Source organism: Pseudophryne corroboree, chromosome 12 (genome assembly GCF_028390025.1).
Source record: "Pseudophryne corroboree isolate aPseCor3 chromosome 12, aPseCor3.hap2, whole genome shotgun sequence".
Lineage (NCBI taxonomy): Eukaryota > Metazoa > Chordata > Amphibia > Anura > Myobatrachidae > Pseudophryne > Pseudophryne corroboree.
The window spans coordinates 15,827,689-16,077,583 of record NC_086455.1 but is presented as its reverse complement, the minus strand read 5'-3'; the positions used below and the strand labels follow the sequence as shown (position 1 = coordinate 16,077,583).

At 45.8% G+C, this 249,895-nt stretch overlaps 4 protein-coding genes across 8 annotated transcripts in view; 2 read left to right on the top strand and 2 right to left on the bottom strand.

Moving 5' to 3' along the window:
* Window positions 1-30,809: 30,809 nt before the first annotated feature.
* RHBG (Rh family B glycoprotein) lies at window positions 30,810-146,267 on the bottom strand. Of its 3 annotated transcripts, none has more exons than XM_063947087.1 (11): window positions 145,948-146,267; window positions 69,560-69,751; window positions 54,116-54,302; window positions 47,001-47,151; window positions 45,545-45,692; window positions 44,127-44,293; window positions 42,707-42,844; window positions 42,271-42,404; window positions 42,064-42,185; window positions 37,748-37,821; window positions 30,810-32,986 (listed from the first exon to the last, which is right to left on the bottom strand). In XM_063947087.1, exons 2-11 carry the CDS (start codon window positions 69,747-69,749, stop codon window positions 32,921-32,923), a joined length of 1,377 nt encoding a protein of 458 aa, XP_063803157.1. In that variant the 5' UTR covers window positions 69,750-69,751; window positions 145,948-146,267; the 3' UTR covers window positions 30,810-32,920. The 3 variants fall into 3 exon arrangements, with proteins under 3 accessions (XP_063803157.1, XP_063803158.1, XP_063803159.1); XM_063947088.1 differs by lacking the exon at window positions 145,948-146,267 and adding an exon at window positions 69,957-70,035; XM_063947089.1 differs by lacking the exon at window positions 69,560-69,751.
* A 16,752-nt stretch (window positions 146,268-163,019) lies between these two features.
* On the top strand, window positions 163,020-172,120 carry HAPLN2 (hyaluronan and proteoglycan link protein 2). Of its 2 annotated transcripts, XM_063947085.1 has the most exons (6): window positions 163,020-163,184; window positions 166,940-167,056; window positions 168,297-168,650; window positions 169,396-169,512; window positions 169,627-169,809; window positions 170,770-172,120. In XM_063947085.1, the coding sequence occupies exons 2-6, from the start codon at window positions 166,966-166,968 to the stop codon at window positions 171,051-171,053; spliced, it is 1,029 nt and encodes a 342-aa protein (XP_063803155.1). In that variant the 5' UTR covers window positions 163,020-163,184; window positions 166,940-166,965; the 3' UTR covers window positions 171,054-172,120. The 2 variants fall into 2 exon arrangements, with proteins under 2 accessions (XP_063803155.1, XP_063803156.1); XM_063947086.1 differs by lacking the exon at window positions 163,020-163,184 and having other exon boundaries at window positions 166,964-167,119.
* A 3,481-nt stretch (window positions 172,121-175,601) lies between these two features.
* The window catches only part of BCAN (brevican), a 78,942-nt gene continuing 4,648 nt past the window's right edge, over window positions 175,602-249,895 (bottom strand). Inside the window, exons 2-14 of one of the 2 annotated variants that reach the window (XM_063947077.1) lie at window positions 211,107-211,191; window positions 209,909-210,295; window positions 204,038-204,212; window positions 203,809-203,936; window positions 202,290-202,583; window positions 200,121-200,516; window positions 197,364-198,533; window positions 192,158-192,268; window positions 190,934-191,092; window positions 182,969-183,051; window positions 180,974-181,118; window positions 180,495-180,677; window positions 175,602-177,300 (exon numbers count right to left, since the gene is read on the bottom strand). In XM_063947077.1, the coding sequence (XP_063803147.1) occupies window positions 177,290-177,300; window positions 180,495-180,677; window positions 180,974-181,118; window positions 182,969-183,051; window positions 190,934-191,092; window positions 192,158-192,268; window positions 197,364-198,533; window positions 200,121-200,516; window positions 202,290-202,583; window positions 203,809-203,936; window positions 204,038-204,212; window positions 209,909-210,295; window positions 211,107-211,185 (3,321 nt within the window). In that variant the 5' untranslated portion in view covers window positions 211,186-211,191 and the 3' untranslated portion in view covers window positions 175,602-177,289. The remainder of the gene's footprint in view (window positions 177,301-180,494; window positions 180,678-180,973; window positions 181,119-182,968; window positions 183,052-190,933; window positions 191,093-192,157; window positions 192,269-197,363; window positions 198,534-200,120; window positions 200,517-202,289; window positions 202,584-203,808; window positions 203,937-204,037; window positions 204,213-209,908; window positions 210,296-211,106; window positions 211,192-249,895) is intronic. The other variant, XM_063947078.1, reaches the window with a different exon arrangement.
* Window positions 240,768-249,895, top strand: part of LOC134980318 (dnaJ homolog subfamily A member 1-like) — a 234,993-nt gene continuing 225,865 nt past the window's right edge. Inside the window, exons 1-2 of the mRNA XM_063947080.1 lie at window positions 240,768-240,840; window positions 242,705-242,833. The gene's annotated coding sequence lies outside the window, so the exon portion shown is untranslated. The remainder of the gene's footprint in view (window positions 240,841-242,704; window positions 242,834-249,895) is intronic.

The following is a 249,895-nucleotide window of genomic DNA, read 5'->3' as shown; positions in this document are numbered from 1 at the left end:
CTATACAGTATGTTTAATCCAGTAACTAGTTTAAATATAACATGGGTTTCACAAATACATTTTAAAGTGCTAGCCTGTGATGGACATTTGTTAGGAAGCAAGACAACGGCATTTCATTTCAGGTGTAAATTTTTTAAAATGTTGAGTTAGTCCTAATTTTTTTTACATGACTTCATACTTAAACATACACAATAAACAGTACTAAGAAACAGTGAATAAAAAAAGCAGTAACATTGAGAAAATTATAGTATTAATTTGTACACAATAAAAACAGCAGCAGTTTGGGAACACGAAGAATGTGGCAAAGGACTCATAGGAATTGCATGTTAATTTAGCCATTACTCTAAAAATTGTGTTTATACTACAAGCAACCATATAACAGCTATATAGATTGAACAGCAAATTATTTTAACAAGTAAAGATAATCATCAGTTATTTTTTACAATATCTAAAAAATGTATACAATATTCTTAATTTAAATTGAATATTATAGGACATTACTTAGAATGATTGTGTTGTGTATAGCATGTGTAAATATTGTGTGACCACCTATAATGTATATTAAGGACTGATATTTAATACAACTGTTTTTTTTTCCATTTACATTAATAATTGTCATATTGTCCTATGTGCTACTTTGTGTTGTATTAATAGTGTGTCCTTGGTAAATTGATTATATATATATGTATATATATACATATATATATGTCTGAAAGTTTATTATATATAATTGTATCTCAAAATATGTGCTGTGATCTTATTTAAATATAACCTTATGTGCATTATAATTTGCATAATTGCCAATGCCATTTCATAGCTTAAAGGTCTACACAGTTTTTTAATGCTTTTGGAGCCTTAAGAAAACTTGGTTTAATTATAATTACTACATAAATTCTTTATTGAAGAGGTAAAGGTGTACATTTGCTAAATTATTTAAATTGTCGAATTATTAAATGTTTTAATATTTTATTTAAACTTTGTAATAAACCATTTTTATGTTACTCAATTGTATATGGCTATTAATTTGTCAAATATTTATGCACCTTTTTTTATTGCACATTTATTTTTTTTATAAAAAAAATCTATCAAATATATGAAATGCATCACTGTAAAGCAATACACAAAGTAATGTAAAGTGGACTTTTTTGTCTGTTAAATCATTTTGCTGATTTCAATTTTATAACATAGTGTATAGAAAGCAATATAATGACCAGAGCTCCTATTCCACCTTGTTGAAACATGCTGAGCATTTGATGCTTGCTTTAGGTCCTGAAAAGTGAATTTAAGATTCCAGACAATGAATGGACATGATCAATGTACTGTAGCAGACAATTGTCATCTATTCATACATACAGTATACATTGCATCAAACACGTATCATGTATGTAAACCTTTAAAAATAATGTATTCATTTATTGAAAATAATAATTTATGCTCATCTATTAGATAAGTATAGAAAATAGATACAGTTTGATTGAAATAGTCATCGTGTCACAGGAGAAAATATTTAGAACATACAGATACTTTGAATTGTCAGTTCTAACCAAAACATTTATTACTACTAATGCTTTACGTAATTGTTCATTGTATCAATAAAAATAATCTATTCACAATACAAGTACTTTTGTAGATTAGAGATTTAAAACATTTAGAATGTTAAAAACTGTAACCAACTATATATATATATATATATATCTATATATATATATATAAAAAATGTTTTATATCTATATATATATATACTGTATATAGCATATATTACCTACCTAGAGAGGAGGGGCAGGTGGGCACATTATCAGTAAATATAGTTATTTGCCAATAAAGAATGGCCAATATGGTGACCAATTTAGTGCTATCCATTACATTAAGTAAATGTCACCAGTTCTTAAATTGTGAAAGGGTTTTCACTGCATGAATTTATGAATTTGTGTTCATAAACATATTTTATTTGTGCTCAAACTGATAAATGTCTCATTAACACATAAAAAATGTTGGTGTGAAATATAATTTCTTGATGGATATATCTGAAGGAAAGCAGTAAATGTTTTCTGTGAATTTTTGTATACAACAAACAAACCACTTTTATAACTAATCTAGAAGTATTTTAATGTCCAATTATGCAAAAAAAGCTCAGAAAATGTCTTTGATTTATTTTAGAACACATTCTAAATAATATATTAGTGCAGAAATTAAAAAAATATAAAAATTATGTGTCATTTTCAATGATTATTAAACACAATAGCAGAGCAATTTTTATCTTCTCATTTTACTATATTGCGTAATATGCACACAAAAATGAATAATATATTGTTTCAGATTCATTCTTTGCAATGAACAAAAAGTTTTTAAATGTGCATTATATAAAAAAAGTGGTTCCCAATATTTTGCTGTAGAATTCATGGTTTGTTTGTTTTTTGTTTGGTTGGTGAAATTGTAAAGAAAAAAAATGTAGAGAATCACATTATGTAATCATAAAAAAAATGCTTAAATTTGGAAATCTGTAGACAAGGTTATTATGTTCTATATTTGTTTTATGTAATAGTAATAGTATTTATAAACCTACTATGAAAGCTGGAAGAAAAACGAATAAAAAGGAGTGTAAACAATTGTATCACAATAAAAATATTATATACACACGCACACATCTTATTTATTGTAACCTGAAATATTTTGAATGTTTGTTGATATCTGCAGTTTTGCAGGTGACTATATAACACTCATCTATAAAGTTTCTTTAGAATTAAAATATACAAGAATAAAAGAAAATGTGATGTGTAACATTTGTCATATAAAAAATGGAATAAAGCATTGATTATCTTGAGTTATAAAGTTAACTATAATTGTTTGTGATGATGTTTTTGTTGTAGTTTTATAGTAAATTTGATACTGTACAAATGTGTCAGTAAATTTGAAGAAAAAACACTTTAAAACTTGTATTGTGAGTTCTTAAATACAGTATTTTCGACGAACCCATAAGATCTATGTATTAACATGACTGTAAAATAATGTACCTACAGTGTTGCAAATTGAAAATTCTGGTTCATTGATTACACTGAATACATTCAAAAATAGTTATATTTGCAATTTGTATGGCTCTATATTTTTTCTTTTTCAAAATATATTTCAAATATATTGCTGCACCGTTTAATGCAGAGTTTCCCAAACTCCGCCATCACAGTCCAGATTTTTAGGATATCCATGCTTGAACACAGTTGACAATTAGTACCCCAGTCAATTTGTTTTCACTATCTGGACTCAAGCATGGATATCCTTAAAACCTGGACTGTAACGGGAAACTATGGTTTCACGTATTCTCAAATATCTGGCTCTTAGTTTTAAAAACTTTGTTTTAAAAGAATGCACAACTTCCAACAGCAATATTCAAAAATGTACTATACACTGCAACAACATATAGTATACAGAACACTATTCACAGTACATTGGTGTGTGATTTATGTGTAGTTATGTGACGAATGTAATTTCAGCAGGGGTTAATGGCTGCAGGGCTTTTTCATTTAATCAGATAAAAAAAAGGGGTGTGTGACATCTTGGTTGGTGTATAAGTATAGTGATTGATTGGCTACATAGCCATCCCCATGTGGATGACTCCTGAGACATCCCAATTCCCCCATTTCTACTTCTGCAACTGATACATTATAGTTGTGTACATTAACCCCTGCAATTTTGGACATGCCTTTTATAATAATTACAAAAATTACACTTTATTTCATGACATGTTATCATAATGTTGATTAAAAATTGGTTTCACTTTCGCATCACAGATTGAATTTTTATATATATATATATATATATATATATATAGTGAAACAATGGCCCGGCACTCACGTGGACCAAAGAGTTACTGGCTATATTAACAATGTATTGCTTGCCAGGGAACTTGTCGGGTTGAGGACCCTACACACTCAAGGACTGGCCGCCGAGCTGCCCAACGGCCTATACGGCCGTCAGACGACCCGACGACGGGGGGCGTGAAGTTTCTTCACTCCCCCCGTCACCTGGCCCCATAGCCCTGCATGCTAATATGGACGAGATTCTCCATATTGGCCTGCAGGTATGAACGAACCGGCCACAATGATGAACGAACGCGGGGCCGCGCATCGTTCATCATTGGTGCATACACACTGAAAGATATGAACGATATCTTGTTCATTAATGAACGAGTTCGTTCATATCTTTCAGTGATATCTTTAAGTGTGTAGGGCCCATTAGTGTAGGAGGCATCCTGTGTGTGATAGGGGTGGAGACTGACAGACAGAAGAAGCCCATGAGAAACCAAACAAAAGGTGTTCTGTACCAAGCTCATATAAAATTGCAGCGGAGCCACTCTGCTCAGCAACAGACCACAGACGAAAGGGTTACAATAATCTAGCTGGGATATGATTAGAGTATGCACCAATATATTAGTTGCATCATGCATAGTTACGTTCTTAGATAAGACCTACAGCATGATGTGTTCACATGCAGCTACTGTAGCTAGTTAAGTTACAAAGGTGCCAATTTATACAATTTATCAAAGTGTTTGCGACTATGCCCCCGAAAACAACCCGTTTGGGGGGGCTAGCTGCAAATATTATGTATCCTTGCAATGTATGAAGGAGGGATAGCAGCAGGTATCTCCTTGATTGTAGCTGCACCCTCCATAGATTTCTATTGGGGATGCAATGCTGTCAGATTTACCAATATCGGGAATGAGAAGCATTCCCGATATTGGCACCCGCAGCTACCGAAATCTTCTGATTTAGGTAGCCCGTTATAGCCTATGGGCTACACTTTGCGGGATGTAGTTCTAGCAGGGTTCCTCAGGAACCCTCCGTCGGAAATGGCCCTCCTGCACTGAGCATATTGCAAGGACAGGCACACCTGTGCTGGGTGATACATTCACCCAAAGTGATCGCACTCTGCAATGCGATCTTGGGCGCTAATATCGCGCCCAGATCACATTGCAAATGCAATCATTGATAAATGGGCCCCTAATAATTTCAATACCCAGTCGCTAACTTTCCTGCTACATAGACCGTGTGACTGCACTGTACCCATTCTATGAAATCACCATGCTATTACACATTAATTTGCTACATACACTGTGTGACTGCACTGTGCTCACTCTGTGACATCACCATACAGTCACACATTAACCTGCTACATAGACTGTGTGACTGCACTGTGCTCACTCTGTGACATCACCATCCAGTCATAAACTAACCTGCTACATAGACTGTGTGACTGCACTGCACCCACTCTGTGACATCACCATCCATGTACACACTAACCTGCTACATACACTGTGTGACTGCCTGTGCCCACTCTGTGACATCACAATCCAGTCACACACTAACCTGCAATATAGACTGTGTGGCTGCACTGTGCCCACACTGTGACCTCACCATCCAATCATACTCTAACCTGCTACATAGACTCTGTGACATCACCATCCATGTACACACTAACCTGCTACATACACTGTGTGACTGCCTGTGCCCACTCTGTGACATCGCTATACAGTCACATACTAACCTGCTACATAGACTGTGTGACTGCACTGTGCCCACTCTGTGACATCATCATCCAGTCACACACTAACCTGCTACATACACTGTGTGACTGCACTGTGCCCACTCTGTGACATCACCATCCATGTACACACTAACCTGCTACATACACTGTGTGACTGCACTGCACTCACTCTGTGACATCACCATACAGTTACACACTAGCCTGATACATATGCTGTGTGACTGCACTGCGCCCACTCTGTGACATCACCATCCATGTACACACTAACCTGCTACATACACTGTGTGACTGCACTGTGCCCACTCTGTGACATCGCCATACAGTCACACACTATCCTGCTATATACACTGTGTGACTGCACTCTGCTCACTCTGTGACATTGCCATACAGTCACACACTAACCTGCTACATACACTGTGTGACTGCACTGTGCTCACTCTGTGACATCGCCATACAGTCACACACTATCCTGCTATATACACTGTGTGACTGCACTGTGCTCACTCTGTGACATTGCCATACAGTCACACACTAACCTGCTACATACACTGTGTGACTGCACTGTGCTCACTCTGTGACATCACCATACAGTCACACATTAACCTGCTACATACACTGTGTGACTGCACTGTGCTCACTCTGTGACATCACCATACAGTCACACATTAACCTGCTACATGCACTGTGTGACTGCACTGCGCCCACTCTGTGATATCACCATCCATGTACACACTAGCCTGCTACATACACTGTGTGACTGCACTGTGCTCACTCTGTGACATCACCATCCAGTCACAAACTAACCTGCTACATACACTGTGTGGCTGCACTGTGCCCACTCTGTGACATCACCATACAGTCACACACTAACCTGCTACATACACTGTGTGACTGCACCATACTTACCTACTCTCCCGGAAGCTGCGGGAGGCTCCCGTTTTTTGGGGTAGCCCCCCGCACCCCCGGAAGAGTGGACAGGTCTCCCGCATCCTGCTCGCACCCTAGTGATGCGAGCAGGATAGAGAGATAACCTCCCGCATTCGCGGGTCCGTCGGGTGGAGAAGGGGTTAAAATGACGCAAATCGCATCATTTTAGCCCCGCCCCCTTCCCGCGGACCCGCGAATCGCGGCATTTCCCGATGTGGGGGTGGGGCTTAGTGATGTCACAGCCGGCCCCGCCCCCCCGAAGACACATGCAGCGTCTCCTCTCCGGGCTTCTCCCGGAGAGGAGACTTACAATGTAGGTAAGTATGGACTGCACTGTGCTCACTCTGTGACATTAACATCCAGTCACACACTAACCTGCTACATAGACTGTGTGACTGCACTGCACTCACTCTGTGACATCAGCATCCAGTCACACACTACCCTGCTACATAGACTTTGTGACTGCACTGTGCCTACTGTATGACATCACCATCCATGTACACACTAACCTGCTTCTGTGTGACTGCAATAAGCTTACTCTGTGATATCACCATCCAGTCACACTTACCTGCTACATACACTCTGTGGCATCAGAGTCACTAGCAAGATAGAATTACTCTAGTTCGGAAGGCATACACTACTTCTATTGGTCACTGACGCTGATGCTTTACATGGGTGTTTTCTGGGGATATCCAACAAATATCAATTGACAAATATTGCCCACTAGGCCATGTGAGGCACTTGCCTGGGGATGCCACTTGCTGAGGGCAGCAAAGCAGGCTAGCCACCTCCCTCCGCTGTGTGTATGTAGATATGTGCAGTGTGTGTACATGCAGTGTACATGTGTGGAGAGTGTGTGTGTATGTGTATGTCCAGTGTTTGTGCAGTGTGCATGCGTGGAATGTGCAGTGTGTGTGCAGTGTGAGCAGTAGGGGGACAGTGTCCGGGGTGTGTGTGGGGGGGGGGGGGAGTAATGGGGCAGTATGCTGTGATGGGAGCAATATGTGCAGTAGGGGGCAGCGAGGGGTTAGGCAGCAGTGATGTGGGCAGTGAGGGGTGTTGGGAGCAATAAGAGCAGTAAGGGGGGCAGTGAGAGCTGAGGCAGCAGTGAAGAGGGCAGTGCCTACCTCCCAACTGTCCTGAAAACAGCGGAACAGTCAGTCTAATCCCGCGGGCGGGAGGGACAGTTGGGAGAGCTAGTGATCACCGCTGCTCTACTCTGCAAAGCAGCCGGTAATCACCGAATAGATGCCATGCGCAAGCACACAGCATTTATCAGTGCAGGGACGGGAGCCAGGGGCTACGGGCTGCTCAATGAGCACTGGGCACACCCCCAAAATGCTGAAATTGGGAGACGCAACATGAGGCCCTGGCCACCCTGTCAAAGGCCCCACCCCCTTTCTGCTGCAGCCGTGCCTCCGGTGATGCAGATCCCAACTTCCAAGCGTTAAAAGTTGAAAGGTATGGTGGGGTGATGGGGTAGTGACCAGGAGGGTGGGGGTACGAGTAAGGTGTGAGGGGGGGAATGTGTGCTGGGGGGGCAGTGAGGTGTGAGGAGAGCAGTGTGAGCGGTGGAAGGGGTTATGAGAAGACTATGGGGCGATATGGAGGGAAGTAAATCATTAGAGACACATCATTTTATTTTATTTTTTATGGTGGGGGGGGGGGCTAATAATGTTGTGTCTAGGGGCGGACTGACCCCTAAAACCGCATCTACCCTTTAGGGTTTGCTATTAAAGAGATTTTTGGCATAATTGTGAGCACCATGCTTAATAAAGGCTGCCCCGGTCAGCGCCCTTCTCATAAACTTGTTTAGCACTGCTCCTCACAATGAGTGTGGCAGGTTTCCAGATTATCTATTCATAGGTGCCGGAACAAGGTTGGGGCGAGGGTCAGCTCATCCCCCATCCCCCAAAATATTAGAGATGGCACCAGTCGGTGTACTAGGTCACAGGGTGCAGTGCAGCCGCGATCTAGCCTTACCATAGGCGGTGTCAGGATGGAGATAATCCCTGTGCTCCACCTCCTCTTCAGCCAAAATCCTTCTCCGCCCGTCTCCAGGGCCCTCCTCCGCCATGCATCCAGCTCCAACCAGCCCTGCACCCTTCTCACCTCACACTTCATATGTTCGTCACCTCTTCCCCCTTCGTCCGTCCTCCCCCCACAGCCCCCCAACATTCCGCAACGTAAGGGCGTCAGTATGAAATGATATATTGCCCCCCCTCACCTACCTAAAAACGTTGTGGTGCCCCTGTATCTATCTATCTATCTATCTATCTATCTATCTATCTATCTATCTATCTATCTATCCTGAAGTGATGCCTTTTATATATCTGCATGATGTTATACATATTATATTATGTTGTTATTGTTTGTTTGTTATCACTAATACCTCTCAAAATTTATATTAATCAGCATTGTATTGTGTGTGTGTGTGTGTGTGTGTGTGTGTGTGTGTGTGTGTGTGTGTGAATCATTCCCTTGTGTATTTACCTACCCTTCCACTATTATTCCCTGTCTGTGTATGTAGGATTTATAAGGTTGCTAATCTCTGCCTTTAAGGGGAAAATAAGTCTCTTCATACCGTCCCTGAGGGACTATAGTGGAGGCGTTGCCATATTTTTGTTATCACTCGGTGAATGGGGATGCAGGATAAGGAAAGTATGACCATTCAGTCCAGATGACCTTACTCTCAATCCTGTGACCTTTGAGCTTGTACTGAAAAATAGGGACACCTTTTAAAACCCACACAGATCTGAATGAAAAAGGACCTCAATAAAAGAAGACACGGGACGTACACAAGGCGACATGAATGGCCTCTCTGTCCGCTGACTAGGAAAAGTTTGTTTTAATTGTTTTGTTTTTTTCTCCCTTCTTGCTTGCAACCCTCAGCAGGAAGGAAACCACAGGCCCATTCCTGTCCGGCGTTCCTCCAGCCTCCCACAATGGTACCCGGGGGGCTGTAACGGCAGAAAGGGGACTGTCTATTTTTTCTAAAATCAACAATTCCAGCAGATGTCCTTTGATAGGATTACTTTAGTAATCCTGAAGTCACGGTAGGGAGAAAATGACCCATTATGTGGGCAGGGGACGAAGATGATTAACCTTAAACAGTGGTATTTTCGTCAATGTAGAACGTGGCAACCTCTGGGAACGTTGTAATGGATTGAAACGAAGCCGTGCTAGACAGGACCTGATTCTGCAATTATTTGCTATTGCAGATGGGCTAAAAATTCCACAAACCCAGACGCCGCATGCGTTACACTGAGTGTATGCAGAAAGGGGGCGATGGGCTCGGAGATGGTGAGGCAAAGCCTGGCATTCCTGGGCAGTGATTGGGAAGTGGAAAAGTGTCAACTTTTTTTTTTTTTAATCGACCATTTCCAAATTGATCTTTTGACTCTGTTGAAGTTTTCTAGTCATCTGTGGTCGACCAATTGAAAGTAGACTTTTTTTTAGTGTAGATCTAATGGTCCACACCTGGGGTATCATGGGAGAGTAGTGGGCACGTAAGCATGAGGACACAGGTAGACCGATCTTTTGTTCCCAACATCGGCTAGGTGTAAGTGCCAATATTAATGTAAAACCTAGGGGGGTTCATTCCGAGATGGGGGTTTATCCCGAGATGATCGTAGCTGTGCTAAATTTAGCACAGCTACGATCATCTTCCCTGACATACGGGGGGACGCCCAGCACAGGGCTATCCCGCCCCGCATGTCAGTGCCGCCCCCCCCCACCCCGCAGAAGTGCAAAGGCATCGCACAGCGGCGATGCTTTTGCACTTCAAGAGTAGCTCCCGACCAGCGCAGCTTTAGCGTGCTGGCCGGGAGCTACTCATCGCTCCCTGGCCCGCAGCGGCTGCGTGACGCCACGTAGCCGCTGCGGCCCGCCCCCCGTTCGGTCCGGCTGCGCCTGCATTGGCCAGACCGCACCCACAAAACAGCGGCCAAATACCGCCGTTCCGCCTTCCCCCGCCCAGCAACCGCCTCTGCCTGTCAATCAGGCAGAGGCGATCGTAGCGGCCCGACGCCCTTCGGCCGTATGGCATGCGCCGGCACACTGGGACGCCGGCGCATGCGCAGTTCTGACCCGATCGCACCGCTGCGATAAAGTGCAGCGTGCAATCGGGTCAGAATGACCCCCATGGTCCGGACTGATTCCCCAGGTATTACTTGCAGGAATAGATATATCAGCAGCACTTGCCTGTTATCAGGAAATAAAACCTTTTGCCTTACCACATCCTTGATATTTTAAAAGGCGATACTATTGCCAAATATAAAATCAATACTCTGCTTCATATTTGTATATCACCTCTTGTCATTTCAGCTGGAACCTGTTTTTTTCCCCCTCTTGCAGTCTGGAATAATTGATATGCATATTTGAAGGCAATCGGAAGCCATGCAGTAAGTCCCAGCTGCAACGTGGGAATACGCACATTAGCCATTCCCACAGTATATTGCCAGAATAAAAATAAGGAGTGGGATTTAATCTGCGGATGATCATTTTATAACCCCTAGATGACTTCATAGTGAGTCTGACACTTATTAGTGTCAAACAAAGACTCTTAATAGGCAGATATTATTCTCAGCTGTCCCTGCGTATCTGGTTATCTGTGTAGGAAGTAAGCTCGTAGGGGACAGGAATACCCTAACCCTTTAATGCTCTCATCTCTTTCTGTCAGCTGAGCAGATAGACGGAGCGGTGTGCTTTGAGAAGACATTTTGGCCTGGGCACTCTTTGCAGACATTAAAACGCATTAACACACGGAGGAAGGGAAAAATACTCATTAAATCGTTTTGCACCCTCCACAAAGGTGTTAAGATTTAATTAGACCTCAAATTTTCACATGCGCGAACAACCCTCTAAATCACAAATGGCAGTAGTCTAAGTGATTTAATGTGACACCAAAAAAAAAAGAAAAAAAGGGCAGTTACAAATGCACCTCAGCACACTTGCAAACAAAACATGTTATTTATATATATATATATATATATATATATATATATGAAAATCCTCACAAAAACCCTCTAAATCACGAATGACAATAGTCTAAGTGATTTCATGTGACACAAAAAGAAGAAAAGAAAAGGGCAGTTACAATGCACCTCAGCACACTTGCAAACAAAACATTATATATATATATATATATATATATATACATATCCATAGGCATAGCTAGGTGCCATGGTGCCTGGAGCAATGGCATGTTTCGGCACCCCCTCCTCTGTACAGAATTGGGTGCATATTACATTTAAAAAGAAAAAATATTGAAATATCCAAAATTGGTGACAGGGGCCGGTTCTAGACCTTGTGGATCTCAGGGTGAAAGTTTATTTTGGGCACCCGTCATGTTTAAAACAGGGACAGTGCACGCCAAAGGAGCGGAACAAAAATATAGGGCAGGTTATGCCATAGTAAAGCCACTTATACATGTTACTCTGCAGCAGCACAACTAGGAATGAGTGGCCGCCACTTTCCCCGCAACCCACAGCACCGATTTGTTTTAAAAAATTTAATCAGAGGCAGAAGCCGCCCGCCCCTCGACAGAGGCAACCGCCCGCCCCGCGCCATCTGCAGCGCACTATGGACCCGGAGCCGGCGGCAGCAGCAGGAGCAGTGGCAGTGCCTCCCCGCCAGCAGCAGCCGCCCGCCCCTCACCAGCAACAGCCGTCCCCCCTCACCAGCTGCTGTGCACTATGGAGCCGGCAGCAGCAACAGCAGCAGTGTCTCCCCGCTAGCAGCAGCGCTAACCGGGCGGCACCATGAGCCGGAAGATGGTGGCAGCAGCGGGAGCAGTAACCTCTCCACAGCATCCTGGCCAGCGGTAAGATTCCGCCCCGTTGGTGTGATCGTGGGGCACCCGGAGTAGTGGATGCCTAGAGTCACACCCTGGGGAAGTGGTAGTGGGTAAAGTGTGCTCGGGGGGTGGGGAGCGGGGGGATTGGATTTATGAACAGTATGTATGGAGCCATTATGTATATGGATTTTTGTATGGAGACAGTGTATATATGTATGTATGCATGGAGGCAGTGTATGGATGTATGTATGGAGGCAGTGTATGGATGTATGTATGGAGGCAGTGTATGGATGTATGTATGGAGGCAGTGTATGGATGTATGTATGGAGGCAGTGTATGGATGTATGTATGGAGGCAGTGTATGTATGTATGTATGGAGGCAGTGTATGGATGTATGTATGGAGGCAGTGTATGGATGTATGTATGGAGGCAGTGTATGGATGTATGTATGGAGGCAGTGTATGGATGTATGTATGGAGGCAGTGTATGTATGTATGTATGGAGGCAGTGTATGTATGTATGTATGGAGGCAGTGTATGGATGTATATATGTGTGTATGTATGGAGGTAGTGTATGGATGTATATATGTATGTATGTATGTATGTATGTATGTACTGTGCCTGCGTACGTGTAGGGGTACACTACCTCCATACATATGTATGGAGGCAGTGTATGGATGTATATATGTGTGTATGTATGGATGCAGTGTATGGATGTATATATGTGTGTATGTATGGAGGCAGTGTATGGATGTATATATGTGTGTATGTATGGAGGCAGTGTATGGATGTATATATGTGTGTATGTATGGAGGCAGTGTATGGATGTATATATGTGTGTATGTATGGAGGCAGTGTATGGATGTATATATGTGTGTATGTATGGATGCAGTGTATGGATGTATATATGTGTGTATGTATGGAGGCAGTGTATGGATGTATATATGTGTGTATGTATGGAGGCAGTGTATGGATGTATATATGTGTGTATGTATGGAGGCAGTGTATGGATGTATATATGTGTGTATGTATGGATGCAGTGTATGGATGTATATATGTGTGTATGTATGGAGGCAGTGTATGGATGTATATATGTGTGTATGTATGGAGGCAGTGTATGGATGTATATATGTGTGTATGTATGGAGGCAGTGTATGGATGTATATATGTGTGTATGTATGGATGCAGTGTATGGATGTATATATGTTTGTATGTATGGAGGCAGTGTATGGATGTATATACGTACGTACGTACGTACGTTGGCAGTGTATGGATATACTGTATATATGTATGGAGGCAGTGTATGGATGTATGTATGAGAGAGCCAGTGAATGTATGTATATATATATGTATGTATGTATGTATGTATGTATGTATGTATGTATGTATGCAGGGCCGTAACTACGTGTGTGCCAAGTGGGCTTGGCACACAGCACAGTTGCCCTGAGGGCGCACGGCCAGCGGCATGTAATGAGTCAAATTGACTCATTACATGCCTCTGAAGTCTGCGCCGTGCGCCGCCGCCGCGCTGTGGAGGGGAGCTACAGCGCCGGGCAGGTGAGAAGGAGGAGGAGGGAGGGGGACTGGAGCCGCAGCAGCGCTATTTCATTGGTAGTAAGCACCGCTGCAGCATCCCCCTCTCCTTTCGTATTGGCTGCCCGGCGCTGCTGTGGATGCTGGGATGCGGTTCCTCCATCCCAGCATCCACAGCAGCGCCGGGCAGCCAATACGGAAGGAGAGGGGGATGCTGCAGCGGCGCTTACTACCAATGAAATAGCGCTGCTGCGGCTCCAGTCCCCCTCCCTCCTCCTCCTTCTCACCTGCCTGCACCGAGGGAGCTGCACGAGGAGCCTGTCAGCGGGGAGATGGTAAGTATGTATCTCTCTTTCTCTCTCTCTCTCTCTCTCTCTCAGGGGGACACCGTCTGCCATAATGTGTAAAAAGGGGGCCTGGCTGCCGCAATGTGTAAAAAAGGGGGACTGGCTGCCGCAATGTGTAAAAAGGGGGCCTGGCTGCCGCAATGTGTAAAAAGGGGGACTGGCTGCCGCAATGTGTAAAAAGGGGGCCTGGCTGCCGCAATGTGTAAAAAGGGGGCCTGGCTGCCGCAATGTGTAAAAAGGGGGACTGGCTGCCGCAATGTGTAAAAAGGGGGACTGGCTGCCGCAATGTGTAAAAATGGGGACTGGCTGCTGCAATGTGTAAAAAGGGGGACTGGCTGCCGCAATGTGTAAAAAGGGGGACTGGCTGCCGTAATGTGTAGAAAGGGGGACTGGCTGCCGCAATGTGTATAAAGGAGGACACCGTCTGCCGTAATGTGTAAAAACGGGGACGCCGTCTGCTGTAATGTGTAAAAAGGGGACGCTGTCTGCCGTAATGTTAAAAAAGGGGACGCTGTCTGCTGTAATGTGTAAAAAAGGGGACGCTGTCTGCCGCAATGTGTAAAAAGGGGGACTGGCTGCCACAATGTGTTAAAAGGGAGACTGTCTGCTGTAATGTGTAAAAAGGGGGACGCTGTCTGCTGTAATGTATAAAAGGGGCTCTACCTAATGTAGTGGTGCTACTGTGCAGCGTAATTTGAATAATGTAGACTACTGTGCACCGTAGTATGAATTGCTATTATTTTGTGGCCATGCCCCTTCCCCATGAAGCCACGCCCCTATATATTTTTGCGCGCCTACGGCGCGCACTGCCCCTATCTTACATGAGGGGAGGGGGGGCGCCAATGTCGTTTCTTGCACACAGCTCTAAAATGCCTAGTTACGGCACTGTATGTATGTATGTATGTATGTATGTATGTATGTATGAATGAGAGAGTCAGTGAATGAATGTATGTATGTATGTATGTATGTATGTATGAGAGAGTCAGTGTATGTATGTATGTATGTATGTATGTATGTATGTGAGAGTCAGTGTGTGTGTGTATGTATGTATGTATGTATGAGAGAGTCAGTGAATGTATGTATGTATGTATGTGAGTCAGTGTATGTATGTATGTATGTATGTATGTATGTATGTATGTATGTGAGAGTCAGTGTATGTATGTATGTATGTATGTATGTATGTATGATAATGAGAGAGGCAGTGTATGTATGAGAGAGTCACTGAATGTATGTATGAGAGAGGCAGTGTATGTATATACTGTATGTGTGTATGTATGTATGTATGTATGTATGAGAGAGTCAGTGTATGTATGTATGAGAGGCAGTGTATGTATATACTGTATGTATGTATGTATGTATGTATGTATGAGAGAGTCAGTGTATGTATGTATGTATGTATGTATGTATGTATGTATGTATGAGAGAGGCAATGTACCATACTTGCCTACCTGACCCTCTCCATGAGGGAGAAAATGCTCTGTTCCTGGACTTTTCAGGTAATGTATGATTGCCATCACCTGTGGTGAGCTAGTTAATTGATAAGAAAGGTGTTTCACCACAGGTGATGGCAATCATACATTACCAGGAAAGTCCAGGAACAGAGCATTTTCTCCCTCATGGAGAGGGTCAGGTAGGCAAGTATGCAATGTACTGTATGTATGTATGTATGTATGTATGTATGTATGAGAGTCACTGAATGTATGTATGTATGTATGTATGTATGTGAGAGTCAGTGTATGTATGAGAGTCACTGACTGTACGTACGTACGTACGTACGTACGTACGTACATGATGAGTTACAGGTTGCATAAGACTATTCTGTGGAAATGGGCAGATAGAAAGCAAAGATCAAGGTGGCCTAAAAAAACTAACATTGTTTTATTAGAGCTCCATCTAGTGGCCAAGGAATCTCACACACACACACACACACACACACACACACACACACACACACACACACACACACACACACACACACACTAGAGATTCAGTATATATATATATATATATATATATACACACACACACTGCTAAAAAAAATAAAGGGAACACTAAAATAACACATCCTAGATCTGAATGAATGAAATATTCTTATTAAATACTTTGTTCTTTACATAGATGAATGTGCTGACAACAAAATCACACAAAAATTATCAATGGAAATCAAATTTATTAACCCATGGAGGTCTGGATTTGGAGTCACCCTCAAAATTAAAGTGGAAAAACACACTACAGGCTGATCCAACTTTGATGTAAAACATTGTAGGGAGGTCATACAGGCACGTGGAGGCCACAGACACTACTGAGCCTCATTTTGACTTGTTTTAAGGACATTACATCAAAGTTGGATCAGCCTGTAGTGTGTTTTTCCACTTTAATTTTGAGGGTGACTCCAAATCCAGACCTCCATGGGTTAATAAATTTGATTACCATTGATAATTTTTGTGTGATTTTGTTGTCAGCACATTCAACTATGTAAAGAACAAAGTATTTAATAAGAATATTTCATTCATTCAGATCTAGGATGTGTTATTTTAGGGTTCCCTTTATTTTTTTGAGCAGTGTATGTATATATATATATATATATATATATATATATATACATATACATACACATGCTAGCTGTTCTACCCGCTCTTCGCACGGGAGTTTCTGATTTTCACAGTTGTACATATAAATGAGTGTTACAAATTTGGTAAATCTATAGAGATGTACATTTGAGACATTTTACTGTAAGTAATTATTAATCCATGGTTCTTGGTGTTACCCGAGGAGCCCCCGCAGTAGATGCAGTAAGAAGTGACAGGACCATTTTTGTAGTTTATTAAATTCTACACACTGGAGATGCAATCCAAATTTTTATCCGATTGTCCATTTGGGTGTTTTGTTCACGCAACGCAAGCCATGCGTCGGAAATTACGTCATCATTTTAACCCCCCTTTTCATCCCCTTAGAATTTTAATAAACCTCTCCTAGTTTTCCTATTTCCCACCTGCAGAATACCTATGCTACATTTCAGCTTCCTAAAGCTGGGCATACACTACTGTATATAATTATCTGGCAGATAATCTGTGGTTGGAATGAAAACCTGGTAATGGATAAGAGCAACTGACAATCGACCATTTGCTACCAAATACTGGAAAATGGACAAAACCTGTCCATGATTCCCTGATAGTAAATAGCAACTAGCAAACAGACAAAAAACTAATTTGTGAATCCATCTATTTCATTGTTCATATTTTTTATGAACCCACATAGTCAACCAACAACCTAAGGAAGGCAAAATGTATGTAGTAATATAACGTAACCAAAAGATTAAATTGGTCAAAACATCAGGGCCAGTATTTACTAAAAATCCGACTTTGTCCGATTTGTGGTTTTTTTTCTAAGTCCCAATCCGGGAATTCACTAAGCACCAATCTCAGCAGTGTTTGGACTATTCGTAATGGTTTGAATGACAACGTTCACAAATACGAATGAATAGACCATCGGTCAAACGCGGCTGTTATTTCATAGAATACGGGCATTCACTATTCATTCGTATTTGGGTGTTAGTTTCTGAGTGCTCAAGTGCGGGTCTGTTTCTTTTCGATTCGTTAAAAAAAGCAGCAAAAAAATAGACCTGCTTTTTCCAGTCGAGTTTGGATAACCATGCACGGATCAGTGGGATCTGTGCATGGTTATCTATGGGAAAGGGTCTGTTTAGTGTAGAAACTGGGAAAAAAAAAATTGTGTGGGGTCCCCCCTCCTAAGCACAACCAGCCTCGGGCTCTTTGAGCCGGTCCTGGTTGAAAAAATATGGGGGGGGGGAATGACAGGGGTTCCCCCATATTTAATCAACCAGCACCGGGCTCTGCGCCTGGTCCTGTTTCCAAAAATACGGGGGACAAAAAGCGTAGGGGTCCCCCGTATTTTTGAAACCAGCACCGGGCTCCACTAGCCAGGTACATAATGCCACAGCCGGGGGACACTTTTATACTGGTCCCTGCGGCCCTGGCATTACATACCCAACTAGTCACCCCTGGCCGGGGTACCCTGGAGGAGTGGGAACCCCTTAAATCAAGGGGTCCCCCCCTCCAGCCACCCAAGGGCCAGGGGTGAAGCCCGAGGCTGTCCCCCCCATCCAAGGGCGGCGGATGGGGGGCTGATAGCCTTGTGAAAAAATGTGAATATTGTTTTTAGTAGCAGTACTACAAGTCCCAGCAAGCCTCCCCCGCAAGCTGGTACTTGGAGAACCACAAGTACCAGCATGCGGTGGAAAACCGGGCCCGCTGGTACCTGTAGTACTACTACTAAAAAAAATACTCAAAAAAAAAAACAGGACACACACGCCGTGACAGTATAAGTTTATTACATACATGCACACCTCCATACATACATACATACCTATGTTCCCACAAGGCTCGGTCCTCTTCTCCATGTAGAATCCTTGGGGTACCTGTGTAAAAAATTATACTCACATAATCCAGTGTAGAATCAGACCTTTGTATAATCCACGTACTTGGCAAAATAATAAAATGGAAACCCGACCACGCACTGAAAGGGGCCCCATGTTTACACATAGGACCCCTTTCCCCGACTGCCAGGACCCCCCCTGACTCCTGTCAAAGAGGGTCCCTTCAGCCAATCAGGGAGCACCACGTCGTGGCACTCTCCTGATTGGCTGTGTGCTCCTGTAGTGTCTGTGAGGCAGCACACGGCACAGATACAATGTAGCGCCTATGCGCTCCATTAAAGCCATTGGTGGGAACTTTGCTGTCAGCGGTTGACCGAAAGTAACCTCACCGCTGACCGCAAAGTTCCCACCATTGGCTACAATGGAGCGCATAGGCGCTACATTGTATCTGTGCCGTGTGCTGCCTCACAGACACTACAGGAGCACACAGCCAATCAGGAGAGTGCCACGACGTGGTGCTCCCTGATTGGCTGAAGGGACCCTCTTTGACAGGAGTCAGGGGGGGTCCTGGCAGTCGGGGAAAGGGGTCCCATGTGTAAACATGGGGCCCCTTTCAGTGCGTGGTAGGGTTTCCGTTTTATTATTTTGCCAAGTACGTGGATTATACAAAGGTCTGATTCTACACTGGATTATGTGAGTATAATTTTTTTCACAGGTACCCCAAGGATTCTACATGGAGAAGAGGACCGAGCCTCGTGGGAACATAGGTAAGTATGTATGGAGGTGTGCATGTATGTAATAAAATTATACTTTCACGGTGTGTGTGTCCTGTTTTTTTGGGGGTATTTTTTTAGTAGTAGTACTATAGGTACCAGCAGGCCCGGTTTTCCACCGCATGCTGGTACTTCTGGTTCTCCAAGTACCAGCTTGCGGGGGAGGCTTGCTGGGACTTGTAGTACTGCTCCAAAAAACAATATTCAATTTTTTTCACAAGGCTATCAGCCCCCCATCCGCCGCCCTTGGATGGGGGGGGACAGCCTCGGGCTTCACCCCTGACCCTTGGGTGGCTGGAGGGGGGACCCCTTGATTTAAGGGGTTCGCACTCCTCCGGGGTACGCCGGCCAGAGGTGACTAGTTAGTGATTTAATGCCAGGGCCGCAGGGACTATATAAAAGTGTCCCCCGGCTGTGGCATTATCTCTCTGACTAGTGGAGCCCAGTGCTGGTTCCAAAAATACGGGGGACTCCTACGCTTTTTGTCCCCCGTAGTTTTGGCACCAGGACCAGGCTCAGAGCCCGGTGCTGGTTGTTAAAATATGGGGGAACCCCTGTCGTTTTCCCCCCCCCAAAAGTTTTGCAACCAGGACCGGCTCAAAGAGCCCGGGGCTGGTTTTGCTTAGGAGGGGGGACCCCATGCAATTTTTTTCTGTTTTTTAACTCTTTAAACTCTTTTTTTAAGGTACACAATGAAGCCCTGCACGGATCTCACAGATCCGGCCAGGATTCCTTGTGTTTTGTCAGGCAGTGTTTTACTCATCACTCCCGTAAAACACTGCCTGACATTACGAATCACATCGACATCGGAAAAGACGAATGAGGAAATCACGGCAGCTTAGTAAATGACCGTATCAGGATTCAAAAAGTTGCAGTAAAATGCACCCGATACCATTCGAGTTCAAACACCCTTAAAAACGGCTAAAAACACGAATATTAGTAAATTTTGGCCCAGGTCACTGCCCGTCACGTGCAGCCCTGTCCTCACTGACACATCACTCATCTCCTGATATACTCTGTGCTGCTGGGGGACCCTACTCCTTCCACTATATAACTCTCAGTCTGTGGCTTCCTGCTGCCTCCATTCCCCTCCTCACATCATGTCACTGCCCCTGCCACATGCAGCCCTGTCCTCACTGACACATCACTCATCTCCTGATATACTCTGTGCTGCTGAGGGACCCTACTCCTTCCACTATATAACTCTCAGTCTGTGGCTTCCTGCTGCCTCCATTCCCCTCCTCACATCATGTCACTGCCCCTGTCACATGCAGCCCTGTCCTCACTGACACATCACTCATCTCCTGATACACTCTGTGCTGCTGGGGACCCTGCTCCTCCCACTATATAACTCTCAGTATGTGGCTTCCTGCTGCCTCCATTCCCCTCCTCACATCATGTAACTGCCCCTGTCACACGCAGCCCTGTCCCCACTAGCACATCATTCATCTGATCTCCTGATATACACTGCTCAAAAAAATAAAGGGAACACTAAAATCACACATCCTAGATCTGAATGAATGAAATATTCTTATTAAATACTTTGTTCTTTACATAGCTGAATGTGCTGACAAGAAAATCACACAAAAATTATCAATGGAATTCAAATTTATTAACCCATGGAGGTCTGGATTTGGAGTCACCCTCAAAAGTGGAAAAACACACTAAAGGCTGATCCAACTTTGATGTAATGTCCTTAAAACAAGTCAAAATGAGGCTCAGTAGTGTGTGTGGCCTTCACATGCCTGAATGACCTCCCTACAATGCCTGGGCATGCTCCTGATGAGGTGGCGGATGGTCTCCTGAGGGATCTCCTCCCAGACCTGGACTAAAGCATCCGCCAACTACTGGACAGTCTGTGGTGGATGGAGCGAGACATGATGTCCCAGATGTGCTCAATTGGATTCAGGTCTGGGGAACGGGCGGGCCAGTCCATAGCATCAATGCCTTCGTCTTGCAGGAACTGCTGACACACTTCAGCCACATGAAGTCTAGCATTGTCTTGCATTAGGAGGAACCCAGGGCCAACCGCACCAGCATATGGTCTCACAAGGGGTCTGAGGATCTCATCTCGGTACCTAATGGCAGTCAGGCAAGTTCTGGCGAGCACATGGAGGGCTGTGCGCCCCCCCCCCCCCCCCCAAAGAAATGCAACCCCACACCATTACTGACCCACTGCCAAACCGGTCATGCTGGAGGATGTTGCAGGCAGCAGAACGTTCTCCTTGGCGTCTCCAGACTCTGTCACGTCTGTCACATGTGCTCAGTGAGAACCTGCTTTCATCTGTGAAGAGCACAGGGCGCCAGTGGCGAATTTGCCAATCTTGGTGTTCTCTGGCAAATGCCAAACATCCTGCACGGTGTTGGACTGTAAGCACAGCCCCCACCTGTGGGCGTCGGGCCCTCATACCACCCTCATGGAGTCTGTTTCTGATCGTTTGAGTAGACACATGCACATTTGTGGCTTGCTGGAGGTCATTTTGCAGGGGTCTGGCAGTGCTCCTCCTGTTCCTCCTTGCACAAAGGCGGAGGTAGCGGTCCTGCTGCTGGGTTGTTGCCCTCCTACGGCCTCCTCCACGTCTCTTGATGTACTGGCCTGTCTCCTGGTAGCGCCTCCATGCTCTGGACACTACGCTGACAGACACAGCAAACCTTCTTGCCACAGCTCGCATTGATGTGCCATCCTGGATGAGCTGCACTACCTGAGCCACTTGTGTGGGTTGTAGGGAGGTCATACAGGCACGTGGAGGCCACACACACTACTGAGCCTCATTTTGACTTGTTTTAAGGACATTACATCAAAGTTGGATCAGCCTGTAGTGTGTTTTTCCACTTTAATTTTGAGTGTGACTCCAAATCCAGACCTCCATGGGTTAATAAATTTGATTTCCATTGATAATTTTTGTGTGATTTTGTTGTCAGCACATTCAACTATGTAAAGAACAAAGTATTTAATAAGAATACAGGTTGAGTCTCCCTTATCCAAAATGCTTGGGACCAGAGGTATTTTGGATATGGGATTTTTCCGTATTTTGGAATAATTGCATACCATAATGAGATTGAGATATCATGGTGATGGGACCTAAATCTAAGCACAGAATGCATTTATGTTTCATATACACCTTATACACACAGCCTGAAGGTAATTTTAGCCAATATTTTTTATAACTTTGTGCATTAAACAAAGTGTGTCTACATTCACACAATTAATTTATGTTTCATATACACCTTATACACACAGCCTGAAGGACATTTAATACAATATTTTTAATAACTTTGTGTTTTAAACAAAGTTTGTGTACATTGAGCCATCAGAAAACAAAGGTTTCACTATCTCACTCTCACTCAAAAAAGTCCGTATTTCGGAATATTTGGATATGGGATACTCAACCTGTATTTCATTCATTCAGATCTAGGATGTGTTATTTTAGTGTTCCCTTTATTTTTTTGAGCAGTGTACTTTGTGCTGCTGGGGCCCTATGCTGCTTTCACTATATATAACCCTTAGTCTGTGGCTTCCTGCTGCCTCCATTCCCCTCCTCACATCATGTCGCTGCCCCTGTCACATGCAGCCTTGTCCTCGCTAACATAATAACATGAGTGGTCACCAGGGCCAGATTAAGCCTTGGGGGCCCTGGGGCACTTAAGACAGGGGGGCCCTGGGGGAGTGGTGGTGGTGAGGGGGGGGGGGGGGGGGGGGGGGTTGTATATTAGATTGCTCATACCTCTCAACATGACCCATTCCAGGAGGGACAAAATGCTGTCTACTTGGACTTCCCTCTTAATATATGATTGGCGTCACCTATGTTGAACTATTTCATTGATAAGAAAGGTACTTCAACAGAGGTGATTGCATTCATAAATTAAATACTTAACAGGCCTGGTGAGATCACATGCGACCGCGCCGTCCCACTGTATCCCCCAGTGTTTGACGAGGAGCTCGGTTCTGCAGATGTACATAATATATTTAAAAAAAAAAAAACAACTTTTTAAACTATATTAAATATATAAAAAACAAAACAATGTTATGAACGGTTTTGAAGGGAAAAATCGTCAGTTAAAAGGGAGGTCTAGGTAGAGAGCAGTTGGTCTCTCCTGGAATGGGTCATGTTAGGAGGTATGGATTGCGTATATTAAATTTAAATCAATGGTGTATATTAGATTTAAACTAATAGTGTAATAATGCCTGGGTACTGTTTATAGTTCCACCTAATTGAGAGACAACTATTTATAAAGTTTTCTTGTAGTGGAACAAAGACAACTTAAACAACCTTAAAATGCACATAGAACAGTAAAATCTATAATTTATCGTGCAAGAATGTAATAACAGCAGACTCTGTACTACTTACACACTGGGACAGGACTCAAGAGGACTCTCTGTGTGTCTCTCTCGCTCTAGACCCGAATGCTCTAATTAGACACTCAAGCGGGGAGGAGGAGAAGCTAAGATACCTGGGTCACTTACTGTTCTCTCCCGCCTCCTATCTCTCTTCTGGTTGGAAAGCTCTGTTGGTAGCTCATGAAACCTGATACTCCTGTGTCTCTGACAAAAGGGAATGGACACCGCACTAGTCAAATTAAATTTATAGTTGATAGATATATAAATGAACCAAAATAAATCAATTATAGGGAAAGTTGTCCCAATGATTATCCATTTGGTGGTGCACCCAGAGTCAGTAGGTAAAGCAAAATTACACAGAGAGAAAAAAGAAGACTCTTGTTTGGGTGCAGTCTTATGGACAGGAATTACTATAATAATTGTACGACATAAAATTGTTTTTTTATAATTAATATTAAAAGCATGCTGGAAAGTATTCCAAACTAACAGACATAACACACATATAACAGACATATGATATAACACAATACCCCTCGGGCAGGTCAAGTGTTCACCCTCCTATCTACAGGCTCAAGATTTACCTCATTTTTTCTTTGTCTGTTATATGTGTGTTATGTCTGTTTGTTTGGGATACTTTCCAACATGCTTTTAATATTAATTATTAAAAATAAGATTTTAAACCTACCGGTAAATCTTTTTCTCCTAGTCCGTAGAGGATGCTGGGGACTCCGTAAGGACCATGGGGATAGACGGGCTCCGCAGGAGACATGGGCACTAAAATAGAACTTTAGGTATGGGTGTGCACTGGCTCCTCCCTCTATGCCCCTCCTCCAGACCTCAGTTAGAGAAACTGTACCCAGAGGAGACGGACAGTACGAGGAAAGGATTTTTGTTAATCTAAGGGCAAGATTCATACCAGCCCACACCATCCACACCGTATAACTTGAAATATACGAACCAGTTAATAGTATGAAACAAAACAGCATCAGCCCAAGACTGATCAAAACTGTAACATAACCCTTATGTAAGCAAAAACTTTATACAAGTCTTGCAGATGTAGTCCGCACTGGGACGGGCGCCCAGCATCCTCTACGGACTAGGAGAAAAAGATTTACCGGTAGGTTTAAAATCTTATTTTCTCTTACGTCCTAGAGGATGCTGGGGACTCCGTAAGGACCATGGGGATTATACCAAAGCTCCTCAGCCAGGGTATCAAACTTGTAAAACTTTGCAAAGGTGTTTGAACCCGACCAAGTAGCAGCTCGGCACAGCTGTAATGCCGAGACCCCTCGGGCAGCCGCCCAAGAAGAGCCCACCTTCCTAGTGGAATGGGCCCTAACCGATTTTGGTAACGGCAATCCAGCCGTAGAATGAGCCTGCTGAATTGTGTTACAGATCCAGCGAGCAATAGTCTGCTTAGAAGCAGGAGCGCCAACCTTGTTGGCTGCATACAGGACAAACCGTGCCTCTGTTTTTCTGACCCGAGCCGTTCTGGCCACGTAAATTTTCAAAGCCCTGACTACATCAAGGGACTCGGAATCCTCCAAGTCTCGCGTAGCCGCAGGCACCACAATAGGTTGGTTCATATGAAAAGATGAAACCACCTTGGGCAAGAATTGAGGACGAGTCCGCAATTCTGCTCTATCCACATGGAATACTAGATAGGGGCTTTTGTGAGACAAAGCCGCCAACTCCAACACTCGCCTAGCCGATGCCAAGGCTAACAACATGACCACTTTCCAAGTGATATATTTTAATTCCACCGTTTTAAGTGGTTCAAACCAGTGAGACTTAAGGAACCGCAACACCACATTAAGGTCCCAGGGTGCCACTGGAGGCTGAATATGCAGGACTCCCTTGACAAAAGTCTGTACTTCTGGGAGAGAAGCCAATTCTTTCTGAAAGAAGATGGATAGGGCCGAAATCTGAACCTTAATGGAGCCTAATTTTAGGCCCAAATTCACTCCAGTCTGTAGGAAGTGAAGGAAACGGCCCAGATGGAATTCTTCCGGAGGAGCATTCCTGGACTCGCACCAAGAAACATACTTCCGCCATATACGGTGATAATGTTTAGCGGTCACGTCCTTCCTAGCCTTTATCAGAGTAGGAATGACCTCATCCGGAATGCCCTTTTCCGCTAGGATCCGGCGTTCAACCGCCATGCCGTCAAACGCAGCCGCGGTAAGTCTTGGAACAGACAGGGCCCCTGTTGTAACAGGTCCTGTCTTTGAGGAAGAGGCCACGGATCTTCTGTGAGCATTTCCTGCAGATCCGGATACCAGGCCCTTCGTGGCCAATCTGGAACAATGAGAATTGTCTGTACTCCTCTTTTTCTTATTATTCTCAACACCTTGGGGATGAGAGGAAGAGGCGGAAACACATAGACCGATTGAAACACCCACGGTGTCACCAGGGCGTCCACTGCCACCGCCTGAGGGTCTCTTAACCTGGCGCAATACCTCTGTAGTTTCTTGTTGAGGCGGGACGCCATCATGTCTATCTGGGGCAGTCCCCAATGACTTGCAATCTGTGCGAAGACTTCCTGATGAAGTCCCCACTCTCCTGGATGTAGATCGTGTCTGCTGAGGAAGTCTGCTTCCCAGTTGTCCACTCCTGGAATGAACACTGCTGTCAGTGCGCTTACATGCTTTTCCGCCCAGCGAAGAATCCTGGTGGCTTCCGCCATTGCCACTCTGCTCTTTGTGCCACCTTGGCGGTTTACATGAGCCACTGCGGTGATGTTGTCTGACTGAATCAGAACCGGTAGGTCGCGAAGCAAATTCTCCGCTTGACGAAGGGCGTTGTATATGGCCCTCAGCTCCAGGACATTGATGTGAAGATAAGCCTCCTGGCTTGACCAGAGACCTTGGAAATTTCTTCCCTGTGTGACTGCTCCCCAACCTCGGAGGCTCGCGTCCGTGGTTACCAGAATCCAGTCCTGAATGCCGAACCTGCGACCCTCTAGAAGGTGAGCACTCTGCAGCCACCACAGGAGAGATACCCTGGCCCTGGGGGACAGGGTGATCATCTGATGAATCTGTAGATGTGACCCGGACCACTTGTCCAGCAGGTCCCATTGGAAAGTCCTCGCATGGAACCTGCCGAAGGGAATGGCCTCGTAAGACGCCACCATCTTTCCCAGGACTCGAGTGCAGTGATGCACTGACACCCTTTTTGGCTTCAATAGGTCCCTGACCAGAGTCATGAGTTCCTGGGCCTTTTCTATCGGAAGATAAACCCTTTTCTGGTCCGTATCCAGAATCATGCCTAAGAAGGCCAAACGAGTCGTAGGAACCAACTGTGACTTCAGGATGTTGAGAATCCAGCCGTGTTGTTGTAACACCTTCAGCGAGAGTGATACGCTGTTCAGCAACTGCTCTCGTGATCTCGCTTTTATCAGGAGATCGTCCAAGTACGGGATAATTGTGACACCCTGCTTGCGCAGGAGCACCATCATTTCCGCCATTACTTTGGTGAAAATCCTCGGGGCCGTGAAAAGCCCAAACGGCAACGTCTGAAATTGGTAATGACAATCCCGTACCGCAAATCTCAGGTATGCCTGATGAGGTGGATATATGGGAACATGAAGGTATGCATCCTTTATGTCCAGGGACACCATATAATCCCCCCCTCCAGGCTGGCGATGACCGCTCTGAGCGATTCCATCTTGAACTTGAACCTTTTTAAGTATAGGTATAAGGATTTTAAATTTAAAATGGGTCTGACCGAACCGTCCGGTTTCGGGACTACAAACAGGGTTGAGTAATACCCCCTCCCTTGTTGAAGCAGGGGAACTTTGACCACCACTTGTTGAAGACACAATTTTTGAATTGCATTTAAAACTATCTCCCTCTCTGGGGGAGAAGCTGGTAGGGCAGACTTGAAAAAGCGGCGAGGAGGCACCTCTTCGAATTCCAGCTTGTAACCCTGGGAAACAATTTCTATTGCCCAGGGATCCACCTGTGAGTGAACCCAGATGTGGCTGAAAAGTCGAAGACGTGCCCCCACTGGGGCGGACTCCCTCAGCGGAGCCCCAGCGTCATGCGGTGGATTTTGTAGAGGCCGGGGGTGACTTCTATTCCTGGGAACTAGCTGTGGTTGGCAGCTTTTTCCACCTGTCCTTACCTCTGGCAAGAAAGGACGATCCCCGTACTCTGTTTTTATGCGACCGAAAAGACTACATTTGATAATGTGGCGCTTTCTTAGGCTGTGAGGAAACATAAGGCAAAAAAGTTGATTTACCTGTCGTGGCTGTGGAAACCAGGTCCGAGAGACCTTCCCCAAACAATTCCTCACCCTTGTAAGGTAAAATCTCCATATGCCTCTTCGAGTCGGCATCACCCGTCCATTGTCGGGTCCATAGGACTCGTCTAGCCAGTGGCGTAAGTTCGTCCCAGTTGCCCGGAGCCAAGTTAATCCCAGTTGTCCCCCCCCTATATTTAGATGTATGTATGTATGTATGTATGTATGAAAAAAAACATGTATATACTGTAAATATACATTTCATTGTCTTTTATTTTAAATCACACATTTCTTAGCAGTCATACCCAGGATTAGAACCCCATGACCTGTTATACTGACAGCAGACACTTTACTGGTGGAGCTATTTGCTCCTGTACAGGAAGCATGAGAATTGTAACTATATAAAGTTATGTGTAATTGTCAGAGAAGTCACTTCATATAGTGAAAAGATAGCGGCAGCTATCAATTAACTTAATTCAATGGTGTCACAGAATGGGAGGAGAGGTGCCCCCCTTCAGAGCAGGAGCCCGGCGGCAGATGACTCCGTTGCCTCCCAGAGTTCTGCCTCTGCGTCTAGCAGAAATTGCCATAGCATTGACTCTAGAACCCAGTAGGCCAATGTCTCTTTAAGCATCTCTCATATATAAGACAGCATCTTTAATATGACCCAGGGACAATAAAATGGTATCCTTATCCAGGGTATCAAGTTCCGCCGATAAGGTATCTGTCCACGCTGCAACAACGCTACAAACCCAAGCCGACGCTATCACCGGTCTGAGTAAGGTACCAGAATGTGTGTAAATGGACTTCAAGGTAGCCTCCTGCTTGCGATCAGCAGGATCCCTGAGGGTTGCCGTATCTTGGGATGGCAGCGCTACCTTTTTGGATAAGCGTGTCAACGCTTTGTCCACCCTTGGAGAGGATTCCCACCGTATCCTGTCCTTATTCGGGAAAGGATACGCCATGAGAATCCTTTTGGGAATCTGCAGTTTCTTGTCTGGAGATTCCCAAGCCTTTTCAAATAACTCGTTCAGCTCATGAGATGGGGGAAAGGTTACCTCAGGTTTCTTTTCCTTAAACATGTGCACCCTCGTGTCAGGGACAGAGGGGTCATCTGTGATATGTAGTACATCCTTTATTGCAATAATCATATAGTGAATACTTTTAGCCAATTTTGGCTGTAACTTTGCATCATCGTAGTCGACACTGGAGTCAGAATCCGTGTCGGTATTAGTGTCTGCTATCTGGGATAGTGGGCGTTTTTGAGACCCCGAAGGTCCCTGCGACATAGGGGCAGGCAGGGCTTGATTCCCTGTACACTACCTGGACTCAGCTTTGTCCAACCTTTTGTGCAATAAATTTACATTAGCACTTAAAACATTCCACATATCCAACCAGTCAGGTGTCGGTGTTGCCGACGGAGACACCACAGTCATTTGCTCCACCTCCTCCCTAGGAGAGCCTTCTACCTCAGACATGCCAACACACGCGTACCGACACACCACACACTCAGGGAATCCTCTTATCTGAAGACAGTTCCCCCACAAGGCCCTTTGGAGAGACAGAGAGAGAGAGAATGCCAGCACACACCCAGCGCCAAATTGACCCAGGGAAAAAACAATATATTTTTTACCCAGATAGCGCTATTATATTCATCTGCGCCAAATTATGTGCCCCCCCTTCTTTCAAACCCTTTTTCACCGTGTTCAGCAGGGGAGAGTCCGGGGAGCTTCCTCTCAGCGTTGTGCTGTGGAGAAAATGGCGCTGGTGAGTGCTGAGGAACAAGCTCCGCCCCCTCAGCGGCGGGCTTTGGTCCAGCTGAAATCATTAAAAAAACTGGCGGGGGATCTCTTATATACAGTGTAGAGTCTGTATATACTCATTTTAGCCAGATCGAAGTTTTAACTTGCTGCCCAGGGCGCTCCCCCTGCGCCCCGCACCCTTACAGTGCCTGCCGTGTGTGTGTTAGCAATGGCGCGCAGCGTTCCCGCTGCGCGTTACCTCAGTGAAGATCCAAAGTCTTCTGCCGCCTCTGAAGTCTTTTTTCTTCTCATACTCACCCGGCTTCTATCTTCCGGCTCTGTGAGGAGGACGGCGGCGCGGCTCCGGGACGATAGGCGAGGGTGAGACATGCGTTCCGTTCTCTCTGGAGCTAATGGTGTCCAGTAGCCTAAGAAGCAGAGCCTATCATTAAAGTAGGTCTGCTTCTCTCCCCTCAGTCCCTCGATGCAGGGAGTCTGTTGCCAGCAGGCTCCCTGAAAATAAAAAACCTAACAAAATTTCTTTCTTTCAGGAAACTCAGGAGAGCTCCCTGTAATGCACCCAGTCTCCTCTGGGCACAGTATCAAACTGAGGTCTGGAGGAGGGGCACAGAGGGAGGATCCAGTGCACACCCAGATCCAAAGTCTTTCTTAAAGTGCCCATGTCTCCTGCGGAGCCCGTCTATCCCCATGGTCCTTACGGAGTCCCCAGCATCCTCTAGGACGTAAGAGAAAAACAATTTTATGTCGTACAATTATTATAGTAATTCCTTTGCTTAAGAGTGCGCTCAAACAAGAGTCTTCTTTTCTTTCTCTCAGTGTAATTTTGCTACTCCTGTGTCTCTGCCTGCACTGCATACTGTCCTGCTCCCATTCTGGCTGCCTGGTTCTGCTGCTGCACAAGAGAGAGAGCTAGTGATGTCAGTGTGCTCTGGCTGAGGGGCCCCCTGAAAGAGGGGATCCCGGGGTACACTATGCCCTGCACCCCTCCCTTAATCTGGCTATGGTGGGCAAACACATCTCCTGAAAGACTGTCCTGCTATGAACATTCCGATAATTCCTCAGCCACTTCAAAACACACAGAGGAGCAGGAGATGAATATTGATCAGAATAAGGTACTCTGACCAGAGTCCAATCCTTACAAACAGCTGTGACACGTGCTACTATTAATTGTTTATTCTTGTAAGAAAAAGCATGCAACTGTATAGAGGTATACACAGTGAAATGTTTTAAACAAATACGTAAAAATTGAGTTTGTACAATATAAGACAAAGCTAGGAGATACAGCAAGAAAGCCTCACAGCTTCCCCTGACCGTATACCGGATTATACCAAGTATGGATGGAGCAAATTATTCTCCAATCCGGTTATCATGCGTAGAATAGGATTGTCAGGGTGGTCTTCCACTTACTGGATGGCTGACATCTGCAAGGAACGTCGTTGTGTCGCTTTAGGTTTCCAGCACAATACACGTAAGCGGATAATTTGTACAGAAGCGCTCTAGTCTCTGTTATATGTTCAGTGCTGCGTGCTAATGATCTGACACGTTCTCTTACTCCATGATCCATTCAAGCTGAGTGATCTGTACACTGGGCCTGATTCAGGATCTCAATTACCGTCGCAGCTGGGATCCCGTACACAGCGGACTTACAAAAATATACAAATGACTCACATCTCACGCTTATGTGCAGAAGCAGGAACATCAGAGACATTGGATGCATACTATAACTCTATACTGTCTCAGGAATAGCAGTACTTCTGACACCGGGGCCTCTCAGCCACGAGCGAATTCGCAGAGGATGACTAGAGCATGCTCAGAAAAGGTTCCGACGTCTGCAGGGTTTTAAACCGCCGGGATAGTTACTCACTTTGCAGAGAAATCCTCTCTGAATCAGGCCCACTAAACAGTTACAAACTTAGGGGGTCATTCCGAGTTGATCGCTCGCTAGCTACTTTTAGCAGCCGTGCAAACGCATAGTCGCCGCCCACAGGGGGAGTGTATTTTCACTTTGCAAGTGTGCGAACGCGTGTGCAGCCGAGCGGGACGAAAAAGTTTTTGCAGTTTCTGAGTATCTCTGGACTTACTCAGCCGCTGCAATCACTTCAATCTGTCCGGTCCCGGAATTGACGTCAGACACCCGCCCTGCAAACGCCTGGACACGCCTGCGTTTTCCCAAACACTCCCTGAAAACAGTCAGATGACACCCGTAAACGCCTTCTTCCGGTCAATCTCCTTGCGATCGACTGTGCGAATGGATTCTTTGTTAAATCCATCGCCCAGCAACGATTCGCTTTGTACCCGTACGACACGCCTGCGCACTTCGGTGCATACGCATGCGCAGTAGTAACATGTTCGCTGCGCTGCGAAAAACGTCAGTGAGCGATCAACTCGGAATGACCTCCTAGTCTAATAGAACTCCAGCACAGACTGGGTGCAACAAGAATCTGCCGTTAACCGCAACCCCACCACGGAAAAACTCCCGTTTTTAACAATGTCATTTCCATGTCCAAAGCCTTTGTTGGAACCGCTGGATGTATTGCCAGTTTATACAATATGCTATTTTTATTTCACTGACTCCATGATATATGCTTTGCAAGCACGGAGATCAGCGGTGATTAAATACAAGATAATACTAATAAACGATATCACATTTCAATGAATAAAAGAGTGATATTTCATCAAAACACACTCATTCTTTGGTGTCATTCATTTCATACATACCGTATGTCATGGGTCAGTAGGTTTATGAAGTGACCGACAGTCCTATAACGTGAAGTGCTTGTTATATTTACAGGTAAAGATTTCATCGTTTGTACAGTTAGTAGTTTTTCTTATAAAATGCACCATGTGACTCTTTGTGTGTTTCTTTTTTTTACAACCCCCCAAACCTTCCCACGAAAATCAAAGGTTTAAAAAACACTAAAAACAGCGGGTTAGACAGTGTCCGTAACAGGATGCAAGTGCTGAGGTTGTTAATACAAATATATGTGGGTAAAATACACTAGGCCGACACCGTCCTATAAAAAGCGGCAGCACCGAGAACGGGGTGGAGAACGGAAAATGCAGACGGTGCGTCTTCTGTCCCAGGACAAGCATCGACCTTTGTCAGCTAAAGGGCGGAGTTGACACCTGAAGCCAAGATGGAAAGTGCCAGCGGGAGAAGGTCCATGCTGTCTTGCTGGTCCCAATGAAGGACGCCTTGATGACCACTGTGGATAAGTCTCTAGGTGGTTCCAGACCACGGGTCATAACAGACGCACACCTGGGTTGTGTTATGCTTGTGTTTGCTGATCCGGAACCTCAGTGTACACAGGTGTGTGCTCACCTTCTTCCGGTACCTGGGGAAAGGAATGGAAGGAGAAGACTGATTACCTAGACCAAATCATGTGCAATAAGTGTGTTACACAGAGTAATATGGTAGTACAAAGGGGCTGGATGAATCCTTCCCTATATTCAGAAGGTTCCATAACTTACCTGCCCCGGGGCAGCCTGGAGGTGGCTAGCGGGCCTCTGGGGAATTGTCTCCTTAATCACGGCCATAAGACCCAGAGTTTCCCAACTTTTGGGCTGGTCGCTTTCACTAGGTCCTGCTCCAATTACCGACTCCATGGAATTATAATCAATGCTTGGCAGCATATGTGGCAGGATTTATGGGAAACCATTTATAGTAACATAGTAACATAGTATTTGAGGTTGAATAGAGGCAAATTGCCCATTGTGTTCAACCTGTTTTAAGTTGTGATGATTCTACATACTTGCTGAATAATGTTTTATAACCCCCGGATTAACCACATTGATATTTTAAGTATTATAACCTTGGCTAGCTTTTTCATTCAGAAATGTATCCATTCTTTTTTTAAATCCAATTACAGAGTCCGCCATTACCACCTTCCCTGGCAGGGAATTCCACATCCTGATTGCCCTAACAGTGAAGAACCCTTTCCTCCGTTGCGTTCGGAACTTTCTCTCCTCCAGTCGCAGCGAGTGCCCTCGTGTCCTAAACTGTGTTCTTTTAATAAATAATTCCTCTGATAACTCTTTGTGATGTCCCTTTACATATTTGAAGATATTAATAATATCTCCTCTTAGGCGCCTCTTTTCTAGTGTATACATATTCAGCCTAGTAAGTCTTCCCTTATAGTCCAGTCCTTCTAGGCCTTTAATCAATTTAGTAGCTCGCCTTTGAACACTTTCGAGTTCACTGATGTCTTTTTTATACAATGGTGCCCAAAACTGAACACAATATTCCAGGTGCGGACGTACCAATGATTTGTACAGCGGCATGATTACATCCGAGTCTCTTGTCTCAATTCCCCTTTTTATGCACGCTAGCACCTTACTTGCCTTCTTTACTGCGTTTTGACATTGTGTACGGTTAATAAGCCTATTATCAATGATTTCCAACTCTGTTTCCACTAGGCGTTACCCATTTAATATGTAGGATGCAAGTTTTAATATGTAGGATGCAAGTTTGTGATTATAACACTAAAAGAGTGATATGTATTATAAGATCTGCCGCGCAAGCAGTTTCTATCTCTTTATAATGTCCCAAATCAGAATAAGGTCAAACACTGTGTGCCTGAAAAAAACCATACCGAAAGATCAGTATTTTCTGTCAATGTTACATTCTACGGATAACGGTCCATGCGTGCCAGCCACTTTAATCCAGTTTCCCAACTCCGCCATTACAGTCCAGGTTTTAAGGATATCCATGCTTGAGTCCAGATGCTTAAATCAAATTGACTGAGGTACTAATTAAGTCCCTCGTCCTCAAGCATGGATATAGTTAAACGTGGACTGTAATGGTGGCTTTTGGGAAACTATGGATTAGTCCATAGCGTTCTCCTTTTTCCCTATAAATTATGTTTTGCTGCCATCTGCTGGTAGATACTTGCATTGCAATCAGCAGAAGTATAAGGTACACTACAAATAGCATACACAATTTGTGCCCAGATTCTGAGTCGTATATGTACTAACATGGGGTTGCAATTCTGTCCACTCCCAGCGATCAAAAGTCCCATGCAAATATCTATGTGACCGCTCTGACCCCAACACTCCGAAAGACAGATCAGTCATTATTATATAATCAGCAATTGCACCACCTCATCCCTGGTACAGGAGATCTGACTGAAGTTGGACGGATCTCTGTATATGCTTATCTCTGAGTAGGATGCAAATCTGTGTCCAAGGCCACTCCAAATGTATTTCTCCTGTTGCCACCTAGTAATGCCATCTAGCCGCAAGCAAGAAGTGACTGAGATGTGTACACTCATAAGAGGCTGAAAACAGATGCGTCAGCAGTTGGAAACTGAGACGCAAGCCCCTTATGTACTACACTATGTAGACAAAAGTGATTAGACAATCCCCCTACCCTTCCCTCCTTCCACACAAGCGAAGTGGTGTGCTCCTGCAGCAGGCACGTATTCCTGAAGGTATAAAACGGGTAAAGGGCAGTGACGTGCGGTGGGGTGAGGCAGAGCCTTTCCTGTCATGCTAACGTTTGGGCCAGAATTTTTACTGTATAAAGTATATGAAAAATACAAAGAATTTGTTTGAAATATCTTCTTTGCATTTTTCTAATTATTTTTATAGCCAAAACGCCTGAGTAAAAAGTCTATGGCAGGTGACCTGGCTAACTTTCCCACACACCTCTGATCAAAACTCACCAAATTTCCAGGAGTTTATACTACTGCACCTGTGTATAATGCCCACATGTATATACTGCTGCACCTGTGTATAATGCCCACATGTATATACTGCTGCACCTGTGTATAATGCCCACATGTATATACTGCTGCACCTGTGTATAATGCCCACATGTATATACTGCTGCACCTGTGTATAATGCCCACATGTATATACTGCTGCACTTGTATATACTGCTGCACCTGCGTATGATGCCCACATGTATATATTGCTGCACCTGTGTATAATGCCCACATGTATATACTGCTGCACCTGCGTATAATGCCCACATGTATATACTGCTACACCTGTGTATAATGCCCAGATGTATATACTGCTGCACCTGCGTATAATGCCCAGATGTATATACTGCTGCACCTGCGTATAATGCCCACATGTATATACTGCTGCACCTGCGTATAATGCCCACATGTATATACTGCTGCACCTGTGTATAATGCCCACATGTATATACTGCTGCACCTGCGTATAATGCCCAGATGTACGCTTTGGCTCATATGTTGCGTTTAAATCTGGCTCTGGCGCTAGCCAGTGCCTCCTGAGCCATTTAGCTCACCGCACGTCCTTGGTAAAGGGGTACTAATTAGTTCATTTGCTAATGAAATGGCTTGCCGGAAAGAGATGAGACAGAGGAGCAGATGTATTAACCTGGAGAAGGCATAAGGTAGTGATAAACCAGTGATAAGTGCAAATGCAGTGATAAATGCAAACACACCAGCCAATCACCTCCCATATGTAAATTAACAGTTAGAAGCTGATTGGCTGGTGCATTATCACCTTGCACTTATCACTGCTTTATCACTTGTTTATCACTTCCTTATGCCTTCTACAGGTTAATACATCTACCCCAGAGTTTGAAAAGGCGATCATCGTAGGCAGGGCTAGGGATGGCCATTGGTGGGTTATCCATCGATGGTCAACCATCGATGGTACCATTGACGGATAATCTCGATGGTGTACAAGCATCTGGAAGAGATCCATCGATGATTTTACCCATCGATGGTCAGCCCTGCATTACTGTATAATGAAATGTGGGACAATCAGTGCCCGGGGGCGTGGCTTCGTGGGTGTCAGGGGGAGGGGCTAAGCTCTGTGCCTTGACACCGAGATAAAAAAAATGAAAATAAAATTTGGTAGCAATGAATCATCGATGGCGGGAAACCATCTGGTTCTCCTCCATCGATGGTAAAAGTATACTACATCGGTATTCTCCTCGCTGCCGGTTTTCCGGCAGACGGGATGCTATACTTCGGTATACTGACAGCCGGTATCTCGTCTGCCGGTATTACATACCAGAGCTGTGAGGACAACCCTCCATACCACTTTCATCCCAAAGTGTCCACATCTTGAGTTTTGGGATTGACTTGTGTACCTGGCTCCTACATTTGTGTTACACCCTATACATTATCATGTATTAGTGCTTTGTGAATTAGCAGTATGTTTAACTTACTCCTTTCTATGTAGAAGTTGGCTGAGGTGTGCACAGAGGTCTACAAACGTTGGGCCTGTAATGTATGTATGTATGTATGTATGTATGTATGTATTTAGGCATTTATGTAGCCATCAACCAGTCAGAGCCCTCCATATGAATACTCACTGGTTTACACTGAGGTCCATTCAATACAGTTTGCAAAAAAGGTTAATACATAAGAGTGATATAGGATATTCCAATGTCACATCAGATGAAGGATAGCAAACAGTGTAGGACACCAGTGGGGCAAGAACATCTAATATTGGGCTCTGTAGAAAAAGGTGTCAACAGGGCCGCTGACACATCTGCAGGGCCCAGGTGCTGAAGGGGGCGTGGCCAAACTCGAGAGGTGTGGTCATGTCCCCTCCAGAAATAAAGCTATTCAAAAAAAATACTGTGCGTGGCACCATGAATTGCAAAAGGGAATTCTCGGCAGCTGGCCTCGGACCCTTCAGTAGGGTAACCTTGCTTCTGGGAGATCTGGCAAAACTAGATAAGGTGGGTGGGGCTTGATGATTAAAATGGGTGGGGCAATTATCTTATCATGACCCACCCACCTCAGCACTCCCTCTGCCACTTACGTTGTTGGGGCTTGAGGATGAGGTTGGCATCAGAGCCTTGCTCACCTACAGTAGTAAGTGGTAAGTGCTCCTAGGAGAATAGCTTCCCCCCTTATTCTGGAGTCTCCAGGGATTCCTGGCAACTACATTTGTAATGAATTCAGAGAAAGGCAACTGAAATGGTGTATGGATGAGTCAGCAAAGCGACGGAGCCGTGGAACGCAAGAGGGGGTGACGCTTTGCTATATAGTGCTTGGGTCACACGTGTCATGGATTTATCCCTCCTGCCACATATACTGTACCACCGTAGGTGCTGACACCCTAACATTATGCAGCTAATGGGGGAATCACGGGACACCTACCTCCCAATACAGCGAGTCGTCAAAGCATTCCGCATCGGCAGGCGAACCAAAAATGGGTATCTTTATAATAAACCCTGGGGAACAAGAGGAGACAGAGTACTTGGAACACAAGTTTCACAGTACAAATGAGCATTTAAACATTACAACAATGGCTGGTTTTTGTTCTTAGCAACGGATTATGTACATTAAAGCAATGTAAAAATGGATAGGCTATAGGGGAAGCGATTGCCCCTCCATGACTTCTTCCCAATATACAGGGGAAAAGGGAGCAAAAGTGAAAAGTGGGGTGACAGGAGAAACGTGTAATCGCTCATAGTAACCAATCGGATTCTGACATATCTCTAGTCTGGGTTGGAAAATTAAAGCAAACATTTGATTAGTTGGCACAGTCAGCGATGCCACAAAGGAGTTATGGGGGTACCTGTTTGTAGCCCCGTGTTAGCCAGAGGGCCAGACTCACAGCACGTGTAGAGAGTTCAGTAATTTGCATCAAGACATGGCCTCCCTTACCCACCTGGCCAAACCCACAATACCGGGCGTGACTAAGATCTCATGGGGTCCTAACCTAAGCGACCCCATCTTCCTTCCTTCCCACATAAAAACAAATTATAGTCATCCGGGCCCATCAACGCCCACTGGGCCCAAGGCCTGAAGGATAGGCTACCTTGTTGAACAATTAGGTAAGCCCCGTACCACCTGAATGGGGAACAGCTCTCAGATAGCAATATAGATCAAAGTAATAACATTATAATGTGAAATAATCTGCCATCCTGTAGCTATAAGCAGCATCTATTGTCTTCTCTCCACCAGGGATAACAGTTTTCTGCAGAGCTGCAATATTGCTGCAACAAATGCGAAAACAACCGTGTTCATGGCACCTACCAAAGTGTACTGCACATAATAGGGAAGCATACCTCCCAACATGGCTTCCGGTATGAATGGTCGACCATGTTATGGTCGACAGTCATTAGGTCGACCACTATTGGTCGACATTGACGTGGTCGACATGCACACATTGTCGACACATGTAAATTGTCGCCACATGAAAGGCCGACACATGTAAAATGTCGACATGAGTTTTTTTTTGTGTTTTTTTTTGGTGCCGTTTTTTGCGTAAAGTCACTGGGAACCCCAATTAGTGCACCGCGTCCCCTCGCATGGCTCGCTTCGCTCGCCATGCTTCGGGCATGGTGACTTCGCTCCGCTACCGCTTTGCTCGGCACAGATTAACGTTGCAATCGTAGTCCGCGTGGAACGTAAAATATGGAAAAGTTCCCCAAAAGAAAAAAAAGTTAAAAAACGCATGTCCATGTCGACCATGTCAATGTCGACCAATAGTGGTCGACCTAATGACTGTCGACCATAACATGGTCGACCATCTGAACGGATACCCCCAACATGACCCTCTCCAGGAGGGACAGAATGCTCTGCTTCTGGATTTTTTCTCAATGTATGATTGCCGGCACCTGTTTTGACCAGGTTAATGGATAAGAAAGGTGTTTCAGCGGGATCCGGTCTGAAGATCGACAGTGTCTAGGTCGACAATGTTTAGGTCGACCACTATAGGTCGACAGTCACTAGGTCGACATGGATGGAAGGTCGACAGGGTTTCTAGGTCGACATGTGCTAGGTCGACAGGTCTAAAGGTCGACATGAGTTTTTCACATTTTTTTTCTTTTTTTGAATTTTTTCATACTTAACGATCCATGTGGACTACGATTGGAACGGTAAAGTGTGCCGAGCGAAGCGGTAGCGGAGCGAAGGCACCATGCCCGAAGCATGGCGAGCGAAGCGAGCCATGCGAGGGGACGCGGTGCACTAATTTGGGATCCCGGTCACTCTACGAAGAAAACGACACCAAAAAAAAAAAAAATCCTCATGGTCGGCCTTTAGACCTGTCGACCTAGCACATGTCGACCTAGAAACCCTGTCGACCTTCCATCCATGTCGACCTAGTGACTGTCGACCTATAGTGGTCGACCTAAACATTGTCGACCTAGACACTGTCGATTTGATGAACCACACCCGTTTCAGCACAGGTGATGGCACATACATTAAGAGAAAAGTCCAGGAGCAGAGCATTGTGTCCCTCCTGGAGAGGGTCATGTTGGGAGGTATGGGGAAGTGAGGGGAGATCAGACATCTATCTTTCCAATATGAAGTAGATAGGTTAGAAACTGTAATATAGGTTTAAAATGCAGCAACTTGGGAGCAGAAACTGAGTCTGATGTTGCTGCGTACGGTACCTTCCATCACGTACACAGTGCTCTGCTCCTGGACTTCTCTCAGGATTTAGGACCGCAGTCACCTGTGCTGAACTAGTTCATTGATAAGAGTGTTTCACACAGGTGATGACAATCATATCTAATGAGGGAAGCCCGGGAGCAGAGCATTCTGTACATTCTAGAAGGGGCCATATTGGAGGCTCTGGTTTTAATTTAAATTCTGTCAATTATAAAATAATTTCATTTGTTTTCTACAATAATAAACTTTAATAATTTTCATTAATTTTTGAGTGAGGATCTCTGTTATTCCACTCCGGCTGAACATTGCTTTTAAAGTTGCTTTAGACCTATGCAATGACTTCAATTGTCCTGTGTACGTAATATTCCTGAGCTCTCCTGCCCCCTGCTGCTGACAAACAAAACTGCAGCCACATCAACGTAGCAATGAACCTAGCCGTTTGTTATGTACACTAGCATATTTATCACAATCCGCATCTCAGATGCGGATGGGTTGTGATACATTTGCCCCAAATCACATTGCGATAATGGAATACATTGCTAGGATGTATCAATTATCACATGCAGACACAGAGCTTGCGAGAAAATTCTGTTTCTGCCAGTCATCTCGCCGCACTGCTCAGGGTGATTTTCATGAAAAAAACCGAGCATGTACAGCGCATGCATCGCCGCAGCCAGGTGATCCGGGAGGGCAGCCGGTCATCTGATCCTGTGCTCCGCTCAGTCCGCTGTGACCCTGGTGCTGTAAAGTGAGATGCCAGCTTCACAGCATCACTTTACTGCACCGGTCCCCAAGTGCAGGTAAGTATTTTTATTTATTATTATTTTTAACACAGTGATCACTGCCTGCCTGTCCATCAGACACAGACAGCTGATCACAAGCAGAACCTCTGAGCTCAGACTTTCCTGCCAGCAGGTAGGGAAACTGTGCAGGAGTAAGGGAACGGGTCGGAAGCCTGGATAACACGATCTGAAGTTATCACAGAACTACCTCTGGTATTTGCGAGCACAGCAAGCCCGCAAAAGGCTCTGTTGTGCTCCCCTTCCCCCCCTCCTCAGGGGCATCCTGCTGTCCGGATTCCGGATTCGGTCTCACAGACCCAACCCCTCTAGAGGCCCCCTACATCCGCGACGGGTTGTCACTCTGTCACGATCCCCTGATGCCTGGGTTGGGGGATCGGAAATATTCAACATGTTGAATTTTCCTGATTCCTTGCCAATTGACAATCAGTCATCGATGGATTGGGGGCCTATGGGGCCTTTAAGTTTAGGATTATTTAAAGTTCATTGAGCAACTTAAAAAAAAAGAAAAAGGGTGTTCCGTTTCAGACACTAAATACTCAACCTAGGATCTTATTCGGAGATAGGCGCAGATCACTGCACACACAGCCGGATCTGCGTCCATCTCCTCACATGCTGGGGGCCGCCCAGCACAGGGCAAGGCTGCCCAACAAAGCTAGGATGACCCACCGTAATTTTTTTAATCAGAGTGGCTGCGTGTGATGTCACACAGCCGCCGTGAAAACGAGACCGGAACACTACCGTTTGTGCCAGGCCGGGCCGCCACGCCCTCCCCCCCCCCTTCAACGCCGTGTCGCAGCCCCATGAATGCCTGCCTGTCATTCATATTGCGGCCGCATCCTTCCAGAAAGTGGCCGCAATGTGTAAGGCCATACAGGCGCGATGCGGCCACTGCACATGCACAGTTTGCTGATGCAGGCAAACTTCGGTGTGGGCCGCATCAGCGGCCGCTCTGAATGAGCTCCTTAATCCCTCCCTCCTCTGTGCTTATGGCCAATGGGCTCCCTCACCTGGCAGATCCCTGTTTATGTTCCATGTTTCTGGCCAGAGGATTATATAAGGCCACTACGGACAGGTGGGGGACCCAGAAAGGCCTCGTCACTTTAACAAGATCCCCAATCTGGTCTATTGAGCACACATTTGGGGCGGCCTTGCATAGTGAAGAGCCCAATGGGTATATGAGCCCATACATTTTCTTCAGGGTCCAGCCACACAGTGTTTTATACCAAGAAGACCTCCTTTGTCTTTTGCACCACACTTGACTGTACTCACCTACAACAGTACCTCCAACCAGGGCAAAACTAAGAGCCACTAGCAAGGCCAGGGCCTGATAAACGGCCTGAGATTTAGGTGTACGAGTTGTGTCAGCAATTAAGGGGAAAACGTCACTCATTCTACAAAGAGAAGAGACAGAGGATCAAAAGAAAATATTGGGATTTTCCGTGGTCAACAAGTTGTTAACATTTAATCAACACTTACCCTTCCCCGTATATATCTGCCGTTGCCATCAAAGCCACAATAGCTCCAATAAGTGCACCCAAAATACCAGGCATCCCGTGCAAGTTATGTACCCCACAAGTATCCTGAATCTTCAGCTTAGAGTCCAACACGGGCTGTGGACAATTGGGCAGAGCAATAGGAGTCTTATTTTGCAGCAGAAATATCTTGTTGGACAACTTACAAAATGGTTAGTGATATCTATATGGTCACAGAGAAGGTAAGGAGCTGGAGGAGGCATGGGGGGGGGGGTTTTGAAAGGGAGGGGGGGGGGGGAGGTAATGCTATCCAAGACTATATGGCCCATATGGCCAATAAATCTCTGTGCACTTGCATGGCTTTATGTTGAGTTGATGAGGACTGTTTTGTCCCCGTTTACCGCTTTCAAGTTCTCCTTTTTTTGGCATAGGAAACTAACCGTTATATATTTGTATCCAAGGGTAGAGACGATGCCAGCCAAGGACCCTGCAATCATAGCACCAAAGGGAGTCAGCATCATTTCTGCGGAAGTTCCCACTGCAACTCCACCTGCCAGTGCCGCGTTCTGGATGTGAACCTGTGGAAAGAACAAATTACTTAATAGCTACAAGAGGATGGCCACTTTATGAGATACTGTATTATCAGTGTGCCACGGAGGATGGAGACCGGTCTATGAGACATTGTCAGTGTGCCACAGAGAATGGACACCAGTCTATGAGGCATTGTCAGTGTGCCACAGAGAATGGACACCAGTCTATGAGGCATTGTCAGTGTGCCACAGAGAATGGACACCAGTCTACGAGGCATTGTCAGTGTGCCACAGAGGATGGAGACCAGTCTATGAGAGACTGTCAATGTGTCATGGAGGATGGAGGCCAGTCTATGAGACTTGGTCAGTGTGCCACAGAAAATGGAGACCAATCTATGAGGCATTGTCAATGTGCCATAGAGGATGGAGACCAGTCTATGAGACATTGTCAGCATGCCATGAAGGATGGAGACCAGTCTATGAGACATCATCAATGTGCCCCAGAGGATGGAGACCAGTCTATGAGACATCGTCAATGTGCCCCAGAGGATGAAGACCAGTCTATGAGACATTGTCAATGTGCCACAAAGGATGGAGACCAGTCTATGAAGCATTGTCAGTGTGCCACAGAGGATGGAGACCAGTCTATGAGAGACTGTCAATGTGTCATGGAGGATGGAGGCCAGTCTATGAGACTTGGTCAGTGTGCCACAGAAAATGGAGACCAGTCTATGAGGCATTGTCAGTGTGCCACAGTGGATAGAGACCAGTCTATGAGACACTGTCAATGTGCCACAGAGGATGGAGACCAGTCTATGAGACATCATCAATGTGCCCCAGAGGATGGAGACCAGTCTATGAGACACTGTCAATGTGCCACAGAGGATGGAGACCAGTCTATGAGACATCGTCAATGTGCCACAGAGGATGGAGACCGGTCTATGAGACATAGTCAATGTGCCACAGAGAATGGAGACCAGTCTGTGAGACATGGTCAGTGTGCCATGGAGGATGGAGACCAATCTATGAGATATTGTCACTTCTGCCATGGATTGATGGAGACCATTTAAAACTATTTAACTAAAATGGGCAGGGAACCTGGACTTGTAAGCTGCTGTGAATGGATATTCTATGTGCACAGCTGTATAATATGGTGGTACTACATAAGTAAATTATATGAAAAATATCAGCAACAACCAGCAGCCTCTGCTATGTTCCACATGTGATTTAACATCCGGCAACATGGAGGTTCCTCAAAGTTCATATAAATGAGTCGGGAAGTGCGACAAAATCAGTTTAGAAACAAGTCTTTAGCATTACTCCTGCTTACCATATCAAGCTTGCCTTCTCCATTCAGCATGGAGGACATGGCAAAGGTGGCCAGCGTGCAGGCGGCCAAGGAGTAATAGGTGTTCATCACTGTTCGGTGTTGGTCATCGCCGTGGGCTGTGACTGCAGAGTTGAAGCTTGGCCAGAACATCCACAAGTAGATTGTTCCTGAATTGAATAAAAAAGAGGAGGGGATCTTGTGTCCAGCCTTTATGTGCATTAGGAGAACGCAATTGGGTTTTGGGTTGAGCTAGTAGATAACTGAGTAAAGGAGGGTTCTACCCTTTCTGAGAGATTTTGTTGAAAAACTTTTGCTAGTTGAAGGCAGTAGAGTGGTTAGAGTGTAGAACCTTGGATGCCTCATCTGTACCTGCCAGCTTCCAGGCGGTGCTGGTGGCAAGGAGGAGAGAAAGGTCTAGGTGTTGAACCTGTCCTAAATACAGGAGGTGTGTAGGAAGGTTAAAGCCATCCAATTGGATGCCTATTTCTCCAGCTTATCCCAATCCTGGCAGATCATCTCACCCAATACTTCTTTGTCTTCCACATGTCACAGTCACTCGCCATAGCGGTTTCAGAGGTAGGGACCCTCACTGATATACACAGATAAAGGGGGTGCAGATGCACTATGCGATCATTACATTTCAATATAATAAAATATAATCTATTGTAAGAGTTTGTTAGTATATCGTTGGCCAATGATATCGGCCTGCCCACCAATCGTCCAGGTCACCTCTTGTCGAGCAGGTCCCTAACACTATGGGGCCAACATCTGCGGGACTATGTACTATGACTACCCTTTAGTGTGATGCCCTGGTGGTGGGGGGGGGGTCCTTTGCTGGATCATGTTTTGGAGTTCCCTGCGTCCCGGATGTTGGACCCATAGTGTTAGGGACCTGCTCGACAAGAGGTGACCTGGACGATTGGTGGGCAATTTAGAGCCATTTACCCTCACTGATATGCCAATGGGGAATGTATATTTACTTCATCCCATAAACAGGAAATTCGCTGGTTAAAGAATCCTCTCTCTTTGTTATCTACCCGCCCAGCATATTACCTTAGTGGGAATGGCTTACGTAGGACACCCTCCAATCCAGTGGAACTGTACAATTGATCAGGGGAAGAAGCAGAGGCCATGTTGGTGACTGCAGACAATCATCTAGGGCTAGATGGCCTTTCCTGTCCAATCAGGTGTCACTTTCAGTACAGACCTCCGACCACTCAGGCCCAGTCCTAAAAGGTGGAAGGCTTCTGCCTAGCTTCCTGCCAAATAGCCATATCTGGCACCTGGAACCACCTAATGGTGGTGGTCCCTCCCCAAGGTAATACTGCGAGTGGCAGTTAATACAAAGAGAGACGTGACTCACGGTAGACAGCCAACCTCTTCTTCTTGAATGTTTGTACATAGCAATTGGTACATACCTATCATTGCGAAGAGGTCTGAGTGATACACGGACCCCTCTCTATGACGACTCTTGTCCAGGTGTGGCCTGTAAAGCACCCGGGAAACAACCAGTCCAAAATAAGCTCCAAATGTGTGGATGGTCATGGAGCCTCCAGCGTCTTTGGCCTGAGAAGAGCAAATCAGACAGGAATAAAAAGCCAGGGTTGATCTTACTGTCAATAGTAGGAAGCGGACAGAATACTGGTTATAGACTATGGAAATGCACAAAGAAAGTGGGAAAATTCACGTGTGAACTTAGAGGTAGATTTACTAAAAATGAGCTGCAGCGATGCAACTAATTAGCTTCTGACAGTTTTTAGGACGCAGAAGAGAAATGATAAATAGAATGAGCACTTCTCTGCGGAATACTGTAGCAAGTGGACGGTGCATTAAAAAATGAAAGTTTACGTATTTTTGGCCGCATTTTCTATTTCACACATCCCTCCCTATAGGGTGAGCGTGCAACGGTCATCTACGCCCTCTCCAGTGCTTTATCGCCTTTAGATAATCTTGTGTTTGCTTGTTGCCGTAGAAGTAGGTGCGTTGAGGTATCTAATCTATATACAGCCAGGAACACCCCAGAGACGCCCATTGGGTAGTGCAGATATTAATAACCTTCGCACTGGGTGTATCTGCACAAAAGAAGAACCAATCATCTCTAGAATGTAGTCTATATAATAAACTGCTTCCTAGTGAATGGATAGGTCAAATTCCCATGAATATTGGTCCACCCACTGAGTACAGATTACAGTGGCACTTTAGGTTGTCCAAGGAAGACCTCAGTGGCACCACCTGCTGGTCAGAAGTGTTGCTGCAGATATGTCTGTAGATTACATCACATACTGAAGCATTTCTTGGCTCAGGTGGTTTGTAGACCCTTCGATGCTACTAAGAAATGTCTATGGATTATTATAGCAGAGACAAGTCCCTAAGCTAAGCACTAAAAAACAAAAGAACAGCTGTGACAATGGCTATACTAGTGAGCCTATATCTCTCCTTTGCTAAACTGGGTCCCTCTGCTGGTCATCCTGTGATACTACATGAAATAAAGCACAGTTGTTGATTTAGGGGGAGCTGTATCAAGCAGTGAAGAAAGTGGAGAAGTGAACCAGTGGAGAAACGGACCATAAGAGGGAGATGTATCAAAACTTGGAGAGTCATAGTGGAAATAGATACCAACCAATCCGCTCCTAACTGCCATGTTACAGGATGTGTTTGAAAAATGACAGCTATGAGCTGATTGGTTGGTACTTTATATCTCTCCATAAGCTGTACTCCCCAAGGAGGGTGCACTCATAATAGTTGGAGTGAGGGGGTCATTCTGCACTGTCCGCAATGATTAATGAATGGGAAGTGAAAGGAAAATGAATAGAGCTCCGGATGCTGCCTCTGCTGGTCCCAGCCAGGCTCCATCCTTGCTCCCATGGGACTTACTCCAACAATGTTAAGGATGATGTATTCATTAATTCCAAACAGAGTGACTTCAAACAGGGTCATCACGATCAACTGGACGGGACTGGTCTTGCCCAGAACGGCTCCGAAGGAGATGAGCACGGCTCCGGTGCAGAAGTCGGCATTGATCATGCTGGGGAATCAGAATACAGCGTTAGCCAGGCAGCAGCTGCTATTGGTCGCCCGGGAGAGAACTATTTGCAGTTAGATCTGTGGTTTAAAAGAAGAGTCTTAGGGGGAGATTCAAATGTTTGAAAAGTCAGTTGGGTGTCTGTTTTTTCCTAATAGACAGACACCCAACCGACTTTTCAAACATTTGAATCTCCCCCTTACTGTCCACGTGCTCTAAGACGCACTAAGGAGCATATTTACTAAGGTTGCCCATAGCAACCAATCAGATTGTAGCTATTATCTTCTATAAGGTTCTAGATAAATAGGTTGAACCTGATTGGCTGCTATGGGCAACATCTCCGCTCCTAAAAATCTGCACTTTAGTATAATTACCCCAAGTAATCTTTTGCACAATACAGAAAATGACAAGAAAAAGAAATACGGCTGTTTTTCATGAATGACACCACCCAATTCCGGGGAAAGAGCATCGGCCACCCCAAGTCACTGACTTGGATCAATACATAAGGTTACTTTAAGCAGGAATATTCAAATCTAGATTTTACCAACATGCGCTGGCACGCCGCACATCTTTTGAATTTTTTTTTTTAAAGATTGTATTTATTAGGCGGTACATTAACTGAACAAATATTGCACTAAAAGAAACAACCAAGTCTCAAAAATGGATATGAACAATAACAAGTAAAATGGTGAACAATACAGAGAAAACAAAAGGACATCTAAAACGGACACTGCACATGTTTTATAAAAAATAATCTTTGCCGCAAAACAGGCGTTTCTAGGCGGCGAGTATGAAGACGCACAGAGCGGTTTCTGATGGGAGGCTGGCAATTTTAGACGTACAGATTTGTGAGTTATCTCCACTGACTGACACAGGAGCATACGAAAGTGAGTACAATACGGCAGCTGTAGGGACAAGCGCCAACTATGGCAGTAAGCAGAGCCAGACATTGTGTAACTGGCCAGTTTGGGTGTAATTCCAGAACCAAGGTAACTAACATTCTGGGATACCGTTTAACCCATAAAATTCCATCCACTGGGCCTGATTCATAGGAAGCACCTGCAGCGTCGTCTATGGGTGATTGCCTGTCTGCAACGTTATCAAATGCCACTACAAAGTCCTTCCCTGGTGTACACTGTCTGCACCTGTACATGCTGGAATCCTATCCATTGAAACTGGATCAGCCCTATGGCAGGTGCCATTTCTCTGTCCGAGTATAGCATTCTGTGTGAGCAATCAAGCATGTGTGTACGCAGCCACTTCCGCCGACACTCCCGCGACGCTTCCATAACACACTCTACGGCCGGCACCTACAGGCCCAATGTGTCATCCCATCATGCTAAATACAAATATCCAGAGACATAGGGGGGGATGGGGGGATGGGGGGGGGGGGGGACACTGTTCTCTGGGCAGATTAACTCCCAAGACTTTTTCTCAAAACAAAACTAGAATTGAAATACAATCTTCCTGTAAATTGGGGATACTTCGCTTTTTGCTGAATAGTACGAGGTTAGCAAATCCCAGACCTTCCACCCTTACTATATACAGGTTGAGTATCCCTTATCCAAAATGCTTGGGACCAGAGGTATTTTGGATATCGGATTTTTCCGTATTTTGGAATAATTGCAAACCATAATGAGATATCATGGTGATGGGACCTAAATCTGAGCACAGAATGCATTTATCTTTCATATACACCTTATACATACAGCCTGAAGGTAATTTTAGCCAATATTTTTTATAACTTTGTGCATTAAACAAAGTGTGTCTACATTCACACAATTCATTTATGTTTCATATACACCTTATACACACAGCCTGAGGGTCATTTAATACAATATTTTTAATAACTTTGTGTATTAAACAAAGTTTGTGTACATTGAGCCATCAAAAAACAAAGGTTTCACTATCTCACTCTCACTCAAAAAAGTCCGTATTTCGGAATATTCCATATTTCGGAATATTTGGATATGGGATACTCAACCTGTACTACAGTATTATTTTGTCAGTGTCCAGGGTTTCTTATGATCTTGGTTTTGTACTGCAGCAGGTAAAGGGTGTAGGACGCGGGTATCTATTTATCCAGCTGAACGTTCCATCATGAAATACAGATCAAAGGCTGCCATGAGTACACTGCTTGGCTCAGGACAAAGTATTGAGTAAGAGAACACAGCTCCCGCCATCAATTTCTTATTTATTCTTTTATAAAGAGCCACGATCACCTGTATTACAGAGGACGTAACGCCTGCGCCCGGGGGAGGGAGTATGGCACGTACGTATGGGGTCCTTGTTTCTGCGCTCACAGAACTAACAGCATGTGCCCTGTAACGCTGGTTGTAGTAAGACACAATAGATGCTGCCCAAAGTGTCCAGGGTCAGTTAGGGAAGGATTGCAGTAACTGTGATGCCGAAGAGCCACGAGAATAACGCAAGATGTAAGTTGGCAGAGAAAGACGGTGACTTTTGTGGGGTAATTAGGTGGGCCGAGGGGCATTTAGCAGCTCCTGATTGTATGGCCATAAATACTCTTTTGTTGATTGACATTACGGGGCCTGTTCCTTATTCATCCTCTCTTCTTCTGTAAATAGCAATACCCTGTGCATTGTGTAGCTCTGATTTACTGTATCACTGCTATATAATAATGCATTCTTGTGGGACAGGACATATAAAATAAAAGAGGTTTACCCACCCCCCACCCCCATTCCGGTTTCAGGCCCCCACATAAAAATAGGCCCATAATCGTGGGGCAGCATGATGACTACCAGGCGCCCTGCTGGCCAGATGGTCGGCCATAAAGTATTGCAATGGTACTTCCATTTTCCCCAATGATGCAACGTTTCTACATCTATATATTTAGGGATACATTGGCACTCCAGCTGCTGTGGAACTATACTTCCCAGCATGCTCTGCCAAAGTTTTAGAATACCCTAACACCAAAACTGACAGGATATGCTAGGATGTGTAGTGCCACAGCAGCTGCCTACTAATGGCGTAGGGGATATACACTTCCACACAGCACTGGTCACACCCACACAACACTGGCCACACCCACACAGCACTGGCCACACCCAACAGCACTGGACATTGCTCCTCCCCTTATCAGTATAGGCCCTTAATCATTATCAGCTCCATGCCCATGTGGCCCTGGATGGATTAAAAAATACCTCTCTACTGATACTGTAGCCCATAACCTACAATGGCACCAAACTCCATGGCGTTCCAATCTGCGACTATTCGCAGCTGGCGATCTCTTCATTAATTCCGCCATGCAGCATGCCACATTGCAGTAAGATGAGCATGGCTACACCTGTAGATACATCAGAGTACAACGTAACAGACAGATTTATTTATTTATTTATTTATTTATTAACAGTTTCTTATATAGCGCAGCATATTCCGTTGCGCTTTACAATTAGAACAACAGTAATAGAACAAAACTGGGTAAAAACAGACAGACATAGAGGTAGGAAGGCCCTGCTCGCAAGCTTACAATCTATAGGGAAATAGGCATAGATACACAAGGATAGATGCTACCTATTGCATAATGGTCCACCAGATTGCTAGGTTCTTAATAGGTTGTATGATGATACCCCACAAAGTTATCCAAGTGTCAGGAGGGTGTGAGACTAAAGAAAGACAAGATATGTGATGTTATGAATACTCTACAGAGGATGTAATTAGATAGGGAAGCACTGAAGGTTATGTGGGTGGGTCTGGAATTTGATAGGCTTGTCTGAAGAGGTGAGTTTTCAGGGAACATTTAAAGGTTTGGAGACTAGAGGCGAGTCTTACTGTGCGTGGGAGGGCATTCCACAGAGTGGGTGAAGCCCAGGTAAAGTCCTGTAATTTTGAGTGTGAACAAGTAATGCGTGTGGATGAGAGACGTAGATCTTGTGCAGAGCGGAGAGGTCGGGTAGGGAGATATTTTGAGATGAGTGAAGAGATGTATGTTGGTGCAGTTTGGTTAATAGCCTTGTATGTGAGTAAAAGTATTTTATATTTAATACGGTAGAATACCGGTAACCAATGGAGGGACTGACAGAGCGGATCTGCAGACGATGAACGTCTGGCAAGGAAGATTAGCCTCGCAGCTGCATTCAAAATGGATTGTACATCAGTGTACAGCGTAACACACAGATACAGCAGAGTACACATAACACGCAGATACATGAGAGTACAGCGTAACACGCAGATACATCAGAGTACAGCGTAACACACAGATACATCAGAGTACAACGTAACACGCAGATACATCAGAGTACAGAGTAACACGCAGATACATCAGAGTACAACGTAACACACAGATACATCAGAGTACAGAGTAACACGCAGATACATCAGAGTACAGCGTAACACACAGATAAATCAGAGTACAACGTAACACGCAGATACATCAGAGTACAGAGTAACACGCAGATACATCAGAGTACAGAGTAACACACAGATACATCAGAGTACAGAGTAACACACAGATACATCAGAGTACAGCGTAACACAGATACATCAGCGTACAGCGTAACACACAGATACATCAGAGTACAGCGTAACACACAGATACATCAGAGTACAGAGTAACACACAGATACATCAGCGTACAGCGTAACACACAGATACATCAGAGTACAACATAACACGCAGATACATCAGAGTACAACGTAACACAGATACATCGGAGTACAACATAACACACAGATACATCAGAGTACAACATAACACGCAGATACATCAGAGTACAGCGTAACACGCAGATACATCAGAGTACAGCGTAACACGCAGATACATCAGAGTACAGAGTAACACGCAGATACATCAGAGTACAACGTAACACACAGATACATCAGCGTACAGCGTAACACGCAGATACATCAGAGTACAGCGTAACACGCAGATACATCAGAGTACAGAGTAACACACAAATACATCAGAGTACAGAGTAACACAGATACATCAGAGTACAGAGTAACACACAGATACATCAGAGTACAGCGTAACACGCAGATACATCAGAGTACAGAGTAACACACAGATACATCAGCGTACAGCGTAACACGCAGATACATCAGAGTACAGCGTAACACGCAGATACATCAGAGTACAGAGTAACACAGATACATCAGAGTACAGAGTAACACACAGATACATCAGAGTACAGAGTAACACAGATACATCAGAGTACAGAGTAACACACAGATACATCAGAGTACAGAGTAACACACAGATACATCAGAGTACAGAGTAACACACAGATACATCAGAGTACAGAGTAACACACAGATACATCAGAGTACAGAGTAACACACAGATACATCAGAGCACAGCGTAACACAGATACATCAGAGTACACGTAACACACAGATACATCAGAGTACAGCGTAACACACAGATACATCAGAGTACAACGTAACACACAAATACATCAGAGTACAGAGTAACACACAGATACATCAGAGTACAGAGTAACACAGATACATCAGAGTACAGAGTAACACACAGATACATCAGAGTACAGAGTAACACGCAGATACATCAGAGTACAACGTAACACACAGATACATCAGCGTACAGCGTAACACGCAGATACATCAGAGTACAGCGTAACACGCAGATACATCAGAGTACAGAGTAACACACAGATACATCAGAGTACAGAGTAACACAGATACATCAGAGTACAGAGTAACACAGATACATCAGAGTACAGAGTAACACACAGATACATCAGAGTACAGAGTAACACACAGATACATCAGCGTACAGCGTAACACAGATACAGTAAATCAGAGTACAGCGTAACACACAGATACATCAGAGTACAGAGTAACACACAGATACATCAGAGTACAGCGTAACACACAGATACATCAGAGTACACGTAACACAGATACATCAGAGTACAGAGTAACACAGATACATCAGAGTACAGCGTAACACACAGATACATCAGAGTACAGAGTAACACAGATACATCAGAGTACAGAGTAACACACAGATACATCAGAGTACAGAGTAACACACAGATACATCAGAGTACAACGTAACACGCAGATACATCAGAGTACAACGTAACACACAGATACATCAGAGTACAGCGTAACACACAGATACATCAGAGTACAGAGTAACACAGATACATCAGAGTACAGAGTAACACACAGATACATCAGAGTACAGCGTAACACACAGATACATCAGAGTACAGAGTAACACACAGATACATCAGAGTACAACGTAACACACAGATACATCAGAGTACAACGTAACACAGATACATCAGAGTACAGCGTAACACACAGATACATCAGAGTACAGAGTAACACAGATACATCAGAGTACAACGTAACACACAGATACATCAGAGTACAACGTAACACACAGATACAGTAAATCAGAGTACAGCGTAACATACCTCCCAACTGTCCAGATTTTTGCGAGACAGTCCCATTTTTGGGGGGACTGTCCCACTGTTCCACCCGCGGGCCACAGTGTCCTGTGGTGGGGGTGGGGCAGTTGGAAGGCTCCTGTGCACATGCGCACAGCATCTATTCCCAGAGACAAGAGGGACTGGGGGCATGCCAGCAGCTCACAGAGCACTGGCCATGCTCCCATAGTTACGAAAAATGGGGGCGTGGCTCACATTCGTGACATTGTCACAAAGCCACACCCCCTTTGCTGAGGTCACACTTACTTACTACGGAAAGTTGGGAGGTATTACGTAACACACAGATAAATCAGAGGACAACGAAACACACAGATAAACAGAGTACAACAGAACAGACCTTGGCAAAGCCACTGTCATGACAAGCACATTGCAATGAGTTTCCCTTTGTTGGGGACATAAGAGTAAATTTGGACACAATTACAAAACAGAGTAAACAAGACATGTTTCTTTTGTAGCCAGGTATCGATCCGTCTCAGGTGAGCGGCTGCTGCCTCCCCTCCCCCCCACCCTGCTCCCTCCTTTGCTCACCTCTCTATTCCTACATGAATCTTTCCATCATGAAAACCATGGAAAAACCCTTGGATGAGCGTGGACCATTGGAGTCCAAACGCTGCGATCAGGAAGTTGAAGGCGACGCTGCTGAAGCCGTAACGCTTCAGGAAAGTCATCAAAAAGCCGAAGCCGATGAAGATCATCGTGTGGACATCTTGGAAACCTTATAAAAAAAAACCCACAGGAATAACGTGTTATATATACAGAAGTAATGGTAAAGCTATTTTCTAACATGACAGTTGTAACAACTGTTTGTGCACATTAGAGAGCACTCTTACTTAGGGCCTCCCTGTACATTGCTCACTTAGGCAACGCTTTGTCAGTTTAACAATGAAATAACAAATGCACAAGTAGTTTATACAGAAAGTATTGTGTATACATAAACATCTGCTTGGTGTGGTAGTAAAATGTTATTGAACCTGTAAAACAAGCTGCATGTTTAAAGTGGAATAAAACTCAAACTACAATACAGTACTTATATACACGTAATTCTAAGAAATGTCTACACATACTGTACATATGAAGTTGTGTGTTGGGAATAGATGTGTATAGGCTGAGGATGAAGCAGAGTTCCTGTGCCCACCAGTCGACGCCTTACAACTACGAACAGCCCAGTTACTTAAATAATGGAGGGGTTCTATTGACGATAAAGCAGGTACAGCCGTACTCACTGTTATACACACTGGTAGATGGAGCAGAGCTTGAGCGGAGCGGGTGTCATACAGCCATAGTTGCCTGCCCTCCCACATTCTGCTGGAGACTCCCTGAAATAGCAGCAACTCCCTAACTCCCTAAACAGTCCATCAATCTCCCTGATTGCACCTTACCCCCATTATGCAGCTGTTACATTCTTGGGGGGATGGGGCGGGCGGGGAGGGGGGGGGGATCAGAGATACATACATTCACATGGGCTCTTCAGCACCATTTCCCTGCATTGGTTATAAGGCACAGTGATCCCTATGGCTACAGGTATTTTAAATAAGGGTTCTCATGGCCACTTACAGTATATGGAACCTCTTGTAAAACACAATACACAAACAAATCCTGCAAAATATCTTCTATTACTAGCTTTGGGGCTCATTTACATTTGGATGTAAATCATGTTTATCACGCGCCTCTCCGATGTAGCAGTACACGTCCTTGCTGATAGCACAGCCTGGATACTGAACAACCTGTCTGATTAAGTAGCAGCCCTACTGCTTTCACACATTGCTCACACTCTCATTTACACAATCTACAACCACTGTGTATCCATCTCAGCCTTTCCATTCCTACCATTATTTCTTAAAATACAGTTTGCACTGTCTTTTGCTTACATTACACCCCACATTCTCCTTGTTCATTCTATATTACACCTACACCATTCTATTCCCCTGAACACTACTGTACCAAATTATGGCTCCTAGATCCTGTCAGATACCAATCCTCACTGCCAGGTCTCATCCCCCAAATTCAAAATCACCCACAAACACTCAGAACCCAACCAACCTTATCCCTATCTCCCCTGTCCCCTCCCTTCCTTTCTCCTGTGCACTCTGGAATGCTAGATCAATCTGCAACAAGCTGCCAACTATCCACGACCTCTTCATCTCCCAATCTTTTCACCTTCTCGCCATCACTGAAACCTGGCTCTCCTCCTCTGACACCACCTCCCCTGCTGCCCTCTCCTACGGAGGCCTCTCCTTCACCCACACAGTCAGAACTGATGGTCGCCAGGGTGGAGGCGTGGGCGTCCTTCTCTCCCCTAACTGCACCTTTCGTGTCATCCCACCTGAGCCCTCTCTCACCTTCTCCACCTTCGAGGTCCACACTATCCGCCTCTTCTACCCCATTCACCTTCTTGTGGCAGTGATCTACCGCCCCCCTGGCCACTGTTCACCTTTCCTTGACAACTTTGCTGCCTGGCTTCCCCACTTTCTCTCCTCCGACCTCCCCTCTGTCATCCTCGGAGACTTTAACATCCCTATTGACATCACTAATGCCGCTTCCACTAATCTTCTCGCCCTTTCCACCTCCTTTGGACTTTCTCAATGGACCTCCACCGCTACTCACAATCTCGGCCACTCCCTCGACCTTGTCTTCACCCACCGATGTGATCTCTCTGATTTCTCAAACTCTCCCTTCCCTCTCTCTGACCACCATCTGCTTTCTTTCTCCCTCCTCCTCTCCACACCCAGACCCACCACCACCAGACGCAATCTCGGGTCTCTCAACCCCACTTTCATGTCCTCCCTCGAGACTTTCCTCTCTCCTCTTTCCACTATGACTTGTCCCAACCAGGCAGCCACCTTCTATAACTCTTCCCTAACCGCTGCTCTCGACTCTGTGGCCCCCCTCTCCTCTGTCCCCCTCCGCCGCTCCAAACCCCAACCCTGGCACACCAAACTAACACGTTTCTTACAAAAATGCTCACGCTCTTCTGAACGCTCCTGGAGGAAATCTCACTCTCTGGCGGACTTCCTCCATTTCAAGTTTATTCTCTCCTCCTACAGCTCTGCTCTTTCCCTCGCCAAGCAATCCTTTTTCCAAGCACTCATCTCTTCTCAGTCCTCCTGTCCACGCCGTCTCTTTGAAACTTTCAACACTCTTCTTCGCCCCCCTCCTCCTCCCCTCCCATCCTCCCTCACTGCCACTGACTTTGCCTCCTTCTTCATCTCCAAAATTGAGGATATCCGACACAACATCTCCCGCCGTCACCCCTCTGCTACCCCCCTGCCCCCTTTATCCCTCCCCTCCATCTATCCCACCCTGTCCTCCTTCCATCCCACTTCAGAAAAGGAAGTCCACTCCCTCATCTTATCCTCCCCCCCCACCACCTGCCCCCTGGACCCCCTTCCCTCCCGTCTTCTCCGCTCCCTCTCCCCCACTGCCTGCTCCCACCTTGCTCACCTCTTTAACCTGTCCCTCTCCACCGGCATCTTCCCCTCACCATTCAAACATGCTCTGGTCTCGCCTATTCTCAAAAAACCCAACCTCGACCCCTCATCACCCACTAACTACCGCCCCATCTCTCTTCTCCCTTTCGCCTCCAAATTACTTGAATGACTAGTCTACAGCCGTCTCACAAGCTACCTCTCTGACAACTCCATCCTCGATCCACTACAATCTGGCTTTCGCCCACTCCACTCAACTGAGACTGCCCTGGTGAAAGTCACCAATGACCTGCTTTCAGCCAAATCCAGGGGCCACTTCTCTCTGCTCATCCTTCTGGACCTCTCTGCTGCCTTTGACACCGTAGATCATCCTCTCCTCCTCGGCACACTCCAAAACGCTGGCCTCTCTAGCACTGTCCTTGACTGGTTTTCTTCTTACCTCACTAACCGCTCCTTCTCTGTGTCTGCCTCAAGCACCACCTCACACCCTTCCATCCTTCCTGTTGGTGTCCCTCAGGGTTCTGTCCTTGGACCCCTTCTGTTCTCCCTGTATACCTCTTCCCTGGGTGCGCTCATTAACTCATTTGGCCTTCAATACCACCTCTATGCTGATGACACACAACTCTACCTCTCATCTCCTGATCTGTCCCCCTCTGTCCTCTCTCAGGTTTCCAGCTGCCTCTCTGCAATCTCCTCCTGGATGTCTGAACGCTCTCTAAAGCTCAACATAGACAAAACGGAACTCATCATCTTCCCCCCATCCAGAGCAACACCCCCGACCAATATCTCCATCATTGTTGACAACACCACCATCTCCCCCGTTCCCCAACTCCGCTGCCTGGGCATCACTCTTGACTCCTCCCTCTCCTTTGCACCCCACATCCAAGCCCTGGCACAATCCTGTCGTTTCCAGCTACGCAACATTGCTCGTATCAGGCCATATCTCTCCCAGAGTGCAACTAAACTCATCATCCACTCACTGGTCATCTCACGACTTGACTACTGCAATGTCCTCCTCACTGGCCTTGCTTGCTCCCATCTTGCTCCCCTCCAATCTGTCCTGAACTCCGCAGCTAGGCTTATCTTCCTCTCCCGCCGCACCACATCTGCCACTCCCCTTCAACAAAATCTACACTGGCTCCCATTCCCCTACAGAATCCTCTTCAAACTCCTCACCCTCACATACAAGGCCATCTCTAATTCCACTGCTCCCTACATCTCCAACCTCCTTTCCCTTCATACTCCCTCCCGCCCCCTGCGGTCGACTAATGACCGTCGCCTCTCCACTGCCCTGGTCACTGCTTCCCATGCACGAGTTCAGGATTTTGCCCGTGCTGCACCCCTTCAGTGGTACGCACTCCCCCGCTCCATTAGACTCTCCCCAACCTTGCAAAGCTTCAAACGGGCACTTAAAACCCACCTATTCATCAAAGCATACCCTCCCGATGCATAACCCAGTGCTTTAGCCGCGCCTCCACCCCCCTGCCTCATGCCGTGAACATCTCAGCTTTGCTTGCATACTGCCATCAGGCTACCTCCCACTTGCCTGCACCTCTTGTCATCTGTCTGTCGCCCCTCCCCAATAGATTGTTAGCTCTTCAGAGCAGGGCCCTCTTTCCTCTTGTTATCTAAGCCCTCGTCTCAACACATTTCACTCACAGCTCTCCCCTACTCAATGACAATCTTTATCCTGCTAGTAAAGGCTCATCTTCATCTATGGCCACCAGCCTCTAGTAGTACGATGAGCACTCCCTCAATACTTACATCTTAGCTGTATTATGTCTTGAGAATGTGTGGTGCTCTGTTACCTGTACTCTATTTCTGTTATTTATTTACTGTAATGCAATGTTTTGTCTCCCTGTACTGTCCTTTGTACGGCGCTGCGAAACACATGTGGCGCCTTATAAATAAAATGTAATAATAATAATAATAATAATAATAATAATAGGTGTTACTCAGGGATGTGCAGTCAGGGGCGGTAGGAGGCAGTGCCTCCCCTGTCATTAATGATTAAAATAATACAAAGAAGATACTTATGACACATATTCTGTGTTTTAAGTGTCATCTCTATATTATGATAATCATTTTAATACCTTAAATTGGTTTGGGAGGCATCGATAGCAGTGCCTCCTGTTGGCAAGTGGAATTGGATTAAGCTGGGGCGGGGCCAAGCATTTTGGCTGTAAAAGCCCATTTTAAAAAATGGTGAAAGCGGCACTTCTACAAGTGCCTCGTTGACAGGGATACCACACCCACGTCAGCGAGGCAGCGGTGATTGGACGGCGGATCCAGTGCTGGATCCGCTGTCCAATCACCCATATGCAGTGGGCGTAAGCGGCGGCAGGACCCGGCGGTGACTGGCGTTGGAGCCGTCCCGGCTGTAGCAGCGGCGGCCCTGAAGGCGGTGGTGTTGTGGGGCGTGCAGCGGCGACTGAGGACAGCAGCACCGGCACAATACCAGGTGTTTACACTGTCCTGGACACACAAGTGAGACAGGGGGCCGCTGGGCATTGCATTGATTTTATATATATATATATATATATATATATATATATATATCAGTGCCTCCCCAGCCTATGACCTCACCGCAAGTCACTGGTGTTACTGTCATAGTCTCCCTGACTATGCTTTTTCAAAAGTAGGCAAGTATGTATTCAGCTCACAAGCCAATAAGGTCTCTCCAACGTAAACAGGGGTAATGCGTAATATCAGCTGGTACGCCCTGGAAACAGGCATTTCTTGGGGATATACTTACTGAATGATAAATGGGCCCCAAAGAGAGAGCACTGTATATAAATAACCTTTAATGATAGTGCCCCTTTAAGAGGCATCATGGGCTCCCAGACTAGTTTGTTTTTCCCTTCCCATAAGGACAGTCTCAGCCCTGAGGCAGAACACCAGCACTTCAGACCTTTCATGCGTGAAACTGCCACTGTGATGGAAAGCGACATCAGGCCGGTACGGCTATTAACTATTTGAAAGTAAATGATAGTAAAATGCCAACCAGTTCCCACAGGAGAGAATCTGTTATGACCTCCCCACATAGAGGCCGATGCCGTGTTTTATTAAAGTCACTTTTCATGTCTTCACCCCTGAGCAAGAGTAGGCCACAATGGACAAGTTATACACCTCTCCGGGGCAACTCAACTTGCAGCCGGGTAGGTGATGAGGCGTCATTATGGGGCTGCAGGCCACACCCAGGTGTCACCCTCTGAGGGCATGACAACAAAATGGCGGCTCCTCCGCAGTGACTTTGAGCCGGAAGCTAGAATCAGCATCTCCAGGACTGCTAGACGCGCCCTCTGAGTGATGGAAGCGGGTAGGGCTTTTGGGGGGAGTGCCGCAAGGCCATGCCCCTTTTTGGATGCACATCTTATCTTCATCTCTCACGGTGATCATCACTGTGCGCCCAACAGGACCCAGCGCCCTAGACTGCTGCCTAATGATAGCACCGGCTCTGCCTATCCCTAAAATAGCGTACCTTAGTCAGTGTTGTGGCTAGAGTTATAAATAGGGTCTTATGAAACCCCCCAAAATTAATTTGACATAAATCAAATGAATTTCTGCTAAAAAAAATAAAAAATAAAAAGTGTTCAATCCAGATTGTTAATGCTTTCCGTGCCCAATTCCCACCTTTGGCCACCTGCAGTCACTGTGAAAGAAGAGAGAACGTTGGTAACACAGGGCCCGATTCACAGATAAACTTTAATTCAACATTAACACACAGCTCCGAAGTGATGAGATCTGCACATTTGCTGGACTCGTACTGCGCATGGGCCGATCTGCGGCTGCGATGTCTGACACGCTGCTGGCGTTTAGAGGACACAATCGAGGGGGTGATAAAACAGCACTCCAGAATAAATGGGCCTGTCAGACCCATTTTTTTTTAGGCAACCTGAAGCCAGTGGCTATGTCCTCAGACGGAGCTTCCCTGGCCCCTGCCAGCGTGATGCAGACACCCTGAGTAACCTGAGAGTTAGCAAGTGTCAGATGTTCATGAGATTGTCCGATGCAGCGTCCGAGAACCCAGCATCAGATCAGAGTAGCTGCAGAGTCACATCTATTTACATCCTGCGTCATTTGCGTATTATCGTATAAAGATACAGCAGCGACTATAGCGCCCACCTCTGAATCAGCCCCAGTCTTAACAGAAGTCATGCATGTTTGGGCAATAATTAAATGACCCCTTCCAATGAAGATGTTTGATAAAGCAGGACACAGGTTGAAGATTAAGAGATAGGAACTTTAATTACATCAAGTCGTTTAAAATATGTTTATTAATTCCGGGAGTATTGCAAGTGTAAACAAACTTTAATTGAAGACCTTCACAATAAAAAAAATAAAAGACTTTTAAATAACCGGTCGCTGCTGCGAGATAGAACAGGATGAAACTGTGCGACCGTCCTGACGGAACTAATGACCCTACACGAGGTCATCAGCTGGAGGTCAGAACATCAGTAAGAACACTAGTAGGATATAATCTAACTGGGACATGGACCACCAGAACCTGATGGCGCTGTGTAACTTCCATCTACCTGCCATAGTGAGGTACACCGTGAGACATAACTCTGAGCGATCACATAGGAAACCTCACATGATCTGCATGTAACTGCGCAACGTATGCCCCGGGCGCCACGTATCCACATACAGCGAGGACGTGCTGGCAGTACTGGGAACCATACAGGGCTGTGCGTACGTTAAATTACACCAGTTTAAAGATGGAACTTTTGCACCAGAGACAGGGTTGGTGCAAGTGCACTCTAATAAGTGATGCCGGGGAAAGCAAGTGCAAATGTCTACCAAACTAATCAAGGGCATGGAGACGCTGGAATACGAGGAAAGGCTTGCAAGGCTAGGCACAGAGGCGGATTGGCCATAGGGCTCCGACGCACCCGTGGCGCCTGTTTTGTTTGAGGACATGTGATCCTATTTATAGACAATAATGAATAAGATGCAAAATAATTTGCTTATATAAAAAATGTCTTTGCCACTTAACCTGTGATTGCAGATGATCTAGCGTATGCTCTGTCTGCCTGCTTGGCTGACATATAAGATTGAGTGAATCATATAATGTGCTCATAATATTTAATTTTATTTCCTTTTAACTTCCCCCTTGATGCTGGACATGCCCACTATCTGGAAAGTCTTGGGGGAAGGGTGCTGCTGCCATGGCCCATGGCTAGACCTTACATTTCTGGTGCTGCCCATGTGGGGCCACTAGTACAAATTTTTCCAGGGCCGCTTTTTGTTCCCAATCCGCCCCTGGCTAGGCATGTTTACATTGGAAAAGAGGAGACTAAGAGGGGACATGCTCTACATCTACAAATATATAAGGGGTCAATACATAGAGCTTGGGAGGGACCTGTTTTCTATAAGATCAGCACAGAGGACACGTGGTCACTCGCTTAGGTTAGAGGAGAGGAGTTTCCGCACATTGAGGCGAAAAGGTTTTTTCACAGTAAGGACAATACGTGTTTGGAATTCCCTGCCTGAGAGAGTAGTAATGGCGGACTCAGTCAACACCTTTAAGAATGGGTTAGATGAATTCCTATTGGATAAAGATATTCAGGGTTATGGTGCGTAGGTACGCATTATAGTTAATATAACTAGTCCTAACATAAAAATAGCTAGTCCTATAATAATACTGCATAGGAGACCTCAAATAGGTTGAACTCGATGGACAATTGTCTTTTTTCAACCTTAGTTACTATGTTATAGATGGAGGCAGCTATGCCGCAGAGATGGGTACAACTCTGTACACACTTGGGGCCAAATTCAGAACCGAACGCAGTCGCGCGTTGGCCACAGTGCGCGTGCGCGACCTTACACACTGCACCTGCATCCAGGAAGGATGCAGCCGCAGTGTGACTGACAGCGGAGGCCATCGGGGGGGCGTCATAGCGTTGTTCTGAGGGGGGTTGGATGGGACCGTTTTCGGGGCGGCTGTGTGACATCACACGCAGAAGCTCCGATTGAAAAAAATGGAGGTGGGCTGCCTGATAGCGCATCCAGACTGCACTGCCACGCCCCCTGTGCCGCGTCACTCCCTCTGAACCACCCCCCCCCCCTCTGTGCTGACCTGCCAGCTCCCTCCTGGAGAGAGACTTTAGGATGTCAGCAACTATGCCTAAATGTATTATTGATTAATTAGTCCTTTAAAAATCAATCACAACATGCAAAATAACTCAAAACATAAAGAAGGCAGGATGCTTAATCCCCACATACACTGCAACTCGTACCTACGTCCATTGGACACACTGTATAGCACACGTTTGTGTAACATCACCGTGCAATTAACTGCAAACTACAGGACATGTGCTTGGTTTCGTCCATTAAGCCTGGTTGCGGCACATTTTGCGTGCCCAATTCTCTGCGCTGCAGACCCTCCCTGCGCCGCTGTGTCCTCTCAACATTGTTTTTTTATTATTTATAAATCTGGTTTTTCAGGTTCTTTCCAGCTTGTGTCGGTGAAATCTCACAGGTAGGGTTGCCACATCATCCCTTTAACATGCATGAATTTACACAGATTCTGGGGCTGGCTGACTGCAAGTCGCCATTTCATCTGGCTTTAATCAGCCACAGAACCTGTTTGATGATCTGGAAACCCTGCCTACAGGTGGAATCAAACAAGGCATGTCTGACAGCTGAACACGTCACTTTCCCTTTCATGCTGCTAAGAGATGCCTTAATCCCAGCCATTCAGGAGCTGTAAGAAGGATGGGATTTGGAACACAGGGGCAGACGTATTAAGCCTGAAGAAGTGATGAAGCAGTGGTAAGTGCAAGGTGATAACGAACCAGCCAATCAGCTCCTAACTGTCATTTTTCAAACCCGTAATGATTGGCTGCTGCGTTATCACCTTACACTTATCACTACTTTATCACTTCTCCAGGCTTAATACATCTGCCCCACAGTTCCAAACAGTGTCAGACCCTTTGTCACTGCGGCGCCAATCCAGGTTAGTCCCAGATCTGTGCCGTTCACACGTGTGCAGTGCCAGTGTTTAAGAGGACATCTCCTTGTGCTGGAATGCAGCTCTCCCCATGCTGTAAACGGGTGGAGCCTTTCCACTGAGCATAAACCTTGGTCGATGCGCGTTCACGTGCAAAAACCCGGGTTTTTGAAGGCAGTAGAAAAGGCGTATTACAGACAGACGCATAGACGGAACCGCTTCTACAGTGGAACGGAGTACAAGATATAGAAACACAGGGGCAGATTTATTAAACCTGGAGAAGTGATAAAGTGGAAGGTGATAACGCACCAGCCAATCAGCTCCTGACTTCAGTACGCCCCTGTGTCCTCTGGGTGTGCATCCCTGTGGACCATGTTGAGTGTCTTTAGACTCCATCATGCAGCAGCCAGGACAGCAGGAGTATTGCCATGGGGGAAGAGGCGTAACCTATGCATGACAGACAGCCTGCAGCAGCCACTGAAGGGTGGTCACTGTAGCAGCCATGTAGGAGAGGGGTGGGCTATAGCTAAGTACCCTGCTGAGAGTGTTATAGCTGCACTTTAGCCCCGCGGAGCAGGAACGGAGTGCGGCCTAATGACGTTGAGTGCCAGCCCCGCCCCGGCAAATTGCTGCAATTTGCAGCTCTGCGGGGCTAAAACGCAGCGATTTACATCATTTTAGCCCCTCCCTCATATAATCTCCCTATCCTGCCCACTTCACTAAGAAATGTGCGGGATGTGGGAGAGCCGCCTACTCCTCCAGGAGTGCGGGGGACTACCTCAAAAAATTGGAAGTCTCCTGCAAATTCCCGGACAGTAGGCAAGTATATCCTATATAAAGCCTACATGTCAGGGGACCTTCTTCTCAGGTATTGCCCACACCCTGGAGAAAAGGGAGATGCATCTTTATATATAGCGCACACATATTCCGCAGAGCACATGCCCCTTGCACCACACCATACACTAAAAGGGGGGTTGGGGAATTTCACTCACTGAGAAAGATACCCCTTTATGTTGTCCCTCGTTATTGCCTCATTGTCCATATTAGCTACCAGCCCCTTTGCTGTCAGATTGCAATTAGGTTCGAACATCGATAGTTTAAGTTTGATGGTTTGAAGCCCTGGTTTGAGGCCTACGACCGAGGGTCATGTGCAGATGTCCAAACCCTACTCTTGCATGGTAAACAAGGTCTGACATACACAGTGCTCAGGTGGGTGTGTCACATGGGTAGGAGCACAACCTATCCCGTCATTCATCAAGCTCCGCGGGGCGTGGCTCTGTTTACAGTACCACCTTGCTCACTCAGAGTGAGGAAGCTAAGGCCTGGCGCTGTGGTCCTTACACTGGGGGATGGGCTTGACATTCCAGCAAACGGGATGCGGTTTATTTGACGGCTGACGGGATCCCGGCGTTCAGGATACGGACGCCGGAATCCTGACCGAAGCCCGGTATAACCACTCGGAGAATCTCGTTCTGGCATTCCGGCTGTCGGGATTCTGGCTGTCGGGATTCCGTTGTCAGTCTCCGGACTGCTGGGATCCCGACTGTTGGTAAATCATACCGAACCCCAGCAAACAATAGGGGATAAACAAGTCAAGGATAGGTTTAGGACTTTCTGTCTGGGTACAAGCACCCTGAGGAGCCTGGGTAATGCACTGTTCTCATCACTCTCACATGCAGAACATTGTACAGCGTCACCCACAATACCTACACGGCATAGCTGGTACTTTCTAATTACACTGACCCTGGATATATCTGACGTGGTGGTTGTCTGTGTGGAGTTTACATGTCCTCTGTGTGCTTGTGTGTCTTTCCTGTTGATCCAGTTTCCTCCCACACTACAGAACATACTGCTAGGTTAATTGGGGTCTGACCAAAAATTGACCCATGCGTGTGTTCTGATGGACTAAAAAAAAAAAAAACATTCTCCATAAAGCGCTACCTAATGAGTGTATGATACATAAGTAATGGTTAATAATAATTAACAGTTAATAATAATACAAGATATTTAGCATATTCAGAATAATACAGCTGTTGTAATATAAAGCAAGCTGTAGGTTTTGATATACCATATACAAAGAATGCTAGAAAATGGGAATGGTTTGCTTTACCTGTAGGGGTAAATTTACTAAGGTGGGAGGGTTTTTTTTTTTTTAGAACTGGTGTTGTTGCTCATAACAACCAATCAGATTCTACTTAACATTTATCTAGCTGCTTCTAGAAAATAATAGATAAAATCTGATTGGTTGCTATGATCAACATCACCAGTTCCCCCCCAAAAAACTCACGCCGTAGTAAATTTACCCCGTAGTGTGTAAACATATGAAGGCAGTACGGGTGGTGTAATGGTTAGCTTTACTGCCTCACAGCACTGAGGTCATGGGTTTGATTCCCACCGCGGCCTTAACTGTGTGGAGTTTGTATATTCTCCCTGTACTTGTGTGGGTTTCCTCCGGGTACTCCGGTTTCCTCCCACAATCCAAAAATATACTGGTAGGTTAATTGGCTCCCAACAAAAATTAACCCTACTGAATGTCTGTGTGTACATGTGGTAGGGAATATAGATTGTAAGCTCCCTTGGGGCAGGGACTGATGTGAATGGCCAATTATTCTCTGTAAAGCGCTGCGGAATATGTGTGCGCTACATAAATAACTGGTAATAATAAAAAATAAAAGGGGTAGAATCAGATGTTTTATAACTTGCTAATAACAGTGCAGTCTATTGATCAAAGCCAGTGGCTTGAATTGTGAGGGAAATATGGCAGCAGGCAATGAGCAACCACCGATTAGTGCTCCGATTAGCTTTTTCTGGCATTGAAAGAAATGCATGTTAGCAGATTATAGCTGCCGCTACAATATAATGTTTCAGTGAGTTCCAGTTTAAAAACATCATTTAATTTCCTGTGAATAGAACCATATAGCGTATACCACTCAGAGCCGGCCCTAACCAATATGATGCCCTAGGCACGATTTTGGCTGGTGCCCACTAGCACCGCCGCTAGTTCTGCAGGACATGCCTGGCATGAGTCAGCTGGCAGCTCTGCTAATGTTGGGGTGCCTTTTGTTTATGAAAATGCATCTTATTTGCATTACTATGTGGTTAGGATGCACAAGCAGCTTCTGCTGATTAAAATGATATGCAGCATGCCTATATTCTGTGTGCGACTGCATCTGCATACGAAATGCTACATTACAGTGATTTCCACAGAATATAGGAATGCCGCATATCATTTTAATCAGCAGAAGCTGCTGGTGCCCCTAAGCATACTAAATGCCCTAGGCATTTGCCTAGTTTGCCTATGCCTAAGGCCGGCTCTGATACCACTTAACGGGCGTTATTTCCCCCGCTGATATCAGCAGTTCCTCTCTTCTCTAAACTTTATGTTGCTTTATTTTGTGTATTTGCATCCCTATGACTACTTGCCTTTTGCCCCCATAACTTGCCCCCTCAGGTTGCCTCATCATAGGTGCAGCCTTGTAGTCTACCATAACTTGCACATTAAAGAAGGTGTACATACTTCCAACATTCTCACTATTCTACAACCTTCTTCTGATACGCTGCGCCCATTTCACAGTCCGCAACTCTGTACAGGCCCATCAAGAGCAGGACTACTGGGAATCCCTATATAAAACCTAGAATATCTAAAACAAGGGGGCATAGGGACATCTATGCCACTCTCCCTGACTGTCGGGGAGGATCCTGGATTTCTGCCATTCTCCTAGATGCCATAAGAGGTGGTCAGGTCAATCAGGGATCAATGACGCAATCGCCGGCATAACCTCACCCTACCCCCCATCCCCTGTGTGGTGCAAAATATGTCAGCTGCGGGCATCTGCAGGGGTGCGTAATGTGTCACCAGTGTGGAAGCAAATTAGTGATAGACTAATGCCGTGATATAATGAGCATTCTAACATTGGGGTAAGAAAAAACCCAGAATGCCAACATAAGGAAACATTTATATCAAAGCAAAGGTGTTAGTCCGTGGAACGTCTCCCAGCAGAGGTAGCAGGGACTCCCAACTCCAAAACTGAATAGGACAAACATAGGACGAGGATTTATAATCTTTATTATAGGATCCTTATTACCAGGATTTATAATTACCCTTCTATTAAAAACTAAATGAAAATAAAAATCAGCATAGAGGGCGGGATGTACTAAGGGAAAAATGCGGTAAAACCTCAGTTTTGGGGGATTTTACCGCATTTTCAAATGTACTAAGACCCGGCCGACGGTTTTTCGGCACCCAGGGTATCGCCATCTCTGGATGGCGATACCCTATAGGAGCCTATGGGCTTCTTATCGCCGGCCGGCCGCCGCCGATGCTGACCCCCCTCCTCCCCGGAATACCTTCCTCCAAGCAGCCTGGACCCGGAAGATAAACTCCTCCTCCCCCTAGCAACGCAGCCGGAGGTCCTTCCGGGTGCAGGGGGGAGGAGGAGGCTCCAGGGACAGCCTGCTGCCTGCTTCCCGGTGTGCGGGGAGTGTGGAGAGCCCAGGGAGGTGACGGAAGACCCCCCAACACACCACCTTACAGGTATCGCAGGGGGGCCTCCGTCAGCGCATTACGATGTCGAGCTCGTATGTTAGTACATATGCGATCAACATCGCTGCGATGGGCGGTGATGTATGTTATACATCCCGCCCTATATGTGCAAAGCATTCTTCAGTATTTAGGGGGTTATTCAGAGTTATTAACAAACCAAAAAAAGTTAGCAATTGGGCAAAACCATGTGCACTGCAGGTGGGGCAGATGTAACATGTGCAGAGAGAGTTAGGTTTGGGTGGGGTGTGTTCACACTGAAATCTAAATTGCAGTGTAGAAATAAAGCAGCCAGTATTTACCCTGCACAGACACAATATAACCCACCGAAATCTAACTCTCTCTGCACATGTTACATATGTCCCACCTGCAGTGCTGCGTGGTTTTGCCCAATTGCTAACTTTTTTGGTTTGCTAACAACTCTGAATAACCCCCTTATCCCTCAGCTTCTATGCCGTTATACAGTATTTAAGACGTTCACTTGCCTGCAGGCAAACAAATAAGCTTTTATGAATCAGAGGTAATTATTGATTTGACTGTCCAGACGCAGGTGTTATTGTCTTCACACGTTGCTGCACTATTGCTCCATAACACTGAGAGGAGAGTATGAAACGGGGCAGCTGCAATGCAGATGGAGCAGAATGTAGTGTGGAAATGTGGAATAAAATAGTGGGGTGATTGTCACAAAAGGCTGACGTGAACTAATGCAATGATGATCCCATCTAGAACTTCATTATGTACTTGTAGTGTTAATAATTTACAGATTACAACCAGATCCTGAGGATCCCTCGTGACTGACAAATATTGCTGACCCGCTCACCCTTTAGAATTGGGAATAAACTGCATTTGTGTTAACGTTATAAACAACTAGGTCTCTGTTCCTGCAAACAGGAAAAACACCAACAGCCGGTCCTTTGCGTGCACAACGTACAGCACTATGTACATAAAGAGGAAATATAACCTCTTGCCCCAAGAGCTTGCACTTCAGGATGCTAAGAAAAGCTCTCAACAAGTGAAAACGACTGCAGCCAATTTGGCAAAGTGTCCGTACTTACTTGGGTATCGGTAGTAAAAGTCATTGTCGCCGTTGGTCTTGTTGTTATTATGTAGCTCATGGTGCCAGGCGTTGGCGTCAGTTTCATCGTCATACCTGACAAAGATGGCGAAAAGGATGATGGTGATGGCTTGGAGCAGGAGGCAGAAGAGGGGTAGTTTGACCCTCATGTTGGTGGAGTGACTTCCCATGGCTGGTATCCGGAGGAGACCCAGGGAGAGAAGAGAAAGAGAGGGAGAGAAGGAAAGAAGCTCAGCAGTAATAGGGAGTCAGGCTCCCTCTGTCACTGTAATTTTGTGCAGAGACATTTAATCTCGGTGCTGCACAGATCCCGCCTGCCCTGTACTACAAGGACTTCCCCGTGTGCACAAAACTCACGCCCTCTATCCCAGGACAACCTGTCTTAGCACATCCAAAGATCCAAAGGTCTCCCAAAGACGGAGTAGGCAGTGTCTCTTTCCTGTACCGTCTGACAGATGTTGTCAGGTGTCAGTGCCTGTGAAATAATATATATAACGCTCAGTGACAGCAGAACAGAGAAGGATCACATTACAGATGGGACTCAGAGAGAAGATACTCCGGGACTGAGTGCCAGCTCTGCAACCCAGACTCATCTTATAGGGCTGTTAATTCAAATGTAACTCAAACAGTGTAGCTTTCATTTTGCTTATCGCAGCATTTCATGCTTTAGGTACCACCGGTATCATAAAACAGGATCACAGGAGCCCTGGAAACCGGATCGCTTCGCCGGAAAGGTAAGTATCCATAAATTGCCACTTAACAAAGCTATATATCGCATCGAACTGATGGGATACATAGGGAAAAAGTAACAATTCTCTTTTTACTTTCTTCATGAACAGACCCCAAAGTGTAAAAGTGGAGTAAGCTCAGAAATCTCCGATTTCTGCGGGGTTAACCCTTTGATAAGTAGCACAGTGTGATAAATCAGCCTTTTTCTGCTACTTGTTTCACGCAGGCAAATAAAAGTACAGTGCGGCGTAATGTTAATAAGAGGTACTACTGTATGGCGTAACGTGAATAAGAGGTACTACTGTATGGCGTAATGTGAATAAGAGGTACTACTGTATGGTGTGACGTGAATAAGAGGTACTACTGTATGGCGTGATGTGAATAAGAAGCACTACTGTATGGCGTGACGTGAATAAGAGGTACTACTCTATGGTGTGACATGAATAAGGGGTACTACAATATGGCGTGACGTAAATAAGAGGCACTACTGTATGGCGTGAAATGAATAAGAGGTACTACTTTATGGCGTGACGTGAATAAGAGGTACTATTGTATGGTGTGACGTAAATAAGAGGTACTACTGTATGGTGGAACATGAATAGGAGGTACTACTGTATGGTGTGACATGAATAGGAGGTACTACTGTATGGCGTGACATGAAAAAGAGGTACTACTGTATGGCGTGATGTGAATAAGGGGTACTACAGTATGGCGTGACGTGAATAAGAGGCACTACTGCATGGCATGTGTGAATAAGAGGCACTACTGTATGGTGTGACGTGAATAAGAGGTACTACTGTATGGTGTGATGTGAATAAGAGGTACTACTGTATGGTGTGACGTGAAAAAGAGGCACTACTGTATGGTGTGACGTGAATAAGAGGTACTACTGTATGGTGTGATGTGAATAAGAGGTACTACTGTATGGTGTGACGTGAAAAAGAGGTACTACTGTATGGTGTGATGTGAATAAGAGGTACTACTGTATGGTGGAACATAAATAAGAGGTACTACTGTATGGTGTGATATGAATAAGAGGTACTACTGTATGGTGTGATATGAATAGGAGGTACTACTGTATGGTGTGACGTGAATAAGAGGTACTACTGTATGTTGTAACGTGAATAAGGGGTACTTTTGTGTGACATAATTTGATTTAGGAGTTGTGTGGCCATGCCCCTCCCTTGTAGTGCGCAATATCCCCTCTTTCAAATGTTTAGTTAAGGCTATGTGGTTGACCACTATATAGTAGGTATTTATTAAAGGGGTTTCCAATATTTTTATATTATTCCCATGATTGGTGCTTTTTCAATAACCTTTTTACATAGAGTTGCTTTAAACTTGCTATGATCTTCATGATGAAGCTTTAGTTTGGAGAAGCACTCTTGCAGACCAGGTATACTCATTTTATTTGTGCGCAGATGTACTCCAATCAGTTCACTCTGTGACAGCTGTTTGCACTTGGGTGTATAGAAAAGTATTTTAGCTAAAAGAGTTAAAGCTTATGTAATACACTTTGTGCCTGATACAGACTTGAATATACGTCCACTGGTGGAATGTACACTCCAGGAAGTCAATGAATCGTTAATTGATTCAAGACTTATAAAACAAATTCACAGTGTTATTACAGAAAACTAATAACAATAATTGATTCAAGACTTATAAAACAAATTCACAGTGTTATTACAGAAAACTAATAACAATAAGACATGAGCTACTTATTGTGACAGCTGTGCTGGGTCCAAAGGATACGATCAGGTGGTTCATAGAAGACATAGAGGGATGATGGAGTTTTTCAACAAAAAGTCATTTTAGTGAGGACAAAAAATAACATTTGTTTCATCACTGCTCTAAATCAAAAATTTCAGCCCAGCCTGACGGCCATTGACAATTGATTAGAATGTGACTAATTATTTAAGACTATATTATTTGAGACCTCTATTTCCTTATGTTATTGCACTGAGACATTCTGTTTAGTTGGAGGTGCCCCTCCGTCCCCTTTGCAGGATAGAGAAAAACAGGCTGAGAAAAGCATGCCTGGTCTTTCAACTGCGACTATTCAGTCCTTTCATTTAGGGGACAATAACCCGGGGATTATGAAGTAGCCGCAATGCATAAATCATCAATCTAGCACAATGATCTATATAGAACATAAGCGGATGTGTTGTAGAGCAGGCTGGAATGTGCTGTCTTACCACTCCTTGTACAGTATGTCAGAAGAGCTCTCCGAAATAAAAAATAAAAAATAAAAAAGCAATCACAAGTTACTTGCTGCACGTTGCCACATGTCTCTGAAACTCCACTCATGTATCCTAAAGAGGGTGTACACACAGAGAGATGCGTGCTTAAATTCTAAGCAATCTGACTAGATTGCTTAGTAATTAAGCACAGATCTCTCCGTGTGCAATCCGTTTAGTTCCTGGTTTGACGTCACAAACACGCCCTGCGTTCGGCCAGCCACTCCTCCGTTTTTCCAGCCACTCCTGCGTTTTTACCTGGCACGCCTGCGTTTTTTTAGCACACTCCCTGAAAACGGCCAGTTTCCGCCCAGAAACACCCACTTCCTGTCAATCACACTACGATCACTCGAGCGATGAAAAAACGTTGCTCGGGCTTGTGTAAATCTACTAAGTTTTGTGTTAAATAACTAAGCGCATGCGCGCTGCGTACCATGCGCATGCGCATTTTCTACCTAATCGCTTCGTTGCGAAAAACGGCAACGAGCGAACACCTCGGAATGACCACCAATGATCCCTATGGCTACATGCATTTTAAATAACGTTTCTTGTGGACACTTACAGTATATGGAACCTCTTGTAAAGCACAATACACGAACAAATTCTGCAAAATATCAGTGTATTTTCTTCAGCAAGTAGATATTACTAACTTTGGGGCTCATTTACATGTAAGTCATGGATGTAAGTCATGTTTATGACACGCCTCTCAGATGTAGCAGTACATGCCCGCGCGGATAGGTGTAACTTTCACATCTCCCTGAAATGCTTTTTCAAAAGCAGGCAAGTATGCATTCGCGGGCGGCAACTCACCGTTTTCAGGGAGTGTCCAGGAAAACGCAGGCGTGCCCGGCCGTTTCCAGGGAGGGTTCCTGACGTCAGCTCCATCCAGGATCATCGCAGCGGCTGAGTAAGTCCTGGGCTGTGCAGCTCTCTGCACAGCGGTTCGCAGCCTTGCACAGCGATTACCCCCTCCCCCTGTAGGCGGCGACTACCTGATCGCTGCAGTGCAAGAAATAGCCTGCTTGCAATCAGGTCTGATCACCCCCATGGTTTTACCCAACTGCTAACAAATTTGCCGCTGCGACCAACTCTGAATTACCCCCTGTGTCCCTGTACCAAGTAGAGAATAAAATAAAAAAAAACATCTGGGGGCTCTGTACCATCGAAGGTGGAGAGCCATTGGATCTCCACTATCGATGGCAAAACCCTCTACCATTGATGGTTTCTAGCCATCAATGGCTGATGGTCAACCCGCTACCGGACTGTGTGGGCCTATTTTCAGCTGCAGCTCCATTCGCCCAATGATTAATCTGGCCCTGAGCAAAGTATTACCATTCCTTGCAACAGTCCAGATTTTGGCAAAGTAGTCGTGATCCCTGGGAATAGTTTGTATGATGTAGGGGTGACTCTGCACAATAATGTGGGTGTTTGGGGGCAGATTGTGGGTCTAATTTTGCTCTATTTATCTGCATGTTGGGAGGTATGCACAGTTACACAATTCCGGTTGTGCTCAGGATATAGGAAGCACCAACCCCTCTGTGGTATAAGAGGGCAGGATAGAACCCTGGCGCTCTCTAATGTGTATTTGCTTTGTCAGCTTTGCCTGCAGGATTTGCTACGGTGTGATGAGGGCAGTAGTGATTAAGGGGAAACCAGTCCGGTGCCAACAGCTCACACCCGTGAGTACTGTAAGGCGACTTTTCTATTTGTTATGCAGAGATTTATCAGCCGTCCATTTGCCAGGAGAATTAATAAAAGTGCCAAATGTCTTGTCCCTTTTTACATGGTGTGTAACTGTACTTGTGTCATCACCAGTCATATACTGTATGTCCGGTGGGGGGTTCCTGTAGCGATTACTGTTGGACCTAACCACGTGGGTGTGGTATGGAAGGTAGATAGTAACTAGGTCGACAGTGTCTAGGTCGACCACTATTGGTCGACAGTAACTAGGTCGACAGAGTCTTTAGGTCGACAGGTCAAAAGGTCGACATGATTTTTTATGGGGGGGGGGGTTGTGTCGTTTTCTTCGTACAGTGACCGGGAACCCCAATTAGTGCACCGTGTCCCCTCGCATGGCTCGCTTCATGTGGCCTCGCTTTGCTTGCCATGCTTCGGCCAAGGATTACCGTTTCAATCGTAGAGCACGTGGATTGTTAAGTATGAAAAGGTTAAAAAAAAAGAAAAAAAATTGTGAAAAACTCATGTCGACCTTTTGACCTGTCGACCTAGAACATGTTGACCTAGAGATCCTGTCGACCTAGTTACTGTCGACCAATAGTGGTTGACCTACATAGTGTCAGCCTAGTTACTGTCGACCTAGAGATCGGATCCCAACCACGTCACCCCCTTGTAGACAATCCCGTATCAAATCTTCTAAAAACTTCCCATGTCAGCCTCTCTGAAAACTTTTGTGGCAACCCCCCCCCGGTAGACCCTCACATGGCAAGCCCCGGTAGACCTTTTACAAGTAGGTACTCACAGGCTACATTTGTTTTTGGATAGCATTGGTCATAACTCTGTTTTCCTATGTAACATTTAGGGGCTGATACTGAGCGGGTGATTGTGGTCCGAAAGCGCTTAAACACTTGAGCGATGTCTACCTTGCAGATACGTCAGCCCGACATATCGGAACCTGGGTACACATTGAGTGATATTAATGAAGGATGGAACGATCATGTTCTGGCCTTCGTTAGCATACTACACTGCCCGATATTTACCGTTGTGAGCGATATTGGTGCAGGTGAAATCTGAGAGCAGCAGAACAGTATACAGGCAGGAGACAGAGCTGGAGACTATACTGTAACAGCTCAGGTGATGCAGAGAGCAGGAGACTAAAACAGGCAAAGCAGTGTGTTGGCAATATCCAGGCACAAAGCTGGGCTGTAATCAGAACAACCGGGTAATGCAGAGGGCTGCAGGCTGTGGACAAAGCAAACAGGCACAGAGAACCAGGACACGGGCAGCACAAGTTTCCCGAAGACGTTGGGACCAGAGAGCTAAACACCAGGTCTTAAACTATAACCAGCAAGGAGGCGAAGCACTTCCTGACTTTAATCACCCACACCAGCCAATCGGCTTGCCTCCTGAGAGACAAGCCCCAACTACAAATAATAATCTGCAGCTGTCACACTGCACGTGCCAAGAACAGCGTCCTGGCTGCTTAGTAACAGCCGTGACCAGGAGCCACCATGGCCGTCAGGAGTCCTGGTTGCCTAGCAAGCATCGGGACCATTGGCTCATGCGGTCGGCTTGGATTCACCAAGGGAGTGAGCCGCAGCGACGGCTCATAACATATGCACTGTTTCTAAGTCTAAAATTGGCCTCCAGTAGTAGTGGTTCTGGGTATGGGTCATAGGGTCGACATACATTAGTTCAACAGTCATTAGGTTGACCACTATTGGTCGATAGTGACTAGGTCGACACCTGAAATATGTCAACACAGTCATGAGGTCGACATGAACAAGGTCGACATGGAAAAAAGGTCAACATTATTTTTTTTAATTTACTTTTTTTGGTGTAGTTTTCATCGTAAAGTGACGGGGAACCCCAATTAGTGCACCGTGTCCGCTCGCCATGCATCAGGCAAGGTGCCTCGCTCCGCTACCGCTGCACTCGACACAGGCTTCTATTCCCAGTCGTAATCCACGTGAATCGTAAAGAATGAAAAAGTTTTTAAAAATGAAGAAAAAAAAAGGTGAAAAACGCATGTCGACATTTTTCCCGTCGACCTAGTACATGTCGACCTAGTGACCATGTCGACCAATAGTGGTCGACCTAATGACTGTCGACCTAAGTGTGGTCGACCTAATGACCGTATCCCGTGGCTCTACATCTTTGGACACAGCCACTGTAAAATCACTCTCTCTGCATCCAAATACCTGCTGCGTCTCCGAGCAGTAAGCATCAGGACAAATGCACTTGGAGCAAAACTCAGGTGCTTAGCATAATTTTTGGCCAAAAATGTATGGGCCCAACAACTGCGACCAGGTGACCTCAACTGTTGCAGACTTAAAATAAACATCCGCTTGCGTCTGATCTCCCCACTCCATCGCCCTCTTAAATCAAGACGCTCATCGGATACACTGCCAGTGTCGGACGCAGTGGAGCAATGTTTCTCTACTGTTGCTGGAAGCGATGGAAGTGTTGCGCTGAAAGTGGTTGCGCTCACATAGGAGGATCTGCACCCGGCATGGGAAGACGGGTGCAAGCTGTGTGACCGATGACGGTATGTCAGAGTGTAAAGACCCTCACAGTTGACCAGTTTGTGGGACATAAATGACTCAGCACCTTAGATTATAGGCCTGTAACTGGCCATCAGGGCACTGCCTGCATTGGTGGTGCGCTATAAACTATACATACACCAACCACTGTAATTGTACAGAACAATGACAAATATGTTGAAAATTGCTTTCAGTCACTCAGTAATTACTAGGATCACACAGACTGTGTATTGTAGAGGTTCTATAAAATTGCAGAGATGTTTACATGTAAATCATGGTTTATTTAGTGTACATTTATTGGATGCATGCCTACTGTAAGCTACGGAATAAGGCAAAGAACAAAGGGGAAGAAAAGGAGAGTCCGTGTACAAGGAGCATCGTGATCTTGCTGCAATAAGGGCATGCACCAGTAAAACAAAATGGTCCCATCTGTATAAAGACATGAAGCCATGAACTGGACTCCGACACCGCATAACTAAACTGATTTCATACTAGCCCACAGGCCTAGGTCAGAAGTGTATGACCTGTACATTACACAAGGGGGCGCCATTCAGCATGGTTCACAAGTTGCACGTGCTTCATTTATGAGAGGATTAGGGGCTATGTACAACTTCAACTTGGTTCAACTTAATTTGAGCGATGGGCGTTGTTTGCACCGCTGCTTTGTCTTAGGATGCAGCAGTAAAGCAAACATATGCTAATGCAGCAGGAGGTGTCCGAGGATAAAACACGTCCCCTGACGGCATTGCAGATCAGACTGCAGCATCCGAAGACGCAACACCGGATCCCCATTGCTGCATCGGGCATCTACGTGATCCTAAGGCTACCGAGAATGGCCGTCTCAGCTCTGTGTGGGCCAGTCAGTACCTGGGGCGGGGCTTTATGTGTGACATGGGTGGAGTTATGCTCTGTGTCCCGGAACCTTGTTAAAAAAAAAAAAAAACATACAACAACATTAGGTGGTTCTGTAAAATCGATGGTGGGAAACCATCTGGTTCTCTCCCATCAATGTCAACAGCATTCGTCATCGGCCATAAACAAATAAACAATCGATGATTTGAAATCAACGATGGTCATCTAAATACAGATGGCAGTCTAGATGTAGGCTCAGATGTCTTTGGGCCCTGACCTGCTGGACCCTGACCCGCTGAATCCCCCCCCCTCCCCCTTCCTCCACATGTGTCCTACCTGTCTTCCTGCATGGGCAGCTCTGAGGGCCGGTCCCCCAGACAGGCTGCTTTGTACTGGCATCCTCGGGTTAGGTAACAAGTTCTGGGGAACTATTATAATGACGTGGCCCCTTCATTATAATACACACAGATTAAGAAGAGAATGTTCCATGCAATAAAGTTATAAGTTAATGATTCACTGTCATACAAATACGCCTGGCCTCCCTCAGTTATGCAGCGATATTATTAGAGAAAATACTCCGAGGAAAACGGTGATTTGCAACTGGTGCTGACTGGAAACAATTATAGACATAATGTTCTCCTCATAGAAAGTGCAGGCTGCAATGTACAAGAGCTGGACAGATGGAGCCATTCCGCAGGCCTGTTCCTCAGCCTCACACACAAATCTCTTCCACGACTTTATCATCACGTTTTACTCATATTTAAATATCCAGAATATATTTTAGCTCCTGGCAATCTCCTGTTGTTGAATTCCCATATAGGAGGTCATTCCGAGTTGTTCGCTCATTGCCGATTTTCGCTATGCTGCGATTTGTTGCAAAATGCACATGCGCAAGGCACGCAGGGCGCATGCGCTTAGTTATTTAACTAAAAAAACGTAGTAGATTTGCTGTGGATTCTGCGGTGCTTTTCAGTCGCACTGCTGATCGGTGAATGATTGACAGGAAAGGGGCGTTTCTGGGTGGTAACAGCGTTTTCCGGGAGTGTGCTAAAAAACACAGGCCTGTCAGGGAAAAACGCTGGAGTGTCTGGAGAAACGGGGGAGTGGCTGGACGAACGCAGGGCGTGTTTGTGACGTCAAACCAGGAACTAAACGGACTGAGGTGATCGCAATCTGTGAGTAGGTCTGGAGCTACTCAGAAACTGCAGGGAATTATTTAGTAGCAGTTCTGCTAATCTTTCGTTCACTATTCTGCTAAGCTAAGATACACTCCCAGAGGGCAGCGGCCTAGCGTGTGCAATGCTGCTAAAAGCAGCTAGCGAGCGAACAACTCGGAATGACCCCCATAGGCCTAATGTATTTCATCACGTTCCACCCTATGTGTCCGATTCAGATGTGCACGTAACGATGTCAGATGCAGTGGAGAGATTTACATGCACTGTACATGCGCCAAAGCGGAACTGCGCACGTGTGATTAACGTTTACAGATGCGCTGATGATTTATTCGCACAGTGAGTGAGAGGTAGCCAGCGTTTGGGGGTGTCACGGGTGTGGCTAGAAAAACGCAGGTATGTCGGGACTGTTTTCTGGGCATTTGTCAGCCACTGTGAATTAGTTCTCAGCTGGAGAAGTCCCTGTGCCCTAGGAGAGACGCTCTATCAGAGACCGCATAGTGTTGGGCAGAGGTCCGATCAGTGTGCGTCCGATGGTTCTGCTAATGTACGGATGTGAGAACGCGGCAGTGGGCGTCTGTGCGCACAATGCGCGGCTGAGCCATTGGGAAATTTTCGCAAGTACACTACAAACGGAATCACCGCTGCGCGCATACAACTGTATGCACTTCTGAATACGGCCCAACATCACCATCTACCACACCCATTCCCAGAGAACGGCAAATGAAAAGAAAAAAAAAAAACTAACAACAAGGTAACTGTACAAAACAACACTGTAAAAAAAAACAATAAATCACTCTACAAAAAAATCTAATAAATAAATACAAATTAGAATTTGTCCCAGTCATCGACCAGTGGAAAATTACTCTTTAAAAAGAGTCAAAATATCAATACAGTGAACAGCCGGAATGTCTGCGTGCGAGCATGGGTTACTTAGGGGTTGATCCTGAGTCCGACACGTCTGCGCACACTTCTCTGTCTGGCTGTGGCTGCCTACTTGCTGCATAATGTTGGAGGAAACAGGAAAGCATTCCGTGCTGTCTCCTCATTGGTCCCACCTCCCCATAGTAACGGTGGTGCGTTACAGCGCATGTGTGACCCCCGACCCATTGCGCCTTACCGCACATTCTTCTTCCTGTGTCCACCTGACAGATGTGACATGCCCATAAGTGTCTCTCCTAGAGACTGTGCCATGCAGACGTGACGGTGCCACCGCATACCCCTGTGTGGAAACGGTATCCAGACTCTAGGTCGACAGTGTCTAGATTGACACCAATTGGTCGACGGTGAGTAGGTCGACAAGTTTTTCACAATTTTTTTTTTATATTTTCATACTTTACGATCCATGTGGACTACAATTGGGAACGGTTACCTTGATCGAAGTGCGAGGGGACACGGTACACTAATTGGGGTTCCCGTTCACTTTACGAAGACAATTACACAAAAAAAACCATAAAAAACTCGACCTTTATCCATGTCGACTTATTTCCTGTGTCAACCTTACCACTGTCGACCAATAGGTGTCGACCTAATGTGTGTCGACCTAGACACTGTCAACCCCGAGTCCCATACCCGTGGAAGCTTAAGGCCAAATTCCGCTAGAGAAACATGTGTTCCAAATTCAGAATGCTCTGAATATTCCGCGGAACAATTTTAACCATTTTACTCCCCTCCAGGACAGTGGTTTAGCGGACTGTCAGAGTGCACATAATGAGTAGATAAATGGCGTGGTAAATATATAACCAGGTTATCGGGGGAACAGAGATAAGATTGCATTTGTTTTTGATTTATAGAAAAGGTAACAAACACCTGGCAGCGCTGTTTCATGGGAATACACTGCGGAATGATGTCACAGGTGATTCTACAAAGCAGAGACACAGAACTGCTGAATGTGAACAATTCTCCAGCGCTGGGAGCTCTGACAGTGATTGAACACAGAGCACCGCTGACTGCACCGCAGGACATAGTCTGTGCATTCCTACATGGGCACAAGACAGGCTCTTACACAGTGTTACTGCAACCTCACGCGTTTTACACTCCCAATATTCTTTTTGTCACTCCTACACAGGATTTTATGTGGTGTCACTATGCAATTGTAATATGTTTCGGCGACAGTCTGATAAATGACTGAACCTTAGAGAGCTTTCAGCCAATATGGGTTTATATAGCTGTGAGAGGTGCGACTGCTGTGCGTGTGGTGCCTGCTGCCGTGCAGGTGTAAATTCAGTACTCACCAGGCGCCGCTCTCTCTCACCTTCAGGTACCGGAACCTTCAACGGACCTGGCAATCTTCAATCGGATCCGGACACGGCGATTCCCTTTCGGAGCTGACTGACGACCGAGCTGAGGAGAGAATAGTTTACCTTAAAGGGGTATCGACCCTTCTTCCACTGGAACAGGGGATACCCCAGGGGTGACCGCGACCTTCACCGGTTGGGTGAAAGGTCATCACAGGCACAAAGCCTCAGCCACCCAGATTTCACACACTCGCGCTCTCGCACGTAGTGTGATGAAAGGGATTCTTACGTCCGTGAGCAATCCTGACTCCGGCGCTCGGGGACAGACAAGGGACAAACGCACACAGATGTTACTCACCGTCAGTTTCGCACTGCGAACGTCTTCTTCTCTTACAGGTCCCTGTAAGGAGGTAAACAAACAAGCAAACAGCCGTGCAGGGCCTAACTCTAACCTAGTGTCACACCCTATACTAACTACAACGGCAGAGCCCTCAAACTAGCTCTGTGGGTGTGGTGCAACAAAACTAAACACACTTAACGAGCTCACACTTTGCCCCGCACGGTAACATACATCACGATACACAATGCAAGCGACGGTACGGTCCCTTTAGTTACCCGACTCTGGAAAGGGGAGTGGGCGCCGCACGGCCTACCCACCTCCTGTACCTTCCCTTATGTGGGCCTCAGATCTGCCTTCCTAAATACCTTGGGGTGGCCTGGGCCTAACGCCCAGGGCCACCTGTACTCACCTCGGGGGTTCTTATTCACTGGGCCTAGCGCCCCCTAGCTGCACACAGGCCGGAGGCCTGATTTCACCCACGGGCCTAGTGCCCGCCTAACTTGTTGCCCGTTGGGTGACCTGGGCCTAATGCCCAGGGTCACCGTAACATCCCCTATTTGGCCGAAATACCCTAGGGCCTAATGCCCTCTATTTGTCCCCAGGCCTATTGCCTGAACTGCCCCCGGGCCTAGTGCTCGCCTACTGCGCCCACAGGCCGGTGGCCTGACTATCCTTATGGGCCTAGTGCCCAACCTGTGCCCCCAGGCCTAGTGCCTGCCTATCTGGCCACGGGCCTAGTGCCCGCCTACTGCGCCCACAGGCCGGGAGGGCCTGACTGTGCCCACGGGCCTATTGCCCGAACACCCGGTGGTCTAGGGAGGAGCGGGTACAGGGGCACCTGAAAAGGGCCTACCTGACCCGCTGGGAGAGGCACCAGGGGGGAGCTTTGTCAGCTCTTTTCTTCCCACCCCTGGTGACCTCTCCGGCGCTCTTCTTCAATCTTCGGCCGCTGGCCCGTCCTGGCCAGCGGCGCCGCCGTCGCCTCGCCGCGTCCAGCCGCCGCTGGACATCTTCCTGCCGCCGGACGTCTTCAGGCCTCTTCCGCGGCCACCCGAGCTCCCACCGCGACGACTTCTTCGGGCTCCTCCGCGCGGCGTCTGTCTTCTTCGCGCTCTTCCGCGCCGTCCTTCCTTCAGGCTCCCGCCCGGCGTCAGACGCCGGGGGCGGGGCCTATGACACGGCGAGCGCCGATTGGCTCGCCGCGCCCCTCTCCGATTGGCTGCCGCTCCGGGAGCCGCGATTGGCTCCCGGAGGGCGCCAAGATTCAAACGCCCCTGCAGTCTCTTGTCCGGTGCAGGGAAAAAGGTAATCCCTGCACCGGACACCCGCCGCCGCCACACACTGACAGGCGCTGGGGACAGACAAGCTGTCCCCGCGCTGTCAGAGACATTGTCCCGCAGGGGACACAGGCACCCTGGCTGCTGCCGCTGGAATGTGTCCTGTAAAACAGGACACATTCCCACAATATAGCGGCAGTTCCATTTGTAAAGTAGACATGTATGGTCAAAAGTCCATTTGACGCACGCACAATACTGTTGTGACCATTCACATCCGAACTTGCCCCTGTATAATGGCTGCGGCACCATGCAGGTCACTAATGCAGGGGCACCAGCACCTCACCCCCAGCACAGGGCCCGGGGCCCCACAGGCAGAATAATGACAGTATTCCTATGTGACAGCAGCAGTACACGTCACTCCCAAGTGTCTCACCTCATGCCTCCCAGTCTCCTCATCTCACACCTCCCAGCCCTCTCACCTCCCCACCTCTTGCCTCCCAGTCCCCTTTCTCGTGCCTCCCAGCTCACACCTCCCACTGCACACAGAGCTGCCAGTAATGGTGTATATTATCTCACTATAGCTAGGGCAATATACAGCTAATACCCTGCAGGTGCCACCTCTGTGTCTAGTTTATCTGTGCTCTGTGCTGCTGCCCCAGGGCCTCATGGGAGCTGCAGGTTACTCCGATAACTTTTTTTTTTTTTAAACAACAAACTTTATACACACATACACACACAGCACAAATCCTGCACTGCTATTGGTTACTGTGGGGTTTAGGCTTAAAAAATGTGAACTATTTACAAATTCAAAGTACATGAAATGTAAATGTACGCTCGCCCCTATGTCATGTGATCCCGAGCGCAGCACAGGTGACGTGTTCCTTAGTGCACTGTTATTAGTATTATTATATTGTTATTATCTCTCCATTTATGCCCTGTTGTTACCACCCCACTGAGGTTACCCCAGAATTTCAGGCTTACCTACTTTGCTGCCTCCTCCTCCGGGAGGAGGCAGCGTTGTAGGTGAATGGGGGAGTGGCCGGCAGCAGGACGGTTGGTTCGGGGCCTGGCCGGCAGCAGGATGGGCGGACCGGGGGCGTTGCATCAGGGTCGCGTCATCGTGACTCCACCCCCCGCTGTGCTGTGCCGAGAAACGAGGCACTGCATAGCGGGGGGCGGAGCTACGATGACACGATTCAGCGCGAATCGCGTCATCGGACCCCCTCGGCCCGCCTACTTGTTCACTGCTGCGGGCGGCCGAGGGGGAAAGCGGGAGGCTTGCCCACCTTTCTGGGGGTCCGGGAGGGTCACCCGATTTTCAGGAGCCTCCCGGCCATTCCGGGAGGGTAGGCAAGTATGCCCCAGATACAGGGGGCAAATACAGGATTTGAAAGGAAGTGGTGGTGGTGGTGGGGGGGGGTATATATACCTATCTAAATATCTACTGTATCTGTAACTATAAGATAGATAGATAGATAGATAGATAGATAGATAGATAGACAGACAGACAGACAAATATAAATCCATGGCACTCCACTACTATAAATTAGTTTCCCTGGTGCCCTCACAAGGGAATCTAGTATTCATCATGCAGTGTGCGCCACTCGGGGACCAATAAGCTCCATAGGCAGAAGTTCTATATTTCAGACTGAGGTGCCTAATTTTTAGTAAGGGGAGCAGATACTTTATGCCGCTACTCTGACTGCTGTAGCTCAGACATTGGCACCCAGGAGCAGTGGCGTCGAGAGAGGCGGGGTTGGGGTGGGGGTACAAATTACCTGGGCCCAGGTCTAATAGAGGGGCCCAGTGGGGGCCCAGATCCTCACCTCCTTTGAATAGGCCATGCCCCCTGGAAAGTACCTGGGCCCAGCCAGGCTCTCTACTGCCCTGGCTGGGAGGCATGCCATGCTTCTGTGAGTGGGTGCTTCTCATGTGATGGACACGCCCCCAAAGAGAAATGGCCATGCCCTCAGCATACTGTGGTCACACCCTTTCCAGGGGGGGCAGGGGGACCCAGTCAGTTGTTGTACTGGGGCCCAGAATTTTTCTTGGCTGCCCTGCCCAGGAGACCGGCAGGTCACGTAGGACAGCCCCTGAAATGCAGTGGGGACAGGGCCTATTTGGGCTAGTGTGCGTGGCTATGAATGTGGGACGCGATTGCGGGCCGGGTACTCAGAAACCCCCCCTGAGTGCTCCACTGGGACAGTCAGGAAACCACATGATCTGTCTGGAGTCCGGGTGTCTTCGCAATCACAGCACTCAGTAAGGATAGATACAATGCCAGCTCCCTCTAATGGACAGCATCGGAACAGCCACACTACACTCGGCATGTGTCTCCTCCTCTCCGTTACATGGTGTTTGCTCTCTCTAGTGGCCAGAGGCAATACATTCACACTACCAGGGCTAGATTAAGGTTTATGTGGGCCCTGGGGCAACCAGGGCCGGCAACATGCAACTGACCCCTTTCCAGAAGCCGACGCACGTAAGACCACACCAGTTGCCGATTGGGATCCAGGAGCACCAGAGATAACTTCATATGACCACAACCTAACTTGTTTTGTCAGAGGCCGTTTGACAAGGTTTCTGATGATACTAGTTAGGGGGTGGTTTCATGCTCATATATATTTATGTCAGTGACATAAATGGAGAATAACATACTTTATAAAGGAGAACACAAGTGGTACTGTGCAACTGTCAGTGACATATACTGAGAATTACATACTTTATAAAGGAGAACACAAGTGGTACTGTGCAGCTGTCAGTGACATATACTGAGAAATAGAGATGTGCACCGGAAATTTTTCGGGTTTTGGGTTTTGGTTTTGGGTTCGGTTCCGCGGCCGTGTTTTGGGTTCGAACGTGTTTTGGCAAAACCTCACCGAATTTTTTTTGTCGGATTCGGGTGTGTTTTGGATTCGGGTGTTTTTTTTTAAAAAACCCTAAAAAACAGCTTAAATCATAGAATTTGGGGGTCATTTTGATCCCAAAGTATTATTAACCTCAATAACCATAATTTCCACTCATTTTCAGTCTATTCTGAACACCTCACAATATTATTTTTAGTCCTAAAATTTGCACCGAGGTCGCTGGATGACTAAGCTCAGCGACCCAAGTGGCCGACACAAACACCTGGCCCATCTAGGAGTGGCACTGCAGTGTCACGCAGGATGGCCCTTCCAAAAAACACTCCCCAAACAGCACATGACGCAAAGAAAAAAAGAGGCGCAATGAGGTAGCTGTGTGACTAAGCTCAGCGACCCAAGTGGCCGACACAAACACCTGGCCCATCTAGGAGTGGCACTGCAGTGTCACGCAGGATGGCCCTTCCAAAAAATACTCCCCAAACAGCACATGACGCAAAGAAAAATTAAAGAAAAAAAGAGGTGCAAGATGGAATGGTCCTTGGGCCCTCCCACCCACCCTTATGTTGTATAAACAGGACATGCACACTTTAACCAACCCATCATTTCAGTGACAGGGTCTGCCACACGACTGTGACTGAAATGACGGGTTGGTTTGGACCCCCACCAAAAAAGAAGCAATTAATCTCTCCTTGCACAAACTGGCTCTACAGAGGCAAGATGTCCACCTCATCATCATCCTCCGATTCATCACCGTGTACATCCCCCTCCTCACAGATTATCAATTCGTCCCCACTGGAATCCACCATCTCAGCTCCCTGTGTACTTTCTGGAGGCAATTGCTGCTGGTGAATGTCTCCATGGAGGAATTGATTATAATTCATTTTAATGAACATCATCTTCTCCACATTTTCTGGAAGTAACCTCGTATGCCGATTGCTGACAAGGTGAGCGGCGGCACTAAACACTCTTTCGGAGTACACACTTGTGGGAGGGCAACTTAGGTAGAATAAAGCCAGTTTGTGCAAGGGCCTCCAAATTGCCTCTTTTTCCTGCCAGTATACGTACGGACTGTCTGACGTGCCTACTTGGATGCGGTCACTCATATAATCCTCCACCATTCTTTCAATGGTGAGAGACTCATATGCAGTGACAGTAGACGACATGTCCGTAATCGTTGGCAGGTCCTTCAGTCCGGACCAGATGTCAGCACTCGCCCCATACTGCCCTGCATCACCGCCAGCGGGTGGGCTCGGAATTCTGAGCCTTTTCCTCGCACCCCCAGTTGCGGGAGAATGTGAAGGAGGAGCTGTTGACCGATCAAGTTCCACTTGACTTGATAATTTTCTCACCAGCGGGTCTTTGAACCCCTGCAGACTTGTGTCTGCCGGAAAGAGAGATACAACGTAGGTTTTAAATCTAGGATCGAGCACGGTGGCCAAAATGTAGTGCTCTGATTTCAACAGATTGACCACCCGTGAATCCTGGTTAAGCGAATGAAGGGCTCCATCCACAAGTCCCACATGCCTAGCGGAATCGCTCTGTCTTAGCTCCTCCTTCAATGTCTCCAGCTTCTTCTGCAAAAGCCTGATGAGGGGAATGACCTGACTCAGGCTGGCAATGTCTGAACTGACTTCACGTGTGGCAAGTTCAAAAGGTTGCAGAACCTTGCACAACGTTGAAATCATTCTCCACTGCGCTTGAGACAGGTGCATTCCACCTCCTTTGCCTATATCGTGGTCAGATGTATAGGCTTGAATGGCCTTTTGCTGCTCCTCCATCCTCTGAAGCATATAGAGGGTTGAATTCCACCTCGTTACCACTTCTTGCTTCAGATGATGGCAGGGCAGGTTCAGGCGTTTTTGGTGTTGCTCCAGTCTTCTGTACGTGGTGCCTGTATGCCGAAAGTGTCCAGCAATTCTTCTGGCCACCGACAGCATCTCTTGCACGCCCCTGTCGTTTTTTAAATAATTCTGCACCACCAAATTCAAGGTATGTGCAAAACATGGGACGTGCTGGAATTTGCCCAGATGTAATGCACGCACAATATTGCTGGCGTTGTCCGATGCCACAAATCCACAGGAGAGTCCAATTGGGGTAAGCCATTCTGCGATGATCTTCCTCAGTTGCCGTAAGAGGTTTTCAGCTGTGTGCGTATTCTGGAAAGAGGTGATACAAAGCGTAGCCTGCCTAGGAAAGAGTTGGCGTTTGCGAGATGCTGCTACTGGTGCCGCCGCTGCTGTTCTTGCGGCGGGAGTCAATACATCTACCCAGTGGGCTGTCACAGTCATATAGTCCTGAGTCTGCCCTGCTCCACTTGTCCACATGTCCGTGGTTAAGTGGACATTGGGTACAACTGCATTTTTTAGGACACTGGTGAGTCTTTTTCTGAGGTCTGTGTACATTTTCAGTATCGCCTGCCTAGAGAAATGGAACCTAGATGGTATTTGGTACCGGGGACACAGTACCTCAATCAAGTCTATAGTTGGCTCTGAAGTAATGATGGATACCGGAACCACGTTTCTCACCGCCCAGGATGCCAAGGCCTCAGTTATCCGCTTTGCAGCAGGATGACTGCTGTGATATTTCATCTTCCTCGCAAAGGACTGTTGGACAGTCAATTGCTTGGTGGAAGTAGTAAAAGTGGTCTTACGACTTCCCCTCTGGGATGACCATCGACTCCCAGCAGTAACAACAGCAGCGCCAGCAGCAGTAGGCGTTACACTCAAGGATGCATCGGAGGAATCCCAGGCAGGAGAGGACTCGTCAGAAGTGCCAGTGACATGGCCTTCAGGACTATTGGCATTCCTGGGGAAGGAGGAAATTGACACTGAGGGAGTTGGTGGGGTGGTTTGCGTGAGCTTGGTTACAAGAGGAAGGGATTTACTGGTCAGTGGACTGCTTCCGCTGTCACCCAAAGTTTTTGAACTTGTCACTGACTTATGATGAATGCGCTGCAGGTGACGTATAAGGGAGGATGTTCCGAGGTGGTTAACGTCCTTACCCCTACTTATTACAGCTTGACAAAGGCAACACACGGCTTGACACCTGTTGTCCGCATTTCTGTTGAAATACTTCCACACCGAAGAGCTGATTTTTTTGGTATTTTCACCAGGCATGTCAATGGCCATATTCCTCCCACGGACAACAGGTGTCTCCCCAGGTGCCTGACTTAAACAAACCACCTCACCATCAAAATCCTCCTTGTCAATTTCCTCCCCAGCGCCAGCAACACCCATATCCTCCTCATCCTGGTGTACTTCAACACTGACATCTTCAATCTGACTATCAGGAACTGGACTGCGGGTGCTCCTTTCAGCACTTGCAGGGGGGGTGCAAATGGTGGAAGGCGCATGCTCTTCACGTCCAGTGTTGGGAAGGTCAGGCATCGCAAACGACACAATTGGACTCTCCTTGTGGATTTGTGATTTCGAAGAACGCACAGTTCTTTGCTGTGCTTTTGCCAGCTTAAGTCTTTTCATTTTTCTAGCGAGAGGCTGAGTGCTTCCATCCTCATGTGAAGCTGAACCACTAGCCATGAACATAGGCCAGGGCCTCAGCCGTTCCTTGCCACTCCGTGTGGTAAATGGCATATTGGCAAGTTTACGCTTCTCCTCCGACGATTTTAATTTAGATTTTTTAGTCCTTTTTTTACTGATCTTTTGTGTTTTGGATTTTACATGCTCTGTACTATGACATTGGGCATCGGCCTTGGCAGACGACGTTGATGGAATTTCATCGTCTCGGCCATGACTAGTGGCAGCAGCTTCAGCACGAGGTGGAAGTGGATCTTGATCTTTCCCTATTTTTGGAACCTCAACATTTTTGTTCTCCATATTTTAATAGGCACAACTAAAAGGCACCTCAGGTAAACAATGGAGATGGATGGATACTAGTATACTTATGGATGACGAGTGACTGACGACACAGAGGTAGCTACAGCCGTGGACTACCGTACTGCGCCTGCTAGTATAGAGATGATAATTAATTATATTAAAAAATATATATATATAACTACTGTAGGTATATATAATATAATGACGGACCTGGTGGACACTGTCAGCAGACTGCTAAACTACTAGTATGAAGAAGATAGAAAAAAAAACCCCACCACAGGTAGGTATACAATTATGAACGAGCACTGACGACACAGAGGTAGCTGCAGCCGTGGACTACCGTACTGCGTCTGCTAGTATAGATTTTATAATAAATATATTACTACTGTAGGTATATAATATAATGACGGACCTGGTGGACACTGTCAGCAGACTGCTAAACTACTAGTATGAAGAAGATAGAAAAAAAAACCCCACCACAGGTAGGTATACAATTATGGACGAGCACTGACGACACAGAGGTAGCTACAGCCGTGGACTACCGTACTGCGTCTGCTAGTATAGATTTTATAATAAATATATTACTACTGTAGGTATATAATATAATGACGGACCTGGTGGACACTGTCAGCAGACTGCTAAACTACTAGTATGAAGAAGATAGAAAAAAAACCCCCACCACAGGTAGGTATACAATTATGGACAAGTGACGAGTGACGACACAGAGGTAGGTACAGCCGTGGCCTACCGTACTGCGTCTGCTAGTATAGATAATATAATAAATATATTACTACTTTAGGTATATAATATAATGACGGACCTGGTGGACACTGTCAGCAGACTGCTAAACTACTAGTATGAAGAAGATAGAAAAAAAAACCCCACCACAGGTAGGTATACAATTATGGACGAGTGACGACACAGAGGTAGGTACAGCCGTGGCCTACCGTACTGCGTCTGCTAGTATAGATAATATAATAAATATATTACTACTGTAGGTATATAATATAATGACGGACCTGGTGGACACTGTCAGCAGACTGCTAAACTACTAGTATGAAGAAGATAGAGAAAAAAAACCCACCACAGGTAGGTATACAATTATGGACGAGTGACGACACAGAGGTAGCTACAGCCGTGGACTACCGTACTGCGTCTGCTAGTATAGATAATATAATAAATATATTACTACTGTAGGTATATAATATAATGACGGACCTGGTGGACACTGTCAGCAGACTGCTAAACTACTAGTATGAAGAAGATAGAAAAAAAAACCCCACCACAGGTAGGTATACAATTATGGACGAGCACTGACGACACAGAGGTAGCTACAGCCGTGGACTACCGTACTGTGTCTGCTAGTATAGAGATGATAATGATATAAAAAATATATATATATATATATCACAGACTGCTAAACTAACTAGTACTAGACTAGTATGAATGAAGATGGAAAAAAGAAAACACCACACAGGTAGAGGTATAGTATTTACAATATTGGCCGAGCACTAGTAGTCACGACACAGAGGTAGCACTAGCTACAGACGTGGACTACCGTACTGCGTCTGCTAATATAGAGATGATAAAGATGAAAAAAAAAATATAACACTACTGTAGGTAAATATTTATATAATATAATGAATGACGGACCTGCTGGACACTGTCAGCAGAATGCGTTTATAGAATATAAAAAAAAAAAAATCCACAGGAGTGTTTAACTTTTTCAGGCAGACAATATACTGGTGGTCACACTGGCAGCAAAAGTGTGCACTGTACAAATGCTATAACTGCTCCCCAGTCTCCCCCACAATTAAGCTGTGTGAGCAGTGAGCACTCAGCACAGTCAGATATACATAGATAGATAGATATATCATGCAGCACACTGAGGCTGAGCACAGTCAGATATGGTGTGGAGCGTTTTTTTCAGGCAGGGTACGGATTAAAAAAAACTAGCAAAACTCTGCACTGACTGTAGGAGTCCTAACAGCTGCTCCCCAATACTCCCCACAATAAGCTAAGCAGTAGCAAATAGCAATCAGATCAACTAACTAACTAAACGGAGAGGACGCCAGCCACGTCCTCTCCCTATCAATCTCAATGCACGTGTGAAAATGGCGGCGACGCGCAGCTCCTTATATAGAATCCGAGTCTCGCGAGAATCCGACAGCGGGATGATGACGTTCGGGCGCGCTCGGGTTAACCGAGCAAGGCGGGAGGATCCGAGTCTGCTCGGACCCGTGCAAAAAAGGCTGAAGTTCGGGGGGGTTCGGATTCCGAGGAACCGAACCCGCTCATCTCTACTGAGAAATACATACTTTATAAAGGAGAACACAAGTGGTACTGTGCAGCGGTCAGTGACATATACTGAGAAAGACATACTTTATAAAGGAGAACACAAGTGGTACTGTGCAGCTGTCAGTGACATATACTGAGAAATACATACTTTATAAAGGAGAACACAAGTGGTACTGTGCAGCTGTCATTGACATATACTGAGAAATACATACTTTATAAAGGAGAACACAAGTGGTACTGTGCAGCTGTCAGTGACATATACTGAGAAATACATACTTTATAAAGGAGAACACAAGTGGTACTGTGCAGCTGTCAGTGACATATACTGAGAAATACATACTTTATAAAGGAGAACACAAGTGGTACTGTGCAGCTGTCAGTGACATATACTGAGAATTACATACTTTATAAAGGAGAACACAAGTGGTACTGTGCAACTGTCAGTGACATATACTGAGAAATACATACTTTATAAAGGAGAACACAAGTGGTACTGTGCAGCTGTCAGTGACATATATTGAGAAATACATACTTTATAAAGGAGAACACAAGTGGTACTGTGCAGCTGTCAGTGACATATACTGAGAGTTACATACTTTATAAAGGAGAACACAAGTGGTACTGTGCAACTGTCAGTGACATATACTGAGAATTACATACTTTATAAAGGAGAACACAAGTGGTACTGTGCAGCTGTCAGTGACATACAGATGTTAGGGGCTCTACTGTGTGGCCTCATAAAGCGATGCCCCTATATTATTCATAGGGTGGCTCCCAAAGTAAACTTTGGCCCTGAGATCCACAAGGATCTAGAACCTGTCACCAATTTAGGACTTTAAAATATTTTTTGTCTTTTCAAATGTAACATGCAGCCAATTCAGTACAGGGGAGGGGGCGCCAAAACATACCCTTGCTCCGGGCCCCATGGCACCTAACTACACCTCTGGTACCGATGGATTCTCAGATAATTTACTGCAATACAACATATACTGCAGATAAGAACCACATGGTCCATCCAGTCTGCCCTTTAGGGTTAAGGCATTAGGGCTAGTTTAGGGGTATGGGTTATACCCAGTTTTCTTGGGTAGTCCTCCACAGCCCTGGAAAAGTGGACACCCTCTTAATAATAATACAGTGACATTGCAGACCAAGAGGGGGCGGAGCCTAATGACATTATATGCTGGTTGTGACATTTGAGCTCCGCCCCTATATAAATATTGCCCAATCACAGACTTTTCCTGGTGAATGGGCGGGGCCCATACCCTCCAACTGTACCCTTTTGGCAGGAACAGTACCTTTTTTTTGTGGTCTGTACCGATTTTTGGCGCTCCAAACTTCCATTGAAAGTATAGGAAAAGGGGCGTGGCCACTCCATTTTACCCATGACCACGCCCCTTTTTTGATTTGTATTGATTTTTATGCGTAAATTGTTGGAGGGTATGGCAATGCCTAATGACACAATTAGCTTGTCCCCGCCCACCTGCTTCTCCTCTCTGGCATCTTCCAGAGAGGAGAATAGAGATGTCAGTAAGTATGGGTACGGGTTAGTTAAGGCCAGCAGCAGAAATATTGGGGTCCGGTACACTGATATCAGTGGTGCCGCTGCCTGTCATACAGTGTGACAGGCACAGCAGCCGGCAGCAGCAGGGAGGGAGAACGCCTCTCCTGCCTGGTGCCTACTTGCTCTGCATCCCTTTGCTGAGCAGGTGGCGCCAGGCCTGGGTGCAGGGACCACTATGTGAATTTCACCTAATTTTAGCCATCCAATAATACTCACATCCAGAGAACTTAGTGTTAGAAGTGAAATAAAATGTAGTTGTCTGAAAAACTATAATCATCCCAAATAAAAATACAGCCTCTAATACTCTGTGGTAACAGGGAGTAAGCGTCACGCTGCACCATGTAGTGCACCTGCAGTAACCATGGTTACCGCCCCTCAGTGATGTCACAAGACCAGCTGTAGCATGCTGCACCATGTAGTGCACCTGCACCTATTGTGATGTCACGATGCCCAGACCAGCTATAACAGACAGCAGCGGCAGTATCCTGGCATTGTAAAGATGATTGGACTAGCAATAGTACCGTGTGTCTGGGTCTTCTGGACCCTGGCTGGACTCTTTACTGCGTTTCTTCTGACCATACTCTGTGGTCATCATGATTCATGGATTATGCTAATTAGGTAAGAGAACAATACTATTAATATTTGTGAGACTTTATATAACGCTGGATGGTTTACACCATGGGGTCCTGGGCTGGGCATGGGGGGGGGGGGGGGGGGCAGTGGGTCTCTGGAATGACAGAGCAGTCCCCCAATCTGCATTTGTGGATCTCTTTTCTTTTGAGGAAGAATGTGTCAGTTAGTTACTGACGTGTAACCTGGTCTTCTCCTCTGGGACGGATGTGTTGGCATTATACTGTCCAGTATCTCTGCTGCCGGGTTACACATATAGGCTGACTGTGTTACACAGAATCACTATGTACACGAGCTCCGGCTTATACAAGTAGTATATGTCCAATTATACAATATTACATCACATTTATCTGTTGTCTTCACCTCACAGCGACACTGGATCGCACTTCCCGGAGTCCACCGTGTTTACCGTGGTCTTCTCCGGCTGTGCTATGCTTGGATCGGCTATAGTATACATCAGGTACAGATTTATGTATCTGAGGGACGTGGACAGTGAAAAACACCAGCTGCTGCTGCAGAGAATATTGCTGGGTATGGGATTCATCTCAAACTTCGGGATACTGACACAGGCGATCTATCCGGTAGGTTCCAATGTTTTATATATTACTGATGGCAGGAGTGGAAATGTGCCGCTCATAGTACATAGACCCAGTGGTGACGCTGCCATCCGTGCTGGGTGTGGCCGCTGGGAGGCATCACAATGCCAAACCGCCCTCCCAAGGTTCCCGCTCCCAGCATCCTTAGCATGCAGAAGAGCAGAGCTGGGGCCTAGGGAGGGTGGATGGACACCGCCAGGCTCTCCTCACCATTGGGCCCTATTACAGGATGCTCCTCCAATATCTGCTATGGGACCTGGCCCTTTCCTGAATAGACTCCTAAATACTGAGAAGAGAAGAATAATATGATAACACAGCGGCTGTAATGGTACTAGGTGCAATAAATGACCAGAGCCGCTTATCAGGTAGCATGGAAGCTGCAGGAGGAGGGAACCTCATCTATAAGTATTATCCTGGATTCATAATGCAGCAGGGGGCTCTGCACTCGACCCCCACCGGCATTCTGCAGCCAGGATCCCTACATACCACACCCACCTTTACAATGCTTCCAAATTATACTGGGTAGTTGTCTCTTTGATCTCTCCAGTGGGATCAGATGTGACATCTATATACTGCGCTGGAATGGCTGATGAGGAAGGGATATCACAGAGACATTTGTTGGGTATCCCTGTTACTATGGCTCCTCCCTTATCAGCTCTTATCACCAATAAATGGATTTCTTTAATGCTTATGTTAGATTTCAGCTTAACTGTATGCCAATTAATATTCATAAAAGTATTGATTTGTACTTGTGGTGTAATATTACATCAGCCCCAGAAGTCCTAGGAGTTTGGGTATGGCGTCCGATCCCGGCGGTCAGAACACAGAATGCCGTTGAGCGGCAGCTGTGATCCGTGGTAGTGGTTTGTGTTGAGACAGAGACACAGCTGTCCCAGTCTCTGAGAGAAATGTAATTTGGCATACCAGGCAGGGTTTATGGGTTCTCAGAAACCCCCTCTGTGTGCGCCACTGCTGTATAAATGACTCAGCCTGCATCCATGTGCTTCTGTATGGTAACACATCTGCTGAGCTCACAGTAAGGGGCACATTATGAGATAATATTTGTTTATTTTAGAATTAGAGGCGCTTGTTCATTATAATCAGCTGTTATTTTGCAGGATAAGTCTGACCTATAAATACAGAAAGTCACATTATATTCTGACATCATGTAAATGTTTATTTTGCAGATGGTATCCGATCCCATTTTCCACAGGACAGGAGCAACACTGGCATTTGGATTTGGCGCTGCATATAACATCATACAGTCTGTAAAGTTATACAGCAAATCATTCAGCAGCCGCCCTGTGTGCCACATAAGAATGATATGCTCTGTGGTGATGGGAACATCAATTTTTATGTGTATCCTCTTCATGTGATCAGCAAAGTAACAAGCTGACATTTTAGTTCTTAATATAAGATTTTATTACCTCTCCTCTCCTGACAGGTGTAATATAGTAACAGTCCTCTCCTCTTCCCTCCTGACAGGTGTAATATAGTAACAGTCCTCTCCTCTCCCCTCCTGACAGGTGTAATATAGTAACAGTCCTCTCCTCTCCCCTCCTGACAGGTGTAATATAGTAACAGTCCTCTCCTCTCCCCTCCTGACAGGTGTAATATAGTAACAGTCCTCTCCTCTCCCCTCCTGACAGGTGTAATATAGTAACAGTCCTCTCCTCTCCCCTCCTGACAGGTGTAATATAGTAACAGTCCTCTCCTCTCCCCTCCTGACAGGTGTAATATAGTAACAGTCCTCTCCTCTCCCCTCCTGACAGCTGTAATATCAGGTAGTAATAGTCCTCTCCTCTCCCCTCCTGACAGCTGTAATATCAGGTAGCAATAGTCCTCTCCTCTCTCTTCCTGAGAAGTGTAATATCAGGTAGTAATAGTCCTCTCCTCTCCCCTCCTGAGAGGTGTAATATCAGATAGTAACAGTCCTCTCTCTTCCTGAGAGGTGTAATATCAGATAGTAACAGTCCTCTCCTCTCTCTTCCTGAGGTGTAATATCAGGTAGTAACAGTCCTCTCCTCTCTCTTCCTGAGAGGTGTAATATCAGATAGTAACAGTCCTCTCCTCTCTCTTCCTGAGGTGTAATATCAGGTAGTAACAGTCCTCTACTCTCTCTTCCTGAGAGGTGTAATATCAGGTAGTAATAGTCCTCTCCTCTCCCCTCCTGAGAGGTGTAATATCAGATAGTAACAGTCCTCTCCTCTCTCTTCCTGAGGTGTAATATCAGGTAGTAATAGTCCTCTCCTCTCCCCTCCTGAGAGGTGTAATATCAGATAGTAACAGTCCTCTCTCTTCCTGAGAGGTGTAATATCAGATAGTAACAGTCCTCTCCTCTCTCTTCCTGAGGTGTAATATCAGGTAGTAACAGTCCTCTCCTCTCTCTTCCTGAGGTGTAATATCAGGTAGTAACAGTCCTCTCCTCTCTCTTCCTGAGAGGTGTAATATCAGGTAGTAATAGTCCTCTCCTCTCCCCTCCTGACAGGTGTAATATCAGATAGTAACAGTCCTCTCCTCTCTCTTCCTGAGAGGTGTAATATCAGGTAGAGATATGCAATATAAGATAGTAGCATTGCTCCTCTCCTCCACTGAGAGGTGTAATATCAAGTAGAGAGGTGTAATATCAGATAGTAACAGTCCTCTCCCCTCCTGAGAGGTGTAATATCAGGTAGTAATAGTCCTCTCCTCTCCCCTCCTGACAGGTGTAATATCAGATAGTAACAGTCCTCTCCCCTCCTGAGAGGTGTAATACATACTTGCCTACCCTCCCGGAATGGCCGGGAGGCTCCCGAAAAACGGGTGACCCTCCCGGCCCCCCGGAAGAGCAGGCAAGTCTCCCGATTTACGGGGGTCACCCCCTGCCCGCCGCCCACTTATCGAGAAAAGTGGGCGGTCCGGGCAGGCGATGACGCGATTCTTGTTGAATCGCGTCATCGTAACCACGCCCCCTGCTGTATAATGGCGGTAATCGCGGCATTACACGGCGGGGGGCGTGACTTAAATGATGCGCCCCGGAAGCCACGCCCCGTTCCGCATCCGGCCCGCCCCAGTGCCGCCTCTGGCCCGCCCCCCTTGCGCGTCACCTGACTGCCAGCCCCCCCTGTTGAGCCGACGGGCTGCTCTCTCCCGGAGAGAGCAGCCCAGAAGTCGGTAAGTATGGTTTAATATCAGGTAGAGAGATGTAACACCAGGTAGTAACAGTCCTCTTTTACTGTCATACTTGCCTACTCTCCCAGAAGTTGCTGGAGACTCCCGCGACAGTCCTGGAAGAGAAGGAGGCTCTCCCGCATCCTGTCTGCTTACTAGAGAAGCCGACAGGATGGGGAGAAAATCACAGTAGTTGCGGGTCCTAATGACGTGACAGCCCGGCCCCATGAAGTAGTCTGCGGCATCTCCTCTCTCCGGCCTTCTCCCGGAGAGGAGGCAGACAAAGTAGGTAAGTATAACCAGTGTCTAGTTTAGTAGCAATCAGCACAGACTGACGAGGTAAGTGATGGCATTCTGGTATTTACAGGTATAATGTGATTTTCCTTTACACAAACACCTTTCAGTTGCGGCATTTATGGCCCCAGTACAACTGGACCTGTGCAATGGAGAGATCTGTATCCAGGTATGTTTATTACACTACGCATACACACTAATATATATATATATATATATATATACACACCCACACATATATAATATAGTCCTATAGTATGTACTGTAGTCCCAGTCACTGACCAGAACGTATACATGACGTCTTCTCTACTCTTTGTTGCTAGATCTGCACTGTGACGGCGATATCCTATGAATGGTTGGCGGCCGCCACCTATATGATAAATAACATCACTTACGTCACAGATTTCCAGGTTGGTATATGTCTATCTGTATATATTCCACATTGCCTTTCACTGCTACTAATTCACGTACATATATAACACATCTAGATAGCTGTATGGATTATATAGAATACACAGGAGAACAGAACATATACTGTATACATATATAACACATCTAGCTATCTGTATGGATTATATATAAATACACAGGAGAACAGAACATATACTGTATACATATATAACACATCTAGATAGCTGTATGGATTATATATAATACACAGGAGAACAGAACATATACTGTATACATATATAACACATCTAGCTATCTGTATGGATTATATATAATACACAGGAGAACAGAACATATACTGTATACATATATAACACATCTAGCTAGTTGTATGGATTATATATAATACACAGGAGAACAGAACATATACTGTATACATATATAACACATCTAGCTATCTGTATGGATTATATATAATACACAGGAGAACAGAACATATACTGTATACATATATAACACATCTAGCTATCTGTATGGATTATATATAATACACAGGAGAACAGAACATATACTGTATACATATATAACACATCTAGCTATCTGTATGGATTATATATAATACACAGGAGAACAGAACATATACTGTATACATATATAACACATCTAGCTATCTGTATGGATTATATATAATACACAGGAGAACAGAACATATACTGTATACATATATAACACATCTAGCTATCTGTATGGATTATATATAATACACAGGAGAACAGAACATATACTGTATACATATATAACACATCTAGCTATCTGTATGGATTATATGTAATACACAGGAGAACAGAACATATACTGTATACATATATAACACATCTAGCTATCTGTATGGATTATATGTAATACACAGGAGAACAGAACATATACTGTATACATATATAACACATCTAGCTATCTGTATGGATTATATATAATACACAGGAGAACAGAACATATACTGTATACATATATAACACATCTAGCTATCTGTATGGATTATATAGAATACACAGGAGAACAGAACATATACTGTATACATATATAACACATCTAGCTATCTGTATGGATTATATGTAATACACAGGAGAACAGAACATATACTGTATACATATACAGAGCCGGCCCTAACCAATATGATGCCCTAGGCAAGATTTTGGCTGGTGCCCCCTAGCACCACCACTAGTTCCGCCTCTGACCTTGCACCTCTTTCCCAGCACTATCACCCCTCACCCATAGCAGTCCTTATTTTGGTGTTTGTATCCCCTATATTTTAAATAGGAACAGTTCGCACATTTGGCGCACAGCCCAAAAAGGGGTGTGTTTTTGCTGGCAAGGGGCATGGCCACACAACAGTACCCCCAATTCCAATTATGCCACACAGTACAGCAAATGTATTCACATTTGATCATGCAATAGTGTCCATAATTCATATTACATCCCACAGTCCACAGTAGTATTACTTTACCTTATAAACATTACTCCTCACAGTAGAGCCCCTTATTCACATTACATCACACTGAATTACTCCTTATTCACATTGCACCACACCCTATTGCTCTTTAGTCATATTAGACGACACAGTAGTGCCCTTTCTATACGCGACGCCACATAGTAGAGCACCTTATACACATAATGCCACACATTAGTAATGCATTTATACACATAATTCCACACAGTAATGCCCCTTACACATTATTAATGTCCTTATAAACATAATGCACCTTACACATTATGACAACCTTTATTAATGCCCTTTTACACATAATGTCTCTTACATATATGCAGCACATTATTAATGCCCTTATACACATAATGACACACATAGTGCCCCTTACACATTTGCTGCACATTACTAGTGCCCCTATACACATAATGACACACATACAGTAGTATCGTTACACATATGCCGCACATTTTTAATGCCCTTATACACATAATGACACACATAGTGCCCCTTACACATATGTTGCACATTATTAATGCATTTTTACATGACGCACATAATGCTCCTTACACATATTCCGAACACTACTGCACAACCAACCCACTCACATGCACACAACACTCACACTTCCACTAACACTGTGACCTCTGCCTCTGCTTGGATATAGATGTGTCCTCATAAATCTTGCCTCAACGCTAACGTCAAGCACCTTTTTTATGAAAATCCATCTTATTTGCATTGCTATGTAGCTAGGATGCACAAGCAGATTCTGCTGATTAAAATGATATGCAGCATGCCTATATATTGTGTGAGACTGTGGCTGTACCTGTATAAGAGATGCTACACACAGAATATAGGCATGCCGCATATCATTTTAATCAGCAGAAGCTGCTGATGCCCCTAGGCATATCAAATGCCCTAGGCAATTGCCTAGTTTGCCTATGCCTATGGCCGGCTCTGTACATATATAACACATCTAGCTATCTGTATGGATTATATGTAATACACAGGAGAACAGAACATATACTGTATACATATATAACACATCTAGCTATCTGTATGGATTATATATAATACACAGGAGAACAGAACATATACTGTATACATATATAACACATCTAGCTATCTGTATGGATTATATATAATACACAGGAGAACAGAACATATACTGTATACATTTTCAGAATATATTTCTTAATAGAATATTTATATTTTAAAATATAACAAAAATTAGTTTTCTGCTCTATTCTTACATGAAGACCGGGGTATCCATTTGTCTCAGATCTGCCAGAACTACCCTCTAAGAGTCCAGATTTCCTGCCAACGTTACCACTCAGACCCCCAAGTGGAAGTCCGTGCCCTTCAGTCATTTACATGAATAGGGAGGAACATCAGCACACGCTTATATACAGTAGCAGAGTGGGGGGCATATGGTATTACTACCTGGGTCTCTTGGAGGGTCCTGCACCATCTGCTTTGTCCTGAGACCCCTTTGCAGCACGTGACACCACTTCATAGCACTGCAAATAGTATTTTCTGTTGGTTTCCCCTGAGGGGGCGTGGCTTAATACAGAAGGCTTGGTATCCAGGCCCCGCAGCTGTCTCACTGGCCCTGCTTATAATGCGTTATAGCATACTTGCCTAAACTCTCGGAATGTCCAGGAAATTCGCAGTTTCTATATTAAATAATTTATGTTTGTACAATGACAGTGCATGGACTAATGTGACTATATCATGTTCTTGTCTCTCCTCTTGGATCAGCGTTTATGTATAGAGAAGCAGGGGAATGGCTATGCGATCACCCTGAGGACGCAGATCCCGGATTGCGTATAAATGGCCTGGCTCCGTCACGGATGTGGACGTTACCTGAAGCATACAGTACAACTGCTGGAGCCGCTGCCACTGCTGCACCGAGGATCCCTTCTGCTCCGGCCTCCCTCACCCCACCAGCAACAGCCACAAGGCTGCCCTACCCTATGTATGCGGTGGCGGCTCCCACAGGAATTCCAGGCTTGCCAAAAGTTGAGACCCTGTTTCTCCGTGTTTCCATCCACGTTCCTGTCATCGAGCTTCCAGCGCTCTGCCGTTCCAGTGTCAGCACACCAATTACCAAATTCCAGTGTCTGCTACAGTGCATACCAGCTCAATACCTGGGGTACATAGACAGAGGGCTGCGACCTACGTGTCGGGTGCAGCAAAGTCCAAACCTCCTTGCGGGGGGTCCCTGGTGAATACTGAGCATACAGACTAGTGTAGGGTCTTGCAGAAAATTGGGGTCCCTTGACGTGGGCTGCAAGCTTAAATATTTTGATCAAAACATGACAAAATCCCCTCTACTTTATGTGCTACATACAGACAGATTCACAGTATATTATTGTTAAAAGTCTTCCTGTCTTGTATACATATATTGCCACGCAGCTGGTACCATATACAGTATGGGTAAACCCGAGTGTTTAAATAAATTATGCCTAGTGCTATCATGGCAGCTTACACTTAGGGCTATAAAAGGCCTAGTTGGGTATAGCTCACAAGACAGCCCTGTATAGATGTCCCGTCTGTATCTGGGAGGGGAGTACATGTAACTGCAATGTAATGGTGTACTGAGCATATAGGCCAGTGTTGGGGCTTGCAGAAAATTGGGGTCCCTTGATGTGGGCTGCAAGCTTAAATGTTTTGATCAAAATATGACAAAATCCCCTCTATTTTATTTGCTACACACACACACACACACACACACACAGGTTTGCAGTATATTGTTGTTAACGCCAATAGCAAAAGTCTTTCTGGTCAGCATTACTTTCTTACATCATTAAGGTCACGGGTTCATTTCCCACCATGGCCCTATCTTTGTGGAGTTTGTATATTGTCCCCAGGCTTGCGTGGTTTTCCTGCGCAGAAAATGCGAATGCCTGTACCTGTCAATCAGTCAGAGGTGTGCGCGGGGTGGGTGTGTGGCAAAACTCAGTTTCATAGGCAGATATGGAGCGTTGTGGGGTCAAAGACGGGGAAATGGGGCGGCGTCATCAAAACGGAGGCATGGCGTGGGCGTGATCACAGTGGCTGCATGATGTCACACGCAGCTGCATACGCCACATAGTAGCACAGCTTCAACTGCTCTTTCGACTTATGCAGCTCACAGGGAAGCCGCTGCTCCAGAAGCCTGACAGGCGCTGGGCTCTCTGCAGCAGGTGGCTGGTCTTTAGAGTGCCCATTTCCATCATGTTATGTTTGGGACCTGTTAGGGTCATGGTGGTATATTTACTAAAGGATGATTTTGTTTGTTTTTGTTAGATTTTAGATCGATGTTAAAGCGATTTTAATCGATGTTGGGCTTCCAGGGTTAAAAAACACATTTACTAACAGATTTTTTTTTTATATTAATCTGTAAATGTTTGTAAATGTGTATTTCAACCCTGGAAGCCCAACAACGATTAAAATCAATTTAACATCGATCTGAAATCGAACAAAAACAAACAAAATCGACTTTGGTAAATATAACCCATGGATACAATAATTAGCCCTGATGTCTGACAGCCAGACATACAATATGTTCATACTGTAGATAGTCCTAGTGACGTCTCTGATTCCATCCTTGGTGCTGACCATTCTCCGCATAGAAGCTGTGTACTATTAGTACATAACAGTGGTTTTTCATGGTATAAGACCTGTCTAATGATAGACCGAATACCAAAAAAGGACAAAATTAATAGCCGCTCTCTCTATAACTTAGTGGTGAAGGCTCTACGGTTTACAAATTCATCAACATCGTCATTACCATCTTTTTGCTTAAGAGACCTCTGATGACCATCTAGAAGCTCTCCATCTATCTACAGATGCTACTGACGAACTTCTGAACCTAAAAGCAAATGCCATATCCTAATGGTTAGCATATGCTAATTTGAACGTCTGATTAATCAGCTGACGATGATTTGTTCAGTTCCCTTGGGTGTGGGTGGGTAACTGTACTACTAACGCTTAAGCAATCGGACGCTTATCATTACTTCTAAAGGAATGCATGTTGGAGAATTAAATCTACCAAATGCTAAAAGAAAATAAAGCTAAATTCATATTTTAAAATACAAAATATGTTGTGAGGAATGTGAGTGTGGGTGCTTGTGAGGAAATGACTGAGCGTCAGTAGAATGGCCCAAGTAACCTTCAGCCGACCTTCAGCGGCATACGTGTAGGTCTGCAAAGCATCTTCCTAATGACTTTTACGGGTAAGGTCTGTTTATCTAAAAAAAACACACAGCAATTCTACGTAAACACAGAGAGAGGTATCTGTCGGCTATAAACCGGTGTACGGAATGTAGGTATATTTATGTGCGAGTATAAAACTTGTTGCCTTGCAAATATTTGCGCAACATTACATTTCATTTAAAGAGATAATACCCATAAAAGTTACTCATGAGAGAAAAAAAGCACAACCCCCCCCAAACGAAAAAACCCACACCTATATTTTCAAGAATGGCCCAAGGATTGATTTCATGGAGAGAATGAGCTTCACGGGGGTCATTTTTGTTATATTTTGACAAAAAGACCCAAAACATCAATATTTATTTATGAGATAAAAGAGACCTATTTAGAAAAATGTTAGTAATGGAATCAATAACTAAAATTGTTTTCAATAGTTATCTAAAAAATATCAGCAAGACATCTAATACCCCTTTTCCACGGACATGAAAATTCAGGGTCATTGCACCTGAATGCACATCAACCTGGGATTTTTGGCAGTGGAAACGGCTCAACACGGGTCCAATGACCTGGGAATAAAACCCTACTAGCGAGCAGGGTTGTTGCAGGGAAGGACATGGGTAAGATTCTTCTGACCCGGGATCCGTTCACAGAATGGGGAGAGACGCTTTCCCGGTCCAAGCATCAGCGCTGTACCTGTATGCAGTGTGAACGGTGCCGATCCGGGAATAACCTGGCACTTGTATGGGGGGGCGCTTGGATACTGTTTTTATTGTCAGACCGAAATGTACCAGTAACTGCAAAATATTTCCACTGTACTGTACCATACGCCATCCTAAATGGAGTGTAAACAAGCAGGACGTGCACATAACTGCCCCCGTAAGCTGTCCTACTTAGAAAATATGTACAAATAATAATAATAATAATAATAATAATAATAATAATAAAAAATTGTTTATGGACTTTTTTTATTATTCTAATACCTAATATCACCAAATGCGGGCTTATAACCAATCAATACAAATCGTAAAATTAGGCAGGTGGGGGGGCGACCATTACTGTTGTGCCTAGGGGCACCCTCACCCCTAAATCCATCCCTGAGCATTAGTAGTCCTTGGTACCAGGTCCCTAGTAACACTAGCATTAGCAGTCCTTGGTACCAGCCAGGTCCCTAAAAACACTAGCATTAGTAGTCATGGTACCAGGTCCCTAGTAACACCAGCATTAGTAGTCCTTGGTACCAGGTCCCTAGTAACACCAGCATTAGCAGTAATGGTACCAGGCCCCTAGTAACACCAGCATTACTAGTCATGGTACTAGGTCCCTAGTAACACTAGCATTAGTAGTCATTGTACCAGGTCCCTAGTAACACTAGCATTAGCAGTAATGGTACCAGGCCCCTAGTAACACTAGCATTAGCAGTAATGGTACCAGGCCCCTAGTAACACCAGCATTACTAGTCATGGTACCAGGTCCCTAGTAACACTAGCATTAGTAGTCATGGTACCAGGTCCCTAGTAACACTAGCATTAGCAGTAATGGTACCAGGTCCCTAGTAACACTAGCATTAGTAGTCATGGTACCAGGTCCCTAGTAACACTAGCATTAGTAGTCCTTGGTACCAGGTCCCTAGTAACACCCGCATTAGCAGTAATGGTACCAGGCCCCTAGTAACACCAGCATTACTACTCATGGTACCAGGTCCCTAGTAACACTAGCATTAGTAGTCATGGTACCACGTCCCTAGTAACACCAGCATTAGCAGTAATGGTACCAGGTCCCTAGTAACACCAGCATTAGTAGTCATGGTACCAGGTCCCTAGTAACACCAGCATTAGTAGTCATGATACCAGGTCCCTAGTAACACCAGCATTACTAGTCATGGTACCAGGTCCCTAGTAACACCAGCATTAGTAGTCATGGTACCAGGTCCCTAGTAACACCAGCATTAGCAGTCATGGTACCAGGTCCCTAGTAACACTAGCATTAGTAGTCATGGTACCAGGTCCCTAGTAACACTAGCATTAGTAGTCATGGTACCAGGTCCCTAGTAACACCAGCATTAGTAGTCCTTGGTACCAGGTCCCTAGTAACACCAGCATTAGCAGTAATGGTACCAGGCCCCTAGTAACACCAGCATTACTAGTCATGGTACCAGGTCCCTAGTAACACTAGCATTAGTAGTCATGGTACCACGTCCCTAGTAACACCAGCATTAGCAGTAATGGTACCAGGTCCCTAGTAACACCAGCATTAGTAGTCATGGTACCAGGTCCCTAGTAACACCAGCATTAGTAGTCATGGTACCAGGTCCCTAGTAACACTAGCATTAGTAGTCCTTGGTACCAGGTCCCTAGTAACACCAGCATTAGCAGTAATGGTACCAGGTCCCTAGTAACACTAGCATTAGTAGTCCTTGGTACCAGGTCCCTAGTAACATCTCTGATTATCTGAAATACTAAGCACTCAATACAAAAAAAAAAAAGGAAGATCTGCAGAAATATATTGTCCAGAGTGATAGCACAAATGTCCATAAGAAATGATATAGGTGCAATAGATACGGCCATAGGTGGAGCAAGACGCCGTTTGGGTGGAGCATGATACACCCTCTCAGCGGTGCTGCAAATTATTTTTACAAAATCTCTTTGAAACTAGTTTTCAAAAGTAGGAAGAAGAACCGCTGCGTGCGAACCGGTCGGAATGACCCCCCACTGTGAGGTCATTACCCTCGGCAAAAATGGACTTTTCCTTTGTGAAAATGAGCCACTTTGCTAAGAATATCTGTAACGTTGCTCATTTCCAGTCCTACGATTGCAGTGTAAGGCTGGCTACACGTTAGAACAATGAATATCGCGGCCAATGGGACAACCGATGTAACACTATATCGGTCGCCCGTACACACAGAATGATAAAGCGAGTGACCGCGTGATATATCGTTTATTAGCCGCATTTAGGCCCTCATTCCGAGTTGTTCGCTCTTTATTTTCCTTCGCATCGGTGCGATTTTCCGCTAACTGCGCATGCGCAATGTTCGCACTGCGGCTGCGCCTAGTAAATTTGCTAAGAAGTTTGGTATTTTACTCACGGCATTACGAGGTTTTTTCTTCGTTCTGCTGATCGTAGTGTGATTGACAGGAAGTGGGTGTTTCTGGGCGGAAACTGGCCGTTTTATGGGAGTGTGTGAAAAAACGCTGCGGTTTCTGGGAAAAACGCGGGAGTGGCTGAAGAAACGGGGGAGTGTCTGGGCGAACGCTGGGTGTGTTTGTGACGTCAAACCTGGAACGACAAGCACTGAACTGATCGCACTGGAAGAGTAAGTCTCGAGCTACTCAGAAACTGCACAGAAAAATCTTTTCGCTATATTGCGAATACTTCGTTCGCAATTCTGCTAAGCTAAGAAACACTCCCAGAGGGCGGCGGCTTAGCGTGTGCACTGCTGCGAAAAGCAGCTAGCGAGCAAACAACTCGGAATGAGGGCCTGTGTTGCATGCATCGGCCAATGTGTCATCCCACCGGATGAACACAACATAGATGGGACGACTCCGATGTTGGGAGAGCACAATCACGGGTGCACATCAGACGATGTGTACGATATGACGCTCTAAACCGCGGGATCGGGCGACATACTATCTGATGTGTACCCAGCTTACATGCTGTGTTTGTTTTTCTTCTGGCCTTTAAAGAAAGAGGGTTAAGCACAGAAACCAAAGTATGTAACCCTATATTGTATTGTGGTGATTATTATAATGCAGCTTTTTAAAGACAGAGCAACAAGTATTTCAGCTGTAACTGATTACCCATGCTATGAGGTATAAGGAATCTTTGCTGACAGATACCTGTCCGCTTGCTGATAAGTTAGGGAAATGAATACTGCTGCCTGTAGCCCCACACACGATGATGAAGCTTGCGCAGTGATCTAGATGAAACAAGTTTCCTATCATTTACCAGAAAGGTGCGCGTTAGATGAAACAGACCTCTGTACCAGGAGAAGATGCAACTTCTGGAGTAATAACAGAGGTGTACTCTCATTATCACTGATCTATCGCTAATCACAGTAATGAGCGGCATCGGGGAGTGTAGAAAATTATGCCAGTACCAGGGCTCCAAGACGCCGGTTTTCATCTCTGCCGCAACCACTGTACATTGAACTTTTTTTCTAAACTCCTCCGGGGTTTAGTATGTAACGCCATCGGCATCCCGTCCATTAAAAGCCCAACTGCCCCGTAGTTAGCACCTTAACCCTCACTTGTGGGTGCCTAACCCTCCCCAGGGGTCCTAACCCTAACCCTCCCTTCCCTGCTGCTTGGTGCCTAATCCTAACCTTCCCGTCCCTACACCCTAAACCCCTTCTCCTGCCTAAACCTAGCTCCTCCCACCACTTGGCAGGACACGAGCACGTCCCACCATAGGTGTGCGCAGGGGGGGTGCCTGGTGCGCACAGGCACACCGATCTCACATGCCTGATGCAGCAATCAGTGGCGGTTCTTGCCACGGGCAAGCGGTACTTTTGCCCGGGGCGCCGCCTTCCGGAGGGCGCCGCACAAGGGCAAGATCCGCCACTGTGCCCCCCGCAGTGCCCTGCTGTGCCCCCCCGCTTTGAAGGGAACCAGATGCGTAGCGTCTAGTTTCCCTTCATTGAGAAGACCTTAGTTGTGCGGTGCGCGATGACGTCATCGCGCACCGCACAGCAAAGGTCCTCTCCATGAAGGGAAACTAGACGCTACGGTCTAGTTTCCCTTCATGTAGAGGACCTTTGCTGTGCGATGCGCGATGACGTCATCGCGCACCGCACAGCATAGTGGCACAGACACTAGGGGTCATAATTGACCTCTAGTGTCTATGCTGTTCTATGGGAGAGACGTAATAACGTCTCTCCCATAGATCGAAGAGAAGAGAGGAGAGGAGAAGAGCGGCGCCGCCGGCGGAGGGGGTCTGCAGCGGTCTGGATCAGGAACGGGGATGGTAAGTATACTTTTTTTTTTATTTCATTTTTTCTTTCAGCGTCGTGACCACGCCCCCATTTGAAGCCACGCCCCTATATTTTGCCCGGGGCACCACAAAGCTAAGAACCGGCCCTGGCAGCAATCGCCGAGCAGGCTGATTACCGTCCCCTCTGCGTTGCATCCTGTCAGGGAAGCATTACTGACTGGACGCCTGGGTTAATCAAGGGTGCCACTGCCACCGGCTTTCAAACTCCGGGCTCCACCACCATGTACAAAACCAGCATGATGTGACGTGATTAGGTCATGCTGCTCGCACGCCCACCCGTCACACCCACCACCTCTTTCCTTCTATGCTATGCCAACGCCAGCCACTGATGAGGAGCAGCATGCAGCCAGCGTTCCTCTTAGGAAGACAAAGTCAATACTGGCAGGCGGCAGGCAGCAGCATTGACACGTCACTTGTTTTTTTCCAGCAGCAGCAGTACTAGTCTGCGACGGTCAGTGAGTGGCTGACTTGTAAGTAAGCTGCTGCAGCTTGCAGGGGAAAGAGAGGGGGAGCCAGACCAGGCTGAGGAGGAGCAGTGTAATTTGTTTGTTTGGTGCACACCACAACATCTGACAACGTATCTGCTTTATTAGGATTGGTGCAAGGGAGAATATTTTATATTGCGTTGACCATCAATAGATGGTGCTAGACACACCCCTCTGATGGTGCACCCCCTAATAAAATGTGCTGCGCACGCCTATGCGTCCCACTTAGGGGATTATCAGGTTTCTCTGCATCTGTATTTTGACGCCGGGAATCCCACCTCTGTTGGGATTTAGATGTCGGGATTCTGGCCACCGGGCGGGATTCTGGCATCGGTATTTTGTCCGCCGGGGCCCCACCCGGCGGCATTTTAACTTCATCCCCTCCGAAGCAAACCCTTTTCCCTTCCTGTAAGTCACAGGTGTACGTGCGGCAGTGGATTGCTGTCTGCAGACTGGGATGTCGTAGCTGATATCTGGCAATTGGCATCTGTGCCCCATCTCCGAAATACAGGCTGGATATTAGTGATTCCAATTTCCAGAGATCATCATCATCGTCATCATCATCAATTGTACTATTATGGAGCATGTTGGTAAATGCAGGTGAAAGACAAGAATCAACCTCCACTAACGGCCCATGTGAGGTCACCTTACAGACCCTGGTCATCCCGGAGGTAAAACTCCCCAAGATTTGGAAGTCTCTAGGACATTCTTGGAGAGTACAGTGTGTGTACCCAGTTTTAGTGGAAGAACCATGTTGACATTAGGACTATAGACGCACCACACCCATTAAGGTGCATTCTATTTACAATATGTACAAATTAGATTTTCCTTTTTTTAATAAGTGTATGGACATGAAACAGTCAGACAAAGGCAGACGGAACTGGCAAATATGCGCTACAGAAAGCAACTGCAGACTGCGCGGACCATGCTTACACACACGGACAGAGATGCTGATCGGTCTATAGACAGCTCTCTCTTTACATGAAATGGGCGGCAACTGGGTGGTTACCGTTTAGTTGCACAGAACAGATCCATCTTATATGAGTGTCACTGGAGTGTGGTGGCAAGGCTGGATTAAATCTTCAGGGTGGCACTCAGGACTGGGAGTGGGACCCCATTCCTTTGCCACCCCCCTTGTCAGCACCCCACTCATCATATGACCCACCCCCACATGTCATCTGGTGCACCTCCAAGCGCCTCTGGCCCACCACAACTTGTCTGGCACATACCCATTCATCATTTGGCCCACCTCCACTCATCTGGCCCATCTCCAATCATCATTTTGCCCACCTCCACTCATCTGGCACATCCCCACTCACCATCTTGCCCACCGCCACTCATCTGGCACATCCCCACTCACCATCTTGCCCACCTCCACTCATCTGGCACATCCCCACTCACCATCTTGCCCACCTCCACTCATGGCACATCCCCACTCACCATCTTGCCCACCTCCACTCATCTGGCACATCCCCACTCACCATCTTGCCCACCGCCACTCATCTGGCACATCCCCACTCACCATCTTGCCCACCGCCACTCATCTGGCACATCCCCACTCACCATCTTGCCCACCTCCACTCATCTGGCACATTCGTTCTTGCGCTCAGCATGGGTTGAGTGAAGTGAGTGGAAGCATTGTTACTGTACAAAGATGCAGCTGCAATTTCTGAATCTCGCCGATGTGCGAGGGTTGCTCATTGCCTTTAGTACAGTGTCCATATTTTGCAGTCCATCCTCTTGTGTTAGGACAGCCACATACTTCCCCTCAGCCGACCTGACTTATTGATGGGATGGGAGATTAATTGGCATCACATTTTTGAGATGTTTGACAGTTAACCATGAAGAGGACAGCTCTGCGTTTAATATTCTCCTCCTGAAACAATGAGATAGAGTAATTGTGGGACAACTGACTGTCTTCTGACTGTCCCCCCCCCAATACATAGCATCAGACGACCCCCTTCACCAGTGCTCAAATCCAATTTCTTCATGCCAGATCAGACCACTGAAACGCCGTTCCCTGACACTGCCCATCTGACCTTCTGGGGAGCACGTCTGGCACAAAGGATACTGTAGCGTGGAAGAAGTCAATCATTGCAATCCTTTAGATGGGAGATCCTAACCAGAACTGGAGTGGCCGTAATGTGAAGAACATGATTGTACGTGTTTGTAAAAGTGATGAAAAAAAAAAAAGTAAAGGTGAAACGTAAAAGCAAAACTCCATCCTGACCTGATTGGCAGCTGACTTCCCTCCTGTTCCAGACCTCCCTTTCCACCCTCTTTACTTCTCCTTCTGCCCTCCCCATGGAGCAACTACACTCCATGTAAAGAAAGGCCGGTACAATTCAGCAACTGCTGGGGAATATTCATTTAGTATTGGCAGTGGCATATCTATAACGGACGCAGGATATGCGCGGCCTGCGGCATGTCTCTGAGCCGGAAATATGGCGCATGTACAAAAGGTAGCTAAGAGTCTTAGGGGTCTATTCAATTACTGTTGGATTTAAAAAACAAGTTGTAAAAAAACATAACTTTTAGACTTTACGGCAGTGGGAACTCGCTCAAAAGTATTCACTACCCCATAGGGTAGCAAGCACTTTTGAGTGACAGGGATACAAACTGGGCCGGGAGAAGGGTGCAAATTGGGCTACCGTTGCCAGCGTTAAATGCCGCAGCAATGGCAATTCACCCCAACTGAATCCCCTCTTAGAGAGAGATGAAATGCAGAGAGATAAAGTACCAGCCAATCAGCTTCTGTCATTTTTCAGACACAGGGGATGTATTATTAACATGTGGATCGCATATGTACTAAAATATGCGGTCAATATCGCAATGCGGTGACAGAGGCCCCTCGTGATACCTGTGAGGTGGTGTGCGGGGGTCTCAGTCACCTCCCTGGGCTCTTCACCTGCTCCCCTGCCGGGAAGCAGCAGCAGGTTGTCCCCGGCACCTCCTCCTCCCCCCTGCAGCCGGGAGGACCTCCGGCTGTGTTGGTAGGGGGAGGAGGAGATTACCTTCCGGGTCCAGGCTTCCTGGAGGAAGGTATGTCGGGGGGGGGAGGGTGTCCGGCATCTGCGGCGGGGGGCGGCGATAATAAGCCCATAGGCTTCTATAGGGTATCGCCATCCAAAGATGGCAATACCCTGTGCGGCAAAAACGCGGCGGTCGGGTGTTTGTACATACGAAAATGCGACAGCCTGTAACATGGCAGCTAGGAGCTGATTGGCTGATACTCTTAGTTCTCGCCTCTTTCTCTCTTTCTCCAAGGCTTAGTAAATACTAAATAGACCCCTTAGCCACTAGATTCATCCAGCCATGTGAGCAGGGTTTGAATGTATCTCTATGGGGTTAACAATAGTAAGCCAGCCTGATGATATAAACACAAGGGTGAACAGGGCAGGAGGAATCTAGAAATACCAAACAACATGTTTTCTTCTTTAAGACTTGCAGGAGGGCAGACATACACCAATAAATAAGCAGAATCTGTAGGTGAAAAGCCCTCAGAGAGTAACGTAGTAGATGTTACGATAACCCAAATATGCAAGTACAGAAGCAAGGCCTCATGCAATGTCTGCAATGTTTCTCTTGCACCCGCTGGAGATGAAAGACGGACAGCATTTACAAATCACTCTCCAGCATAACAAGTACGGCTGAACCACCGCCCACTGCCGAACCATCAGAGGTGACCAATCAGAGAGCAGCTCTAGAGCACTCCTGATGAAAGCCCTCACTGTGAGAGACACAAACAGGTATCTGCAGTGATTGATGAGCTTTGCTGACAGTCAAAAGTTCAGCAAGAGCCGCTGCTCATTCCATCATCAGGCAGGGAGTGCCGTCAGGTGACTTCTTACTTGAGTCAAAACAGAGATGCCTCAGGTAACATAGCTGGAAAGGGACCTGCCCAACTTGGAGCAGTGGTGGTGAATGAGACTTCTCTGAGGAGCCACTGGTCATTGCACTCCTGGGAGGGTCCATTGCACTCTTGTTTTTTTTTTGTATAGCAGACTAGCGTTTGCCAGCGGCCTTGCTCATGTGGACGTCTATTATTGCTAATTTTACAAAGACAGTAGTGCCATTTAATATTGTGATGTATATTTTATATTGTATACATTGATCCCAACTGCGACTTGTTGATCGCCATAGCAAAGCAGCCGCATACAGGAAACTGCAGGTGCTTGAATTGGGGGTGAATGCTCGTTGCCAGGGGTTTCATGCTCTGGGTGTCATGCTCGTTGCCAGGGGTGTAATGCTCTGGGAATCATGCTAGTTGCCAGGGGTTTCATGCTCTGGGAATCATGCTCGTTGCCATGGGTAAATGCTCTGTGTGTCATGCTCGTTGCCAGGGGTGTAATGCTCTGGGAATCATGCTCGTTGCCAGGGGTTTCATGCTCTGGGAATCATGCTCATTGCCAGGGGTTTCATGCTCTGGGAGTCATGCTTGTTGCTAGGTGTTTCATGCTCTGGGAGTAATGCTCGTTGCCAGGGGTTTCATGCTCTGGGAGTCATGCTCGTTGCCAGGGATTTCATGCTCTGGGTGTCATGCTCGTTGCCAGGGGTTTCATGTGCTGGGTGTCATGCTCGTTGCCAAGGGTAAATACTCTGGGAGTCATGCTCGTAGCCAGGGGTGTGATGCTTATGCCATGGGTAAATGCTCTAGGTGTGATGCTCATTGCCAGGAGTGTAATGATCGTTGCCAGTAGTGTAACAATCGTTGGTTCCAGCACAGTGCTAAGTGCCTCTGGCACTTCCGGGTAACATGATAGCGCTTTGCTTCCTGTCAAACACTAGAGATCAAGTATTAACTCTAGCATCTGTCTCCTCCAAGTCGGTGGACATTTTAGGAGGGACATTTAGCAGATTTACATGCAGATGGCTAGTATGCTCCACATGGCTGCGGGGGCTGTAGTTAAGCCACTGTATACTACAAACATGGTCCCACCTGCGCCACATCCTGTTAGAATATCTACCTCAGTTAGGTCAGGTTCGGTTGCATAACTTGGGCGGAGTCAAGTTCCGCAGAAGCATGATCGGAACACTACCTTTCAGTGCGCTGAGTGTCAAGAGTCTGGTTTTTCCTTTATTACTCCTCTCCCTGATGTCACAGCGAGATCATACATACCGCCGTTTCTTTCTAGGTCACTAAGCTATTCAATAGTAATAACGCTATCCAAATTCATCCAGCAGGCATGATGCCTGAATGAACAGACAGACATAGTTTGTCTCCATAGCTCATGAATAGTCCCTAGAAGTATATTTCTCAAAAAAACAATTGCTATGTACAGACGCAACCCTTACAGGTTTTATGATATGTATAGATAACCACGACAGCTAAATGTGATCAATCTATAAAAGTGACTTTCTTTCCTTTTAATTCTAGACGCAAAGGGGCATTTCTTTCAGATCAGTTAAGATGAAAGCATTGGGTGGAATGTACTAAGCAGAAAATGCGGTAAACACCCGGTTCCTGATGTACAAAGCCCTGGTCTCCGGGTCAGCGCCACGGAGGAGATCGACAGATTTTGCTGGCGATACCTCATAGAAGCCTATGGGCTTCTCTCCGCAGTGCTGATCCAATCGGATCCCTCCCAGCATACCCCGCGGCCGACAGCGTCATTCTGCGCGTGCCGAAACCCAGAAGTCAAGCAGCCGCCGGGGATTGCGGAGGACAGCTCTTATTGGAAGAGCCGTCCTTCGCAATGCTAATCCCATATGTAAGGCGATGTACAGCGATGGGCGGCGGTGTCTATTAGTACATCCCGCACAGTATGTTTCTTGAAGGAGTATGCTGGTTCAGTAATACATAACAAACAGGCTATGGGCCAGATTATGAATCGGGTTCCGCAGCGTTCGGGTCTGCATGTTTTACCAGTAATTCCTCTGTGACTACTATGCAGATACCCCTATGAGCCCTTCCCTGATGTACAGCCGTTTGCCTGAATGTACAAGGAGTGGGACACCAACTTTAAGCATCTTCAGACACTCAAACACTGCTTGCGAGCGTCTGTGTACACAAACACTATTGGCGAAACGTACGCGACACTCCCACATCACGCCCACAAGACAGACCATCTCCTGCGTCCGCTTGTCCCGGTCACCACTTAATACATTTTCAAAACATTTTGGAGACCGGGCTTCTCAATCGAAACTTGGACTCTCTGCAATCTGCATACATAATCTGGACGCATGTGCAGTGCGACTTAGACCCAATCGCCAGGTGTTCCATCACAGAAGAGGAAATTCAGGGATCCCTGGGTCACTTACAGCTCTCTCCCCCCTCCTATCTCTCCTCTGGTCAGGAAGCTCCATCGGTAGGTCATGAAACCTGCTGCTAGTGATGTCAGTGTGCTCTAGCTAGGGGGGCTCCTGACAGAGGAGGGGTCCAGGGTACAGTATCACCCTTAATCTGGCTATGGCCACAAATCCATAGTGTTAATGTGGGGTGTTCTTGTACCCGTAAGCAGAAATCTTTGCCCCCAATGATTTTATGCCAGCTGCCATCATTGGTACTTGCACCAGACCCACAATATGTGCAAGAGATTAGATACACGCACACGAAACTCCCACAAGTCAGGGCGGTTATGTCCACTTGCATTGTTGCCTTCCATTTGTACCATACTTGCTTAATCTCCCGGAAGCTGCGGGAGGCTCCCGTTTTTTGGGGTAGCCCCCCACACCCCCGGAAGAGTAGGCAGGTCTCCCGCATCCTGCTCGCACCCTAGTGATGCGGGCAGGATGGAGACATAATCTCCCGTATTCGCGGGTCCGTGGGGAGGGGTTAAAATTTATTTTAGCCCCGCCCCCTTCCAGAGGACCAGCAACATTTTCCCGATGTGGGGGCGGGGCTTTATTATATCACAGCCCGGCCCCGCCCCCCAAAGTCTCCTGCGTCGTCTGCTCTCCGAGCTTCTTTCGGAGAGGAGAATTAGAAAGTAGGTAAGTGTATAATTTGTTCCCCCAATATGTAAATTTAAATAGAACGACTTACTTGCCCAATTCTTCATAAGACAGACATAGAACAGACAGAGGCAAAAATGCATAAATTAGCATTATGCGCTGTGGGCTAAAACACGCCACTTGCGTCCGTGCTAAGAGATCCGCCCCACAGATACCGCTGAGAACTAATAGTGAATGCAGACGTACTCACATCTGAAGCATTTATGGGGTTTCCTAGAAGGTACTTCTATCTACTCTTTAAAATAAAATAGACCATCTACTGTTACTCCTCATCATCTTGTCTCAATCTCATCCAACATCTGTTTGGGTTAATGGACAATGGAGAAACCCGTAAGAACTTCAGGGTGTAAAAATAAACCTGCACAATGGGGGTAATTCTGAGTTGATCGCAGCAGGAAATTTTGTAGCAGTTGGGCAAAACCATGTGCACTGCAGGGGGGACAGATATAACATGTGCAGAGAGAGATAGATTTGGGTGTGGTGAGTTCAATCTGAAATCTAAATTGCAGTGTTAAAATAAAGCAGCCAGTATTTACCCTGCACAGAAATAAAATAACCCACCCAAATCTAACTCTCTCTGCACATGTTATATCTGCCTCCCCTGCAGTGCACATGGTTTTGCCCAACTGCTACAAAATTTCCTGCTGCGATCAACTTGGAATTACCCCCAATGTCTGAGAGATAAGTTTTTCCCATATTCCTTTGATTTGGGCCCAGAGCTACAACTTCAGAGTTTCAACACAAATATTTCTGTGCCAGTTTGATGATCAGTCATTCCCGGAATTCGGCTAAATAAATGAAAGAACACTAACGAGTATTCGGCAGCGGCCCTCACTGGTTAGCAAGCCGTGTAGATGAACTGATAGAATAATATTTTGCATCGCCATAATTGGGATTTTTTTTCTCAAAACGATGTTTTCCCAGCCTGTAACCTGATTGCAGTGTTTGTTTTTTGCATTCCTACGCACGCAAGGACCTGGTAAAATGGCTCCAGGCCACTCCGACAAGATTGACGGCTGCTGAAGGAGAATAGGGTACTACAGATCAAGAGGGAAATAGAATCATGAATGAGAGCAGACATGCGTATGGCTTGGGAATAAAGATAAGGTCTATGGGGGTCATTCCTAGTTGAAAATGTTCGCTGCGCTGTGATTAAGTGAAAAACCGGCACTTCTGCGCATACGGCGCAGTGCGCACGCGTGACGTACTTTCACAACGGCCGATGTAATTTCACACAAGGTCTAGCGAAGCTTTTCAGTCGCAATGGCCGCCACAGAGTGATTGACATGAAGTGGGCGTTTCTGGGTGTCAACTGACCATTTTCAGGGAATGTTCGGAAAAATGCAGGCGTGCCAGGAAAAACGCAGGCGTGGCTGGGCGAACGCAGGGCGTGTTTGTGACGTCAAATCCGGAACTGAATGGTCTGAAGTGATCGCAAACGCTGAGTAGGTCGGAAGCTACTCTGAAACTGCACAAAAAAAAAAAAAAACTTTGTAGCCGCTCTGCGATCCTTTTATTCGCACTTCTGCTAAGCTAAAATACACTCCCAGTGGGCGGAGGCTTAGCGTTTGCACGGCTGCTAAAAACTGCTAGCGAGCGATCAACTCGGAATGACCCCCTATTAACGAAGCAGTGAAAAGAGTGGAGAAGTGAGCCAATGGAGAAGTTGCCCATGGCAACCAATCAGCTGCTCTGTATAATTTTATAGTATGCAAATTATAAATGTTACGTCAATGCAGATTGGTTGCCATGGGCAACTTCTCCACTGGCTCACTTCTCCACACTTTTCACTGCTTCATGAATAGACCCCTTACACATCTGCACTCCTCCCTCATAAAAGCCCCTTCCCCCGAAGCAGAGCACTTGTATGGTGGCAGGGCAACCACGCTGGAATAGCAGATTGACATCATGGTGAATCTGATCACTGGCGTCGAATCAATGCGTAAGACTCATGTGCCGTGTAGAACACGTGTACTCAGCCTGCGTGCAAATGGTGTACCTGCATCACATTGATAAATGGCCTGTCTCACGTTTCTCTATCACATACCGTAGGTATTCCTGTTATTCGTTATGTCTTCCAGACCTCAGATGTACGGCTCATGTTTCAGGAACCTTCTATATGATCGTGGCACCTCCATTTCAAGCATCATTTACAGATGCATCTGGCGCCAATGACGGAGAACTTTTAGCTTTAATGTTTATTTTATATACAGAGTTACAAGAAGGCTTGTCAGCTTCTCAGCGATGTCTCCCGCTGTAATATCTTCAGGTGGATGCTGCATGTACGTGTAACATTGTCTTTTATTACTGTGCTGCCAACTAATAATCCACCATTGGAAAAGGTGGAATCCGTGCAATGTTGTTGACAATACAATAAAGTAGTTATCTCTCTCATCTCTCTCTCTCTATATATATATATATATATATATATATATATATAGAGAGAGAGAGAGAGAGAGAGAGAGAGAGAGAGAGAGAGAGAGAGAGAGAGAGAGAGAGAGAGATAGTATATATATGTATATATATATATATATATATATATATATATAAAAAAAATGGGGGAATAAAGGTACCGGCGACTGGTGTGATTTAAAATGCAATTGTTAAAAGATTGATTTAAATTTAACAATTGCATTTTAAATCACACCAGTCGCCGGTACCTTTATTCCCCCATTTTTTAAGTTTTCCCAGCAGTCCTGTACCAGTACTGCGTTCTTAAGGGTTGGCAGACACCTTTAGTAAGGTTGCGTGTTTTTTAATGAATTTTAGCAATTTATTTACTAAATCTGCATCATACTGAGAACCCACCTCACAAGTGGCGCTGTGTCAATTCCCTTTTCTACATATATATATATATATATATATATATATATATACACACACACACACACACACACACACACACACACACACACACACACACAATAAATACATACATACATACATACTGCTCAAACAAATAAAGGGTACACTAAAATAACACATCCTAGATCTGAATGAATGGAATATTCTTGTTAAATACTTTGTTCTTTACATAGTTGAATGTGCTGACAACAAAATCACACAAAAATTATCAATGGAAATCAAATTTATTAACCCATGGAGGTCTGGATTTGGAGTCACCCTCAAAATTTAAGTGGAAAAACACGCTACAGGCTGATCCAACTTTGATGTAATGTCCTTAAAACAAGTCAAAATGAGGCTCAGTAGTGTCTGTGGCCTCCTCGTGCCTGTATGACCTCCCTACAACGCCTGGGCATGCTCCTGATGAGGTGGCGGATGGTCTCCTGAGGGATCTCCTTCCAGACCTGGACTAAAGCATCCGCCAACTCCTGGACAGTCTGTGGTGCAACGTGATGTTGGTGGATGGAGCGAGACATGATGTCCCAGATGTGCTCAATTGGATTCAGGTCTGGGGAACGGGTGGGCCAGTCCATAGCATCAATGCCTTCATCTTGCAGGAACTGCTGACACACTCCAGCCACATGAGGTCTAGCATTGTCTTGCATTAGGAGGAACCCAGGGCCAACCGCACCAGTATGTGGTCTCACAAGGGGTCTGAGGATCTCATCTCGGTACCTAATGGCAGTCAGGCTACCTCTGGCGAGCACATGGAGGGCTGTGCGGCCCCCCCAAAAAATCCCACCCCACACCATTACTGACCCATTGCCAAACCGGTCATGCTGGAGGATGTTGCAGGCAGCAGAACATTCTCCTTGGCGTCTCCAGACTCTGTCACGTCTGTCACATGTGCTCAGTGAGAACCTGCTTTCATCTGTGAAGAGCACAGGGCGCCAGTGGTGAATTTGCTAATCTTGGTGTTCCAAGCCAATGCCAAACGTCCTGCACGGTGTTGGGCTGTAAGCAAAACCCCCACCTATGGGCGTCGGGCCCTCATACCACCCTCATGGAGTCTGTTTCTGATCGTTTGAGTAGACACATGTGGCTTGCTGGAGGTCATTTTGCAGGGCTCTGGCAGTGCTCCTCCTGTTCCTCCTAGCACAAAGGCGGAGGTAGCGGTCCTGCTGCTGGGTTGTTGGCCTCCTCCACGACTCCTGATGTACTGGCCTGTCTCCTGATAGCGCCTCCATGCTCTGGACACTACGCTGACAGACACAGCAAACCTTCTTGCCACAGCTCGCATTGATGTGCCATCCTGGATGAGCTGCACTACCTGAGCCACTTGTGTGGGTTGTATACTCCGTCTCATGCTACCACTAGAGTGAAAGCACCGCCAGCTTTCAAAAGTGACCAAAACATCAGCCAGAAAGCATAGGAGCTGAGAAGTGGTCTGTGGTCACCACCTGCAGAACAACTCCTTTATTGGGGGTGTCTTGCTAATTGCCTATAATTTCCACCTGTTGTCTATTCCATTTGCACAACAGCATGTGAAATTGATTGTCAATCAGTGTTGCTTCCTAAGTGGACAGTTTGATTTCACAGAAGTGTGATTGACTTGGAGTTACATTGTGTTAAGTGTTCCCTTTATTTTTTTGAGCAGTGTATATATATATGTATATATATATATATATATATATATATATATAAACACACATACACACACACACACACACACACACACACACACACACTCACTTACATACATACATACATACATACATACATACATATATACATAGGGGGTAATTCGGAGTTGATCGCAGCAGGAATTTTGTTAGCAGTTGGGCAAAACCATGTGCACTGCAGGGGGGGCAGATATAACATGTGCAGAGAGAGTTAGATTTGGGTGGGGTGTGTTCAAACTGAAATCTAAATTGCAGTGTAAAAATAAAGCAGCCAGTATTTACCCTGCACAGAAACAAAATAACCCACCCAAATCTAACTCTCTCTGCACATGTTAATTCTGCCCCCCCCCCCTGCAGTGCACATGGTTTTGCCCAACTGCTAACAAAATTCCTGCTGCAATCAACTCAGAATTACCCCCAGAGAGAGAGAGAGAGAGAGAGAGAGAGAGAGAGAGAGAGACACACACACACACAAAGAGAGAGATAAAGTCACTATTTGTATATAAGTACTGCGGTGCCTTCCCTTCCCAATTAAATTAAGAGCTCCATAGGTGTATTCCTAAACACCATTAAAGCCTTGTGACCGCTGACCCTCATTCTCTAATGAAGTGGTACTTAACGTATGCAAACCGTAACCCCTACCCTTTTGACATAATAATTAACTGAACCCTAAAATAAACGACACAGACGCAAATAATGGACACTGACACAAACGACTTGGCTTAAAGGTCACAGCTATTTATTCCAAATGTGATTGACCTACGAGGATAAAGGTCGCCAGGAGACGCTGCAATCTCAGTTCTAGCCTTGACTATTGTATCGGGGCCCCAGGGGACTACTGTCACTTCCCCCCTGCAATGACGCACTAGCATTGCGAGGACTCACCACACCTCCTGGCCAAGACTGAAACGCCCCTGCACAGAGGGCGTCCAGGTCCCCCCGCACTGAGCAGGAGAAACTCGACAGATAATCAGAGGGTAGATGCCCCACGATGACATCTTGCGCCACAATAGGCCACTGAGACTGCAGCGCTCTACCGCCAAGCTGCGGGAGGGGTGCCCACTCTTCCGGGGGCTGCGGGGGACTACCCGAGAAACCGGGCGTCTCCCGCAGAATCCGGGAGAGTAGGTAACTCTGACTATAGGCCACCCTCACTAGAGTGGCGGTCACCTTAACCACTAAATTCAGCCCAGCCACAAGGCTGTCACATTAACCAATAGGAAAACACCTAGGATTCCTATACTTCCTCATTTCTATTCAGAACTTCGACTGCTTTTACAAGCGAGGGTTCTCTGGGGAATGATTACCATATCCCCCCTTCCAGAAGCAGTAACCAGCCGGCACTCACCGGATTTTGCAAGCAGATCAAAGCATATAAAAAAAAAGTGCATAGTTAAATCAAACATTTAAACGCCGCATAGGGCGTTTTATCAAGGTGCTATGCTGTTTCACGGTTTCTGTGTACGTACAGATGGGTCCACGTTTATCTTGACCTTTAATAGGATTAACTGAGACTGGACAGTCGGACTTAATCCCCCGCTGTAATGACTTAATCCCCTGCTGTATTGTTCTCTGTATTGTATTACAGCTGAGAACAATAGATGAAGGGTTTATGCTAATAAGTCATGTTGTGCCTAGGCGCAGAAAACTAGTCAAGATAACTGTGGACCCATCTGTAGTAAAGAAGAAGAAAAACATTTTTGGGCAGCTTTAGCACCTATTTATTAAGAGGATCCCATTAGTGGTGATGAAGATCAGCAGAGCTGCACAAAAATCATTTTGTACAGTCTCTACGCAGCCCAGGACGTCGCTGCGATTGAATCCTCCTGATCGGGGCCGGAGCCGACGTCAAACACCCTCCCTCAAAACGCCTAAGCCCGTCTGCGTTTTCCGGACACTCACGGAAAACAGTCAGTTGCCACCCACAAACGACCTCTTCCTGTCAATCTCCTTGCGAACGCCCGTGCCAATGAATCCTTCGCACAATCCCGTAGCTGAACGGCGATCCCCGATGAAGCCGTGCAATGCACCGGCGCAGTGCAGTGCATGCGCAGTTCGGATCTGATCACCCGCTGTGTGAAAACGCACGGCAGCGATCAGATTTGAATTACCCCCACAGAACAGTAATTATCATTTTGCAAAGCCAATCTCTGCAAATGCTCCTAAATTAGATAGTTATTAAACAATGAAATAAAGGTGTTTTTGCGTCACACATATAAAAGTAAATCTAAATTTGTCCTAATTAGTTTCTGTCACGTGGAGGCAGCCATTTTGTGGGTTGAACAACTAATCAGCCTATCAGTTTACTGGGAACCAGTGACATCACGGAGCCAGGAGCTGCAGCTTTCCATGTTGGCACGTCCAACAAAATGTCTGCTTCCACTGTGTGGAGACTATTGCTGGGGCACGTTTTCAGACACAATCTGAATTCAGTCACAAAGGGGTTACTTTTGTTTTTGGAGTTCAAATAAATCATATTTTCAAATATTTTAAGATAAAAAAAAAAAAGTGCTGGCTGTCGAGTGAGAACAACATGCTGGTACGACATTATCAATGTGACATCAAGCGTGTATAAACACAGAAGTACATGGTGGAGTGAGACAAATGTTTGTGCGTCTCAACCTTCTGAATGAGTCCCTGTTAGCTGCGAGGGGCACCAATGACATTCTGCCAGGGGGACTCCTGTATGAAACAAGCAAAGACAAGCAGCACCGTTCAACTTTCAGTGACTCGGACGGGTTTCCTTGTTGACAAAATTCCACAAACCCAGGATCATTTTACCATGAAGGAGAGAAAAAACTCTTCAGCAGCAAGGAATGTGCGATAATATTGTGTTGACTGGAAGTATTTAGTCTAAAGTCACGAAAGAAGAGCCTGAGAAATGTAGGCTCATAAGGGGTTGGTGGTTGAGGATTATCGAGCAGTCACATTAACACACAGCGGCATTAAATTGGACCCCTCACTTGTACCATACTGGAGGCAGCCATTTTGAGAATGCTATAGAGCTATTGGGAAGTACTGTAGTCTGTGGGGTCTATTCAGACCTGAATGCAACCATGTGTCTGTACGCAGCGGCTGCATTTGGAGGGTCTGTGCAAGCGCACCGTCCGGTGCGCGACCCTACATCCTTGAAGGATGGGGCCACAAGGTGATTGACAGCGACAGGCGGTGTTGAGGAGGCGTGGTGGGCAAAACGGTGGCGTGTCAGGAGCATTTTCGGGGCGGCTGCGTGACATCACACCCAGATGCTCCGAGAAAAAAAAAATGGGGCCGGACCGCCTGCCAGCACAGGCAGGGGTCAACCTTAAATCGATGCGTCCGCACGCCACACACACATGCTGGGCGGCCTTGCCCTGTTTTGGGCGGCCCCCAGCATGCGAGTAGAAACATGGAGGGAATTTGTTTAAAGATTGTTAAAAAAATGCAATTTTTTAAAGCCTAAATTTGTGAGCCCAACACAGTTAACGCATAATACAGGTTGAGCCTTCCGTATCCAAAAATCTGAAATATTCAGAAATCTAAAAATTTGGGAGCGATATTTCGTTCTTAGAGACGTGCGTCCCTTCTCCATATGTACAACTCCGAATAGCACAGCGCTTCTATGACATTCCCACAGACGGAACAGCTATGTGTGATTGCATTGTCGCCACCCCGAAATGCCAGAAAACGCAGATCCAGCTAGGAGCCTAATTCAGACCTGACCGCAGCAGCAAAATTGTTCTCTAATGGGTAATACCATGTGCAGTGCAGGTGGGGCAGATGTAACATGTGCCGAGAGAGTTAGATCTGGGTGGGGTGTGTTTAAACTGAAATCTAAATTGCAGTGTGAAAATAAAGCAGCCAGTATTTACCCTGCACAGAAACAATATAACCCACCCAAATCTAACTCTCTCTGCACATGTTACATCTGCCCTCTCCCTGCAGTGCGCATGGTTTTGCCCATTAGTGAACAATTTGCTGCTGCGATCAGGACTGAATTAGGCCCTAAGTTCTGTCCGACTCAGAATAGGACATAAAAAGCAAATTATACTTACCGATAAGTTCATTTCTTCAAGATACTTCATGGCAGCCGTTACTCTGGGATTGTATCCCATCCTCATTTTAGACAGGTCGTTTTTTCAACAGCTAGGTACCGCCCACTCTGGTTATAAAGTGCCCCTCCTCCTCTTCCTCCCTAGTCTTTTGAGTGTCTCCTTACCGGCAACTCCTGTGAAAAAACTTAAGGGAGGGAATATTGCAGGCTGCCACAAAGTATCTTGAAGAAATGAAATTATCGGTAACTATAATTTGCTTTTTTCTTCTGCGTTACTTCATGGCAGCCATTACTCTGGGATATACCAACGCGCAATATAGGGAGGGTAACAAATGAGAAAGAGACCACAGTTTAAATGCTGAATAGTAATAACTATTTATTTCAAAGCCCCCTCAAGGACCCGTTTCCCAAAGTGGGCGTCTACGACATCCAACGCATAATGACTAGAAAACGTATGTATGGAGGACCAGGTAGCTGCTGCACATATGTCTTTTGCCGATACTCGAGCCAGTTCTTAGCCCATGAAGCTGCCACAGCCCCGGTAGAGTGTGCCTTTAGTACACCCGGAACTTCACGACCACTTTCCCCGTATACAAACGTTAACAGTTCTCTAATCCATCTGGAAATGGTCTGCTTAGTAGGTGTGTCACCTCTCTTTGGTCCTGAATGTAACACAAACAGATGTTTGGTCTTCCGAAACTCCTTCACTCTTTCCAGGTAAGTCGAGACAGCTCGGGTTCAATCTAAATTGTGCATCCTTTCCTCTTCCTTGTTCTGTGGTTCTGGATAAAAAGATGGTAACACAATTTCCTGATTCAAATGAAATTCTGAAACTACTTTAGGTAGGAAACTCGGATTAGTTCTAAGAACGGTTCTATCCGGGAAGAAATTTAAATAAGGTTCTTCTGACCATAGGGCATGTAACTCACCAACTCTCCTGGCTGATGTAATAGCCACCAGAAAGGCCACTTTCCACGTTAATAATTTAATTGAAATCTCCTGTAATGGCAGAAAAGGCGGTGCCATTAAGGCATTTAACACCAAATTCAGATCCCACGGCGCAAGGATTGACCTAACTCGAGGACGTATCCTCTTTATCGCCTGACAAATTTTTTTTATTAAATCATCTTCTGACAACCTTCACTCTAGGAACACACTGAGCGCTGCTATTTGGACTTTGATAGTTGACACCACCAGACCTCTTTCAAAGCCCTCGAACAGGAACTGCAAGACCTGAGACATATCTGCTTTTTGAGCATCGAAATTCGATTTAAAACCAGGAAATAAAAGTTCTCCAAACTCTATAATACACATCTGAAGATAATTTCTTTCTTGCTTGATCTAACAAATGAATGACCTGCTCAGACAGGCCCTTTTTCTTGAGCAATTGCCGTTCAATTTTCATGCCGTCAAATGAAGCTGCTGAAGATTTGGATGTACCAACGGCCCCTGGTGTAGCAGATCCTTCCTCAGAGGCAGTCTCCAAGATCCCTGTACCGCCATCTTCATCACTGAGGGAAACCAGACTCTCTTTGGCCATAAAGGAAGGACTATTATGACCTGTGCCTTCTCTTCTCTGATCTTCTTTATAACCCGGGCAATCATCGGAAATGGAGGAAACACATAAGCCAGCTTGAAATTCCATGGAAGAGAGAAGGCATCTACTCCCCCTGTTCCTGATAGATAATAATCGGGGGGAAAACAGGGGCACCTTTGCATTGATATGTGTGGCCATCAGATCTACTTGAGGTTGTCCAAACTTCTGAACAATGTCCTGGAACACTACATCAGTTAACTCCCATTCTCCTGCTAGCACCTGCTGACTGCTGACAAAATCTGCTACCAGATTGTTCGCTCCAGGAACAATGAGGGCTGACAAAGTTTGAAGATGGCGCTCTGCCCATTGAAGCATTCTTGACACTTCCCTCATTAGTACTCGACTCCTGGTGCCTCCCTGTCGATTCAGGTAGGCTACTACTGTTACACTGTTACATTGTCCAAAAATACTAAATTGTTCCCACGTAATTGATCCTGGAAATATATTATTGCATTCCATACTGCCCTCATCTCTCTGTGATTTGAAGACAGTCTCTTCTCCTTCCGGTCCCATTGTCCTTAGCAGTTTTGCTGCAACAAATGTGCTCCCCAACCTACTGCACTTGCATCTGTTAGCACCAGACACTGATGTCCTGCCAAAGACGTGTTTCTTTTGGCCAGTTCCACCTCCAACCACCAATCTAGGGACCGCTTTGTCTCTCGACACAACCTTATCCAGTAGTTTAGAGAATAACCTTTTTGATTGAACCCAAGAATGTCCATCTGTAGCTTCCTCATTCTCCATCTTGCCAAAGGGACTACATCTATGGTGGACGCCATCATTCCTAGAAGATTCATCGCTTGACGTAACGTTATCGTGTTGCACATTTTCACCAGAGCTGCCAGCTCCTGAATTTTTCTGCACCTTTCTTCTGAAAGACTTATTACTGTACTCCCAAGAACTGAATTTTTTGTTCCGACTCTAACTGGCTCTTCTCCCAGTTTATTAACCAGCCATGACTCTAAAGTATCTGTAACGTCTTCTCCAACGCCTCCGTCACCTATCGGTTTGATCCTCCATATACCAGCAGATCATCCAGATACGACCAAATTGCCACCTGTTGCTTTCTTATGACTGGCAGAAGTGATGTAAGGACCTTCGTAAATACTCTTGGAGATGTCGTTAGACCAAACGGAAGGCAAGTAAACTGAAAATGCTTCCTGAGCACGCAGAATCTTAGATACTTTCTGTGATGACTGGCTACAGGTACATGAAAATAAGCATCCTTTAGGTCTATGGGCCCCATAAAATCTTCTCTCCTTACCCCTAATAGAATTGACTTTAGGGTTTCCATATGAAATTTTCTTGTTTCTATAAATTTGTCTGAGGTCTTTCTTATCTGCAACTTCGGGACAGCCTCCACTGCTTTTGCCCTGATCAATTTCTTTAAACTGTCTTTTATGGCTTTCAGATCTGGAGCCAGAGATGGTGTTTCTGATATTAGAAATTCGTTCTTGTCTGGAACCACCGAAAATTATATCCTGTAACCGTTGGCTATGACATCCAACACCCATGTATCTTGAATTGATTCTCTCCAACGATTGATGAATTTCCGAAGTCTGCCTATTGGAAAGGAGTCCAGAACCACACAATAGTCATAGTCTCCGACCACCTCTCCTGTAAGCTTGACAAAAGGACTGTCGATTCGTCCCGGAAGAATATCTGCCTGTGTAACCATGGCCTGGCCTGTAGCTTCTGGCCTCTTTAAATTGTTGTCTGGAGGAGGGAATCGGAAATCTATTCCTCCTATCTTGAGGTAATTTTGCTGATTTACCTCCTGACATTTTCTTTTTTTTTTTTTAAATGTTTTTATTTCGAGTTTTCTTTTGAACATTTTAGTTACAATACCAACAAAGCAGTAATTGAAATGGTAAATGAACATCAGTACAGTATAGAATGACTGTAATACAGGATGTTGTATCTATAATATAGGAATCGCAGAACATCAACAGGTTATATAATCAATCAGGAAAGAGCAATTTCTCAAGAAGAGAGTAGAGAAAAAGGAAAGGAAGATATAGAAGAGTAAGAGAAAGGAAAGAAAGGGAGTCTGAGGTAAAGAAAAGAGTAGGAAAGAAGGAAGGATCGCCCGTAGCCCAACTCCCACCCCCAAAAAAAGGGTATATTAACTCAATCGAATGGGGTGGGGGGGGGGGGGTCAGCTAGAAGTGTTGTAGTCTCATATCATAAAGTTGTACGAAAGCAATTGTGAATCTGTTTCTTTATTGAAATGTTTAAAGTATCAATAATGGATTCCCAAACATCAAAAAAATTCTCAATGCGTTGTTCTTTATGTAGTGAAGTCTCCATCCAATCCATCTTAAACACGTGAAAGAGTTTATCTTTAAACATTTGTAAGGAAGGAGGGGATGAATGTATCCATTGCTGTAAAATAATTTTTTTCGCCACGGCTGATAGAATCAGCAATAGTTTACGACATCCCGGGGATATTCTAGAGGTGGTTGTCAGTATACCAAAAATGGCCCATTCAGGGGACAATGGTAGAAAATTAACTAAATCTGAAATGGCGAATTATTTTATTTGAAGCCAGAATCTTTTAATATGAATACAATCCCACAAACAGTGAAAGAGAGTCGCCTCGGGTCGAGTGCATTTCAAACACGTCGAAGCGGAAGATATCCCCACTAATTGACAACGAGAGGGTGACAAATAACCCCTATAGAAAATTTTGAAGAACATTTCCTTGTACATAATGGTTGGAAGGGTGTGATTGGAATGTAAAAGCGCTTTTGGAATGACGGCTTCACTAAGATCAGGAAAGTGTCTCTGCCATCTAGTAATACCAGTGTCATAGTGGCCTTCATAATACTGTGTTCGCAATATTTTGTAGAACATAGAAATAGCCCCTTTAGCATTAAATCAAAGACTGAAAGGCCATATCCAGCTGGTTCGTCCAGTCCATGGGAGAAAGATAAGAAATCACTTTGGAAACATTATGTTGCGCCTGCAAAAAGGCTAAATTATGAATTTGTAAAAAAGAAAATTTAGAATGAGGCTGAGAAAAAGTAAGAGTACGTTGCGTATTTGCATCAGTAAGCTGACAAACTGCAGTAAGACCCTGTTGAGCCCACAAAGTCAAGGGGGCAGAAGCTAGACCGTGTTGAAAGTTTACATTACCAAGTAAAGGAAGAAACAAAGAGTATGAAGCGTTAAGTCTCCACTTATTGCATACCGTATGCCAAACTGACCATGCTGACATTACCTCCTGACATTTTCTGTATAATGGCCGCTAATTTATTGCCAAATAATAATGATCCTTCATATGGTGAGGACACCAACCTATTTTTGGAGTGCCTATCTGCTGTCCAAGATCTAAGCCACAGAGCCATAATTCCTGCTGCCATAGACTTTGCAGCAAAATTAAGAACATCTAAGGAAGCCTCACACAGATATTCTATCCCTTTCATCATTATATTTAAATTTGTTAATAGATACTGTCTTGACATTTTCTCTTCTACGTCTGTAGACATTGCTGACCCCCATACTCTTAATGCTCTGGATACAGATTCAACCGCCACACCTGACTTCAATGAAACTGCTGAGGACATATGTAGCTTTTTTAGAGCACTTTCCATCCATTTATCCATACCGTCTCTTAGAACTGCTCCATCCTCCAACAGAATGGTAGTTTTTGAAACTACTTCAGCATCAATTTTAGGCACCGTACAGCAATTAATAACCTGTTCATCCTCAATAGGAAACATACGGTCAGTTTTTTTAATATTACCAAGACTTTTGTCAATATTCTGCCATTCTTTACTGACGATCTCTTTCAAAGCTTTGTGAACTGGAAAACATCTAGTCTTTTTTGAACATTCTGCAAACAGTTTGTCTTCATCACCACATTTTCCTTCAGGCTCTTTATAATTCGTAGTTTTATAAATATTCTTCAATAGACTGTCTACAAGTTCCAAATAAAATTTCTTATCCTCCTCTTGTATTTCCTCTGAGTCTGTGCTAGAAAGCGCTTGATACTCGTCATCATAATTACAATCATGCCAGACTGATTCCTCCACAGAATTGATACTAGTCAGAGACCTAGATCTCTTACTTCCCTGCAACTCATACAGCTGTTGTCTGGTAACAAATGATTTCTTCATCCATTCCTTTAAATCCTGCATCTGCCTGGACTGATTAGAATCACTGGCCTCATTTCTAGTACAATCCTCACAGAACTTATTATTCTCCACAGCAGAAATGTTTTTATCACAGGCAGCACATTGAATCTCCTTATGCTTCTTTTTACATATCCTCTTCTTAGGGGTGTGGTATGGTATGCCGGCGGGCGGGCTCCCGGCGACAAACATACCGGCGCCGAAAGCCCGACCTCCGGCATACCAACAGCGTGGTGAGCGCAAATGAGCCCCTTGCGGGCTCGTTGCGCTCGCCATGCTACGCACGCCACGCTATTTATTCTCCCTCCAGGGGGGGTCGTGGACCCCCACGAGGGAGAAAAACTGTCGGTATGCCGGCTGTCGGGATTCCGGCGCCGGTATACTGTGCGCCGGGATCCCTAAAGTCAGCAACCTGAAGACCACCCCTTCTTAGGAGGAGGCACACTAAAATATTATAATATTGATATTAAAATCTACCCTAATACTACAACACAACATTGTATATGCCCTCTGTGAGGACTTACCTCTTTAGGGCAACAGTTGGCTTTGGGGAAGAAGGCTCCTCTTCCATATTATTACTGCTGGTCTGCATAAACCTGCCCAGACATCTGAGGAGAACTGCAGTCTGCTCCTCCAGTGTGCAGCGCCGTTTTTAAAACTGCTCTACCTATAGAGCCTTCAGCGCCTGTGCAAACCGTCCCTAAGCATTCTGGGACGTCTGTCATCCAGCACTTCCGCCCGCCAGTCGCCGCTTCCAGGCTCGCTCTGACTTCCCCCCGCCAGCGTCCCCCTTCCCCTAGACACCCTTCCGCCCACACAGCCGCACCGGCCCGGACTCGGCTTACCGGCGCGGCGGATTGGAGAGAATACAGGCACAGGGGAAAGACTATGTGGCGCCACGGTGCAGCGGACAGCAGAGTGACCTTATCACAGAGCAGCAGCCGCGGGCAGACACCTTAAAGCTGTAAGTGGGGATTAACTCTCGCTGCCTCTAGCACACTCTGCCATTCTCCCCAGGGAGCCACCCTCTTCCAGCACAGTAATAACCACAAAAGCTGGGAACATTAGAGGTAAGCCCTGAACAAAAATAATAAACTCTACACTGTCCTACTAGGAGACAGGAAAAAAGACTAGGGAGTTAGAGGAGGAGGGGCACTTTATACCCAGAGTGGCCGGTACCTAGCTGTTGAAAAAACTACCTGTCTAAATTTAGGAGGATGGGATACAATCCCAGAGTAATGGCTGCCATGAAGTAACGCAGAAGAAACAACATTTTGCAGCATTTAATATTTTCTCAGCATTCCAGCAGCAGCAGATGACAAATTGGGCATCCAGCTCTAAATATGCCCCACACTTCTTTCTCCCAAGGCAGCTGCCTGTTCTGCCCCACCCCTGTGTTAGGAGAACATGTGAAATATATAAGGATTCTTTTCTAAAACGCTAGCAGGACAATACAAAAAGATAACAATATAAAAAATTGTTAGACTTCTCTGATATATTTCTTTAAAACTTAAACTAGCCAAAGGTCAGTATCATATTGAATATTTCACTAATGGTCACACTGTTGTTCCGGCAACACAAAACAAAAAGTTGATGAGGTTTGAAATGGCGATGTAAGGAGGTACTATCGGTTAGCCCCTGGCCTGGGTATGTACAGTATTCCAGGGTATTTACTGTATTTTACTTACCTATGGGCACCTCTGGTAGGAAGAAGTAGCCCAGGGCAACTTGGAACTTTAGGGAGAAAGTGAAATCGCCCTGGTGGCGGTATAACAACACAGACTCGCCTTGTGCCAACAATATAAAAAAGCCAAAAAATAAATAAAAAAGTAAAAAACCTCATGTCAACCTTTTGGCCTGTCGACCTAGTATATGTCGACCTATTGAACATGTCGACCTAATGTATGTCGACCTTCAGTGGTAAACCTAATGACTGTCAACCTAAGCTGTGTCGACCTAACGACCGTATCCCCAATATAGTGACAGGTGAGAACTCACACTCTGCTGCAGCACAATTAGTCTATAATCTTTATGGAAAGTTCAAAATATTGCAGGAAATGAACATACTTTCACATTTTTTAAAGGGCGTGTATTAAAAGTTCGACAGTATATACTGTAGACAGACAGTCAATAGGTCAATACCAGATGGTTGACATTCAATAGGTCAACAGGGTCAAAATGTGGACATGAAAATGGTCAAACCTTTTTTAGTTATTTTAACTCTAATTCTAACCCTCCCACTAGTGCCTAACCCTAACCATCCCACTGGTGCCTATCCCTAACCATCCCCTTCAATAGCCGAACCCTAACCCTCCCACTAGTGCCTAACCCTAACCATCCCCTTCAATAGCTAAACCCTAACCCTCCCTCTTGTGCCTAACCCTAACAACCCCACTGGTGCCTAACCCTAACCATCCCACTGGTGCCTAACCCTAACCATCCCCTTCCGCAGCCAAACCCTATCCCTCCCACTGGTGCCTAACCCTAACCATCCCCTTCCGCAGCCAAACCCTAACCATCCCACTGGTGCCTATCCCTAACCATCCCCTTCCACAGCCAAACCCTAACTATCCCACTGGTGCCTGACCCTAACCATCCCACTGGTGCCTATCCCTAACCATCCCCTTCAATAGCCAAACCCTAACCCTCCTACTAGTGCCTAACCCTAACCATCCCACTGGTGCCTAACCCTAACCATCCCACTGGTGCCTAACCCTAACCATCCCCTTCCGCAGCCAAACCCTATCCCTCCCACTAGTGTCTGACCCTAACCATCCCACTGGTGCCTATCCCTAACCATCCCCTTCAATAGCCAAACCCTAACCCTCCCTCTAGTGCCTAACCCTAACCATCCCACTGGTGCCTATCCCTAACCATCCCCTTCAATAGCCAAACCCTAACCATCCCACTGGTGCCTATCCCTAACCATCCCGTTCCGCAGCCAAACCCTATCCCTCCCACTAGTGCCTAACCCTAACCATCCCACTGGTGCCTATCCCTAACCATCCCCTTCCGCAGCCAAACCCTATCCCTCCCACTAGTGCCTAACCCTAACCATCCCACTGGTGCCTATTCCTAACCATCCCCTTCCGCAGCCAAACCCTATCCCTCCCACTAGTGCCTAACCCTCCCACTAGTGCCTAACCCTAACCATCCCCTTCCACAGCCAAAGCCTAACCCTCCCTCTAGTGCCTGACCCTAACCCTCCCATTGGTGCCTAACCCTCCCATTGGTGCCTAACCATCCCTTTCCTCAGCCTAACCCTCCACCAAGTGCCTAACTGTTCCCTCCAGCTGCCTAACCCTTTCCCAAATGCCTAACCGTAACCCTCACCCTAACAATCATGAAAAACCGTGCATCAACCTTTTCTTGGTCGACCTTTTGACCCTGTCGACATAGGTCCTGGTCGACCATTTAACTGTCACCCTTTTGATTCTGTCGACTATACGGTGTCGACCTAATGACTATCTAACAATTTACTGTCTATCACCCACCCGGAAACCTTTTTATAGATATGTCCACAGTTGGAGCGTAACCAAGCAGGTTTAGAGTGTTTTCGAAAAGCCTCAAAACCGGTTCACTGTTCCCTATGATCCCATTAGACATCTACCAAGTGTGTTGGACATTCACGTAAGACATTAGGCAAATAACAATGCATTCACCATGCTGTATGTTGAGCACATTTGATGACTGTATTCAACTTTTGGTTTCCATTTTAGATTTGGTTATGGAATGGAAATCAAACCTATCCTACCACTTATGTAGGCCCACTGTCCTATGCTGGACCTTTGTTCTTGCTGTGGCATGTCTCTAGACCAGCCACATCAGAACTATCTCAGTGGGGTATGGGAAGGAATGCTTGCAACCTGCCTCTGCTCAATGCAGCCCTTATACAAGTACCATTTATGGGGGGAAGGGGGGGATAAAAGACGAACCGTAGTGGGGATCATGTGATTTTGGGACAGCCAAGGGTGGAGAACAAAGTCCCCATCTGGTTGGTACATAAGTAAAGAATGGGGAGTGCTGCACAGGAAGCAATTGTAGGTCGCCGCTATGCTGTTGCTATAAGACTGCATTAGCTGAAGTGGGGCAGACATAAATTGGGAGGCCAGGTGCTATTTAAGGCAGTCACTCGCCTGCTCTCTGTATTGTATGGCTGTCGCTGGGATGCTCTCATTATTGCAAGACGGACACTAGGATGCACTCTGTATTGTATGGCTGTCACTAGGATGGTTTCCGTATTGTAGGCCAAGAACTTTGCAGATTTAGTTACTATCACTTAAATGCTAGCCCTGACAACTCCATGCTGCTGGATTAAGATGCACCACTCATGTAACCCAAGTGCATCTCTGACTGAAGACTACAAATCATCCACCTCAGATTTGAGATTATAAGGAGCTAGAGTCTGACAACCATAGGGGCTATTAGAGGTCTTCTAGATATCTGTCCTCAATAGTTTATTTTGTTTTGCTGAAGTTCCATACTCGTGCATTGGTGTACCAATCAGGAGAGGTACAGAGTCTGTTTCATTAGTCCCCCTCCCACTAAAATTCTATTTTAATATTACATTATTTGTCATTCCCGCTTTAGGTACTGTCCTTTATATAAAGGTCAACCCTATTAGAGCACTAGATAGAGAGAAGTCTTTGTTAGCACTTCGTACAATAGACTAAGGGGGGTAATTCCGAGTTGATCGCAGCAGCAAATTTGGTTTTGCCCAATTGCTAACTAAATTTCTGCTGCGATCAACTTGGAATTACCCTCCATGTGCACTGCAGGGGGGGCAGATATAACATGTGCAGAGAGAGTTAGATTTGGGTGGGGTGTGTTCAAACTGAAATCTAAATTGCAGTGTAAAAATAAAGCAGGCAGTACTATTTACCCTGCACAGAAACAATATAACCCACCCAAATCTAACTCTTTCTGCACATGTTACATCTGCCCCCCCTGCAGTACACATGGTTTTGCCCAACTGCTAACAAATTTGCTGCTGCGATCAACTCTGAATTACCCCCTAACTTGGGTCACATACCTAAAGTAATAAAGCAAGGCGTATTATTCCAATTATTCAAATATCTGCTGGAATTCTCATCATCCTCCCATGGTAACATCCCATACTCTGATCATGGTCTCATGGGGCCTAATTCAGACTTGATCGCTCGCTAGTGGGGTTTTTTTGCAGTCCTGCATTCGCATAGTCGCCGCCCACCGGGGAGTATATTTTAGCTGTGCGATCACTTCAGCCTGTCCGGGGGCCGGAATGGACATCAGACACCCGCCCTGCAAACGCTTGGGAACGCCTGCATTTTTCCAACCACTCCCAGAAAACGGTCAGTTGCCATCCACAAAAGCCTTCTTCCTGTCAATCTCCTTGCGATTGGCTGTGTGAATGGATTATTCGTTAAACCCATCGCACAGCAATTATCCACTTTGTACCCGTACGACGCGCATTGCGGTGCATGCGCAGTCCTGACCTGATCGCAGCGCTGCAAAAAACGCTAGTGAGTGATCAGATCTGAATTACCCCCATGGTCCTGCACCACCTTTTCCTGACAGCTACTCAATTGTCCGTGGTCCTGGAGATTGAGTGATTCTCTTTTACAGGACCGTTTGCTACAAGTAGACGTAAATCGAGGCACAGGACAATATTTTGCACTGAACACCACCCCAGATGATATCCCTCACCCTTCCTGCTGTGTGAAGGGTGTAACAGTGTCATTAAAGGCATTTCCAAAAAGGCCCCGACTCAATCAGCAATCTTCTAATTAAGATAATAATGGAAGTCGTGTATATAGCAAAAACATTAAAAGAAAAATTCTAGCCAAGCTTTAGTCTATTTGAGAGTGGGATAGTAGCCTTCATAATACTGTACAAGGAATGCTATATTGAATAAAATGTTAAGGTCGGTGAGATCCTTGCTATGCCTGATTTTCACTATGTGATTTCCCTTGAACTGCCCCAGAGCCCAGAAGCACCGATTTTGAGTATCTGTACTTTCTATTTTGACTATACTTTGTACTAGATAGTACACTATATAGTCAATGACTTGCCCGCACAGTCTATCTAGCCTTGCGATACCGACCCCACGGGAGCACGCATCGGGATCGCAAGCTGCCTAACACCTTGCGATTTCCGCTAACTTCCCTTGCGATTTTGACTATGGGGTTTATTCAATTAGGGTCGGAAAAACTACACTTTTCAACTTTTTTAGGTCGAATCAGGATACAATTGTCAGAAATTCTGACTGGTCGGAAAACACGTGGATCGGCGGATTAACCGCGGATCCACGTGTTTTCTCAAATTTGCAGGCGTTTCCAACAGGTTTTTGGCCCGTTTTCGACTATGCCGATTCAGCTTTTAAAAAAATTCTGATCGGCATTCTCGAAAACAGGCAAAAACCTGTTGGAAATGCCGCAAATTGAATAGTGAAATGTCAGATCCTCTCCGTTGGAGAGGATTCGACACTGATTGAATATACCCCTATATAGTCAAAATCGAATGCAAAGATCTCACCGTGTGTACACGACTAACATCTATTTATATGATAAGAAGTGTAGAGGGCTTGTCTCTGACAAAGAGGTCTATTTACTGAGTCGTGGAAGGAGATAAAATGGACGGAGATAAAATAGCAGCCAATCAGCTCCTAACTGTCATATCACAGGGCTGGGTTTGAAAAAATGACAGTTTGGAGCTGATTGGCTGGTACTTTATCTCCAGCCATTTTACCTCCACCCAAGGCTTAAGTACATAGACCCCAAAGTCTTTGATATAAGTAGCTCTTTAATCCTAGATTACCAAAGTAATAGCTCAGAGAAGGCCAATGAGAGCTTCTATACATCCTTATACAATGTGAAATCTTCTTATTCTTCCCATACATTTTTTAAAAGAAGATTACTCTGATCTGTAGGCAGTTCAATGCCTTCCTTATTGGAAGATGATGCCAAGAGGTTGGGGAGACCCATCACAGACCGGGAACGCTTGGCGGCCATAAACAGATATTTCTCTTGGTAACCGTTCCGGGATCCGGTCTGAAGATCGCCAGTGTCTAGGTCGACAATGTTTAGGTCGACAGTCACTAGGTCAACATGGATGGAAGGTCGACAGGGTTTCTAGGTCGACATGTGCTAGGTCGACAGGTCTAAAAGTCGACATGAGTTTTTGTTTTTTTTTAAATTCTTTTTTTGAATTTTTTCATACTTAACGATCCACTTGGACTACGATTGGAATGGTAAAGTGTGCCGAGCGAAGCGGTAGCGGAGCGAAGGCACCATGCCCGAAGCATGGCGAGCGAAGCGAGCCATGCGAGGGGACGCCGTGCACTAATCTGGGATCCCGGTCACAGTACGAAGAAAACGACACAAAAAATATATATCCTCATGTCGACCTTCAGACCTGTCGACCTAGCACATGTCGACCTATAGTGGTCGACCTAAACATTGTTGACCTAGACACTGTCCATTTGATGAACCACACCCACCGTTCCTATCCTTTGTCCTGCATTACTACTAAATATTTAAGGACCTACTCGTCGTCCACTTTGGCATTGCGTTATGTAATGAAGGTGAATTTCCCCCTGACCACATACCTCGGAAGTTTGCAAAGTGTTCCTTAATCATATCAGATTTCAAAATGTACACCAACATTTTTATTAGCCAATAATCACATCATCACTTATTAGAGTCTGAGGGCTGCCCAAAAATCCCCGAGCCTTCCAGACATTTGGGGAAAGTTGTCAAGTTTCCATGGTGCACCTAAAGATGCACATTCATAGGGGGGTATTCAATTGTTTGAAAAGTCAGTTGGGTGTCTGTTTTTTTCCTATCTAATAGACAGACACCCAACCGACTTTTCAAACATTTGAATTCCCCCCCACTGTGTTCATTCTAGCCACAACTCGTACAGTTTCTCTGTCCTGCCTGGGGTGTTGCTCTCACTGAGATACAGACCACAGTGTGCTAGAAGCTCCAGAGCAGAATGTGACACCGCAGGTGGGAAGAGGAACTGCAAGGGTTATGACAGGTGCGGTGTGATAGAATGAACACTACATTCACATGCACAGATATATACTAGGGGAGGGCTTATACTTGCAGTAGCATATACTGTAGTCACAGACGCAACTACAAAAGACATATAAACTGAAGATTTTCGTGCTGACACAATCTCCTGCGGCTCCGCAAGTCCCCAAAACTACAAATAATTTGACGGGTATGAAATAAAAGAATGCTTCACAGCCTGTGATTACATCATTTGAGAAACAACTCATATTTGGTAAACTTATACACTAGAAAGAAAAGTCATTGAAACAGAGTTTCTCTAGTGTTTATTTGTACTTAAAGTTGTAAAGATTATCTGCATAGGATATATAATATTAATTACCGACATTAATATTGTTATTACATCTCTCGCGTATTTAAACTAGAGATGAGCGGATTCGGTTTTACTCGGTTTTACTCGGTTCTCAAAACCGAATCTTATTGGCTCACGGATGTCACGTGTTTTGGATAGCCAATAAGATTCGGTTTTGAGAACCGAGTAAAACCGAGTAAAACCGAATCCGCTCATCTCTAATTTAAACACGCTATTGAAGTGTGGTGGATAATGACTGCTCTAGTCTAGTTCTAGTGGGAACAATAGCCCCATCTTGTGTAGACTAAGGATACTGCAGACTCCGCCTACTGTCACATTTTAAGCACTGCAAGCACTGGCGTTTCTATAATGGGTGCAGTGTGCGCGGTGCACGCGGCCCCTGAGTCCAGAGGGGGCCCCCACCACACACACTGCACCCATTTTTAAAATACTCACCCCTCCGAAGTCCAGCGCTGGCATCCGCAGTGCTATTAGAACTCTGTGAAAATGGCTCAGTTGCCATTTTCACGGAGTTCTGCGCATGCGCAGTAGAGAAATCTCAGTGGAAATGGCCACCGCACCATTTTCCCGGAGATCTGCGCATGCGCAGTAGAGTCTGACCCCTCTAGTGCTCAGACTCTACAGCGCTCCGGGCAGAGAGGAGGGGCCACCTCCTCTCTTAAAACGCCCGACTGCAAGCTCTATATGACAAATATATATACTATACACACACACACACACACACACACACACACACACACACACACACACACACATATATCTGACTGTACATCATTTGTAGTGTACCCTCTAGGTGTAGGTGCTGATGAGTGAGGACGGCATATTATAATTTTCAAGGGGTAAATTTTAGACATATAGGGGTCTATTCAATGCCTGTCGGATCCAGCAGTTCAGTATTCAATTTGCGAGCATTTACGACAGGTTTTGGCCGTTCTCGACAAAACTGATCCGACTTTTTCTTTAAGTCAAATCAGCATTGTCGAAAACAAGCCAAAATGGCCGCAAATTTGACAAAATCCGTGGATCCGCGGCTAATCCCCCGATCCACGTGTTTCCCGACAAGTCGGAAAAACGGCACTAATATTGAATAGGTCGAAAAGTGCAGTTTCTCAGACTCTTCTGAAATTGCAACATGAATTGAATAGACCATATACCTGTAGCATTACATCACATCTAGAATCCCCTCCCCCCCTTAAAAATGTAAGTATGGCCTCCTCCCTCATCATCAGCACCTGCACCTATAGGAAACACTCATTTGTTTGTTTATTACCATTCTTTGAAAGAACTGGATGGCTGATATTGCTTTTGTATAAAATGGCGGGTTGCAACCTGTCAAATGGCGCTTTTACTGTCATTTTTCAGAGGTTTCAGGTATGGTGACCAATCCCAGGATCAGCGGGATCCCAGGATTTTTCCCAAAAATTGGTCGGGATTAGCCAGCCCCCTTTGTTTTTTTCAATGCGGAAGAGTTGAGCATTCTCAGGGGGCTCAGGCGGTGCCCGTCTCGCCCTGCCCACAGCTGTGCGCACTGTGCAGCGTGATGACAGAAGTCACGCTTCGCAACCTGACGCCTGGCCAGCCAGATAGACCTCACCGCCCGCACTGCCACGCAGCAAGTGGACCCTCCCCCGCCCGTCCAGACAACGGTGAGTTGTGTGGGCTGGGCTGGGTGGGGGCTTGGGTGGTCATTGATAGCAAACCAATCATTTTTCAATCCCGGGATTGGAAAAAATGGCCCGGGATTGGCTTCCCTAGTCTCGGGATCTATAAATCTATTGATGTGAAACACACAAAAATAAATAAATGAAATAAAATAACCCCAGAAAACTGTTGATTTTTATAAAATCGCTCCTTGATAAATTGACGGCTGGATGTATTCTGGGCTCATTAACGTATTTACTTTTTTTTTTGGGGGGGGGGGAATTCCTCTTTCCTAGTGAATTAAATGTATTTGTGCCTGCACTACAGTAATATATATATATATATATATATATATATATATATATATATATATATATATATATATATATATATATATATATACACATACACATACACACAAACCTCTAGTATAGTAATAGTATAGTATAGTATATCTGTCGGTGAAGACACCTATAGCTCGTACCACTGAGTGCATGATAAAGGGGTCTATTCATGGCAACCAATCAGCTGCTACGTATAATTTTATAGAATGCACGTTATAAATGTTACCTCAACACTGATTGGTTGCCATGGGCAACTTATCCACTGGCTCACTTCTCCACACTTTTCACTGCTTCATGAATTGACCCCTTAAAGGTGGATGGAGGTGCAGTAGCGCCTGTGACTTTTGACACAGTCACTCCTGCAAATTGATGCTAATGCTACAATTGAAAGACTGCCAGTGGAACTGCGTCTTTCAACAACAGTCACTGCCCATCAAAATCGCATGGATCGACATGCAATTCCAAAATGCGTCCACTGGTGGTGACCATTGCAACACATGCGAATTGGGTCTTGGACTTATGCCCAGACTTGAAACATCAGGCGCTTGAGCCTGTCATTCTAAGCCTCTCCACCTCTATACCAGGCTCGGAGATCTTTCATCATCTGACAGAAAAGTTACCTTAGGCTGGGTCCACACCTCAGTGACTTGTCAGCAGACTCACCGTTGCAATGACAGAGCAGCTGATTAGGTAATCCACAGGTTCTCAAACTCGGTCCTCAGGACCCCACACGGTTCATGTTTTGCAGGTCACCTGTAGATTTTTAAAATGTGACAGTTGGTGATACACAGTGCAGCTGCCGGGTGACATGGAAAACGTGAACTGTGTGGGGTCCTGAGGACAGAGTTTGAGAACCACTGAGGTAACCTATACACAGTTATGAATCGGCTGCTCGGTATGTCTGGCCAGACGCCACAACTGGGCGGGCATTTAAATTTTCTCCCCAGCTGTGATGTCTGTGTCGCAAGTCCCTGCAGACAGCGTACAGGCTGTCGTCAGGTCATCCATACACATCTGCAGACGCACTGATATCTCTGTCGGTTGTCGTCAGGTCACCCGTACACATCTGCAGACGCACTGATATCTCTGTCGGTAGGTCACCCGTACACATCTGCAGACGCACTGATATCTCTGTCGGTTGTCGTCAGGTCACCCGTACACATCTGCAGACGCACTGATATCTCTGTCGGTTGTGCTACAGGGCCGATCAAATATGTATTTGAACAACGCCATTCACAGACATACAAACCTGCCGATCAATTTGCAATGTATTGCTTGTCGATATGACAAACAATGGCCCTCATTCCGAGTTGTTCGCTCGCAAGCTGCTTTTAGCAGCATTGCACACGCTAAGCCGCCGCCTACTGGGAGTGAATCTTAGTCTAGCAAAATTGCGAACGAAAGATTCTCAAAATTGCGAATAGAAATTTCTAAGCAGTTTCTGAGTAGCTCGAGACTTACTCTTCCAGTGCGATCAGTTCAGTGCTTGTCGTTCCTGGTTTGACGTCACAAACACACCCAGCGTTCGCCCAGACACTCCTCCGTTTCTTCATCCACTCCCGCGTTTTTCCCAGAAACTGCAGCGTTTTTTCACACACTCCCATAAAACGTCCAGTTTCCGCTCAGAAACACCCACTTCCTGTCAATCACACTCCGATCACCAGAACGAAGAAAAAACCTCGTAATACCGTGAGTAAAATACCAAACTTATTAGCAAATTTACTTGGCGCAGTGCGAACATTGCGCATGCGCAATTAGCGGAAAATCGTTGCGATGCAAAGAAAATTACCGAGCAAACAACTTGGAATGAGGGCCAATATATAGACCAGTGTGTACCTAGCTTTACGCTTTAGTAATTAGCACCATCTAGTGGCGGACTGAGGAAAGACAGTGCTCATGGTTGTTTTTTTCTCACCTAGGGCGGGATGTATTAACATACATCGCCGCCCCTCGCCGGTTACCGCAGCGATGTTGATCGCATATGTACTAACATATGCGATCAACATCGCGATGCGGTGACGGAGGCCCCCCGCGATACCTGTTAGGTGGTCTGCGGGGGGTCTCCGTCACCTCCCCGGGGTCCCCACACTGGCTAGATGCCGGGAAGCAGCAGCAGGCTGCCCCCGGCACCTCCTCCTCCCCCCTGCAGCCGGAAGGACGTCCGGCTTCGTTGCTAGGGGGAGGAGGACACTACCTTCCGGGTCCAGGGCAGCCTGGAGGAAGGTAAGCCAGGGGGAAGGGGGGTCGGCGTCTGCGGCGGGGGTCGACGGTGTCGGCGGGTTGCGGCGGTCGGCGAAAAGATGCCCATAGGCTTCTATAGGGTTTCGCCATCCAGAGATGGCGAAACCCTGGACGCCGAAAACGCTGCGGTAGGGTCTTAGTAAATATGAAAATGCGGTAAAACCCCCGTTTTCGGGGGTTTTACCGCATTTTTGCTTTAGTACATCCCGCCCCTACTATACAATGGGGCTGGCAATGAAGCAGTGACTGCTACAGCTACACCCCTTCCTAGTTGCATAATCTGGAGCAGTGTTTACATTCGGATTTCTGTATATTACACAGTATAATGATTTATCCGCATCTCTGCAGACTTGGCAGAGGTGCTTTATATCTAGCCATATTCTCATTGTGCAATGCTGTAATGATATACTGTAGCTGCCAATACGCTGTCTAGCCAGTAGTCTCATTGTGTAATTCTGTAATGAGATACTCCAGCTGTCAATAATATAATCATTTCCAGCTGGGATGATGATACACAGCAATCTCTACAGCATCCACCATGTGCACTGAGCACTGAGATAGTCTTATAATAACCTCAGACAGTGAAATTGCGCTTTATATACAGAATAAGGAATAGTGAATTGGACAAGTAGTCAGTTTTGAAAAATAGGGATTTTTTTTAATGGGACAGTCCCTAGAAATTAGGTACAGTTGGTAGAGAGGCCTGTTCCTGATCTCAATCACAGACACTGGGGGCGATTCAGAGGCAATATGTGCAGTGCACAGGGGGGTCCACGCCCCACACCCCTTCATTATACTTAGCTCTCTGGAAGCCCACATTGGCCAGCACTGCACATCTCCGACCTGTCCCGACTATTTCCGGACAGTACAGTTTTTCTGGGACTGTCCCACTCACCCACGGGTCGCCTTCAGTGCTCGTCTGTGTCCCTCCTCCCTGTTGTCTACAGTTGGGAGGTATGTCACTGGGAAAATGGCTCTGTGGCCATTTTCCCAGTGATTTGTGCATGCGCAGTAGAAAAGTCCCCAGGAACGTGGCATGGACGCCATGTTCCTGAAGACCTGACTCTGCACTGCCAGAGAAGAGGGGGCCAGCACGGAGCCTGCACATGCGCCCTCTCCTTTCTTAAACCGCCTCTATGGTGAAAACAAGTCAACAGCAGTCTCACCTGCACTGTGTGCATGGAATTAAATGGGTATATTTGCCCTTTTGCCCAGTTGTACGCATCTATACAGACACCCCTATGTCATTGCCGTCATGGTTATCAGCATGCACTGACACCATCCATGTCCTTGGTGCTATAGATCTGTCTGAGTTCCTAACCCTGAACAGCCCACGATTCTGACTATACCCCCTCAGTGAACGTAGTCTTTGTGCTTATGCCCCATTTCCACCCCGTTATACCCCTTCAGCCACAAGTGGTGATGCGGCTGAGTTACGTACACCTCTGGATCATCCCCATTGCATTCAGGTGCAGAATTCTCATAGGTGCACAGCATCCAATCAGCAATTCACTTTTATCTGTCCAGTGCAAGTTATACAATGAAATCACACACTGGATTGGCTGCCAAAAATGTTAGTATATGATCCCTATTCAGAACTGCAGATTCTCCTGAAATGTCTGCAGACTCATCTATTGGAGTGAGGCCTTCTGATAGAGCAGATGACACCCCTGCAAGGGTACTTACCTGACTGCAAAGTGGTTATACTGTCATCAAAGCCACCCATAAGAATTATGGACCCCCAGGATAAACTGTGTTCCTGAGAACCCCCTCTCTTTGGGAGAGGAGTTTGGAAAATCTTATATCTCGCAACCCAGTATACGCTTATATTTATTGGAAAATGTGATCCTTAATCAGGGTTACTTGCAGGCCGCATTCATACTTTATAAATCAGAGCAACGTTTATAAATCCCTCTTTTATCCCCCTCAGGAGTTATATAACACTACCTCTTGTTGTGATTATGTGCAGTGTGTGTAGGCTCCACCCAAGTCTTCCACCATTGGCCAAGCTGGAAGCCCCTTGGATCCACACAGACCGACGACAGGACAGCGCACACAAATCACTGTAGTACAGGCATTTCCAACCCCGGTCCTCAAAGCACACTATCAGTCCAGGGTTTAGTGATATCCAGGCTTCAGCACAGATGGTTACAGCAGAATAAATGAGGTACTAATTAAGTCACCTGTGTTCAAGCATGGATATCACTAAAACCTGGAGTGGTGGTGAGCCTTGAGGACTGAGGTTGGGAATGCCTGCTGTATTAAAAAGCCACCTCAGCACATTTATTGAAATGCAGGTGGGTGGAAAGGGGTGAGGGAATAAAGCGTGACAATCACAAAATGGCCGTATAGGAAATATTGACATAAAGAAATGTAACAATGGACAATAATCCCTGGTTACTATGGAGATGATCTCTTTCTCCCACCAGGCAATCCACACATACGCACACCTTGCAGTGGTACATACAGCCCTGAATGCTAACCTACCTAACGCTAAGCATTAACGATCCACACTAGCCAAATAACACTGCAGTACTGAGTACATTGGATACTGCTGCCTCACTGGCTGAGGTGCAATTAAGTCACCTGTGGCCATGCATGTATAAACTTAAAACCTAGACAATTGGGGTGCCTTGAGGACCACGTTTGAGAGAGTCTGGTCTAGACGATCATGTGTATAAGACAAATGGTGACTTACCTGGTCAGCGCAGGTAGTTTTGGCTAAATTCAGCCAGGTGCATCCAGCCGTCCCCTCCATGTTTGACGTCCTTCTGCAGCTCAGTCACAAGGTCATCAGTCTCTCCCAGGGGACTGGGGGAGACTGGGGTCTGGAACAGTCAGTATGTGACAAGCTGGCTGGGACTCATAGTTCACCACAGGCAGATCTGCAGAATACAGTCTCAATTCCCAGGCTGGGACCTGTTGTTCCACAAGCAGACGTTTCTTACTCCCTACCTCTGACACAATGGTGGGGCTGCACAGCTTCTCTTCCACCGACATAGGGTTGGCCATCGCCCATCGATAGGTTTATCGCCAATATTAGAATTTTCACTATCCAGCCCCTTGGTTAGTAGGAAAGGTAACCTTGCTCCCCATTGGTCGATGGTGGCCATCTTTTTGTAGCCTGCTACGGGGGCAGCCATTTTTCTGTTAGCACCTGTTGCTCAGCTGGATAAACATAGAAACAGAATTTGATGGCAGATAAGAACCGCTTGCCCCATCTAGTCTGCCCTAAACACATGTACATGCACACACTTACACAATAGGGTTAATTTTTATTTGTCAGGACCCAATTAACCTACCAGTATATTTTAGGATTGTGGGAGGAAACCGGAGAACCCTGAGGAATTCCACTCATAGCACGGGGAGAACATACAAACTCCACACAGTTAGGGTCTATTGTGGGAATCGAACCCATGACTTCAGTGCTGTAAAACATTAATGCTAAGGATTACGCCATCCGTGGCAGCCAAGGGGTTACAGTTATGTAGTGACGGTCATCAATGTGCCATGAATCGATGGTTGCCATTGATGAAAAATGATGGCCATAAACATCGATGTTATGAAATTAAGCAATGGTGTATCAGCGATGGTTCCTGACGGCGGTAGCGCTGCAGTGCAGGGCTACTGGTTGACAGCTTAGTAGCTCTGTGCTGCAGTGCAAACTTTAAAAAAAAATCAGCATCGATTGTAAATTCATCTGCCATCAGTGGTTTCTAACCATCAATGGATAATGGCCGTTCCTACAGTTATGTATGGTAAACCAACAGTGACATTCCATCCACTCCTATGTGTTGTTGGATAAGGCAAGCTATGTAGTCATGGTCCTTCCTCCCAGCCCCCCCCCCCCCCCCCCTCCCCCTGCACACTAGCATGGGGGGAGACAAACAGGGAGCAAAAGCTGCATAGAAAATCAGACCAGCAATGGTATCACTGGTGGAAGATCTTTCAAAGAGAAGAGGACAAGAGCCTCAGTGATGCAGAGGGTCCGCACATTACAGTGTGTAATATCCTTGCCATAGACACTGACTGGGGAGCTCCGATCTGTCACGATCCGGGTATCTGGACGCCATTACTTACCCTTCAGATGCCTCCTAAGGCTGGCTCAGCGTTCCAGGACCGGATCCCGCTGTTCCTGAGTTTCCACATGCAGAATGTCAGAGTGGTGATTTCATCAGCCGCGGCCTCCGCTGTGCCCGCGTGGTTAAATGTGCGCTTGTCAGTCTGGCGTCTCCTGTCTCCTGTGGCCGGCGTCGCCATTACTGTTTCAATTCTCACATGGATTACAAACCAAACTTCCCTCCAAGTGTCTGCATGGGCGCAGCCATCTTGGATTTTGTCATCTGAGCATTTCCACCAATCTGCTGTCTGTATTGTTGATTTGCATAATTGCCTAGCCAACCCCTTCCTTGCTGCAGGTATAAGTAAGCTGTGCCTGAGCAAGGAAGGCGTCAGTGCTTTGGTTGTCTAACCTAGTTCCAGTTTGTCTCTCTCCTGTGGTTGTCTTCCAGGTTCCAGCTCCTGTCTCCAGACTTCTGCTACAGAGACCCGCACCAGCATTCCATCTGCGGTGTAGCCTGACTCTCCAATCCATTCTGGACTCACCTGTTTCCAGTTACAACAATCACCTGCTTCCAGCCCAGCTTCCAGCAGTGTACAGCTTCTCTTAAAGGGCCGGTGTCCTTTCTACACTTTACCACTCTCCACCGGTATTATTATTTCACCGCTCTCAAACTCCAAACTTCATTATTATTTCATCGCTCTCAAGTTCGTTTATTATTTAACTGGTTCCAGCCAGTATCCACTCCGTACCAACAACAGTCTGGTTCCAGCCAGTATCCACAGCAGCCGTTTTATCTTCAGCAACCCAGCCTTTCCTGGAACACCAGCTGGTACGATCCTGGGTTCTCTCCATTGCTACAGTCAGGCCTGGTAAGGACTTTCCAACTAGAAGATTATAAGAACTGTCTCACTCTACCAGTGCCTGTGGCCCTTGCCACCCTGTAGTACCCAGGAATTGTATTTATCCTCTGTTGACTTTTATGTTTCCTTTACTGCTGCTGTGTTACGGAGTTTGTCATAATAAACATCATTGACTTTTATCCTGGTTGTCGTGGTCACGCCTTCGGGCAGTTATTCTACATGTTACTTACATGTCTAGGGGTCTGATACAACCTCCCAGGTTCCGTTACATCTCAGCCCCTACAACTGAGGCTGCCTCCCGTCAGCTCAGGACCTCAGTTGTGACAGTAAGCACTGACCTAATGAATCCAGCCGGAGACCAGGATCAAGCGGCCAGGCCAATGCAAGAACTGGCAGCCCGACTTGAACATCAGGAGGCTGCACAGGGCCACATCATCCGCTGTCTCCAGGATCTCTCTACACGGCTGGATGGGATTCAAACGACCCTCCGTGGACCTGGCACGTCCGGTGCGTCCACTACAGTGACACCAGCTGTAACCCCACCCACCTTACCCATTTCCAGTCCACATCTTCATCTTCCAACGCCAGCAAAATTTGATGGATCTCCAAGGTTCTGCAGGGGATTTCTCAATCAATGTGAAATCCACTTTGAGCTTCTACCTGGCAATTTCTTCAGTGACCGTACCAAAATTGCCTATATCATCTCCCTTCTCAGTGGCTCAGCCCTTGACTGGGCATCACCTTTATGGGAGAAGTCTGATCCCCTGCTATCCTCCTATACTGACTTTGTAGCTACATTCAGGCGCATCTTCGACGAGCCAGGCCGGATAACATCTGCTTCATCTGAGATTCTCCGTTTACGCCAGGGAACACGTACTGTGGGACAGTATCTTATACAGTTTAAAATCCTGGCATCCGAACTGGCATGGAACGACGAGGCCCTGTATGCTGCATTCTGGCATGGCTTATCAGAACGCATCAAGGATGAGTTAGCTACCAGAGACTTGCCCTCTAAGTTGGATGAGCTAATTTCTCTTTGCACGAAGGTTGATCTACGTTTCAGAGAGAGAGCAACTGAGCGAGGAAGATCATCTACTCCTAAATCTTCTGCTCCTCCTCCTCGTCAACCATCTCCATCCAAGGATGAGCCTATGCAAATTAGTCGTTCCCGTCTACCTCCCGCTGAGCGCCGAAGACGTCTCTCTGAGTCTCTCTGTCTCTACTGTGCAGCTCCGTCGCACACTATCAATGCCTGTCCCAAACGTCCGGGAAACTCCAGATCCTAGCTCGCCAAGGAGAGGGCCGGCTAGGAGTAATGATCTCCTCTTCATCTCCTCATGACTGTAACCTCCCAGTGTCGCTCCAAGTTGCTCAACGTTACAGGAACGTCATTGCCCTCCTTGATTCCGGAGCAGCTGGGAATTTCATAACCGAAGCTTATGTTAAACGGTGGTCCCTACCCACCGAGAGACTGTCCTCGTCCATCTCTTTGACTGCCGTGGATGGCAGCAAGATTTTTGACGCAGTCATTTCCTTAAGGACTCTTCCAGTTCGTCTGAGAGTGGGAGTTCTTCATTCTGAGTATATTTCTTTTTTAGTGATTCCAAGAGCCACACATCCAGTGGTTTTAGGCCTTCCATGGCTCCGTCTCCACAACCCATCAATTGACTGGACGACTACGCAAATACTGGCATGGGGTCCCTCCTGTGCTGAGACTTGTTTAGCCAAAGTTCTTCCTGTTTGTTCTTCCTTCCCCAGGTCATCTGATGTTCCGCCTCCTCCATATCAAGACTTCACGGACGTGTTCAGTAAAGCCTCTGCTGATATCCTTCCTCCTCATAGAGAATGGGACTGCCCAATCGACCTCATTCCAGGGAAGGTTCCACCGCGAGGCCGAACTTATCCGTTGTCTCTGCCTGAGACACACTCCATGGAAGAGTACATCAAAGAGAACCTGGCGAAGGGTTTCATCCGACCATCTTCTTCTCCAGCCGGCGCAGGCTTCTTCTTCGTTAAGAAGAAAGACGGTGGTATGCATCCGTGCATCGACTACAGAGGTCTGAACGACATTACCGTCAAGAACCGATACCCTTTACCCCTGATTACCAAGCTCTTTGATAGAGTTAGTGGTGCAACTATTTTCACAAAGCTGGACTTGAGGGGTGCCTACAATCTCATCCGAATCCGTGAGGGTGACGAGTGGAAGACCGCCTTTAACACCCGTGATGGACATTATGAGTACCTCGTCATGCCCTTCGGATTGAGCAACGCTCCAGCAGTCTTCCAGCACTTCGTGAATGAGATTTTCAGGGACATCTTGTACCGCCATGTCGTGGTTTATCTAGACGACATCCTCATCTTTGCTAATAATCTCGAAGATCATCGTTTCTGGGTAAAAGAGGTTCTTTCCCGTCTCCGTGTCAATCACCTCTATTGTAAATTGGAGAAGTGTGTGTTTGAAGTTAAAACCATTCCGTTTCTAGGTTACATTGTGTCCGGTTCCGGACTAGAGATGGATCCTGAGAAACTCCAAGCAATCCAGAATTGGCCTATACCCTTAAGCCTCAAAGGGGTCCAGAGGTTCTTGGGGTTCGCCAATTATTATAGAAAATTTATACGAGACTTTTCCACCATTGTGGCACCTATCACTGCATTAACCAAGAAAGGTGCTAATCCGTCCAAGTGGTCCGAGGAAGCTACACAGGCCTTTCACCTTCTGAAGCAACGGTTCATCTCTGCACCAGTTCTGAAACAGCCCGACACCGACTCTCCTTTTATCTTAGAGGTAGATGCCTCCTCCGTTGGAGTAGGAGCAGTGTTATCCCAGAGGGCCAAAGATGGACATCTACATCCTTGCAGTTTCTTCTCCCGGAAGTTCTCCCCAGCTGAGCGCAACTATGCCATTGGCGATCAGGAGTTGCTAGCCATCAAGCTCGCTCTGGAGGAGTGGAGATACCTGTTGGAGGGAGCTTCCCACTCAATCACCATACTTACCGACCACAAAAATCTTTTATATCTCAAAGGCGCACAATGTCTGAATCCTCGTCAGGCCAGATGGGCACTTTTCTTCTCTAGGTTTGACTTTAAACTCCAGTTCTGTCCGGGTTCTCAGAATCGTAAGGCCGATGCCCTTTCCCGCTCATGGGAGCAAGAAAATGAGTCAGAGTCTGCAGACAAGCATCCTATTATTAATCCGTTGGCATTCTCCACGGTAGGGATGGACTCTACGCCTCCACCAGGGAAAAGTTTTGTTAAGCCAGTTCTAAGGAAGAAGCTCATGCATTGGGCCCATGCTTCCCGTTTTGCTGGACATACAGGCATTCAGAAAACCCTTGAATTTATTTCTAGGTCCTACTGGTGGCCAACTCTGAAGAAGGACGTTATGGAATTTATTGCCTCCTGCCCAAAGTGTGCCCAACACAAAGTCTCCCGCCAGTCGCCTGCGGGGCAACTGGTTCCATTATCTGCAGAGAGTAAATTACCGAGGTAATTTGTCCGGCGCTGTTAAGAGGATATGCTTGTCCTTTACAGCTGCTGTTTAAAGGGATAGTTAGTCCCTGTATGAGTGATAAAGGTAAAGAAATATACAGCGCTAATAACAAACTGGGTATGGGGAAATTAATAATCACAATTTATTGTAAAAAATTGTTGCAACAACTAAATTCATTATAAAAAAGAGACATTATTTTGTCAATAAAAGACTCAGATAAAAATCTATAGGGCAGGCACAGCAATTTTTGTTTGGTAATTTACCACACGAGGAAGCCGAATAAGTACACTGGTACGAGTCCTTGGAATGGTAGCCACAGTCCTAGGGTGCAGTTTTCAGTGCTTAGCAGGTGAGGTCCAAATGCAAGGCAGATCTTTATAGTGTTTGATCCGGACTGGATTGAGTCCTGTTGGATTACTGGATCTTTCTGCGCCTTATGGACATCCGCTATTTTCCCAATTTGCTGGTGGACTTCTAGGCTGGTTTCCAAGTGACGAAATTGTTTCCAGTGGCATACGGCTCCTCAGAACCAACGCGTTTCGCTGTATTCACAGCTTTTTCAAGGTATGTGTGCCTTCTGTGTGGATGCCCTTTTTAAAGGCTGTGCTGATTGCCCATTGATGTCAGATGAGATCGATTTTAAATATCTTAATAACTCACAAAACAAAACCATATCCAGTTTATATTGTTTCTATTTAATGGAGACAAATGTATATTCAAAAAAATAATAATTATAATGGGTATAGAAGAAAATGTATTATAAAATACAGGAACACTTCCTGTTTACATATGTGCGGGTCACATGACCGCATATCCGCACATTGGTTTAACCACACCACATGACCCGGTCACGTGACCCGATCACATGGCTTATTTCGGTCATTGGTTTAGACATACCATGTGACCCGGTCACGCGACCCGGCCACGTGACTTGCTCCGGTCACGTGATAGACATTGCGTCCGAACCTCCGGCGGCTCATTATAGTTTGTGAGTCACACGTCAGTCGTCTTCAGGTCACATGATTGATCCAGACATGTGACTGGCATCACGGACCGGGAGTGCATCATTCCCTTACTCTGATGCATAAAAAGGATCATGTGATAGGGTGCAAAAGTGGCTATATTGCCCTTAGTTGGCGATTTGCATTTATATGATATAAACCCTTTATCATGTTTATAGATACTCTTTGTTAGCAGTATAAGTTCTTTACATGAATAGTTGTGAATATGAAAAATAGAGACACTATAATAAAAATATATTAACAACAGTCCAGATAAATTCAATAATTCAATTCCATACCATATGTATATGTTAATAACCATTTAGGGTGGATTCTTTTCTCAATTTAATATAATTGTAGACTACAATCAAATATATATATTATTCCAAATATATATCCAAAATTTATTGGATTTTTATCTTGGAAAAATAAGCATAAAAAATATATAATAAACGTACATATAGAATGAACCTTTTCCTCCTGTTGCCTTTACTGACATCTTGTGGTGGATTTCCATAATGCTTTTTATATAGGAAGGTACTTGATCATTTTTACATAAACCGTCAGAGTTGTGATCTAGGAGGGTGGTTCATTCTACATATATGGAGACCATACATAACACTATACAAACAGAGCTCTTATATATGTATATATTATTCTCTTGTTATGTTATTTTAATGTCTAAATATATTTTGCTAATGGAATAATCCGTCTACCAGTCAATATATATCAGATGGTTTATTATAAAACCCTCGAAAAAATATATATATATGTGTATATGTGGAGAGGTCTTTTTATTGGTTCTTGGCATCTTATAATCAAATTATATATATATATAGGACCGCCTAGTCAGTTCTATATTAGTCCTCAGGGATATGAATGGGTGAATCATTTAAACTATGTAAGGAGCAATCTATTTTACTGAAATTATAATACTGCATTTAATTCTAATGCTTCATTAAGACCGCTAGGGTGTAATGAATTAAGCTGGAAGGTCCAAAAGATCTCTTGACGACACAGTTTAATAAATCTGTCTCCCCCTCTAGTCGTTTGCGGAATATGTTCTAGCCCAATTAGCCGCAGGGAACTCTGATCTTTATTGTGATGGTAAAAGAAATGTCTTGATACACTGTGTTTTGTGAAGCCGATAGTGATGTTTCTACGATGTTCCATAAATCTAGATTTTAGTGCCCTTGTTGTTCTACCGACATATTTGAGACTACATCCACACTCAAGCAGGTAAACAACCCAAGTTGTATTACAGTTGATAAAACTGGAAATATTTATATATTTCTCCTCTGATATTAAGTTTATAATTTTAGTTTTATTTCGTACATAAGAACAGGTAGTACATCTGTTGGCCCCACATTTGTAGAAGCCTTTTGGTTTTGTGGTTAACCATGATGTTTCACCCTTTTTGTCTATTTATTTTTTTTGGATTCTTATTTGGCTGGGAGCCAATATTGTTTTTAAAGATTTATTCTTCTTAAAAATAAATTCTGGTTTTCTAGGAAGTATATTACTTAGAATAGGGTCATTTTGTAACATATGATAATTTTGTTGCACTATATTCCTAATTTGGTTAGATTTATTATTATATTTAGATATGAATGCCAATTCTTTTTTCTCAGAGGGGGTTTTATGTTTTGGCTGTAGAAGTGTGTATCTATCAATTTTTTCTACTTCTGTAATTGTTCTATCTAGTAGATGTTGTGGGTAGTCTCTGTCGGAGAATGATTCTAACAGACTTTTAGCCTGTGTGTTAAATGATTGAGTGGAAGAACAATTCCTTTTTATACGTAAAAGTTGACCCTTTGGAATATTATTCTTCCATGATTGATGGTGTGCACTCCTGTAGTTTAAATATGAATTATGTCCCACTTCTTTTATGTAATTAGAAGTGTGGATACAGTTGTCGATTATTTCTAGTGTGATATCCAAAAAATTGATTTTAGAGGGACTAAAGTGAGACGTGAAGTTTAAATTATATGTGTTTTTATTGAGAGACGTGACTAATTCCGAAAAAGTGTCAAAATCCCCATCCCAAATAAAGAATAAATCATCAATATATCTTCCGTATAGGACGAGACGCCCGCCGAGTCCGCCCCCCCAGATGAGGTTCTCCTCCAATTCCCCCATATAAAGGTTGGCGTAACTCGGCGCGAATCTCGTCCCCATAGCGGTTCCCATAGTCTGACGGTAAAACGTGTCCAAAAAAAGAAAATAGTTGTGAGAAAGTATGAAATTAATAGAGTCGACAATAAACCCTCGATGTCTCTCGGAAAGGTCTGCATCTTCTGCTAAGGTTCGATTTATCACCTGAACACCTTGTTTATGAGGAATATTTGTATACAAACTGGATACGTCCAGAGTGGCGAATGCATAGGACGATTTCCATGTGATATTTTGAATTAATCGTAAGAAGTGCATGGTATCTTTTATATGTGACCTTAGCCGAGAGACATATGGTTGAAGGTAACTGTCGACGTATGCTGAAAGAGAGGATGTGAGGGAATTAACTCCTGAAATAATAGGGCGACCAGGGGGTGATGTGATGGATTTGTGTATTTTGGGCAAATGATAATAAATGGGAATAGTGGGATGAGGGGGAAACAGAAATGTGTGTTCTTCTTTGGATATCACACTATCGAAAAGTGCAGCTGACAGAAGTGCATGTAAATCCTTATGGTATCGGTGGGTGGGATCGTCAGTCAGAACTTCATAGAAGTTCACGTCCTCCAACTGTCGGAGTGCTTCTGTGACGTAATCCTCTCTGTTCTGTATGACGATCCCACCCCCCTTGTCTGCTTCCTTAATCACAAGTGTTGTATCTTTAATTAGATTTTTTATGGCTCGTTTCTCCCATTTATTTAGATTATTTTTGGGTTTTATCTCTGACGAGCATATATTTTGAAAGTCTTCTAGGGTAGTCCTATAAAAAGTCTCTATCTGGCTGCTTTTAAAACTAATCGGGAAGAAATCTGACTTAGGTTTGCATATCTTTCTGTTAGTGTCATATATCTTTTTTGTTTGAATAGGGGACTGAGAATCATCTTGAAGTTCCTCTAGTATTTTAAGAGTAGGATCATCTGTAGAGTCCAATACAATGGGCATGGCATTAGGCTCAATATTAATGTTTGCCTTTTTTGCAAAGAATCTTTTTCTGCAGAGGGTCCTAATGAACCTGTTCAATTCTACATAGAGGTCAAACATATTGGGGGGCTCTGTAGGGGAAAATTTAAGCCCTTTGCATAAGAGTGATACCTCACTACTTGTTAGAGGTCTGGAGGATAAATTGTATATACTTCTACTGTTATTTTCTAGTTTTCTAATTTTTAATCTCTTATATTTCTCTTTTTTGCCTCCCCGTCGTCCTCTATACTTTGATCTCTGCCTCTTTTTGGGGTATATGTCAGTTGTTTTCTCCCACTTATCTGGTCCCTGTATTGGTATTCTCGCTGGTCTAAAAAAGAGGAAGAAGAGGGGTCTTGTACAGGATTTTTTTCCTTTTGCTGAACTTGTTTAGGTCGAGCCCCTCTCTGAGTATATCCTCTATTTTGTGGATAAGTGGGTATATTTCTGATTGTGGACTCTTCCTGTTCCTGACTAGTTGAATTTCTGCCCATTTGGTTCCCTTTATTATATTCTGTGTATTTTTTATCCTTATGTTTAAAACCTGGATTTGTATTTCTAAATTTGTCTCTATATGTTCTGTATTCACCATTTTTAAAATCATCTATATCACGCTTGAATTTTTTACATTTCATCTCAGTGATAGACATTTCAAACTTGATCACCCTCTCAGAGATTACGCGGTCTCTTTCTAGATATTCCGCAGAGGTCTTGTGGTTGTCAAGTTTTTTCTTTAAAATGTCTATCTCTGAAACCAAGGACTCCACTTTCTTATTTCTAAAGCGAATAACCAATTCCATCAAATGCACTGAGCATTTATCTAAAATACTTTCCCATTCATTTTGAAACTCCGGGATCTCCCCAAATATTGAGGGCTTGAATAAGCGTAAACCTCTGGGAATTAGTTTTTGATCAATATATTTTTGTAGGTTCACGCTATCAAGCCAATGTTTGGTCTCAGCCTTTAGTAGATCCTCCAGTTTCAAAAAAATCACTTTTCAACAAATCTTCCTTATCAACATTTGCAATACTTTTGTCATGGTCCCATTTTGACATATACATTTGTCTCCGGTTATATCTATCATTAAAGGAAGAGAAGCAACTCATCTTAGCAGCCAGACAATAACTATGTGAATATGCAGAGAGTAAATTACCGAGGTAATTTGTCCGGCGCTGTTAAGAGGATATGCTTGTCCTTTACAGCTGCTGTTTAAAGGGATAGTTAGTCCCTGTATGAGTGATAAAGGTAAAGAAATATACAGCGCTAATAACAAACTGGGTATGGGGAAATTAATAATCACAAAAAAAAAAAAGAAATAGACAAAAAGGGTGAAACATCATGGTTAACCACAAAACCAAAAGGCTTCTACAAATGTGGGGCCAACAGATGTACTACCTGTTCTTATGTACGAAATAAAACTAAAATTATAAACTTAATATCAGAGGAGAAATATATAAATATTTCCAGTTTTATCAACTGTAATACAACTTGGGTTGTTTACCTGCTTGAGTGTGGATGTAGTCTCAAATATGTCGGTAGAACAACAAGGGCACTAAAATCTAGATTTATGGAACATCGTAGAAACATCACTATCGGCTTCACAAAACACAGTGTATCAAGACATTTCTTTTACCATCACAATAAAGATCAGAGTTCCCTGCGGCTAATTGGGCTAGAACATATTCCGCAAACGACTAGAGGGGGAGACAGATTTATTAAACTGTGTCGTCAAGAGATCTTTTGGACCTTCCAGCTTAATTCATTACACCCTAGCGGTCTTAATGAAGCATTAGAATTAAATGCAGTATTATAATTTCAGTAAAATAGATTGCTCCTTACATAGTTTAAATGATTCACCCATTCATATCCCTGAGGACTAATATAGAACTGACTAGGCGGTCCTATATATATATATAATTTGATTATAAGATGCCAAGAACCAATAAAAAGACCTCTCCACATATACACATATATATATATTTTTTCGAGGGTTTTATAATAAACCATCTGATATATATTGACTGGTAGACGGATTATTCCATTAGCAAAATATATTTAGACATTAAAATAACATAACAAGAGAATAATATATACATATATAAGAGCTCTGTTTGTATAGTGTTATGTATGGTCTCCATATATGTAGAATGAACCACCCTCCTAGATCACAACTCTGACGGTTTATGTAAAAATGATCAAGTACCTTCCTATATAAAAAGCATTATGGAAATCCACCACAAGATGTCAGTAAAGGCAACAGGAGGAAAAGGTTCATTCTATATGTACGTTTATTATATATTTTTTATGCTTATTTTTCCAAGATAAAAATCCAATAAATTTTGGATATATATTTGGAATAATATATATATTTGATTGTAGTCTACAATTATATTAAATTGAGAAAAGAATCCACCCTAAATGGTTATTAACATATACATATGGTATGGAATTGAATTATTGAATTTATCTGGACTGTTGTTAATATATTTTTATTATAGTGTCTCTATTTTTCATATTCACAACTATTCATGTAAAGAACTTATACTGCTAACAAAGAGTATCTATAAACATGATAAAGGGTTTATATCATATAAATGCAAATCGCCAACTAAGGGCAATATAGCCACTTTTGCACCCTATCACATGATCCTTTTTATGCATCAGAGTAAGGGAATGATGCACTCCCGGTCCGTGATGCCAGTCACATGTCTGGATCAATCATGTGACCTGAAGACGACTGACGTGTGACTCACAAACTATAATGAGCCGCCGGAGGTTCGGACGCAATGTCTATCACGTGACCGGAGCAAGTCACGTGGCCGGGTCGCGTGACCGGGTCACATGGTATGTCTAAACCAATGACCGAAATAAGCCATGTGATCGGGTCACGTGACCGGGTCATGTGGTGTGGTTAAACCAATGTGCGGATATGCGGTCATGTGACCCGCACATATGTAAACAGGAAGTGTTCCTGTATTTTATAATACATTTTCTTCTATACCCATTATAATTATTATTTTTTTGAATATACATTTGTCTCCATTAAATAGAAACAATATAAACTGGATATGGTTTTGTTTTGTGAGTTATTAAGATATTTAAAATCGATCTCATCTGACATCAATGGGCAATCAGCACAGCCTTTAAAAAGGGCATCCACACAGAAGGCACACATACCTTGAAAAAGCTGTGAATACAGCGAAACGCGTTGGTTCTGAGGAGCCGTATGCCACTGGAAACAATTTCGTCACTTGGAAACCAGCCTAGAAGTCCACCAGCAAATTGGGAAAATAGCGGATGTCCATAAGGCGCAGAAAGATCCAGTAATCCAACAGGACTCAATCCAGTCCGGATCAAACACTATAAAGATCTGCCTTGCATTTGGACCTCACCTGCTAAGCACTGAAAACTGCACCCTAGGACTGTGGCTACCATTCCAAGGACTCGTACCAGTGTACTTATTCGGCTTCCTCGTGTGGTAAATTACCAAACAAAAATTGCTGTGCCTGCCCTATAGATTTTTATCTGAGTCTTTTATTGACAAAATAATGTCTCTTTTTTATAATGAATTTAGTTGTTGCAACAATTTTTTACAATAAATTGTGATTATTAATTTCCCCATACCCAGTTTGTTATTAGCGCTGTATATTTCTTTACCTTTGGTTCCATTATCTGTTCCCCGTCGACCTTGGACCCATTTGTCGATGGACTTTGTTTCCGATCTACCTATCTGCAACAAGTTTAATACCATCTGGGTGGTAGTTGACCGGTTCACCAAGATGGCACATTTCATCCCTCTCACCGGTCTTCCGTCGGCTTCCAAGTTGGCTCAAGTGTTTATACAAGAGATCTTCCGACTTCACGGTCTTCCTGAAGAGATCATCTCGGATCGTGGAGTACAATTTGTAGCCAAATTTTGGCGAAGTTTGTGTCAAGCCCTCCAAGTCAAGTTAAAGTTTTCCACGGCTTACCATCCTCAGACCAATGGTCAAACCGAGAGGGTGAATCAGGACTTGGAGGCCTTCCTCCGTATATATGTGTCTTCCTCTCAAGATCACTGGGTTCAACTCCTTCCTTGGGCCGAGTTCAGCCACAACAATCAATACCATTCCTCATCTTCTTCTACACCATTCTTCATTAATTATGGATTCCACCCTAAAGTCCTAGAATTCCAACCGCTTCCCGCAACTTCTGTTCCAGCAGTGGATGTCACCTTGCGTCAGTTTTCAAATAACTGGAGGAACGTCCGCGCAGCCCTGCTTAAAGCCTCATTCAGGTATAAGAAGTTTGCCGATAGGAAGCGTAGAGCGGTTCCTGCTCTCAAGGTGGGTGATCGTGTGTGGCTGTCCACGAAGAATTTGAGGTTGAGAGTTCCCAGCATGAAATTTGCACCTCGCTACATCGGACCCTTCAAGATTGAACAAGTTATCAATCCTGTTGCCTACAGGTTACAGTTACCATCCTTCTTGAAAATACCCAGGACATTTCATGTTTCTTTGTTGAAACCGCTGATCCTGAATCGGTTTCATTCCGCACTTCCTCCAGCTCCCAAAGTTCAGACTCAACGGGGAGTCGAGTACGAGGTGGCCAAGATTTTGGACTCACGTTTCCGTTACGGTCAGTTACAATACCTCATTGACTGGAAGGGCTATGGTCCTGAAGAACGCTCTTGGACCAATGCCTCAGACGTCCATGCTCCTGCCTTGGTCCGAAATTTCCACGCAAAGTTTCCTTTAAAGCCTAAGAAGTGTCCTGGGGCCACTCCTAAAGGGGGGGTGCTGTCACGATCCGGGTATCTGGACGCCATTACTTACCCTTCAGATGCCTCCTAAGGCTGGCTCAGCGTTCCAGGACCGGATCCCGCTGTTCCTGAGTTTCCACATGCAGAATGTCAGAGTGGTGATTTCATCAGCCGCGGCCTCCGCTGTGCCCGCGTGGTTAAATGTGCGCTTGTCAGTCTGGCGTCTCCTGTCTCCTGTGGCCGGCGTCGCCATTACTGTTTCAATTCTCACATGGATTACAAACCAAACTTCCCTCCAAGTGTCTGCATGGGCGCAGCCATCTTGGATTTTGTCATCTGAGCATTTCCACCAATCTGCTGTCTGTATTGTTGATTTGCATAATTGCCTAGCCAACCCCTTCCTTGCTGCAGGTATAAGTAAGCTGTGCCTGAGCAAGGAAGGCGTCAGTGCTTTGGTTGTCTAACCTAGTTCCAGTTTGTCTCTCTCCTGTGGTTGTCTTCCAGGTTCCAGCTCCTGTCTCCAGACTTCTGCTACAGAGACCCGCACCAGCATTCCATCTGCGGTGTAGCCTGACTCTCCGATCCATTCTGGACTCACCTGTTTCCAGTTACAACAATCACCTGCTTCCAGCCCAGCTTCCAGCAGTGTACAGCTTCTCTTAAAGGGCCGGTGTCCTTTCTACACTTTACCACTCTCCACCGGTATTATTATTTCACCGCTCTCAAACTCCAAACTTCATTATTATTTCATCGCTCTCAAGTTCGTTTATTATTTAACTGGTTCCAGCCAGTATCCACTCCGTACCAACAACAGTCTGGTTCCAGCCAGTATCCACAGCAGCCGTTTTATCTTCAGCAACCCAGCCTTTCCTGGAACACCAGCTGGTACGATCCTGGGTTCTCTCCATTGCTACAGTCAGGCCTGGTAAGGACTTTCCAACTAGAAGATTATAAGAACTGTCTCACTCTACCAGTGCCTGTGGCCCTTGCCACCCTGTAGTACCCAGGAATTGTATTTATCCTCTGTTGACTTTTATGTTTCCTTTACTGCTGCTGTGTTACGGAGTTTGTCATAATAAACATCATTGACTTTTATCCTGGTTGTCGTGGTCACGCCTTCGGGCAGTTATTCTACATGTTACTTACATGTCTAGGGGTCTGATACAACCTCCCAGGTTCCGTTACATCTCAGCCCCTACAACTGAGGCTGCCTCCCGTCAGCTCAAGCCCTCAGTTGTGACACGATCACTGTTACCGGCTCACACTGGAAGCAACTGCCAACCCCTGGTATCACCGCGCACACTCCTCCCTCTGCTACTGTGATGTCAGCATGCTGGATGGGGGGGGGGGGGAGCTACACAAAACATGAGCCGCATGGGCTGAGCTTTCCATAGATGCTAGTCAGGGAATTGGAGCGACTGCCTTTGTAATGAGTGCCCCTGAGATGCTGGGCCCCCAGACACGTGGCCCCCAGATATCCTATGCGCCCATATTGCTATCACCTCTGCACTGGCTGAAGAGTTAGCGGATTATGTGGCCCATCTGTGCTGCCTACATACTGGACCATTTTTAGTTTGCTGTTTGTGCGGGAGCTCGGGGGGAACAGGTAGAGTTTGGGAAAACCCAAGTGGCTGATGGTGGACACTTGTTGCGGGCCTCACAGGAGAAGCCCCCTGATACTCAGAGACAGACGGCCAAAGCTCTTTGTGTCTGCTTCATAAATGATAGAGATGAATGACTGTTTAGCTGTAACAATACAGGGTGATTCAAAAGTCGCAGTACACCCTTGTCAAAGTCGCAGTACACCCCTTTGTTTGAAAAACTGTGCTGGAAATGGGAAAACTGACTTAGATTCAACATGGCCGATTTCAAGATGGCGCCCATGTTGGGTAGATACCCTAAAAGATAGCCCACCTCACCCATACCTTACTGGAGTATTCCGTTTTTACCATTTCCTGCACAGTTTTTGAAACAAAAGGGTGTACTGCGACTTTTGAATCACCCTGTACTTAATTTTCAATGGCTAATCACAAATATCAGAAAAAACAGTCTTAGACAACTGGAGCAGACAGGCGTACTGGGCACCAGCCTTACCAGTGAGCCAGTATACTGCTGACTGGTGCATTCTTTATCCACCTCATTGACCTTGGCTCTGAGTAGGTGGTAGAGTTTGCAGGTGCATAATGTTAATTAGACATCATTCCTGGGGGACATCATTACTCCGAACACTGAGAGTCTGTCTGTCTGGTTGTGTAGGGCAGAGAGTTGGGCGAAGGCTTATATTCTACATCCTTCATCCACATGTTGACATTTTCTCCCAGATTCAGAGACTCTGCATCATCGAGACAAGACAGTCCAGGCATTGACTAGCTGTGCCCGGCTTAGAACAATGGCAGATTGTGTCCCGCGGACGTTTTTATGACTTTACAGGGGAAGTGACTGACAGGCACACAAACTGTTTACTGACTGTGCAGCAGAAGGGCAGCTGGGGCAGAGACGCCCGCTGTCCGGGGTAGGAGGTGTCACTGTCCAGGGGCTGACGGGACCAGCGTTCCAGCAGGTCAATGTCTATGACTATTTTATGATGCCTGGTACATTATGGTGCTGGTGAGTAGGATGACAGGTCCTATAGCATCATTCTGGTAAGGTGAGAACTCATATTACATGTGTCTGTCTGTCTGTACTGAGATGTGCTGTATATGGAATTATTGGGGCTTTATGGATAAGGGACCTTAATTGGATCATTGAACTTATTATATGCTAATTAGCTTTATAACGGACTCCGTCTTTCCCCACACTATGGTCATACTCATGGTATTGTTTAGCAGTTCTCCTCATAGTGACTGTAGGAAGATATCCATAGTGATTACTACTACGGTATGTACACGCACGCACGCACGCACGCACGCACACTTATTCGTACTCCTTTTTTAAATTCTGCGATATTGCACCTGAATTATTGCAATCATTAACGTTAAGTGCATATTCTCTTATGCAAACTGATCTTGCCAACCTATTCCCTTGCATCCCATAGTATCTTTGGTGCTAATAATCTTCATATTGGCCAGGTCTCTGCAGAACATTGCACCGTTGCAAACTGCACCTTCAGAGATGCATATTAATATATTATACAGAACTTCACAAAAACTGGCAGCACAATGAGCTTCACACTGGAAATATTGTGATCCTGTATATGGGTTGGGTATGCGTTACTGCCGCTTGGGATCCCGGGGTCAACATACTGTCCACGAGATCCCGGCGGCGGTATGTCGGCAGGGAGGGCGGGGTGTGATACAAGCCCCTTGCGGGCACGGTGGCTCGCCACAGTTGCTATTCCCACTCTATGGGTGTCGTGGACACCCACAAGTGGGAATAGTCTCTGTTAGCTGGCTGGCGGCATTGTCAGTGGTTGGGATTCCGGTGTCAGTACTGCGACCATGTCACAGCCTGGTATCAAACATCGCTACCGGTTCATCTGAGTAAGCTGAGTAATCCTCTGCGCAGCTTCGGACCTGCACAATTTTGTTCGAAGCCCCATAGGGCTGCGTAGGTAATTGTGAGAATATGCGGTGACAGTGGGCTGCAAGGGGTGCCAGATGTGGTACTGTTGCCGACATTTCGACGTCGCTACAACAACAACTCGCACCCTTTGTCCTCCTAGCAACACAGGAACACAGCAGTATTGTATCAGCTCTGCCTCTAGACAGAGGTACAATTTTTTTTTTTCATTTCTTTGCAAGAAGATAATTTTTTGATCCATACATTTGTTGATCTGCAAATTTGTCACCTTTTGTCAACTTTGTAGAATTTATATTTAGTTATGCAGCCCATTCAGTCATTTCGATGGACAAGCAGACCAGAAATACTGATTTCCAGGGCTCTATATATTCAAAACTTGCTACGGGAAAAATGTACTTACACTCCTTGATATACGGCCAAATTCAGTACTGTAAGCAATACCGATGTTTGCAAAGTTTAATGATTACCGGCAATCTGCACGTGTGTCTTGGTCGCACTGCGCACACATGAAAGCACCATAGTAATTCTGCTAGCTGTGAGGATTCATTTGTAAGGCATTGGACAGTCAGGGAGCGTTTGCGATAGGTAACATGAAGTGGGAGCAAAAATGCAGGTGTAGCGCAAACATTTTCGGTGTGTGTCTGACCTTTCAACTGTGATCCGGTACGCACAAAACATGGTTCATGCATACTAATTCTCAAGATCATTCTGCACAACCTTAGGGTTACTCTGGGAGTCGATTGTCGGAGGATCTGTGACCGACGCTGCGTATATATTTGTATGCAGATGCATAAATCTGTGAAGTCGCTGATGGGGGTCTCAATACAGTTCCAGGCGGTGGCAGCATTAACATATTCTTGCAAATTTGCTGCACATGGGATCTCAGCTGCTAAAATATTAGCGTGCATCTGTCTATCAGTAGCATTTTGAAATGAGTTTGTGGTGTTTGGCTCATTGATGATATTTGAGGAACGTCAGACAAGACCCATGCTGTATATTGTAATGATCTTGCAGTATATTGCAACAATCTTGCTGTATATTGTAAGGATCTTGCTGTATATTGCATTGTTCTTGTTGTATATTGTAATCAGCACTTCTATACACACCAGTGTGCTGTCTGCATCCTGCAGCTATATCTGCGCTTGCAGTATATTGTAATGATCTTACTGTATAGTGTAATGACCTTGTTGTATATTGCAATGATCTTGCTGTATATTGCAACAATCTTGCTGTATATTGTAATGAGCACTTCTATACACACCAGTGTGCTGTCTGCATCCTGCAGCTATATCTGCGTTTGCTACAGTCTGCTGCCAGACCTCCTGCATGCAGTCTCCTGTACCACCTGTGTTCTGAACTGCTACTGACTGTCCAAGTTAATCACACTGCTACTGCAGATAAACATGTAATAGTGTGTTCATAGACTGATCCATCCAGTATTCATTTAAGCACTAATTGTACTAGGTTGTTAAGAATGGTTCCGGTATAAAAGATAGATAGTGTCTAGTTCGACAGTCAATAGGTAGACACCATATGTTAGACAGAAATTAGGTCGACAGGGTCAAAAGGTCGACATGAAAAAGGTTGACGGGTCAAAAGGTCGACAGGGTCAAAAGGTCGACATGAAAATGGTCGACATGAAAAAGGTAGACACCATGTTTTTTGCATTTTTGTGGTTTTGGTGGATAGTTTTGTCATCTGGGACCCCCAGTTGTAGAAAGGCATACCCTCGCGGGGCTTGCTTCGCTCGCCACGCTTCGGGCACGGTGGCTCGCTGCGCTCGCCACAAGGTTTATAACCAACTCTATGCCGACATGGATAGAGAGAGTATGAAATAGTCCAAAAACATGTTACATTAAAAAAAAATTGTCTATCTTTTTCATGTCTACCATTTTCATGTCGACCTTTTGACCATGTCAACCTTTTGTACTGTCTACCTTTTTCATGTCGTCCTTTTGACCCTGTCAACCTTCTGACCCTGTCGACCTAATATCTGTCTAACATATGGTGTCTATCTATTGACTGTCTAACTAGACACTGTCTATCTAACGGATACCATTAAGAATTGCCAGGTAGCATACTGTGGTTAACCTAGATTTATTTTCTCTCCTACATTTTCATATTGGTATAAGTATAACTTAATGAGAAGAAGTATGATTCAACCGGGTGTGTATCGCGTTACCGGTGGCCAATAACTACATCCCATTCAACCTCCTTGTTATATTCATTCTAGTAATAGCCAATCCTGCACTGCAACCACAGCTCGGTGTGCGTTACAAACTCAGAACCTGAAACATGCATTACAACAGGGGTATGCAGAAGAGCATCTCTAAATGCACAGCACATAGAACCGTGCAGCAGATAATTACAAAACCACACTGGGTACCAGTCCTGTCATCTAAGAGCAGGAAATTGAGGCTCACGTGCTAGAAAAACTGGACAGTGGAAGATTGTAAAAAAAAGGCCCATGGTCTGATAAATCGTTATCTGTGCTGTGATATGCGGTTGGTACTGTCAGAATTTAGCTTGAACAACATGAATCCGGGTTATATCCTGCATTGTGTGAACAGTTCAGGCTGGTGGTGGTATAATGGTGTGGGGAATGTTTTCTTAGAACATATTAGGCCCCTAATAGAAACTGAGCATCATTGAAATGCCTCAGCCTACCTAAGAGAAAGGATACTCCATAGCAATTATTTTGTTAAAAAGTTATTTGAAACTATTAAATAAGTGTAAATGTGCTAAATTTGTAGACACATATTTTATAGACTGAGTTCTGTATATCCATATGCTTTAAAATGTCATTGTGGAAAATCATTATAAAATCTTAGATCATCGTCGGGCTTTTGCACTGATTCCGTCATTCCATCTTGTGTATCTCAGACAAATACAGAGTGTTCTCCCCGAGGATGAAAGGACTCTGCGTTCTACTGCTGCTGCTGTTTTGTACTGTCTCCTACCAGGACTTCAGTGTCTATCGCAACGCCAACCGGAACCAAGGTCTCACAATACAGGGTTTATTTGGTGTATGGGACAAAGATGCTTATACAATCTAAAGACGGGGTTAGTAAATAAGTAGTTCTAGGTAAAAAAGTAAAGTAAATTATTTAAATGGGTTTTATATTTATAGGTAACTTTAATTTGTTAATGAACATTGTGTTTGTTTTAAGGCTGATATACACCTTTAGATTACTTTACTTTATAGGTTACTATGTGCTAACAATATACAGGTTGAGTATCCCATATCCAAATATTCTGAAATACGGAATATTCCGAAATACGGACTTTTTTGAGTGAGAGTGAGATAGTGAAAACTTTGTTTTTTGATGGCTCAATGTACACAAACTATGTTTAATACACAAAGTTATTAAAAATATTGTATTAAATGACCTTCAGGCTGTGTGTATAAGGTGTATATGAAACATAAATGAATTGTGTGAATGTAGACACACTTTGTTTGATGCACAAAATTATAAAAAATATTGGCTAAAATGACCTTCAGGCTGTGTGTATAAGGTGTATATGTAACATAAATGCATTCTGTGCTTAGATTTGGGTCCCATCTCCATGATATCTCATTATGGTATGCAATTATTCCAAAATACGGAAAAATCCCATATCCAAAATACCTCCGGTCCCAAGCATTTTGGATAAGGGATACTCAACCTGTATTGCTTTATTTTTAGGCCAATTTCTGTACTATTCAGCCAAATTCTTTGTAATATTATAATTGTTTATTCTTACAGCCTTAAGTCTTATAAACCTTTTATACTGAAGTTCTGACCCGCATCTGACCTGGAATACTGAACATGGGTCAGAGCCAGGGCTTCACCTATACTTACGCCTTTCACACCACTGGTTCATCCCGGGTCATCACCGCTCACAACGGAACGCTTGGAGTTGAGATCATCGCCAAACGCTCCTGAGCCTGGCAATCAGCATTATTTTAGGCATAACCTGTGTCATCAATGACCTGGGTCTGCCTTTCACACTGACCCAGGTTGGATCCGGGAATAACCCTTTCACACAGACCTGGGACCTGGGTCTGGCCAGCTTACCCTGGCAGTAACCTAGGTTCTCAGTTCAGTGTAAAATGGATATAAGTGACATCATGATTTCCTATAGAATTGTTAATTTGGATGCTGGTCCAGTGCAAAAATTACTGCACTTGCTCTGACTGTAGGCAACAGGCCCACTTTAAGATTTAGAATGTAAAGTTATATAATTTATTTTTCTCCAGATTATACTCCTGGAACACATTATTTATTGAACCCAATCCACAGCGTGATTCATAGTTCTAGAGGTGCCAATGTGACCCTGCCCTGCATCATGCGCCGGCGCCCAAAAAGCTATAAGGTAAAATGGAGCAAGGTCAACCTCGAAGATCCACTGGAGAACCTCATAGTCATCTCCAATGGTCAGCACCACAAGAAGTACGATAAGCTGAAAGGCCGGGCCCGTCTGAGACGTAGCCATCGACTTGATGCCTCCTTGATCATCACTAATGTCACTCTAGAAGATGAGGGCAGATACAAGTGTGAGCTAGTGAATGGCCTGGAAGATCAGAGCTTGATGTTATCATTGGAACTGGAGGGTAATTTTACACATTTCAAAGATCTCTCATCCATTTTTGCCCCTATTATCCAAGACTTGCAGCACTGTTTCTACACAGTACAATCTAATAGACAATCTATCTAATAGACAGGAAAAAACAGACACCCAACCGACTTTTCAAACATTTGAATTCCCCCCTATATCTGTTGAAATATACCATGGAGGAGGAACATCAAACCAAGACACCATCATTATCAAAACAATAATTTGTAATGTTTAATAATATTCCAAGGGCAAATCAACTTTAATGTGTTTTTCTTCATCCTGCCCCATACTCTCAATTTTAAGAGACCTCCTATTTTAATGCCCCAATGTTTGCAGACCAGCTACTGGCACTCTTTATAAATGCTGGAGGCGTGAAGGCTACAAGGTGCCAGCATCGCACAATCATGTTAATCTATAATTCTGAGTGATGAGTGCAGCCTCACGTTGAAACGGCCCATAGCTCCAAATGATATTACCCTTAGTCTGTGGCTTCCTGCTTCCTCCATTGCATATATATATATATATATATATATATATATCTATATCAAGATTATCTGACCCTAATTCAACACACTTTAAATATATACCGCAATAGCAATTCCCTATCATACAACGTACGCTTAAAAGAGAATGTCTGTTCAACTGAAAGTCTCTTTGTTAGGCCTAATAAATCTATGACTGAAGTGTTACTGTTAGGTCTTTGTGTTCATTAATATAATTTTGTTTTGCACCTGTTTTAGGAGTAGTGTTTCCATATCAGTCCAGAGGAGGGCGCTACCATTTTAATTACATAGAGGCATATCAAGTTTGTAAAGAGCAAGATGGAAGACTGGCCACTTTATCCCAACTCTACCAAGGTAAGGGATGAAACGCGTTGTCTCCATCTGGTAGACTGAGATATAATACAAAGTCCACCTCCGATTCAGGAATGTGGGTAATAAAGAGTTGACTAACTGTTCTCTTATTCCTAGCATGGACGGACGGTCTGGATTGGTGCAATGCCGGATGGTTGCTTGAGGGAAGTGTTCATTATCCGGTCATTGTCCCACGGGAACCATGTGGGGGGGCTCTACCTCCTGGAATACGCAGCTATGGCCCCAAAGACAAACTGAAGGACAAATATGACGCCTTCTGCTTCACCTCAGCATTTAAGGGTACTCCATTGCAGATTTTGCTAGTTATAGTGGCATATCCAATTGAAACAGTCAGGCGTGATAATTTTTCTGGTAAAAACCCACGGAAAATGTCAAACAAAATCAACCTATACCTCAAAAGTCTACAAATAAATATTGGGTAACAGTATTATGTCTAGTGTCCCCCCAAAGGAAAAGTAATATCTTTAACATTCACCTACCTTAACACCAGCAATAACTAACCCTAGGAACAAAATGTGTAAAGTGTAAAACTGTTTCATTATATTAGCTCATCAGGACTTGATATATGCGCGATGCAAAGACTATAACAGACTAACTGCAGTCACTTAAATGTACAGTAAATCTTTTTTTCTTCTTCACTCTTCGCTCATTAGTATATACAAGTGGACTTATCCCATAGTTGTGTTTGAAACACCTAGATTTGTTCTATTTCTGTTAAATATATGGTATTGTCTTTAAAATGACACCATAATTGTCACATTGTTGGAAACAGGTTATATGAAAATTTAATTGGTGTGTATGGTGATTTTAGCCGCAATACAACTTTGTATACTCCTTTTTATATAAATCTGTCCTACCACTGGGACTATTATAATTCTGCCCCTCCCCAAAGACCCGGGGGCCGCTCTGTGCAGCCATTTTTACCAAGGCTCCATAGTTAATCTCACATCTGAAATTCTTTGAAGTGTAAGTGGCATGAAAGGGAGGACCAATGAGAAGCCATAATCTCAGACATTGAGCCTTCTGATTGGTTGCCCTGATCACCCACCTTCTGCAGCCAAAAAATGTCTATTACTGTAGGTGGCAGTAGAGATAATCTATACTAATGTGATTGTCGAGTACATTTTGTACTAGTCCATTTTTTTTTTTACAACGACCCCCATTAATCATAAAAACATGACCCTCATCTTTATCTCCCCGATGCTGTTCTACAAATCCGTTAACATGCCATGTTTGCAGGGCGTGTGTACTTTGTCCATGGCCCGATGAACTTCAGAGAAGCTTCTGATGCTTGCCAGGGCCGCAAGGCAGAGGTCGCAAAGGTCGGACATTTGTACGCTGCATGGAAATTCTTTGGCCTGGATCATTGTGACGGAGGCTGGTTATCAGACGGCAGTGTCCGGTATCCAATCACAGAGCCACGGGAGCGGTGCGGGGGACTCCCGGATCCAGGAGTGAGGAGTTTTGGTTTCCCCAATCCAGAAGAAAGACTGTATGGCGTGTATTGTTATGCCCCAACTTAGGGCAAGTCTTTAGCCCATTAGAGGTCACCTTCTAAAAACTGCTGATGGACAGTACTCTGAGCTACTTTCTGATTGGACAACAGGCCAGTGGAGTTAAACTCTGATTCTATTATATTGTAAAGTTTGAACATGTCCATGTTTGAGATTGGGTTGAACAATGTTTAGGACATACCAACATTTGTCTATTATTTGTAGGGATCAATAGTATCCTTTCAATGGGGGTAATTCAGACCTGATCGTAGCAGCAAATTTGTTAGCACTTGGGCAAATCCATGTGCACTGCAGGGGGGACAGATATAACATGTGCAGAGAGAGTTAGATTTGGGTGGGTTATACTGTTTCTGTGCAGGGTAAATACTGGCTGCTTTATTTTTACACTGCAATTTAGATTTCAGGTTGAACACACCACACCCACATCTAATGGGCCCTACACACTTAAAGATTTCACTGAAAGATATGAACGATCTTGTTCACTAGTGAACGAGATATCGTTCATATCTTTCAGTGTGTAGAGCCCGTTCACACCTGCAGGCCAATGTGGACAATATCGTCCATATTAGTATGCACGGCTATGGGGTCGGGTGACCGGGGGAGTGAAGAAACTTCACTCCCCCGTCACCCCCCTCCTTCCCAGCTGCTGTGTTGTCCGACGCCCGTATTAGCTGTCGGGCAGCTTGGCGGTCAGTCGCCGAGTGTGTAGGCCCCTTAACACTCTCTGCACATGATATATCTCCCCCCCCTCCCCTGCAGTGCACATGGTTTTGCTGCTACGATCAGGTCTGAATTACCCCCAGTGTCTTAGCTTTCCCAATGGCAGCCTAACCAGCTTTTAGCATTAACACTGCAATAAGTTAGATTGTAGTGCAACACAACTTAACATTTTAGCACAAAAACTACGCTACGCAACGTTTTGATAGTATGGCATGGTATCAGTATTTATTTGTGCACATAGTGCAAAATATGTTTAATATGGAGGAGCCACAGCCTTTCCACAACCCAATTAATTGACTAGTGCATGAATAATCTACAAACAAGGCTTGTCAAAAATAAATATGTTATTATTATTATTATTATATTATTTTGTTAGTACAGTACTGCTTTTTAATGAAATCTCTTATTGCGCCTCATATATTTAATTGCCATCCTTGCAACTCCTGATTGCCAGCCTCAGATCTCTCTCGCTGCCACTGCGCAGTGTGCTATTCTCCAGTGCGGCTCAGGCAGCAAGTGCAGAATTATAATTTCACTTCCTCTCTGACCTCAGTATTTTGGAAAAATGATTTGAATGGAATATAATTGAAATTGGTCCTAATTCAGACCTGATCGCACCTGTGCGAATTTGCAGAGGTTTGCAATTGGATAGTCGCCGCCCAGACAGAGTGAAAAACCGCTCCATGCAAGTCTGCGTACGCCGTGTGAATAGCTGTGCAAATAACGCCCAGCTGCAAATCCGTTCCTACTCACTCACCATCGAATGATTTTTCCAGTCTGTGCGTAGCCCAGGACTTACTCCTACAGTGCGAAAGAAACAGGCTGATCGGGGCCGGAGCTGACGCCACACACCCGCCCTGAAAACGCTTGGGAACGCCTGCATTTTTGCTGACACGCCCAGAAAACAGCTAGTTACCACCCACAAACGTCCGCTTCCTGTCAATCAGCCTGCCTACGCCTAGTGACCAAAAAAGACGCTGATTTATTTAGCAGTTGGGCCTCGCGCCTGCGCATTACGATCCGTACGCATGCGCAGTCGTTCGATAATCAGCCGCCTTGCAATTTCGCACAACAGCGATCAGGTCTGAATTAAGCCCATTGGGTGTAAATGGTGGTCTTGCAGCTACCGCAGTCATGCTGAGCACAGTCGTATGGATTGTGTAGGTTTTGTTTTTACAGTTTGTGTTCAAAGAGTAAAACACCACTAAATGGAATGTGCAAATGGTCCACACAAAGATGGCTGTCGAGAGATACATGGAGCATCACTGTGGGCAAGTTCGGCCTGTGGGCTCGGTCACACTGCATATCGGCGTGTTATATGCATACTTGCCATTTTAATTCTCCTCTCCGAGCTCTATGGTATCTGTATATTCAAAGTAATTGACTTATTAGATGTCAGATGTTCATAACATTAAGGGGTAAATTTACTAAGGTAGGAATCTTATAGAACTGGTGACAGTGTCAGATTAATAATGGGGTGGATGGAGCTGCAGCTCCAGGAGTGACAGCGCTGACAGGAAATAACTTTTTCCTGTCACAGAATGCCAGCGGCCTCCTCTCTCCCATGCGCCTCCTCCTCCAGCTCCAGCAGTGAGCTCTCTCACCTGAGATCCGTGCAGGAGTGCAGGCAGTGCGGTGGCCGCCCCTCCCCTCCAGTCTTTCCCTCACTAGGGGTCCTGAGCCTGTCACTCAGAGTCCCAAGCTCCACCCCCCAGACTGTATAGGGAGCTGCTGCTGCATGAAGCCTGGTAAGTTGTTTAATGGCCTCTTTATTATTAGCATTGATTAGTGTGTGTGTATACTGTGTATGTAATGTATGTGTGGTGTGTACTGTATGTATGTATGTATGTATGTATGTATGTATGTATGTATGTATATGTGTGTACTGTGTGTGTATACTGTAGGACATACTTGCCTACTTTTGAAAAATAATTTCAGGGAGATTGTGAAAGTAACACCTATAAGTGCGGACTGGCACTTCTACATCTGAGAGGTGGGACTCGCTAACATCCAAATGTATATGAGCCCCAAAGTTAGTAAGATCGATTTGTTGAAGAGAAGACACTGATATTTTTCAGGAATTGTTTGTGTATTGTGTTTTACAGGAGGTTCCATGTACTGTAAGTGGCCAGGAGAAAACTTATTTTAAATTAAAATGCATGTAGCCATAGGGATCATTGTGCCATATAACTAATGCAGGGAAATGGCGCCGATGATCTTATTTCAATGTATGCATCTCTGACTTTTTTATTTTTCCCCAAGTATGTAACAGCTGCATAATGGGGGTAGGGTGCAATCAGGGAGATTGATAGACTATTCAGGGAGTGAGGGAGATTGCTGCTATTTCAGGGAGTCTCCTGCAGAATGAGGGAGGGTAGGCAACTACATACCTCCCAACTGTACCGATTTCAGCGGGACAGTCCCGCTATTCGGACACTGTCCCGCTGTCCCTCCTGCGGGTCACAGTGTCCCGCGGGCGGGGGGCAGTTGGGGAGGCTTTGATCACTGCTGCTCTGCTCAGCTAGTGATCTCTAAATAGATGCTGTGCGCACGCGCACAGCATCTATTCAGTGCAGGGAGTGAGCCGGGGGCTGCCCAGCTGCTCAGGGAGCGCTGGGCACGCCCCCAAAATGACTAAAACGGACCCTCGGCGCGTGGTCACGCCCCTCCCATACGAGGCCGCGCCCCCTTTTCAGGACGCGCGCGGCTACGCCGCACCGAGTGTCCCGATTTAGAATCATTAAAAGTTGGGAGGTATGCAACTATGCTGTAGGAATGGTGTGTGTGGTGTGTGTGTGTGTATGTATATACTGTATGTGGTGTGTGTAGTGTGTGTGTGTGTGTGTGTGTGTGTGTGTATGTGTACTTTATGTGTGGTATATGTACTGTAAGTGTGTGTACTTTATATGTGTGTGTAGTAGGTGTGTGTGTATATATGTGGTGGTGGGTGCTATGAGCAACATCACCAGTTCTAAAAAAAACTCCCACCTTAGTAAATTTCCCCTAAGTTGATGATTGGGAACCATGCTATACTACCTCTTGTCCACAAGATGTCACTGTCTGTACTGCAATCCAGGGGATATGGCAGTGGTTTCCAAACTTTTTTGAATCACGGCGCCCTAGAATATCAGAATTTCTTATTGAGAAATTTAGAAAGAAATATTACATTAAGTAGATCACGTTTATATGTCATCCTTAGGATCAGTTGTGTGGTGACGGACAAGATTTGCTTCTGTTTGTCCCCATATTTTATGACTGGCAGCCACCAGCACTGGTTTTGCCTATTATATTGACCATGAATAATTTGAATTGGTCCTGGACCACCAACCCAGGGCACCCCTGCAAGTGTCCCGAGGCACCCCAGGGAGCCACGCCACACAGTTTGGGAACCTCTGGCCTATTATGATAGATTGAAAAGCTATTTTTTTATGTATGAATTGTAGGGTTTTCTGCGTAGACAAGACTTCCTCGTGTCTTTGGGTTGCCTTTTTCAGAAGTATTGGGCAGGATATTGTAAAGCAGCCTGTTCTGGTATAACAGATTAAATGCACATTTTTTATTAACAAAGGTATTTAAATAAAATGTATTACTATATTTGCTCCCCCATCCGTTGTGGCAGTTTTCTGAAAAGATTTGATACAGATCAAAAAGCTGAGAATGGCGTCATTTTACACACTGTGACATCACTGTCCATACGTATGATGCAACCTATCTACAAAGAGTATTTCTGCCAAGCTGCCAGTCAGTCTGTATCTGCTGTGTGATAGATGGTGCATCTACCCCTACCATAACAGACTGCTACAAAAGACTCCAAGAAGCACAATGGGGATAATGAGCGAAGTATAAACAGTTCATTTATTTCATGTACAAGTTATTCCCCCTCAGTAATACATCATTTGACACATAGCAATGTGAAACAGTGGCTTTACCTGCAAACCTGCAATGTTGTTATTTCAGTGGTATAACATACATTAGAAATTGTATAAAAATGCAGCGCAATGCCCACACACAACTAGTACAAAGAGCTACACAATATAAATCATTGAGTATTCAAATTCACTTGTCTCCTAAGCACAGTGGAAGCAGAATTTGTTAGAGGAGCCAAGAGAAGTGAGAACGCAGCCAATCAGTGCCATACCTCCCAACTTAGGGGGAGTTCTATAAAAGCTAGGAGAGATGAACTGGAGAGAGATAAAGTACCAACCAATCAGCTCCTGTCATTTTTCAACCACAGCCTGTAACGTGACAGTTGGGAGCTGATTGGTTACACAGCATTGGAGAGAGATAAAAGTACTAGCCAATCAGCTCCTAGCTGTTATTTTTCAAGCACAACCTGTAACATGGAAGGTAGGAGCTGATTGGCTGATACTGTATCTCTCTCCAAGCGTTTATAAATCTCCCTCTAATTGTTTTCACAGAGGAGAAAGGGTTAAGTGCCATGGGTGTGGAACAAAATGTAGAAAAAAAGGTGAGAATGTCCAGGATGTGCCTGTCAGTAATGTGAGGTCCTGGACGGAGGAAGCCATCTTGTACCATATTCCATCTATCTCTGTTTGTACAGTCTCAACAATTTTCAGGAAAGAGCAGGGTAATAATATGTGTGGCTGCAGCGTATGCTAATCTGGATCGCCTGGTCCCTCCACACACTTGGCTTGTATGAATAGTTCCCCATGCGGCCGGATGGAAAACAGGGACAAGTTAGGACAGGTCCGGACACACCAATTTCAAGTAAGGCCACGTATGTTATAGTGAAAATCGGGACGGTTGTTAGGAATGCCTATGCGCTTCTACCATGACGGAACATGAATGAAAATCCGTATAGGTTGGTGTTGGACTGGCAGCATGGCTTTTCTTGTACATTCAAAGTCAAATTCATACAGATGGAGTCATCATTATCTTGGCCTTTAATAGGATTAACTGAGACTGGCCAGTCACACTTAATCCCCTGCTGTAATGACTTAATCCCCTGATGTATTGTTCTCTCTGTATTGTATTGCAACTGAGAATAATAGGTGAAGGGTCTATGCTAATAAACCATGGTGTGCCTAGGTGCAGCAGAGAAGCCAAGATAAACGTGGCTCCATCTGCAAACATAAAGTAGGTGGATGAGCGGGAGGGACGGACCTATATGCAGTGTGTGTGTGTGTGTGTGTGTGTGTGTGTGTGTGTGTGTGTGTGTGTGTGTGTGTGTGTGTAGGGTTGCAGCTAGCCCTATCGCTTGCTGTCCAGGACTACTTTCACCTAAAAACAGCCTTAGATACTAATTCGACACTAAATTCCTGCCGTCCAGTATAAATAACCACAGATCTGTCTCCATTGGCAATGTGGCAGTGGAGGGGTTAAAAGTACTTTTGCCGCAGTCAGCCAGCGTTGGACAGAACTGGCCAGAGTCTAATGGTAAATGTAGCACCTCCCTGTGGCGAAACTTTAGTCACTTGTTGGCCGAGCGAGGCTTCTTCTGCGGCCGCAGGGCACAGTACGTGTCGCCACCGGTGTGAGGAGACAGGACGCTGGGCGGAATCACATCACTGTAGCGCTGCATGAAAACAAGACGTCATGAAACAGAAGGAATTTACCAATGCCACCGGTCTATTATCTCCATATCTCCCAGCAGTCCGCAAATCTGGGTGCTGCATGTGTGCCAACTGCAACGCTCAAACGGCGGGAGGCAGTCACGTGACCGGTGGTCCACGATACCCACAGAGTAGGGCGCTTGCCACCGAGCCCGCAAGGGGCTTTGTTCAGCCCCCCCACCCCCAGCAGGCATCTGCAAGCTGGTATTCCAGCGTCGCATACCGAATCCCAAAAGATATGGATGACGGATCAACAATGTATTGGTCGTCAGTCAATGTGTCGACCATTATCATGTTGACCTTCAACCCTATCGTACTTTCATCTGTCGATCTTTTGTACCTAATGCATGTCGACCATATGTCGTTGACGTGTTGACTGTCTACCTAGACATTATAGATCAACTCAGTAAAGTTATGGCATGGTGCAGTAGCACTTCCTTATATACCAATATCACCAGGACAACAAACCTGGAAATGTTTATTGTGTATAGATAGCACTTGATAGCACTCTATGAGCGACGTCGCCTAGTGTGTTCCATCCCCTGCCGGGGTGGTTGTCGGTAGTGCGCTCACACTGAGCGATATGCAAACGATATTGCTCAGTGACGTCACAACGCGGCCGGGCCGTGCATGCAGCTGCTGGATGACAGTCCAAATTGATCCGTATGCGCGGCCGACAGCGAGGGTCCTTAACGACCTGCAAAGCCGCACATCGCTCATTATTTGGCAGAGTACACACTATTCGATATGGTAAATGCCATCGCTCAGAAAGTCAAAATAAGCGACGTCTTTTACTTTATCGGCAAATGTGTATACACCTTTAGGCCTAGAATTTACAAGGCGTTTCAAAGCAGGCGTGGCTGCAGCAGTATTAAAGAGCAATAATATGGTTTTGTATTCTATATGATTGCCCCTCTAAATGCAGCATCTGCTTTCAGTAAATTTACTCCAGGCGGTATATTTACTAAAGGTAGATTTTAATAGAGTTCCATTAACTTCAGAACGATTAAAATCTGCGTTGGCCGGACCAAACCGATGAAACGGCGGTCAAATGCCGCCGTTCCGCCCCCTCCCGCCCAGCGATAGCCTCTGCCTGTCAATCAGGCAGAGGCGATCGCATCCCTGCTACGACTTTCTGCCGTCTGGCATGCGCCGGCGCACTACGGTCAGAACGGGTCAGAATGACCCCCAATATACTATAAATGTGATCATGATTTCCATTTATAGTATACACGCAAACATGAAATACATACTGTTAGTACATACTACTATTATATAAATTGTGGGGCTCATTTTGGGGAAATGTAGCAAACACTCTAAAGAGTGATGACGTGAGCCAGTGGAGAAGTTACCCATGGCAACCAATCAGCTTTGAGGTAGCATTTATCGAGTCCATTCTATAAAATGATAGGTTTAAGGTGTTTGGTTGTCATGGGCAACTTCTCCACTTTTATAAGGTTTGATACATCTCCCCCTTAGTGTTGCAATTTGCCGCCATATTTTAGTTGCTCCTTGCACAGTTATTAGCGGCACCGCCGTACGGTAACTGTGTCATACTTGCTGACCTTATGACTGCACATTCCGGAAGGCGCAACAGTGGATCATGGATCAAAAATAGGGACGGTCGGAGACATGGAGACACGATCGCGTCATTGTTGCCCCTCCCCCCACTATACAGTGCCCACATTACTGGCACTGCAAAGCTGGGGGCGGGACTACGATGACGTGATTCTGCTTTAATTGCGTCATCGCATTGTCTACTTTTTGGCCGTGATTGGAGGTGAGCAGGGGTGTGGGCGGGGGTGACCGGGATGCGGAAGCTTTCCCACTTTCCTGGGTGGCCGAGAGTGCCACCAGATTTTCTGGAGCCTCCCGGCCTTTCCAGGAGAGTACGCAGATATAAGTTAACCAGGCCCCTGTAAGGTACCGCCGATGTTTCATTCAGTAATCCTTTTATGAGACATATCTTTACCAAATGCCAAATATGACCTGAGTTGTTCAATTATAAACAGAGGTCTGCAAATTATTAGACTCAACGCCAGTTTTTTACATGTACGTAGTTTTCGTGACTCACTGGTCACAAACTTATGGGCCCATTTATCAATGAGTGATAAAACTCGTTGTGAATGATATAACTTCTTGTGTATGTTGATAACTGGTGCTCCAGCCAATCAGCTCCCAACTGTCATTTTTCAAACACGTGACAGTTAGGAGCCGTGTACATAACAGTTAGGAGCCGAACACATGACAGATAGGAGCTGAACACATGACAGTTGAGAACCCGTGGACCCGCAAATCGCAGGCATTTTTTTCTCATCTTGGGGGTGGAGCCTAATTATGTGACAGTCCGCCCCACCCTGTCCCCCCAAAGTAGCTTGCTGCGTCTCTCAGAGAGGAGATTTAAAAAAAAGTATGTGCTAAACCCATGTAAAGAAGTGGTTAGGGCGCCCAATTCACAGACTTGCACACATCTTTTCACACCTCAGGAGGCTGCGAAAAGAAAATGTTTCCCCCACAGCTGACAGGCGTCTAAACAGAGCAACAACTAAATTGCTCCATTTTGCGCCCCCTAGCGATAGCCGTGGGAAAACTATTCAATCTCCATTCATTGCTTCATTCTTGCTTCTTTTGTTGTTTTTTTCCTTAAAATTTGATCAGTTTAAGTGTTTTTAATGAGACTTTAACTTATCTTACATCATAAAAATTATTTTTATTGTTTTATGTAGCTCATTTCACTATCCTGCTATCTGTGTTCCGGTTCGTGCAAAGTGAGGTTACGGGAAAGCCAGCAGACCTATCACCTATGCTGTTAGCATCTCACTGGGCCTCCTGGGGTGCGCCTTTGCACTCCACAAAGGTCTTCGGACTGCGATCGTTGCCGCTATAGCGATCCAGTCTGAATTACTCCCTTTGTTTGATCGCCTGTTAAAATAAAGAAAGTATTCGCAATGTGATATTGCAAAAAACTGTAAACACCTTGTTTGAGTCCATTAATTTGCACACCTCTGTATTGTTTTAACAGAAGGGCTTTGTGGTTCCCCCTGGTGGTCACATATGGTTCTGCAGGCTTTTCTTTTAACATCTGTATTATCTGTTGGGAATATTCCTTGTCCAAAGACCACCATTAAGGTGGGTTATGTCTTTACGTTCTACTTACTAGGCAAGCAGTTTATCTGCGGCTCCTCCCATACACCATCCATTTGGCACTTGATGATGGGAGAGTTGCGCTGGACGAAACCTTCGTCACATCGGTATCCCACCACCGAGCCGATCTGGTATCTTGTTTTCGGTCTGCCGTACGTAGTGGCATTGACCACTTCAGGGGGGGTGCCGCAGAACACTAGGGGAAACGCGGACACGGAAGGACATGAGCACATAATTTAAAGGGAAATTATTTGCACAAAGAATATATACTAGGTGTGATGTGTGCATTGCAATGTGTTCTGTCTTGCATATAACTACCATTAAAACATGCCACCTCCTCCCGTCTTTCTAACCAACTATCTAGGCCAGGGTTGGGGGATCATCACAGCCTGATGCTGCTCTTCAAGATTGTGTTGACTTTGAACCTTCTAAGAAACCTTGGACATAATTAACATACTAGTATCCAGTCCATCTGTTTGCTGTTATTCTTACCCAGGCCCATTTTGCAGGTGTATGGGAGGTGATAGTTACAGGGAACGTCACTCCAGGAACCACCATCGTGCCATCCCATTACCACGCAGTCTTCACCAGACAAGAAGTAACTGTCAGGTTGTCCTTGGTTCCAGTTCTCGTAGAGCTGAAGCCCCAGGGTTAAAGTGAAGAGGATGAAAGGTACACAGTTAGTAATGCTGTCTGTACAGAGCTTGTAGGAAAGTAATTACAGCACCTGTAGACAGTGACAAGATACTGCCCTTCATCAAATAAAACAGCTGTAGACCTATCCATGCAGTATCATTTCAATGACATCCCAATGATAGGAGTTATCAAGGTTTTAATAATTGGTAAGGGTCTTACAGATCTGGAAATCTAATGATTGGCTACCGTATTCTCCAATTGACTGAGGTGAGTAATTTAGAACCCAAAATGTATTTGGTTCTTGGTTACAATAATGTTCCTAACTCTTTATGAATAAACCAGTTAACGTCATACTAAATGTAGAGTAAGTATATAAAGTATGCTTCTAGTGCCTACCCCTTTAAACTATGGGGTCTATGTACTAAGCCTTGGAGATAGATAAAGTAGATGGAGATAAAGTACCAGCCAATCGGCTCCTGTCATTTTTCAAACCTAGCCTCTATCATGGCAGTTAGGAGCTGATTGGTTGGTATTGTTACGATACACCAGAACTGATTCACATTAGACCCTTAGAGTCACTACTAGTGAGATCTTCAATCAATAACAGTCACCTGCTGTTCCCATAAAGCTAGTACGCTTACCAGTACTTAGGTGACCACCTGGATTTTTTCTTGGAACAGCAAGAGCTTATGTGATCAGTCTGGATTCGAGGCTAGAGTGGCAAAGTTCCAACCGAACAGAATGCTGGCTGAAATGTAAGCAATGCTAGCAATGCAGGATACACTGAAGAGCTGCGTCACCAGCCGTGCAGGATTCTGGCACGAGTAAGATAAAGCCAGTGTAGGATTCAGCTGAGAGATAATGACTCCAGCCGTATAGGATACCGGACCAGCCAGGAGTCCAGGGTATGGCTGAGAGGTTGCGGCTTCAGCCGTGCAGAGTTCTAGCAGATATTACAGCGGGCCAGGAATGCAGGATATGGCTGAGAGGTTGCGGCTTCAGCCGTGCAGAGTTCTGGCAGATATAGCGGGCCAGGAATGCAGGATATGGCTGAGAGGTTGTGGCTCCAGCTGTACAGGGTTCTGGCAGATATTTGAGCAGGTCAGGAATACAAGATATGGCTGAGAAGTTGTGGCTCCAGCCATGCAGGGTTCTGGCAGATATTTGAGCAGGCCAGGAATATAAGATAAGGCTGAGAGGTTGCGGCTCCAGTTGTGCAGGGTTCTGGCAAATGGAGAGCAGGCCAGGAATGCAAGATATTCACAGGAACCAACAGGATTACCAACAGCAACCAACCTTCTGGAACCAGGGACAGAGAAAAAGGGGCCCATGCTGCAGGCATGAACTATAACCGGCGGGGACTGAGAGGGCGGACTGCTAGATAAAGGGGAGAGGAGCTAATCTAAGGCCGAGCCTGGACAAGTTCCTATATAAAAAAATCTTGAACGCTGCACATCTCCCCAAACAGCCCACAACCTCCCATGGACCGCCAGGCGTCCCTGTTTCCTAGTGACCAGCTGGAAGTAGCCAGACGTCTATGTTGCCTAGCAATGCCGGAACTCGCAGGGAGGGTGAGCCGCAGCGGCTCGTGACAGGTACTTTGTCTCCATCTACTTTATCTCTCTCCAATGCTTAGTACATAGTCCCCTATATTATATATACAAGATTAAAGAAAATATTTATTTTTTTGGACATAACACCTCCATAGCAACACTGTACCAACAAACAACAAGACAGCAAATGGACTATTGGTGCAAATAGAAATAAAAGGACACACTGCACCATACCCTTAAATGAATCTTCAGTACATGTCAATGCTGAAGCTGCCACTGTATACATTATAAATCTTACCAGAGGATTCCCGTCTGACCACTGGAAGTCCCCTTCTATGGTCCTGTCATTTAGGCCCGTCCACTGGTATTCCTTGTACTTGTCTGCAGGAACATTGAAAAGCTACAATTACTTATCTACCTATATGATCTACCATATCTGGTGACTTGGAGTATCGCATGATGGGGCAGGGGTTCTACAATTTCCCTTGATGGATGATTTGACTTGTTCTAGATATAACGGTAAGTAAAGACAAGCAGTCATCATCTGGGTGCTAAAGGCATTGCTACATAGATATATTGTCTCTCTCTTCGTTAGTGTTGCGTAATTTAAAGTAAATGTACCCAAGCCAACTATCTTTGGGTAAAGACATTTATCTGGCAAGCAATCAATATACTGTATTTATGTGCAGTATACAGCCATGGGGGACTATAGTAAGCCACTGTGACTTTTGCAGTGTATTATGCCCAGGGGCGGATCTAGGGGCGGGCAAGCAGGGCAATAGCCCGGAGTGCTGCAGCCTGAGGTCACGGCTGCAGTCACCCGGCTTGCACCTTAATCTGACGGCACCTGCCCACTCTTGCCCGCCACCAGCATAATATTCATTTTAAATGTGGTGCCTGCTATCAGCCAATCAGAGCTAGTGGTCCGGCAGCAGCGGCTGCTGGACTGCGAACTTTGATTGACTCACGAGCCGGCACCATATGTACAATGGCAGACAAGACCAGACTCAGCGTCGGATCAGGAGATGCATGCACTGTGCTCTCCTGCCCCCAGACACAGATGTCAGCTGCCCAGTAGAGGCAGCCCAGCAGAAACCCAACCCAGCAGCAACGTGGCGGAGGAAGAGGAGGGAGCGGTGAGCACTGCTGGGGAGGGCAAGTATGTGTAACTGGCACTAACCAGGGGGCACTATGTGTTACTAGCGCTATACAGGGGACAGTATGTGTAACTAGCACTATACAGGGGGCAGTATGTGTATCTGTCACTATTCTGGGGATATTATGTGTAAATGGCACTATAATGGGGGCATTACCTGGAGACATTATGTGTAACTGGCACTATTCTGGAGGTATTACCTGTATCTGGCACTATACTGGGAGCAATACGTGTATCTGGCACTATACTGGGGACATTACATGTACCTGGCAATTATACTGGGGGCATTACCTGTATATGGCACAATATTGGGTGTATTACGTGTAGGTGGCACTATTCTGGAGGTATTACCTGTATCTGGCACTATACTGGGAGCAATACGTGTATCTGGCACTATACTGGGGACATTACATGTACCTGGCAATTATACTGGGGGCATTACCTGTATATGGCACAATATTGGGTGTATTACGTGTAGCTGGCACTATACTGGGGGCAGTATGTGTAATTGGAACTATGCTGGGGGCATTATATGTTGTTGTTTTTTTGTGAGGTGGGGGGGCACCAAAGGAAATTTTTGCCCTGGGCTCTGCGTGGTCTAGAACCGACCCGGATTATACCCAGGTTGCTCTCTTTGGCTGGATGCCACGGTTTTCCTCCTTTGATTTATGGGTTTCAGAATGACTCGTTGACATTTATAATGTTGGCAGACATAAATCAAGACTCCGTAATGTCGACTGTTACTCTGTGTGGACAGAGTACACATGTTCCAAGTCGACAATGCCTAAGATTTGTAATGCCAACATTATGACTATATTGGCAAGTCATATAGTACAGTATGTCAGCATTTTAAGCATGTCGACATAGTACAATATGACATTGCGGTGTTGACGTTATGACTGTCTATAAAATCATTCTTGCGATTGTGACTGCATAGTGTGGGGGCCCTCCTTCAGAACCATTTTATTGTTCAGTGGTTCTTTATTATTATTATTATTATTATTATTATTATTATTATTATTATTATTATATGTTAGATGGGTACTGTTCAGCCCAGACTATACTGTCAGGGCTCCTGAAACAGGGCATGAACCAGTGGGAAAATGGGAGAGCGGTCATTGCTCCTCCTCCTTTACTGGTTCATACCTCACAGAAAAGCCCCGGGCTGGTTAAGCTGTACTTGCCCCCTGCCTGGGTCACCTGTATCTGCACAGGAGTCCACAAGGTATTACTAGGATAATTTACCTGGAGAAATACAGCTGGTAAGGCAGGGGTTCATTGCAGAGTGACTGACACAGCAGGGCTAATGGCAGAGGTTTGAGGAGAGCTGAGCTGGGTCACAGAGGGAAACTTAAACTTGCAGGCAGGGCCGGTGCTAGGGAGTTCGGCACCCTCCTGCAAACAATACATTTGCGCCCTCCCATGCGTAATAATGGGACGGTGCGTGCCAATGGGGTGTGGTCTCGCATGGAAGGGGTGTGGACACACAATAGTTAGGCTGCGGGGGGAGACGGTTAGGGTTAGGCTACAGGGGGGGTTAGGCTATGGGGAGGGGAGTTAGTGTTAGGCTGTGGGGGGAGGGTTAGGCTGCAGGGGGAGGGGTTAAGCTATGGGGAGGGGGGTTAGGGTTAGGCTGCGGGCGGGAGGGTTAGGCTGCTGGGAGAGGTTAGGGTAAGGCTGAGGGGGGAAGGTTATGGTTAGGCTGCGGGAGGGAGGGTTAGGCTATGGGGAGGGGGGTTAGTGTTAGGCTGCGGGACGGAGGGTTAGGATATGGGGAGGGGGGGTTAGGGTTAGGCTGCGGGAGGGAGGATTAGGCTATGGGGAGGGGGGTTAGGGTTAGGCTGCGGGAGGGAGGATTAGGCTATGGGGAGAGGGGTTAGGGCTAGGCTGCGGGGGGGGGGAGGGGTTAGGCTATGGGGAGGGGGGTTAGGGTTAGGCTGCGGGAGGGAGGATTAGGCTATGGGGAGGAGGGGTTAGGGTTAGGCTGCGGGAGGGGGGGTAGGCTATGGGGAGGGGGAGTTAGGGCTAGGCTGCGGGGGGGGAGGGGTTAGGCTATGGGGAGGGGGTTAGGGTTAGGCTGCGGGAGGGAGGATTAGGCTATGGGGAGGGGGGGTTAGGGTTAGGCTGCGGGAGGGAGGGTTAGGCTATGGGGAGGGGGGGTTAGGGTTAGGCTGCGGGAGGGAGGATTAGGCTATGGGGAGGGGGGGGTTAGGGTTAGGCTGCGTGAGGGAGGATTAGGCTATGGGGAGGGGAGGTTATGGTTAGGCTGCGGGAGGGAGGGTTAGGCTATGGGAAGGGGGGGTTAGGCTTAGGCTGCGGGAGGGAGGATTAGGCTATGGGGAGGGGAGGTTATGGTTAGGCTGCGGGAGGGAGGGTTAGGCTATGGGAAGGGGGGGTTAGGGTGCGGGAGGGAGGATTAGGCTATGGGGAGGGGGGGTTAGGGTTAGGCTGCGGGAGGGAGGATTAGGCTATGGGGAGGGGGGGTTAGGCTGCGGGAGGGAGGATTAGGCTATGGGGAGGGGGGGGTTAGGGTTAGGCTGCGGGAGGGAGGATTAGGCTATGGGGAGGGGGGTTAGAGCTAGGCTGCGAGGGAGGGGGATTAGGCTATGGGGAGGGGGGTTAGGGCTAGGCTGCGGGGGGGGGGAGTGGTTAGGCTATGGGGAGGGGGTTAGGGTTAGGCTGCGGGAGGGAGGATTAGGCTATGGGGAGGGGGGGTTAGGGTTAGGCCGCGGGAGGGAGGGTTAGGCTATGGGGAGGGGGGGTTAGGGTTAGGCTGCGGGAGGGAGGATTAGGCTATGGGGAGGGGGGGGGTTAGGGTTAGGCTGCGGGAGGGAGGATTAGGCTATGGGGAGGGGAGGTTATGGTTAGGCTGCGGGAGGGAGGGTTAGGCTATGGGAAGGGGGGGTTAGGCTGCGGGAGGGAGGGTTAGGCTATGGGGAGGGGGGGTTAGGGTGCGGGAGGCAGGATTAGGCTATGGGGAGGGGGGGTTAGGGTTAGGCTGCGGGAGGGAGGATTAGGCTATGGGGAGGGGGGGGTTAGGCTGCGGGAGGGAGGATTAGGCTATGGGGAGGGGGGGTGGTTAGGGTTAGGCTGCGGGAGGGAGGATTAGGCTATGGGGAGGGGGGTTAGAGCTAGGCTGCGAGGGGGGGGATTAGGCTATGGGGAGGGGGGTTAGGGCTAGGCTGCGGGGGGGGGGGGAGGGGTTAGGATATGGGGAGGGGGGTTAGGGTTAGGCTGCAGGGGGGTAAGGATTAGGCTGCGGGGGCGGAGGGTTAGGGTTAGGCTGCGGGGAGGGGGGGTTAGGTTTAGGCTGCGTGGGGGAGGGTTAGGGTTAGGCTGCGGGAGGGGTTAGGCTATGGGGAGGGGGGTTAGGGTTAGGCTGTGGGGTGGGAGGGTTAGGGTTAGGCTGACGGGGGGGGGGGGGATGTTAGGATTAGGCTCCGGGATATCGTATGTATTCCTACCAGATAGCAGGAGCAGACATGTAATAACTGTGTGGACCCAGATGACACAGAAGATAATGGGAAAACACACAATAGGGGAGAGAGGTGTGAATAGAAGATACAGGTGGCAAAAATAGCTGAAAATACAGCACGAATGTCCTGGCACCTACCATGTGATCATGTCATGTGACTTCTCTTGTGAGTGTAGGGGGGTCTAGATATTGTTGTTAAATGGTCATCCGGCCGTAAGCTAGTCAATTATACATGGAAAACCATATGAACGGCACTGCTGCGCTTCCATCTGCACTCCCTGCTCTTTACCAGTGCCAGGACCCGCAGCTGATGTGTGACACGTGGCTAGGGTGTAGGTGGCTTCCTGAAGTCAGCTGACTATACTGCAGTCACCAGCAGGAGCGATCTCCGCTCCACACACAGGTGCTGGCTGGCCAGTTACAGCGCAGTAGGAGCAGGCGCACTGCCGCTATGTTGCAGTGCGGTGAGATAGCCATCTGTAGTGCTCTATGAGCCTCAGCTCCTGGTTGAGTCCTCTGTGCTGGATCAGCACCTGGCTGTGTGGGGAGCTCAGATGGCTCCCGCTGGTAACCACTGACTTATACTGTGACTGCAGCAAGCGTCCGCTGCCTCTGCTGCAGTATAATCAGATGTTGCAGTGCGTCACGGAGATCTTCAGTACTGGTACAGTCAGCGGCTATTTCTAATGTGGCGCCACCCGCCTGATTGGCTGCCAGTCCGCGGTTGGCTTATCTCCATGGCTGCACGGTGCCCTCCTCACTGTTGCGCCTAACTCATCCGCGTACCCGGCGTATAGGTCTGGCCGGCTCTGGGGAGGAGGAGAGAGGAGGTGGGAGCCGGAGGGACCGAGCCGGAGCTGCGCTTCACGGCAGCCAGCAGCAGCAAAGCGGCGAGAGCGCCTCTTCATCCCTGCGCCTCCCTGCTTTGCAGGAGCAGCTGAACGGCTAGCGCCGGCTCTGCTTGCAGGCTGCAAGTTCTGGATAGCAGAGCTGGAATTTGGCAGGATTCACAGGAGTTTGTTTGGAGTCTGGATACAGAATTGCAGGTACTGAATGGAGAAGAACTTGCAGAAAGGTCTGAGTGATTAGACTGCAGTTTGCAAAACTGGACAGGTGCAGGATTACTGAGGTAAGGTGCAAGACTGGCTGGAATGGTGCACTGATATCTTGAAGCAGAGATTCCAAGGCAGAAGGACACACTGGATATATAATTGTAGTAGATACAGGTCCAAGATGAACTGGGTGCAGGACTGGCAGGAATACTGGGACCAGTTACCAGGACACAGGAGACTGGGAACTTGCACAGCGTGCAATGGCCACGTGCTGAGCTCACAGAAACAGGCTCTAAGGAGTCCAGACTAGAACCTGACACTCTCTGATACTGAACTCTATCACTGGCACGGTGGTATGTGGATACTCCCTAGTTAAAGGGAGACAGACCAATCACATTATAGTCAGGCTGGAGTTGCAGGTAATGAGGTCCAGGTGAACAGTTGCTAGGAAACGAGAACAACAGAAGGGAGCAGCCAGATCCAGGTGCCAAACCATTATGAAAGCAGAACTGACAGATTTGCAGCTGCTGCACACATAACACTGGCCCCATCCACAACGTTTTCATCTCTGAAGTCCCTCAACCTCCTCATTATCACTAAAGCCTGATATCTTCTCCAGCACCTGTCTTTTACTGCGGCCTCTTTCACCCACTCGTAACTAGACCAATTACTGACCAGATTGTGATGGGACGTCTTCTTCTCCTCCAGATGAACTTTATTTCTTCCCAAACCTACCTTCTCATTCTCCTATTTCTAGGTCAACTGTATTAACCTCTTATTCCCTTCCCATTGACAACTCAAACACCACTGCTTCCAAACTTCTCTTCCTCATGTCCTTGTTTGACTTGTCACAATAGTTATTCTCCCTCAGCCACTGCCTGGATGACTCCATCAACCTCGCCCTCTCCGACTTCTGCAACATTTGTGACTTACAGTATCTAACTCTCCCTTCTTGCTATGCAAACATCATCTCATCTCCTTTCATCACCTTCACCATCCTCATCTGCTCCCAAATCCACTCTCATCAAATGCATACTCAATGTCCTTTATCCTGATTTATTCTTTTCACTAGAAACCCTCCTGTCACCATCTCAACCAACCTATTTCCATCCATATCTTCTCTCTTACCTCTGAACTGGACTTTGTCATTTCTAATACATCAGTCAGCCTCCTGCTCTCTAGAACCCTAACTTTGGCCCTCTAAACTGACCTGATTCCTTAAATTTTTTTCCTGCACTACCAAATGCTTGTGGAGGTAGTCTCGCTCTCTTGCTAACTTACAGTATTTCACTTTAAGTTCATTCTCTCTATATAGTTCCACCCTCTCACTAGCAAAACTGTCCTTCTTCAAGGCCCTCATGTCTTTCCAATTTTCCAAACACTGCAGCTCTTTGCTGCATACAATTCCCATCTCTGCCCTTCTCCACCTTCTTTCCCATCTTCCATTTCCATGTTTAATTTATCTTCCTTCTTCACCTCCACAATAGAATCTATCAGACAGAAAATCTCTACCTGCCAGGCCTCTCATGCTTTCTCATCCAGCTGCTGCTGCTTGTGCTCCTTCCATCCGACTTCCATGGATGAAATAAATCCAAGCTCTTTTCTCTTCCATGCCACTCACAATGCCCATTTAATCCCATCCCTTCCTACCGTCCATGCTCCCTCTCCTCTAGTATCTATTTCCATTATGCCCATCTTCTCAATCTCTCCTTCACTCTGCAACACTTCTCTATTTACTTCTCTATCTATCAATCTCCTTCACTTTGCATCCACATTTCTTGAGAGGTTTGTCTTCGTTTTGACTTACCACCTTCCTCTCCAAAAACGACCTCCTTGACCATCTCAAATTTGGCTTTTGCCTATTCCACTCTACTGAAACTGCCCTGATCAAAATGACCAATGTTCTCCTCTCCACTAAATCCAATGGTCATTTTTCTGACTTCCTCCTTCTTTACTTTTCTACAGACCATGAAGAAACTCTTCTTCTCCATACCCTCCACTGATTCGGCCTTTGTGACATAATCCAATTTGATTATCCTCCTATGTTTCTTTTCTAATGAAACTCCACCTCCTCCTCCTTCTCTCCCATATCCTGTCCCAGTTCTTTCATCTTCACTCATTCACTTGTAATGTCAAGAAAATAAAAACTAGTTGGTCTGGTGCTGGAGAACACAAGTTCTAGACTTCATTTTATGTAATCTTTATGTTATGGACATTTGCAAACTTTAGCGAGTTGTATGTTTTTTAAACCTTTGGATCTGACAATATGTGCAATGATATCATGTTTCTGTTTTTACACCTACCTTCTACCAAAGCATAAAGTACGATTGTATCAGGGATTTAGAAGATGAATTTAGTAACACAGAAATTTAGAATATGCCTGCAACATTAATATTATAGTAAATTAGTCTTTCAGTATTTACATTAGACAGAAATGGAAATAGTGTTAGTGTGCATTTAGTTCAGAAATGCTAAATGTAATTTTGAAACTAAGAAGGAAAATGGGAGTTGTACTACATATTCAGTAAAACTACATATTTTAAATCTGCATGTTCCTCACTCGTTGGAGTGAGCACTTACTGTTCACAAAGTCTTGCTCTTCGGGGGTCACGATGCTCATCAGGTGACTCCCATAATGACGGCAGTGGGTCTCAGCTTCTTCCCAGCTTTTACGAGTATAAAAATGCTTGTAGCAAAATCCCTGGAATGTGTCCCAGTCATCCAGACACTTGTCTACATCTAACCGGAAACAGTGATAGTGAGCAATGAAATGGGTTGTGGAATATTGCAGAGGTGGCATGGCAAAAGCCCCTTGGGCCCTGGTGCAGAACCTAGCCCTAGATCACATTCACATCCCACCATTAACCTTTTCGTAACCTCAGCCTCTTCTTAAAACACCCACCACCACTTCAGCCTCTTATAAAAACATCCAATTACACCGCTCCTTGTAACACCCAACAACAATTCAACCTCTACTAACAACACCCAACACCAGCTCAACCTCTCCTAATAACATCCAGCACCAACTCAACCTTTCCTAATAACACCCAACACCAACTCAACCCTCTTAATAACACCCACCACCCCCTCAACCTCTCCTTGGAACTCCAACCACCACCTCACCTAATAATATCCACCAGTACCTCAGCTTCCCTAATATCACCTACCACCTTCCCTAATATCACCACCTTACCTAGTAACACCCACCACCTCCTCTTCACCTCACCTAATACCATCCAGCACCACCTTACCTAATAATACCCTCCACTACGTCACCTAATAACACCCACCTTCTCACATTATAACACCTGCCACCACCTCACCTAGTAGCACCTGCCACCATCACCTCACCTAATAACACCTGCCACCATCTTACCTCTTCTAATAACACCGACCACCTCCTCACCTCACCTAGTAACACCCACCACCACCTTACCTAAGAACACATGCTACCACCTCACCTAGTAGGACCTGCCACCACCACCTCACCCTACTTCACTTAATAACAACTGCCACTACCTCACCTAGTATCATCCGCCACCACTTCCTCACCTAATAACATCCACCACCACCTCACCTCTTCTAATAACATCCACCACCACCACCACCTCAGCCTCTCATACTAACACCCATTGGTGTAGCTAGTTCAACGCCCTATATTATGTTTTTTTTATTCTACTCTCTACTTAGCCAACAATGTGTGTATAAACGTATGAGTGTGTATGATGTACAGAATGCATACAGTATGCGTGCCAGCTCATTCACAGATAACATAGACATACACATAGCTCCCTCCACACTCACTTATTTCACAGACTTTTCCAAAATAGCCTGGCAAACACAAACAGCGGAAATCACCATCATCTTCCTCAACGCAGGTTCCTCCATTCTCGCAAGGGTTGGGATAGCAGTCATCTACAACACAAGGGACAATGGGAAGCTACAAATATACTCATAAACACGGAGAACAGTACAATGTATGTACAACATGCCATTCTGTGACAGCGCCCTCTACTGCTGGTGGCAGTAATGTGAGGCTTAATAACTAGCAGGCACACAGATTATTGAAGACTGTAATGGCAAAAAATGCAGTACTATCAAATGGTGTAAGCATGACATGATGGGGATACTAGTTCCATTGCTGCTTACTCTCCCAGAATGTCCTTGGAGCTCTCATGGACTACCAAGAAGTTATCTATCATGTTTGCCCTCATCCGTTCCCCTCTAGTCCTGAGAGAAAATATTTGATCTTATTCTGCACCTGGCCACCAGATTGGGAAAGTTTAGTCGGTAATGCTGCCTTCATTGTACAAGGTTCTACCCCAACCGCAGCGCACCACTGTTGATGGCCGTCCCGGTTATTAATTTTGTAAGGAATAGACAGTGGGGGTCATTCCGAGTTGATCGCTCACTAGCTTTTTTTTTGCAGCGCAACGATCAGATAGTCGCCGCCTATAGGGGAGTGTATTTTCGCTTTGCGAGTGTGCGAACGCTTTTGCAGCCGAGCGGTACAAAAAAGTTTTTCGCAGTTTCTGAGTAGTTCTGGACTTACTCAGCCGCTGCGATCACTTCAGTCTTTTTGGTCCCGGAATTGACGTCAGACACCCGCCCTGCAAACGCCTGGACACGCCTGCGTTTTTCCCAAACACTCCCAGAAAACGGTCAGTTGACACCCACAGATGCCTTCTTCCTGTCAATCTCCTTGCGATCGGCTGTGCGAATGGATTATTCGTTAAATCCATCGCTCAGCACAGATCCTATTTGTACATGTACGACTCGCCTGCACATTGCGGTGCATACGCATGCGCAGTTTTGCCGAGTTTTGACCTGATTGCAGCGCTGCAAAAAATAGCGAGTGATCAACTCGGAATGACCCCCAGTGTCACCGGGATTTCATGCCTACGGCAAACAGGCGGTTCTATTGTGAGAAAAGATTTGTCCGAAATGTCACCCCAATATCACTCATCTGTACAGGTGTGGATTAATAGATCGACAATGTCTAGGTAGACAGTCCATACCAAATGGTCGACAGGAACAAAAGAGCGACATGAAAATAGCTGACACACAAATGGTTTATACATTTATGGGGGTTATTTTGTCCCCAATGTAGTATCGTTCCTGTTATCTCACCGCTGTCAGTAGAAAGTTATAGGCTTGCGCGCTCGCTTTGCACGCCATGTTTCAGGCATGGTGGCTTTCCTCGCCACAGGTTACTATTCCCAATACATATTTACCTGGATAGTAAATAAATAGATCCTAGATTTAGGTCAAAATAACATTAAAAAAATGTGTCAACCATTTTCATGTTGACTCTTTGAACCTGTCTACCTTAAGCACTGTCGACCTTTTGTATCTGTCGGCATTTTGTACACGTCGACCATATGGTGTTGACCTAATGACTGACGACCTATATATTGTCGCTCTATCATCCGGATACTTATCGCTACACATAAAAGTATATTGTATTATTAATTGCAACGTTGCATTGAGGCTTGTTTATACATATATCACCAGGGAAACGCCCACACGGCCGTCAGATAATGCTGACATCTCTAAAGGAATGGTTACATGTATTGGAAATGGAAAAGGGAGCCGTGTCATGAGGCAAGCCAATTCATTTTGATGTCCAAAACTGAAATCTTTGCATACTTGGTGAAACCCGTTCAAATGGGGACAGACAATTTTGTAACAATGGAAATTGCCTTTGTCCTGATATCAGTCAACCATTCATGCATTGCCAGCAAAGGACACTGCCAAAATGAAATATAAGACCGGAGTGGGAGGGGCCTGTTTACTGATTGTACTGTACAGGATTCACAGTCAGATTAACAATGGTGAGCATGTTAAATAGGCAGTAAGTAATGTTACATAAATGTCATATGTTCCTTTACATTCTGCACCTTCCTCTCCAAACCTCAGCTTCCTCCAGATGTGTGCTGATGGCGCTGTAACTGGCCCTACACACTGGCAGATAACACTGCACGATATGAACGTTCTTGTTCATTAATGAACGAGAACTCGTTCATATCGTGCAGTGTGTAGGCACCAACGATTAACGATGCGGGGCCCCACGCTTATTCATCGCTGGTGCCCCGTCGCTTATGCATGCAGTCCAATATGGACAATCTCGACCATATTATCACGCAGTGCTATGGAGCCAGGTCACCTCCCCCTTTCCCGCCGCCGGGTCGCCTGTCGGCTGTATCCGCCGTCGGGCAGCTTGGTGGCGGATCGCCGAATGTGTAGGGCCCATAACATATCCATAGATCTGCAATCAAACCGTGACACAACAGATGTCCTCTTGCAACACAATGGCCCTCATTCCGAGTTGTTCGCTCGGTAAAAATCTTCGCATCGCAGCGATTTTCCGCTTAATGCGCATGCGCAATGTTCGCACTGCGACTGCGCCAAGTAAATTTGCTATGCAGTTAGGAATTTTACTCACGGCTTTTTCATCGTTCTGGCGATCGTAATGTGATTGACAGGAAATGGGTGTTACTGGGCGGAAACAGGACGTTTTATGGGCGTGTGTGAAAAAACGCTACCGTTTCCGGAAAAAACGCAGGAGTGGCCGGAGAAACGGAGGAGTGTCTGGGCGAACGCTGGGTGTGTTTGTGACGTCAAACCAGGAACGACAAGCACTGAACTGATCGCAGATGCCGAGTAAGTCTGAAGCTACTCAGAAACTGCTACGAGGTGTGTAATCGCAATATTGCGAATATATCGTTCGCAATTTTAAGATGCTAAGATTCACTCCCAGTAGGCGGCGGCTTAGCGTGAGCAAATCTGCTAAAATCCGCTTGCGAGCGAACAACTCGGAATGAGGGCCCATATTCCATTTAAGAAGTATTAAATATTTGCAACTACCTGTATTAAGGAAGGATAGGGACATGTAACCCACGCAACTTTTTAAAAACACATAGAACCTTATCTATTTTTTAAGGAATCCTCTGATCTGTTTATTTAAAATTGCTATTTGTGTACTTGGTTGGCAATGCTTTAAAGTTTGGGCCATTGCACTTTGAATTCTTGATTATGAATCATATGTATAATGGCACACAATGGCAGATATTAAACTATGCTCCAATAAATACATAAAAAGTTACTATAAGAACATATGGAAAATGAGAGCATCTGAAAACATTGCTGTTTCACCCACCATCCAATCAGATGCTACCTGTCTTTGCTTTATTGAAATGGGAAATGAAAGCTGTAGTTTGATTGATTGATTGATTGATTGCTTTGCTTTATAGCTGTGCATTAGGGGTTCCAATGTATAGATAGACAGTATCTAAATCAGGCATTCCTAACCTTGGCCCTAAAGGCACACTAACCCTCCAGGTTTTAGTGATATCCAGGCTTGAGCACAGGTGAATTAGTACCTCAGTTATTTTGATTTAACCATCTGTGCTGAAGCCTGGATATCACTAACACCTGCACTGTTAATGTGCCTTGAGGATCAAGGTTGGGAATGCCTAGTCCATAGGTCCTCAAACTCGGTCCTCAGGACCCCACACAGTGCATGTTTTGCAGGTAACCCAGCAGGTGCACAGGTGTATTAATAACTCACTGACACATTTTAAAAGATCCACAGGTGGAGCTAATTATTTCACTTGGGATTCTGTGAGGAGACCTGCAAAACATGCACCGTGTGGGGGTCCTGAGGACCGAGTTTGAGAACCTGTGGCCTAGTCTAAATAGACAGTCAATAGGTCAACACCGTAAGGTGGACATGCATTGGATTGATGTGGTCAAAAGGTCGATAGGTTAAAGGTTGACAGTGCTTAAGTACGACGGTACAAATGGTCGACATACACATGTGTCTTTAACATATGTTTAATTTTTACTTGATTTACCATCCATATGGGCTACGATTGGGAATTGTGGCCCTTTTGTACTGTCTAACTTTCCATGTCATCCTTTTGACTCTGTCAACCTTTGCATGCTGACCATATAGGCTCTATCATGGTCGGACTGGCCCACAGGGGTACAGGGGAAACCCCTAGTGGGCCCCACTGCCTGAGGGCCCACCCACTCCTCTAGGGATCAGGTACCAAACTGTGCACTTGAATTATACATATGTTACTTTATACTGCACAGAACTGTGGTGTATTTCCTACAGTGCATTGCTGTTCTGGTACTTATTTATTAAAGTCCCAAACCATTCACTCTCTAATGGTTTCCCAAGGCTCTATGGAGGTTGGCAACACCCCCTATGGAGGCTGGCCACACCCCTAAATATGGGGCCCCTATCACCGCATCCCCCCGGTGGGCCCTCCATGCCCCAGTCCAACACTGGGGTCTTTCTGATTACTGTACACCTTATATACCATACTGGGTTGTGAAAATGAGAGAACAGGGGAGGAGCAGATAGTAGCAAATGTCTCGGAAAATAACAGGACTACCATGACCAGTTATAACTTGTATTTTAATCACTTTGAGGGTTGCTTGCAAAAATGACTCGATTCCAATTGCTATGTTCTCCCTAATGTGGCACTTCAGTACATTGCTAAAGGTTACCAATGATCCATTTGTCAATGTTCCCCGGCATGCGCCTTTTCAGGTCTGGTAGTAACTCAGCAGTATAAAATTGGTTGCACAGAATGATTAAATATTGATTTACCAGTCTTAAGCATGCAGTTACAGGAAAGTTAGTGAAAGAATCAGATAGACACACGCATAAAGAACACACAGAAAGGAATTGGAGGAATAAAGAAGATTAGGACCTTAAACGAGTGCTTTAATTCTAAAAAGCATTTAATTTGGTTTATTTTTCATGGAAACAATCATAAAAATTACTTCATAGAAGTAAAAGAAACAGTGCGTGCTCTTGCATGATCAGGCTAATGGCTTTGACCCCTTGGTCGGGTTGCTGATTTTGATGTTTTCCCAGACTCTAATGATACAGTGAAAGGAGAAAGCACAGAGGTAGAAAATAGTTTTCATCGCAAGGCAGTGATGCAGAAGGCCACTGACAGAATAACGGCCGTGCAGACATGTAGGTTGTTACCTGAAAAATTCACAGAGGATCCAACAATGGCCTTCTCAGTTGGAACAGCAGGCAGAGCATCTGTTGGGCTCATAGACACCGTTGGCTGAAAGGTCTTCTCCAAAGAGTGGCTTGTAGAATTTCTGGGATTGTTGGGTGGTGAAAAAGAAGATGTATGGGCAGGAGACACAGCTGTATTGGATTCTAGGCCTACGGGACTCCCCATTGTGCCTACTACTTGTGGAAAATTTTTCCTCTCATAAACATATGACTGTTCTACACCTATGGTTGGCATGGCTGGAGATACGTCAGGGCTTATGAGGTGGGACACTTGTTCCGTTGAAGTTTCGTTTGGCCCATATTGAATTTGCACGCCAAACGCAGCTGTAAGTGTTGTATTGTTTGGACCTTCTTGGTGTTCAGTTGTATTTGTTGCATGGTTTTGAGTATTATTTGCATCAGCATTATCCCTTGTGAACTCTTGGACTTCGCCACTTCCATCCTCCCAGGACAATTTAGGGCTGTTATCTCTTTTTGGCTGGGATGATGTGGTACTAGCTGTTGTGAGCACTAGGTTTGAGCCTATGATGTGAGTATCTGTAATGTCATCTGGTGTACCACTGATGTGATCACCAGAGACCATTTCCTCCACTGAACTTCTGACAGTATTTGGATGTTGAAGTTGTTCTGTCAGCAACAAGTGATCTTCATGCCCAGATGCCTCAAAGTTATTTTGTTCAGTGGTTATACTGGGAAATGTGTGTGTGATGGGGGCTTCTAATGAACTGTTAACATGCTGATTATCATACTCTTCTGCTAATGTGGTATTGGCATCTCTATGGTTTACACCAGCCTCTAAAATAGAGGAAAAAAGGGTTGGAACAACATGGGCGGAACTATTATCTGCCTTTGTCACATTTACAGCCCCTTGACTTGTCTGGTTGTTTGCGTCCACTGTCTGGTCTCTTTCTGAAACGTGTGTAGGTTCAGGTGTGCTGTCATTATGGAAGTGTCCGGCTGACTCTGACACCATAACTCCCATTTCCTGCACCGAGCCAGTAACGTCGTCATAATCATTGTCTGCATTTACATTCACAAATGTAACATCTAAGATCGTGTCACCTGCAGTTGGCAGAGCATGTCCTTCAGATGGACTTCCCGTGGACTCTGTGACCACTTCAAGATTGTCTTCTGCCAAAACAGAAATAATGCACCTCAGGTTATTAAGATATTGCTCCAGGAGACCTGGATGACTGGCTCCTTTGTAGCAAAGAGGGATACTGTATATATGAAGCAGTGAAAAGAGTGGAGAAGAGAGCCAATGAAAAAGTTGCCCATGGCAACAAACAGTGGCGTCTCCAGAGGTGGGGCTGCAGCCTCAGTCCAAATTTCAAATAGGAGAGCCATACCAGCTGCCACCAACTGCTATTCCAAACTGACTCACTGACAGTTGGTGTGGCTTTCCCTATTTGAAATTTGAACTGAGATGCAGCTCCACCTCTGGAGCCGTCACTGGCAACCAATCAGCTTTGAGGTAACATTTATCAACTGTGTTCTATAAAATTATAAGTAGCAGCTGATTGGTTGCCATGGACTTCTCCACTGGCTCACTTCTCCATTCTTTTGACTGCTTCATTCATCTCCCCTACACTATGTTGCGTTACCTCCCTTCAGAATCTTATGTTTTATCTAACAACTTTAGACGCTATGCCAACATATAGGCGCTGATTCTGAGTTGGACAATGCTGCGACCGTGTTAGCGCATTTTGGCATAGTCGCGTCTGTGACTTTATGCTTATACTAGTATCAGCCCTTCCCCTGGCGTACAGCGCCTGAATGCGGAAGGGATGGGACGCCCACTTTGAGCGGCTGGAGTTGCATTGGACACACCGTTGGGATTTACACCAGCCCCATGTTAGGAGCAGAATCTTTGTCAGAGTATGGTCTCCAATGTGAGCACAGTGGGACGCATGCACTTCACCACTTTGAGACGCATGTGCAGTCGCCAGAAAATGACAACTTACAAGAACGTCGGCACTGTGTCAGAATCAGCCCCATAGAGTATATGATATCGTTGCATGTGCACTGATCAAACATCAATAAGAAATAACTTATTCATCCTATTAAATTAACAAGACAATATAGTTTAACAATTTCATAGCGAGGAAAGATGTGTAGTAAAACTATACACACGTTTAATGAGTACTGTACTTCTGATCAAGTGTCTTACTCGTTAAGATTTGTGGCCTATATAAGTTAATATTGACAGTGCATCTAAAAAATCTAACAAATTGCCAGCTAAATGATAAATTATAGCTTTGCTCTGTATTGCCTCAAACAGTTAATTATCCATAAGTTTAAATTAATTTATTTCCCATTAGAGGACATACCCAATTATAAAACTAAAATACTTAGTAGAGAGATAAAGTGGACGGAGATAAAGTAGCAACCAATCAGCTCCTAACTCTCATTTTTCAAACCTGTAACATGGCAGTTAGGAGCTGATTGATTGGTACTTTATGTCTCCAAGATTTGATCTCCCCCAGGGCCAGATGTACTAAGCTTGAAAAGTGATAAATATCACTGTGATAAGGCACCAGCCAATCGGCTCCTAACTGTCATTTTTCAAACACAGCCTGTGACATGGCAGTTAGGAGCCGATTGGCTGGTGCTTTATCACAGTGATATTTATCACTTTTCAAGCTTAGTACATCTGGCCCCCAAAGTGTTCTAATACTGGTCAGTGCAACTGAGTTCTTGATCCTGATGATGACATACCTGGAGACCTTTCTAGAATGGGCTTTGTGATGGCATCAGTCATTGTAGTGTCTTCACTTTCCTCAGAATTATCTTCAAATGGAGGAAAGCTTGCAATAGCAGGGGACAGATCCTCATCGCTGGCAAAACTTTCCACAGTCGGTGCTGGTGGGTGTGGTGGTGACTCTTGCTGGGCCTTGGGAACTGTTGCACTCTCCACATCTGCTACCTTTAGACTTGTGACATCCGTCTTGTTCAATGGTATAGAATCTACTGAACCCTGGGCTTCATTTTCTGCTTTCACTTCAGGCAGTTTCAATTCCTCAAAGCTTTCAGTAACTGTAATAACTTTTCCAACTCGTTCTCCTGGAGCTGGAAGACTTTCGTCAGATTCTTGTGTTGAGATGGAGCTTTTACCTGGAATACAAGATGGTGACTTATAGTATTGCAACTTACAGTAACACAATAGACTAAACAAAGTGTTCGTTTCGATCGGAAACTCTGGTTCATTTGATCTTAAACATATTTGGCATCGGCATAGAAAGTGGTCCTCCCCTGTAAGGCTAACCAGGGTATGAGGTTCTCTACCATGGGGTGTGATGATAAGCTAATTTAAAAACCATTATCATCTACTTTTATTATCCGACAATTACATACAGGAACAATGTCATCAGTATGATACTGTATATGAGAAATTAGAAAGTACCTCAGCAGACAAAAAAAAAAAGATCATAAAGAACCCTTTCACGAGGAGGTAAGGAAGGATGGTAGACAGATGGAAGAGAGTGTCATGCATGTTACAGATACTACACTAGAAGGGAGAAGACCAACCTGAGACAATGGAGGTGGATAGAAACAAGAGGATGGGGCAGGCGGAGTGTAAGGAGTGTTGATATGTCCTATAGGTGTAGAACAAAAGACACCAGCAGATTGTTAAATGGAGATGAGACTAAACAGTTTATCCTTAGGCAAGTTTGGAGGTTTATCTATCCAGAGTGCAGTACAGAGGAAGCGCCATGATATCAGAGACAGCGGTAGCGGTAATGCTGGCGGTGATACCCGTGGTAAGACCACCTAGGAAGAACATGTGCTGCACATCCTTGCAATACATCAGAGTCACAGACATCTAGGATTGAGTTGGGGCGTGGGTGTCACGCATGCACAGTAAAGGTTGCGAAAGCCACAAGCCCAAGATGGCTCCACACAAGCTCAGTAGTCGTCTTGGTGGCCATCTTGGTACAGGGAATGAAGCTTTCGCTTGAGGAGTAGCAACATGGAATCTGTGCAGTAGCGTACTCCACTTTCAACAATATGGCGGGTGACTATTTGTAGGCTGTTTCCTCAATAGGCAAGAATAATAAAGCCAGTTCAAATGGGCTGTGAAATTACAATTTTTACTCAAAGTGTTTACAAAACTCCACCAGATATGATATGATTCAGCATGAGTTGTAGTTTTGCTAAAAGTAGCAAAACTACAACTCTTTTTGCTAGCATGCGGGGGGTGCTGCCCAGCACAGGAGAAGGTCGCCCCACATGCCGGGTCTTCCTCTCCCGCTATCATGCGAACGCTACGCTCAGCAGCGAAGGGCTCGCATGATAAGGGTTACCCTGTGCCTGCGCAGCCTAACTGCGAAGGCAGACGACTACCCGCCATCTTTTGTGTCGCAGTGGCTGCATGTGACGTCACGCAGCCACTGCAGCTCACCCCGCTAACGGTCTGGATGCACTTGCGTTGTCCAGACCACGCCCCCTAAACATTGCATCGATGGCCACAAAACGCGGTGTCGACGACCCCCGCTGGCTCTTCAATTGCAATCACGTGCGATCGCAGTTTAAGACCTTGCACATACGCGCACCGCTATTTGCCGATTTCTGCAATTCTGAGGCTGATGCTGAATCAGCCCCATAGTGTACATTATTAAAGACTTTACACAGACTTAAATCAACATATGGTTCTCCATCATTTCTCTACACTCAGCACGTTCGTCACCCCCAGTAGATACAATGACCATCTGGACTTATTTTATGAACCTAGAACAAAACCTAATATTTGTCAAAAGGAATTCCTAAACTGCTATGTTATACAAAGTCACCACAGGCAAGGACATTCACATCTCAGAGATACATAAAGACTGAACCAATCTATCGACATCTTGAGTATATTGAAAAAATATCTATTGATTGATTTACCTGTAAAACAGTACACGTCGTACTTTGCCTGGGTATCTGGGAAGCCGGTCTGATTCCGGAACTGAAAGATAGTCTTGACCCCAGGTGAGTTCCCGCCGCACTTCTCTCTTGGCGTGACGATCGGGTATCGCACACTTCCATCAGACAGCCAGCCTGGGCTGCAGTGGTCCAGTCCGTCATTCCATGCAGCATAGAGCTGTCCTGTGGTGGCCAAATCAGAGTCTATTCTTCTACAGTGCTCTCTGGCTTCCTCCAGGGTGAATTTGTTGGGGGAAGAACCCAGAAATACCTCACCTAAACAGATGCAAAGGAGAATCGGCAAGCTCATCTAGAGTCACGTATTCCGTATGCTGGCTACAGGGAGTGACTTATATTTATATCTCCTTCTTTGTGATAGTAAATAATGTCTCCATCCACTTAGGGTCCAGCAGCTATGTGAGCTACAAGATGTCTTCCTCAGGCCTGCTATAACGTTATGTCATGGGCCTACTTGCGAGCCACATGCACAGTAGGCATATGTGTCATCTTTTTTTGCACTGCGCTTGCCTCTGAGGCGACATTCACATGTTTGCAGATATGTGAGGCTATTAATGTTGTAATATGTGTGTACAGGTGGCGGTGGTATGGCAGAGTGTATGTACACACTAGAAGATGCCCTGAGACAGTGAACAGTACTTAACCAGTGGGGTGGTTTATGTGGTAGCAATGTGACAGTACAACCGTACTCACAGTTATACACACACTGGTCATGGGTTGGGGCGGGGCATACAGCTCATCAGCTGACCCCTATGTATTAAGCCTTAGAGAGAGATAAAGTACCAACCAACCAGCTCCTAACTGTAATTTTTTCAAGCTTAGCCTGCAACATGGCAGTTAGGAGCTGATTGGCTGGTACTTTATCTCAGTCCACTTTATCTCTCTCCAAGGCTCAGTACATAGACTCCTGTGTGAGGGTAGTGGGTAACAGTGCAGCATCTCTGAATGGTTAATCACAGGTCTCACGGAGCTAAGTGGAAGACTTCTGTCTGTAGAGCACAGTGAAAAGATGGTGCCGTTTATAGGCAGTACAAGGTTCGGCGGCCATCTTGGTAATAGAATGAACCCTCCCTGGAGGATCTAATATGGAGTATGTGCAGTAGCGCTCTCCATCTACAACAATTCAGAGTATTATGGAAGTCAGTCGGATCTCCACATGTGGGTAAGTGGGAGTAGCTGAGCAGCAGAACTTAGCAGAAGCTTGCTGTGGCCATATAGATGAACTGCGCTCTATTCAGAGATAAGCAGATGCAAAGATCTGGCAATTTCAGATGACCCTTTTGCACCCAGGAAAGGGCTGGTGCAAATCAATGTTGATAGTGTTGACAGCTGCATTCATATGCTGATGTACTGTATAGGGGCAGGGCAGTTGCATAGATTCGGCCCGCTCTGAATACAGGCAGAAACCCACAGCTATTTCCAAGCAAGCAATCCATCTGTTTTGCGCACAAATCTGAATATCATTGCATAGAGGCAAAATTACCGTACAGTTCCTCCACATAGCAGTAAACATCGTACAAGTCATCGGGTTCCAGCACTCCGTAATTCCGCACTCCTGGGTATCCATCCATATCTCCATAGCAACCCTCTCGTGGTGTCTGGATGGGGTATCTGCAGGACAGAGAATGAAGAAGAACTGACCATTCGCTCATGGGGAACATTCAGAGTCTTGAAAGAGACTTCCAGAGGTGGGACTGTGTGATGGTTCTCACCTGACGGTCTGGTCAGCAATCCATCCAGCATCACACTGCTCATAGCCACTGTGGTAGGCGGCTAACAGCTGGTCTGCTGTGGCAATGTGGGCCTTGATTCGTGCACATGACTCTTGAGCCATGGGGAAAGTGTACGCATAACGGGTGGTCCCTTCACGATACAGGAACACAACACCTGAGGAACAGAGATACTTTACTGGGAACCAAAGTAACTGTAACAGAATCTATGGACCATGGGCCTGAGTTGGGAATAAAATTAAAAAGAGCAAGTAACAGTACAAATGGAACAAACCATGCTGCACTACAAAGGGTCTCCGGACTCCAGGTCGACAACAAAAAGGTCGACACACCTTATGTTGACGCCAATTGGTCGACACACCTTAGGTCGGCATGGACAAAAGGTCGACATGGACAAAATGTCGACAGGAACAATGTCGACATGGAAAAAGGTCGACATGAGTTTTTCACAAATTTTTTTTTTTTTGGGAACTTTTTCATACTTAACGATCCATGTGGACTACGATTGGAACGGTAATTTGTGCCGAGCGAAGTGAAGGCACCATGCCCAAAGCATGGCGAGCAAAGTGAGCCATGCGAGGGGACGCGGTGCACTAATTGGGGTTCCCGGTCACTCTACGAAGAAAACTACACCAAAAAAAACATCAAAAACTCACGTCGACCTTTTTCCATGTCGACCTTTTGTCCATGTCGACCTAAGTTGTGTCGACCAATTGTCATCGACCTAATGTGTGTCGACCTTTTTGTTGTCGACCTGGAGTCCCAGACCCCTGCAAAGGGAGCAAATACATTTATTGGTTGTTTTTGCGTGTAACCTCCAAATGCTACCTTTCAAGGACAAGATTGATAAGATCCGAGATGAGATGGTATACTGTTCCTCAGTCAGTGGCCTGCTCAATTCCCTACCTGAACCCTCTGGCATTTTCTCTTTATTTGATCCCACAAATGAAGAGGAAGTACAGTATCAACACTCTTCTCATCCTCCTACTCTACTACCTCTCCTCTTGATCCTATACCCTCAAAAATAAGTAAAGCTCTGTCTCCTGTGCTCATACCTACCTTAACTAACATCGGTAATCTCTCTCTCTCTCTCTCTCTACTGGTATCTTTCCTTCACCATCCAAGCATGCAGTGATTACTCCCATTCTGAAAAAAAAAAAAATCGTGACCCAAACTCTCTCAAACTACCGTCCCATCTCTCAGCACCCAAGCCCCTTGAGAGACCTGCCTACACTCGCCTCACACACTTTCTTAACTCACACAACTTATTAGACCCACTTCAGTCAGGCTTTCGTTCCCAACACTCCACAGAGACAGCACTGACTAAAGTAGTGAATGATCTGGTCACTTTGAAGTCCAAAGGCCATTACTCACTTCTTATTCTTCTAGATCTATCTGCTGTCTTTGACACTGTTGACCACTCTCTTCTCATACAAACAATACAATACCTAGGTCTTTAATACACAGCCCTTTCTTGGTTCCTACCCTACCTATCTAATCGCTCTTTCAGTGTCCGCTTCTCTGAATCCACCTCCTCTTCGCTACCTCTATCAGTTGGAGTACCGCAAGGCTCAGTCTTAGGTCCTCTGCTTTTCTCAATCTTCACCACATCTCTTGGAAAACTTTTGGATTTCAGTATCATCTGTACACGGATGATACTCAAATCTACCTATCCTCCCCAGATTTGTCACCATCTATATTGGTCCGCGTCCACTGAATGCCTTTCTGCCGTTTCCTCTTGGATGTCATGTCGCCACCTCAAACTTAATATTTCCAAAACAGAATAAATTATATTTCCACCGACAAATAGTAGTTACCAACCTGATATCTCTATCACTGTTGAGAACTCAACAATCAGTCATACCCCACAAGCTCGCTGCCCAGGTGTCATCCTCGACTCTGAACTGTCCTTTGTTCATTCCGTCTCAAAATCATGTTACATGCATCTAACAAACTTATCCAAAATACAACCATACAGTACCTTACACAAGACACTGCAAAAACTCTAATCCATGCTCTCATTATCTCCCGCATTGATTATTGCAATAGTCTTCTTACTAGTCTTACCAAAATCAGACTCTCACCACTACAATCCATTCTGAATGCAGCTGCGAGGCTAATCTTCCTCGCTAGATGTTCATCGTCTGCAGATCCGCTCTGTCAGTCCCTCCATTGGTTACCTGTTTTCTACCGTATTAAATATAAAATACTTTTACTTACACACAAGGCCATTAACCATATTACACCAATGTACATCTCTTTGCTTATTTCAAAATATCTCGTAACCTGACCTCTTCGCTCTTCACAAGATCTGCGTCTCTCATCCACACTCATTGCTCCCTCCCATTCACGATTGCAGGACTTTCTTCGGGCTGCACCCACTCTGTAGAATTCACAACTACACACAATAAGATTCTCCTCTAGTCTTCAAGCGTTCCCTAAAAACTCACCTCTTCAGACAGCTTATCACATTCAGAAATGCTCACATAACCTTCAGAAATGTCTTATCCAATGACATCCCCACTGTACAGTCCACACATATCCTCCACGCAGTGGCAGAACATGCGCCAGTGCAACCAGTGCATTGCACTGGGGCCCAACGCAGTGAAGGTGCCCAAAGCTGCTGGCTTCATAATGAGTCACATTGGCTCATTACGATGCCGCCCGAACCTTCTCCACTTGCCGCCAGTAACATCGCGCAGCACGCCAGCAGTAGTTTAGGCTGAGCTGCTGTCAGCTCTATTACACTCTGGCTGGAAGAAGAGGAGGGGCCACAATCCCCGCTCCTCAGTCCCTCCCCGATTGCTCTGACCTGCGACCCGGCTTCCATCGGATCTGCTCTGCTTGAGGCTGTCCTGCTTGCCGTCCGCATCGGGAATCTTATGATCGCCCCCAGCGTTAAGCCCCAAGATGGAGCTGTTTTCAATGCGCTGCAGTTTTGGTTGCAGGTAAGCACTGCAAATTGTAATATTTATATCACACTGCCTGTCTATGTCACCCCTCCCTGGTGTCACCCTGTCACCTCTCCCTGGCAGCACCCTGCCTCTCCCTGTCACCCCTCCCTTGTGTCACCCTGCCTCTCCCTGTCACCCCTCCCTGGCAGCACCCTGCCTCTCCCTGTCACCCCTCCCTTGTGTCACCCTGCCTCTCCCTGTCACCCCTCCCTGGCAGCACCCTGCCTCTCCCTGTCACCCCTCCCTTGTGTCACCCTGACTCTCCCTGTCACCCCTCCCTGGCAGCACCCTGCCTCTCCCTGTCACCCCTCCCTGGCGTCACCCTCTCACCGCTCCCTGGTGTCACCCTGTCACCTCTCCCTGGCAGCACCCTGCCTCTCCCTGTCACCCCTCCCTGGTGTCACCCTGCCTCTCCCTGTCACCCCTCCCTGGTGTCACCCTGTCACCTCTCCCTGGCAGCACCCTGCCTCTCCCTGTCACCCCTCCCTGGTGTCACCCTGCCTCTCCCTGTCACGCCTCCCTGGTGTCACCCTGTCACCTCTCCCTGGCAACACCCTGCCTCTCCCTGTCACCCCTCCCTGGCGTCACCCTGTCACCTCTCCCTGGTGTCACCCTGCTTCTCCCTGTCACCACTTCTTGGTGTCACCCTGCCTCTCTCTGTCACCCCTCCCTGGTGTCACCCTGCCTCTCCCTGTCACCCCTCCCTGGTGTCACCCTGACACCTCTCCCTGGCATCACGATTCCTCTCCGTCACCTCTCCCTAGCGTCACGCTGCCTCTCCCTGTCACCTCTCCCTGGTGTCATGCTGGCTCTCCCTATCACCTCTCCTGGCGGCATGCTGCTCTCCGTAACCTCCTGCTGTGTGGCATATTATGAAGTAGGGGTAGGAACGGGGCGAAGGAGGGGGGCCCAAAGCATATTTTTGCACCTGGGCCCACCACTCACAAGTTCCGCCACTGCCTCCGAATATTCTCTTTCTTCACTTTCCCGTCCTCCTGACCCCACACCAACATTGCTGTGTGACCATATCATACAGCCCACCAAGAACCTTTGCAATCTGGGGGACCATTATGCAATAGATAGCACCTGTCCTTGTGCATACATGCCTACTTCCCTATAGATTGTAAACTTGCAAGCAGGGCCCTCCTACCTCTATGACTGTCTGTTATTAGCCAGTTTTATTTTATCACTTGTTTCCAATTGTAAAGCGCAGCGGGATCTGCTGCGCTATATAAGAAACTGTTAATAATAACATAATAATAGTACATGCTGGGCAGCTTTATTTTTACACTGCAATTTAGATGTGTTAGGACGCACCCCTCCCAAAATCTCTCTGCACATGTTACATCTGCCCGACCTGCAGTGCAACCTGGTTTTACCAAGGTGCAAAGTTACTTGCCCTTTCTTACTGTAATCCCAACTCAGAATCTGCCCCGTGTTAGCTAAGCAGAACCTATTGCAAAACATGCGAAATCTTTTGTCTATTACTAAGTGTATAAGATCTAGAATTGGTCTTGTTTGAACATGTTCAAGAGTAACAAACAACTTCGTAAAGCACTATTTCCTTTCACTCACTCCACAGCTTCCAGAAGTCTCTGTGAGGTCTCCAGAGATGTACCATTGGTGTTGACCCATCACCCATGGCCACACTCTTCAACAGTCTAACATGTGAAGTGATACCTCTGATTCCTGTCTACCAGCACAGAATTACCCTCAATTAACTCCAACTGATAAAAACACCTCCTATAATACAACGTCCTTTTTCACACACCTTTTAAAAATACTGTGGAGTTTCTAGATTTAGGACCTCTTTTGAGCAGCTTAACATAATATCAGTTATATGGTATGCGGTCAATATGCCAGCTGTCGGGATCCTGGCATTCTAAATACCGACGCCGGAATCCCGACACCCGTTGGAATCCCGACGTCAGTACTCCAAAAGGGCCAGGAGACCAACACCGGAAACCCAACAGTCGGCTTCCCTACCATAGGACCAGCAGACAGCGGGTTAGGTTTAGGTACAGGAAGGGTGGGTTAGGTTTAGGTGGCGGGGGGAGGTTAGGGTTAAGCTGCGGGGAGAGAGGGTTAGTGTTAGGCACCCTCGGGGGAGGTTAGAGTCAGGCTGCGGGGGAGGGTGTGTTAGGTTTAGGCAGCAGGGGGAGGGGGGGAATTAGGTTTAGGTAACTCTAGGGGAGGGGGGTTAGGGTCAGGCGCTAAAGGGGGAGGTTAGGTTTAGGCTGCAGGACCAGAGGGTTACGGAGTAGGGGAGAGTGGGGAATACCATCTAATCACCCCTTTCGGGATTGAGATCATCGGGATCCCGGCGTCGGTATTATGAACGACGGGATCCCATGGGCCGGTAATTCCTACTGAATCCATATCGAACATATGGGTAAGGAGATTGTTCTAGGGGGAAAATCTAGGGCTGTATATTTCAACTTAACTTTTAGCCAAAAGTTTTTTAATCCAAATGGTTTAACAAGTATCATCTCTTATTGCACCATTCGCTTTTATACAATTGCCTCTTTTTTAACACACCCAATGGGAGCTACTGTATATTTACCTGTTTGTGTTTGTAGTTTCCTTATAGTCTGAGATTGTACTGGGCAGTGGGTTTTGAAAAGTGACTAATTTCAATGACAGTCCTTCCTACGTGTACGTGGACCATCCTTACTAAACTGATTTATTCATGATTACTATAAAGTGGTCTGTGTGCATATCACCACAGGACTCTGGAGAACTGTAGAAGTGTGTCTTTACTAGCTGCAAGTCATGTTGAATAATGGTTGCAGCAGCACTTCCTGCATTGTACAAGCATATTGCGTTACTAAATGCCGCTGTGCTGGCGATCATTGGCGGGATGCATCGCATGCAAAATCCTTGGTATTAGGGACCTTACCTTTCACCTTTACTTCCACCATGGCAGAGTCGTCTTCGATCCCGTGTTGCACGTGGCAGCGGTAAATCCCAGAGTCGTTGCTTATCAGCTCTCTCAGGACTAAGGTGACATTATAGGCTGAGGATGAGTAGTGGGGCAGGGAGGCGCGTGATCTGTACCCCTCACTGATCTTCACTTTGTGGCCCCGGGCCACCAAGATTTCCACCTCTTTCCCACTGGAGATAAAGGTCCATTTCACCCGAGGGGTGGCCAACACCGCACGTCGACCGGCACTGACACCTTCCGGGGGTGACTGGTACGTGATGTGGCATGGAATGGTGAGTGTGCCAGACAACACTGCTTTGGTAGTAGAATTTTCAATCTTCACCCTTAAACTCTTCTTTTCCTCTGGATGGGAAAAAAACCATGGTATTTAATAATGAAAGTCTATGCCTTGGCGTAACCCCAAACCAAACCACATTTTGCCATCCACAGGACGGTATACCACCCAAATGAACACATCTCACTACTCAGCACAGACATTGAAGAAGATGGAAAATGTAGCTCACTGCACTCATGGGCTGTTATTAGTTATAAAACCACCATTAAAGTAGACCTGTCATCTAAACCAAGGTTCTGTAAAACATCAGAGACTAAAAAAACAGAACGGAACTGCAGCTATAAATGTCAAATTTGTCTTCCCAAAGCTATTATGGCATGGGCCAGATTTCAATTTCATGTCTGCTACAACTGGCATATGGTTGGGCTGTCAGCAAACAGAGAAAACAAAGGGAAAGTTACAAATCAAATAATTGCTATACATTGAATATGATCTTTAGGTAAGTTTGTAGGTATTTGCTCCACAGAGCTACTGTATGCTCTGTGTTCCAGCCCCTAGCAAAAAACAAATCTATATATTTGGTTATCCAATGCCATCGATGGAGGGAAACCATCTGGTTCCCCCCCATCAATGGCAGAAGTATTCTACATCGACCAAAACCATCAATTATTAGTAATCATCGATGGTTGATGTCCATCCCTAGTTCATGTGGCAGGGGGACCCAAGTGTATGGAGTGGGCACCAGAGGGATTTAATGGGGACAGCGAAGCGAGATACCTCATTCTACTGTTCAGTGAGGTTGGAGGGTGAGGTGAAAGGATGGCAAGCAATATTCATGGCCTAGTCTCAGTTATGAAGTAAGAGGAGACAAAACTTAACTTGAATTTTCTTCAACATTGGAGGTTAAAGCATGGGAAGCGAGAGCCAGCACTATGAGGGGCAGCAAGCTTATCTTCATGTCCACCTGTGGAAGAAGTGAATATTCATCAGTGAGCATAATACTGTATTATATGCAGGATGTACACCCAAACTGACAATGTTATGCATAGTTTTTGGATATTAGAAAGAACATCTGTATATTATTTGCACAGTGGTACTAGCAGAAATATGGATGAGCAACAATACCATGACACTTTATTAAAGACTCTAAAGATATCAGAAGCAATTTTGGCCTATATGTATGGGTTCAGTATGATGCCGACCGTCAATATACCGACCTGTGTTTTGGCCACTGTGTCTCTGATATTTCTCCTGTGTCAGTGCCAATCTCAGGAAAAGCCTAAATTAACGTATAGACAAGACTTGTTGGTCAACTGAGTATTGGTGAGCATGTCTAGTTGACCTCTAAGGGAAAGGTGTCTACTAAAAGTGAAGACCTTCATTGGCCTGGTTCTAGAGGTTCTAAGCTTGGTCTACAGTTCTGCCAATGCTGCCCCACGCCTTTATTCAGAAGTACTCCTCAAACATGGAAAGAACAGCTGTTTGCGAGCACAACACTCAAGTAGATGCATTTGTGCAAACTGTGAGGCAACATCAAGCATCTTTTATCTGTGATTGACCATTCATGATCATCATACTTCTTACTGGTAGCAGATTATTAAAAGATAAGGTGTAAAATAGTCATGAGACCTGGCATTGACCGACTAGCAATGTGCACAGAGGTTTAATGTAAGTATGCAATTCGGAACGTTCACCATAATCCTACAGAGACCCTCATTCATCTTATAATGATCACCTGAGGAAATGACAGTTTTCCCCTGTAGTAATATTTCTTTATGTTCGTCCTAGTATTCCCATAGCCTTGCCATGTGTAATGAATGGGCTCGGGGCAGGGAGGATTGGCCACCTTACAATAGTAAGGCTGTCATCAATAGGCCACCAAACCATAGATTGAAAATGGAGGGGGCGAGGCATCTTTAAAATTCTGTTCACGCAAGTTACGATGTGAAAATCTTCAGTCCTTATTATGTCTCAGGCCGAGAATCAATGCTGAGAATCACAAAGGGGCTTTCTTGGAAGGAATGAATGATGAAAACAGACTGCGTCCTTGTGCCTCCCCCCCACCCCACCCCATTTCTTTGCTGAGCAGTAAAACTTTGAAGGAGCTTGGTGACGCAGTGTCTCCATGTAGCGTCCTGTTAGTGAGAAAGAAATGGTTCTGTCTCCAACATAATAGAGTAGGAGGAGATTGGGGCTGGCTATACAACTCTGTTACACAGGAAGGGTATTCCGGGGCGGGCTTGATGAGGGAAGATTCTGATGGGTGAAATCTAACATTGAGAAAAAAGATCAGAAGGGGCAGGGGAAATAAAGTAAAAAACTCTGTATATGAAATACAGATGTACTAAGCCTTGGGCAGTGGATAGACATAAAGTACCAGACAGTCAGTTGTAGCATCTGTCCATTTACGGGGGGGATACCTGCAAAATATAGGCATCCCCAGGGGTTACGCAGCTGATATTAGATATTGCCACGAATAGCGTTGATAACAAATTATAATTATCAGGTCTTAAAACCAATAATTGCTAAATTGACCCCTCAGTATCTGTTTCCCTTAAATATCTGCATAGTGCCACTTCTATGGTACCTTTATAAATTTTACAGTGACTCCATAGCGCAGTGGTTCCCAAACACGGTCCTCACCCCAACAGTCCAGGTTTTAGGGATATCCCTGCTTGTGCATAGATTGTATATTCGTATTGACTGAGGTACTAATTAAGTCACTACTTGCACCTAAGCATGGATATCCTCAAAACCTGGACTGTTGGGGTGCCTTGAGGACTGCGTTTGGGAACCACTGACATAGTGGTAAAGAAAAGAGATATTGCAAAAAATACAGAGGAGGATGGGGTAACTATTCTGCAATTGGCGTGGGAATATTTTCCTTGGGTACTCAGCTGCTGCTGAGCTGGTGCATCCCTGCAGGTTTTGCATGTTACTATTATGGTGAAAGCCCTATGCCGCCCATTAGGGCATCTTTATGAAATTTGATAATGCATTTTTTTTGCATTGAGAAAACCACATTTACGTGTTTTGCTAAATATAAGGAATTACATTCTATAGTTTATCAATACTGGAAAACTTCGGGCGGTCCATGAAAATGAAAGCACATGGCAGCTATTATATTTGTGTGTTGTATGAAGTTTTATTTATTTTTTTTAGTTTTTTTATTAACAGCTATCGAAACTGATTAAGGTTATAGATCAGGCAGTAGGCTCCCACTCAACCCAACTGAGACAGCAACTGTGTGGAACTAGCGCCCTTGAGTGAGCGTCCACTACCGGTAGGAAATAAATAAACCCGCTCCGGCTCAGCTGCAATAGCATGGGCAAGGCTTTCTTGTCCAAGTTACCAGGATGCTATTGCTGGGGGAAGTGTGGAGAATGCCTTTATTACACGTGGCGCATGTGTGTGTTTTAAGCTCTGTTTAACTTTGGGCAATGAGCACCTAGAAATAGGCCTCTCCGACTAAATGTATACTGAGGACTGATAGCTGACAGTTGACACACATGATAAATGACAAAAAGAAAGCCCTTAAAAATGCCTTTTCTGTGTCTGACCTTTGTCTTATATCAATAATGAGACAAAGCAGTGGCGGAACTAGCGAGCGGTGGGCCCATGTGCGACAAAATGGCTTGGGGCCCCCCCCCCATCCCATCCAAGTCCACCCCCTCACCCCTGGAGAGGATCTGGTGAGGGGGACCTGCTCAGGGCCAGAGAAATGGATACCTAGCAACAGTGCCGTAACTAGACATTTTAGCACTGTGTGCAAGAAACAGCATTGGAGCCCCACCCCTGCATGCAAAACAGGGGCAGTGCTCGCCATAGGCGCGCGCAAAAATACATAGTGGCGTGGCTTCGTGGGGAAGGGGTGTGGCCACAAAATAATACCAATTCATAAAACGGTGCACAGTAGTCTCCATTATTCAAATTATGCCGCACAGTAGCACCACTACACCAGGTAGAGACCCTTTTACACCTTACGGCGGACAGATTCCTCTTTTTACACATTACAGCAGACAGCGTCCCCTTTTTACACATTACGGCAGACAGCGTCCCCCTTTTTTACACATAACGGCAGACAGCGTGCCCTTTTTACACATAACGGCAGACAGTGTGCACTTGTTACACATAGCGGCAGACAGCGTGCCCTTGTTACACATAGCGGCAGACAGCGTACACTTTTTACAAATAACGGCAGACAGCGTGCCCTTGTTACACATAGCGGCAGACAGCGTGCCCTTGTTACACATAGCGGCAGACAGCGTACACTTTTTACAAATAACGGCAGACAGCGTGCCGTTGTTAAACATAGCGGCAGGCAGCGTACACTTTTTACAAATAACGGCAGACAGCGTGCCCTTGTTAAACATAGCGGCAGACAGCGTACACTTTTTTCACATAACGGCAGACAGCGTGCCCTTGTTAAACATAGCGGCAGACAGCGTACACTTTTTTCACATAACGGCAGACAGCGTGCCCTTGTTAAACATAGCGGCAGACAGCGTACACTTTTTTCACATAACGGCAGACAGCGTGCCCTTGTTAAACATAACGGCAGACAGCGTACACTTTTTTCACATAACGGCAGACAGCGTGCCCTTGTTAAACATAACGGTAGACAGCGTACACTTTTTACACGTAACGGCAGACAGCGTGCCCTTTTTACACATAATGGCAGACAGCGTCCCCTTTTTACACATTACGGCAGACAGCGTGCTCTTTTTACACATAATGGCAGACAGCGTCCCCTTTTTACACATTACGGCAGACAGCGTGCCCTTGTTACACATTACGGCAGGCAGATTCCCCCTTGTTACATATTGCGGCAGGCAGATTCCCCCTTTTTACACATTGCGACAGGCAGATTCCCCGTTTTTACACATTGTGGCAGGCAGATTCCCCGTTTTTACACATTGCGGAACACAGTCCCCCTTTTTTGTAGGAAAGAAAGAAAAAGAAAGAAAGAAAGAAAGAAAGAAAGAAAGAAAGGACAGAAAGAAAGAATAATTATACTTACCCTCTCCGCTGGCTCAGGCTCCTCGGTGCAGCGTCAGACGATTCCCGGGCAGCAGTAGAGGAGGTGGAGGAGGGAGGTGGAGGAGGGAGCCGCAGCAGCGCTGTGTTATTGGTGGAGGCGCTGCTGCCCCTCTGCTCCACTATAGGCTGTTCTCGGAAGACAGCCTATAGTGAAGCAGAGGGGCAGCAGCAGCAGCAGCGCCTCCACCAGTAGTAAAGCGCTGCTGCGGCTCCCTCCTCCTCCTCCTCCTTCCCCCGTACCGCTGCTCCTCTCATATACGGGCGGCTGTGCGCTGCGGGCAGCGGTTGCCCGCAGCGCACAGCGGCATGTAATGAGTCAGTTTGACTCATTACATGCTTGGGCCCCTGGACAGAGGCGGGCCCCAGTGCAACGCACTGGTTGCACTGGCGGTAGTTCCGCCTCTGAGACAAAGCTTAAGTGTGGCCAGACCTGGAGAGTCATAGGATATCCAAGCAGTGCCTCCGATATTTGAGACTCTGATTTATAGTTTTGGTTTATTAAAATGATGCTTGGCAAATGATCCACTTATATTATATTCAGAATTGAAAACCCTCGCCCTCCACAAAAAAAGCCGATTAAAAAAAAAAACTTTTTACAAAATAATACGTCATTAATTTTAATTTTTAATGGAATTCGTTTTTAAGAAAATAAAAAAGACAATTATAGTCAAAAGCAACTTTTTTAAGGGACTTTAAATACCAGAATATTTATTTTTCTGCCCTTTGGGTCCTGATACGACACACGCAAAACTCTGCTGGAAGGTTTCGCTCCTCTCTATTCATAATTATCATGTGACATGGTCATAAATGAGAAATACCTAATTATGAAAAACAAAGAAATCAACACATGCTATTTTCCTTTTAAATAAGTCACTACATACAGTATGTAGTATTACTAAGGTGCAGTTACTTAGTCCAGTTCTCTTTTGTTTTACTCCCACCTCAGAATTAGGCTCTTTGAACCAAACCTGTTCTATTTACTAATTTGATCTTTCATCTGTGCACTTTTGTCATCACCACTATCATCATATTAAATTCAACTTGGCCAGAAGGCTACAAGTACAGTATTTAAAAGTAACATGTGCAGAGAGCTAGATGTGGGTGGGGTGTGTTCAATCTGCAATCTAAATTGCAGTGTAAAAATAAAGCAGACAGTATTTACCCTGCACAGAAACAAAATAACCCACCCAAATCTAACTCTCTCTGCACATGTTATATCTGCCTCCCCTGCAGTGCACATGGTTTTGCCCAACTGCTAACAAAGTTCCTCATGCGATCAACTCAGAATTACCCCCTAAATGCAAAAGCCCTCACTCACTCACTCACTCACTCACTCACTCACTCACTCATCACTAATTCTCTTACTTCTTGATATGTTAGGAAGATGAAATGTAACATAGAAATTCTTCAGGTGGGAAATAGGAAAACAACGTAATTAGAATTTTAATAAACCTTCCCTAAGGGGATGAAAAGGGGGTGGCATAATGACGTCATTACCGATGCGTGGCTTGCATTGCATGAACGATAATGTCCAAATGGACAATTGGATCAAAATTTGGATTGCACCCCCAGTGTATAGAATTGAATAAACTACAAATATGGTCCTGTCCCTTTTTACCGTATCTGCTACGGGTGCTCCTCGGGTAACGCCAAGAACCATGGATTGATATTTACTTACATTAAGACGTCTCAAATTTACACCTCTATAGATTTACCACATTTTTAACACTCATTTATATTTACAACCGTGAAAATCAGAAAATCCCCTGCAAAAAACTGTTTAGTTCTAACGGTTATTCGTTATGCATTTGGAGCAGAAGTTGTCATCGGCCATTAGGGATTTAAGGGTTATGGTGTCTGACCCCTTCTAACAGTACCCGTCCCAGCACTAATCCTCCAGGATACAGGATACAGGACTAGGACTGGTGTAGGTCTATTGGCCGAATTTAGACCTCATTGCAGCCTCAAAATTTTTCTCTAATGCGCAAAACCATGTGCACTGCAGGTGGGGCAGATATAACATGTGCAGAGAGAGTTACACTTGGATGGGGTGCAGGGCCGTTTCTTGGGGCAGGCGAGCAGTGCAACCGCACTGGGCGCCCGCCGCGGCACTAACTGTGGCTCCCTGCTTCCCCCTCCTATTTCTCCCTGAGTAACCCGCTCGGGGGGCGGAGTTTCACGGAATGACGCGGTTGCGTCGTTACGTCACGACGCACAACCCCGTCACTCCGCGAAACTCCCCCCACCCCCGAGCGGAGTACAGAGGGGGATCCAAGTTAGGAAGAGGGAAAGGCTGGCGCGAGGAGCGACTGGTGAGGCGGGTCGAAGAGCGGTAATCACCTCTGTAAGTATTCTCTCTCTCTCTCAATGTGTAAAATGGGGACACCGGCCGTAATGTGTGAAATGGGGACTCTTGCCTGCCGTAGTGTGGGGATTTAATGTATCAAGGGCATTGCGGTGTGTGGCATAATATGGTGCAGGGGGCATTACTGTGTGGGGCTTAATATGGTAGAATTTTTTTTTCCTGTGGTGGTCGTGATCTGTTGGAGCAGGGTCAAAAACTGGATTGTGAGGTAGTCTTTTCAGACGAGGCCATGCCCATTTAAATGAGGCCACACCCATTTAGATGAGGCCACGCCCCCCTGCCGGGAGCGCGCGCTAGATTTTTTTTATCCAGGTGTGTGTGTGTGTTTGGGGGGGGGGGGGGGGGGGGGGGACACATTTTTTTATGTCATGGGGGGGGGGGGGGGCGCGCATTTTTAAATCTCGCACTGGGAGCCAAATTGGCTAGAAACAGCCCTGGTGGGGTGTGTTCAAACTGAAGTCTAAATTGCAGTGTAAAAATAAAGCAGCCAGTATTTACCCTGCACAGAAACAAAATAACCCATCCAAATCTAACTCTCTCTGCACATGTTACATCTGCCACACCTGCAGTGCACATGGTTTTGCCCATTAGAGAAAAATTTTGCTGCTGCGATCAGGCCTGAATTAGGCCCTATAGATGGGATGTGTTTAGCGTCACAGCGGTCTTTATGCCGGCAGTCATGTGACTGATGCCAGAATCCTGACAACACTCGGGAGACTGGCACCGGAACACAGACAGCCGACAGCCCGAAAATAAGTATAGGGGTTCCTGTAGGGTTAGAGCCTGGGGGGGTTAGGCACAAGGGGGTGCGGGGTTAGCCATAGCCAACACCCCTGGAGGGTCAGCCCTAGCCGACACCACCGGAAGGTTAGGGTAATGGTGGTGGTGGGGGGGGGGGGCAGAAATACCTACCCCACCCGGTGTCTGTAACCTGGGTGTCGTGATGCCGCTGTCGGTCATGTGACCGCCGGCATCCCGTCAACCCTATAGACACCTCCACCTTGTAGTGCTGTTGGTTCCATAACTTACAACATGGCTGCCCGCTTGCGATGAGGCAGTCATGGTGCATACATCATGATGGCAGCCATTTTATGGAGCAAACCACTTTTCATCCTCTCAACTGCATCATTCCACAGTGTTTCCTCTAATCTCTAGTGAACCTACAGGCTGTAGACTTACAGTATGAATGTATACTTGGGCCACAAGTCAGCTGTCTGTACTACGTATGGGTGACAGGTACACATTAAAGCTGGCCTGTGGGACTTGCTGGCCGACAGGGAACATCGGAGTCTGCAGATAATCATTAGGATTCCTCTGCAGTAGCTCCCCAGTCAGACACACCACAATGCCTGTTCTCTAAATTTGTGGCTGAAATTCAAACCAGCAACCGGCGAGACCATCCACACCATAAAAAAAAACAGAAGCCTGTGAATAACTCTGTCCCCTTTGTCAATGAGAAAGATTCCTTTTCCTAGGCAACGTAGCAGAGGGGATAAAATAACCCTTAGATCCTGTGGAGACATAATTAATTTCCTTTCCAGAGGTATTATGTGGTTTTCTTTTTCCTCTAGTGCCAGAATCTCTGGAATTACATACCTACTTATCCAGTATTGCCCGGATATATAATCTGTTCAAGAAGCCCAGTGCCTAAAACCTTCCAATGCAGTCATCGCTTTATTCATCATACACCACACATTAATGCTGCAAATCCTTTTGAGTCTAAAATTAACTTCTCGAAAACCTTTATAATAATCCCCTTGGTGCATGTTTGGCGTATTAAGTCCCGCCAAAGAAGATATAATAGGGGAGATGTATCAAAGATTGGAGATAGATAAAGTGGAGAGAGATGAAGGCCCAGATTTATCAAGCCTTGGAGAGTGATGAATTGCACGGTGATAAAGTACCAACCAATCAGCTTCTAATTGTCACTTTTCAACCACAGCCTGTACCATGGCAGTTAGGAGCTGATTGGCTTTATCTCTGCCCAAGCTTTGATAAATCTGCCCCATGATGTTTGATGATAGTATTTGAGGGCATTAACCATGGATGGTCTACCATTGCGAGCCAACAAGCACCCTTAGTGACTATAGTTTTGCAAATGGTACAGCATAGTGCCACCGCTGTGCAGTGCCGGCCCTAACCAATATGATGCCCTAGGCAAGATTTTGGCGCTCCCCCCTACTCACTATATTTTAAATAGGAACAGTGCACACATTCGGCACACAGCTCAAAAAGGGGCGTGCTCTTGCTGGGAAGGGGCATGGCCATGCAATAGTACCCCCAATTCAAATTATGCCACACAGTAGTGCAACTTTATTCACATGTTATCATGCTACAGTGTCCCTTATTCACGTTACATCACACAGTAGTACCTCTTTACCTTATATACATTACTCCTCACAGTAGTGCCCCTTATTCACATTACATCACACTGAATTGCTCCTTATTCATATTATACCACATCATATTGCTCTTTATTCACATTAGACCACACAGTAGTGCCCTTTCTATACGTTACGCCACACAGTAGAGCACCTTATACACATAATGCCACACATTAGTAATGCATTTATACACATAATACCACACAGTAATGCCCCTTACACATATGACACACATTGTTAATGTCCTTATAAACATAATGCCCCTTACACATTATTCCAACCTTTATTAATGCCTATACACATATGTCGAACACTATTGCACAAGGAATCCACCCGCACACAGCACCCACATGGCCGCTAACACTGTGACCTCTGCCTCTGCTTGGATACAGATGTGTCCTCTTACATCTTGCCTCAATACGCCATGCAGCAGGAGATGCCTGGCGTGAGTCAGCTGGCAGCCGTGCTAAGTTGGGCGCCTGTGTTTGACGAAAATGCCTCTTATTTGCATTACTATGTGGCTAGGACGCACAAGCAGCTTCTGCTGATTAAAATTATATGGGGCATGCCTATAGTCTGTGTGTGACTGTGGCTGTATCTGCATACGAAATGCTACATTACAGTGATTTCCAGGTATACACTGTAATATAGCATTTCCTATGCAGATACAGCCGCAGTCACACACAGAACATAGGCATGCCGCATATCATTTTAATCAGCAGACGCTGCTTGTGCCCCTAGGCATATCAAATGCCCTAGGCATTTGCCTAGTTTGCCTATGCCTATGGCCGGCGCTGTCGCTGTGCAATGATTGGAAAAATCAGTATAGCCTGTTCAGAAACAGCCACATTGTGTTGGAATGTCACAAGTATATGGAGGACTTTCTGAAATGTCTTTAGTTCATCCCTTCCCTACTGTATGTGACATGGAGGCAGGGCCGGCTCCAGGCACGTTTGGCTTGAGCGGCCGCGCAGGGTCCTGGGTTTTTAAGGGCGGCTGCTAGCCAATCAGAGCTCACGAACCGGCTCCTGATTTGCTGCTAGATTGCAAGCTTTGATGGGCTCACAAACTGGCGCCACATTTGAGATGCCCGCCGCACAGCCACACTGCCGCAGGAGATGGGGAGACCGTACTTACTGAGGGGAAGGAGAGGCACGCGCTGCGCTCTCCTCCCCTCGGACACCAGCAGCATGCCCTGTCCGTGGAGCCCAGTCGCGGTGTTAGGAGAAGAGGAGCCCAGCAGCGGAGGAGCCTGGTGGCAGTGTTAGGAGTCCAGCAGCAAAGGAGCTTGCGGTGGTGTGCAGCACTACAGGGGGCATATCTGTATCTGCCACTGGGGGCATATCTGTATCTGGTACTGGGGGCATATCTGTATCTGATACTGGGGGCATATCTGTAACTGGCACTGGGGGCATATCTGTATCTGGTACTGGGGGCATATCTGTATCTGGTACTGGGGGCATATCTGTATCTGGTACTGGGGGCATATCTGTATCTGGTACTGGGGGCATATCTGTATCTGGTACTGGGGATATATATTTATTTGGCACTGGGGGCATATATGTATCTGGCACTGGGGATATATATTTATTTGGCACTGGGGGCATATCTGTATCTGGTACTGGGGATATATATTTATCTGGAACTGGGGATATATATTTATCTGGCACTGGGGATATATATTTATCTGACACTGGGGATATATATTTATTTGGCACTGGGGGCATATCTGTATCTGGCACTGTGGAGCATATCTGTATCTGGCACTGCTGGGGGGCATATCATGTGTATCTGGCACTGCTGGGGGGCATATCATGTGTATCTGGCACTGCTGGGGGGCATATCATGTGTATCTGGCACTGCTGGGGGGCATATCGTCTATCTAGCACTGCTGGGGGGCATATCATGTGTATCTGGCACTGCTGGGGGGCATATCATGTGTATCTAGCACTGTTGGGGGCATATCATGTGTAGCTGGCACTGCTGGGGGGCATATCATGTGTATCTGGCACTGCTGGGGGGCATATCATGTCTATCTGGCACTGCTGGGGGGCATATCGTCTATCTAGCACTGCTGGGGGGCATATCGTCTATCTAGCACTGCTGGGGGGCATATCATGTGTATCTAGCACTGCTGGGGGGCATATCATGTGTATCTGGCACTGCAGGGGGGCATATCATGTCTATCTGGCACTGCTGGGGGGGTATATCATGTGTATCTGGCACTGCTGGGGGGTATATCATGTGTATCTGACACTATACTGGAGACATTATGTGTAAGGAACATTACTGTGGCTGTTATGTGTAAAGCTGCTAATTGTGTGTGTAGAGGGGGTGTGAAAATATAATTATTTATAGTTTGATAATATGAAGTTGCGAGGCCACGGCCATTTTTCCAGGAGCTAACTTTTCTCGCTGTGGGTTCTAGTAGGCCTGGAGCCGGCCCTGCATGGAGGCAGCCATTTTTCTTTTGGGCGCCAACCCAAAGCTAATAAGAATGCGACCAATCAATTCACTAGAAGACAGCGGCATAACTGATACACTATAAGGCAGCCATTTTGTGTGATAAACGGCAATCATGAGAATGCAGCCGACCTATTCACCAGCAACCAATTATGCTGAGGTATCACTGCATCTTCATGTACAGTATATTAGTTCAAGCTTTAAAGTGTCTCAGTTTTGCCACTGAACTCCTAGTGGAGGGATAGGCTGCATAAACGTGAATGTTGGTTCAGCCTACAAAATGGCTACCTCCATTGTGCGTAGGTTACAAGTAGACTTCATAGCTGGAGATGTCTGAAGTAAACCTATTGAAACACAGCAAGTAACTTCTCTATAATGTCTTACAGAAAACTTGTGCATGATATGGCATAGTAATTATACACCTCTCTATGGACGCCACCTCTGTTAGACCTCAAAACGAGTGACAAGTTGATGCAATTTATGATAATAGCCCACGTTTTGGGACTACCTGCATAGGTGAGCAATGCTTTGATGATGCTTCTTCTTCAAAAGAAAGTGAAGTGGCACCCGGGGAGGGTGGCCTGCTCTGCCGGGAGTCTGACAGTGTTGTAGCATTAGTTACATGAGTGGACTTAATGGTGGTCATTCCGAGTTGTTCGCTCGCTAGCTGCTTTTAGCAGCTTTGCACACGCTAAGCCGCCGCCTACTGGGAGTGAATCTTAGCATAGTAAAATTGCGAATGAAAGATTAGCACAATTGCGAATAGAAATTTCTTAGCAGTTTCTGAGTAGCTCCAGACTTACTCGGCAACTGCGATCAGTTCAGTCAGTTTCGTTCCTGGTTTGACGTCACAAACACTCCCAGCGTTCGCCCAGACACTCCCCCGTTTCTTCAGCCACTCCCGCGTTTTTCCCAGAAACGGTAGCGTTTTTTCGCACACACCCATAAAACGGCCAGTTTCCGCCCAGAAACACCAACTTCCTGTCAATCACACAACGATCACCAGAACGAAGAAAAAAACTCGTAATGCCGTGAGTAAAATACCTAACTGCATAGCAAATTTACTTGGCGCAGTCGCACTGCGGACATTGCGCATGCGCATTAGCGACTAATCGCTCTGTTGCGAAGAAAAAATAACGAGCGATCAACTCGGAATGACCACCAATATCTCCATATTGTAAAAAAAAATAAAAAAAAATATTTTCTTTTTTTTTTACTTCCAAGATACAAAAAAATGAAGTAAAAACATAATATAGACAATGATCCATCTCTGTACTAGGGAAAAGTCTTGTCCCAGAGAAGAGATCACAGATGAATGCAGATTAGTATCTGAGAGCCAGAGAACTGCCATGACTCCTGGTGGACAGCTTCTTGGCAGCAGCTTCTGAGGGATCAAAGCCAAGAGCTCATCTCAAAGAGCCAGGATCCGTAATCATCCAGGCATGGAAGTGACCAAAGGAACACACATATATATGCATGTATGGATGGATGGATGGATGGATATATATATATATATATATATATATATAGAGGGAGAGAGAGAGAGAGAGAGAAGAGTAAGAAGCCACTCAAATGGGACTTCTTGAGAACTTATCCTAAATAAAGTGAGGACTTAGCAGCGTTATTTCTGAGAATACAACTCCTGTCACCAAATGCACAGCAAATTATGACATGCCAGCTTGACGCACAATATTAGTGAATTTAAAGGATATCTCCATGTAGTTTAAAATTTCATTTAAAGCCCACTTATGTGAGTGGTAAAGTAGAGAGCAGCGACAACACAAAACAGTTATTCCCAACGGGGTGTTGGTAAAATGACGGCTGTCAGGATCCCGGCGTTCAGGATACTCATGCTGGAATCCCAACAGCCAACAATGCCACCAGCCGGAATCCCAGCGCAACAAGGCTATGCCCACTCGTGGGTGTCCACGACACCCACAGAGCGGGAATAGCTCCTGTGGTGAGCGCAGCCTGAAGCATGGTAAGCGTAGCGAGCCCGCAAGGGGACCCTTTCCCAAGTTGGAGTTTGAAGAATAAAGAGGTTGTCAAAAAGTACAATGATGGAGAGAGGAATGTTTAGGGTTCCGGCGTTCAATAAAGAAACACAGAGATACGTTGATTGTTAGATTGTGGTTCATCTGTGAAGTGAATTGTATAGTACTGTATATCTTATGCTAGCCCAAGCAACTGTGACTCAGACTCTATAACACTATTATATGTTCCAAATAATTTCTGCAAAGAGGGTTTCTGCATTTGGATGGGTCCTTACATCCCTTTCGTTGGTGAATTTTGGCTTCACGGGTTCCCAGTCCTTGTGCAACCACAGCAACCAGCAGAATTCACTGTCGCCATCCCAGCTCTGTTCATAGACTCTAAAAGTTGTGCTACAACTGTGCTCCGCTCTAGAATATGAAATAGTGAACACCACGTTCTGTACGGAGGAAAACAGAATGATCACATCCCAGGGGTAACAGTTTAAAGGTGGGTACACACTGGCCGATATATCGCGGGTCCGTCGGCCAGTGTGTACAGGCGATATGTCTGTGAACTCCGTCGTTCACAGACATATCGCGTCAGCCCCGCAGCACAGCCAACGGCCAATATATCTACCAATATATTGGCGCATCGCTGTGTGTGTACGAGTGACCAGCCGGCCGCCCGTACACATGCTGCGGCGGCCGGCAGTGATTGACAGCTGGCCCAGTTCATGATGTTAGTCCCCGACGGATCGGGCAGTGTGTATGTACAGCACACGGCCTGATCCGTCCATAGATATATCTGCAGATAAATTGATCTGCAGATATATCTATCAGTGTGTACCCACCTTTAGAAGACATTAAATTTCCCAGGTTAAAAATAAATTAAAGTTGCACAGCAAGAATATAAGGCCAAAAATGCTCCATATTAGTCGGATGCAAGTCCAAAAGGAGACCCATCTGACAACCATCAGCATTCACTGCACAGTGACAGAGGGCCGTAAAATGGCCATATTGCTTTGTCTGTGAAATGGGCATTACTGGGTGGCTGGGTGGTTACCATGTGGACACATGGAACAGATGTGTTTCGTAGGAGAGCCATGGGGCTTCTGCTGTTGTCACATATACTGGCACTTGTCTTCTGACATATACTGGCACAGGCCCTGTTTCACTACAGTTTTATAAATGTCCCTAAAAACGAGCCCTCCCCAATACCCCCTTTCCTATGCCCATATACCTGTCGTAGGCACCCCATACATTTTGAAAGTGTCTTAAAAGCAAACAGGAGTAGTATCACGGGCGATATACATATATCTGGCGCTGACCTTATGTTTTTTTGGGTGTACTGCAGTTTCTGTTTTAAGTATTCAGGGTTAAAGAGTGTTTCGTCACCTTGGCATATGGCACAGACAGATTTCCTGGAGAGACCCAGCGTGGAAAGACTAAGATGGCACTATGAACCATAATTATACAGAGGGGCTTGAGCTGGTTATGTGGGTCAAATAGTAACTGCATGCCAGATACGCAAAGGAAACCAACGTGGAGAGTGAGGTCATTTCCCTACGTATCTGGTGTCACACATGTTACTTACTCCATTTCAAAGCTTCTGTCTTAGGCATTGCCCTGTGCTTTATGGTACAATATAATAGACATACAAGCCCAATTCCAATTTGACTGAATATTTCTTTGATCCATGTCCGCTGCATTACAAACAGAATACGTGGCACAGTCATGATGCCAGAGTGTACTATGCATGCACAGGTCTCTGGGAACACCCATGTTCCCGGTGACTTCTCTACTGCGCATGCAGAAATCTCTGGGAAAATGGCTGCCGTGAAATTTTCCCAGGGACTTCTGCAGTGCATATGTGGGACTCCGGAGAGGTGAGTATCTTTTATGGGTGCAGGGTGGACCCATGGAACCGTGTGCACTGAACACCCTGCACCCTTTTTTGGTACACCACTCATAATTGTGCCTGCAGAAAGCTGTGAGTTTCGTGGTAATGTGATCCTGCTTTCAATGTTGGTTAGTTAAGAATTTACAAAAACTGAAGGTAATCTGTTTGTTTGTCTGTGTGGTTATGCATTCAGACACCCTTGCACCAACTGGGATGAAACCAACGTGACGTGGTCCAGTTGGATCCTGGCCAGGTTTTAGAGGGTGTTAGGGTCCCGTTGGTGTACACTGGGCAGAACTTTGACCCAGGGAGCTGGTTCTGGACCCTCCACTGGATGGATTTGGACAAAAACTTCACAGAGTGGTAACATTGGATCACAGAGGAAAAAAGAGGGAGTTGGGTTCCTAGTTGGACCTCCCGTTGGTATACGCTGGCCAGAACATTGACCTGGGGAGCCTGTTCTGGCCTTTCCACTGGATGGATTTGGATGAAAACTTGAATGAACTGTAATAACTGACAGATATAACCGTAAATCAATTAACTCAAATAACTGACAGAAATGGAGGTGGGAAGACAAAAAAATGTTGTGTACCCAAAAGCCTTGGAATAGCCACATTGATAACAGAAGGGAAACCATCTCACAATGTTAAAGGGATTATAAAACCCAAATAAAATAAAAAAAAACGACACTAGACAGACACCTCATGGGTGTGTTGGAAGAGCTGCTAATTATTTTTTAAATGTTGACAGTTATATCCAACTCATTGATAACTTAATAGCTTGAAGATTTAAAACCGGGCAACACCAGGTACTTCAGCTGGTGCTATATAAAGGGCGGACAAGTCACAATTCTTCCTAGACTACAGCCATGCTCTTAGGATTCGTTGCTACAACTTTCAGAGGTGGGAAATAAGCAACAGTCCTAATCTACTAGACATAATGTACATTGATTATCCACAGGTAAAACAGGCATGGCCTTTCAGATTTGGAGTATAGTTGATTTTTTTTATTTATTTTTTTTACTTAGAACTGTATGGAAGTATAGTTGTAAAAGGTTTCATATACAGGAGGAATTAAATATTCCAGAAAAATCCAAAATTCAAGCAAAATGAACTACTATATGTGGACAACGGTGACATCTAGTGAGAAATGTTTCCGGTTTCACTGAGAAGTTAATTCTAACAATTTTCTGACATGTGTGCATATATATTGGTCTAATCTTATAATAAATCTATCATAGAAAGAAACTGATATTGTTGGTTAGCGTTAAGAAGTGAAGGCAGAGGCAGCGCAAGTGTATACACAGGCAGCTAATAAAGGGTGCAGGCAACCGGGCATCCAGCCAGCATTGGCCATCTGCCGGAGCTGTGTTCCGTTCAACTAACATAGACTGAGATGAGCAGTACAAGCTGCGTCTACGCCTCCGTCAAGCATTAATCCAAATGTCCGTGTGAATGGCCATCGCAATCCACAAAGAGTTCAATGGCCACATTTAAAGGCCACAGCCACCTTTTATAGGGAGTTCTGAAAATATTAAGCCTATCCTATGACCGGCTGTTGGTTAGACATAGACATGATCACTTTCAGAGTGTAACTAACATAAACTTTATTTATATACATGGGGACAGACATATGAACGTGGCCCATGTCTGTCCCACAAACCCAACATAATCAGGACTGAACTAAAATAGTGTGAATAGCTTGTATCACTATGCAGTCCTCCATACCGCTGAGGTTGGCCAGATGATGTGATGGTGCAGTCTTGGGGTTTGAGCCAGACCTCATCGCTGTGCTGCTAATTTTGTTGTCCTGCTATCAGACTGTCGCCGCCCAAGAGGGAGTGTAAATTTGCCCGTGCAAGTGTGCGATCGCATGTGTACGCCGTGCTAAAAATGTCTCTCAGTCAGCGGACATCTGCAAATCTGTCCGCAACTCACTCACCATAGAATGGTTTTCCCAGTGTGTGCAGTCTGTGCGCAGCCCATGACTTAATCCTACAGTGCGATAATAACAGGCTGATCGGGGCCGGAGCTGACGTCAGACACCCTTCCAAAAACCGTTTGGGAACGCCTGCGTTTTACCGGACACACCCAGTGAACGGTCAGTTACCACACACAACCGGCCTCTTCCTGTCAATCAGCTTGCGAATGGCTGTGCGATCGAAATTTTCGCACCAGCTTGTCGCTATTTGGCGACGCGTGTGCACATTGCGGTGCATATGCATGCGCAGTCAAATGATACTCGCCCACCATGCGAAAACGCACAACAGAGATCAGGTCTCAACCGGGCCCATAGTCTTCTCTTTGGGAGAAGCCCGGAGGTGAAAGACGCTGGAGGATACTTGGGGGACATTTATATCGTCAGTAAGCCCAGCCAACATCGCGGCAAAATGCTGCCATTTGTGGGCAAGGGCGGGACTTTGTGTCATTTAGCCCCACCCCCTCTATACAGGTATAATCTCTTCATCCTGCCTGCATCACTAGGAAGCGGGCAGGATGCGGCAGACTCAGACACTCTTCTGTGGGTGCTGAGGACTACCTGAAAAGTCAGGAGTCTCCCGCAGCTTGCCGAGGAAAAATAGTGTCAATTAGGTCTACAGATATATTTTGCAATATACAGCAAGTTAAACTCCTTGCGACATATATTCCAAGCCACAATCCATTTTTACATTATTACCTAAAAGCCACATAAAATAAATGTGTACCTATGTAACCTCTGCGCAGCATTGCCACGCCTAAGTATAACAGATACATTTGTTGTTATAGGAACGTCTATAATCTGTAAAGATGGAAAAACTTTATTTCCTGAATTGGAAAATGACCTACAGCCTCACTCCCTACAAGAAAGCGAAATGAATTGCTATAAAATGAAGCAGAGCCTGGGTTAGATTTGGTGGTCGCAGAGCTTTCATACCGTCCCCTCATTACCACCTTCAACCTTCTGCTGATTCAGGAATTTATTCTTCTCTGCAGCCTTAATAACAGATTAAACTCCAATGAAAACACGCCAAGTGCAGTCAGCACAGTGATTCATTTGGACGCGGTGGGCCGACCGCTTAATGAGGGAAAAGATGGAAATTTATAGTTTTCATTCAGTAAAGCAATAGTCTGGCCCGTCACCACGTAATGATGAAAATATCCAACACGTCCACGTAGGCCTGCACTCACTCCTATGTTAATAAAGACCTATTACTGCCAGCCTCAAAGTCACCGCACAGAGAGCGTGTGAGGTAACATGGAGAGGACGGGCGGACGAGAATAGCTTCTGAAGGACACTGAAGGTGATGTCTATTTGTTTTACTCTAATAAGTTGCTTGTACAAGGGGATGGTAAATAAAAGGTATACTTTATTAACCAGTGTCCCTAATGCATCAAAATTAATTACGTGAAATGAGTGAGTCTGGCGTTTTTCTGACTATATAAGAATAAGAGGCCACACGGTTTATTAGACAAGAGTCGGGTTGTAAAAACACCTCATTTTGGATCGTGTTTCTGCCCGATATTTAAAAGGGCAATGCTTCTTCTAGCACCACTAGACATTGGCTAGTAGAAGCATTGCCCTTTTAAATATCGGTTTTACAACCTGACTCCCATCAGTATGGGCCAGAGGTGTAACTAGGGGCATAGAAACAATTTTTAAGGGTCAAGGTGAAAAAAAAAAAAAAACAACACACGAGTCTTTCACAGTGAACATGGGTGGTCATTCAGAGTTGATCACTATCTATTTTTGTTCGCTGTGCAGCAATGAGGCAAAAAAGTCACTTATGCGTATGCGGCGCAATGCGCACGCGTGACGTACTATTACAACGAACTATGTAGTTTCACACAAGGCCTAGCGAAGCTTTTCAGTCGCACTGCTGGCCGCAGAGTGATTGACATGAAGTGGGCGTTTCTGGGTGTCAACTGACCGTTTTCAGGGAGTGTTCGTAAAAAGGCAGGCGTGACAGAAAAAACGCAGGCGTGGCTGGCCGAATGCAGGGCGTGTTTGTGACGTCAAACCAGGAACTGCACAGTCTGAAGTCATCGCAAGCGCTGAGTAGGTTTTGAGCTACTCAGAAACTGCACAAAAAAATTGTAGCCGCCGCTCTGCGATCCTTTCTTTCCCGCTTCTGCTAAGCTAAAATACACTCCCAGAGGGAGGCGGCATAGCGTTTGCACGGCTGCTAAAAACAGCTAGCGAGGGATCAACTCGGAATGACCCCCCATGGTATAGCGGCCCACGCTGTTTGTGGATGCCATAGCAGCTGCAAGCACAGCTAATACAGTTGTTATGTCGTGTTGGGATTGATTTTGCCACCGGTTGGTATGCCAGCTGTCAGAATACCAACCGCGGCATCACAATATTCAGAATCCCAACAGGGGAAGGTAAGTATACTCACCTTCCCCCAATGGCCCCCTAACCCTCCCTGTCAGCAACCTAAACCTAATCCTTCACCCCCCCCTCCCCCACACCTCGTAGCCTAACCCTTAGCCTCCCTGGTGTTGGCTAAACCTAACCCTCCTCTCCGTAGCCTAAACCTAACCCCCCACCCCGCAGTCTAAACCTAATACCCCCGGTGGTTTACCTGTCAGGATTCCCGGCAGACTATTGTTCAGGATTCCGGCGTCAGGCTTGTAACCCTATTTGGGATGCTGGTTATGGCATTCGGAACAGTGTCGAGATTCCGTCGTCGCTATTTCGACTGCAGGGATCCCGACCAAATCCCATTACGTCTTGGTGAGGGTAAAACGATTTTTCTTGCCTTTGTCAAATGCAAACCTATAATTTGTTTCCTCCATTCCCCTCCTCACATTGTGTCACTGCCCTGCCACTTGCCACGCGTGGATCCCATACCTCCCAACCCGTCTCTGATGATAATGGTGATGTCCCAGAATACAACGGCATAGGGTTCAGCCTTAATAGCAGAATCGTGGAGGTAATTAGCAAAATAGAAATGGAATTGGTGCCACAAAGATGCATTAGAATCTGCAGCGTTATAAGAAAGGGTCTCCCTACCAAGTCCAGGGGCTAGTCTTTATCTCCGGGGATGATAGAAACACATATAAAAAGTATTTATCCACTAGAGATAATGGGGTAAATGTACTATGGTTCTATCTTTTCTGTCTATCATTTTCTAGGATGCAATAGAGAAATGACAGACAGAATTTGATTGGTTGCCAAGGGCAACATCACAACTTTTCATTTTTTAGAACTCTCTCTGGGATCTTCTACTACGCCCTATTTTTTCCCCACACGTTTCCAGGCCCTATACAGTATATATATTTGTATTAATTAATGTCCTTATTCCTCCACCATACTCATATACTATTTATAACCCTCCACTCTATCCCGCACATCAGTCTTTACACTAACACTTTATCCTACTACGATATAATCCAGAGTTTTGACTAAAATACATGATTAGAATAATACATTATATTACAGGAACAATACAATTATAATATACTAGCTGTTCTACCTGTTCTTCGCACGGGAGTTTCTGATTTTCACGGTTCTAAATATAAATGAGTGTTAAACATTTGGTAAATCTATAGAGATGGAAATGAGAGACGTCTTAATGTTAGTAAATATGAATCCATGGTTCTTGGAGTTACCCGAGGAGCACCCATAGCAGATACGGTAAAAAGTGACAGGAACATTTTTGTAGTTTATTCAATTCTACACACTGGAGGTGCAATTAACATTTTGATCCGATTGTTTGGGTGTTATCGTTCACGCAACGCAAGCCGCGCATCGGTAATGACGTCATTATGTCAACCCCCTTTTCATCCCCTTAGCAGAGATTCATTTAATTTCTAATTACGTAGTTTTCCTATTTCCCACCTGAAGAATATGACACATGGTTGGTGTGTGGGCTGTAGCGGTAAGGAGCAGTAGCGGATCTTGCCACGGGCAAGCAGGACTTTTGCCCGGGGCGCCGCCTTCTGGAGGGCGCCGGCGCCATCCGGAGGGTGCCGCACCATGGCAAGATCCGCTGCTGCTGTGCCCCCCGTGCCGCTGCCCGCTATGAAGGGAAACTAGACGCTACGCGTCTAGTTTCCCTTCCTGGAGAGGACCTTAACTGTAATGATGTGCGGTGCGCGTTGACGTCATCGCGCACCGCACAGCAAAGGTCCTCTCCACGAAGGGAACCTTTGCTGTGCGGTGCGCGATGACGTCATCGCACACCGCACATCATTACAGCGGCGCTACTACTGTACAGGGGGCGTAACTGAACACGCCCCTTGGATGAAGCCACGCCCCCTATTGCTGCCCGGGTCGCAAAAAGACTCTGAACCGGCCCTGGTAAGGAGCCTGTGCCTGGAGCTCGCTATACCCACCCTGGTCTCTTCACTGTTGGGGAGGTGCCTGCGTTGTAATGGGAGACAGACACCGTGATGGCTCCAGACGGCTCTTCCCCACTCACCTCCACGGGGCCGGTCAGCAATAGGAGAGGGGGCCCCACAACCTACATTGCCCTGGGCCCCACCAGCTTTAATCCGATCCTGCCGTAGACTAACGCCAACTTAGTCGATTCGGCAAAAAAGCTGCCCCCTAGCAGATATCAAAGACATAGATTCAGAAGATACTTAATACTTGGAGGCACACCCAGAAAGCGGGTGTTCTGAGATAGTGTTACCAAAACATACACTTTGGTGGCAGGAATAATCATTTTCTATTATCTGTGTGCAGGATTATCCCGGATCTCGTCACGCCGGATGTCCCTGTAAACTTATCTACAAGGAAACTTCCCCTCAGCAAGCTTCCATGATCTTGAGGCAGCTTGTTGTGTAGACCAAAATGTTCCTTGTCTTTCTAACTTTCCCACTCACAAGCTGTAGACCATCTTTGTTAGGGAAGAACAAGTAGTGATATCTATAGCAACCGAACAGCACATAATGTATGTGTGCCAAGGCAGAGTCTTCATTCCTACCAACACGTCAAATGTGTAATCTTCCTCTGAGGGAAGAAGGACGGAGCAGGAGGTGTTAATAACGAGGCTCAATTTAGCCATCAGGCAGAACGTACGACCACGCAGGTCTGTTCCTCTGAGATAGCCGTGATTTATTCCCTCACTCTACACAACGTGAAAATTAAAGATTTAAATACAGACATTTCTGCGTTCCTGGACTTAAAAGAGCCTGGACAACATTCATTCCACAATTTAGGAAATGAAAAAATTCTTCACATCTAAATGTGCCCCGTGGCACAACATATTTGATGCATGCTGCAATAAATTTGATAGGCAAATGAAAGCAGAAATAGGTAAACATAAATATTCATTAATGAACGATAACTCGTTCATATCGTTCAGTGTGTAGGCACCAACGATGAACGATGCGCGGCCCCACGCTCGTTCATCGTTGGTGCCGGGTCGCTTATGCATGTAGGCCAATATGGACAATCAGGTCCATATTAGCATGCAGTGCTATGGAGCTGGGCACTAGGGGTGTCACTCTGGATCCATGAGACAGCAATTCACATCACAAGTGACATTTTCCATCCAAGTATATTGTGATACAAATAAGAAAATGTCCCTTGAAGAAATGAAGAAAGTGTTGCTGTGGCCAGTACTATTTGATCTGTGTGACATGTTCTGTGTCACAGTGAAGCACAACAGAGTTTATAGAAGTCTTATTCCTAAATCCTGCAGCGTGCTACAGAACATTATTCAGATAAATCTATACCAACCTTAGAAGAGACAATCCTGATATGTGTACCAGGAGGAACCCAGCAGTCTCAACGGAACACCTTGACCTCTATGAGATTGTGAATCCACAAAACACTCAACCACATGGACCAAACTGAACTACGATGGTCAAACCAGATCATAAAGGGTCACCAGAATCTCATGCAAGTCAGCTACCAATTGAGGAAGACAAGAAACGGGAAACGGCAGCCCAAGAGGTGACTGATTATGTTCATGAAAAGCAAACATGAACTCAATTACCCCAACGTCACAATAAATAATAGGAAGTAAATGGACATGTAAAATAAAACACAATGGAAAGGGAGAAGTTGAGGAGGTACAAAGCTAGATTCGCTGCCAAAGCATACTTGGAAGTCATTGGTTGAATTTGGTCTAGAATAAATCATTTTCCCCAGTGATAAAGTATTAACAAAGCGGTAACACAAGCACATCACCTAGACGCCAAAATGGCATTTCCATACGTTGAGATGGATTAAGACCTGTACATGGAACGGGTGTGGTATGAGTTGCCGGCGCCTGGGTCCCCGGCGGCCAGCATCCCGACCGTCGGCTTACTGACAGCGGGGCGAGCGCAAATGAGCCCCATGCGGGCACGGTGGCGCGTATTCTCACTCCACGGGGGTCGTGGACCCCCAAGAGGGAGAAAAGGTGTCGGTATGCCGGTTGTCGGGATTTCGGCGCCGGTATACTGTGCGCCGGGATCCCAATAACCGGTATCCTGAATACTACCCCATGGAACAGCTGCTGGAGTTTACTAACAGAACCTTTTCTTTTTGGGTGTTAGTTTGATGTGGCTGTGGCATATCCCCATTTAGGTTTGGCTGCATTGCTTCATCTACTGTATTTCTAGCGGCAGTATAGGAATATTTTTTCCAGCTGCATCCAAGCCCCCATTGCGTGCAATATCCCGCTTGATCTGACCTATATCGCACATTTATTATTGAGAATACAGTCTCTAGGATTCAGTGTATTAAATATAGATTACATGTGGACAAGGGTCATTAATTATACATTGACGGTATTTTTGTCTGTATCGCTGATGACCGACAAACACGTATGAATAGAATCATCATTGTCACTGACACATATAGTTCCTCCTCAATCCTCGTTAGTGTGTACTGGTAATAAGTAAAGACAATTGATCTACTGTTATCCTTTATGCTAAAATAATTAATAAAAAAATATCCTATATAATAAAAGGCTAACGCTGCCACCTTTCTGGGGGAAATTTAAGTGTTTTGTGCAGAGGCCACAAGATGGCGCTCGACGGAGCAATTCAAGTGTTGATCCGTTCGGATACGCCCAGCTGCTGGCACTGACATTACTCTTATGTTGTTCCATCATTTGATGGGCTGGTAACTAGTGTGTATATATATTTAGATATTGAAACATTTGGGAATTACAGTAACTTTTTCCCTGTACACCATGCACCAGCTATTATATATAAGGCACCCAGTCACTAGAGCTGACCATTACCAAATGATCAAGATGCCCAGCCTAGAGACCTCCATTAACCACCAACTAAACACTAGCGGCCGGTGCGGGAGAAAGCTTTTTATTGGCTACCAGTTAAGAGGAGCCCATATTGTAGCAGTCGATTACACTAAGCCCCCTACCCCCTCCCCCCAACAACAAAAAAAATATAAACAAAATATGATGGTCCAAGGCAAGAAAATAATTATTTCGCATTTGGGTAAAGATGCGTCAAACTTATAAAGAGTGGAGAAGTTGCTCATATCAACCAATCCGCTTCTACCTATCTTTTTATAGAATGCACTTGATAAATGCTATCTGGAACCTGATTGGCTGCTACTGTATGTGCAATTTATAATTTATCCACTGCTGCACTCTTAAGTAGTTTTGATACATTTCCACCCTTAGAGATCTCATTCACGGGCATTGACCATGACTAAAAAAAAAAGTCCATATTGTAATTTTCCTATGGAAACATTGGCTGATTATAAAGCCAGGGTAGAATACAGGAACGTTGCCATATAATAATACAAAACAGATGGTGTAACTGGCAGACGCACAAATCCGAAGAGGGAGACGATGGAAGATACAGGGACTAGAGTTATTAGCATTTGACCACGTCGTATAATTGGTGGCAGAAGTTGAAACATGGATCTTGAATGTGCTGAAAGCGAGGAAAGAGGGGCAGGATAGTCTTTCACACAGGGCATTAAAGCGTTTGCCAATTATCTTGAATGAAAAGAAAAAGAAAAAAAATTATATATTCTCGTTTATTTCTGAATGACACCGGTGCCAATTATATGGAGCCTTTTGATTTCCACTTTTGTGTTCCACGTTTTTGCTGTTCTTGTCTTGGCTTTCATATCCACTGCTCATGAGAAAGCCGGATAGCCAGGTCACGCACATCCAGATCCTCTGGCCCGGTGATGTGCTGGCTTGGTGATTCGTTAGTATACCCAGGAGCGGCTCTTGCCGCGGGCAAGCAGGATTTTTGCCCGGGGCGCCACATCCTTAAGGGCGCTGCCGCCACACCGCCTGACCCTCCCACATGCTGTCGTGCGGTGCGCCTGACGTCATTGCACACCGAACGGCATTGTGGGAGCGGTCGCAGACGCTAGAGATTCTAATTGACCTCTACTGTCTGTGCGGCGCTATGGGAGAGACGTCAGGAGCGGGCGGTCAGAGACAGCAGCAGCGAACGGGAAGCAGGATCGGGCTGATTAGTATTTTTTATTATTTTTTATTATTGTTATTTCTTTTGTAAGCGGCGCTACTAGGGGCAAAACTACTGGGGGCACAGCTACAGGGGGCAAAACTACAGGGGGCACAACTCCACTGGGGGTATAGCTACAGGGGGCAAAACTCTACAGGGGGCACTACAGGAACACAACTCTACAGGGGGCACAGCTAAAGGGGGCATAACTGTAACCACGCCCCTTCCCTATGAAGCCACGCCCCTCATTTTTGCCACGCGTCTATGGCGCACACTAAGCCTGTTTTGCCTGTCGGGAGGGGGAGGAGGAGGGGCGCACCAAAGGAAACTTTCGCCTTGGGCGCAACATAGTCTAGAGCGCAACATGGTCTAGACCCCGCCCTGAGTATACCCTTGTTGCTTGGGTCCACTATCACCGAATCAGCTATGGCCAGCCAGTTGCCTCAGTGACATTTTATTTGTACTTTGGGCCTGGTACATGTTTGTATGGAATTGCACAATTGCCACAAAGAGGCAGTGATATTCTATATCATTAAAATTCTAATGCAGCAGGAGGTGTCTGTAGGAGATAGACTCCCCCTGTTTGCATTAGCGACGTTCCGAGTGCTGCGTCTGAGGAAGCAGCCTCAGAAAACCATCGTGACCATTGGTCTAGACCAGTGGTTGTCAACCTCGGTCCTCAAGTACCCCCAACAGTTCATGTTTTCCAGGTCACCTAGCAGTTGGACAGGTGTATTCATTACTCACTGACACATTATAAAAGATCCACAGGTGGAGCAAATTATTTCACTTGCAATCCTGTGAGGAGACCTGGAAAACATGAACTGTTGGGGGTACTTGAGGACCGAGGTTGACGACTCTCGATGGTTTTAGGCATCGTCCTGCCTGTGTAAGCTGAAGATTGCTCAGGCTGACCGTAGGACCCGGAAACCGGGGTCCTGGACCAATCATGCCTTCAGAATGGGGACAGCACTCCCCCATTTTGAAGAACGGTGCTGGGTGCCACGCCAGCTCTACTCCCGAACGCCACAGCGTGTCAATCAGGCTGACAGAGGCCAGCGAGCAACATCACAAGACCCCCAAACATCGTATTGTATTTCCACTTCGATAACTAGCTATTTATTGGGGATTTCTGTTTGGTCTGCTCAGAAATCCCAGTTGCTCAGTGCAGTTGATTGCAGCCTGCAGGCTGCTTTCGGGACTAATTGAATAGCTCTTGGGGATCAAGTAGCCAGCAGTAAATTACGGCACCTAATTAAATTCTCCCCCTTAAGTGTCTCCTCTGTTATCAGGAGGTGACCAGCAATCAGCTCTCGGAGGTGGGGAGTCTGTAGATATCTGATCCCCAAGGGAAAGAGGGTGTGTCTCTCTGACCTGTGCGCCCTATAAGTCTGTCCCTCAGTCCTGCATTACAGTCGCTGTCCAGTCAGCGTCACTGACAGCAAGGCGGATGCAGCAAGGACTACTGTCTGTGGTAAATGTATCTGGCAGAGTAGGGCAGCAGGGTGACTAGTTCTGTAGACCAGTTCTGTAGGGAAATGTCATTCTGCTGAGCCAGCACCGTTTCAAGGTGTTTTGTTTGGCTCAGTCATTTCCACTCCACATTGTATATATTGGAGGACTTAAAGCAATTTTTTTAGTTTAGTAAATAACCAGTCAACGAACTAGAGACAATATTAGTGACAGCTGGCAAATATGGTATAATTAGCTAATTAGGGTTATTTAACACCTTCAGATCCACTGACGGGGTGTGGCCAAAACTGCAGTACACTCTTACCCCCATATATATGGCATAATAACCCAAACCCTTAATACACCATAAGAGATTCCACATGCTGCCTTACATGCCAGTGTCATCTCATGCCCCTTTACATGGCATCAAAACCCCTCATATGCCATAAGAGCCTCTGCATGCCCCTTTATATGCCATCAATGTGGCAGAGCCTCCTTGTGCCATCTTTATATGTCGCTTGTATTCCAGAGATAGCTATTGCCCCTTTATATGCCACTAATGTGCCAAAGACCCCCTGATACCTCATTATATGCCAATAATGTGCCAGAGCCCCTTAGTCATACCTCAGTCCCCTCATACCATCCTCATATGCCATCAGATAAGAGTCCTAACCCCCTTGCCTTGGTTTACATCTTTCCTATTGCCGCCAAAGCAGCAGAGCGTGTATAGCGATAGTGTGTACTGGGATGCCATCACCCATTCCAAATGACCCAAGTTAATTGGCACTCCCTGACTGCAGTCACACGGTGGCCCGGAAGGATCAATCAGAGGAGGTGGGCTGCTATTATTATTATGTCCCAGTAAACTTTCTACAAAGTCATCTTGGAAATGACCTATTAGTCTATTGGTCACTGTTGGCAGTGAGCTTGCAGTAATAGGCCCTACACACTAAGCGATTACACTTAAATATATGAACGATCTCGTTCATTAATAAACGAGATATCGTTCATATCGTTCAGTGTGTATGCACCAACGATAACGATGCACGGCCCCGCGCTCGTTCATAGTTGCTGCCGGGTCATTTATACCTGCAAGCCAATATGGACAATCTCCTCCATATTAGCATGCAGGGCTTTGGGGCCGGGAGACGGATGGAGTGCAGAAACTTCACTCCACCCATCATCCCTCGCTGCCGGATAGCCCGTCGGCCGTATCGCCCGTCGGGCACCTCGGCCATTGTGTGGGGCTCATAACTCTCATTACACATCACTGCATAGCGCACTAACACATAGGGCCTGACTTTGAGTCTTTCCCCGCAGCCGCGTCCACATCTCTATGCTAATCCTGCAGCCAATTTCTACAAGACTGAGACACCCACGTGCAGGGTCTTGCAATAGTGCAAATCCATCTCGGTATGTCTTTTGGCGCACCATCGGACGCACCATACAAACTTGCAGCAGAACACCCACTGAATTCCACACCCCCTGTGTCTAAATTTGTTGTGTATCACCACATGGTAACCATCGGGACGTGTGCGCAGTGTGACTCAGATGTGTCAGCAGTACTTAAAAACATTGGTCAACTGCGTAAGTAGGGTTGGACTGGGCCGCTGGGGAGTTGGGGAGATCCCCAGCGGGCCCCACTAATTCATAGTCACTCCCTTTACTACATATAGGAGGGGTCTATGGTGCGTTGGTGGCGGCACCGTTCGCTATAGCAGGGTGCAGTGCAGGCTGTTTTGACTGACCCGGCAGCTGCAGGCGGTGGGTGTGTCTATTGGGCCCAGCAGCTTGGTAGATGCTAGATCCTAGTGGGCTAAAGGCCCTCTGACGTCAGGGGGAGGAGCAAGGCCAGTGGGATAGCAATGTCACTATCCATGTCACCACCTATTCCCTATAGCAGTGGTTCTCAAACTCGGTCCTCAGGACCCCACCCAGTGCATGTTTTGCAGGTAACCCAGCAGGTGCACAGGTGTATTCACTACTCACTGACACATTTTAAAAGGTCCACAGGTGGAGCTAATTATTTCACTTGTGATTCTGTGAGGAGATCTGCAAAACATGCACCGTGTGGGGTCCTGAGGACCGAGTTTGAGAACCTGTGCCCTATAGTAACCTGGTGTTGAGTGAAGCGACCCCGCAAGGGTACATTTCGGTTCCCATGTTCCGACCTTGCTCCTCCCCCTCCTGACATGGGTCATGTGGTAGTGGCGTCAGAGGTCCTTTAGCCTTGTAGAATTTAGCCATAACCCCGGCAGCTGCACACAGAGGATTGGGGCAATGCATTACTGGGTAATAACTCCAATCAGACCCTGCAATGGGGGTGAGAGGAGCCTGTGCTGAGCTCTGATTGGAGGAGCCAGTCACATGCTTCCCTGAACTGTGGAGATCAGCAGCAGCCTCATGGGAGTGACAGATGTATTAAGCCTGGAGAAGGCATAAGGAAGTGATAAACCAGTGATAAGTGCAAGGTGATAACGCACCAGCCACTCAGATCCTAACTTAATTTACATATTGGAGCTGATTGGCTGGTGTGTTATCACCTTGCACATATCACTGGTTTATCACTTCCTTATGCCTTCTTATTACATCTGTCCCTCATCAGTGTGAGACTGTGCATTCTGCTGCCTGACAGAGGCCTCCTGTGACTACAGTGAGGGGTAATGTGTGGGCAGTACAGTGAGGTGTAATGTGGGGGCAGTACAGTGAGGTATAATGTGTGGGCAGTACAGTGAGGTATAATGTAGGGGCAATACAGTGAGGTATAATGTATAAGGCAGTACAGTGTGGTATAATGTATGAGGCAGTACAGTGAGGTATAATGTGTGGGCAGCACAGTGAGGTATAATGTGTGGGCAGTACAGTGAGGTATAATGTAGGGGCAATACAGTGAGGTATAATGTATAAGGCAGTACAGTGTGGTATAATGTATGAGGCAGTACAGTGAGGTGTAATGTGGGGGCAGTACAGTGTGGTATAATGTATGAGGCAGTACAGTGTGGTATAATGTATGAGGCAGTACAGTGAGGTATAATGTGGGGGCAGTACAGTGAGGTGTAATGTGGGGGCAGTACAGTGTGGTAGAATGTATGAGGCAGTACAGTGTGGTATAATGTTTAAGGCAGTACAGTGTGGTATAATGTATAAGGCAGTACAGTGAGGTATAATGTATGAGGCAGTACAGTGTGGTATAATGTGTGGGCAGTACAGTGAGGTATAATGTGGGGGCAGTACAGTGAGGTATAATGTATGAGGCAGTACAGTGTGGTATAATGTATGAGGCAGTACAGTGAGGTATAATGTGGGGGCAGTACAGTGAGGTATAATGTGTGGGCAGTACAGTGAGGTGTAATGTGGGGGCAGTACAGTGAGGTGTAATGTGGGGGCAGTACAGTGAGGTATAATGTATGAGGCAGTACAGTGTGGTATAATGTATGAGGCAGTACAGTGAGGTATAATGTGGGGGCAGTACAGTGTGATATAATGTGGGGGCAGTACAGTGTGGTATAATGTGGGGGCAGTACACTGTGGTATAAAGTCATACTTGCCTACCTGACCCTCTCCATGAGGGAGAGAATGCTCTGTTCCTGAACTTTCCTGGTAATGTATGATTGCCATCACCTGTGGTGAAACACCTTTCTTATCAATTACCTAGCTCACCACAGGTGATGGCAATCATACATTACCAGGAAAGTCCAGGAACAGAGTATTTTCTCCCTCATGGAGAGGGTCAGGTAGGCAAGTATGAGTATAATGTGGGGGCAGTACAGTGTGATATAATGTGTGTGGCACTACACCATACTTGCCTACTCCTTCGGAAGCTCCGTTTTTTGGGGTAGCCCCCCGCACCCTCGGAAGAGTAGGCAGGTCTCCCGCATCCTGCTCGCACCCTAGTGATGCAGGCAGGATGGAAAGATAATCTTCCATATTCGCGGGTACGTGGATAGGGAACGGGTTAAAATGACGCAAATCGCGTCAATTTAGCCCCACCCCCTTCCCACGGACCCATGAATTGCGACGTTTTATGATGTGGGGCGGGGCTTGATGATGTCACAGTCTGTCCCCGTCCCCCGAAGTCTCCTTCAGTGGCAAGTATGCACTACACTGGTATAATGTGGAGGCAGTACAGTGCCTTATAATATGGGAGATTGCTACTATTTCAGGAGTCTCGCTGACGATCAGTGAGCGTTGGCACGTACGCCATTATGTACTAACTACTGGCCAAGGAAGATCACTTTAAAAAGTTTTCTGTGTCCTCTCAGGACTGTTTACGCGACATACACAGTGCAGATAATATGTCTGTGTATAGTAGTAGAACACTGAACTCCCATTTATAACTAGAACAATATTGTGTAGTGGAAACATTTACAATAATAGGTGGGGCGTGCTACAGAATATATATGGAGAAATAGTGGAGGAGAGAAATATTACACAAAATCAATAGAAGGAAATGTGGGTATGTGGAGCGGAGAATACGGCACATAGAAATGTTGAGAGGGGATAACGGTGGTCTCTCCTGCACAGGTCATTATAATGTCTAGGTACGGCTCTGCTGGTCCCACCAGAGCGGACATCAGGCAGACGGGAGGAGACAGAGCTAGAAGAGCCTGAGGCAAGATAGGAAGGCATAAGGAAGGCAAAAGCTGCAACAAGGTTAGTACATGTGTAGTGGCCTCATCTACCCACAACTGCAAGGTTTACTGGTTGGCTTACCGTTATCTCTCTGTACTACTGCACTACCTCTCTGACCCCGCCATGCTCGCCACTACCTATCTGCACTACCCCCGACCCCTCCTTACCAAACACTAACTCTCTGCACTACCTCTCTGACCCCTCCATGCTCGCCACTGTCTCCCTGACCCCTCCATACTCACCACTACCTATCTGCACTACCCCCGACCCCTCCTTACCAAACACTATCTGCACTACCTCTCTGACCCCTCCATGCTCGCCACTGTCTCCCTGACCCCTCCATACTCACCACTACCTATCTGCACTACCCCCGACCCCTCCTTACCAAACACTATCTGCACTACCTCTCTGACCCCTCCATGCTCGCCACTGTCTCCCTGACCCCTACATACTCACCACTACCTATCTACTACCCCCCCGACCCCTCCTTACCAAACACTATCTGCACTACCTCTCTGACCCCTCCATGCTCGCCACTGTCTCCCTGACCCCTCCATACTCACCACTACCTATCTGCACTACCCCCCGACCCCTCCTTACCAAACATCATCTCTGCACTACCTCTCTGACCCCTCCATACTCACCACTACCTATCTGCACTACCCCCGACCCCTCCTTACCAAACACTATCTGCACTACCTCTCTGACCCCTCCATGCTCGCCACTGTCTCCCTGACCCCTCCATACTCACCACTACCTATCTGCACTACCCCCGACCCCTCCTTACCAAACACTATCTGCACTACCTCTCTGACCCCTCCATGCTCGCCACTGTCTCGCTGACCCCTCAATACTCACCAATACCTATCTACTACCCCCTGTCCCCTCCTTACCAAACACTATCTCTGCACTACCTCTCTGACCCCTCCATACTCACCAATACCTATCTGTACTACCCCCCGACCCCTCCATACCAAACACTATCTCTCTGCACTACCTCTCTGACCCCTCCATACTCACCACTACCTATCTACTACCCCCTGTCCCCTCCTTAAGAAACACTATCTCTCTGCACTACCTCTCTGACCCCTCCATACTCACCAATACCTATCTACTGCCCCCCGACCCCTCCATACCAAACACTATCTCTCTGCACTACCTCTCTGACCCCTGCAGACTCACCACTACCTATTTGTATTAACAGTACACCCCTACCTCGTCTCCCCGATTCCTCTTTACTAAACACTATCTCTCTGGAGTCTGCACTGCCTATCTGACCCCTGCATGCTCACCACTACCACTCTGCACTACCCCCTGACCCTTTCATCCCAAACACTACCCCTCTATACCAAATACTGCACTACCTCCACGACCGCTCCATGCCCACCACAACATCCCGTGTCTACATAACTGACCGTCATGCCCAAGAGCAGTAAATCATTGACCTCTCCTATATATATATATATATATATACACACACACACACACACACACACACACACACACACACACACAGTATATAAAATTAACTTTCAGGGTTAAAGTATTCTATTTTTAGTATAAGTAAGGATTGTCCTCGCCGGGGAGCAGCGGGCGGCGCCGGACGCACGAGCACCTGAGGGGCCTTCATCTCTTGGTATAAAGGTATGTCCTTCTCTTCTTTTCACTTGTTATTCACCTTGACAAAGGGACGTGTTTGTCCCGAAACGTTGGGATTCATGTAGTGATTTTTTCAATACACCCGTTTGCTACAACAAGACCCTGAGTGCCGCTGACTGCTTTACTGCCTTTCGTCTATATATATACACACACACACACACACACACACACACACACACACACACACACACACACACACACACACACACACACACACACACACACACACACACACTATATAAAATGAACTTCAGGGTTAAAGTATTCTATTTTTTAGTATACGTAAGGATTGTCTTTTGTTTTAATTCCATTTCCTTTGGGTTAAGTTTGGGAAATCCCACTAGTTCTCCTTAGTTCGCAGAGATTGGGCAGCCAGCAGTGCCGCCCTTAAATTCATGTTTATAAAGCCATCCTAAAACAGCACTGATTCGCAGGGAAAAGATAAGCTTTTTTCCATTTGGTGAATTGACTCAGATTGCCATCAGGTGTATGGATATGATGGAGAGTGGTGGAAAGTAAGGGGGGGGGGGGGGGGGGGGTTAGGGGCAGGAGAAATCAACTAATTCCCCTCATTTAACCTTTAGATAACTTTTGTATAGTGAGGATAGAGACTTTTGCCAGCATTCTTGTAAGAGATTTGTCTTATCACGGCTTCATAAATAGAGCCCTTAATACTTAAAATGGAGATTAATCAAATCTTGGAGAGAGACAGAGTAAAGAGAGCTAAAAAATAAGAATTTACTTACCGATAATTCTATTTCTCGGAGTCCGTAGTGGATGCTGGGGTTCCTGAAAGGACCATGGGGAATAGCGGCTCCGCAGGAGACAGGGCACAAAAAGTAAAGCTTTTACAGGTCAGGTGGTGTGTACTGGCTCCTCCCCCTATGACCCTCCTCCAGACTCCAGTTAGGTACTGTGCCCGGACGAGCGTACACAATAAGGGAGGATTTTGAATCCCGGGTAAGACTCATACCAGCCACACCAATCACACCGTACAACTTGTGATCTAAACCCAGTTAACAGTATGATAACAGAGGAGCCTCTGAAAGATGGCTTCCTAAACAATAACCCGAATTAGTTAACAATAACTATGTACAAGTATTGCAGATAATCCGCACTTGGGATGGGCGCCCAGCATCCACTACGGACTCCGAGAAATAGAATTATCGGTAAGTAAATTCTTATTTTCTCTATCGTCCTAAGTGGATGCTGGGGTTCCTGAAAGGACCATGGGGATTATACCAAAGCTCCCAAACGGGCGGGAGAGTGCGGATGACTCTGCAGCACCGAATGAGAGAACTCCAGGTCCTCCTTTGCCAGGGTATCAAATTTGTAAAAATTTACAAACGTGTTCTCCCCTGACCACGTAGCTGCTCGGCAGAGTTGTAATGCTGAGGCCCCTCGGGCAGCCGCCCAAGATGAGCCCACCTTCCTTGCGGAATGGGCCTTAACAGATTTAGGCTGTGGCAGGCCTGCCACAGAATGTACAAGTTGAATTTTGTTACAAATCCAACGAGCAATCGACTGCTTAGAAGCAGGTGCACCCAACTTGTTGGGTGCATACAGTATAAACAGCGAGTCAGATTTTCTGACTCCAGCCGTCCTTTAAATGTATATTTTTAAGGCTCTGACAACGTCCAACAACTTGGAGTCCTTCAAGTCGTCTGTAGCCGCAGGCACTACAATAGGCTGGTTCAGGTGAAACGCTGATACCACCTTAGGGAGAAAATGCGGACGCGTCCGCAGCTCTGCCCTATGTCGAATGGAAAATTAAATAAGGGCTTTTATAAAACAAAGCCGCCAGTTCAGATACTCTCCCGGCCGAAGCCAGGGCCAGTAACATAGTCACTTTCCATGTGAGATATTTCAAATCCACATTCTTTAGTGGTTCAAACCAATTGGATTTGAGGAAATCTAAAACTACATTTAGATCCCACGGTGCCACCTTAGGCACCACAGGAGGCTGTATATGCAGTACTCCTTTGATAAAATTCTGGACCTCAGGGACTGAGGCCAATTCTTTTTGGAAGAATATTGATAGGGCCGAAATTTGAACCTTAATAGATCCCAATTTGAGACCCATAGACAATCCTGATTGCAGGAAATGTAGGAAAACGACCCAGTTGAAATTCCTCCATCGGAGCACTCCGCTGCTCGCACCACGCAACATATTTTCGCCAAATACGGCGATAATGCTTCGCGGTGACTTCCTTCCTTGCCTTTATCAAGGTAGGAATGACTTCTTCTGGAATGCCTTTTCCTTTTAGGATCTGGCATTCAAACGCCATGCCGTCAAACGCAGCCGCGGTAATTCTTGAAAAAGACAAGTACCCTGCTGAAGCAGGTCCCTTCTCAGAAGTAGAGGCCACGGATCGTCCGTGACCATCTCTTGAAGTTCCGGGTACCAAGTCCTTCTTGGCCAATCCGGAGCCACTAGTCTTACTCCTCTTTGCCGTATAATCCTCAATACCTTTGGTATGAGAGGCAGAGGAGGAAACACATATACCGACTGGTACACCCAAGGTGTTACCAGCGCGTCCACAGCTATTGCCTGCGGATCTCTTGACCTGGCGCAATACCTGTCCAGTGTTTTGTTGAGGCGAGACGCCATCATGTCCACCATTGGTTTTACCCAACGGTTTAATAGCATGTGGAAAACTTCTGGATGAAGTCCCCACTCTCCCGGGTGAAGGTCGTGTCTGCTGAGGAAGTCTGCTTCCCAGTTGTCCACGCCCGGGATGAATACTGCTGACAGTGCTATCACGTGATTCTCCGCCCAGCGAAGGATCCTGGCAGCTTCTGCCATTGCCCTCCTGCTTCTTGCGCCGCCCTGTCTGTTTACATGGGCGACTGCCGTGATGTTGTCCGACTGGATCAACACCGGTCTTCCTTGAAGCAGAGGTTCCGCCTGGCTTAGAGCATTGTAGATTGCTCTTAGTTCCAGAATGCTTATGTGAAGAGACTTTTTCAGGCTCGACCACACTCCCTGGAAATTTCTTCCCTGTGTGACTGCTCCCCAGCCTCTCAGGCTGGCCTCCGTGGTCACCAGGATCCAATCCTGCATGCCGAATCTGCGGCCCTCCAATAGATGAGCCTCCTGCAACCACCACAGAAGGGATACCCTTGTCCTCGGCGACAGGGTTATCCGCAGGTGCATCTGAAGATGCGACCCTGACCATTTGTCCAACAGATCCCTTTGCATGGAATCTGCCGAAAGGGATTGCTTCGTAAGAAGCTACCATTTTTTCCCAGGACTCTTGTGCATTGATGTACAGACACCTTTCCTGGTTTTAGGAGGTTCCTGACCAGGTCAGATAACTCCTTGGCTTTTTCTTCGGGAAGACAAACCTTTTTCTGAACTGTGTCCAGAATCATCCCCAGGAACAGCAGACGAGTTGTCGGCATTTATTGGGATTTTGGAATATTCAGAATCCATCCGTGCTGCTTTAGCACCTCTTGAGATAGTGCTAAACCCCTCTCTAGCTGTTCTCTGGACCTTGCCCTTATTAGGAGATCGTCCAAGTATGGGATAATTAATACGCCTTTTCTTCGAAGAAGAAATATTATCTCGGCCATTACCTTTGTAAAGACCCGAGGTGCCGTGGACAAACCAAACGGCAGCGTCTGAAACTGATAGTGACAGTTTTGTACAACGAACCCGAGGTACCCCTGGTGTGAGGGATAATTGGAACGTGGAGATACGCATCCTTGATGTCCAAGGATACCATAAAGTCCCCTTCTTCCAGGTTCGCTATCACTGCTCTGAGTGACTCCATCTTGAACTTGGACTTCTTTATGTACAGGTTCAAGGACTTCAGATTTAGAATAGGCCTTACCGAGCCATCCGGCTTCGGTACCACAAAAAGAGTGGAATAATACCCCTTCCCTTGTTGTAGAAGAGGTACCTTGACTATCACCTGCTGAGAATACAGCTTGTGAATGGCTTCCAAAACCGTCTCCCTTTCTGAGGGGGACGTTGGTAAAGCAGACTTCAGGAAACGGCGAGGTGGCTCTGTCTCTAATTTCAACCTGCACCCCTGAGATATTATCTGCAGGATCCAGGGATTTACCTGCGAGTGAGCCCACTGCGCGCTGTAATTCTTGAGACGACCGCCTACCGCCCCCGAGTCCGCTTGCGAAGCCCCAGCGTCATGCTGAGGCTTTTGTAGAAGCCGGGGAGGGCTTCTGTTCCTGGGAAGGAGCTGCCTGTTGCTGTCTCTTCCCTCGTCCTCTGCCTCGTGGCAGATATGAATAGCCCTTTGCTCTCTTATTTTTAAAGGAACGAAAGGGCTGCGTTGAAAGGTCGGTGCCTTTTTCAGTTGGGGAGTGACTTGAGGTAGAAAGGTGGATTTCCCGGCCGTAGCCGTGGCCACCAAATCCGATAGACCGACCCCAAATAACTCCTCTACGCATCGCCTGTCCACTGTCGTGTCCATAAAGCTCTTCTGGCCGAAATGGACATAGCACTTACCCGTGATGCCAGTGTGCAGATATCTCTCTGTGCATCACGCATATAAAGAAATGCATCCTTTATTTGTTCTAACGACAGTAAAATATTGTCCCTGTCCAGGGTATCAATATTTTCGATCAGGGACTCTGACCAAACTACCCCAGCACTGCACATCCAGGCAGTCGCAATAGCTGGTCGTAGTATAACACCTGCATGTGTGTATATACCTTTTTGGATATTTTCCATCCTCCTATCTGATGGATCTTTAAGTGCGGCCGTCTCAGGAGAGGGTAACGCCACTTGTTTTGATGAGCGTGTTAGCGCTTTGTCCACCCTAGGAGGTGTTTCCCAGCGCTCCCTAACCTCTGGCGGGAAAGGGTATAAAGCCAATAACTTCTTTGAAATTAGCAGTTTTTTATCGGGGCACCCCACGCTTCATCACACACGTCATTTAATTCTTCTGATTCGGTAAAAACTACTGGTAGTTTTTTCACACCCCACATAATACCCTGTTTAGTGGTACCTGTAGTATCAGCTAAATGTAACATCTCCTTTATTGCCAAAATCATATAACGTGTGGCCCTACTGGAAAATACGGTTGATTCGTCACCTTCACCACCGGAATCAGTGCCTGTGTCTTGGTCTGTGTCGACCGACTGAGGCAAGGGGCGTTTTACAGCCCCTGACGGTGTTTGAGGCGCCTGGACAGGCACTAATTGAGTGTCCGGCCGCCTCATGTCGGCAAACGACTGCTTAAGCGAGTTGACGCTATCCCGTAATTCCACAAATAAAGGCATCCATTCTGGTGTCGACCCCCTAGAAGGTGACATCCTCATATTTGGCAATTGCTCCGCCTCCACACCAATAACGTCCTCATACATGTCGACACACACGTACCGACACACAGCAGACACACAGGGAATGCTCTATACGAAGACAGGACCCACTAGCCCTTTGGGGAGACAGAGGGAGAG

Coding starts and splice junctions, on each gene's coding strand:
- RHBG (XM_063947087.1), bottom strand. CDS start 69,749: ATGGGAAGTCACTCCACCAACATGAGGGTCAAACTACCCCTCTTCTGC. Junction 45,693..47,000: donor TCATCCTTAACATTGTTGGA/GTAAGTCCCATG, acceptor TGCTCTTCTCAG/GCCAAAGACGCTGGAGGCTC. Junction 37,822..42,063: donor GGTTGGAGGTACTGTTGTAG/GTGAGTACAGTC, acceptor CTTGTTCCCCAG/GGTTTATTATAAAGATACCC.
- HAPLN2 (XM_063947085.1), top strand. CDS start 166,966: ATGAAAGGACTCTGCGTTCTACTGCTGCTGCTGTTTTGTACTGTCTCC. Junction 168,651..169,395: donor GTTATCATTGGAACTGGAGG/GTAATTTTACAC, acceptor CACCTGTTTTAG/GAGTAGTGTTTCCATATCAG. Junction 169,513..169,626: donor TTTATCCCAACTCTACCAAG/GTAAGGGATGAA, acceptor TCTTATTCCTAG/CATGGACGGACGGTCTGGAT.